This window comes from Embiotoca jacksoni, unplaced genomic scaffold (genome assembly GCF_022577435.1).
Source record: "Embiotoca jacksoni isolate LCO1_2020_lvr unplaced genomic scaffold, fEmbJac1.0.p SCAF_22, whole genome shotgun sequence".
Classification (NCBI taxonomy): Eukaryota; Metazoa; Chordata; class Actinopteri; family Embiotocidae; genus Embiotoca; species Embiotoca jacksoni.
Window position 1 is genome coordinate 91,105 of NW_027185363.1, and position 286,153 is coordinate 377,257.

The 286,153-nt window shown below is 40.9% G+C and overlaps 17 protein-coding genes and 2 long non-coding RNA genes across 36 annotated transcripts in view; 10 read left to right on the forward strand and 9 right to left on the reverse strand.

Moving 5' to 3' along the window:
• Positions 1–7,190: 7,190 nt before the first annotated feature.
• Positions 7,191–12,234, forward strand: LOC138203258 (uncharacterized). The gene is made up of 3 exons (XR_011178703.1): positions 7,191–7,344; positions 11,574–11,637; positions 12,161–12,234. It is a non-coding gene; the product is annotated as an uncharacterized lncRNA (long non-coding RNA).
• Positions 12,235–31,260: 19,026 nt separating this feature from the next.
• On the reverse strand, positions 31,261–31,858 carry insl3 (insulin-like 3 (Leydig cell)). The gene is made up of 2 exons (XM_069158009.1): positions 31,666–31,858; positions 31,261–31,457 (listed from the first exon to the last, which is right to left on the reverse strand). Exons 1-2 carry the CDS (start codon positions 31,856–31,858, stop codon positions 31,261–31,263), a joined length of 390 nt encoding a protein of 129 aa, XP_069014110.1.
• A 5,105-nt stretch (positions 31,859–36,963) lies between these two features.
• LOC138203259 (potassium voltage-gated channel subfamily V member 2) lies at positions 36,964–40,518 on the reverse strand. Its single transcript, XM_069158010.1, has 4 exons — positions 39,980–40,518; positions 39,218–39,851; positions 38,478–38,603; positions 36,964–37,281 (listed from the first exon to the last, which is right to left on the reverse strand). Exons 1-4 carry the CDS (start codon positions 40,516–40,518, stop codon positions 36,964–36,966), a joined length of 1,617 nt encoding a protein of 538 aa, XP_069014111.1.
• A 1,204-nt stretch (positions 40,519–41,722) lies between these two features.
• On the forward strand, positions 41,723–43,954 carry rps28 (ribosomal protein S28). Its single transcript, XM_069157004.1, has 4 exons — positions 41,723–41,805; positions 42,104–42,151; positions 42,889–43,011; positions 43,835–43,954. Exons 1-3 carry the CDS (start codon positions 41,767–41,769, stop codon positions 43,009–43,011), a joined length of 210 nt encoding a protein of 69 aa, XP_069013105.1. The 5' UTR covers positions 41,723–41,766; the 3' UTR covers positions 43,835–43,954.
• Positions 43,955–62,558: 18,604 nt separating this feature from the next.
• angptl4 (angiopoietin-like 4) lies at positions 62,559–69,096 on the forward strand. Its single transcript, XM_069157008.1, has 7 exons — positions 62,559–63,162; positions 64,032–64,142; positions 64,243–64,336; positions 66,847–66,960; positions 67,052–67,147; positions 67,358–67,642; positions 67,751–69,096. Exons 1-7 carry the CDS (start codon positions 62,653–62,655, stop codon positions 67,933–67,935), a joined length of 1,395 nt encoding a protein of 464 aa, XP_069013109.1. The 5' UTR covers positions 62,559–62,652; the 3' UTR covers positions 67,936–69,096.
• Positions 69,097–70,376: 1,280 nt separating this feature from the next.
• Positions 70,377–84,652, reverse strand: LOC138202765 (dipeptidyl peptidase 9-like). 3 transcript variants are annotated; one of them, XM_069157007.1, is made up of 21 exons: positions 84,478–84,652; positions 82,924–83,014; positions 82,538–82,776; positions 82,165–82,277; positions 81,739–81,912; positions 80,220–80,388; positions 79,843–79,953; positions 79,591–79,719; positions 79,424–79,485; positions 79,158–79,258; positions 78,277–78,454; positions 77,993–78,152; positions 77,714–77,793; positions 76,763–76,915; positions 76,514–76,649; positions 74,705–74,850; positions 74,363–74,509; positions 74,112–74,264; positions 73,016–73,158; positions 71,929–72,040; positions 70,377–71,561 (listed from the first exon to the last, which is right to left on the reverse strand). In XM_069157007.1, exons 2-21 carry the CDS (start codon positions 82,977–82,979, stop codon positions 71,469–71,471), a joined length of 2,655 nt encoding a protein of 884 aa, XP_069013108.1. In that variant the 5' UTR covers positions 82,980–83,014; positions 84,478–84,652; the 3' UTR covers positions 70,377–71,468. The 3 variants fall into 3 exon arrangements, with proteins under 3 accessions (XP_069013108.1, XP_069013106.1, XP_069013107.1); XM_069157005.1 differs by having other exon boundaries at positions 80,220–80,391; XM_069157006.1 differs by lacking the exon at positions 84,478–84,652 and adding an exon at positions 84,182–84,448 and having other exon boundaries at positions 80,220–80,391.
• A 522-nt stretch (positions 84,653–85,174) lies between these two features.
• rps15 (ribosomal protein S15) lies at positions 85,175–87,820 on the reverse strand. The gene is made up of 4 exons (XM_069157009.1): positions 87,732–87,820; positions 87,220–87,305; positions 86,496–86,730; positions 85,175–85,349 (listed from the first exon to the last, which is right to left on the reverse strand). Exons 1-4 carry the CDS (start codon positions 87,732–87,734, stop codon positions 85,236–85,238), a joined length of 438 nt encoding a protein of 145 aa, XP_069013110.1. The 5' UTR covers positions 87,735–87,820; the 3' UTR covers positions 85,175–85,235.
• Positions 87,821–90,302: 2,482 nt separating this feature from the next.
• On the reverse strand, positions 90,303–96,879 carry cnn2 (calponin 2). Its single transcript, XM_069157010.1, has 7 exons — positions 96,691–96,879; positions 93,862–93,983; positions 93,672–93,738; positions 93,042–93,179; positions 92,794–92,910; positions 92,008–92,154; positions 90,303–91,757 (listed from the first exon to the last, which is right to left on the reverse strand). The coding sequence occupies exons 1-7, from the start codon at positions 96,742–96,744 to the stop codon at positions 91,452–91,454; spliced, it is 951 nt and encodes a 316-aa protein (XP_069013111.1). The 5' UTR covers positions 96,745–96,879; the 3' UTR covers positions 90,303–91,451.
• Positions 96,880–100,198: 3,319 nt separating this feature from the next.
• On the reverse strand, positions 100,199–105,613 carry crsp7 (cofactor required for Sp1 transcriptional activation, subunit 7). Its single transcript, XM_069157011.1, has 3 exons — positions 105,200–105,613; positions 103,970–104,044; positions 100,199–103,865 (listed from the first exon to the last, which is right to left on the reverse strand). Exons 1-3 carry the CDS (start codon positions 105,269–105,271, stop codon positions 102,174–102,176), a joined length of 1,839 nt encoding a protein of 612 aa, XP_069013112.1. The 5' UTR covers positions 105,272–105,613; the 3' UTR covers positions 100,199–102,173.
• A 1,829-nt stretch (positions 105,614–107,442) lies between these two features.
• Positions 107,443–128,412, reverse strand: crtc1a (CREB regulated transcription coactivator 1a). 5 transcript variants are annotated; one of them, XM_069157021.1, is made up of 15 exons: positions 128,206–128,412; positions 125,830–125,946; positions 123,820–123,947; positions 122,739–122,798; positions 121,382–121,476; positions 120,568–120,653; positions 120,446–120,480; positions 119,801–119,991; positions 119,490–119,635; positions 119,131–119,241; positions 117,991–118,086; positions 116,389–116,493; positions 113,887–113,970; positions 113,596–113,773; positions 107,443–112,329 (listed from the first exon to the last, which is right to left on the reverse strand). In XM_069157021.1, exons 1-15 carry the CDS (start codon positions 128,329–128,331, stop codon positions 112,124–112,126), a joined length of 1,764 nt encoding a protein of 587 aa, XP_069013122.1. In that variant the 5' UTR covers positions 128,332–128,412; the 3' UTR covers positions 107,443–112,123. The 5 variants fall into 5 exon arrangements, with proteins under 5 accessions (XP_069013122.1, XP_069013121.1, XP_069013123.1 ...); XM_069157020.1 differs by having other exon boundaries at positions 117,991–118,089; positions 128,206–128,410; XM_069157022.1 differs by having other exon boundaries at positions 117,991–118,089; positions 119,131–119,223; positions 128,206–128,408.
• A 4,815-nt stretch (positions 128,413–133,227) lies between these two features.
• On the forward strand, positions 133,228–135,203 carry LOC138203260 (uncharacterized). Its single transcript, XR_011178704.1, has 3 exons — positions 133,228–133,295; positions 133,680–134,017; positions 134,437–135,203. It is a non-coding gene; the product is annotated as an uncharacterized lncRNA (long non-coding RNA).
• Positions 135,204–138,288: 3,085 nt separating this feature from the next.
• gdf15 (Growth differentiation factor-15) lies at positions 138,289–140,022 on the reverse strand. The gene is made up of 2 exons (XM_069157025.1): positions 139,617–140,022; positions 138,289–139,082 (listed from the first exon to the last, which is right to left on the reverse strand). Exons 1-2 carry the CDS (start codon positions 140,020–140,022, stop codon positions 138,289–138,291), a joined length of 1,200 nt encoding a protein of 399 aa, XP_069013126.1.
• Positions 140,023–146,352: 6,330 nt separating this feature from the next.
• Positions 146,353–176,313, forward strand: mast3a (microtubule associated serine/threonine kinase 3a). Of its 6 annotated transcripts, XM_069157015.1 has the most exons (28): positions 146,353–146,993; positions 148,384–148,415; positions 152,796–152,884; positions 153,650–153,722; positions 155,778–155,798; positions 155,984–156,065; positions 159,856–160,013; positions 162,827–162,902; positions 163,168–163,377; positions 164,477–164,578; positions 165,145–165,277; positions 166,076–166,161; positions 166,466–166,551; positions 166,906–167,114; positions 167,203–167,341; positions 167,621–167,753; positions 167,848–168,013; positions 168,231–168,332; positions 168,947–169,069; positions 169,349–169,461; positions 169,568–169,749; positions 170,514–170,635; positions 170,726–170,914; positions 171,396–171,619; positions 172,083–172,205; positions 172,403–172,539; positions 172,793–172,977; positions 173,081–176,313. In XM_069157015.1, exons 1-28 carry the CDS (start codon positions 146,955–146,957, stop codon positions 173,938–173,940), a joined length of 4,194 nt encoding a protein of 1,397 aa, XP_069013116.1. In that variant the 5' UTR covers positions 146,353–146,954; the 3' UTR covers positions 173,941–176,313. The 6 variants fall into 6 exon arrangements, with proteins under 6 accessions (XP_069013116.1, XP_069013119.1, XP_069013113.1 ...); XM_069157018.1 differs by lacking the exon at positions 155,778–155,798 and having other exon boundaries at positions 146,764–146,993; positions 155,987–156,065; XM_069157012.1 differs by lacking the exons at positions 146,353–146,993; positions 148,384–148,415 and adding an exon at positions 149,529–150,133.
• Positions 176,314–177,587: 1,274 nt separating this feature from the next.
• Positions 177,588–211,963, forward strand: pik3r2 (phosphoinositide-3-kinase, regulatory subunit 2 (beta)). Of its 3 annotated transcripts, none has more exons than XM_069157026.1 (16): positions 177,588–177,809; positions 185,014–185,903; positions 194,931–195,023; positions 197,618–197,692; positions 198,724–198,873; positions 200,074–200,284; positions 200,489–200,574; positions 200,670–200,772; positions 201,606–201,704; positions 201,893–202,073; positions 202,221–202,340; positions 203,009–203,151; positions 203,360–203,536; positions 203,662–203,733; positions 203,868–204,038; positions 204,669–211,963. In XM_069157026.1, the coding sequence occupies exons 2-16, from the start codon at positions 185,585–185,587 to the stop codon at positions 204,880–204,882; spliced, it is 2,214 nt and encodes a 737-aa protein (XP_069013127.1). In that variant the 5' UTR covers positions 177,588–177,809; positions 185,014–185,584; the 3' UTR covers positions 204,883–211,963. The 3 variants fall into 3 exon arrangements, with proteins under 3 accessions (XP_069013127.1, XP_069013129.1, XP_069013128.1); XM_069157027.1 differs by lacking the exon at positions 177,588–177,809 and adding an exon at positions 183,222–183,349; XM_069157028.1 differs by lacking the exon at positions 194,931–195,023.
• A 3,126-nt stretch (positions 211,964–215,089) lies between these two features.
• Positions 215,090–218,359, forward strand: ifi30a (IFI30 lysosomal thiol reductase a). The gene is made up of 7 exons (XM_069157030.1): positions 215,090–215,301; positions 216,055–216,243; positions 216,437–216,511; positions 216,777–216,863; positions 216,992–217,144; positions 217,898–217,966; positions 218,058–218,359. The coding sequence occupies exons 1-7, from the start codon at positions 215,161–215,163 to the stop codon at positions 218,121–218,123; spliced, it is 780 nt and encodes a 259-aa protein (XP_069013131.1). The 5' UTR covers positions 215,090–215,160; the 3' UTR covers positions 218,124–218,359.
• Positions 218,360–229,836: 11,477 nt separating this feature from the next.
• Positions 229,837–272,776, forward strand: pde4ca (phosphodiesterase 4C, cAMP-specific a). Of its 4 annotated transcripts, none has more exons than XM_069157034.1 (16): positions 229,837–231,029; positions 259,689–259,880; positions 260,763–260,807; positions 262,664–262,700; positions 263,423–263,496; positions 263,592–263,644; positions 264,501–264,613; positions 266,904–266,997; positions 267,210–267,382; positions 267,498–267,596; positions 267,742–267,906; positions 268,036–268,135; positions 268,316–268,470; positions 268,613–268,735; positions 268,836–269,018; positions 269,163–272,776. In XM_069157034.1, the coding sequence occupies exons 1-16, from the start codon at positions 230,956–230,958 to the stop codon at positions 269,658–269,660; spliced, it is 2,178 nt and encodes a 725-aa protein (XP_069013135.1). In that variant the 5' UTR covers positions 229,837–230,955; the 3' UTR covers positions 269,661–272,776. The 4 variants fall into 4 exon arrangements, with proteins under 4 accessions (XP_069013135.1, XP_069013132.1, XP_069013134.1 ...); XM_069157031.1 differs by lacking the exon at positions 229,837–231,029 and adding an exon at positions 242,392–243,136; XM_069157032.1 differs by lacking the exon at positions 229,837–231,029 and adding an exon at positions 243,051–243,299.
• A 1,137-nt stretch (positions 272,777–273,913) lies between these two features.
• On the forward strand, positions 273,914–282,192 carry rab3aa (RAB3A, member RAS oncogene family, a). The gene is made up of 5 exons (XM_069157036.1): positions 273,914–274,003; positions 275,501–275,725; positions 277,353–277,471; positions 278,028–278,152; positions 279,481–282,192. The coding sequence occupies exons 1-5, from the start codon at positions 274,001–274,003 to the stop codon at positions 279,669–279,671; spliced, it is 663 nt and encodes a 220-aa protein (XP_069013137.1). The 5' UTR covers positions 273,914–274,000; the 3' UTR covers positions 279,672–282,192.
• A 265-nt stretch (positions 282,193–282,457) lies between these two features.
• LOC138202778 (transcription factor JunD-like) lies at positions 282,458–284,145 on the reverse strand. The gene has a single exon (XM_069157035.1). The coding sequence runs from the start codon at positions 284,143–284,145 to the stop codon at positions 283,213–283,215; it is 933 nt and encodes a 310-aa protein (XP_069013136.1). The 3' UTR covers positions 282,458–283,212.
• Positions 284,146–284,173: 28 nt separating this feature from the next.
• The window catches only part of LOC138202780 (pyroglutamyl-peptidase 1-like), a 5,429-nt gene continuing 3,449 nt past the window's right edge, over positions 284,174–286,153 (forward strand). The window contains exon 1 of one of the 2 annotated variants that reach the window (XM_069157039.1): positions 284,174–284,243. The gene's annotated coding sequence lies outside the window, so the exon portion shown is untranslated. Of the gene's footprint in view, positions 284,244–284,392 lie in introns of those variants that run through there. The other variant, XM_069157038.1, reaches the window with a different exon arrangement.

Genomic DNA, 286,153 nt, shown 5'->3' on the forward strand with positions numbered 1-286,153 from the left:
TTTACTTGCTGTGGGAACGATTGTATAAGACTGAAGGGTTGTGGACAAAATGTGCAATCCTCTCTGTAGACAGTGTTTCCATGCTGAGCTGAGGGATGGTAACATGAAGAGGGAATTTCATTCTAAAAAAGACTAACTTTTGAAGACCCCTTCCCTTGATTTAGTAAAACCCCTAAATCCTGTTGTTTTGGCTGAACTTTAAGACAAACGAGTGGTAAGTTAACTACACAAGTTAGTTAAAAGAGTATTCAGGTACTTTAATTAAGTAAAAGTACTGTTACGATCCTTCCCTTTCTGTGTGCTGTGGCTCAAGTGGTCTTTTCCTGTTGAGTTTGCAGTCGGGGAGGGCCGTTAAGGTAATGTGGTGGCATCTGTGTCGGCCTCTACCAGTGCTACAAATACCAGCCTTGTTTCATTGTGTGTCTCTCTCTCCTAGGCTCCACATCTCCTGGTTTGGTTCGGTTGACTTTATCGTTCACCTTCAACACTTGCATCCACCTTTCTCACTCATCCATGCGTTACATTCACCACTGATGCTACTCATCTTCACACCTCATGTTTCTTCTATAGTTTAACTTTGTTAACTTTAAATAAAACTCTCCATTGGCATTTCAACCGGTCTCGTCTCCCTTCCTCTTCGTTACAAGCTTTGAGCCGGTTTGCGACAGTACTAATACCACAGTCAAAATACTCCAATACTAAAAGTCCTGCATTCAAACCTTTGCATAAGGAAAAGTATGCAAGTATTATCAGCAAAATATACATAAGGTATCAAAAATACAGACTCCCTGTCAGTGTTTTACTTTATAGATGTTATGGATGACTATTACTCCTACATTAATGTTAATGTTGCATCTAATCTAAGCCAGTGCCAATCTAAATTACATTTACCATCACTCTCCTCAACTGCATGCTAAAGTGTAAGGATGGAAATTTATAAAACTGGAATTCTTATCCCTCAGTAATTGTTAAGAGTATCTGCATTAATCTGTAAACACGATGACTTCATTCAGGGTGTTCAACACGTTAGCTATCTATGACAAAAAAATGTAGATTTGATATGTTATCTCTGAGGATAAATCTGGAACTGTAAACAAGCCCTGAGCTCAAATCATGGTGAAATATTTCACTCTAAAAGTGCAAATGTAAAATATGAGATGTTAGATATGCGTTGTGAAAATTGTTATTAAATGTTATTGTTACTGTGCATTTCTGTATCAAACTGATGTTAAAGGTTGAGCAAATATTAATTGTTTTATATACTGCTGGGTAGTTTACGCTACAGAAATGCATCATTCTCTATAAGATTATTATGTTTGTGTTGTCCTGTAACAACATCACCTCTTGAAAAAGTCAACTTTTCATGAGCTCAGACAAACGGTCCTGTTTTCAGCTTTTTGATGATAATGCATTTTCCAGCAAAAGAGTTTTTTAAACTGAGCTTAAAAAGTAGGACCTTTTTGTCAACCCATAAAGGAACGTTAAATCCTTGAGTTTATCAGAAAGATTCAAAATCAACACATTGACCACAAAGGGTTTTGAAGGACGGGCCGGGTATTAAAAAAAATGCAATCTGAAAAGCAACTAAAGGTGTCAGACAAATGTAGTGCAATAAAAAGTACATTATTTGCTTCTGAGATGTAGAAGAGTAGAAGGATGACATATCATAAAATTTATATTAGGCTATCAACTACAGTACTCAAATTAGGTATAAATCTTGAATAAATGTACTTATTTACATTCCAACACTGCTGATGAGCCGATATAAATCTGTTTTCTTGTGTTTAGATCGGTCACTGCTTGTTTGTGTCTGTTCAACACCTATGTCTGTAGGTGAAAAAGGAGATTGAATTGGGTGGATGATTGTTTGTTCTATCTTGTTCCATTTCTCTACTTACTTGCTGTATACATTTTTATGTAAAGCCCACGCCTTTAGAAAGCTTTTTTTTCCCCATCGCACAGGCTCTGGAGATTTTGTCCACAACAGTCAGTACAAAGATGTGGAATAAAGCAAGCGCTCTTAAGACCAGTGGAAGTGCTGGATTTAAAACGAATTTTGCATTCTTTTCAGTTTTATGGCGTAATAAAGGGCCATTATGTAAAAATATCGGCAAGAATAACACAAACACATCATTTTAGGACAAAAGGGAGAAGTGGAGCCTGAGCCAAAGAGACAGGAGGGGATGGCTATGAAGAGGGAGCCAACTTTTATATCATACATTAGCCATTCTTAATAAGTAATAATCCTTTCCTTAAAGCTGGCTCAGCCATTTGGAATTTTGATGGGTCTAAAAGACTGCAGCGGTGGCACACTTTGCCTAACCAGTGGAAGAAAACTGTGGTACACGCTGTTTTATGCCTACGTGAAGTCCTTCAGGAATTTGGAGTGGATCTCAGGCCAAAGCTGCAATAGAAACCTGATCATTTTCATTAAGTAATTGGTCGCTGTGACCTGTGCAAGTTCCTTGGCAAGATGGAGTTTCATTTGCTAGTTTGGGAAGCAATGTTACTGCTTCCACATGAATAATTAAATCAAACTTTACAACTCTTGGACTCATACAAACACACATTCACCAATCGGCCGCAGACACCAAAGCCAACATTTTCTGTCCGTCTTGGTGTTTTTTCCCCCTTCTCCCCCTCTCTCGGTCAGTCCAGCCAATGTTAAAAGCGTATTGTGTGCCTCTGCCCCCGTCAGCTGCTGGAGGGAGAAGCAGCGGAAGATCTGTGACACTAAAATGGTAGAGGAGGAAACATGGAGGAGGCCAATGGCTGAAGCACGTAACATAGGAAGTAGATAAGAAGCCTGTAATTACAGAGAAAGAGAAAACCAACCAGGGCTAAGCAGGGAGATGTGTGAGAATCCATGTGTGCATGAGAGAAGGAGAGGGAGAAACTGATAGTGTGCTCACTTGTATGTGTGCATGTGTGTGAGAGGAGACAGTACAGAGAAAGAGAGAGATATCTAAAAAGAGCAGGTGCGCCATCATAGAATAGATCAAAAGGGTTCTTTTGAAAAGAAGAGGAAAAAAGAAAACGTGTTGTACTGTGAAGTAAACCAAAAAATAATTACACACAGGTACAGAGATTAGCGTATTATCTCAACACAGAATCATCTACACTGGAAGATAAGTCATACATGTGTTTATAATCTCTTCCCCTACAGATATTTGTCTGACTAAAGGCCGTATGGGTAGTCCCATGACGCTAACGATCTGAGGTATGGATTTAAGGGTTAAAATGATGTTACACTTTAATCTAATGTCTTTTGGGGTGCAGTTTAGTGAGAAAGTTTATGCTTTTCTTCTGCCTTTTACATCACAAAGACAAGTTCATCATTGGTGCTCCAGCAGCTCAACCAACAGCTATTCTGAAGACGGGTGATAAAGGAAAGAGATAAGCAATGGTTTTCAAAACACCTCTGCATGCTGTTTGTCTTTTCGATCATATGTGATGGCTGAGTCAAAGGCAGCCATCTTGAATTAGCCTGTCAATTCACTGCATGTCATTGCTATGGCTGTCATCTCACTCAACACTGACTTGCTGGAATAATGTCCCAAGGACTGAGTGATTGGTGCAGGAGAAACGCCAGCAGGCCTTGATACAGTGTTATGATCAGTGAATAATGTGACACATATTCGGTCGGACTGATGCAGCTGGCCTGTGCAAACGCTGATATGCTCCACGCGTGATGAACTACCTGCGATCCTGAAGATAAGAGATGAGTCGTGACTCAACTCGGGCTGCGCTATCATCACACACTCGGTGCAGCCAGTGTGAGATGATACCAAAGGGGCAGGCTTGAAACAGCGCGTCTGGGAGATACAGGCTGCCAGCCGCAGCAGTGGCAGGGCCCTTTGCCCAATGGTGGAATTTATCTCTGACAGCTAAGATCATTAGGTAGATTTGCTCAGGTACTCAAATGACAAAGCACCTTTGTCATCATTCAGGAGGAGGCAGGTACGGCAGGTCGTTGTTAAATATCAGCTGACGTGTTTGCATCCCTCCGTCCCGTAAATGGGTGGAAAGTCCTGCAAGGCGGACAACGGTGATGAAGTGTTTTCTATTACTGTCACAAACTCCGCCAAGGCGCGAGGAATGATGAAGTGGTCCATGCAGGCGGCAGCTGTAATGCACGGGCATGCCAGGTAACATCTGAGATGAAATGAAACGAGATGAGAGCAGATGAGATGAGATAAGAAGAGATCCCATTTAACGAATTGAATGTGGGGATATTCAAGAAGCATCCTTGGTCATCCCAACACAAGGCCATAAACTTAGAGGAGCAGAAGATTCAATCTCAGAGGATGAACAAGAGGGCAATTAGTCACCTTAGTTCATACTAAACACCGTCCATGCAGACACAGACACCACCAATATGTAAAGGTGGTTTCTTCTTCACTTTTCAGGTAACAGCTGTCACTGGACAGTTCTATTAATTTACTGTAATAATAGATTTGATCTGTTTTTCAACTAGGAGATTATGACCGACAAGCGAGCGGCAGTCAACAGAGATGCCACACGTTGGTTTGTGAACTGCTGTTATGAGGCCTCGAGTTCGGATTTTGACCGTCACCATCTTGCTAGTTCAGTGCAGTTTGAAGCCAAAAGTGACCATATTTGGACGAGCTGGGGAGAAGCTGGCGGGGATGTGACTCGAAGCCCGATAACACTATGTCCCGCCCACCGACAGAAACCTGACTACACCACAGGCCTGTCAATCAAACAGACACGCCCCAGAAACAGAGTTTTTTTTTTAAAGCTTATTTTCTAATTAATGACAGAATTATTTTTGAAAGGACCGCCAGAAAACTAATAAGATGGAGTGACTTTAGCTAGCAACACCAAATTTACTCGAGGAAAAAATATATTGATTTTCTATTTCATGAGAGAAGTTGAATGGGAGTCTATGGATCCAAAGATTATTGGAGCAAACGCCTAGTGGTCATCCATGGTATTGCAGTTTATTGCACTTTGCATTGCCCTAATTTTTCAGACCCAGACTCTGTCCACTTTTATATCTGATGAAAACTCAAGGAAATATTGCATTGTCAGCCAGAAAGTATTTCCACAAAAATGTCAACTTAAGACAACTTAAAAAACACATTTTTAAATCTTCATATAGATGTGGCAATTACTGCCTTTTAACTCTTTTATCTCCCCATGAGACGTTATATCATTAAGCTTTAAAACACTGCACACGTCACACTGTCTTCTACCTCTGATCAAGGTATAGCAGTGTGAATGCAGCAATCACAGAATTGTCCCCGGATTTTATTTCAAGCGGGTTGGACATGACATCTTCTTGCTTCACAACAACAACAAACACATGCCTTGTTTTGTCTGGCACTGCGTTGGCAGAAGCACTGGACCATCAACCTCTCTTCACAGAGCACAATATTGTCACTGCATTAAACTGAGCAGCTGATGATGAGGGGAAGTGAAGAGAACAAAGGGAAAGAGAGAAAAAAAAAATCAGGGCATGGTTCATTTATAGTGTGTGTGTGTGTGTGTGTGTGTGTGTGTGTGTGTGTGTGTGTGTGTGTGTGTGTGTGTGTGTGTGTGTGTGTGTGTGTGTGTGTGAGAGAGGTACACTATCTGTGTGCCCCTCCGCATACGTGCAAAGATGTGACGTCCTGCCTAGGTGTGTGCGTGTTCAAAACATGTGCGCCTCAGGGCGTGTGGTCGTGCATCAGCGTGCACTTGCGATTGCATGTGCACGCTGATGCACGACCAACCGTGTGGGCGGACGGGACCCGCGTCTGACAAGAGAGGCTCAGTTTGTCCGGTTGTAAAATATGGTGATGAGCGATAGAGAGGAGAAAGCTCATCACTGATGCAAAGGTTCAAAGACTTGGTCGCCGTCTCATCATCAGAGACGCAACAAACACAAAGGAGATGACCAACTGACCCCCTCATATTCCCCACCAGCAGGCAGAGATGGGCTGTACACTACTCTATGAAGGACAAAGCTTAGGAAACCTCCTTTGTGGAGAGAACACACACTTCACCGTCTTTCCCACTCAACTTGATCACTTCACAGCATCTGCAGAAAATAGTAGAATCACTGGCAATCAGACTACAATACAGGGAATACCCCTTCATATAGCACACACAAAGGGTCCATTTCTGCTTTCACAAGCTGTAGCTACATGTCAGGTAAAATCCATCTGTGCAAAGAAAAGTCACAAACGAGTGCTTTTAGGTGTGAAAATGCAAATGAAGTGGGTTATAAATGTTATTAGTTGCAATTTCATCATGTAAGCCGTTCAAACTCCCCTCTTTTTTTTAACTAATAGAAAAGAATGAACTGAAAGGCAAGGAAATGAGGAAAAGAGAGAAGGGAAAGACATACCTTTTATCTGATGGAGGTTGCACAGCCGCTCTCCTTTCAGAAGACACATCAACGATGATTGTAAATGACAGCAAGAAAATCAATAGTCTCTTACTAAGAATAGGGGCTCTCCCAGTCATTGCAGTCTCCTGTCGCTTGTGGCATGGAATCACGGAGAAGACACGCTCTGAAATTTTGCAAGCACATGCTCAGCTCATTGTTACTAGCTATTGGCTGCTCCCTCTTCTTTCCTCCCTCTTCCCCAACTGTTTGTGCTCTGATGAAACCCCATTTCTGCTATGGAAAGACTTTTATTATTATCATAGCCCACATTTTGTTTTATTTTATTTCATTTTATTACCTTGCGTGCACAGTGAATTCTCATTCCCACCCCGAGACGGAATTCATGATACGAGGGGCGTTTAATATGATTTAGAGGAGATCAATACAATTTGGACTTTTATCAACGCCGGGCGATAAAATAAAATCTGACATGGTGTGGGTTTTGTGAGGGAAAAAAAACCTCTGATGGGAGCTGTGACAAATCAAGAAAACCACTGAAGGGGGGTTTATGACCTTGTGTGAGCTGACGTTTCCCCCCCCCCCCTCCCCCCCCCCCCCCCCCCCCTCCTCTTCCTCCTCTTTCTGAATTGATGCGGGGATTCCTGGTGCTATTTTTAGCCTCTTGGTCGTGGAGAGCCGTGCGTGGGTGGAGGAGAGCGAGGGAGAGAAAAGAAGCAGGAGGAGGAGGAAGAGGAAGAGGAAGAGGAGCAGCAGGGGGATGAGGAGGAGGGTGAGATGGAATAGAGAGGAGGAGAAGAGGAAGAGAGGAGAAAGAGGAGGAGAAGGAGGGAAAAGAGGAGCAGGAGTAGGAAGAGGGGGGTTCCCATGCGGACTTCAACTGCAGCAGCATCAACACAAAGCTCCCCGCTGTGAGGGCTTTGAATCGTGACCAGACAGCCAGGAAAAACAGAAAAGGGAGCGCCGTGTCATTCCCTCCACACAGGACGGTACTGCTTTCTTTGATTTAGCGTTGTTGTTTTTTTTACACCAGTTTGAATTTACAAAGGTCTTTGAAAGAGATGAGAAAGATGAGGGAGAGAAATCATGCAGTGGTATATAATGAAACTAAATATGAATGCTGATTAGGGAGTGTTCAGCAAATATACCTCCATTAATAAACATGTAATGACATATAATATAGATCTAATGCTATATTTACAGTCATTAATACAAGTGTAGGCCGGTGCATCTCAGCATTGTCATTAAAAGGATTGATTATAAATCTTGTAATCACTGAATGAAATTAAATTATTAATCTACACGTGTGTTTGTCAAAACTGAATTTAAACAGGCTGCATTTGCATTGGATGGTGTTTCCCCACGTGTCTGCAATAATCACAATGCTTCCCCTTTCAAAAGCTAATCAAGATTTCTTCATGTTTTTAGATTTGTTAAAATTGCGTACTAAATCTTCCCCCTCAGAAATGCCCGCGCTCATATTTTATGACAAGTACCCAGCAAATTAAGTCGTACAATTAGCCGCACAGTCTGAAATCGGTCAGAAAGTAGAGGGGCGCTCGGCATATGGGGAGATGTTTCATTATTTATCACCAGCGGACTATTTTTAGCTCATGCTGCGCCGTGCTGGCGTCGAGGGTTTCCGGGCACATTGATGGCAGGTTTCCCCGTCACCTGCAGGTCACACGGCGGGGGGAGACCCAGGCATACCATACAGCAAGGAAAAGAAACGCAGGCATGAGAGAGACCTCCTCCGGCTGGTTGCATTAGTCACTCAGGCACTTAATCAGAGGTGTATAATTACTGACAGAAAAAGGAGAAAAGTGCCGCATTGGCACTACGGCATGTAGGCTCTGTGTTGAGAAAAAAAAAATGAAATTACAAAACATACAGCGCCTCAATTTAAAGCTACAAAACTCTTCTCCTGCAAAAGGCCTGTTTAAATGTCATTTATCACAACCATTTTTTTTAAATGATTATTTAATGCCATTCACTATGTTCAATACACATTCAGTAATGCTTTTGCATGCAGGAGAATAGGCGGTTTAATACGTATTAATCAAAACATCTTAAATGTCTGCAGGCAGGTTTTCTTTGCTTGTCTGGTGATTTAAGTTGACTTAAAGTATATTTCATGCGACTTTTATTGTTTTTGGGTGTATATGACGATCAGCCACAGATCAGGCACGGAGGTTTTCTTTACACATTTTTAAACAAATGCTTTCTATTTTTTATGAGACTAATCTCGTTGTGTGCTGTGTTGCTGAAGTAAGCTTCCCAGGATAAAAACGGATACCTTACTACATTTCTAAAATAAAAGAATTAGTCTGCACTTCTGGGAACAAGGAATTATCAACGGGTTTTTGTTTTTTTTTCACCACAGAGAATTTAGGTGAACATAGGGGTGAAAAAACAGGGTCTTAAAAATATATACTAGAACAAGAGTAAGAGAGAAATAAAAACAAAAGATATTAAGGGAAAAGACAGATCTAGGAAACAGTGGAGGTAGGAAGGGACAAAAACGGTTATCTGATTGAGTGGGAGACGAGGGAGGGAGAGGGGAGACAGAGTGCATTAGAAATGATTGGAGGGGAGTGATAGAGATGGCGCACTGGATGGGGGTAAATTCAGATGTTCTGGATGATAATTCTGCCTTATGTCCTAATGAAAAAAAAATCCAGATGCTATCTGACTGCTGGAAAATGCTGGAGCTCTCTTCTCCTGTCTCTCTTTCTTTCCTGGGTGGGGAGTAAAGCCACCTACTCAGCTCTTGAAGGGTCCTAACTGGCTAAACACAGTGGGGGAATTAGCTTTAGCTTCTCCTTCCTGCCCAAGTGTCCTCAAGGCATGGAGAGTCTGTCTGTCTGCCCCACTCAGCACAGATGTCTGGGTTTCGGCCACCGTACCTGCCTCTGGATGTCTTCTTATCCGTCAGTCTCCATATGTGTGTGTGTGTGTGTGTGTGTGTGTGTGTGTGTGTGTGTGTGTCTTTGTCTGGCCAGCTGTTTGTCCAGTCTGTGTATTATTTGTATTCCATGTGTAGCCCTGTGCTGGTCCAGCTTTTCTCTGTCCTCCTCCCTGACAGCCCTCCCTCCCTCCCTCTTATGTCTGTGTGCATGTTGACGCTATGCCTCTGTCTATTTGACTACCTCCATTTTGCTGGACGTCTTCGCTGCTCGTAGCCTGCTGCATTCTGGGCCGTCTTGTCTGCTTCAGTGCCTTTTTTTTGCTTCTGCTCTGCTTTAGGGACAAAAAAACAAAAGAAATGTAGGGAAATAAGCTTCAGCCACACCCAAAAGCAACATTACTTTGTTAGTCACAATTAATACTAGTCAACTGCTCTGCATGTAGGTAACTGTGTCTAATTTAAAATGAAGCAGAGGGAATAGCAGAAGACTGACACAGACCCAGTTCTAATTAAGGAATTAAAGCAGCTTAGGTTTAATATGTAACAGGGTCCGTCCATCTGAGACTTTAACGATGTACCTTGAATTGGCTGTTCAGGATGCAGCTCAAAACTGACCTCCTGTTCATAATCTTCAGGCATGGTGAAATATCAGCTATTAACAGTATTGTTTTAACCTTCAAGTGACATGGTGACATTTTAAATTTTACTCTGGTATTTTTTTTTTCCCCACTAAGCAATTAAAGGCTATACAGAGTAGTTTTGACACACAACTGCCTGGCAGACCAGATAGCCGCGGCTAGCCTTTGCAAAAGCTAAAATTAAATTAACCCATTGATTATTTTTTTTTTTTACTACTTGTAAATGGAAAGTATACATTTTGATGGAAGTGACATTTTGGTAATTGAGTTAGTTATTCCACATAACTAAATGGAGCAGAAGCATCGCTGAATCATATCACAGCACAGGAAAAAACCTCAGCAAAACTTGCTTGTTAAACGAATCTTAGTAACTGATAACAAAAGTTATATTTCTTTCATTTTAAATATGAATTGCAGAACAAAGAAAATATCTAGCAAAAGAAATGCATTTAATATCAGTCGGCTGAGGACACTTGTAATAAAATACTGTATTTCTTACTTCACTGCTTCTGTAGTTCTTTGCTTATTTAAGGCAGAAGAAGCAGCAATGTGATCCAAAACAACTTTAAATATTTTATATTTTTTCTAAATTAGGATGTCCTATATTAAAGACAATGTTTAATCTACACACTGGAACAATCAGCCATATAAAACAATAGAGACTCCTTTGTTTTTAGTTGCTTGAATTGCAGAAGCATCTTCCAGACAGCTGTCGTTTCAGCCGGATGCTGTTTGTTGGCAACGGACCAGACAGATGTGCTCGCTGTCCATCAGCCCACAACATCTTCCATGTGTCACAGCCAGTCTATTTCCCCGTGGTGCTGCCTCTCTTTAAAATGTGTCACTTTATTGTTCTGATTTTGCTCTCCTCTCTGGGGAGTAGAATATGATTTCACAGAACATTAAGTGGATGGGATCTAAGGGAATAGTGCAGGAACTGGGGATGGTGGTGGTGGTGGAGAGCGACGGTGATCTGCCCTAATTAAGCCCTCTCCCCATCGCCCCCCGCCCCTCCAGCACTTTTTACTCCCACCCACCACCCCCTACACCCCGTGCTCTCTGATAGGTTGGTGACTTTCACCGTGGAGTGTGAAGGGCGAAGGAGCACTTCTCAAATCATAATCCGCCTTACTTTGGGAGAAAAAGGATTAGCAGTTGCCTGAGCAGCAGTGGCACACGTTTCAATATCCTGCGTCTGCTTAACCCTATATGTCGTCTGTATAGATGCAGAAAGAGTAAACGGACAAATTAAGGCATCATGGTTATACCCTCATGGTCTCGGAGGGTTGAAATTATACCTGACGATGAAGCAACAAATCAATTCATCCAGTCACCTCCACTCTAAATGCTGTTTAATGCCATCTCGTGTCAGCCAAAATCAAAATGTGTGATAGCTTCGTTGGTCCACAGCACAAACCATTAATTATAAAATAATGTCTCACAAATGAGCTGCCTTTGTTTTTCTTGGCCTATTATTTCCTATTGGCCTGCTTACATACCACGTGAAAGCTCACTGGTGCCGTAGACAGCAGCGGTGCAGAACTGCAGGTCCTGCCATTGAATTCATGATTTTCTCTTTGATAATGGCTGTCAGTATTGAATTTCTGAGGTCTGACAAGTGATGAGTTGTAACCAAAAAGCAAGCACATGATTGTTGTTTACCCCTGTTCAGAGCGAGACACACATCGAGATAGAGGTTGTGCGAGAGCAGCGAAGAAAACCCCACCCATGACCTGGTAAAGTATCGCCGTGATATGATTAGAGCCTACATTGGGTTTTTGCTATGATTATAGTGCACATGTGATCACATTGTTTCCCTGCGGCCTGCGTGAAAAATAGACATCACGTCTACCTGCTGTAATCTGTTAACATGGACGCCTAAATGAAAACACGCCATGCAACAACAGGTAACGCACACGCCTCGCATCCAGTGTGTCCCAGACCTTAGGTATATTATGTAAAGTAAATATATTGCGTAGATTTAATTATATTAATTTAAATAAATCCACAGTAAATTTTGCTCTCATTGACTCGAACACTGGTCTCTAGGGTGAAAGCCCCATGACCAATGAAGCTATCACACACTTTGTTGTGAGACTGGGTTGGATGTGATCTCCTCTGTTCATAATGATATGCCCTTTTTAAGCCATATTAGGGTTTCCATAGATTTCATATGAAGGCATGACCTCATATTTTCCTAAAAGCTCTGACCCAAGTAAGTGGCGCCAGGTGGATCTAAACTAACTTTGTTTTCCCCAGGGCCCGCCCAGTTATTACCCAATCATCTCCTGTCTTTCAATGCCTGGGCCTCTCTGCAGTACTGAGACGGAGGAAGACCCACAGAGGTCAAGCAGGGCTCAATGCCCCTGGATATACACGTGCTTTAAACGCACAATTCAAATGAGGAATGATTGTGAGAGGCGGAGGGAGGTAAGTGCGTTGGTAGGAAGGAGGGAGGGAATCCTGCAGCTACAACACATGCCCCCACCTGCACATCGGGCACGAGGCTCGGGCAAGCGTAGGGTGATTGATAGCGGTGCCAAGACAACATCTCGTCAGGGGCCCTGTGCACAAGGGTGCCTAGCAGAGCAATGATGGACGAGCCTGTAAACCCTACATAAAAATCGAACCCGGCATATATAACACATTCCCAGCTCCCTTTCTTAACCTGTAATGTATAGTGATAGAAATTTGTTTCGCAGTCCATTGCAGCGGACAGTGATGGATGCCAAAAAGAAAAAGAGGGAAAGGAGAAGAGGAGAGAAGGGCGGGGAGGGGGACGGCAGGGAATATGTTTTGTATGTGTTGAGATACTCTCAGTAAAGTATTCTGTGTCACTTTACTTAATGTGCTCATATATGTAGACACAAATCTAGTCAGTGCAGTCATCTATTTTATGGTTATTTAACATTTGTTAAGAGTTATATACAGTAAAGGTGTAATATATTACACATATGGCACAGTAAGTGCCAATTTTGTTTTACTACATGATGTGTAGGATTTATTTGCAGCTTTTCTAGTGGATCAGTGTGTTTAAGTGCCCACTATGTTTCAGCACGATCTTTGTCACATTCACATCTTTGTTCTTACTCTGCCTGATAATAAAAGCAAAAACAACTTCAGTGCATCACTTTTAAAGTGTCCACTGTGCTGCGGCTGTGCTGATTCCTATTTAGAGGGAGTAAAGTGACTGAGGGGGTAGCCTTCTGTGTGAAGAGCTGTGTGTGTACCGTATGAGAACACATGAAACACACACATCAATTTACTCTTGAAAACACAGTGTGCCGTTACATGACCCATTACCACGTCATACTCGCCCAAACACACGCGCGCACACACACACACACACACACACACACACACACACACACACACACACACACACACACACTCTCTCTCGCCCTGAACGACTTGGGAGTTCCTTTGCAAATTATTGTTTTATAAATAAAATCAAGTACAATCCACTTACATTTGCATTTAAACGGTTTGACTAAATGAAAATGGTAATAGATTATATAGCTTGCAATAAAATAATTTTATGCTATCATTGTATCTTTTAAATGATATATTAAATGATAATTTTGTAATTCTTTGTCAAATAACAACAACAACAACAACAAAAAAGCTGTTGTGTGTATAAATGTATGTATTAATCAATCGATTGATTATAACCTCCCCTGAAAAAGTCCATATTTATGTTGGTGGCACCACTCAGCCTGCCTGCACATGCTTGTCCATGTGTGTGCTGTTTATGCCTTCTTAATGTAGACTCGCATACAGCTGCCTGAGCACACAACACCGACCACCTCGGTGCATTGTTAGCCGATCAAATTGACTTGTCGTCACGAATCTCCCAGCAGCTGATGAATATTAGATGGGAGCAGATAATACCTCGACAGAGGAGGCCTCCCCCCACCAGGGCAGGAGAGGCTGCACACTCAGCAGTGAAGCGCTGCCCACTGAGACCAAACCCAGGCTGCTGAAAGATTCCCCTGCAGTTGTGTGCAGGATGCTGTATAATTGTGGGTGGATTTCATGCAAGTCACAGAGAGCGAGAGAAAGCGTGTCCATATGCGAGTGTGTGTTTCACCGGTTGTGCATTGGAGAAGGAGAGAGGGATGATGGGGAGAGGTATTCATCTCCCATCTATCTCTGCAAACCTCCAACTGGATTTTACAGCAGTTGCCTCTTCATCATGAACTGCGATGGATTGTGTTTCAAAGCCGCAGCTGTAAGAGGAGGATTTCAGGGCTTACGTTTTTTTAGTTATGTGTGAGAATGACATGGAACGGAAAAAAGCAGTGAGTCAGAGATTTTCTATATATATATTTATGCTTAGTAATGGAACACAATCCATGCGTGTGCTGGGCTACTTGTTTGGGTCCACATGCAGTCGTGCTAATGAGGATAAATAACTAAATATGGAATTACTCAGCATATTTGTCGGACAGTTTAAGAGCTTCTTTCTTGGGGTTTCCCATTTCTTAAAGCTACAATCTGTGATCCAAATGTAAACAAATGGATAGTGAGACTGCAACCTCTGATCAATGTGAAATTATTGAACAAATATTTTCAAAGATGGACTCAAACAAATACATTTAATTTATTATGGTCTTCAAACACTGTGAAAGTCTATTCAAATGATCAAATACTTGTCAAAATTGCCTTAAATAAGTGAATATTTTGACTCTAGATCTTCAAACATGGATGTGGAAATTCCTCAACCTAAAGTCCAAAAAAAAATGACTGAATGGGACTTTGAGAGAAGAGTTAAGGATTGGGGTTATTTTGACAATGTTCCCATTACGTCAAGTCAGTCCTTTTTTTAGACACTGACTAAAGCTCTAGCTGGAGATTTGAATAAGCCGGGTGGTAAAACTGAGAGAAAACATGGATTGAAAGGAAATTCACAGACACGGTGTTATTTATTCAACACTGTGGTTAAATTTTGATTTGTTTACATCACTGCTTTGATTTACACAAAGATCAGAAAGAATTAGTTGAGTGTAATTGATACCGATGCATTACAAGACTGTTTAGTTGTATTTTACTGATATGCTCAGTACATAGCAAAGTAATGCAACACCCCCTCCCTCCATGTTATCCATCTAGATGTAGGAATATTGTAAGACTACAATACTACTAAAATAATTGGTATGCATTTCGTTCCTCTGTTCAGTTTTTTTCACCTGACAGCAAAACCTTCAGCATCCCACTGTCTCCACACCATGTTTACAAATGCACACAAGAGAGCACCATGTCATCCCATTGTTCGACATCAAGGAACACGTCGTAGGATAAGTCAAACTAGGCCATTAAATCGTGTCAGAATCAGGCTGAATTTGTGTAATCTAAACCTGGCATTAATTGTAGTTTTACATCTACAAAGCTGGCTGGATCCGACAGCTTCCAATCCGTGCTAACTGGTTGTGGATATCTTGATTTTATCTCCATATTCATCGTACAGACGACAATCTTCTGATCTAATTCTGTGCTTGGATAAAAATAAGTGTATTTCACATGTGTGTCACAGTGTCCCTTTAACCACTTCATGCTTCAAATTAAAAGCCTTTCATTAGCAAACCACCCGAATACTTTAACTGTGAAGCACCAAGACTTGCACTTTTAGTCACAAATGTAACAAAGCATTGAATGTAACCATTCAAATCTGAACACTGTTATTTTTTGTGCAAACTGCAGGCTCAGACGAGCTCAAGCCTCCAGCATGTAGGTAACAAATACTCTTTACCAGGCTCTTATTGTTGTTAGATAATCTAGTTGCAAATATCTCAACTGAAGAAATTCTGTGAGAGGTGTAGGTTTCAGGAATATATTAACTTTTTATAATTTCCCTTTTAATTAAAACTGTGTTCTAAACTCATGCCCGCGAATATCACCGACTCTTGGGGGAAAACTCCTGCAAGTAGACTTGTGAACTGCATAATAATACTAACACTGACATAATCACATCACACAAGTACATACAGGAGAAGACTTCTACCTACTGAAAGAGGCAAGACTGTGAGGTGTGACGATATCTGGTGATCTTTATTCAAGCTGCTCTGCACACTGCCGGAGGAAGACCCTTGTGGTCATGTTGTGTATTTGTTGTGTGTCTGCTTTCTCCTTTTGTTTTCTGCCTATCGGGAGCTGGGCTTGGTAAGGCTGCTAGACTCCAGTTTGTTGCTAAAGTCAAGGCAAAACACATTTGGCATCAGATTCAAGAATGTTCCTCTTTTACTGCCTCGGGTGGTTTGCTGAGGCTTTTATGGTCTATTCTTTGTTCTCGACCTTTAATCTCTTTTAATAAAAAGGGATACATATCGGCTACACAGGTACGTTTTAACTGACTTATATGGTACTTTTTCAGAGAGAAAACTACTGATGGCAACATGAATTATGACAGCCTTTAGTGAATGAAGTCAATAAATGTTCTCATACACAAGAGAGAGAGAGAGAGAGAGAGAGAGAGAGACTACTTTCACAAAAACTAACAACATTTCAAATTTTTTTCTAATACCCAAAACTAAACAGGAAACGACCAAAACTAACAATGTCATTGTAGTAGCTTGACGTAATAGGTCTTTACTGTTTTGGATTAATACGTTTTCATCAGCGTAAAAGGTAGTAGGTTTTTAGGGAAAAATCTGTAAAACCTTCTTACTTCACAGCTCCAATATTATTGTTATTGGCAGCATCATCTAGCTTTTTCCAGGAAGAAAAATAAACTCACTATAGGCAACCAGCCCAATACCAAACAGCAGACACATGAAGTTCGTGGTGAACACAATGGAGCCCTTTGTGGCTAAACAAACAGATTGTTTCCACATATTGAACATATATTCACCAGGTCACCAGAAAAGCAACTGCAGATGAAAGAGCGCAATCACACTGGGCCCGGTTCCATTGTCCCTCCTCCCGGTTCCTCCACTGGCCGGGGCTAGTAAGCACGCTTACGACATCACGCACACAACTACATTTGCAAGAGTTGGTGTTTAATGATTGTTTCTGTGATTTTCATTACTGTGATAAAACACGGAAGTTTAAATACTCAAAGATTCAAGTTCTCACGGTTGTCGCATCTTACAGTATTATTAAAGGTAGTGACACTGAAGTTTATGTAAAGGACAAAAAAAAAAAAAATCAATAACTGAGTATCTAATTGTGAGTTCAGACATCAGTAACATTGCCTCTACAGTAAAAGATTTACTGTAAACTAAATTAAACTAATTAAACTAAACTAAATTAATATTCTAATCCATCTGTGACATGGTTGACCTCCTCTATTCAAAGACACTGTCAGGCCTCAATTGTAAATAGGAAAGATTGGCATAACCTAATTAGCATATCGAAGGATCTACCCAACAGATGGCCTTGGATTATATTCAAGGCTTGGCTCAAGTTAGTGTGCTGAAAATGTCTGACAGGAACTGCCGCTCTCTGTGCTCATGACTACCAGATACATGTTATAATCATGAATACTTATATGATATTCAGGAAAGGTTCTCTCTGGACAGACTCCAGTGAAGCCAACTTTTTGAAGGTTTGTATTTTCATTACTTAAAACACTGAATTGATTGAATGATCTAATTATTTTGTGTGTAATATAATAAATGGAGTTGTGGCACTCTTTGTCAATAACCCTGTATAATCCAGACATTGTGAGTTACTGTGTAATGAATCACTGATATCCTACCCTAATGTCAGCTATGGGTGAGCAACTGCCAGGTACATTACCAGCCTAAATCCTGTAAAGCCTTAAAGCTGGTGGCAGGGCCACCAGTGGGTCAGTGGTACAGTAACTGCTGGAAAATGCATTAGCTGATAAGAGGGACTACCTGGTATAATAAAAACCGCACACAGGGGACTAACAAGCTATTCAAGCCTTGTTTCTAAGGGTTACTAAGGGTAACAGGGAGACCTGAGAGTAAAGTTACAGCTTAAACACCTTCACTGCTGGAGAGTGATGGAGAAAGTGAATATATTGTCTTTAGACTTGACACGGCATCATCACATTTCTATGTTCACAGACAATTACTTATATATTACTGATTGAAAAAGTAAATACAAGGTATTTTTGTTAAATGACTAACATCCACTTTTATGAACTGCTTTGGAGTCGGCAGGAGGTGGATGGGGTGGATGGTGGACACACAAAATGCTTCACTTATGCACCAGATTGATCATGGTTTTGATTAAATGGTAGCCGTTACATTTCTTTTCAAATGTATTTGTTAATATAATTTAGTTCCAATACTGAACAAAATTTCGAAGCAACATGATTTGTATCCAAGGTGTTTGTTTTGTTTTGTTTGGCTTGGAGGTATTTAGTGACCATTAGCAGCGAGTGTAACATCAGTCTGACTGCACAGCAAGTCATGGCCTAACAGTGAAGCTGCAGGGTTCACACACGGTCAAAGTCTGAACAAATCCAGGTGATTCCTGAATGTTGGTGTAACCTTTCTCAAAGGGATCAGCACCTTCTGTTTGGCCGTCCGCATGACCTTTAGAGCTACTTTAGCTGGAGCCTTGTACTCTCAGTGGGGACATCCATGCTGAACAGGTCAAAGTGTGATCCCCTGGTCTTCCTGGTTGTGGTTTGGGCTTAGGGTCGATAACCCTCCTCATAAAATTGCTTTATTACCGAGCCGGAGCAGAAAAAGCTTTAGCCTACAGTCACACCAAATCAGGGAATGGCACTTTACTGAAGGGTTGGGCGAAAGTTTGGGCTTGCCACTACGTGGCCCATTTACCTGATCTTTAACCTCTAGATTTAGAAAATCTTCAGGGGTTAAAGATAAGTTAAAAAAAAAATAGGGACGCCTGGCATGTAAGTATTATGTATTTTAACCAAGTGTGTAAGCATAAAGAGTATGTAAATATGTAAATCTAAAGTGGACCACAGAGGGAAGTCCCCATTGTTGTGGTTGTCAGCATTTGCTGGCCATGCTGTTGGTATAACCGGTCCTAACAAGTGATATTCTGTCCACATCAACACATTTTTAAAAAGTGGGTTTTAAACTGGTGCCCAATGCGTGAGTGAGTACACATGAAACATAATGTTACTCTCCATTGCATTTTGCACGCAATTTCATGCTGCTAGCATTCGCAATATGGCAAATAATGCTGTCCTTCCTGTGAGCGTCTTCCAAGCTGATCCCGGGCTTTCATGATTGGCCACATCAGGTGTCATTTCAGAAAAAGATTATTTACTCTTGCCACACGCCGCTGCTTTTTTTCTGCACCCCTTAGGGTCATCACTCCCAAAACCTATCCGCACTACCTCCTTTCAATGAATAGGAAGAGTGCCGTTTTTGCCTGTTGGTGTCAATGGAGCCTTAAGTGCCACGAGGCACAAAAGCAGATAGGTAACAGGTAACCTAACCTGAACATTAGCAAGCCAGAGAAGAACCCAAACCCTAACAAGTGTAAATAAAGCAACTTCGGAGTTACCCAGAGTCACATTTCTCTGCATCGGACTGGCTGGATTTAACACGTTATTTAAAAAGTGTCTCAGTAGCTCAAGATTTAAAATTTTGATGACATCCTTGGTTCATGTCTTAAATTTGTGACTTTTTGCTTCAAGTTAGAGTGGTTCGGATTTAACAAAGCCTGACGTCATACCACATGAGTAGATTATCTTAGAGATTCTTCAATTGAATGTTACTATATTCAGCTTTTTAGTGTAGGAAGAATGTGGGAGTGAAACCGAGAGACGGGAATTTGACCCAATGTTTTTACTTGAATGAAGAAGACATGAAACTGAAAGAGCAAAGGAAGTCCGATACTTCAACCTCATTAACATGCACATTAACATGGCGTTGGTAAGGCCCCAAACATCACCTTGTCTAATGTTGGAAGAGAACTACACAGGCTGATGGAGCTCCGGCATTGCGTATTGATGAGTGTGACTGGATAGGATGACAGCGCAAAGTGAAACCAGAGACCCTTCGCAGAATGAGGCGGGGAGGGAGGCGGTGACAGTGGTGGCTGTGGTGGTGTGATTTAGCATTTTAACATCATCACTTAACAAGACGGGCCTGGCACTTGGCTCCAGTGTAGGCCAGAGGAGAGCAGGTGGTAAGGGAAGAGAAGAGACGGAGGACGAGAGGAAGAAAAATAGAGATTTCCGGCAATCCCATGGCAGCCTTACCGTTCTTATTCACAAGAGAGCAAGAAAAGGAAGACAGAATGACATGGAGAGAAATGGAGGAGGAGAAAACAGAAAATTGGACAGGGAGGGTGTATTTCCACTAGAAACTTAATTATGCATGGCAGGGCAGTTGGAGCAAAAAGAGGTGTATGGAGAGGGAAAGAGGAGAGCAGCCACCTACGCAGAGGGATGAGGGGGCAGGTGGAGAGCAGGGGGAGTGGGAAGGCCAAAGGAGATAAAAACGAGGAAGAGGTGGAGGGCATGATGGGGGGTGGAGGGGTGTTTGGTCATGCTTAAGGCTGGTTGTAGGTGGTGAAAGTTGAAATACACATGGGAGCCCGTTGTGTTGAATGAGCTGCAGGTGATTCTGCATTAACGCTTTTTTCTTCTCCGATAACAGAACTAGTACATTATGTGAAAACAAAATACTACCTTTAGGCCAGTAGTCAGCATTTGTTCGATAATTACATTCTTGTATTAATACAATCTTTTCTATCCAGACCAGTAACTGTACGCTTAACAAATGATAAGACAGGGAAAAGCATACATAAGCTATTGACTTATTTCATTGATTGAATCATGTCATCGACTAATTTCACACACATACTGTAAAAATATAAAATGCAATTTTGGTGCAAAAGAAAGTCTGAAAATGAAGAGGAGGATTGTTTTGCTAAAACAAATCAGAAATCTGCCTTAAAGATCGGTCATGACAGACTTCAAAGAAAAGAAAGAAAAGAAAAGCCGAAGAACAAATGTTCAGAGAGATACATACAGTCGTAGAGCTAAAGCAAAGACAACAATGCCAAAAAAAAAAAAAAAAAAAAATAGACAAACACAAACTTACGCTGCAGCTATTTTGTACAGGACTGCAGCTGAAAGAAAGAAATCCTATCCAAACACTGCATTGGTTTGACACATACAGTAAATTGACACAGTTGACCAGTTGCTCCCCACATTCACAATGCTCTGATGAAAAGGACCAGACAGTCCACGATGGAGGAACATTAGTTGGGTCATACCATCTAACTTAACAAAACTCTGCCATACTAAAAGAGAACCAAAACCGGTGGAGCTTTCATCTACAAAAGCATTATGTCAGGATCAAAAGTCGCCACAATGATACACAGCGCAATAAAGAGGTGAGCATATGTCACCGGCACAGCCTATCCAGGGAGGGCCAAAACACAAGCTGGCCTCGAACTAGAGGTTAACCGATTCCTCCCTCCTAACAGTCATGGGGACTTTGCAGATTCAAAGCTGGTCTGAACCAATTATCTGTCCAAACAATCCTGTAATGCGAAGAGTTTACCGACACTATCTTTATCAGAGTCTTCCTCGATACGCCTTAAAATCTTGTAGTGCAGAAGCAACAGCGAGGAAATATTGAGCAGGACCCTGAAATAGCCAATGAGAGCCAGCTGATTGGAAAGCACTACCAAGCTTTGTACAAACACAGAGCACAATAATGTTAACATGGAAAAGCTTCAGTACAAAGTCCCAGAATGTAGAAAAATAATGACTTTTCTAATGATCACAGGTTTCACTATCTTCTCCACCTGGGTACAAATAGCAAAAACGTAAAGTTGTAGCTGTAGCTCGCATCAGTCCTGTTTGAGACTAACACAAATGTTTTATTCCCAGTGCACCTTCACCTCACGCTGCAAAATGTCTACTGTAGACCACGCAGATTGTCTTCTCAGACACATCTTCATCAAGCTTTTTCTCCTAGCCCGTGCACTCTCGTTCACAGCTCCGGATGGGTTGGAGAACTGGACTTTACACAAGCAGCTTAGCTTTGATTAGGTGAAGTGTAGTGAACAGACTGCTGATGTTTTAACAGTAGCCTCTGGCTGATAACAGCGACAGGAATATCGAAAGAGGCGAGCCAATAGGAATGCAGAGCGAGTCTGTTTGTGTTTGTGTTTGTGTGTGTGTGTGTGTGTGTGTGTGTGTGTGTGTGTGTGTGTGTGTGTGTGTGTGTGTGTGTGTGTGTGTGTGTGTAAAGGTGTCTCCACACACAATACATCTGAGGCACGATTGCACGACTTTCAAAAACATTTGTTAGGACAGCCATTTGAGCATCGATTCCTCCGCCACATTATTTAACTCTTTAACAGTAGTTTACCATCCCACCAAGTAATCCCCTCCTCCATCTTCCCAGCAACATCATTCAATTGTACATCATTGAAACTGTTCCACACCAGCTAAGTACTGCCACTGAGGAGTATTTTGTCAAGATTACATCAGCTACAAACAGCCCAGTCACACATGAGCATGCGGAGGGACGAGACGGAGGGAGTGACGGAGGGAGTGACGGACAGGGAGAAAGAGGTGCAATGAAGCAATTGGGAGCAGCTGTGAAAGAGCAGCTGGAGTAATCGTTTTTCTGGGCCTGCCCACCGCTGTCCCTCTCTCCCTGTCTCGTCTTTCTCCTCGACCCTTTTCACACACACACACACACACACACACACACACACACACACACACACACACAAATAAGCGAACACACACACGCACTTTCATCCTGAATTAATTCTCTATTTCTTCATTGCATTGTTTGCTAGTGTGACTACTGGCCCGCCGCAACCGGAGGAGGTTTGTTGTATATCTGGATTTTAGAGCTCACACACACACACACATCTACAAACACATGTGGAGGACGCATGCACATGTACGCACACGAGACAACAGCTGAATCTCGGTGCTTTGTCCAATTAGCCTCAACTCCACAAGAAACCACAACAAATTCTTGCATCACAGTAAAAGCTGAGCTGCATAAGTTGGTATGCGGTAATTGCGGCACATTAGACAGGGCCAGGTGAGTAGCGCCACATCTCAGGTATGACATCATACACGGTGCTCTGACGGTAAGTACCGGAGGGCTTTAAGATCAATCTGTCTGCTGATATCTGAAGAAAAAAAAAAGCTTTTTACATTTTTAGCAGTAGAAGTGTCAAACTGATTGATTGAACAGCAACAGCTGAGGAGAGCAACCTGAAATGTACCACCTCTCAAACAAAACATATCATATGGCTGCAGGCAAGACTCCCAAATGATACTTCAGCAATGTTTATGAAAAGATGGTGATGTAGGAGGACGTCCATACTCATCTCAAATATTGTAACGTTACTGTGTTGAACACTGGATTTTGGCCACAGCAAGTTACCTGTGCCAGTTATGATTTTAATGCATTTACTAACTGTGCATTTATTCCAAAAGCAGTGTACAGCTGAAGAATACCACGAACAGGTCACATCTAAACAGAGCAGAATGCATACTTTTTGGTTTTATTTTATTCCCATGTTTATCCCAGGGTAAGTATCTGTAAATAAGATATTTTTAAAATGCTAATCATCGCTTTCTGAACTAAGAAAAAAATTATAAAATTCGGACTTTAACAAGATGATTGACTATTATTTTTACACGGCCATAAAAAAAAAAATATGAAGATATCTTTAATGCAACATAAACAATAGATATTCAGTTATTCACCAGAGCCATCAGATTTAGCTGGAAGCAGCCGCAGCAGCACGGAGCATCACTTCATCTGTGTTGCACTGTTGCATTCATCTCTGCAGCTGCAGAAAAACTCGCCTGCAGTTGGTTTAGCGGCCGCTGCTGCTGCCGCCACACTGCCCTCTACCAACTCAGCTCTATTAGTTCAGCTTCACCACCTCCCAGTGGCCCCAAGGTTGTGACAAAGTGGCAGTTAATGTCTCTGTATGTGTGTGTGTGTGTGGTGTTTGCTGCATGTGCTTCTTTTCTTTCACTGCACAGATTAGGCGGATATAATGACATGCATATGAAAGAGCGTATAGGGCGAGAAAGTAATTAAGGAAGTTGAGGTAGTAATTGGCTTTGGTTCAGAGGCCACAGGCAATGGAAATCTGGGGACATTTAAGTTGCAGAGGAATCAGATTTACACTAGCCTAAAGCCCTTCAAAATCATTTAAAAAAAATATGAATAAGCACAGCAAAACAAATATTTTTCTGGACATATCTCCTTCATAGTTGACCTCTATTTTTATAGTAGAAAATAAGAAAACTACTGGAAAACACCTAGGCGTGAAAAGTAAGGTGCCCCAGGGTTCGGCGCTAAAACTACTTGGTTAGGGTGAAGAAAGATCACGGTTTGGGTTACAATGAGTAATTTCACATGAGCACCGTTACGTTCGTAATGCAAGTTACTTGACATACATGCGTGTGTACTTTTCGCGCCTAGCCGAGCCAAAATGTAACTGAAACGGTATCATCTAGTGGGCAGAAAGGTGCATTACACACTTTGGCGTGAATTATTATGATGCTGAACAGATAAAGCTCTATTTCAAGTGCTAAAAAGATATAGATGTCTTACGTTACTACTGTACTGACTGCTGTAGAATTTTCAAGGCAAAACACTATTTGCTGTATCTCAGTAACAAGGCTAAAGATAGTGAAACATAAATCCCAGTCTTGCAGCTGGGTAGATGAAAGGAGATATAAGAGCACATCGAAAGACAACAAGAAAGCTGCTTTAGTAGCTCTGCCTTCCTCTCCCTCTTCCCCTGGGAGTCGCGTCTAATCACACGATGCTCCTGAAGCTGTCACTGCTGGTCAGACCGTCTAAATGTTGTCAAGCAGAGAAGATGACAGACTCGTCACTTCACAGTAGGAGATGGTAGATGGTGCAGATGGAAAGATAACGAAATTTCGCAGTGTATGGGATGATGTTAGGGACCAGTTTTATAGACATGAACTTGGGACTTAGGTCTGAGAGATGTCTTTTGTCTTTTTAAGAGCAATCAGGTTCAGGGGCAGGACCATATGCACACAGTTGACGGTGTGTTTATTGGTTTACGGAGTCCAAATGACCTCATCGGGAGTCCAAATGTGATTATCATGAAGCCTTGGAGGTGATCTTAAATAAAGCCAACATGAAAGCAGCTGCAGGATTTTATACAGGCCAATATTGTAACAAAGGGTTGAAAATACGGTATGTTATCTTGTCTTTCTATATTGTGTGTTGCAGGGAAAAGAAACCGGAGGAGCATTTTTCTCTGTACTTTACATACAGGTGAAGTACAGAGTACAAGCATGCTTGTATGCAGAGTCGTAGATAAATCACAGAACAAAAAGCACCAGCGTGACTAATAACATGAACTATTTCTTCCGTCATTCTACATAGAAGTTAGTTTCAGGTTGTTTTGTTCATGACAGCTCACTCCTCTGGGCACTTAAAGGGAATGGAGCACTTGTTAAGAGTCATTAGTTACACGTGTGCTTTTTCTGCAATGACTAAGAAAAAATGTCTGGTGTAAATAAATTCATACATTTAAAAAAAAAAAATCAACCAATTGTAAACCAGCAGTTACAACCTATCAACCTGTTACAAAGCAAATCTCATTACTAAGTGGTAATGAGACAACAGATGTTACTGACGTATACAAGAATGGAACATTTCCTGCTATCCGTCTTATCTGTACAGCAAAGTGCAACACACCAAACAGCAAACAGCTGTGTTTTGAGGTGATGTTGTATTTTGGACGCTGCCAATGAGGTCTGTTCAATACAAAGTTTGTATTATTTCAAGCAAAAGATTTTACACCGAGTTTGTACTTTCTATGTTGTCTGCAACACGGATGTCTGCATTTCTTTCTTTCTAAACTTCACTCAGTATTCTGATGTTGAATAAAATTCAGGTTCTAAGGTTTTTCAAAATAGTATTAATAAAAATGTCTTATGAATAAAGAAGAACCAATAAGGGGAGTGATAGAGATCTGGACTGGACTGTAACCATACCTGTCCCTACAGATGGCTGGTGGATGGACAGAAAAATCTCCCTTCAAACCGCTTCACTATAAGCCTTGTTCTACCAGGGTTTTGTGATTATAATTTTGAATGGCACACAGTGTGTATTTTTCAAATAAATAACTAATGTAATGATAATAGTCTAAAATGACGTGAAAAAGCATCGTTTTTAAGTACCCCCGATCCCACCCCCACTGTTGACCACTGAGCACCTAAGCCCTCCAGAAACATGAGGAAAACCCTGTTGTAGCACCTCCCTTAGGCCAAGCCAGCACCGTTGTAGTTGCAGATGTATGCAGATGATTCACTGACCGGTTGTTGTCCAAGGTCTTTGAGGACTGGAGGTTAGGGATGTGTACCCTACAAAATCAAATCAAACACGTACTTCAGATTTTAGGTCATTTTCGTGCTGTGGCTTTTTTCTTCTCGTAGGTCGATCCAACACAATGGATGAATACAACGAGCCTGCAGTAAATCACTTCATCAAGTGTGCTGTGCAAGACAAGACGCACACCCTGTTAATCTTTGACACAACATCAGTTTATGTTGCGCAGAAACGTGCCCGGAGCACGAACAATAATGGACACACAAAAACCGACATGTCAGTCGTCGTCGTGACTTCCGTCTCCTCTGCACACCCACATGTGCCTACTGCTTACAAAATATAACGCACAAACCACATACACGTTGTTACAAAGAAAAAAAGAAGTGCTCTCATAGACAAGTATGAACTTCAAATGGGTTTCCCGGTCTTGTACACCCACACACATCCTATTATGCAGAGCACGTACAAAAACATGAAACCTACACACGCACGCACACGCACACGCACACCAAATATAGCATCTTTAGCCTTGACACTTTTACTGTTGGAAAAAAGAGCACCGAGAGTCATTTCATTTACATGCAAATTGACACCCACTATTCCACACACACACACACACACACACTCCCAAGCCTGGCATACGTGTGCGTGTGTGTGTGTGTTCATGTGTGTTGTTGTGTGTGTGAGAGCAGTGCTGGCACTCGGTGAAGGTGCTATTCCGCCCTGCTGCTTTTTCTGATCACTGAAACTAGACACAAAGAGATAGAGAGACAGAAAGAGATCGAGGCTCTGATTTCATTTTCCATATTTGGTTTAGCAGCTTTTCAGTTGACAAAACAAGCATGAAGAGGAGCCCATCAAAGAGGCCCTATGCAGCCGCACTGAATCAGGATGGGCTGGGGCCTAGAAGTGTCCTCTGATCAGATTTCTCCTCTTGTCAGGAGGAGACAAAGGATCACTTGAGGTGATTGAGCATTTTACAATAATGAGCTTTAAGAGAGTGATCATCACAGCAGGAGAGGAAATGTGGCTGAGATACAACTGAAATGACTGAGCTTGATTCAGTAACACTGAAACCCAAAAGTAGCACACTTAGGTTGGCAGAATTAACCAACTCCTCCCCCGTGTCAAGTGTGAAAGGGAAGAGATAATGTCAGGTGGAGGAGAGCAGTGCAACGCAGCTTTTAAAATCAGATATCTGTCGCTCTCTGCTGGCCAAGATGAGTCACTGCGTTAAACCTGTTTAAAAGCACATGTTGGTGTCACATGCATTATGAGTGGAATTACATTTTGGATTACACCTTACTTTACAAGTCTATCTATCACCAATAACTTAAATTATTCAATTTGGTTTAATAAAAAGGGAAATATTTCTTTTTTTTTTCTCCTTTTTGGGGGGGAACTGAAAACATTATTCTCCATATACGGTACAATGAATTATACTGTATGTTTGTCTGTAGACACAAATTGCTGCAACTATAATTGTGACCATTGTCATTATTTTTCCTATCATTAGTATTAAATTATATTTTTGTTTCATTGAAACTTCCTATAAAAGACAGAGAAGGAGCACCTGCAGTGTTGCTGCATATACATGTATATATATATATATATATGGTGTTTAATGCACAAATGTCTTTGATGATTCATTGTTAATATACAGAATGCTTCATCCACAGCGAGTTCAAGGACACAAGCTTATACATTTGTTTATGATTTAAAAGGTATAGAATCGATTCCATGGCCAGAGGCAGTTTGTTAGATTTGGCCAATTGTTGTAAACATTATCAGAGTTGTATCTGAAGTTAAAAGCATTCCAAACAAAATTATCTGCTAACAAGCTGATCTAAATTTAATATGTATCTTTGTCTGGGTTTGTTTGATAATGCAGCAAATAAAACCAATTACACTAAAACTAATCGTACATACAATGCAATCCATCCCTCCCCAATTAAAACAACTTCACCAATCAGTCACTGTAGGCTGATTTCATTTGCTATTAGGACTCATTTAGAGCAGGCTGCAGTATAGACTGGCAGATAATCAGCAGCACATTTGATTATCCGTTGAGAGAATTATACACTCCTCAGTGTGAAGAACTGGCCGCGTTACAGAGATTATTTCCGTTATTATGGAACTGAATGGCTAGGCTAATCGCCTCAATCCAATTTAGCTGTATGGGAGAGAAGTCCAGTGTTGTAAACTGCCCGAACACTGTCACTTTACTCAAATGCGGGTCTTAGCTTGTGTGTATATGCCTGCAGGTGTTTATATTTGAACATGCTATCTAGTTAACTCATTTGCAATTTCAAAGTTCATTTGGCATGAGAACCAAGTCTAAAAGTTTTAAATAAATCATCTCTTATCTGTTCAGGCTGCATTATTCTGCATTTGCTTTGGCAGAATGGCAGTTATGACTCAATTTCACCAGGAAATGTCAACTTTATCATAACAAGACAAGGTCAAAACCGTATATGGCCGGACTATCTAGTAAACACAAACGAGGGCTTTTAATTTGAAATGGATAGAGGAAGTCTTTGCGTTCAGTCGACTACTGGCGTATCTTTGATCAGTCAATCAGTGATTGGGTTGTGTAGTTGGTCCAGGCAAAAAGTAATAGGCGTCACACGGCCAGTTATGAATCTCTATTGGCCAGTACATGCATCATATCACATCGGTCACATTCAGTGGTGTAGTCACGGGTCAGGTTTCTTCACAACCACATACTGAACGCGCAACTTAATCTTGAGTGTTTAAACCACAGTATCCATTCTGTTCACTCACTTCACAACTTTATACACACTTATCATGGCGTATGCAAACACGAGCATGCAAACTTAAGCACTTAAACTAGCTGGCAGAAGTTGTCTCCTACACTTTTTAATATGCACAAAAAGGCTATATAGTTTACGCAAATCTTTCAGGATTTTTAAGAATCAATTTGTTTTTTTAACACACCTGCAAGCAATGGCCGAGCATCAGTTATTATGTTTCCTCCTCTCTGCCCCAGACTCCTGTTGACTTTTTGTGGCCATTCTTTCCCCAGCTGTCGCTTTCCGGAAGTGACGAACACAACATTTGAACGCATCTCCCGCCAACATATCCGCCAGCTTTGGTCAATTTACTAAATAGATGAACGTGTTTTAGTGCCTCCTATCTCACGCTCATAGTAAACTGCTGACTTCAGTTCAACAACAGTATAGCGGTACATAGTGAAACATAAACACTTTAGTGTGGACGGTAACAAGTTTAGTATATTTAGTGCTGCGTTCACACCGGTTCATTCCAATTGCAGCGGCTTCAGCCATTTGATGAAACGTTGGTAGCCCCTCCTCTTCCGCTACGTAGCAAAGATGGCGACCGTTGCGCCCACTACCAAGGTACTCACTTCCACTGCCTGTTGCAGCACTTGAAAGTATTAATGCACTATTTCCCCTTCTTTATTATGCCAATCATTAAGACAAGAAACAACCATCTGTCATACACAATAAAAAAAACAAAACAAGATGAACAGAACAGAACAAAATAGATATAGCCTACATTTACGAAGCCTTTTGGATTCAATTAGACCACGTTAAAGGAGATGCATGAACTCACCAATTGTCTTGATGGCCTTCTTATTTTGGGAGGAGAAGAAATATTTCATAGGCTATTGCTTAGCTTAATTTGTAAATGTAATGAATAATGGTTTTGAGTTATTAAATCTAGATGCGGACATGATATTTGGTTGAGAAAATGATTTGGTTAATAAAGTATTGGCATTCTCCATGCATAAAGTGAAATCAGAGTTAATATGATCAAATATAATTATACTCAAGTCCCTTCATAGGTTCCTAGATACGAATACAGGAAAGAGTATTTTAGGATCTATGGGTACAGTGCCAAATAAATGTGTATTACAGATGAAAAAAAATTAGGGTGTATGATTTTAAAGGAGACTTCTCTAATTTCATTAGTCCACAAATAATTATAGGATAAAGTCCAAGTATTTTTCCAATTCTTTGAAATAAAGTACTTATACTTTTGTTGTTATTGGGTATTCTGGGTAGCCAAGCAATATTTTTAAACACTGCGTAACTCAAATAATTGTATTTGTATTTCTTGTAAAATGGCAGCCTATATTTTTCCAAATAAAATATCTGTGGGGTAAGAAGTTACCTTTTTACATAAGGGACCAGGCCAGCAGTATTTGTTAATAAAAAATGAACAATTTCGGGGTATTGTAATTCCAGACTAAAATAAATTGAAGGCCACCTTCATTCACCTTGGAATATGTAAAGGGGGGGGGGAATGCCAAAGTGATAAGGGATTATGTAAAAGCAATGTAATCCAACTGAGACAATGAGGACACAGCTGGGGTTTTTTCTACAGTTTTTTCTATCTTTGGTTAATTTTCTGTTTCATCCAAGCTTTTCAGTTTAGATTTACAACATGTCAAGCTAATATATGCTACTTACTTTGTTTCTCTGTTGCTGCATTTTCATTTCTTCATAAATCTACATGAGCTGGTACTCATAAAAACACCACACATAACTCCATCATGCAAATTCATCGTGCCCGCTTTGTGATATTTTATACTATATTGCAATGACTAAAGTCTGAACATATTATCACACTAAGAGTGAATATTTTAAAGGACTGGAAGTTATCCTAATAAATTTGGGTTGATATACCTTGCACTGATTACAGTGATCAAAAATCTGGACAAAAAAAAACAGATAATAGAGAAAACTTATCATGAGAAGCTTTATTACAGTGTTGTTTGATGGTTGCTTATTAATGTAGCATTATTTTTTTTTCAACAGTCATGTAAATGAATAGTATTTCAGTTTGACAGTCCATAAAACCTGAGTGCATTATGATTTTATCTTTGTAGCTACTGTCACATCACACATAAAACAATTTAGGAAATATGATCAATCAATATAATTATTGCTGTGCAGTGTTCACTACATCAATAGAAACATTTTTCATTTCATTTCTCAAAGATTAGGCAACTTGGTAAAGGTCCCATTCAACCTCGCAGCATAGATCAAAGTTTGAAGAATATATATTCTAACTCAAGGAGACAAGACCAGTAGAGAGCTACATCTAGCAAAACTGTGTCAGCTCTTTGATGCTGCATCCTTTCTCACAGCAAATATCCGATATCTTTCCAGCAGCTCGTATGATCCGAGAGGACGCGTGGTACCAGTGAGGAGTCAAGGAGAAGACACCTTTCTGCAGGTCAGACTGTGGCGGGGCTCTCTCTGAAACCTGGTGCTCCTCCATCATGGCGTCCTGATCCCCTGTGCAGAGGTAATACATCCAAGACTTAGAGAGAGCACCGGAAATATGTGGTTCTGTGCTCAAAACATCAAACAAACTTAGGAATGTACCCTTTGCCCTGCAATGTTTACTTCTCAAAATCTGTCACTAAATCCTAAGAATGTAAAACATGTCTGATATCCACCCACAAGTTGATTTAAGTAAGCACAAGCAACATAAAGTACTCACAGCGAGGTATGTGTTCCTGTTGGCCCAGGTCTACGTCCGGGATGCTCCTCCTCAGGCGAGAGTTACCGCAGGATGAGACGGCCAGACGTATGAGCTCTCTCCCACACATCTTAATCCTCTCCTGTGCATGAACCAAACACACAGCAGCCACCAGCACCACCATCAGAGACACCAAACACTTAGCAGCAGACATTTGTGTGATGTGTCCCCGCTCTTCGGTTGGTCGATAGAGGCAAACAAATGAGTGGACGCAGAGAGGTGAAGTTGGGTGTGTGGTGACTTACGAGGTGAACTCGAGGGGGTTTATATAGTCGTTGTGTGGTACCCAGAGTGATGGTTTTAAAAAATGCTGAGGCCACGGATTATTTGACAGACGTGTGCAGCCTTGGAGAGGGAAAAGCATGTCCTGATCCAGAGCTACTGGTACAGTACTACTGTACTGACTGCTGTAGAATTTCCAAGGCAAAACACTATTTGCTGTATCTCATAGTAACAAGGCTAAAGATAGTGAAACATAAATCCCAGGCATGCAGCTGGGTATATGAAAGGAGATATAAGAGCACATTAAAATACAACAAGAAAGCTGCTTTAGTAGCTCTGCCTTCTTCTCCCTCTTTCTCCCTTTTATATAGTCATTGTGTGGTACCCAGAGTGATGGGTTTAAAAAATGCTGAGGCCACAGATTGTTTGACAGACGTGTGCAGCCTTGGAGAGGGAAAAGCATGTCCTGATCCAGAGCTCAGGATGAAATTGATGTGAAGTTTCAAGGCTGAAACTCTCATTGAGATAAAAACCTGGTCTGATACTGATCTACAGCTTGTTTTTTATGACATTATACCCATTAAGCGAGAAATTGTGTGAATTATTTTGGGTTATTGAGACTCACAAGAGCATCACAAACATAATTTGAGTTTGGTCATTGATGGATTTAAGCAGTTTAGATGCTCATAAGCCCTGTGCTTACAGATCACAGTGGGGTTTTAGGGTTGGGTTTTTTATGATGTCCATAAATTTGTATTTCGCTCAATATTTAAGCATGTTAATTTGCAAATTATTAAAATGTTATAATTTATGTTATAAAACTCACCTGTTTTCCTAGAATAGGCTATGAGTTGTTTTTCCACTGTAACATATATTGAACAATGGGAGCTAATTGGAAGAGACTGTAACGAAAATAACAAGATGTCAAGGCTACTGACGCAACTATTCACACACATGGTCACCCCAGGCCACACGAAAGTTGCACAATCATGCCAGAGATGACTGTTTTATATTTCCACTTTATAATTTAATATGTTCTTCTGGCTGTGAATAGCACTTTGACCTCCAAAGACGTCAACACTGATTTATTCCTCTCAGCTGTTGAGGTGCCAATCTTACTTGTTTATTCCTTTCACCTTCACCAATTCTGAGTCTTTATTCATTGTAGAAGGTGATAAAATTCATAAAAGTTCATCATCATTATTAAACTAGTCTGTTCAGCAAGATATTACAGGTGTCAAACTAACCACAGTGTATTTGACTCCATCTGATTGTGGCCACTGTGCCATTTCCTCCACAATGGAATCATCATCTATGATGCCTGTGTTTTGTCGTTATGTTCTAACAAATAATAATATTTCCTTTGACTAATTTTTTTCTCCCAAGCTATGTTCCCCTTTATGTTCACTATACCAGCCATGGAGCTTTGAAATGAAAGAGGCACCCATGTTTCCATTTTCCTTGTCTGATGTGTTTTTAGTGATGTAAATACAAGCAACAACCCACCTACTGGTTTGTAAACTACTGTACTAAAGCTAGTGAGTCAAGCATTGTTGCCGTCGCCATCTTGATATTTGGAGACACAAGTGACCATATTTAGACGAGCTGGGGAGGAGCGAGAGGTGAGAACCCGAGAATCCTATACCCGCCCACCTACACTGGAAACCTGACAACTAAATAATCTAAGCCTGAATCATAGTCATCTGGTAGTACCTGACGGTTCAGGTCGTAAATTACAAACTCACTGAACTGTGTTCAGACATTTACCAACGTGAAATTCGTTTTAAATTGTCAATAGACAGCATATTACAATGACACTGCAGTGAGCAAAGACACAGTTAACAGCCGGTGGCTTCCACTTCTCTCCTCGTGTTTCTTTACAGGTTCATGTGGTATTTACTTGTATATGTACGTGATGTAAAAGTTCATTCGCATGAAGAGCGAGGAAGTGAGATCCAATCACAAGTGGGTCACCTGAGACGCATAATAACGCCAGGTGTGAATTGCCGTATGGAGAAGTCCACTTGTAAATGGATCACACAGAAAGCCTGTTGATGCCAAATGTAAACGGACTCTATAGGAGCCAGAAGATGTTAGAGTCAGCCCTCAATGGCCCTCACTGGCATTGCACTTTATAGCATGACTTGAAGACCCAGAGACTACGTCAGTTTTTACGTATGGTATACGTTTAAATACAAAGTTTAAAGTCTCACTACAAGAGGGTTGCTCATCGTGATGAACACGCCAAGAGGAATCACTGGACTCATCAGTTTCTCTCAGCACTATCAAGTAGTTCAGTGTCATTGGTTGGTTTGGTCCTGACAGCCCACATCAGAACATTAAGGTTTTGGTTCAGTCTCACGTTTTCCATCAGCTTTGTTTGTAACAACATTCCACGGCCACGTTCAATTTTGACACCACACAGCAGACAGACAAAGTCACTGTTAGCTGGTGAACAGAGTGGAGCATTTAGCAGCTAAAGAGACGGATATATTTTTCTCAAGAGTTGGTAGAAACAAACAGAGACAGAGACTGAATATTTGCTACGAATACGACTCCAAATAAATGCTGCAGGTATTGCTCTGTGGCTGATAGCTTTGAATTGCCAGCTGTTTGCTAACATGTTTCCCTGAACAACTTCATGAGGTCATAATATATCATAATATATCAGTTGACAGCATATTTCTCCTGCCCTCCACTGGCAAAGAAAATCTTTTCTTCAGTACATGTGTTTCCCCTGAGTGACAGAAATATCAAATGTTAGTTTTAAATGTGCAGTCATGTTAGTCAACATGTAACCACTGTATGTATATGTGCGTCTGAGCTTTTCTTAAAGTCCCTCTTGGCTGCATCTTTCCTGTCCCTTCCGTCCTGGCTGAGTCTTGTGGGACAGCCAGACTGTCACTCCAGAACTCCTGAGTTTTAATTGATGGTGACGACACCATTAAACCATTGGCATCTCTCCCGTTACCTTATCCTGTAATACTATTAGACTGGCAGCATCGTCCCTCAGACGAATAAAACGGGTGTCTGCGAATAGATACAGACTTTAAGTTTCTGGCACTTGAAGTAAATGTGGATGTTATGATATTAGCTTTCATAATACAAGAGTGATGTGAAGAGGAAGAGAATTTCTCTTGACCAAGAAATACGCTTCTCTTACTTTCCATCCAGCTGAATTGTCATGCAAAAGCAAGAAAAGTACAGTAAATAGACATTTGATTTTACAGTTTTTATACAAGCAACATCTCACTTTTACCACCACTGAGTAGCAGACCTTTCATATCTGGAATTTATCTGAATGATTAGACATTGTAAAATAAAAGTGCCCTTCTTTTACCAGCTTTTGTTGAGACATTCCTGCTCTTACATTAATGCGCAAGAGCTGTCAAATTGCTAATGGTTTTCACCTAGTGATTTCAAAAACTAAAACCTTTGAAACTATATTATATTGCATTTAAAGAATTATTAAAACTGTTGTTACTGTTATGTAATATAAGATATATTGAAATGTAAACATGAATTGGACACATTATTGTAATCCTTCTCTAAGCATTTTTGCACTCAAAGACCAGGAAACAATTATTGTTACACAAATGATTCACTTGTGATCACATTAAACATGCTTAAAGTACTGTGTCTAAATATCTCTCACTTGTGTAAAGTCAAGGCCTATACTGTTTTTTGTAGGTGCAAGGTGTTTCTCATGACCGGAGAGGCAACTCATCATCTTGAAGTGGTAGGTCCTGTCAGGCCTATTTAAAGCGCTCGTTTTTATTCCTCTTGATCTGCCCCTTTCATTAAATCTAAAACCTAACCGTGTTTTCATTTTCTCCCAAAGAAAAGAAATAACTTTTTCAGACTAAACTGTCATCTGTGTCCACAGTCCTGTGGCCAGCAGGACATGTTTAATGTGTCTGAAATTAGATAACACAGGTGCCCAGAACAAGAATTGATTTAATGATCTTAGCCAAACAGCTAAACACAGCTAACAGCACAGTGCTAAGACAGTTCAATGGGCTTGGCCATACTTGATCCTGACATTTGAGGGCCAAGAACCAAGAGCTCAATTTTTGTCTTCCTGCAGGGATCAAGCCAAATAATGAGCTGTTGAATGACGGTTTTAAGCATCACTGCCCATCTGTAAGAATGAAGGATCTATTGTGTGCCAGGAACAAACCATCATCCATCAAACTAGCCGGTAAGAACTTGAATAGCGCAATTGTGCGCAGCTGATCAGATTCTCTGTGCTACCAAAATAGCACAGGACATGATTGACTTTTACCCTTCTCTGAGCAAGCAGGAGGCGCAAACGCAAATCCCGGTAATCCTTGACAGCAAAATTATACTGTGGCTCTTGATCGCTGCTGGCACATCCCCTGCTGCACCTAGAGGTGCCTTCAAGACCACACTGAGTTACAGGAAAAAAACAAAAGGAGTACTTTTGATAAGAATGCCACTTTAATGCATGGCATGTTTAAATGACAGGTTTTCATATATGTTTTCCTTGAAGGTGGAAGACAATGACTGTGTGACTGGCTGGTATTGGCCGAAGGTTTTCATAAGTCTTATGTGCAGATTATATAAAGTAAAACTTAAGAAACCATGTAGTTGTCCAAAATATTTCATCAATAGCACTTCCAATGAAATCAGTTCTTCCCAAGCATTCGGTTCCCTTTAAAGTGATTTAAGCATGATGTTGTGTGATTAATAATGCTACTACTTGACCTCCTTGTGTCAAACATCTATTTCAGTGGAATCAGAGTTAGTTGCAGCCACATGCTATTCTGGAAAACTGGTAACAAGCTGTCTAGAGGGAGCATCTTGTCCATTTAACAAAGCGTTCAAATAGCATCTCCTTTAAAGCTGAAGCTTAAAGCTTATCTCAACTTGCGGCTGCTTCCATTTACCCCCTTTAGATTGTTTGTCTTAAAGCACACAGGCTTAGGGCTGGAGGCAGATGGAGTCCTACAATTTCTAGACCCATGGGTGATAAGGCCATTTGGGGTTAGCGAGGTCACAACTAGGCAGCTTCTCTCAGTCCTCGGCCTCGTGGATAGTTTGCCTTCCGCTGGGCCGATAGTGTATCTCGTCATCTGAGTCTTCTTGCTGGGGTTCGAAGCAGCTGTCAAACTTATGCCGCAGACGTTTCTTGAGCTGGAAGCTGCGCTCGGTGTTTGTCTGCGTGTATTCCTGCTCCTTCAGTTTGGCGTAGTAGTCGGAGAATTTGTTGAACAGAATTGAGATGGGCATGCCGTTGAGGATGATGCCAAAGGAGATGCAGCCGAATGCCACACAGCGGCCGAGATAAGAGATAGGGACAACATCTCCGTAGCCCACAGTGGAGATGCTCACCTAAAAGAAACGAGAAGCATCAGCTTACATGCAAGTGCTCAAAACTATTGCACAGTTTTTATAGTTTTTCCAGGAATCCCAGGTTTTTATACAGCAACATAGAGGACAGCGGAAAAGTGTTTTTTCAAGCTTTATTTCTGTTCTTGTCCTTTTCATTCTCGTGGTGTCTGCCTTTTCACACTGCACCGAAAAGCTATTCGGCTAAAGCTTTGTGAGGGTCCAATAATTAAGTTTTTTTGAGAAGTTGAGAATCAAGAGGATCAAAAAACATCCAGGAATGTAGTGCTACAAGTTACATCTCTTGAACGCAATCACTGTGTCTGGCCGAAAATGAGACGCATTACACCGTATTAGAGGGGATTAGACACATAACAGCTGCTGCCTGGCAAAATAGAAACCATGTCTTTAAATGAGTCTGAGTGGAGCACAGAGAACCAAGCTGAGGACACACTGAGGCTAATGTTAGTGCAGAAAAACAAAGAAAAAATTTAAAAATCTAAATATTTTTACAACACAAAAACAAAAACAAAAACAGAACATACAGGCGGCCACCGCTAAAATTTGCTTGGTAGACAGTCATAGAAATCTGCTGCCCACTCAGTGTAAGATTTTAATTGTCTAAGAGCTAACTGGAAATTGGTGCTTAACCTGCTGACAGCTTGGTTCCCCTCACTGGTCAGCTGTATAGACCAGGAACATGATTCTTACTTCGTGACGTGTCCTATCATGACACATTTACTGTTGGATGAGAGTTGGATGTCATCGTTTGTGTTCCTGTTTAAGAGATTATCTCTAAAGTTGATTCAGCCAATCGTTCACTAAACAGGACTGTATTTGAGCCCAAGATTACAATTGTTGTCATGAGTTCACTGCTTCGTGGAACCATAAAAATAGCTCAGAGCACGACTCCGCGTTGCGCCTTTGTCTTTATCTGACTAGGCATGCAGCATAAATCCGAGAAAGCCTAATCCTTGACACCCAAAATGCACTGTACTGCTTGATCATACTGACACATGACACTGAAGACTGAGCTTCTCTTCAGCCGAGTAAACAGGAACGGCTTACCAAGTTCAAGGCAACGTCACTAAAATACCAGCAGTCTGCGATTCTTGCTGCTCTACACTGAAACTCAGGAAACCAAAATTCAGAGACACAGAGTTTACTGGAGAGGTGCTTGAAGTTTGTTCTGTACTCACTGCAGCCCACCACCAGGCGTCTGGTATGCTGCTGAACGGTGTCCCGGGCTGGTCCACCTCCACAGAGTGCATCAGTGCAGAGAAGGTGAAGATGCCCATGGCGATGAACAGAAACAGACAGCACACCTGAAGCGTAACAGAAGAGCACATGTTAACAGCAGCACTGGCTGACGTGTGCAAATATATATAAAAAATGAGCTTTCTGAATTTCACAGGCTGTGTAAATAATGGCTTTTTAAACATCTTTGTGAACCCACTGGGGACTTTAGAAAAGTTACTGCACACGGCCACAAAAATATATTCTGCACATAACGCCTGGTAAAAACCACAAGTCGTCCTTTTTGGATATATTCATTAACACAAAAATAACAAGTTGATTCGTAAACTTTCGAGCGAGTGATTTGTGGATTTTGTACTTGACACTAAGCTAAGCTAGCTGTCTAGTGTGTAGCTTTATATTGATTTCACAGATATGACAGTGGATTTATCATCTATTTCTCTTCAAGAAAGAAAAAGACATACTTCTCTAAATAGACAGCGACATTTGGTGGATTTCCATGAAACCTTAAAATGTTCTGAGTCAGTGTGACTTTAACGTAAAATTACACCTGGCTCCTTTTCTACTTTTTAAGGAACATGAGGGAATATTTTGGGGGTTGCAATGATTAGTCATACCACGTCACGTTAGTTAAAGATGCTGACAATGTTAAGTTTTGTGTTTCTTTGATATTCCTTCATACCTGCTCAGAGCACTGGCGGATGGTGAAACCAAACGCCCTCATGCCTGTGGAGTGACGGGCAAGCTTCAAGATACGGAAGATGCGCATCAATTTGACGACCTTGAGCACCTTGCTGACTTTACTGACTCTCGCCATGGTTTTCAATTCTTCCTGTGCGCTGGCGTCTTCTGAATCTAAAACAAACGTCTCAAACAGGATCTGGATGAAGTACGGCATAACAGCCACCACGTCAACAAAGTTGAGGGCACTCTTCACAAAATGTTTGATATTGGATGTGGTGAGTAACCGCAAAAAGTACTCCATTGCAAAGAAAAGGATGGAACTAACTTCCACCCACTCCATGTAGGTTTTGCCTGCAAGTTTGTACTGCTTGAGTTCTTTGACAGTATTCATTGTCATGGCAACAATAGAGATGAGCACAAAGAGACTGGAAAACACAGCAAACCCTTTGGCTGGCAGTGAGGAGTAAGGATTCTCCATCAAGTCCCAGAGTATCTTCCGAAGGGTGCCCATAAACATGCTCTTGTAGCACTCCTCGTCCTGATGGGGCTTGATTTCATCGAGCAGCTCCTTGTTAACCTTCAGCTGGTCTCTGATGTCGTCCACTTTTTCCTCAAACAGAATGCGACAGCACCTAAGGAGGAGGAGAAGAGCTTTACTGCCAGTTTTCACAAGAACTACTTTTCAAAATCTTGCATAAAATATCCACACACACACACACACACACACACACACAGTGAGTATAAAGAATCTGCAGCCCACCTTGGAGTGTCTTTTAGTTTGAGTCCCCAGAACAAAATCTCTTCCTCAAAGTTGACAGGGCAGAGACTATCCATCACCCATAGGACATTACTGCAGTAGAAGTGAAATATGTAGTGGAAAAACATCGGGTCTCTGTCAAAAAAGAACTCATTGCTGTGAACATTGTAATCGTCACAGAGCGTCAGACGCTTCACTGGATCATCACAGAGAGCGAGGGCTCCAATCCTGGTTTTGGGGTATTTGAGGACTAAATGCTTGGGGATGTGAAACACCTTTCCGCCCACGTTCAGGTTGACAATGTTTGACTTCCTCGGGTTTGGTGCATCTTTGCTCTTGTGTTTTGCTGTCTCTCTTGTCTTATCAGGAGCGTCAAGGTTGTCCATAGAAGTCCATGGTTTCACCGAGCTGTCCTGTGAAAAGGGGAATTCACTCTCCTGATCTTCAATACTTTGTGAAAGGCTAACTTCCCGTTTTATGGTCGCAAAAAGGCTGGAGCGGCGCTTTTTCAGCACCTTGATTTTAGGCTTTATAATCTCCATTGTGTCAGCACCTTGGAAGACAAATCGGCAGAAAAGCTTTATGCCAAGTCTGAGTTAAGTCAATAAAAAACAATATTAAGAATATTCCACAAGATCTCCATCTGAGCAAAATATTGTCCTCTAAAAATCATGCTTTCTAGTTGAAACAAAGATTAAGAAAGAGCTACCGTGCTTTTCAGTCAGCGTGCAAGAAGATCAACTGCATGGGCCTCAGCCTCTTTACTGAATCGTTAATCCTATTGCTGTTCTTTCTGTCCCAAGGCAAGTTAAAAATACTGTCACAAGGATTAGTGTTGTGATTTAAGGCTTTGAGTTCTGAGAGAGGGAAAGGAGTGGAAAGAAGAGAGAGAGAGTGGTGTGATTGCAGTACTGCATTGCTAACAAGTTTCGGAAAGCTTTCACAGGAAGTACAGTATGTACTAATTCAACAGGTAGATTATATCCCGCTGTGGTCCTTCTGAACTTTTGCTGAACTGGCAAACTAGGATTGAATTTATACTTTAAATATGTACAAATTACCATTTGGAATAACATATTCACTGTTTTATCTAAATTCTGAACAAACCATTTGAAGTATCTTCTCACCTCTCTTCTTCATTGACATAGATCTGTTTTCAATAACTCAAGATTATAGTTGTAGTTAATCAATTTAAAAAATAAAGTGAACAAGAAAACAAAAGTACATTTTGACAGTATGGGCAGATTGGGATTCAGTGTCCTGAATTTGAATAATATGAATATGTTGCAAAAGTAAACAGCAAACTTGCGCAGATTTGGTCAGCCTACGAATTTTCTAGTCTATTGTATTGTGAATAGATAGTTTGTGACTGACATCCCAATCAAAGTTTAAAATTTAAAAATGATTTGTAATTACTGAAAAAATTCTATATATGACACAAAGCAATAAGAATTTTTTGGGGATATATTTACAACACCTGGATAAACCACACACAGAGACAATTCACACAGTGAATAATGGTTTGGCCCAGATTTCACTATTGGAAGCTTCTGGATGGTATTTCCCGATCACGACCGGAAAAGGAAGTAGAAATGTAATTTTTTTTTTTTTAATTTGTATTAAAATGTAATGTTTTAGCTATGGTGATCCATATTTATCTTAACCTGATCCTTATGTAACTAAATCTTAATAAAATAAAATTGTAAAATTATATTAAATTAAAATATTTGACTCGACTATATATACCTTCCGAGCACCACGTGACTTCCTTTCCAGGCTAACCTGATAACATGGACGCCAGCCGCGTGCAGCCGATCAAGCTCGCAAGAGTAAGAAAACATCTATTACGGCGAAATTAGTCAGGTCCAGGCGGAGAAACAGCTACAATAAGAAGTCGTGTTTCAATTGGTCCCAAAACTTTGATGCTAAATTTGCTTTTGTGCACCGATCAGCAAAACATGTCTTCAGCTCTCGCGCTTCCATCACGGAGGCCTTCTCCGTGCTACAGGCTCAGCTCCTTAGCCTGCTGCGCTCTCTCCTGGACTCTGTGGTTACCTATTTATTTTTTATTAACAGTATATATTATACGGCTGTAATACTCAAAGTACACTTGTGTTTTCTTCTTAGGTCACCAGGGTGCTCGGAAGAACCGGTTCCCAGGGACAATGCACACAGGTATGTTAACATGGCTAATGTCTGTCTTAACGTTTCCTATGAGTAACGCAGGTCTTCTCGTGGTTCCTGTCCCATCATTTAGTTTACTGAACACCTTCTTGCAATATATCAATAAAGATTAAAACTATAATTTGTTTAAATCGGAGAAATCTAAACTTAAGTTTCAAGAAAGGTCGACTGGTTGGAAAATGTGTTTAAAATGTACACCGGGAAGTAATCGCCAACTATTTTTTTTTTATATTGTGACTGACTTAATCATTTGGAGTCAGTTGTTTTATTTAAAATATTCTGATTCCACCTTCTAAGAAAAAAAAGGGATTATTTTCTCCATGATAATAAATGAATCGTCTTTTGGTTGTGGCCTGTTGGTCTGGGGGGGATTTTAGGCCTTTGTGGCGAGACTGTAATTTTTTTAGTATTCTCCGGCATTTTAAAAACCAAATAGTCTATATCAATTAATCAAGGAATTAATTTAAATAGGGTGGCAAACAATGTTTTTATTATTATTATTATTTTCGTTGTTATTTATATCTATTAATATGTCAGTGTTAGTCCATAAAATAACGCGTACATTACCATTTTTAAGTGGTGGTAACCTAGAACATGTTACGAGATGCCCATATGTCATTGTATGTCCTGCAGTTATTTGTGAACGCGAGTGAAGTTGTGACTGAGTCAACATCAGTGACTTTCTTCTTCCAGTTGACCACCAAGTACTCTGCGTTGCTTTCTTGCAGGTCCGTGTTGAGTTCATGGACGACAGCAACCGCTCCATCATCAGGAACGTGAAGGGCCCAGTCAGAGAGGGAGATGTGCTGACACTTCTGGAGTCTGAAAGAGAAGCCAGGAGGCTGCGATAGGTGAGAGGAGCTAAAAAAACAGGCGTTTGAGGCTGTTGGACGTCATTAAACTGTCGGTGTTGGTACAGACCTGGGGACACTGCGTAGGGCTCTGGTGTGGAACGGGCACTTTTCCCTTGATATTTTATACATGAAGTCAAACGGCAATATTTTTAACAATCTGGCAAACTACCAGTAGGTAACTGTAAAATGGTGGGTTACCTAGTGACCAAAAAAACATGACCCTCTGTACAATTTAATAGTACAACCCTGGAATAAGTGTTATGCTTTGATTAAATTTGGTAATTACAGTACAAAAGGGGGAAAAAAATTACAAACCGCTTACCATATATTGCAATAATACAAAAACACACCAGTCTTAGGACTTAAACTACCACAGATTTGAATGAAGAATTCTTTGATGCATAATTTACAAACACATTATTTTTGGGGTCTTTTGAAGTGTATGGTGTGTTGTTACCGCAGTATGTATCCTGCTCAAATGGTTTTGTTTTGGGTTGTTTTTTTTATCTCTGGAGGCATATGCTTAGAAAACTAGTAGCAAAAGGTCAGGGTGTCAGTTAGTAACTCAAATTGGAAATATAAAGGGCTTGCAGTTCAAGCCGAGCTGAATTTAATTTGTAACCACAAGAAGTCACAGGTCCATCCTAAAACTGAACTCTTATTTTTCAATGCAATAATGGATTCGAGTGAATTTTAGCTGCTAATGTCTCCATCTACGGTTGTTGCTGGGGTCTCTGTATAGAGCTCTGCTGCTTTTCGCTCGGCTGAGTTCTGCTTAGTTTTGAGATGGTGTGCGTGACTGATCTCTTTGTCCTCACAGTGCCCGCTAGAACTGAGGTGCCAGTCCAACGCTGCGGACCAGAAGATGCCATCAGTTTCACCAGCAGTGGACTACATTTCTTGTTAAAATGTTTTGAAATAAATTTGGGTATCAAGATGAGTTTGGAAGTCCCCTGTTCATTTTATTATCGTTGTTTTCCCCCCTCGCAATAACAATTATCTGACATTTCTGAAGCCCGAAAGATAAACTGACGAGTCAATAAAGTTGATCTCGCAGCTGATTTGTTAAGTGGTCACTATAGAAGCAACATCCTGGCACACAGATGCCCAACAGATGTGTAAAACTGGATGGAGATTCAAAAAAAATGTAAGAGCATTAAATAATTTAAGTACTTTTTATGACATCAGTCCATTTAATGTGAATAACTGAGTTATGATGTTAAAATCTTATCTTTTTTTTTTTTTATACCTGCAATGTCACACTTTAAGATACCAGCAAAATGAAGTAATCTGAGTGCCTGATGTTCTGTAGAAGGTATGAATCTAATGAACTACACTGCTCAAAAGAAATAAAGGGAACACCTAAACAACACATCCTAGATCTCCATGAATGAAATATTTCAGTTGAAAATCTTTATTCATTACATAGTGGAATGTGTTGAGAACAAAATAACAAGAACGATCAATGGAAATGAAAATCATTATCCCATGGAGGTCTGGATTCAGAATCATACTCAAAATAAAAGTGGAAAAATCAGATCACAGGCTGATCCAACTTCTGTGGAAATTCCTCCAGACAAGTCAAAATGAGGCTCAGTAGTGTGTGTGGCCTCCACGTGCCTGTATGCACTCCCTACAACGCCTGGGCATGCTCCTGATGAGACCACGGATGTTCTTCTGAGGGATCTCCTCCCAGACCTGGATCAAAGCATCAGTCCACTCCTGGACAGTCTGTGGTGGACGTGGCGTCGGCGGACGGAACGAGACACGATGTCCCAGATGTGCTCGATTGGCTTCAGGTCTGGGGAACGGGCAGGCCGGTCCATAGCATCGATGCCTTCATCATGCAGGAACTGCTGACACACTCCAGCCACATGAGGCTGAGCATTGTCACGCATCAGAAGGAACCCGGGGCTCACTGCACCAGCATATGGTCTTACAATGGGTCTGAGGATCTCATCCCGGGACCTAATGGCAGTCAGGGTACCTCTGGCTAGCCCATGGAGGGCTGTGCGGCCCTCCAAAGAAATGCCTCCCCAGACCGTCGCTGACCCACCACCGAACCGGTCACGCTGGAGGATGTTGCAGGCAGCAGAACGTTCTCCACGGCGTCTCCAGACTCTGTCACGTCTGTCACATGTGCTCAGTGTGAACCTGCTCTCATCCGTGAAGATCACAGGGCGCCGATGGAGAAGCTGCCAATCTTGGTGTTCTCTGGCAAATGCCGATCGCCCTGCACGGTGTTGGGCTGTAAGCACGGACCCCACTTGTGGACGTCGGGCCCTCATACCACCCTCATGGAGTCTGTTTCTGACACTTTGAGCAGAAACATGCACATTAGTGGCCTGCTGGAGGTCATTTTGTAGGGCTCTGGCAGTGCTCCTCCTGTTCCTCCTTGCACAAAGGAGCAGATAGCGGTCCTGCTGCTGGGTTGTTGTCCTCCTACGGCCCCCTCCACGTCTCCTGGTGTACCGGCCTGTCTCCCGGTATCTCCTCCATGCTCTTGACACTGTGCTGACAGACACAGCAAACCTTCTTGCCACAGCGTGCATTGATGTGCCATCCTGGATGAGCTGCACTACCTGAGCAACTTCTGTGGGTTGTAGACACCTCATGCTACCTCTAGTGGTGAGGGCACTGGCAAAATGCAAAAGTGACCAAAAAAATCAGCCAGAAAGGACGAGGACAGAGAAATGGTCTGTGGTCACCACCTGCAGAACCGTTTCTTTATAGGGGTTGTCTTGATAATTGCCTCATTTCCACCTGTTGTTTGTTCCATTTGCACAACAGCAGGTGAAATTGATTCACAATCAGTGTTGCTTCCTAACTGGACAGGTTGATTTCCCAGAAGTGTGATTGACTTGGAGTTACATTGTGTTGTTGAAGTGTTTCCTTTATGTTTTTTTGAGCAGTGTATAATTTCCTCACAAGCATCCAGGGTAAACAGTGCCCACTGAAACAAGAGTAGATTTATTTTTAGATGACCAAATGTCAAGTTAGGTATAAGGTAGCCAATGATTTAGAAAATCTGATGAACTCTTGTGAGTGCAATTTAAGTCACTTGATATTGTCCCAGATTTATTTGCACACATTCAGCTGACATCTCATCTGAGTCTGCATCTGACAAAAGGGACATTTTATTGGCTGGTTGTGCTGTTTACATTCTGTCCAGCAGAGGGTAGTGTCACTGTAGGAATTATTTTTACTTCAGTGTCATGGAGGAAGTGAGGACTATCGACTGTAGAAAAGAGTGAGGGCTAATTTCATGGTAAGTTTTATGTTTTAACATAAGTACTTAAAGTGTATTTTTCAGACATACAAAACTGTTGGAGCACTTTTCTATAGGCTGAATCAATAGATTAAATCACATTTTTAAGGTTTCAATCATAAACTGTTAAAACTATCAGAACATGTTTTAGTGACTCATGCTGTTAGTTTACAGTTTTTTTCCCCCTGCGTTTTTATATACATTTTGGAAACTGAGTATAGATAAGTGTACTGGCTCACACACGGCTATGATTTTCACAATATTTCATGCAGGTTTTTTTTCTGTCTCCTAAGTAGACTGTTCTTTCTTGCAGTAAATGAATTAAAATCTGTTCATGAATGCTTGTGATCCTGGATTAGCATTGCTTTGTTTAAATGTTGAAGATCAAATAACTTTAAACCCATTTACTTTTGTACTAATGACCTCTTTTGATAAATTTAACAAAATACTTTCGAGGGGGACACTAAAGAGCCTGCAAATGAGTACTCTGTAGGACGGTTGAGTAATCATCATGAAGTGATTTCTCCACATCAACAGTATATTATAACATTTTTTTGGCTGAATTCCGGCTTCAGGTTGATGATGGAACGGTGTGAATGTTGGAACAGGAAAGCGGGTCAGGTTGAGTTATGTGTGGCGATGAGGCTCTTCGGCTGCTGGATGTACACTGTAGGTTTAGTGACTTTATATGGTCCATTTTATTTTGACCTAATTTACGCAGAGTTTTGAATTGACCTATGATGGAAAGGAAAGATTTGTCTCTTCCTCTTGTTTACATTGTGGCTCCAGAAAGTCTCAGGCCCCGAAAAGTTTCCTTTGTTTTCTGTCTTATTTGCAAGTGATTCTTTCCGCATCTAATTGACGACTATCTTGTGGCCTACAACCAACTCAATACAAAAACAGGTACAAAGGGGATGGGGGTGATGGTCTACTGTTTGTCCCACTGTATAAAAGCTGACCTACGGAGGAGGGAAGACCCCTTCTTTGCTGGACACCTCTCTTTGAGGGTGCATGTATGTGTTCCTTCTTGCAAGAATAAATGTGCGATGTGTTTGATTTTGAACCAAGCCTCTTCAGTAATTTTTCTAACAGCCTATTAGTGTGGAAAAGTGTGTTTAATTTTGCTGTAAAATTCAAAGTGAGAGAAAATCAGTCCATCTGTCAGATATAACAGTACTCTGTACTAACGATGCTCGGAGTAAATAGTAAATACATTTGTTTAACCGCATCTGTAATCATAATAAGATCATCAATTAACACTTGGAAAAAAAAATATCAAAGCAAGTGAGGGCAAATCTTGTGAATCAACAGCCAGAGTAGATATTTAGACCTCATATTCAGGTCATTTGCCACATTGAAAACATACATATCACGATCATATTGGCCATTAGAATGATTTGTGTAATTGTTTCTCAGTGCAGCTCAGTTCAGCTTTTTTAGAAAACATTTTCTTTGGCTTGCAAATGGTGTCACGTTTTGCAAGTCCAAAACAGTAAATCACAACCACGTGGCACATAGCTACAACTGTGTCTCCCTCCTCCTCTCACCAGGATGAAATTGCAGCAGACCAGAGAGCCAAACCCAGTAAGACAGTAGAACATGGAAGAGTCGTGAAAAATAGAGGTGTTAAAGAATGAAACTAGAAGAGAAAATAAGTCAGAGTTAATGCCTCTGCATATCAGTGCCAAAAGCAACACAAGTGTGCTCTTCTCACAGCGCAGATTATTTACCAGCATAACTCTGCACACAGTGTTGCCGGTGCAGTTCCTGAGGCCTACAAACTTTGACAAATGTATGGGGCTTCAACCAAGATACCACCAACAAGTATATGAAACCAAAGAGGAAATTTGACACTGAGCCACAAATTAATTCCTGGCAGCTATTCAGCTATTGAGGTAAACTAAGAAAAACATGCTGGCACTTGACAGCTGTACTTAGAGAACCAGAAAAACAGATAGTAAGAGACAAGACAGAACAACATTTTTCTAACTTCATTTAAAAAATGCAGTAAGAAAACCAGACATAAATCTGGATAAACAGCATTTATTCTAGTGTGGCATGTAAACATGAAGTTGACCAGCAGTCCGATGCAAAACAGAAAACACATCTACAGACCCTACAGCTTGGATGTGACTGTTACTCACAAAGAAAGTTTTCCAAAACCTGCTTCATTCTTTGAAAGCATTTGGACATAAAAGACAGAAAATAAAATAAAATGCGAGGGGCAATAGAAGCAGTAAAATTTCCAACAATGGTTTTCAGCTGACTTGACAGTCGACAACAACCCCCTAGCATGAAAACAAGTCAGTGTCACGTTGGCCTTCCCCAGTCATCATCATTTCACACCTCTCCATTTCTCTGCCACACCCAACCATCCAGACCTACGGGTGGCATGTGTTTACCACCTCCCCCGTCTCTCCCCCTCTTCCTCACTCACTCTCTGAGACAGAAATACATCAGGTTAAAAACAAATCTACCCCACTCCTTCTTGTTTGTCTGCATGCCATCAAGGTCCAACTCTGTCAGTTTGTCTGTCTGCAGGCAGTGTATGAGATCTGCAACATTGTGACAGATGAACAAAACAAAACAAAAATCAATCAGAACAAGGACGTTGTGCCTTGTACAAGTGTAGCAGCAGACACTATCACACTGTTTGCATATTATGAAGTTAGAGAGGAAAGATGAGTAACTATTGGATATGCCACATGTTCAGAAACACAACCCCAGATGAATAATAATCTTGACAAATCTGTCAGTAGACAACATTGCCAACAGGTTTTCCATTGCAAAAAAAATTACAGGTTTACATAACGATATTACAATCTAAAAATACTTAATTAATTTTGATTCAATTTCAATTTTATTTATATAACACCAAATCTCAACACAAGTTATTTCAGGATGCATATATAGTAAAGTCCCTACAAAACAACTTTACAACATTGTACCAAGGAACCCAGCAATTCAACAATTCCCACTTGAGCAACAGCTGGAAGGAAAAAACGCCCTTTTAACAGGGAAAAAAAAACGCAGACTGTGGAAAGGAATAACTCCCTTTTTACAGGAAGGAACATCCTGGCGGGGCAGTAATTGCAGACCAATTACCAGTAAAAGTACTGCATTCAAAGTTTTCTGAAATTCAAATTCAACTTTATTATCAACAAATCAGTCAATCTAAAAGTATAAATGTAAATTTTAGTGTTTTATTACATATGTATGTGTGTTAGTTTTGGTTTGTTAATATTGAGTGTAGGCAGTCATGTCATGTTGTAGCCTGTAAACAGAGAAGCAATTTTCCACCATTTCATATATGTACTATCACTAACTGTCTGTAGCACAAAATTATATAGCCTATAACTTAAAGTTGTGTAAAAAGCACAACATTCACCTTTGAACCTTAGTGGAGAAGAAGTATAATGGAGTCGTAAAAAGAAATACAATTACTTTACACTAATTAATGACAGAACTCTGACAAATAATATAATTTACCTCAGATCATTGGTACTTTTGAAGATTAAACAGTATGCACTGTAATATCATATGAGCTCAAATTGAAGATCAGCCTGTCTGTATGAGGAGAAGGGCTTGTTGGAAATGGAGGAACTTGGCAGAAGGCTTTGTTTCTCCCATGCTGTGCAGCAGGATGTGCAGCAGGGAGGTCAAGGAGCCTCAGAGGGAGGCGAGGTCTCTGATTTACACACTCTGAACCCGACTACGACCTGGGTCACAGCCCTTAAATTAACAAATGGGGCCCCATAGGACGCAGGAGACAATCTGCCCAGAGGTAACTACAAGTCATTCCCTGCCTTTCTCTTTCTCTTTCTCTCCCCTTTCTCATAGTCTGTAAAGCTTTTTTTTTTTTTTTTTTACCCTCTCTGTTCTCATCCAACCCCCTGGTTGTTGAACTTTAATACACTCTGCCTGTCCTTCCTCCTTTCCTATTAATTGAAGAGCATGAGGTTTGTCAAATTAGCCAAGTTTTCACAGCAAAGAGAGGAGCTTTAGAAAGGGAATGGGAAATCCTGAAATGAAAGCTTAAAAACTAAGAATTTGCAAACATGCACAGCACAGATCTCTCACTCAAAACATGCCAGTTACATTTATCTGTTTGAAAAAGCACATGATTCATAATAACCAAAACATCAAACGCAGGAGGCTAAAATAACGTACGAGACCTTGAAATAGCTCCAAATATAGACAAAGAGAAACCCATGTACATTTGTGAGTAACAACAAGATGCTGCAGAACCACTAAATAAATACTAGAAGGAGTAAAGTGAAGACAAAACAGCTTGAAGGACGACAGCAAGCTTGAATGGATAACAACAAAAGGCCAAACTCAGTTTGGACATTCTTGATTTGCTTTCATGTAAGCCAAAGTGCAAAAGGGGGAGACTTCATTGTGCGAAGGTCAGAAAAACAAGCCATCCATTTATTTTTTAAAGGCGCCATCTCCCGCAATGCATACGACTTGTAAAATATATTTTGGCACATTTCACTGCACAACAATGTGACAACACTAGCAGAAGGTGCACAGACAGACCGAAAAAAAGTGACGGGGCCAAAACACAGGTTCAGACTGTTGACAGCTGACAATAATGAAGCCTGTTGATGAAGAAAGACCTGTTTTGAAGCTGTGCAGCACAACAAAGCTTTGTGGACTGTGTCCCCTGGACTAACATGAATATTGGTACTGTACCTTGGCTACACAGGCAGGTGTTGTTGAGGTGAAAAACACAAATGTGATTGAACTTGTTTTATGACTGATACATGAGGTTGACTAATTTTAATGTAGCTTGCGGGTGTTGTTGAGGTAAAAAACACAAATGTGATTGAACTTGTTTTATGACTGATACATAAGGTTGACTAATTTTAATTAATCTTCAACATGATCCTGAAGGAATAGTTCAACACTTTGCAAAAGACACCTTTTTTTGCAGACAGTAACTTGAGAAGATCAGTACACTCTCCTATCTGGCCATTAAATACAAAGCGGGAATGGGATCAGAGAGATTAGCTCAGCTGCCGGTTTTACACTTTGTTTTTGAGTGGAGTAAACAAGGACTTAACATGTTGATTAGTGAGCTCCAGACTTAGTAGTTGGATTTTGTTACCTAGACAAAGCCTGTGTTCTTGCTGGAGCTCTATATTTAACTTAGAGATAACGAGGGAGCACTCAGGCATACTGTAGTCCCCATGCTAAACTGTTCTTTTAAATGGGTCACAGTTTGGAGTAAAGCCAGTGAGTATCTATGCTCCTCATGACTGCTTGTGAAATACTGCGTAACTGCTAATCTCATTATTGTGTAATATAATGAACAGAACACATCAGCCATCAGGCTTAAACATTGAGAAAAGGATGTTATTTGGGTAAAAGGCTGTGTTGATGTTCTGTTTCTCTTCTGAGTGTTCAGGTTCGTTCTCAAAGCTAAAGAAAGGGTTTTGTTAGTTTGCATCTTCTGCATGCAGTTAATAACGCATGCAAAAATGTTCAAGAACTCAGTTAAGTTTCAGTGGTGATATTCTGGTTTTATAATACATTCCTGGAGGAATTTGGCACAGTGAAATTCTATAGCCACAGAAAATCAAAATACGGCAGTAAAACCTTGAACTGCTGCTGCTGACACGCATAACACACTCAGAAACCACGGCTGGGTCAATTTTTAACCAGAACAAGTTCAAATTCATGTTGAAAAATATTTACCAAATCTTCCCATAGCTTGTCACTCTATCCTTTCAGCCATGAAAGGCTGCTTTGAACCTTTGAATAAATATTAACTCAGTGGTGACTAACCAGGGGTATGATTTATTTTTGTTGTTGTTCTGTTTAGAAATTATCTGGTTGGCAATAGTCAACTGTGCATTTTCAACCCAGGCGCAAAGATAGCATCGTTTGAATCAAGGCATTGGAGTAAATAACACAAAATACCATAACATAACACAATATCATTTTGCCAGACTAAAATTCTGTCCAGAGACCGCTGAGGAGGAAAGTGAGGATGCCTGGCCTGCTTTAAATCCAGAGCTACTAAAACAACCTCCAGCCACCCTTGCTTGTTAAAAAATAGAAAATGTAAAACTAAAACTACTTTCTGAGGCCACTCAATACCAATTAGGAATTCGGATTTGAGATTAACATGGATCAAGGCATCCATTAGTGATGATTAGGGTTTTAATGGCACTGTAGCAACAGATGGTCCGCAGTCATGGATTCAGTGTGACACCTGATCATTCTTGCATTGTTGGCTTTTTGTTTTTTTATGTCTTGGCCCAAACATGTCCATCTCTTTTTCTACCTGTACTCCCTCCTGTAAGACAGTCTCGACAACCAACCAAAGTACAACACCGTTCTTTAAAAGTACCATAAATAAATATTTTAACATTTTGAGAAACGTGCTTATCCATTTTCTTGCGTAAATAAAAAAAAAAAAACAGCACTACCACTCTCCTGTAGGTGCAGCCAGCTGGTTGGCTTAGCTTTGCACAAGAACTGGAAACCGGGAAAGACTCTGTCTGAAGGCAAGAAAATAAACAAAAAAAGTCTACCAGCTCCATATCACTAATTAACATGTAGCCTAATAGCTTTGTTTCCAGACAAAAAGGAAAATGATAAATGCAAAAAACACGTGTTACGGGCTGTGGTTCGTACAGTGGTTTTGCAGCAACATAGACTGAATGTGTCAATGTGTCATTTTCACACATTGGTTGTTGAATGGATTAAACCAGTGACAACACCCATTAGTTTGTGAATTGTCGTTATGAAGCCTCGAGTTCAGATTTTGACAGCCGCCATCCTGCTAGTTTGGAGCGGTTTGGAGTCAGAAGTGACGCGCTGGGAAGGAGCGAGCTGTGGATCTGACTCGATCTGATTGTAAACCCGACGGTACTACGTGCCGCCCACAGACAGCAGAAACCTGTACAGTACTTCAGGCCCGTCAATCAAACAAGGCTTTTGGAGGACTTTTTTGTCAAGTTAATGATGGGATTATTTTCAGATGGATCACCAAAATACTAATATGAACACCAAAATGGCGAGTGGAAAAAAAAAAAAGTATTAACTTCGTATTTCATGAGACAAGCTGAATGGGAATCTATGTATCTTTTTTTAAGCCAATGTCTAGCAGCACTCAGTGGTATTGCAGTTTAATTCACTTCTTGCATTGGCCTAATTTTTCAGACTTGGAAGTTATGTTCAATTTTATATACAGTCTATGTCTTAAACAAACTGTAGAAGTGCAGGTGGATGGATTTTGTTACCTTTAACAGAGCCAGGAAAGCTGTTTCATAATCCCAGTCATGGCTAAACTAAGATAAGATAAACATCTACCTGCTGTTATTATTTGACAGACAGACATTAGAGTGGTGCAATATTAAACCTGCATCTGGAGCACAAAATCTATTTGGTACTGTCTCAGTACAGAAGGTGGGTGGTTTTCAAACAACTTCACAGTGTATTGTCCTTTTAGCAACAGGAATAAGAGACATAAAAGTATCATTCATGCAGAACTGTCAGTGCTAAAGAGTGCACAGCTGCTGTGGTACAGTTATAGGTCAGATCCCCTGCTCTTCTGGAAGAGCACTTTTGTAATTCAAGTCTTCTTTCCTTTTCCGTTTCCAAACCAGCTCAGCACCAGACAGAGGTTGGCTGCCAATACACACATCTTTCCCAGAACAGGCCTCCATCACAGCTAAAGTCCTCTTCAGTTCAAGTGTCCCCTCCATCTGACCTCCTTCTACCTCTACTCTTGTTGAATACAATCAATGGGGCTTTGGATCAGTACCATTGTGATCAATAATCTACACCCAGTGACCTAAAGTGCCTCTTACACTGTGGTAAACTCAGGATGCGTGCTTGAATGTTTCGCAGTAGGCCAATTAGTTCATGGGAATCGGGCTTGATAACTGTGGTACACACCAAGGGGCTCATTTTGGGGACAAACAAGCTCCGTCCTCTGAAACTCTTGGGATACTAAACAAGTAGTGCTTATCACGTCTGAGGCTCAGGTCCGTGACATCTAAATGATAGCCCACAGCTGCCTCACTTGCACAATATCCCTTGACAATACAAACATGTGTTTGATTTATTTAAAGTTACTGCATTCAGCATAGAATTCAACCTTGGCCATCTCAGTATATTACAGCAGGGTTCCTCATTATGTACTGAATGAGTACACCGCTAAAGGAATAGTTTCACATTTTTGAGAACTAGGCTGCATTTTGTTTTCTTGCTGGTAGTTCGATTAGGCTATCAGACCCACTCTGAAACAACACTGTACCTTAATGATAAAGTTACAGCCAGGAGACTGTTAGCTTATCAAATGACACCGGAAATATCGAGTGGTTTTTGTACAGACTAAAACAAAAACATATATATCGTGATTATTTCTGAACTTTAGAGTTGCTGGTGGGATTTGTTTTCTCTTTGGGCAGAACCAGGCTAGCTGTTCCCGGGTTTATAGTCTTTCTGCTAAGCCAGGCTAAACATCCTCTGTAATTGAGCGTTTCACCAAACTTTCAGCAAGAAGGAGAATTGCACTTATTCTCATTCTTAAGAGTTACATGAGAAAATCAACACTTTTGATCAGTTAATATGTAGCCGCGGACTAGCTAGTTAGTTCAGCACAAAATCTGGAAAAGCAGTTAATCTGGCTCTGCCGAAAGTTAAAAACAGCAAACATCTTCTATCCTTTACTGAATCTGTACAAAAACCAAACTGTTAAACCACCTCCTGGCTATATAGTTGCATATTTAATGGATGGAAGTGATATTGATCTTCTCATCAAACATGCATTTTAAAAGGGAAGTTTAACAGCACGATGCTGTACATCGCAATAAAACTAATATTATGTACTTTTTAGCTGCACAAAATGTATTACGGCCATTACAGTTAGGATTTTACAGCACTGAAGGATAAGGAGAATAAGCAGGAGCTTGTCAAATGCCTGGCAGCCAAACCAAAAAAGGTGCAGCCCAAACTTGGCCCGCGGGCCCCAAATTGTGCCCCTCCGCTTTAAATGGTGGTAAGAAAAAATTTCTGGAACATTTCTAAACAGTTCTAGTTCAGCACAACCTAGTCTGTCACCAGTCCCTTTCATGAGAAATAAAACTCACCAAGTCATGTTAGCGCTTTGTTCTGCAGCAGTCGTGTGACTCTGGATTTCTTGCCTCTAGAACAAAAGAAAGATCATTAGATCGTTAGAAGGCAGAAATGACTCATATTCTCACTTTATGTCGCCCAACTTTTCTGATGTTAAATGTCTGTGTAGTTTAGTATTTTCTATACTATGTTGTTACTGCATTTAGCCTGAAGATTAAGTCTAATCCTGTTTGCAGTATTTGTTTGTTTAGTATTAAGGGTAGAGTCTGACCCAAAAATATTGTAAATCACAGCACCATAAAGACCCGACAGATCAGACAGCTGTTGAGGTGAACCCCCACCTTGTACAAATTTACATTTTCCAAACTGGGATATACAGTGGGTACGGAAAGTATTCAGACCCCTTTAAATTTTTCACTCTTTGTTTCATTGCAGCCATTTGCTAAAATCAAAAAAGTTCATTTTATTTCTCATTAATGTACACTCAGCACCCCATCTTGACAGAAAAAAAACAGAAATGTAGAAATTTGTGCAAATTTATTAAAAAAGAAAAACTGAAATATCACATGGTCATAAGTATTCAGACCCTTTGCTCAGTATTGAGTAGAAGCACCCTTTTGAGCTAGTACAGCCATGAGTCTTCTTGGGAATGATGCAACAAGCTTTTCACACCTGGATTTGGGGATCCTCTGCCATTCTTCCTTGCAGATCCTCTCCAATTCTGTCAGGTTGGATGGTGAACGTTGGTGGACAGCCATTTTCAGGTCTCTCCAGAGATGCTCAATTGGGTTTAGGTCAGGGCTCTGGCTGGGCCAGTCAAGAATGGTCACAGAGTTGTTCCGAAGCCACTCCTTTGTTATTTTAGCTGTGTGCTTAGGGTCATTGTCTTGTTGGAAGGTGAACCTTCGGCCCAGTCTGAGGTCCAGAGCACTCTGGAAGAGGTTTTCTTCCAGGATATCTCTGTACTTGGCCGCATTCATCTTTCCTTCAATTGCAACCAGTCGTCCTGTCCCTGCAGCTGAAAAACACCCCCATAGCATGATGCTGCCACCACCATGTTTCACTGTTGGGATTGTATTGGGCAGGTGATGAGCAGTGCCTGGTTTTCTCCACACATACCGCTTAGAATTAACGCCAAAAAGTTCAATCTTGGTCTCATCAGACCAGAGAATCTTATTTCTCATAGTCTGGGAGTCCTTCATGTGTTTTTTGGCAAACTCTATGCGGGCTTTCATACGTCTTGCACTGAGGAGAGGCTTCCGTCGGGCCACTCTGCCATAAAGCCCCGACTGGTGGAGGGCTGCAGTGATAGTTGACTTTGTGGAACTTTCTCCCATCTCCCTACTGCATCTCTGGAGCTCAGTCACAGTGATCTTTGGGTTCTTCTTTACCTCTCTCACCAAGGCTCTTCTCCCACGATTGCTCAGTTTGGCTGGACGGCCAGGTCTAGGAAGAGTTCTGGTCGTCCCAAACTTCTTCCATTTAAGGATTATGGAGGCCACTGTGCTCTTAGGAACCTTGAGTGCTGCAGAAATTATTTTGTAACCTTGACCAGATCTGTGCCTTGCCACAATTCTGTCTCTGAGCTCCTTGGACAGTTCCTTCGACCTCATGATTCTCATTTGCTCTGACATGCACTGAGCTGTAAGGTCTTATATAGACAGGTGTGTGCCTTTCCTAATCAAGTCCAATCAGTTTAATTAAACACAGCTGGACTCCAATGAAGGCATAGAACCATCTCAAGGAGGATCAGAAGAAATGGACAGCATGTGAGTTAAATATGAGTGTCACAGCAAAGGGTCTGAATACTTATGACCATGTGATATTTCAGTTTTTCTTTTTTAATAAATTTGCACACATTTCTACATTTCAGTTTTTTTCTGTCAAGATGGGGTGCTGAGTGTACATTAATGAGAAATAAAATGAACTTTTTTGATTTTAGCAAATGGCTGCAATGAAACAAAGAGTGAAAAATTTAAAGGGGTCTGAATACTTTCCGTACCCACTGTATGTACATTCTGTACTTTTCTGCTTCCTACCAGCTGGGACACTCCTTTGTAAAATAACACGAGGGGAAAGCACGCAGCGTCTGCCTGAGTAAAGATACGTGGGTCGTCTGCAAAGTTTGTTTCTCGAAAACAATCTGAGAAGTTGGAAGTATCTGAAAGCAGTCGGTCATTCATGTGAATGATATGCAGCACATGTCTGTGCATGTGTAAGTTGAGCCTGAGATCTGAGGAATGGAAAAGGAGACAACAATGTGTGTGTGTATGCTTGAATTAAGTTGTGTATATGTTTATCAAAGTGTGTGGTCAGCTGCACAAACAGGGTACTGGAGCACAGTTTGTAACTTCGCACTCTTTTGTCTCACATAAGGTGTCTTGTGTCGCAGTGTTTTTGACCTCAAAGAGAAGAATCGCGATTCTGATGTGAACAATTCAGATTTCACAACAAAAGCAGGTATTTAAAGTTTATAAAAAGACAGAAAATTTCATGGAGGAGTCTCTTTAAATCTTCTGATGCAAAATGTCTTAACTTTTCACAGGAAATCTCAAATAAGCTCTCAGCCTGCTCTCCCTGCTTCGGGCCTGTTAGTGCTGAAGGACACACCTCATCCCTCATGACAACTGGAGGCTCCAAAAAAAAAAAACCTGCAGGTTTGCATTTGCTTCGCCGCTGTATTTCATTCAGTGTGCAGTTCCCGTGGCAGCAACATTAGAGCAGCCGCCAAAGGGGCCCCTGTGGATAAATGAACACAGGTCGAGGCTGAACAAATAGAAGCGAAATGCTGTCGCTTTGGACCACTGGGAGGCAGTAGTGTGTTTTACCTGGCTGGCTGCTCAGTATCGAATTGGAAAACTGGTTCTGTGCATCTGGGTGGTGCGTAAACGTGTGTACGAATCAGGTCACGTGTCTCTCAGCAGGTTTGTCTGTCCTCACTGATCTAATTGCCCGATAAAGTCGTCACCTTGTCTGTAAAACGATGGGCGTGGTCAAGGTCATGTGTGAATGATTTGTAAAAATGATAAGCCTGTCACTGTCTGAGTAAAATTTATTGATCAATGTCATTTTTACATTAGCAATAAAAGCACAGTTGTCACTAATAATATGAATTCCCACTGAGTGTTTCAGGTCTCTGGTATTGTTGACTCGCTGTCATGGCTTACTGGGACACTTCATGGAACGGCCCATCCTTAAGGTTATTTGTAGCACTTGCGTTTTTCACCCCCAAAAAAACCTAGTAAATCTTGCACTGCCTATATATCTTCATCAGGCACACCTAGAAATAAATATCCATCCTGTTGTATCTAGACCTGCTGACTTCCATCCTGACATGAGCTCCACTCAGGAGCTGTGCTGTCACCTAAAAAGGTCACTGCTTGTTTGCTCCTCATGAATATATCATGATTTCAGAAATGAGGAGCATATAAATTGGATGCCTCAGTGTGATGAAGGACAGGTTGTAATAGTAACTCTGCTCATATGCTTAAATCTCATACGTCCTGTAAAAGAAATTCAGTGAGCAGGAGCATGCAAAAAGGCTTTACAATTCAAAACTGGTCTAAATTCTGATGTGATGTTATTTACTTCATTAAAATATATTCAGATATATATTTCTGGTAAACATAAAGTGGGAAATATCACTGAACAATAACCCCCAAAACCTCATAAAATATCAAAAAAATGGAAAAGATCACAGATCACAGTCTATCCATGGGAACCAGAGGTTTCCTGCTCCAAACGCCTTCAGCACCTGTTTTTTTTTTTTCTCTCTTCCCTCTTTCCATCCCCTCGTACATGACTAAGTCTGGGGGCTGCTCTGGGATTTACAGATGTTCTGCTTTTGGAGGAATCTGGGTAAAAGGTCAGCATGCCCGCTCAAGATGGAAGCGGCCATTTTGGGAAATTGAAAAAGCAGCTGTGGGAGGTGATGATCTGTATGAGCTTTATGAGTGTGGCCGAGAGGACCACAGAGGAGACAAGATTCCCACAAGCCTCGCACATCACTGTAGACATTAAACAAATGAAGTAACTGTTTATTTAAGTCGCTTGTTTAGTCTGTTCTCAACTGTATCGTCTGCTGGCTGCGTTGCTCTTCTTCTTGTTGTCTGAGCAGCTTTTATTCCTCTCTGGGTGAAATCAAGTGTTGGAAAGAAAATGTGTGCATCAAACTTTTTGATACGAAACATTTTACAAGATATCGGACAGTGGTAGAAACTAAATGACACGGCAGCATGCCTAAGCAATTATATATTAAAATGCTTCTCAAATTGCATTTTTAATGAAAATCAAATAATATATAATGAAATAGCATCAATCAATAACAGGAAATCTGAAAGAGACTGTCCTGCATATTGAGTAGCCTACATTTGATGCTTAAAGCACATTTTGTGACACTATTTCTGTATTTTTACTTTGGCTTCAGTAGATCTGAATACTTCTTTCACCACTACATCTAAAAATATCTGAAAAACAGGATTTCTTTCAGACACGGCAGTTGCCAAGTTGAATCATGGCAACTGCAGTGTCACACCACAAACTCAGGATCTGCTAATCTTTCCGATACATTCCACGTCAACAAGACACAGCTGTAATTTACTCAAACCACCACATTCACAGGGCTTGTTTTTCTACATCTTTCTCACAATGTGAACATCACAGGGATCTTCAGTATTCCTAGAAAGAGAAAATGAATTTTCTGCAGGCCATACATGAAATGATTCTCCTCATTTACACCCTCAGTGTGCACATCTCTGCCAAGTTGGTCCCCGAGGATTGTAAAAGACAAGACAGGCACGTACATTCTTCACATGTATCATTACATGACATTACATTTCATTTAGCTGACGCTTTTATCCAAAGCGACTTACAATAAGTGCATTTCAACCATGAGGGTACAAAACCCAGAACAACAGGAATCAAGAAAATACAATTTCTTCAAGAAAGCCAAACTACAAAGTGCTATGATGATGACGGTGTAACAGACAGTCACCAGGTTCAACTATAACTGTATTGGTTGGGTGAAGACAAGTCTTTTGTCTTTTGGATATGCTATGATCCTGATTGTACCTTATGCACAAATTAAACCACTTGGCCTTTTCATTCACCACTGAAAAATACTCGAATTAGTAAAAAGAAACTATGTTTGGGGGCAATGGTAATCATGCTGTACTGTCACTATGAACAAACAAAGGTAAATCTATCTGCATTCCTCTCAGCGCTCCAATTAAAGGACAACAATGACTTAAAATGGAAGAAGAAAAGCCTATTTTAACCGGAACACGGACGTCATTGAGTGGAAAACCCCTGTGCGCCAGGGCTTTCAGGAAAATAAAGCATGTTTGTCACATTCCTGACCATGAATGAGGGAGCTGAGTTTCCCATCTGAGCAGTCAGCAGTCTCCCAGTTACCTTTCACCTACTTAGTCTGGGCTTCAGACAGGAGAGGGTTAACCACCCAGCTCCTTCATTGTGGTCTGGCCCCGCATCATGTATGGCCTCTGTGAGCCACCCGGCGGAGGCTGTTAAAAAAAAAGAAGAAGAAGAAAAAAAAAAGAGTAATGTGGACATTCTCTGTGCTGTGAACTTTCCCCTAATTCTCACAGTCCTCCCAGCCTCCCAGCAGCAAATCTTTACAGAGGGGCACCTCAGGACAAAACCTAGTCCCGCTCCTCTCCTGAGGAACATTCATTCCTCACACTACCAGCAGTGACGATTAAGAAATCCTGATATTCCGCTTCCACGATAGCTGTTTGTCTGTGCTTTGAGAAACCTTTCTTTAATCACGATTTCTGTCCTGAATTAATTGAACATTGAAATACCCGTTTTAGCCCATAATTCAATTTTTTTTAAAGCACAAATACCAATCACTCTCTGGTCGCAGCTTCACAAATGTGAGGATTTGCTAATGTTTTGTTTTATATCAATGGAAACTGAACGTAGTTGAGGTTTGTTGGTTTTCAGAACAGTTAGATTTGAAGACATCTTCTTGGAGGTTAAGAAAATTGGATTTGTTTCACTGTTGTCTGACATTTAACAAACAAAAGGATTAATTAATTGATAAAAAAAATTTTTTTAAATAATCAGATCCTTATAATATGAATGATCTAGTTCAGTAAAGTAATATGCTTGCTTAATTCAGTGGTATACAGTTTATATATTACTATGGTCACTGAATTGTGAAGGTTTATGATTGTCATCAGGCTAAATTTTAGAGAATGTAATTCTAAATTGACATTATTTACTGTTTACATTCATTGTTATGAAGATACAATTTGTAGTGGATCCTCCTTCATCACATGAATTTGAATCACACTAATCTAGTTCTAATACCACCTTACTTTGTTGTTATTGTATGGGCAGCACCTGATCAAAATAGGTAAAGAGAACCAGCAGAGACAGATTATAGTGACAGTAATATAATAGTCTGTGTACTGATCAGTTTGGGTCCATAAAGCAAAGTTAAAAGACATGGATTACATGTAAGAACTTCAATTTATGATCGTGATCGAATATAATAAAGAAACTCATATTCTGGCTTCAGCTGTTGACCAGTCGGCTCTGTAAAGGTCCGGAGCCTCATCTTTCACTGGCATCAGCGTGTGTGGTCCTTCATCATGGCATTAGGAAATTACACTTCTACAACTCAGCTGCATCCATTTTATTTTGGCACTTCAAATCATCCTAATTTATAGGAATTCTTTTTTTCTGATGTTCAAAAATCCTCTACGAGGAAAGGTTGTGATATATATCTGACTCACTGAAATCATCGAATGAACTCTCCAAATACTTTGTGTATAGAAAAATTCAAGTTTTAATCTGGCTTCTAATGTCAATATCAGCCCATTTCTGCTTGATAACGACATCATCATTCTGTACGGATGAATGGATTAGCTTGCTATTCAAAAGTATTGCACATATATTCACCAATACCACTGAACAAGAAAAAAAAAACACCCAGTCCCTGTTTCTCAGTGTGCAGAGATGCACACTGATCTTTTTGTTATATCATGTCCCTCTGACATGAATAGTTAAGGGAGGAGGGACAGAAACCTGAGAATAACTGCTCCCCTCCCTCTCCTCGGCTGGCCAATGGCAGGCGGCTCACAGTTTAGACTTGAGGGCTGAGAAACTATATAAGAGTTGTGCTGTGCCTGTTTATCCACGAGCCTGAGCTCTGAGATCCAACTCAAGAAGACAGGACAGGACACTGCATACTTCTGCAACCAGAATACATACATTTTAAAGCAGCAGTTTTACAGAAAACAGCAGCAATGAAGACAACACTGGCTACTCTGACCCTATGCCTGGTGGTGCTCATGGCCACAGGGTTCCCCTTTGACAGGAAGGGGGCTGGGGCTGCCAAGGAGAAGCGTGTCCAGTGGGACGACGTGAATGTCATTGCCCACGGTCTACTGCAACTGGGCCAGGGCCTGAAGGAGCATGTGGACAAAACCAAAGTCCAGATGCGGGACATATCCACCAAGCTGAAAGTCTTCAATCACACTGTGACCGAGCTGGGGAAGGAGAGCCAGAGGCTGCGATCGGAGGGGGAGGCCCTGAGGGCTCGGACCCACGGGGTGGAGGACAGAGAGGGGCAGCTGCTGAATGTCACGGCTGAGCTGAGGGAGAAGGCGGAGGAGATGCAGCATGAGAGGAAGACAATGAGTGAGAGGATGAGCCGGCTGGAGGAGAGCGTGGACAGCTTGTTGCAGGGAGGCGGCGTGCTGCCCAACGGGAACGCCGGTGGTGCTAAGAACAACAGTGATGCTCGCAACATCCAGGTGAGCAGTGAACAGTTGGACGTTTGTGGGTTGATGATAATCGTTTGTGTAGGAGAGCAGATGCAGAGATGAGGGGGATGATGTTAGTTTGGGAGGAAAATTAAGCTAAACAAGGTTTTCCATTGATTTATTTCCCCCTGTACTTATACTTCAAGAAATGTTCTTAAAGCCCCAAAAAAGTACTAAGTGTGCTTGTTCTGGTGAAGAGGACTCTTAAAGTGCATTGCCTGCCGTCTTTGTGGCAAGGCTTTTTTTTCTGAGGACTCAAAGGCACAACATAACAACTGAACAGAGGGCAAGCAGTGGGTGGTGTTGAGGGGAGTGTCGGGGGTGGGGGCTGGTTGACAAGGCTGCAGGCACGAAGGAAGAGCGTGAAGTACGTGCAGGGAAACACTATAGGCCCCCAGACAAAAGGATCCGCAAGCATCAGCTGCAAGAATGTGTGAATAATTGTTCACAGCTGTCAAATTTTACAACCTGGACAGTATTAGGACCCATGTGACACAGTTGGAGAGGCCTACCATAGTTGTGCACCGGCAGCTCTCAGTGTACAATGTGCGCCTGAAAGGCTTTATAGTGGAATGGAAAACCCCGCGCTGTGAGGGAGTTACATAACTTCACCGCAGCTGGACGGAAAGAACAAATGCCTGTCATTGTAGGCTGAAAATAAGTCTACAGTCCACGATCTCAGGCTTTTTTTTTTTTATTATTATTATTTTTAATGAAACCCGGCAGGTAGTCTTTGTTCATTCTGATGCTTTTTGTTTTTCGCGCCATGGGTTCATTTTTTTTTTTACGCACAGACAAGAGTTTCGAATAAAGTTGACAAAATGCTAAAATGTGATGCCTTTGTGTTATTTCTATGTCAGCTGATGCTGGAGACTCAGAACAGACGCATTGACGATCTGATGGAGCGAATCAGACTTCAGCAGGAGAAGCTTGACAAACAGAATGTGCGCATCAGGACCCTGCAAAGTCAAGTGAGTAAGACTCCATTTACAAACACATTTCCTATCAGAGTGAATGTTGTGAATTTTTTTTTTTTCTTATTTTCTGCAATCTGATCAACGACTTTTTCAGATCCAGCAGTCAAGACTGAGACCCTCCCCGAAGAGCAGTAACTCTGACGGTTCCGTGGCAAGTGGCGTCACGGAGCAGCGTGACTCCCCAGTCGGTAAGTAAAGCCCAAAAGCGTCCAAAATCCCTTCCTTACACGGCCCTAAGTCGACTGGACAAAATCTGACGCCAAATGTGGCAGACCATCTGTTTAGTACAAGGCCATAAAGAAGCTTAAATCACTAGCAATTAAAATCAAGGAATCTAATCAATTTGGGACACGCTTCCCCGCTCAGCGTGACGCCACATACAGCAGCAACAGGTCGACTTTTAGCGAGTGCGCTGCCTTTTAGCCTCTAAAGTCCTAAAGACATTGCTCGTTTAATGCGGATTGCAAAGGCATGAATAAATGAAACAAGCTCCTTAAAAGTAGTAATCAGGCTTGCTTCTATTCAAAGGTGTAAACTAAAACAGGCCTTGCTTATCTGTACCCCTGTACAGGGATTTACGGTAATTGTAACAGGCAGTCAATGACGCCCTCAGTGCAGGATGCAGCCATGCCAACAGCTGCTGCTCCCCTCTGACCAGAACTGTGACTGGACCAGTATGAATGCGTGCTTTCATCCAGAATGTACAGGATTGGACACAAACCAACTGGGGAAGAGTTGAGACACACGCAGCTTTCTTACCCAGCGCATTTTGGTCTGACTAGTCTTGAAAAAGAAAGAAAGAAAGAAAGAAAGAAAGAAAGAAAGAAAGAAAGAAAGAAAGATTGTAAATGAATAAAATTAGAAGAAGATTACATCCAAAGTCAAACCCGAGTTACTAATGTTCACGGATGAGAACTGGGTGAAAAATATACACGGCGAAGGCAACAGTTGAGTTCAGCCAGCCTTTACGAATCACAATAATACCTCAAAGCTCTGACATCAGCGAGATTTGAGGAATCAGGTAAAGAAAGAAACATATTTATCTGGCCACATTTCAACTAGAGGAAAGTTCACTGGACTCAGAACATTCAGTCAGGGTCACACAGCTCAACGGGATTACTCTCACCGATCATTTCTGTGGTGTGTAGGAGGGTTAGAGGAGGGGAACCTGGAAAAGACAAAGGGAGGGCTTTGTCTATCTTGCATGTAACATTCCTCAGATTACTGCCCTTGTGCCAGAGCCCAAAAAAATAAAAATAAAAAAAAACTGAGGAAAAACGAGAGAGAAATTGGGAAAAGGCAGTCTAAATTTATCTGTGAACTTTGTACAGATATCTCACTGTTTTGAAGACACTCGCCGCCTCCCTCTTTCTTAAGACATCCCAGGTATTTGTGGAAAACAAAAATCTGTACATCCCTCAAGAATGAGCAACCTTTCCCCCAGATCTGTCAGTCAGACATCTCTCCTCCTCTTCCTCCTCCTCCTCCTCTGTCATCCTCTCCTCCCCCACCTCTGTGCACAAACCTCCATCTCCTCCTTCTTTCCCATTGTAATGAATATGAAGTGTGCCAAAGTTCAGGAGAACCCCTGACCCTAAAGCAGACTGCAGCCACAACTCGACATTTCAGAGTTCATTCCTCTGGAGAGGTCATTACTCACAAACAAGGTTTTTGTCCGTCTGTGTTCAGCTGATGAGCTTAAGCTGGAAATATTAGCTGGTGAATATCAAGTAAAAAACCAAATCTAAACGTTAACAACCTATTTTAATGCTATTTGTACGATTTTTTTTTTAAGCACGTAAAGATATATAAAAAAATGCAACGCATGATGATCGTCTATACTTAAAAGGCTGTTAGCCTCGTGCCTCCTTAGGCACATGACAGCTCCGATTGGCTCTGGAGTTCCCTGCTTTGTGTCTGATATCTCTTTACAAACACAGCCCCTACCTCTCTGCAACCACCCTGTGATCACTCCCCATGCATGCACCTGCCATGCACATCTACATCACCAACTAGCTGCTGTGCACGTTAAGGAGGTGTGACAAGCCAAAGAGGAGGAGGGGGGGGGGGGTGGAGGAATGTAAAGGGTAATGGTGTGTAATTCAATAGGCTGGATGGCCAAGCAGCTGTAAAGAGGGAAGTCTGCTTGGGAACTGGGAGAAAGGTCATATTTATACCAGAGAAAGAATCTGTCATTCATTCTGTCTTGTTGAAGCTACATCAAAGGTTTTTATCAGGTACACATTTATATCTCCGAACTCGGTGATAAGCTTCGCTCCGCTCGCTTGGAGCGGTTGTTGTATTTGCAAACACTCCAGTCTCGCGGTGCAGAGAGACCTGAGAGGTTCCCTAACTGAATGATCTGCTATGAAAACTGGGTAGACAAGTTCGGATTCACAAATACCGTTGTTGAATCAACACGAGAGAACAGAGGTCGTTCTAAGACTTGTTTGATTTTTTTTGCAAAACAGCACTTAAAATTTGGCTTCAAAGTTTCAACATCCATTTTAGAAACACTTTTTTGGGGCTGTTCAGGGACGTAAAGCTGAAGAAAAACACACTAGTTAAATGGGCTGTAAACAGCTTGGCCAGCAGTCAAGGCAAAAGAAGATTGCACTGTTTAAACTGCCAGGCAGTGATACTGTGCAAAGCTCTTTGTCTTAACGTTGTTTTTTTCTCCTCCTTGTTCTTCTTCCAGAAATGCCATCGGACTGCCATGAGCTGTTCCTGCGAGGAGAGACCACCAGCGGGGTCTACATCGTCCAGCCAATAAACTCAGAGCCCTTTAAAGTCTTCTGTGAGATGACAACTGGTAAGTGGAGCACAACGTCTACCCATTTTGAAGTTGCCGTTTTGGCCACTAAAACATTTTCTGATCAACCTCTCGCCGTCTTTTTACCCAGATGGTGGATGGACCGTGGTCCAAAGGCGTCAAGATGGGTCAGTGGACTTCGACCAGCTATGGCAGGCCTACGAGAAAGGCTTCGGCAGCCTGAATGGTAAATGCTCTTTTGAGTTTTATCTCACTCTCCCTGACGAGCTATCCAGTCCAGGGTCAGATTAGGTCTCACAGCATTACTACATCTACTACATCAGAGGAGATAGTGTCCAGAAGTATCTAAGTAAATCGAAGGCAAGCAGAAGTCAAGCCAGTAGCAGAGGTCAAGTTTTCTCACCATTCCTTCTCTACTCCTTTTCTTTTTGTCCAGGAGAGTTCTGGTTGGGTCTAGAAAAGATCCACTCCATCGCTAAAGATGGCGGCTACATCCTCGACATCAAGCTCTCCGACTGGGGCGATGACTTAGTCTCCGTCCGCCTGCCCTTCCAACTGGGCGGTGAGGAAAGCAAGTACTCCCTTCGGATATCAGAGGTTGGCACCTTCAGCACCCTGGAGATGTCCCTTGGGACTGACGCCACATCTGATCTGCCTTTTTCCACCCGGGACCAAGACAACGACCAGAAAATTGACACCAACTGTGCCAAACACCTCTCTGGTAGGTGACAATGATAAATGCTCTCCAGATACTGACTTGTGTTATGGCTCGTGTACAGTCAGAGACCAATGCAGCAACTAACCCAGCCTTATCCTGTTTTCTTCAAAGGTGGCTGGTGGTTCAGTAACTGCGGTCGCTCCAACCTAAATGGTAGATACTTCCAGAGCCCTCCTCCCAAGCAGCGGCACCAGAGGAAGCAAGGTATCTTCTGGAAGACCTGGAGGGGCCGCTACTACCCTCTGAAGTCCAGCAGGATGATGATTGCCCCGTCCGCAATCCAGAACAAGTCATAGAGAGAGCAGAAAAAGACAAAATCGAGACAAAGACTAGAAGCAGATTTTGGACGATTGTTTCTTTTCTTGGTACTTGGTTGATGAGGTAAAGGATTCCATTTCCTTGGTTGTCTCCCTGTGAGGAAGACCTTCATACCAGAGCCACGGCCCTCAAAACAGAAGCGTAGCAAACTCACATTAAATGAGTTTCCACTGCTCTGTTCCCTGAAAAGACGAGCAGATTCCTTCAGTGCTTCTAGAGCCACAGATGGAAAAAGAGACAGTATTAAAACGTGCAGTGGAATGTTTTTTTTAATATGTTGTACCACTGCAGTTTCCTTCTGTTGGCTTGAAGCAGGAGCCCCGAGTCAAGAGAGTGTCGCAGGGCGAGTCCCGGCCTGTCCACTGTTCTGTAAGCCGTGACTCACTTCCAACAAGTCGAGACTTCTCACCAGACATGAGGTGTAGCCCTGTACATGAGGGCTGTTGTTGAGTTTAAATGTGGTTCGGTAGCGAACAAACAACACTCTCAGCTCCAATCCAGCTAAAGAACTGCTCTTATTTTTCAGAGGAGGCGTGGAAGGATGAAATGCTGGCTGATTAAGCAAGCCTTTAAAACCTTAAATGGTGCGGACCAAACGGTGACTTAATTAGAACAATGAGTCGTTTTCCACGTGAACATGATGAGATTAGTGTTCAAAAACATTATGTAAAGTTATGCCGTGCTGTAAACTAGGATTACCAAGCAGAAACTGTGTTAACACTGACACTGTAGACCATTCCAGCCTTTTGTACAATATACTGTATATTCTGCCTGAGAATTTGAATCGAACTAAAAAATATTCTTCACTGATTTAAATTTTCCTGTGGAGGTTTGGATGATATGGAGTCATATTGACTACTTCTAAGACGAGAGGCATTGTTTTGTACATTGTATTTGAAGGAATGTTGTTTGTGTTTGCAGAAATGTACCCGTTACTGATTTGTTGTGATAATACCTGTGTCCTTTTGACTTGAGTTTGTCATTGTAGATGTTCCTTTTTCTTATTTAAATACTGTAAAGAATCAATATGTATATTTCTGCTGCTTCCTGTTTGTAATTTATATTGTTTTTTTTGTTTTTTTTTAAGAGAAAATAACATTGTTTGGCCACAATGAGCCAATACAACTGATTTAAACTTATATTTGTGTGTCTTGTCTTACTGTGTGCCACTTAGAAAGTATCCATAAACACAGTCAACTGAAACCTGAACTAAAAGACATATGTTGCACAAAAAAAACAGAATAATATAATAATAAAAAAACATCCGCAACAATAACTTTGTTTTGATTTATGAAATACAAGGTAATTAGCTTCAAATGGCAACCGCTACATTTTGGCAGATGAATTGAATTACTTGTTTAATTTAGGATTTAAACAAGAGGACATGACGGGACAGATTGTTTCTTTTTATGCCATTCAGTAGAAGTTTATCCGTGACTTGAATTTTCCATCGGCTCCAAATGATCCCCCTTATAAACAAATCAAATCTGACTCAACCACAGGCTCGAGCAGAACTAAACCACTTCATTTAGCCACACGTGGCAGCTCTCTCGTATCTTAAAAGACTTCAGCAGCTTAGTGATGTTACCTGGCAGCAAACTTTAGTAGCTTCAAGGTGTTAGCTTTATTCTTCAGTGCACCACTTTCTACTTTCCCTTGTGCTTTCTGTTAATGTGCTTCTTCCGAAGTGATCCCCCAAGCACTCACAACTGGTTCAGGATCAACCTCTGTGACAGCTGATCTACCGCCGTGTGCTGTGAGCTCTTCTAGGTCACGGTGTTTCCAGTGAAAGCTGGTGCCTGGTGCTCACGCAGGGGGTTGATTTTTAAAATGAGGGGACATCACTTCCTGCAGAGAAATGCGTAAAGAAGAGTTGACTTTGTGACTTTTACGGGTCAATTATGGTCACAAATAGCTCTGTGACAGAACTGTTTTTCTTACGTGTACACAAGTGTCCTACACGTTTCACAACTTACAATTCAGGTGAACAGCTTTAGACTGAATAAGATTAATACTGCTTTTATTTTCCATAATGAAATGAATCTTCTCATCTCCATATCTGCCCCTGGAAAGGCTTGTTGTTGGGAATGATACAAGAAAGGGCAGCCCAGTCCCCGTTGTCTCTGTGGTGTTATCAGATAGAGGTAAGACATCCCTCCCTATGGGATCAAAAAGGTTACCATGGCAACTGTGCTGTTCACAAAGGAAGGGGGCAGCAGGACCAAAGAGCATCTGGTGACATGAGGGGAGGGTCAAATTAAGACTTTGGGTGTAACATTAATATAGAAAACTCACTCCAGATGGGTGTATTTGCTACCAAGATGGCCTGGGTGCATTCTGCAAAACATGAAACGGAACAACACGTGCTGCAAGCAACGTACGAGTTGAATGAAAAGACGGCAGTAAAAGAAAGCATGTGATTGATTCATACATTTAATCATTATCATATACAAATTGTATTTCGGTGGTACAAAGCTGTTGTAAGACTCCAGTGCTCACCCTCCTGTTGTCTTTATTGCAGTAAAAAAAGGAAATACCAGCATGATCAAGAGTCAAGAGGTACTTTGGCAAATATAAATTATGTGTTAAGAAGGCAAGCAGACATCTCGAGCAATGTGATGTGAGGGGAGAAAGAAAAAACGGCACGAAAATATCAATGAGCGGCTTTCATCAGCACTCATTAAAAAAATAAAAAATAAAAGTCCATAAAAATATTTGATTTTAATCAACACGCACTTAAAACAAGTGGACAGAGGAAGAGCCGTGATTTTCTTCCTTTCTTCATTATTACACAAACTGCAAGGTACAGCCTCACAGTATGTATGGATATTGCAACTCCGTGTGATTGGGATTGTGGTTGAGTGTGTGTTTATGTATCAGATAAACTGTCTTTTACATATGTACTTATAAGTATGTAAGCTCAAATCTGCAAATATGTGTATAGATTCCATTTTTCAATCCGTGAACTTTAACCCCGTTCCTATCGATGACTGAAATGAAGAAAACAGGTGGGGAAGGAGGGGGGCGAGGACAATGCGATAACATTTGGCAAAAACCATGATGGCTGTAGAGATGAGTATGTAGGGGAGCGGAGTCAATGTGACACAGCCTGCAAATATTTCTCCATATGTCCTTGTCTTTGTTCAGCTTTCAGGGTGAGACACCAAATCTCTGTGCTCGTAAACCATACCCCAGACTGTATACAAGGCGGCGGCGGGGGGAGGGGGCAAAACAGAAAGAGCGAAAAGAGGAAAAGTACGGTGAAGAAGTGAGAAGACGAGTTCACAGGAGAGAGCGGCCTGTGGCTGCTGGGCGTCTGATGTGTTTGTCAATGTTGGGGTGAATGGTCGGAGACGTGTCGGACACGGATCGGAGACGGGTCGGAGACGAGTCGGAGACGAGTCGGCCGGGATGGGGAGGTTCGCGGGAGAATAAAGATGGGCGGACAGTTGGGAGGGTAAAAGAGGACAGAGGGGAAAACTAGACTTCACTTCTCCCCTGTTGTCTCATTTCAGAGGTATTGTTGTAGAAAGTGCAGCAGCATTATCTCGTAGTGCTCTCCAGACTCGGGGCAGCGAATACTGTGACGCTCGTTGGGGTAGACCTGGAAAATCGAAACAGAGCATCCAATCGACATTAGAAACTTCAATTATGAGTTAGTGTAAGTGCATTAGATGTATGTAACTAATCAAATCTGCTTTGCAAAAATGCTATGACAGTCATACTTCTTCTTGACATATAATCCAAATGACTGCATGGCATTACCTTTTTATTTATTTAGGTATCCAACTATCATTAAATATTACAATATTATAAGCCACTATAAAAAAAAAAAAACATTTGCTTTGTAGAAAACTGAAGATTAAAACAGCCATTCCAGCAATTTGTGCAGTTTTTTTTTTTTTTTTTTTATACATGTTTGGATTGTAGACTTCCGCTCTTTACACGAGAAACAAGCCTCAGATACTTGCCTGAAGCTGGTAGGGCTTCCCAGCACGGATTATCTGAGACACCAGGAAATTGGTGTGGAAAAAATGCACGTTCTCATCTAGAAATCCATGGAGAATGAGCAGACGGTTGGGCCTGCAATGACAAGGGTTACATGGTTACAGCGATTTGTTAAAATGAAGTCTGCTTTCACAGGACAGGGAGGTGCACCAAGTCATTCTTGAATAAGATATGCTGTCCACTATTTGTAGGGTCTTAACTGGTCTCAAGAAACTTATAGAAAAGGTGGAAATACATCAGCAACTCTGTATTTTGACTCGAGCCTCCAAGAGCGAAGCAGTGCTCTAACGTGCCGTTTGTCAGGTCCTCACCGTTTCCTGAGTCCCTAACCACCGAAGCTTGTTCTTACCCGTCACCACGAATCTTAACACCCCACGTCTGTCGACCTAGTCTCTGGACCAGCTGCTTTTAGTGATTTCTCAATCCAGACTGGCACTCAGGGCCAACCTGGCTTTCTCACTGGCAGCTCCTAAACGTTGGAACAACCTCTCTCTTCAGATCAGGTCATCAGCCTCACTACCCGTATTCAAATCTTAGTTAAAACATATTTATTGTCTCTGGCATTTCAAGATTACGCCCAATTTAGTTTTGTTTTTTACTGAATAATTTTCATAACTGTTAGAAGAAATCTCAACCCAGTGTTTTTAATTTGAAAGGTCATAAAAAGCATCAGTTAGCGAAATTGAAGAGACAAAGGTGTGGTTTGGCATGTGTGTTCATAGAGCACTGCTGGCAGTTAAAATGATGGAACGCTTCACGGGTCACATTTTAAGTCATTTATGAGAATGACTGAAATACGAGTAATAGATATAAAAAAAAAAAAAAAAATTAAAAAAAGGAAAATTCTCTGATTGTTTTTGGTGCACACATGTCTGACTGTTGGTTAACAGTAATATAACAGGAAGTGTATTTATTTTTAATAAACAAGTACATAAAGTATGATAGAAATTCAAATCCCACACAAACAGACACTCTTGCCAACTCAAGTATAGTTTTGTGTGTGTGTGTGTGTGTGTGTGTGTGTGTGCGTGTGCGTGCGAGTCTACTGACTCGCTGGGCAGCTTGTCCACGTGCAGAGCCACAGATCCCTCCTCGTAGCCCTGCTGGTTGTTCTCAGGCACGTCCATGTAGCGCTCTGTGTAGCCCGTGTCGTAGGCCATCCACACGGTCACCGGGGCACCTGCAATGGCCAACTGACAAGGACACACAACACAATATTGTGTAATGAGCAGGACTGAATGACAAAAAAAAAAAAAAAAAAAAAACTATCAGAAGAAAAGTGTCAACTCTATATAGTACAGGAGGAAGCTCATAGTTTGGATTTACTGTACGTGTTGCTGGAAAACCAGTCCGAATAATTCTACAGAATATCCATTTTATATCCGGATGTTACGGTTTTGTTGGATATACAATACAGCGAAAAGAGATAAAAATGTGACTCCCCAGCACCAGACATCCCAAAGAGGACTGGCCAACACATTGTGCAACACAGACACCATGTGGATGCAACGGGCAACTGCCTCACAAACTCAAGTTTTGAGAAGCAGCACCTCAGGAATTACATACATTTTGTCATCTGCCGAAGTCCAGGAGAGTCTGTTTTTTTTTTACACCTTAATAGTTCATCATTAAAGGGTACAAGGACACACACATAGCAATAAAATCCTTGAGTCACATTCATAATGTGATTCATATGCAGCCATGAGAACATTGGAGTTGGTCCGTTTGTATTTGAGGCTGTCGCTGACGAACTTTGGAGGAGCTTTGATTTGTACATGCTTTTCATTAATGGTGTCCAAAGAGTCTCCCCACTGTGCTTGGAACGGGAGGGCAACAAGGTAGGTGCTGCTCACCGACGTGTACCCTAAAATTATTGCACATTATAGTTTAAATGGAACCAAATTCAGGTCCGCTGTCCACATTCAAAGACTTTATTTGGTCCAGTCATGCGGAAACCACGAATTGCCGGTCATGCTGACCTACATGGAACATTCTGGATATTTGGACACAGAAAGTATAAATTGGCCATTGGTCAGTGAAATTACACAGGGATTTTTCTGCCTGACGGCAACAGCAGAGAGGGCTCATTGATGGAAAGACAGAGTGTATGATTTATCGATAACAGGGAGGCTACAGGACTCCTAACCTTGAAGATGTTGGGTCGCTGGATGAGGCCCATGAGAGAGAGGAAACCACCATAGGACCAGCCATGGATGGCAACACGGCTCAGGTCCACAAAGTTAAACTTCTCCGCCACGTACTGCAGCCCCTCCACCTGGTCTTCAATCTCCACCTGACCCTGGACGAGCAAAAGCCAAAGGTAGGCGAGTCAAACTGGTAGCGGCACGTTGTTTTTACTGCCACTGAATTCATTTCGTTATCTGACTCTTTCTCTACCATTTTGTTTTTCAGCGCTCCTTCGAATTCAAGGCCCCTCTGACAGGAACCCCTCCCATCGATGACGACCACGGCATAGCCAAGAGAAGCCAGCGTGTTCAGACGGAGGTACTTCATCCCCTTGAAGGAGTTGTTAACCAGCTGAACCTGAATACACACACACACACACACACACACACACACACACACAAAATGTTCTTCAAGATGCTTTTTTTTTATCTACACAGCAATACAGGTTCAAAGCAACATGTGGTGGTCACAAAGGGAAGGCAGGAGAGACAACAGCTCATGTGACATGATGCCCAGAGATCCAGCACAGACTGAGAGGATACAGCTACACACCTGTGGACCTCCGTACACAAAGAGAACAGTGGGGTGTTTCCTGCCAGGCTGCAGGTTGTGAGGCTTGTACACCATCCCATACAGTTGAAAACCTGACTTCCCCGGAAAGTCAAAAATCTCAGGTGGATTGTAATCTCCCGGGCAACCTGGAAAACATATTAACACACGTGGTCACCGGTTACGCAGGCGACAAAACTGCCATATGTTGCAGGTGAAATCCAAGGGGTCCGTGACAAGAGACAAGACAAGAGATTTGAAAAGGAAAATTATGTTGTATGCAAATAATACTGAAACCAAATATCTGATTTGTAAATTAGGATAATTTTTTGGTGTGAAAAGTTACTGATAATCTGGAATAAATACTGCAAAAATCATCTTTTAATATTGGGGTGCAGGGTTATTTTTCCTTTACATTTTAATACTAAAACTGTTCTGATTTCCACAGAAATTAGATTTTTCTGTAGCACTTTTCTTCGACATCCAAAACATGGTGTTTAATGCGTAGCAGAGCCCCATCATGCCCAGTAAATGTGTGGGAATCCCTGCACTGGTATCTCGGCTAACCTTTGACTCCTACTCCTCCACCAAAGCAAGAAACACTCATAAATGCCCAACAGGACAGTAAAGGACTGTCATTCCACAACTGGTAGCTATTAATTGATTATAAACAACAATCAACTCTGACACAGCGCATGCTTGAGCACCACGTGATCTGATCGCTGCCAGAAATGTCTGGAGGACGCTGCTGGAGATCAAACTGACTGTCCTTGATTTAATCAAAACCAGAACACAACCTTCCCCTTGAGACTTCACTCAGTTCAATTGATTGTTCCAAAAATATAACCAAAGATAGTTGGGCAACCTTCACACATGCCTTGTGTGATGTTTGAAAAATGTATATGGAGTGACTTTCAAATTCACTCCTATTGTTCGGTCCCTGATGAGCTCTGAAAGGTTGATCACAGCTTCAGTTTTATTCACTGTAATTTACAGTCTAGAAACACTGTTTGCTTTAAGGTTTCCCTTCTCTCTGAAGGGCCAACCAATCAGCAAACCAGTGTCAGTGGCTCAGTGTGAAGAAGTTGAAGTCAAGCATTTAGAGTGGAGGTAGACTTTCAGCACACATGGTGGTCAATGCGGCTTTATTAAAAGATGCTCGAATAGTTTCAATATTAACCCGAGGTCTACGCCCTGTAGGATGCAAAGACTGTAACCCATTATTATGGAGAAATGCCCACATATTCATAAACTTAAAACGTTGGGTTCAGCATCATGCTGAAGTTCTGCCATTAATGTGATGAGGTCAAAGTGCTTCTTTACTTCATTTCAACATTTACACCTGACCTTCTGCCTTGTAAGAAAAACTGAGCATAAAAAAAAAAATCTGAATCAAATCTGTGTTCATTTAAGGTTTCATTTTTTTAACATCAGGACTGTAATTTATCATGAACTGCAAAACAAGTGAGTTAAGTTATTGTTCATAAATTTTAACCAAAAACTATTAGCATTTAAAGACAACATTTAGTTTCCAGTGTAGCTGGTATTTTTTTTTTTAATTATCTGGGAAATTAATTAATCAGATGCTTAGAGCCATTTTAAAACTCTGACTCTTGGCTGACTTCTCCTTTAGAGATGCAAGACTCCATAATGTGTTTGTCACAACAAAACACTTTTTGTGTACATAGGGGAATACAGTTGGTGTTGGATACTATCCGTGTGTAAACACTACGGACAAGACGAAATGTGTCTCCGTATGTCAGCGAGGAGGATGACGACCGTTTGAGGTGGTTTACTTCAGATTCTATTTACCTGGTGATTCCATCATGCTGGCCCAGAACTCGGGTACCACGTGTAACGGGTCACCTTCTGAGCTGCTCAGTTTGTAGACGTGGACGCAGGGAGGCGTACTCACGTTACTGTAGTGGCTGACAAAAAAATCAAAGTTCTGCAGAGAGAGAGAAGAAAGAGAGGTGCCAAAAGTCATAAATATAAGGATATGGATGAGCTGTCATCATTTCCTTTACTCAGACATTTGTAAGTAAGTAGGTAGGTAGGTACCTGACTAACGGAGCAGCTATGAGAGAAGCCAGGCTTGGTTAGTCTGACCACATCTCCAGGTGACTCATAGCTGACCACGTAGAGGTGGTGCTCCAGAGGAGTGTCTCTGGTGCCCTGGAAGTACACCAACTTTGTCGCCTCGTTCACCCAGATCTAGCAGATAAGAATTTAAGAACGATGAAATCACAGCAGCACTTGTTGGCAGGCCAAGACATGAGAGTATCAGGTGAAGTGAATGATAGGAATGAATGAAGCCAATGAAACATCACCAGTGACATAATGACATCTTAAATAGTATATTTTTGCTAAGAAAGATGACTGTTAACTTTAGTGTTAATGCTGACCCCAAGAGTCTGTAAAAAAAAACAAAAAAAAAACATCCAGGCAGTTCAAATAATCAGCAAAGTCCAAAAGTATTAGGCCATGATGTTTTCTCACTATTTTTGTCTTCGGCACTTTGGTTTCCAATCAGTTTTTAAAGGTAGCAACAGGTTAACTTGGTGTTTTTCTGTGTCAACACTGTTTAATCACGTTCATAGCCTTACTGCGTGATCAATGTTCGATCTTTTAGGACATTATTATTCATAGTCCACCAGTTTTAGGATAAATTTGACAGCAAAATGTTCCTGAGGGCGAAACTGAAAATCTCCTGAAACAAGCGAAAAGTGCAGTCGGCCGGAGCACAAGCCTGACAGCACATCTCCAGGGAAAATACCAAGCGTCCGCAGATGTCAATCAGTTGTAGACTTCAGGCATCGCAGCCCAAGTTGTGAACAGTAGTTGTAAACATCCTCAAAATAAAGCTGAGGGCCACAGCTTCAGGCTCATAATCATTATTGAACTTCAAAATAAGTGTGCTGAAGTCAATACTTTTTTTGCTGCACTCTAAACAGCTGTATATCTTTCATACGTGTGATTTTGTGTTTTCAGCACAGACCGACTTTGTCTAACCTTAGAGCCATGTCTTGCCAGCACTTCCCACTCTCCACTGGTCAATGTAACCTCCTCTTTGATTGCACATTTGAAGTCTCCTGAAAAAACAACAACCAGATAACAAAATAGACATGCTCCTTGACATACAAAACATGTCTGACGTAAACCCTGACAGTTGAGTTGTGAGATCAAATAATACTAGCTTTAAAACCACACACCAACTGCACTGTGATACTGGATAATTTGATTTGACTATCTGATGTCAAATAAATGCTGAAGCATGTTCTAGTCTCTTACCCTCTACGTGTAGGTAGTTCTCTGTCCAATAGTAGCAGCCCGGTTGTAACAGGGACGTGATTTTATTCAGATGGCTGAATCCTGTTTTCGACTCATTTACCCAAATGAAAGTGAACTCGTCTTCTGTCGTTTGAATAAAGGGATAGAATATATCATGAACCTGTGGTGAGAGAAACACAGTCAGTTACAGCAGAAAAACGTTAAAGCACTCACAATCGTAACACGTAAGCAATTGGAAATTTGTTTTAAGGTCAGCAAAGAGTGTCCCATGGGAAAAGATTTACGTTTATCCAGACGTCAGTGGTCTCTTCGTAGATTATGTATGGCTGTGTGTTACTGGTCACAGCCTCCAGGCTCTCCTGCCTCACAGCTGGGTCGTCTGTCACGGGGATGAAGAGGGCTGGAGGCAGCAGGACGAGCTGCAGCTTTCTCTGACTGCGGTCCAACAGCACTGCCCAGCCACTACGAAGAAACAGAGCAGACAAAACTTAAAAGATTGCTTTATATTGCAAGACTGGTGGATTAAGGAAAGAACAAAAAAAACAAAACAAACAAAAAAAAACCATCTTCATTTACAGTCACCAATGCCCTTCAACTTCTCCTCTCATCATTAAAACAAACTACATGCCAGCTGACTGGAAGAAAATGGTATAACAGGAAGTGACAAGAGTTTATGGGAAAACGTGGTCTTACTATGTGAATTATGTAAAATTAAATTACACGAGTTATATACAGCCTTACAGCTATAAGAGATTGATCCTATTATTATAACAGCATGTAAAAGCACGTATCTTTTATGTAACCGCTGTATTCTATATTACTGTCGTGGCCTGTTTCGTAAAGCAATGTCACTTTTATGATTTATTTTTATGACGTTTGAGAGCTAAAGTAATTCCAGCTTTATCTGTGATGTGCAGTATATTTTATTATCATAGGAAGTGATTACATGTGAATTTTTTGCTCTGCAATTTTGCCACCAAAAAAATTAAAGTATTAAAAAAAAAAATTAAAAAAAATTAAAAAAAAACAGCTTTTGAGAAAAGCTGCTGTAAAATCAAGCAATTTTTTTTATGACAACAATCACAAAAAACTCGGTGAAAACCTGAAGGGACTGCCTGGTTTGTTTTGAACAAGATGCAGTCAATGTTTTTGATTTAAAACTCACTATTTGCCGTCACTCGTCCATCCTACTCTGGCGATGTATTCTGTCCCAGGAAACAAGGAGGTGAAGGGGACGACCAGCTCTTTATCTTGAGTGCTCACAATCTGTCATCACACACACACACACACACACACACACACACACACACACACACACACACACACACACACACACACAGACACACACACACACACATTAGAAACACCAAGGGACTGCGCTAAAGAACAAAACGAGACAAGACGATCATGAAAAGATAATGAAATACTGACTCTTCCTTGATGGTCGGTCTTGATCTCTGCCAGTTTAAGGGTAGCCTGGGGATTTTTGCTACCTGTAAGTAAGACATTAGAAAGATAAAATGGTAAAAATTGTAAATAAGACAATTCACTACTCCAAATCTACACTCTATGTGGAAAGTGTACAGGGCTGCACAGACCTGTTCGGGGATATCTGTACGTGTCTGCTTTCCGCTCCTCCAGTGCCGGAGATGGAACATGAATAATTTCTACTTCCGTCTCATCCACCTCTTCATACAGAAGGTAAACCGTTTTACCTCCACTGGGGTCTGATGGGACAAAAATCATGAATTTACAGATCATAATGTACACACACTAACAGCACTTAAAGTACTGGGTGTCAGTAACGTTCCTTGAGTACATAAATGGCCTCTCGGTAAATAATAGCTGACCTTCTACTGCTGAGGGACTCCACCAGTAACCAGTGAAACGGTCAAACTCCTCCTGGATGACAAACGTTGCTACACCTGCAGACTTGGGGTCCTCCTTAACATTATCTATACCTGGAAGAAAGGAGACGAATCACGGAAAGAAAAGTATACATCTGGGTCACATTACATTTATAGGCCTAAACACACAGATGAGCTAGTTCTGTGCAATAATATCTCAGAAGATAAAGACACAAGAAAATTGAACGTCAAAATAAAGACAATCTTTATGACCAACAGCTGTATGGTGTGTTAAAAACGATTTTAAAGGATGAAAAGGGATTTATTGCACGACCTTTGCACTGCTTAAATCAATCTAATGAATCATAGAGCCATCAGACCTTTATGACAGTACGTGAGCCTTCTTTCTTCGCCTGTCTTTATGTTAGCTATCCACAAGTCGTTGTTGTTGATGAAGGCTATGAAGTCCGGGTCCCCAGGGCAGATCTTGGGGTCCATTCGGGTCCCTGAGCACTGGGTCTTGATCTCCACTGGCTTTACAGGAGCAGACTGCTAAAACCAACATGCACAATCTTTGTCAAAGGCAAACTGAGGAGGGAAACTGACATGCAACAACAACAAATGGGATGATTATGAAAACGTCATCCGAAATTCTGATAAATAAATCTAGAAATCGACAAAGTTTCAAAGACATGAAAAAAACATGCTTATCAATAGCTGTATCATCTGCTGATGTCTTAAACTAACAGCTTGGTGTAAATGACAACAAATACAGTATATCTATATGTGCAGACATGGTTACGTTTCAATGAAACTATAAGATGAATGGGATTCGTGATTAAAAAAAAAAATCAATAAAAAAAAATCATGAAGACTTACTCAAAATGCTAAATGTTTTTCCAATACACATAACTCTGCGATTTCTCAAACCAACAAAAGTTATATTTGTTTATATCAATTTTATTTACTTATTATTTGCCCAGTTTGCTGATTCCAAATACTGAATCTTGTTAAATCCATCAAACACCAACTACCAAACATGCATTTTGTCTTATGATATTATGTGTTTTGTCAGATGATCTGTTGTTGTGTGGTTGTTTGTTGTTGATGTGCAAAGCAAAGTCCCCTCGCAGCAAAAAAAATGTCTTCATTTCATTCAACACATAGAACTATGTGTCAAATACAGTGTAAGACATATAGGTGGAGGAATCCAAGAATAAACACACCACAGGTGAAGCAACTTAAAAAAGGAGCTGCATTACAGTTAGAAAAGGCACAACCACAATGCAGGAAACCAAACTTTGAAGGGTATTAAAATGCACCTCTCAGTAAAACCACCTTGGTCAGGGTGTCAGATCCAAACCAGTTGCACTGTGACAGCCTTAAAAACTACATCACAAGTTTCTTTTGGCCAAGATTGGCAGGAGAACTTATAATTATCTCCAAGATCAAATCACAAAGATCAACCACTTGGATAACTTGTCAAAAAATGTTAACATGGCAATATGATCGTCCTCCCGCCATAGTATCTTCTGCAACTCATGGCGAGCACAGTGGCAGATTTGGACTGCAATGTATTACAATACATTTGATGGTAAAAGTGTTTTAAATTGTATTCATTAATTACAGACAAAAATGGATGACAGCACAGTGAAGAGTCTAATAAATCATTTGCAACATGGAACCACTGTGTTCTGACTCTGTGTCGGGTAGGAAGTTTAGTCAGAAGATTCAAAACAAGACATCAGCTCTCCCTAGCGGATGCTTCTTGATATCGGTCTTTTACTTGAATGGCGGCAGAATAGTTAACAGGTTTATTCAACATAGCAGTTGAATTAAATCTGTCCTGAGTTTCTGAGAAATCCAAATTGAAGGGAAAAAAAAATGCAGTCTACTCACGATGAAACCATTGTTGCCTCCATCTTGACAGTAGAAGAGGCTATTGCTAGCCTGAAAGAGGAACAGGCCTGTCTGGGAATGGTAGTCATAGGAAGTGATACCAAATGCCCCCAAACGTTTACGCTCTCTCAGCAACTCCTCCTCACGAGAGTAGGCTCCCTGGTGCGGTGTAGCCTTCAAGAAACAACAAGAAATCATATTTACAACACTAGAATTCACTGAATGGACTGCTTTTCAAGTTTACTGTGTGTGTATGTTTCAGTGCACAAGTAAATACAGTATGATTACTGTGAAACATATGACTGAACTACATTCATATGACTCATCCCTCCAGATCAGGGTTGCTCAGTATTTTGAATTTCAATAACAGCATATTGTGCCGTTTGGTGGCTGCGCTGCATGAAGAGGAAGAGAGGGAGAATTCACCTGGAAGTGATCCAGCATCTGTTTCCATGACAACACTAAGAGAGCCTCTTTCCGAATCTTCTTGGGGATTTCTGAGTAGAGTAATGAGTTCTCTCTGCTTCCGTAAGGCATTCCTGGTAAGTGCGTAGAAAAGCAACAAAGGCAGCTTCAGCAGCAACGACAGCAAACAGAAAAGCTTGTGCTAACTGGAAAAGGAGAACTTTAACACAGCGGTTGCTTTAATGTCATGAGGCAATCATATTCTGCTGCCTTGAGCAGAGGAACACGAGTGCGGTCAAGTGAATGGAGTACAAAGGAGCGATTTATAGAAAACACAAATCATAATCCGATATGGGGGATTTTGTGCACCATCATCGAGCTTCAATCATCTTACCGAGATAGTACAACCGGTGGGAGTGCGGTCCGTTCTCATCCTTCTTCTGCACAAACTGGAAGTCAAGGGGAGCCTTGTTGGCGATCATGCCAGAGTACTTCCTGCTGCAGTGGATAATATCACGGAGGCCCTCCCATGAGTGTTTCTCCACAAAGAACTGAGATGGGACATCCTCCATCTCCACCACCTCCGTGCTGTCCGAGAGGCCGTCCACAGCCGTCATGCTCACAGTCACACAACTGCATGTTGACATTACAAAGAGCTGATGAGTGTTGCAGAAACCACCTGCAGTTGTGCATTCCTTTAATGGAGCTGGTTAAAATATTATTATTTCATCTTTTGAAGCATTATAAACAGGTAAATTAGACCAAACATGAATACTTCACCTTTTCCAGATGCCCTCTTTATTGTCACAAAGTTTGACCTTCTTGACTCTATGCATTCACCGGTCAACACACGTAACTGCAATTCTGTAACCTAAGAACAAAGAACAGTAGATAGATTAAAATCCCTGAATGAAGTTAGTTAGTTAGAAATCTTGGAATTGAAGGCACCAATTCCTCAGAGCAACAGCGTGGTATTGACATCCATATGTCCACACATATGTCCTATTGTATCTTATGAGAAATTTGTGGCTGCGGACAGAACAGATTCACTTTAATTTTTTACATCAATCCTCAAACTAAAACAAACATGAAAAAAAAGGGGCCTCAAAGAGAAGGGAAAATCATTCATGAAGACTTTATGGGATACTGACTCAGAAACACGGGAGCCATATATCTTAACACCACAGCCCAGTGTGGCAATTAAAAATCATAGTTCTTGTTAATCTGTTTGTCTTTGGCAGCAGAAACACAGCTGATACATCTACAACTGCTGCAGGATTGGACGAATTCCCCACATTTCATTCCTGTATAATCTGCGCTGGGTACGAGATTAGTATGACGCAGTATTAGGATGAACAGCTGTGGGGGAAAAAAAACAAAAAAAAACATGTACTCTAAACAATTTCAGTGGTTTTCATACATTACTGCCTTGGTAATTGTAGCTGGCTGGTGTGACACTGTGGCGAGGCACCATACAAATCTGTTTACGAAACACTGATCCTACAACAAACATAAACCTCAGCACACGTCACGATCATAAACAATGATCGGTACCACGGGTTGAGAGGACACCTGGGAAAAAAACTGAGATCTGAAATTATAAATGGTGATGAGACAAAAATATATATATATAACGGGTTTAATTTGTCTGTACAAGAGAAAGTGCATCTTTAACTATAGCTGTCTATCGCTACAAACATTAAACTTGAACTTAACGTGGCCTCTTGTCTTATTCTGCATTTCCACTTGTAACGTTATAAGCGGAAATACCTTATTTGGGTTTAGCGAGCTACGTGATAGCTTTTTTTTTTTTTTTTTTTTTTCAGCTAATCTCCAAAGGTGGTGAAACAAGTGGGAGTGAAACGGTAACAACAACAAAATAAATAAATAAATAAATACCGGCACTGTTAACGTTAGCTAAGCCTCCAATAGATCTTTGTTCTCGGGCTGCAACTCCTCAGACACACCGGGAGAAAAAACACACACACACCGGCAGATTCAGTCGGTTGACGTTTCTAACCGAGCTAATGTTACTTACGTTGAGCGGCGGATGACGAAAGCCCGACTTGTTAGGAAGCGGGCGGTCATGAAACCCGTGTCCGTGTTCAGATTCGTGCTCCGGTGCCTTTTTTTGTTGTTGTTGTTGACATGACAGCTCTCCTCTTGTCATTTTTTTTTTTCGATGTGAAAAGCTAACTCGCTTTAGCTACCGTCAACCTAGCCGCAAGCTAAGTTAGCAGCTAACTAGCGTTTAGCTGGTTTTCCGTAACGAGCGAGACGCTGAAGACGAGGCGTCGCTGTGAAACGAGCTCGGATTTAAGTAGAAATACTCACCAATCTGGCCGCTGCTGCTTTAACCGGGTTGCAGACTTTCTTAGCTCGGTGTCAGTGAACGGATTTTGCGACTGCCGGAGGTTGTATCCATGGCCCAGAATGGCCACACGCACAAAATGTAGCTGGCTTTCAGATCGGAAAGGAGGCGGAACCTTCGTCCTGGCGGAGTGTACACCGCCGGTACTTTCTTCACTGCCGCACTGCCGCTCTGTCGTCGGCAACGGCGTCAGGCGGAAGAAAGGACGCCAGCATTTATTTATATTGTTCCGTTTTCCTTTTGCTCAGGTGAATAAGACGTTATCTTATTGTAAATATGCATGACATGTGAAGACTCATCCGCACTGCGTTAGGTGACGAAAACAATCTGAAGGACTCGTTACAAATATCATACCAATAATCCATCCCAAACGAGTTACTGTATTTAAAATCAAATCACTGCACTAAATGCAATATTTTTGTGCATCTGGACCACGAGATTTCTTTATGTACACTATGAGACTTTGTCGATGACGTGCAGTGGGAGCTGAAATGATCACCTATACTTAATATAATGTAAGTACACCTTAGTCTGCATTTTTTTGAAGTCACACCTACGAAGTGTGGTGAGCAGAGCACCCCAAGAAAGGTCAAATGACAAGTTCATGTGGCCATATAGTCCTGTAAAACAATTTGAATTCGCTGTGGAAAAGAAATCGAGACTTGTGTGGGTCACCCAGTTTTTTTTTTTTTTTTTTATTTATACAAAGAATACAGCCGTTCTACTTCAGAGGGATGAAACGAGAAGAGTGTGTGGCTCCAATACCAGGGCGACCGTGCTTGACTGGCTTGTAGGTGATGGAGAACTCTCCCAGGTAGTGACCACACATCTCAGGCTGTGGAGAGGACAAACGGCATTACGTTAGTGACGACAAACGATTACGCGTCTCCCGGTCTAGAGCACTGCAGCAGCTGGTGTCAGCGTTGAGGACTCGCAAGCCACAATTTTATAAACGTAACTTTCAATTGGAAGAAAACCCGAGATTTGACTCATAAAAAAAAAAAAAGACGATCAAATACTTGATACACAAGCACTTACGAAGCATGTCAATATAAAGCTTTAAGGAGTGTGCAGTACTGCGAGGGGGTCCTGATTACGAGATATGGTATATTCCACGATTCAATGTGTTGTGTTTTTTTTTTTTTTAAGGCAGGACTACAACGGTGGGTAAACTTGAAGCTGGGAGGAGTTCAGGAGCCGTGTGCTTTGGATATAGCCTCACTTTCCCAAACTGGCTTTGCCGACGTATGTACTACTAAAGGTCATGTTTTCGGGAGTGTATAATGAAGAATGGAGCCAAACTGCTACTGGATTTTTGGGGGGCCGACCCAAGCTGAAGAAAAAGTCTGATCTCAACATATCGGCCGATGTTCTTTCTATACACGCTGAAGAATTAGTGCAAATATCGAAAACATTTTTTGGCATTGATCCCTAAAATGTGGTTAGAAGACACTTGTGATAGTTTTGCCAACGATATGTAGTGGAGGCAGGATACTTTACATGTTTTTTGGGTCTACATCAACATCAGTGCTATGAAAGTAAATATTACTGAGAATTTAAAAACAATATTATAAATATATATAAATAACTAAAGAACACACACCAATGTCTAATTTCCCCCCCAGGGACTTTTTTTTTTGCATTATGTTCTGTAAAAAAAAAAAAAAAAATGTATACATCTGGTGCACATCGATATATCTGTGATAGGCCGATATTGGCCAGGCTATAACGATGAGTTAATAATCCCATTCATAATTTTATTAATTTAGTTACAAAGGGCTCAACAAACAAACTGTTCAGTAATCTGGTGCAAACTCAGTTAACAAGCTACAAGTATGGTACCTTAAAGATACAGTGGATCAAATGTCAGAAGTCACATCATGAATCCACGCTTTGCTTAAAGCATCTCATTTCTCCCAAACCTTCACGTGCGGGTTTATAACTACACACCCTCCCTCCCACCGGACTGACAGCAGCTCACCTTGATTTCAACCTGGTTGAAGGTCTTGCCGTTGTACACTCCGACCATGGACCCGACCATCTCGGGCAGGATGACCATGTCTCTCAGGTGGGTCTTCACCACCTCTGGTTTCTCCATGGGAGGAGCCTCCTTCTTGGCCTTACGCAGGCGCTTCAGAAGGGACTGTTGCTTGCGGCGCAGGCCGCGGTTCAGCCTCCTCCTCTGGCGGGCGCAGTACAGCTGCATCAGCTGCTCGCTACGGAGAGGACACGGAGAGGACAAGGAGAGGACAAGAGGTGTCGGTGAAGCTCCTGGCCATCATCAGTGAGGTAAAGTGAACCTTTCAACGCTGTCGGTTACGTGGGGAAAAAAAAAAAATACACGAGAGAGGAAATACAGATTTACAGAACTTGGGACCAAATAATGGAGCGGCCATCTTCTCGTTATTGGAGGACAAATATATTAACAGTGATAGAAAAATGCCGTTTCATCACTCACACAAGACCCGCTGTTGTTATATGAAGATATAATCCGAGGTTTATTATGTCTCAGAACAAAACAAGATTTAAAATACGGCAACACCTGGAAGCCCCTGATCCAGGTGTTGGTTTTAGGGGACAAAGGGACATGTCCAAACCCTGATCTCTCTCCTAGATGTCAAGTTTACACACCAAATGAAACCAGACGGGACAAAAAAAAAAAAACCTACATCCCCCCCCCCCCCAGCCTCAGCACGGTCACTTACTAGGACATGTCCAGGAGTTGGTCCAGGTCCACACCTCGGTAGGTGAACTTCCTGAAAGTACGCTTCTTCTTGATCTCGGTATCCGCCTGGAAGAGACGGACATCTTTACAGGTCAGTGTGCAGCTTCAACAGTTAGCGGCTACGTTAAAGCGGGTGTTTAGGCACCGACTGCAGCCTAATTGTCACCATTAAAAAAAAAAAACCATGTACAGGACCGCTTCTCCAGTCACGCGTGATAACTACAGTCGTAACGTGGCGGAACTTTGTTCTTTACTATTTCTATCGTCGGTTTAGCCGGTTTAGCTTAGCCACAGACGGCCGCAGCTCGGGCTAATCCCACGGCCTGAAAAATGTAGCTTTAACCGTTACTCTGAACAAACATTTCCCACTGGATGGTCAGCGGACGTGTTTCACAGTCGGATGATATAGCCGGCTGTCTCAATCGGGCACTTCGCAGCTCGGATGCATGTAGATTATAGTTTGAGTAGCTTCACGATCGGACCAACACGTACCATCTTGCCTGATGTTCCGGAGGAAAAGAACGGCCAGGATATCGTCGGGCCTGATATCGCGCGATTTCAGGCAAACATCCGGTGGTGTCTTCCGGGTGCAGTCCCCTCTACGGACAGCAGGTGGTGCTGTTCTGCAGTTGTTGTTTTTTTGTCCAGTATCATGTATCTACCGACGTGTCCTTCCCCCCCCCCCTTCTCGTTTCTGTTACTACCACAGTTAGCTCTGTTTATCAGGATGAGAGTTACAGCTGAAAAATAAACAGAAAAAAAACAAAAAAAAAACAGTATCGACACAGCTGATGGCAAATAAAAGGATTGAAAGTGGACGTAGATCATCAGTGGTGGAAAAGACAAGCAATACAAGTACAGTTTTGTATGTGCAACTTCTCTATCCCCCTTTAAATTCATCAGACAGTTTAATTTCAATAAGGTAAAACCTCAAAAAGGTAAAAAGTTTTCTCTACTTCCACCCATTTAATCATCTCACAAGCTCTCAGGTTTATCTTTTGACTCCCTGGAGGGTCTTTAGCTCTTAAATTTGAAGCAACTTGACTAAGATACCCACTTTCATAAAATAAAATAAAAAAGTAAAAATAAATTGCGGGTTGAGCAGACACAACATTAAAATGCTAAATACAAACTGACGCATCAATGTTAAGAATAGACTGACCTATAATCCAATGTCATATCTCACTTCCTCTTCCATTTAGTTTTAGTTTTATTTCCGTTATTTTGTTTTCTGATAGCCTATCATAGTTATCCCCTAATACAGGAGTGAAATGCAATGTGGATTAATTCATATTTATGTATCCAGTAATACAATTATATGTATGTGATTTATAATTTTTTTTTTTTTTTGCAGACATTAAGAATAATATTTATTGTTTAAAAATGTAAAAGCTGAATTCAGAATCTTGACTCCAACTCATTCATCACGGTGAGTTAGAGCTACACATATCACTGCTAAATGAAGGTTATAATAGACCCTGTGGACACCTTATCGCTCAGTTGGCCCGGAGTTGTGTCTAATGCAACATGGCTTCACATGGTGGAGAAATACCTAAACAGGTGAGAAACCAGATTGTGAGACTTCATGAGGATGGATGAGGGTAAAAGAGCACCAATAGGCTTCTTAATGTTAGAAGGTGGCCCCGCAGGAAGAGCCGCACTACCAATAACAGAGGGCACAGTGGCCTTACTTTAGTTGTGCGTGGCATCCTTTGTCAGGGATGCTTTGGTGTTCTGTGTTTTTTTTTTTTTTTTTTTGTTCATCCAAAAAAAAACCTTATTTGGAAATTACACATGTAATCCGTTTTGTTGCAGTGGCCACAGGTGTACTCGCTTTCATACAAATCAAATACTCAACACTTAAACTTGAAAATAAAATACTTATTGTTGATGATAAAATGTTAACTCATTTAACATTTTTGTGATATTGCGTAGGCGTGTCCTCAGCTTTGTTGCATCCAGCATATGTGTATGTGTCATAAAGGAGGACTTGCAGTGTAAGTGCGCTGTGATGTGGTAATACTGCAAGTTGTAGACTTCACCAAGAGCGGTTTCATAACCTTTCCTGACTTTCACCGCATCATCTCTGGCCCACTGATCTCATCAGATATCATTTTTTTGAATCTCTGGTAAATTTGCCTCAATGTTTTTTTGCCCAACATAATTACATTACATAAAATGTTCTTTTCTTGTTTTTGTTTTGTAGAGATAAAAATGAAATAATATGTGTTTCACTGTTTTCATCCTGATATGAGTATTCACAGTTGGACTTTAAGTTACATTTTAAGGGATTTGAAAACAACATAGTGAAGTATCATTTAGAGGAAGTATCATTTAGGGGAAAAAAAAAACCTTAGTGTCAGGTTTATCCAGTTTTGACATAGGCACACTAACGAGTGGAGAAGAGAGTGCATTGTTGAACTGTTACAAGATTAATGGAGTTTGTCTGTGTTAACATAAGCAGCAATACTGGCTCTGATTGAAGTGGCTTTGTCTCAGAAGAACAATACTAGTTCTTCACATTTTGATGCTGAGACCTGCAGGGGGGCGGGGCGAGTGTGGAGTAGCTGCTCAATAGTGAAGAACAATATTTTTGCGTTCCCAGCATTCTCTGTAACAATCTTAGAAAAGCAATCCTTTCTTGCCAGACGTATTGCTTTATTATAGGAAGTCATGGCTTTCTTTGTCTATATCACAGTGAACTGGGAGTCCAGTTTTCCTCCACTTTCTTTCAGCTGCCCGACAACTTCTCTTTTTCTCTTTCAGTTATTGTTTAACCACGGGGGAGAATATTCACTCCAGATCACAACAAGTATAAATAGACTCTTACAAACAGGAATTCAAAATCTTATGTTGTCCTTAGTTTACTTGGAAGTTAAGACAATTATCCTGTGGTAGACCACAGTTCAGGTTTGGCCAGTGAGTTTCATGAAAGGTTGAAAAGACTATGGAGTCCTTGATTTGACATGCTGCTGGCAAACTGCAACATCTAGTGGCCACAAGTCATCAACGCAGCGATATATTGTACAAGTCCCAGGTACAAAACAAAATCCTCACACAAAATAATGAATACAGGTTTTTATTACACTGAACTCACAGCAACATATGCCTCAATTGAAACATTTTGTTTTCCATTGACATAAAGATTGTTCCAGAGGGGTAAAAAAAAAAAAAAAAAAAAAAAAAAAAAAAAAAAAAAAACTTAGTCCCATATCAAATGTTATTCAGAGTCAGCCCCCATTTAAAAATCACAAATATGCATAAATAATAATCTTAATGATCAAATATAATTGTATGATTGGCTCACATATCAACCAATAGTTCAGAATGACTTACTTAAACACAATTCACTGACCAAAGAAAGAAAAGAATCCAGTATTCTTGCTTGGAATGTCGAAAACGTCACTTGAGTATTATTTTATCCGCTCCCCCCCGACTGCCTTTAGTCCAAAGTAAACACTCCTCGCTCCAGTTGGACTGGTTATACAAATACAAAGGAAATATTTCCTCCGTTAAAGAATGAAGAGGAAAAAAAACAAAAATGAAATGAGTGAGAGAATAGACAGAATTTATTTTTGTTCCCTCGTCTGTCTGAATAACCTGAACTGTTTGTTACTGTATGTCAATGACCAATACTGAAGAGATGAAGATGATACTGGAGCAGTAACAAACACAAAGTAATGTACATTCTTATTCACAGGACTTGTTGTTTACACAGATGATTCAGCTCTTACAGAAACAGAACTTGTGGGTGTTTTCATTATAATAACATGCGCTTAAAAAAAAAAAAAAACTTCCGAATGTTTCACTTTTATTTTCATGTTCCCCTTGAAAGAAGACCTGGGATCTCCCTTAATGCAACTAAGGAGTCAGCAAAAATCCCCAAAAACAATAGTGGGGGGGCTTTGGCACATTAAAAAAAAAATCCCTGGGATACACAACTAGCTGAGCCACACGACTGGCTTCTGTGGTCACTTTAAATAAAAAAAATAAAAAATAAAAAAAAATTAATATCACAGAAGTACTGTTCATCATGATATGTTTTGCACAAACAGGGGTAAGAAAACATTTCATACAATACTAGAAAGGATATGGCCTAAAAAATAAAAAGGTGCAACATCCTATGAATATAAAAATAAACCACCAGCCTGCCTTGAGGTTTTCTTGCAGAAGATGCCCCCTTTATACGATCCTCCCACACCCTCCTTCTTCTCAGTAATCCGTCCCACCTTCTCGGTACACCTGCTCCTCTTCCTGGTAACCTTGGTAACCCTCATCCTGGTAATCTGGGATGTACTCACGGGGACCGCCTGCCCCGTTAGGTTCGCCCGCTCCCTCCGCAGCTTTGGGACAGTACTTGGCGTCGTAGATCTGCCGTCCCAGGCCGAAGTTCTGCCCGCTCTGGTTGGCTCCCTGGCTGTAGCCCATCTGCAGGGACATGGTGCTGTTGTCACACTTGTCTGTGCCCAGCTTCTGGTCGTAAATGGCACGCCTTGTCCCCGGAGCCGTCATCCCAGCCTGTAGTCAGGAGAGGAGACAGAAAATAAGATTTAATTGACTTATTCAACTGAGCCCAAATGATCAAAGTGTCAGCTTCGCCTCGCCGTAGACGGGCCGGTTGTTTACAGTTTTCTACGAGACTAAACTTGACACCGGTTCACAGCAGCGGAGGGACTGAGAATACGTTGCGGTCGGCGCCCTGCAGCTCGTTTCCACTGCAGTCTTACAATGCTGGATTTTTGGAGAGCTTTTAAACGTGGTGCGGTACCTGGCTCGCCCCCTTGTTGGTGCCCATTTGCAGACTGATGGTCGTGTTGTCCATGGGGGGCTGGATTTGAACTTTGGGGTTATACAAGTGCCTCCTGGTGCCGTAGGCATTCATGCCAGCCTGACTGGCACACTTGTTGGTCCCCATCTAAAAAAAACAGAAGAAAAAAAAAAAAAAATCAGTTACACACAATAAATTACCAGAGAAGACTTGCAAAGAAAAAGAGTGCACTAGTGGTGAACTGTTGCATAACATCCCTCCACGTGATGTTCCCCACAAGGTGAACATGATTTAAAGTGTCAGTCAGCGGTCCACCGTAGCCGCACATTATAAGGAAGTTGCAAACAGTAAGTAAGTTTCTATCCACTGTTTAGGTAGCACCCGTATCTATTCAACATCTTTCCTGGCAACAGAAACGATAACAAAACAGAGGCTTAGAAGGCCCGAGAACAATGAGCAGCTCTTATACGCAAGTATGCTAATCTTGCATTGCGATCATGACAGTCTGGTTTCACAGTAGTTGCGCCAAATGCAGTCGTGAACTTCTCAAGCATGTGAGCCGCCTCGCTGTCAAAACCAGCCAGAATGATCAAATGATTTAACCGATTCCGTGGATTACTTTGATTCCCTATTTCCGTGGCTCCTTTCAAATTTGATTATTTTGTCGTCCAACAAAAGCCTTCAGGTCGTGCGATATCCCGACTGTCATTGAAGGGCGGTGGTCCAATTTTAAATCATTTGAGGTGGTTTAAATCTGACGGGTAAATAAATAAACTAAAACTGTACCTGCAGTCCAATGACGCACTGCCCCGCCTTCATCTTCTCCTCGTCAAACATCCTCTCCTGCTTTTCAGCATACTTCACTCCGATGTCCACACGGGGCTGGCAGCCCTTGGTCTTGGCCTGAGAGAAAGCACAGTGTAGAAGTTTTTTTTTTTTTTGTGGCGGACTTACTAAAAAAGGCTGACCACAACTTTGTGCGTCAGATGAGAGAGAAAGATTACGTCAGAGCCCCAGTGTCTGATAACACTCACCATGCTGGCGAGGGCCAGCAGTGTCGTCTGCACCTGCGTCATGTTGCCGTTCTCAAACAGGTCGTTGGCTTCGAAGAGGTCATGAGGCTTCAAACCGTACACTGTGGTGGCTTTGATAAAGTTCGTCAGGTTCTCCAACTAAAAAGCGCACAGAATTTAAAAAGAGATTAACACGGTATATATATATACATGCACAATACATGCATGTATTGTGCGATGATGTCGCCGTTTGCAGACAAACCTCTCAGCCCTGACGCTGTGTAAACAAATGCGTGCGACTTCCACCCAATCTCACAGATGGGGAGTGTGTTTCCTGGGACCGGTTACACCTCAGACTAATAAAACTCCTTTAAATAAACAGCTCGAAAGTCGTGGCTGTAAAAGCAAAGCAAGCTTCAACACGGCATGCGTGCCGACAATAACCTGGACCGAGGCACGATTCAGTGCACCGACATCCTCTTTGTTACAAAAAAACAACAACAAAAAAAGAGTAGACAGCACTTTTGTCAGTTACGTTCAAAAGCAAGTCCGGAGTCTCGTCATGACGAGTGTCAATGAACCGCTGTGACCTAAAGTCGGCCGCACCCACCCCGTTGTTTAAAAAGCATGCGTCATCATCAGCAAACTCACCTGATGCCAGTTCAGCGTTGACTGGTTGATCTTTTTCACGGAGCCTGGCTGAAGTCTGTTCATAAGTCTGGGACACAAAAGAAAGGAGAAAAAAAAAAAAAACAGTTCAAGTTTCCAAATCACATTAAAACCAGATGATGGAGGCCTTTGTGGATTCAGCGTGACGGACTCTGATGAAGACTCTGCTTACTCGCACAGGACGGCCCCGTTTTTCAGGCCTTTCTGGAAGTCGGGGCCGATGGAGGTGCCGGTGATGTCTTCGATCCAGACCCGGAGCTCCTCTTCTTTCTGAGCGTCATACTTCTGTGCAATCTGGTTGGAGAGAGAGATGTCAGAGGTCAAATGTGGCCCATAAGGAGCGAGCAAAACCAGGAGGTGGATTATTAAAACAGGAAATGCATTTTCACCGAGTTATTCAGGCTTCTTTTTTTATGTCAGGAAATTCAAAGATATGCCTGTCGCCAGTGACCCCTCACTCAGACACACTTCAAATTATTATTTTTTTAGATGCTGATAGCTGAGCTGAATATATAAATGAAGGAGCTTCTGAGTCATACATCATCATGTTTATCAAATGTTACCGTTATCAATTTGTATTTATTATGATTGTATATAATCTTGTTTCATGGTTGTCCCTGACTTTTACTTTGCCTCAGTGTAGAATGCTTCATCTATAGTGGGGTTTTTAATCTTATTTTAACCGCATTTAAAAAAAAAAAAAAAAAAAAAAAAAAAGTGACACTGACAAACAAACACATACGGCATCCTGTTTGGTAAACTGCTAAATTCTACCCAGAAGCACAGGAAGGCTGAAATGGGAGGGGGAGATTTTAGAGGCTTATTAACACGGCACGAAGACTTGACTTTCTCGAGAGGGTGCCACTGTTAAAGTGTTTCCCTGATTTATAAGTTTTCTTGATTGACGCCATTGAGTGCAAGAGATGTGCCACGGCGCCTCTGAAAGAGGCCTTTCAGGGAGAGAAGTGTGGTCACCCGAACAACGGTCCAGTCTGTTGGGTGACCAACCGCAAAGAAATGGGAGAAAAAGCAGCGGCCAAAAGTGAAACAGGTAAACATTTCTTCTTCTCCTCCAGTAAATAAAAAAAAAAAGAAAAAGGATGAAGTCTCAAATGAGCAGTTTGCAAACTCACAAGCAGCAAACTGAGACTAAACCAACTTAGGAGCTGCACAGCTGGTTGCACTCTTGAGGAATGTCCATCTTCTAATTACATTTCCTTCTTGCACTTATCCATATATTAAAAACAACACTGGCTATTTTAATTGTCCACAGACTATTCAACAGATGTAATTTGCAAGACAAGCTGAGAGTGAGGAATTTACCCCACAGTGCTCAGACAAAAAAAAAAAAAAGACAAAAAAAAAAAGAAGAGCTGAATGAAGCAACCCGGGCTCAGGACTGTGTGTGTGGAGCCAATGAATGAATATACAATGTGCTTAACAGGAAAAGTTTCAATAAATCTGTGCTATGAGCCAGATTTCCAGGAGTTGCAAGAAAGAAAGAAAGAAAGAAAGAAAAAGGTTGGGGGAGGGAGGGGCAGAGGTGGAGTGTAAATCTTTAAATGCCTCGCATTTCACAGAGTGGGCTGCTGCCGTCACCGAAGGCAGGAAATACCACTCAAGTAACCCCCCCCCCCCCCCCTCAAGGACATCACTGGTAAGAGACAGAGGAAATCACTTTCTTTACAGCAGGCACAGTCACCTTCTGTGCAGATTTGGGGGAGTGGACGTGACCCTTTCTCTCCCATACAAGGGCACAGCCAAGGAATGCAGTTCAGAAAAAAAGAAAAAGAAGAAAGAAAACATCAGCTGAAGACACAAAGACGGAGCAAAACAAAAGACCTGTACGGCCAGCAACCTTCTTCATTTCAAGTGAGAAGAAAAAAAAAGTAAGAAGTCAGCGAAATAAAAGATGACCAAGATAAAGAGTCAAATTCACACAATCATGCCATGAACCCTCATGACATGAAGGGGGGGGGGGGGGGGTGACTCCACAGCTCGACTGTGATAACAGGGTCAGGAAGGTATAATCTCCCTGCATCAGCCCTGCCTGGTATTTCAAATGGAGCAGATCTGAGCAGACAGGCCAGAATAAACACAGTGCTTCCCTCATCAAGGCCAAAAAAAAAAGTTACACATTAACAGAGAGAGAGAGAGAGAGAGAGGGGGGAGGGGGGGGGAGTCATTTTGTCAAAGGTTTGGTTTGTGTACTTTCAACTCTGCACAGGGACTTTTTACAGAGTGAAAACGAGGAGGAGAGGGGGGAGGAGGGGGGAGAGGAAAGGGGAGAGGAGAGAGGAGGGAGGGGAGAGGAAAGGGGAGAGGAGGGGAAAGAGGATTGGGGGGGGGGGGGGGGGGGCGCTTCGTTTCTGCACCGATCTGAAAAGTTAAACCCTGAAAAGCAGCGCAGCACCTTACCACAAGGAGGGGGGGGGGGGAGGGGGGGGCTTTTAAAAGAAGCAATGAAAAGACACCGGGGGGAGAAATGGCCTCGATGCCGGCGACTAATAAGCGAATTGCGTTATCTGCTAATGCGGGTCGCAATGCAAGGCAGCTGCACGGGGGACAGAAAAAGGGCAGCAAACGGGGATAACAACTTTTTGCCACAACGACATACTTCTTTGCCAAGAGGGACAACGCCCATGGTGGTTTTTTTTTTTTTAAAAACGTGTCTCCTGCGTTAGGGGGAAAAAAATAAAATAAATATATATATATATATATAAAACACAAAATTCAGCGTCGAGGTGTAAAACTCGAAGATGAATGTGGACTTTGCAAAGTACTCAACGAAAGTTTATTTCAAATTTGTTGAACCCTTTTGAAAATAACTTTTAAACTCTTTTGTTGACATTGTCCTTCTTTAACCTGGGGCACGCGCGTCAAAATGGAGGCCAGGTGACTCCCAACACCTCTGAGAAAAACACAACGAGTCGGGTAGGTGATGGGAGGGAAATGCAATACTTTCTTTCTGTGATATGATAAGAAATTGTTTTGCACCTACCTTGTTTTTTACTTCCGCGGATAATCCATAGGCAGGACCTTTGTTAAAGGACATTGTCAAACTGTTGTACTTTCTTTTTTTTTGTAAATTTTTGGGCGAAACAAAAAACCAGACAGAGTTCTGAATAAAAACTGCGCTAAATTATCTTCGACTTTCTCTTCCAATGAAACTTCGCAGTGAACTAAATACTTCCTTTCTTTTTTACTGCCGCCAATTAGAGCGCTCCCACGGTTTCTGACAAAGAGTCACGATTCGAGAGTCAAGATAGTTCACTGCTCGTCACCGAGGCAACGCATAGACCGCGAAAGCTGGGAGGCTTTTTTTTTTTTTTTAATTGTAAACAACTTCCTATTCATGACATCATCACGGTGAGCTTTAAACTCCATATTAATGTGCACCAGATTATATAACTCAACGAGATTGTTGGGGGAAAAAAAACAAAACAGTTAACTTTTCCTTTCAATTGGTGTTGCTTTCCACCGTTGGAGGCAGTATTTATTTATTTTTTTTGACCTGTAATGGTGAACTCACAACTTTGTCAACATTGGTAAGTAAAGAGCTGGGCTGAATGGTGGTATCTTATTACTGACCGTGTTAATATCCTAAGTTAATTGTTTGTTGATACAGGGTTCAGTTACGGTAGCTGTATGTAACCGGCAAAATGAGCTCTTCATCTGGATATTTACCAAACCCAAGCAACTTTAAAGAAGCAAACAAACCAGGCGCGCGAGCTCGTTTCGACATTTCCAAATGGATCTTTAGTCCAGCTAATGACAACACAAACTGTACCCAAAATAATTTGGGATAAGTAAAACACTACTCGTGGGTTTGGTGTGACTGTTTTCTTGCTACTGTTGTTTGGCTAAAAATGGAGGTGAGCAAGCTGTTGTGTAAACTATTGGTTTAATCTTAAAGTTGACCACATGCCGAAGTGTCCTTGGGCAAAGAAGTGGACTACAAGTTCTGCCGCCATTTGAGTATGAATGGGAAGAAAATCTTAAAACGGTTTGAGACTGCTGAAGTAAGAATGCAATAGGCTATATAAGTTACAATCATCATTTATAAAAAAAATTAAAAAAAAAAAAAAAAAAAAAAAAAAGCCTAACCAACGTGACTGCACGCTACTGTGACCTCCAGAGCAGGATTACAAGATGGGATGCAAATTCAACATGTTGCACCTTTAAAAGGAAGGTGGGTAAATAAAAAAATAAAAATTAGATTTTTTTTATCTTTATTTGTTTTTGTTTGGTTATACTGTTACCACTTTATGGGTTTTTTGCAAGATGGGGTATTTGCCTTCAACAATTTGCGATTGTGAAAGGATATTTAGTGATTTAGACATGGCCCAGTACGTTCACAACGGGCTGCATTTTCTCCAACAAAGAATTAGATAATCAAAAGGCGTGTCTTCCGCGGACAAACCGATATTACATATTTTATAAAGCTACACGGCTCATTTAGTCTCCCTTGTAAAGATACACGAACACCACAGACTGCGGAAGTACGGAGGCAGGAGTCCTCTTGGTTTTCCTGTGTACTCTTTGGTCGCGTCGTTAATCGATCCTAAGCCCCGCCTCTCCCCGTCTCTGCCTTAGGTCTCGATTTATATCAAAAACTCCATATATGGAAGGAAACTTCCCAAATTCCTGAATGGTGGGAGTGATCCGCTGGTCCCACCCAGCATACCAGACGTGCAGTGGACGAGACTAATTGTCGCACTTTTTTTGACTCACAGTCGGGAGGAAAAAAAAAAAAAAAAAAAAAGTTTTTAAGTCCAACGAACTACTGGGGTGACGTAATGTCGGTGCTGCGATAACGCACAGCTTCTCTTGGCATGGCGGGATCTGTAAAAGCCAAGATTATTTCGTAAAGTGAATATATGAAAGTAGTTCCTCACATTTTAACCACAGTGTATAATTTAACCGGCCCGTGGGTTTGGAAAGGCAAAGGGGATTTCTTTTCTTTTTATGGTGCTTTTTCTTCTTTCGGGTTAAGTCCTTTTGAAACAGAAACTGGTCTGTACTTGATTTTTCTGGAAATGATAAGTCAGTTTCAAACGGCACACCACTTGAAAAATTTAATTGATGGTATAATTACATGCTTTTAAATGATGAGCAGTGACTCTATGCGCTATGTAACGTGAGTGTTCCTCTTAACTGTGTAATAGATGTATAGATAAAGCTGGTTATTCACTTCGCAGGGTCTTAGTGACTTTCCGAATAAAAGTGATTTGTATGGGAAATTGAATGGGTTGTTATCACAAACTTTTCAATTGAGGAGCTTTTGATTGATTTAAGTTTCCTGCTATAAATAAACCAGAGGGGAATCAATTCCTTCAGCCACTGGAATTAAAACACTAAAAGAAAAGACCAATGTACCAAATTGTATCTTTGAGAATCAATACAGTATCACAAAACAATATAACAATACGTCCCTAATGAATGTATCTCAACAAAATGCTGACCAAGTATTCTTTGGTAACTCAGAGCTGAAATAATTAGCCAACTAAATGAATCTAAAACTCTGGATGATCAATTGATCCCGTGAAGCTGAAATCCAGATTCTCAGGTAACATTTTTTTGATATTTTTTTGTTTGTTTTGTTTACCATATGCGATGGTAAATTGAATACATTCGGCCCTCATACCAGCCAATCAAGATATCAAGAGATTTGATTTAATTGGTACACCGCAGCCTCACATTATGTTTTGGTTGACTTAGACTTACCTATCCTATTTCACGCAGTCTGACCAGACCAGACGAGAGGTAAGAACCGGAGACGGTAGCGGTGACGTAAACCCAGGTGCATCTCCTCCCCGTGTCTGAGCGCGTGTCTGGTCCTGAACGCAGCCGTATTTCTGGGTAGAAGTGACAGATGATTACATCATACAGGTGTGCAGAGGACTGGTGTAAATACACCCGAGGGAGAAGGAGACTTACTCATCCTGCTGTCTGTGATGCGATTACGTCAGCTCACCCAGTCATGTAAGGGGGTGACGTAGTTATGACATCCCAGAGTCTTATCATATGACATTTAGTCATCCAAATGCAATCAAATGAGGAGCTAATAAAATATCACTTTAGTATACACAAGGTCGTTTTTTTTGTTGTTTTTTTTTACTGCGGTTGTTTACAATTTAAGGCTTTCACAGACAGATGATGGTTTATTCTCAGCTTTCATTAAAAACAGAGGTCCTTACATTTTTTTGTTAGCTTTGAGAAATCACAGATCAGATTGATTAATTCTCACCGAATTGAAATCACTCTCAGCATTTTACTTCATACTGATGCGGACAAAGGAGACAAATGGGTAATGTGCACCCCCGCATGGATGAACTGAGTAAGTACAACATTTTACAGCATAATGCAAAGTCTACAGCTCAAAACAAAAGGCATGAAAAAGCAGCACCACTTTGTTTAAAAGCGTAACATGCCCAACACCTGCTTGGATGGCAACATTTACTGAACACAACGGCTCTGTAAAAGACCCACGAGTCAGTCGACCGAGCTGAAGATTTAGATCATTTTTATTTTTCAAACAATTGAGAGATGTTAAAACACTGAACAAATAAAGATGCCCCCAGTCAAAACGCCCGAAAAACAGATGCTTATCAACCAGTTGTAGCACTTTTCTTTTATTGCCAGCTGTGTTGTTGTGCAGTTTCCTCATTGTCTGCAGCTTCACCCTCACTAAGATCAGTGTGTACAAAAAAAGTAACAGAAAACGGTGCATATACCAGCGTCGTATTGATCGTGGGATTTGGAATTCTCGCACATAACCCCAGCTCCAGATTTACCAAGGCACATTGGTAGGGATGAATGACTGAAAGAATGAATGGACAGAGAGGCTGCGCAGGAGCCAATCTTAATTTAAATCATGTGGGGGGAAAAGTGGTAGCGACCAATGAGCATAAAGAGAAAAATCTCAACTCAAATATTGTCCGTCACAGAAAAATGCCAAGAATATCTGATGCGCACAGCTTTCTCTCTCCTTTCTATGTTTACCGAATTTAAACATGGAGGCAAAAGAAATGCGACTTCAAACTGCACCCCGAACGTTTTCTAAACTCTCGAACGCAGCCCCGGGGGACCGTCAAGGTGTCTGAAACTCTGAAGAGACAATGGCCGCTCCACTCGGGGGTAGCTTTGTAGGCGCCATCGGTCACTATTCGCACTCGAAGTAAAATCAGTGATGAAATTACCAACAAGTTGTTCACTTCCGTGCATTAAGAGGCCTCAGTCCTGTACATTCACTAAGGCCGTTTAACTGAGAATAATGTCCTGGGATTTCAGAACGCAAGCAACATCTAAAGGGACTGGAAACAAAGTGCAGCGCTCAAACATACCTTTGCTGTTGTCTCTCAAGTGCAATCATTGATCAACACCGTCTAAGTTGACATTCCTTAATATTTGGGAGAGAATTAAAGGGTGGGCAGATTTTTTTTTTTTATCACTGTAAAAAAAAAAAAAAGATCCAATTTTAAATTAGCACCACGCTGTTTTGATGGAACCGTTTCAAACCAAGTTATTTTTCAGATGAAACTTGATGAGCTGTACGATGAGACGGAGAGAGCGGAAGCGGGTGAAGGATGGAGTCTGGAATGTTAATAACCAAATGCATCGATCGATCGATCTTAAAGAAAGACCGTGCAAACATCTGTACGCCCTGTAACAAAAAAATGAAGATTAAGCTGATACAATTGTGAACCAAACAGAGAGAGAGAAGAAGAAGAAGAAGAAAAAAAAATCTATAGGTTTCTGAACATCCATTTGGATGAACATCCCCTAAATGAACTGGTCAAAATAAATAGATGTATACATGATAAGAAATTTATAATTTACTCTTTATATCTCACATAAAGCTTCTTGTAACTGCCAAATATGATCCAGTATTTCATACTCTGGACATGTTCAGCTCTAACTGTGCTAGATGAACTCTATCAACACCTTTCTGGGCACCAACATGGTGGTCTGGACAGGAGAGCTAAACCCCAGCCTTCCCTCGTATTTAACTGTAGATTGTAACGCCTCGTTAGAGAGTAGAAGGTGAAAAGGAAACGGTGACGTCCCACTGAGCCTGAAATTGGGGTACAAATTCACAACGTGAAAAATTCACATTGTAAAAACCATTTCAGGTTTTCCGGGATAATTCTGTTCCCCTTTTTCGCCTTCGTTGTGAGCAGCAGTACTCTGCGTCGCGGGCCCCTTCATTTCTGTGGCTTTCACTTTGAAAAATAAAACAGAAACAGCCCTTGATATTACAAACTCAACTCTTCTTTTAATCTTTACGCTTTTTTTTTTCTTTTTTTTTTTATACCAAAATCGGAACACATTATCACAGAAAGAGGAAGAGGCATGGGGAGGGGAGTTTAGCCGGCCTGCTTTTCGCCAAACTCACAGTGGACAAACAAAATCACAAAGTATTTCGTCTCTGTGGGGAGACAAAGAAAGGAGTGGTAAAGGACAGCGACCTTCCCAAACCCCTCAATCTAGGCAAATATATGGCAGGATGTTTAATTTGCTTTCGTCCCCATGAGGGTCCAGTGATATGCACTCTGTCCAATCATACCAGGTGCCCTTGGTGTCATAGCAACCATTCACCCCCACCCAATGCTGCGTGTTTATCCTATCCAGGTCCTCGTCTGTCACCTCCCGACTGACGCCCGGTAAATCCCCTATAGAGCTGTCCGTCTGCAGAACATGTGTCTTCCTTGACTCCTTAATCTCCTGTTCTTCCCTTTTCAGATATTGAGACATGAAAAAGTGTGCGCTAGGGGCCTGGACCCCTGAGGAGTTGAGCACATTGCTCTGAAGGTTCAAGTAGGACTGGATGATTTCATTTCTAGACAGCTCCTTCCAGTTTGTCTGGTGGAAGGGGTTCGGGCTGGGACCCGGGATTGGGGCCGGGACAGGGGTTTGGATTGGGGCAGCGGGCGGTTGTATAGAGCTTTCAGTTCTCTGCCTCGACTCTGCGGGTTCCGGAGTGGGGGCTTCCTCTGTCTGAGAAGGTTCTTTATGTACCAGATGTTTGATCTGACCTGTGACTGGGTCAAATGTTAGTCTGCGTTCTTTTAACCGCACAGGTTTAGTCGTATCCTCTATTTTCTGGCCATCTAAGTTGACAGAGTAGTCTCTAGACCTGTACTTCCTCCTTTTGTGTTCCGAGTTGGGTACCGTTGTGCCGTCGGCGTCATCGGACACGGCCGTGGCTCCCTCGGACGTGGGCCTGTGCAGTTCTGAGTTCTGTTGCGGGAGAGAGGGTGACGGGGAGACCGACGGGGATTCCAGTGTAGCAGATACGTCTTGTGACGGGCAATGAGAGGGGACTTCTGACGAACTGGCCCAGTGCATTGAAGACCTGTGAGAAGAATGTGGCAGCTTGTCGGCGTAAGACGCTTGGGATGGGGAGGATACAGGTTGGGAAAAAGACAAAGGAGAGTCCCTGGAGGAAGGGCTTGGGATCGCCGGTCCTTTCGGTGTGTACGCTGAAGAGCGCTTGGGCACGGTGTCTTGCTTCATGCTCCTTGGACTAGAAGAGAGGCCGCGGGGGCTTTTGGCTTGATAACAGCCCCCTCCGCCTTCGTCCAATCTGGCCTGTTGCTGCATCACAGCAACTTTGATCAAAGAGGAAGTGCTAGGTAGCTTGGCCACACCGGGGGAGCTGGGGCGAGGCTTGACAGCGTTAACTGGAATTCTGTTAATTTTATCATTATCAAGGTGCTCTAGTCGAGACCTGTCAGGAGACGGGACAACCTCTTGGTCAGGCAGGACATCTGGACTGCCTGCAATCCCGTTGGTGGGCGGTGGCGAAATAGAGTTATCAAATGAAGACATCTTGGAGATCTTTTCAGGCAGGTGCACTCCACTGTCTTTGTGCTCCGCGCGGCGCTTCCGACTCCCTGATTTCTCGGCTTTTGGCGAGTATGTGTTGTGAACGTCATTTCTGATTTTGACTTCGGGGACGCCTTTCCCCGACACAGAAATGTCAGGAGGCGAGGGATCCGCTCTGCAGGGATGAGAACTGCCATTGGTAGACCCGGGGACACCGGCTGCCACGGCAGGCCCGGGCTCAATCAGCTTTTGCCAGTTCCTCAAGAGTTTCTTCGCACGCTTCGCGAGGTCTTCATCCTTCGTCTTCTTCCTCACATCGTTGATCAATTTTCCTAGTCGAGTTTCCTGTACAAATAAAAAGCGCAAGAGTGAGAAACAAATTCAACAACACCATTTTCTTTTCTTTCTTTTTTTTTTACATGAACTAGGAGTACATATAACCGTCTTACCTCAAGCGCTTCTTTGGTGATAGGATACTTTTCAAGACCGGTAATTACTTCCAACACAACCACCATATTGCATATCTGCAAGGAGGACAAACATTTGTTTGTTTAAACTTCACCATCGCACAAACTAATAAACATGTGGGACAAACCTTAAAATCTCTGCGAGCTGAGGAATGAACAGTGAAGAGTTGTTGATTGAGAATATGAATCCTTACAGACAGAAGCAGACAATACCAACAACAACTAACGATGACACTGGAAACTCTCCAGGATTTGGACAAACTCAAAAAGCTTTCGAGTCGTTGCCTGCAACGTGTGTGAGAGTTAGGGGGGAGGGACAGAGGGGGACAGGGGGGGGGGGACATGAGACATGAGCTCTTCTGTCCGCTTCAGAGCGACGCTGCGAAGTGAAGATGGTTAAAAACGTGACAACTCAAAGTACCTCCATCGTTGCGACACAAAAAAAAAAAAAAGAAAAGGGGGGAAACATCTGGACTGGATGTACAAGACGGAGCTTCTTATCCTCAAGACGAGCGTCTTGAGCGTCGGTGGACCGACACCTGCGTTAGCCGGTTAGCCGCTAACGAACCTCCGAGAGGAGGTCTCGGGACTATTTCCTAAAAACGGAGCATGAGCTAGTGAAGCTAACAGTTAGCCGGCTGCTACCTCCTCCCCCCTCCTCCCTCCCTCCCCCATACTTTAGTATCTTTAAACTACTGCAGTAAAACGGCCCCCAGATCTCTCGGTGTAACCCACCAATATGTCCGCCGCGACAGAAAGAGACCCGGGGACGACGCGCTCCTTCATTAAAACGCATTAAAACCCGCTTTTTTTCTTCTTTTTCTTTTTGGCGTTGCGGCTAAAAAAAGGTTAGCACCGGGCTAGCACGCTAGCACGCTAGCGTTAGCTTGGGGGGGGCAGATTACGGTCTGAATCAAAGGCGACGCTAATGCTAAGTTAGCCTCCGAGCTGTCAAGCCGGGAGAACCTGCGTCTCCCTCCGGAGAGACAAGACAGAGAGACAAGAGACACGGTCGCCACGTCGGTGCCAGCTCTCCTCCTCCCCTCCTCCCCGCAAAAAAAAAAGATGTGAAGTGCGCATTTTTAAAAAAAAACAAACTAAAACACCGATGAACGAGCTAACCGGCAGCCGAAGTTCAGCGTCGCGCGACAAGTAAACAAGCAACACGGTGTAGCTCGTCGGTAGTAGCCTGCTAGCTTTAGCGTCACTCACATTGCTCTGCCCGTCGATGGCCCGCAGCAGCCGGTCCCTCATCTGCTGCGGGGTTCCCGACGCCGTTGTCATCGCCCGTCCGGTGCGATCCGGAGGATGGAGGGAGGAATCCTCCAAAACAAAACAAAAACAAAACAAACAAAAAAAACAAAAACAACCAACCAACCCCGCGGAGAGACAAAACGATGACTCAAAAGCCGCTTCGGGAACACGTCCGGCGTCCGAACAGCATTGTTTTTGTCTCCTGTCGCCTGTTACGGTGGACGGCTCGTTGTTGTTGTTGTTTTTTATATATATCTCTCTCACATGGAGGAGGGAAGTGTGCGCGCTGATGTTGCCCGTCGGCTGCTGCCTGCTCGGCGCTCTCGCGACTCACTACCAGCTGCTGGTTCTCTCAACGGCCTCCTGCTGCATGCCGGGATACGACGTGTGCGCTTTGACGTCTGCACGTCGCCAAGTAAACATCCCCCCCTCCCCCTCCCCTCCCCTCCCCTCCCTGGGTATCTCCATCTCCACCCCTCCTCCTCCTCCACCTACCTCCTCCACTGCTTCTTTTGAAGGACACATAATAAACATATTATACACAGAAGATAAGTGGTATGTACATTTTTTTTTTTTTTTTTTTTTTTTTAAAACAGCCCTTTGAAATAAGACATAAATTAAAATGACCAAAAAGGCTGCAGCGATATCTGCGGGTTGGAGAAAAGCCACCAAGTTTCCCTAAATTCGACTTCATATCAGGATATCCGATTTGTTCAACAGAAAATTCAATGTATACGTGTATGCCTTTTTAAAAAATAACAACAACAACAACAACAAACTTAAGACAAATTTTGTTTAAATAAATCGTTAGAAAATATTTTTCTATTAATCAACAATTAATTGCAAACTACTGGGAAAAGTAAGAGCCTATAAAACACCTAAACCACATGCCATACTCAAAAACAAATGTAAATAATAGAATTTATCCCCCACTTTCACTCCTACTGGGGAACAGTGCATCTTAACCTGCTGATGGAGATTCTATTTTTTTGTATTGCATCGGTCACCACCTTCTCTCGTGCACAAATCGTGGCATGCGTTTCAGTAAATGTTAAATGTTCGGTATCATTTCAGCAACATTATTATGAAGGATGAGTTTTGGTGACTTTACATTACCGCTATCCACCAGCAGATGGAGTCCTGCAGCTTATAAAGTAGGGTACGACAAAGGGGACATCAAAGAGCACAGCCTGTCCCTGGAAAGGGGAGTCAGGAGAGTTGGACCACACTGGTGAGCCAATTAAAGGGATAGTGTTTTTTTATTTATTTTTTTTACTTTTTTTTTTTTTTTTTTTTTTTTTTTTTAAGTAGGGTTGTATGAATTACTTATCCGTAGTCAGTCTATTTGCTGCAGTAGATGGGGGATCTGCACATCTGGTGGAAGTAAGCAGCTGTACTGAGACATAAGCTAAGTAATGTACTTCTGTGGACGGCCTGGTCAGCAACAAAATGGATTTTAGCTACCTAAAAAAAAGGCCCACCTAAAGAAATCAATATCAGTTTAAGTGTACGCTACATTGGAAATATGTTCACTGTCTTACCTTGCTGTCAGACATCCATTTACTGTACATTGCTCAGCGTCTGTGCCAGAACAGCTGGCTGCTTCTTCGAACTGGTCACGGGCCGACCTCCATCTACTGAGGAAGAAAAAACAGAAATCATAAACAACCCCTTTAAGGGCATCATTTATGGTGAACTACTATTTTCATGTCGTTTAACATCTACAAATATGTTTGCTAAATTAAAAAGGCATAATCTTTTTTTCTATTTTGATAAGAAAAGCAAAAAGACGATGCATTTTAGGATTTGTCTATTACACTTGCTGTCTCAGATTGAACTTCTTGACCCCCGCACTATAAGCCACGAAATGAAAACCTTTTAAAAATAATCCTAATATCTTTCCAGAAGAGCAAAGACAGAAAAATACCATCAGTCTTCCTTGTCATTACTTTCGTTGTATCCATCATCCCACATGCAAACGTAGCGGCTCATTAAAACTGTCCTTGTGGACAGAGTGGGAGCGGCAGGGCAGCTGCTGGGCCTAAAGCTGTGGAGTGGAGTGGGTGAGAAAGTCCAAGTTATGCCAGTTATGGGGGCTGAAATTATTGTGAAACTACTGATGTACTTCTCAGTTTGGGTATCTTTTGTAGTCAAATGAAAAAAAAAAAAAAAAAAAAAAAAAATCAGAGAAATGAAAGGTCTTTGCTTGTTCAGATATATTTATTTTCATTTACAAATAATAATGCAAAGATACAAAGACAGAAGCCTTCACACAAGAAAAATACATCAGGTACAGTTCAAACAGAAGTGTATTTCATCTTTAATATAGCAAACATTTACAGCCAACCTGGATTCTTTTGGTCCAATTTAACAGATAAAATAGAAAACGCAAACAATTTGAAGAACAAGGTTTGAACCAGTCATTTTTAAAGGGTTAGCTCAAAAAAGTACCAACTTGCCAAGCTGTGCTGCAGAATGCTAGACTTTGCATATTATACGAGCATAATGTTTCCTGTTGCTGTGAGTGCACTATGGGAGCATATTGCACATCTTCACGGCAGTAAAATGCATTTGCAGTTTTTGGAATAGTCGCACTGAAATCAGAAACAAAATACATTAGAGAACGTTTTAGCTGCCATTGTATGAGGCTTGAACCAGCGCTGGGCTGTCCTCAAAATGCACACAAAGGATGTCCTAGCTGTAGATGACCCACCGAGTGACCACACGTGACCGATTCATCTTCCTGATTCAGCTTGTTTTAACATGTTGTGTCACAAGTCAGTCTACATACATCTATATCTATAGCCTGACGGTATAGTAGTATCTGGTATACTCATGTTATTTTTATGAGAAAATTGTGTTTAACAAAAGATTAATAAAAGAAAGGGAAAAGGAAAACTGAACACTTCATTTTAAAGCAAAACAAAATATGTCAAGATATCTTAAAACTCATTATCATGCAGAGAAAAGAGATTTTCCATGTACTGGACAGGCTAGATCAGTCATCTCTAAGGTATGCTGCACGAATTTTAGAAATTAGGTTCAACGTAAACAATGCATTGATAAGTTCAGTTTGTGTATGAAATAATTTGTATCCCAGTGGTAAAAAAAAAAAAGGATGTGTTTCAACAGTTTAAAGGATAACATTTCTCAGCAGTTCTGCTCATGGCTTCTTCTTTTTTTTTCTTTCTTTTTTTTAACTTTTGTTCAATTGTTGATTTAACACTGAAAGAAAGAGGAAAAAACAGTGCTGTTGACTGATTCACTGTATAGCAAGATCCAATAAAATCTAAATAGTACCAATTATCTGAAAATAAAAAAATTTCTGATGGCATGTAGCTACTCATAGCAAGTATGCAAGGGGAATAAAAGTCTGTAAATTAAATAAAAAGTGCTTTTAGGGCCTTGAAATGCAAAGGGATGAGGTCCATAATCAGAATATATTATTTTATAGTGGCAATATTTAAATTATTGTCAAACAATTAAAATTACAATACTGATTCACCCGTTATATTTAAACAGTAAAATTGTTTTGCTAATCTACACTGTAAGTGGTTCATAGTCTTGTTAATCCAGATACAGGATTTAATTAACATTTTAGGTCGAGAAAAAACAAACATTGCTCTGTTGTAAACTCCTATATCTGTAAACACTGGTAGAATACCAATGGATACCTGATCATTGATGCATAAAAAGGTGGCAGTAACAGGTGACACGTCAGTCAGAGCTATCTACATGAGCACAAAGAAATTCAAAAAATTACCAAAAACAGAAAAGGAACCCACAAAGGTGACCGGCTCACTATAAAGTCTGGAGGTCCAGCAGAGAGTATAGAGCCACAGTGACATATTGCAGCGCGGTATTTCTCAGTGCATTTTCTCACTTTGACATCATATCACATAAAGCACGAAAAACATTGTTTCTACCATACAGCAAAATACAAAGCTATAGTGTATAGATTTACCATGACATAATAAAACTCTGTGGGTGTTGCACAGAAAATAAGCACATACTGTATATTGCAGTATAAAACATAGTACCAAACAACAGCTTCTACATGTGCATAAAAGGCTGATTACCATATATCTGATAGGCTTCACTTAGCGGTTACAGAGCCGACACATGACGCTGAATTGAAATTAAAAATTAAAATTAAAAAAAAGAGAGAGAGAGAGAGAGAGAGAGAGAGACAAAAGGACAATCTTAGCAAACAGGAAAAACCAAAAGCTTTAGACAAATAAAGCCGATACCACCCTTCAAAGGAAATAAAAGCAAAGTCACAAAGGGGAAAACATGTCCAGAGATTCATGCAGTCACAATATAATTAAAAATAGGAACAAAAAAACTGCATCAAAATTAGAAATCATGATGAATTCAAAACTGTATTTTTTTTTTTTTTTAAATAAAAAACAAATCAGCAAGGTCAACACCTTAACTTCATCTGATTTGATGACCTTTTTGTTTTTACATTGTGTGAAAGTTGAAGTATGTGGCACAGGAGGACCTTGACACACATCAAAAGACATGATGTTGTTGCAGCTACAGAATAGCCTTTTTCTTAGTGTGGAATATTGGTGGAAACATGGATCTATAATGTCTTAGAAAAGTAATTATACATATTTTATGAGCATTTTGATTTTACCTACACTAAATTACAATATGAACTCTGTAAAATACTTTTGTAGGACTGATTGATCCCATCCAGCACAGTATAATACATCCTGTAAACAGTTTCTGTATCTTGAAACGTTTTGATAATGAACTTTTAATTAATTTAACCAATTTGTGATTTATTACAAATAATTTCCTACATTGTTTTGCTCCATTCACTCTAACCTGCTGTCAGTAACAGTAACATGACTGACGCACCTCTGATCACCACTCTCCTAACCGTAGACAGATAACAAAATACTCACCGATTAAGTAAAAACTCAGCTTTTTTAAATAGATTATCTGAATAGGAGTTTTCAAAAATAACTTTAATTTAATTTCTTTTTTTTTTTTCTTTTTTTTACAAGAAGGCAATTTTAATCAAAGACAGGGCAGACAGGGCCAGTGCACATAACAGTCACAGGAAGGAGGGGTTGGAATATAAACTCTCATAAATCAGTGTTTTAAATAAATGCATAAAGTGAAATAATAAGATATGGGAAAGCGCAAAAGAATGATGGCATAGAAATGCAAAAAAAATTAAATAAAAAAAAAATCCAGAGACATGAAACAAAGCAATAACAGGCACAGACAACATGACAAGGAGACGGATACCAAGTGTCACTGTAGTGTCAAAGAAACAAACAGTCATATATAAAAACTTCAAACAGGATGTTATATCTGCTTTCTAGGGGAAAGAAATTACCAGGCGAGACATTTTTGGTCCTACATGGACATAAAGGCTAGATATGAGAGGCAATGAGGATGACAAGATGGCAACGACATAGCTGTACAGATGTGACCTAAATACATTCTCATTGCATCAACAATGCTGTTCTAGTATAGAGGCAGTTCAATTGTCTGAAAAAAAAAAAAAAAAAAAAAAAAAAAATATATATATATATGTATATATATATATATATATATATATTTTTTTTTTTTTACGCTGAGGTCACATCTTTGGGAGTAATCCAGGAGAGTTTCTACTGTACGCCACACTAAGTGAGCCTGTTTTTCCTCGACACCTTAATATTTAAAGAAAACAAAAACGGCTTCAAAAGTAACATGGCACCATCGCTGTGCTTTTTTATAAGAATCTTGCACATTGGCTTCCTGTATATATTAATATATATATTAATATACATATATATAAATATATTAATATACATATATATGTATATATATTAATATACACGTATATAAGGGTTCATTGTGTCGGTTTTATTTTACAGTCCTATTTCAACCACGGTAGTTTTGCATAGATACCATTACGCAAATCTAATCACATTCTGTACATGTAAAATACAAAACAAAACAAGCCTGTAAACATCCATTTCTTAACTAAGACCTCATTTATCCATTTAGGTTTGATACATAAATATGAAAAACGATATGGTAGTGACAATGCAATGGTGAGTTATGTAGGCCAAACCACCTTTAAAACAGTAAAAATTACTTGATAATTAAAGTGTTTTGTTTTTCCTCATTTACATAATAGTTGTCTTTCCACAAAACAAAAACAAAAAAAACATGTCAAACTATTAAGGCAAAACAAGTATGCACAGTGATTTGTGATTTCATGCATAACTGATATCTGCTATTTACTAAAATCAAAATTCAACTTTTCCTAAAAATAAATTAGGTTGCAAAATAATGACTCGTCGCCTGTGGCTTCTGTGACAAACCGCACAGGTATGCGCACAAAATTAATACCCAAACTGAATGCAATACTGAGGACAATCAGTTTGGCACAGAGGGAGTCATCGAGCTACTCTGTGTTAACAGGCGTTGGATAGGTATACTGTAATTTGTTAAGGGTTTGCTCTGCAGACAAAGTTTAATCTGTCATTGACGGAGAATAAGACAAAAAGGCTGTTTCTGCCATCATGATACTTCCATCAAACTCCCTCAAATAAAAAAATTAGGCATCTAAAACAAACCAAACTTTGATGTATCATTTGCAAAATGTAGAATCATAGACATGATTCATACCATACCGTATGTCGTTGAGGAAAAGGGAAGCTGACGGCAGTCCTCAAAAACTTGTCATTTTCATAGTGTTTTTTTTTAAAAGCTCTCTTGTGGGGTCTGATTGGGTTGGTTGGTGTGGAATCGATGCTCCGCCCAGACGAGGCCTTGACCAGCACACTCCAGATATCTTCTTCATCGACAGCCCACCCACCCCCGAGCAGCGGCGTTCGCACACCTGTGCATGAGCGGGTGGGGCGATGGTTACAGACGGTCGAGGCGGAATGCGTCCTCTGTGGCTGGGTCGGCCAGGACCATGTCCGGGTCATTGAGCATGTGCAGGCCATCGAGCGTCAGGGGGTCAATTTTTAGATCGTCCAGCGGGAACTGGGAGTCGACGTCGAAGCTGATATCTGTGGACAGTGAGCCCGTCAGGTCTTTGGGCAGGCTGGGAGGAGACTCGCCACTCACTGAAGCAAGACAGCAAATTTGAAAAAAAGATTAGTCCTCATCTATGTGAGGTTTCTAAGGGAGAGAAGGCGGGTTTACTCGCTAAAATTAGAGAAGAAATAAATGACAACAAGAAGAGAAAGAATAGAGGAGTTAGGGTTATGATTTGATAACAATTTAGAAGAGATCTCGGGATCTTAATTACACATTTCAGTGAAAAGGCAGCTACGAACAGACACGGCTAATTTTCAGAAACAACTGAAGGGAAAACTCAGGGTGGCGGTAAGATCCTGGTGAATACATTTCCATAGGTTTATCTCTGGATTTATATGTACAGCCGTTACAACTCTGAGCAGCGTTTTAAGTAATGTTTTAAGGCATTGGTTCGAGGGATGGCAATGTCGGCCTCTCTGTCACTACTTTGGTCACAATGGAAGTATAATAACATTTTTGATGGATTACCGTAAAGTTTTGTCGAGGCAATCATGTTGCCCTAAGGTCGAAAGACTTTAATGATACTGACTCTTCCCTGCAGGTCAAAGTTTCCACTTATCCAGGGAAATATTTTAACATCTACAAGATGGACGGCCACAAAATTTGGTACAGAAATTCCTGGTTTCAAGAGGATGAATCTTAATGTCTTTGGCCATTTCCTGACCTGAGGGTCACTTTTTTTTTTTAAATGCCTAAATTTTTATATGGACTGCCACCAAATTTGAGTTTTAAAACTGTTGAAACTGTTTTTGTCCAAACAGTTTCAAACATACAAGCAAATATGAATCAGAAGCTTTGTTCTGGTTTGGGATTTTATGCTTCTGCTCTTTAGAGCTGCAGGGACAGCGGAGCACTTTCTCCAAAAGATTCCTCCAGCTCCGCTGTCACAAGGACAGATACAGGAGATCATTCCTGCCGACCGCAATAAGACTGTACAATAACTCACCTCTGGCAAAATCCATCACATAACAATAACACTGTTGACTGTGTTTCTTGGTTGTTTGTATATAATATATATAGATATATACTGTACTGTATATACTGTGCATTTTATATTTTATATTTTTTACTGCTATTTTACTGCTATTTTATTGCTTTTCTATTATTCTATTATTATCTTATTGCTTCTGTATGCTGCTGTAGTGAAAAAATTTCCCCTCGGGGATTAATAAAGTAACAACCTAACCTAACCTAACCTAACCTAACCTAACCTAACCTAGAGTCGAGGTCTCTGCCTTAACAAGCCACTTGGAGCGTGACTCAAAAAGCCACACAATATATTGAAACAGTACCTGTGAGAATGATGTTGGGGATGTTGCCATGGTTACTGTAGCCCAGCTGCTGCGAGTCCTGAAGGTTGCAATGGCCAGTCAAACCCATCATAAGTGCCTGGGAGTAGTTGAGGGTGGAGGTCTGGTTATACATGCCGTCAGAGCTGATGGGGGTCTCCATCATGTTGAACTGCTCCAACTGGTGATAAGAGGAGAAAGAAATGTCGCAACAGCGATTTTCTACTGGATCTGAGATCTCCATGAAATATGAGTAAGGTAAAAGCACAACAAACATGAACATTCAGCCGGTACCTGTTGTGAGAGAGCACTGGCCTGAATGGACGGCAGCTGCTGGTCGTAGAAATCTGCAAACACGCTGCCCAGTATAGAGTTATGCTGCAACAACAAACAAGCCACATGTGGCTATTCAATCTCAGGTAAAAACTCTGACGGACCTCCGACATGAATACACTTCATCGAGGCTACAGAAGTCACACATTTAGCATATAACATGGAATATGAAAAGGACACAGTCAAAGCAGAAACAACAAGTGCTTAAATCGCCTCACAACATCCGGAAACGTCCTTCTGATGAGTGTGCTGATGCACGACCAGTTTGCATATGTTAATTATTGTAAAGTTATGTGCGTGTGTGATATCTGTGCATTTACTGCAGAAAAGATTGCTTTATACTGCCGAATGATTCTGTAACAACATTAACACAACTTAAATGTGTGCTGACAATATGAGGGACAACACCCACAGCAGTAAAGGAGTAAATAAACATAATAAATAGGAATTCAGTTTTCATTCTCAATGGATATGTAAAGCAAGACACAAGATGCTTGTAAGTAGTAAATATAAGAGACCCTTTGGCAGCAGACTTTAGCACCAGAATTATTTAAAATTGCATGGAGATGATAGAAAACTTACAAAAAAGAAAGATATTTTGGTTTGAAGTCTTAGTAAATAAATGGATGGACTGATTTCCATCTTAAAGCTCTCAGATTACACTGTCAAATGGAAAGCGGCCAGATGTCCTTAAATCACTTAGCCTAAGATCCACATGAGCTTCTTGTGCTGCCTTTTGGCCTCAGTGTTTTAATTAACACGAATCAAACAGAATGTAATACACATGAAATTAAGGGGATCGTTGAAAATATAATCCCCTTTGTGACTTTATTTTCCCCCCACTGACTGATCCAGCACAAGCTAATTCTCTTGAAGTCTCTCATTTGAATGTCCTCATTGAACCAGCAGCAGAAATTCTCCTATTTCATCGTGGCCTCTTAATGTATAAGTAATTGGATCATATTCTCAGCCCGTGCTCCTCCTAGTTCCAAACCAAATTATCTGTGTGTGCTGCAGATGTCCCCACAGGGCAGAGCAGGATAACAGAGCACACAGCCTGTCAGTTGTGGTTTAGCCTGTGGATAACCTCGGGACTACGAGTGAGCCTCTTCGGCACACCGTGTCGGGTGAACAAACAGCAGGACAAACATGTAGAAATCACACGGAGCGAGGAGCATCACCGTCACTCAACACAGCTCTCTGTGTCTCTGCATTGCAAAGGCACAAGGTTACATTTACAATTCAGTAGAAGCAAATACTGATTTAAAATGCTACCTGATGCTTTGAGTTAGTAAAAGAACAATAAACTGAATCTAATAAGGTACATTTAAAGGTGTAATTGTATGTCTCAAAATTTTCCAGAAAACCGTGCAGGGAGCAGTGAGCGCCACCTTTTTTAAATCTCAAATGCTTATGCTGACACAAATTAACAACCCTGATCCATGTTTACTTTGGGTGTGTTTAGTTTATCTTAATGCACCGCCCTGCAAGCAAGCTTCACTTTGTTGAGATTGAACCACGGAAATGATGAGCAGCTTCTCCTCAATAATCCTTTGAAGGGGATTAATATCTCCCTTAATGCTCACTCAATCCCCATGATGGTACAAATACCACAAGAAACACAAAGATCCAGACGACATAAAAAAACAAAACAAAAAACACTCCAGTTCATAGTCTGATACAGCGAGACTGGGAAGGAAACAGTGGAGATGCAACGCAAATACCACAGAAGCAGCAGAGAAGGGAGGTCGGGGACAGCTACATCACAACACATCAACGACACGGAGTGCTTAAAGAGACTGGTGGTCAGATCTGGGCAAAACAAGAACTACTCAGTGTTTAAGAAGATTACTTAAATCGTATATATTTTTCTTGTGTGATATAACATTACTTAATACACAGGCAGTTTTCTCCCAGAGGATTTCTTTGACTTGTCAAGATTTGGTTTGACTTCCTCACATCATGTCAGAGTATGAAAAATACACTTATAATTATTTTAACATACATTTTGGGAAGCTCAGATTGAAAGAAACAAATGGATTTCCTGCTACTGAATGTGAAAATGTCAGCAGTGAAAAGTTCTACTGTGTTGCATAATGTGATCAAAAGATCCTCTTATTACTGTGATTCAAATTTTTTCTGGCCTTTTAGGATTATGTTTTACCATTTTAGACAGGAAATGGCCGACAGGGGAAGGGGGTGATGCCCTTACATATTTGTCCATAAAACTATCTTTAAAGGAAAAATTGCCATTTTCATTTGTTTAAGTCCATACAAATAAATGCACAAACAATTTGTTTTAATTTTTTTTGCCCAGATCTGAAAATATCAACAAAATAAAGGTGCTGTGAGGGGCCAGCCACTGAAGTCCTACTCGGCAACGATAACCACAGAGCTACGATGCAGGGGACGGTGACGTTTATACACAGTGAGCCGCCGGCTTGTTGGTTCACACGCCCTTACTTGAGGCGAGCCTCCAGGTGAGAAGCCTTGATTGGAGACGGGAGAGGTTGGAGATTGATTGGCAGAGGATCCGACCCTACTGCGGTACTGTTGGAGGGAGGAGGCCTGATGCAAGAGGATACATTTGAGTTATTCACACTGGAGGGTCTCTGGAGTTTGTGTGTCTTTTTGCGAGTTAATCTTCTCACACGGAATATAAATGTGCCTGTGGAGCTTCTCCTGCAGTAGACTGAGGAATCTCTGAAATATTGATTCACTGTATCCGAGTGTTGTAAACCCAGCGTATGAGTATCTAATGCTGAAATGGAGTTAGAATCATGATTTCATATTTGATAGAAACTGAGCACCATGTTCTGCATGTCAAGTAAATGCATTAATAATATGGAACAAGATCTGGGAGAAACATTGGAAACTACAAGGAATTAACTAGAAGAGCAAAAATGTCACCAGCAATTGAACCTCAGCAAGTGAATATTGTAAACCTAGAGATCAGATACAACAGACTCTGCTGTCTTTGGTTGTGTTCTTTCATTTCTGCTCTTTTCAGTTTACTTATCCAGCAAAATCAAAAGCAGAACGTTAGCACAGACAAAAAAAAACAAAAAACAGATGAGGTAATAGTCAGATTCTATTTTGATTAAAGAATCAACTCAACACAATACTACAACTGTGGAGAGATAAAATGTTGCAGGTCCTCAAACTATCAAAGACCATAACAGACTCTCAATATACTCTTAAGGTACATCAAAGGGGGTTGATAATGTCTCATCACTCAGAAGTCAACCTCCGAATTCCTAATCTATTGACAAATAAGGTACCAAAATATTGTGAGTGATACAGCAGAAGTTATAGCAGAAGTTCAACTAACAACAGCTTTTCTACAATCTCGCTTTAGGTGCAATTTCTGCACAGCTATGGCTGACAGATTAGAAATGGAGGAGAAAAAAAAAAAAAAGCGCCTCTGAAAATAAAGCAGAACATAAAACTACAGATGAGTTTCCTTCGTTTTATTAACACAACATTCGGTTTACACTCCAGCCATACTGAGTTCCCTCATAGTGCCTTCCTTGACCCTCCCGCTGCACGTCTTTAACGGAGATGAATAGAATGTAGGCCACTTCATTTCAGCAGTAATCCAAACACATTCCCAATGCAACAGAAGTAGAGCAGCGAGAGCCAAGATCTGAAGGAGGAGCAGTGCCTTAATAAAGCATTTATATTCCTTGATGTTTTGCAAATGTTTTTGTGCTTTTATTTCATGCATGAATTGATTTCTTATCAAAACTCGCATACAAATTTTAGTACTGAGTTGTTTAAATAACAGAAAGCACCACTGCACTGAGACGCACACTTTATACACAGCACAATTTTGTTTTTCTTTTTGATGCAATACATCCAACACTAAGCACTCACTCTAACAACATTATTTCACAGTGAAATGTTCACAGTGTCAATAAGCCAGAGTACTCCAACAAGGCAGTGTGTGAACAACTGATCCCAACACATTAAAGCAATTTTAAAACACCTTAAAGGAAAAAAACGCCGAGGAGAACCAGTCAGTACCGAGACAAACGGATGTGATGCGGACTGCGCACTGCTCACCGTGTTCATGTCCATGGTCATGTTGGTCTGTGAGGATCTCTGGTTGTCTGACGCGGAGCAGGAGTTCACGGGAGATGGCAGCTGGACCAGACCTGTCTGCTGGAGAATGAACAGTGAATCGTAAATAATCATCAAGTACTGCTGTATACTTTTAATATTGCCCAATCACAGTTACAGTATGTCCGCATCTTCTGTTATTGCATGATATCAAAATAAATGAAACATTCTCCATATTGTTACTGGCTGCATTGTTATGTTTAACAGGACCTTAAATTTTAATTCAACTTATGTATTTTTGTCTATTTCAAGTATAATCATAATTTATGGTAATTCCATTTTCAGTAATTTAATGTTCATACGTTACTGTTATCTTTTATTTGCTGTTGTTGTTGTCTACATTTTGAGCTATGTTTATGCATAAATGAATATTACAAATCATACGAATATCAAATGTATTAACTGTATAAAAAAACAAACATAAAATGACTCGGAATAAGACATTATAGCGGCCTCATTTTTTTTTTTTTTTTTATATCCCTGACAATGTCAACAAATCATGGTCAAATCATTCATTTATAAACCTCTACTGTAAATCCGAGCAGATTTCCAACAAAGGGTTTCCCTCAGGATGTGAAGTGTTGATCCAAGGACAGAGAGGAGTATCCAGAGAGCGGAGGCGTATTGACGCATTTAGGCGTAACATACTTTAACATAACTTTAAACCTGATGAGCAGATCTACAGTTTCATTTGACAAACAACGTTTGAAATTAGTAATTTCTTGTAACATCAATGTCTTGTTTTTATATCTCCGTTTTGATGAAATTTTCACCTTATCAGTTTTAAAATTTGACAGCATAATAAAACTCATTCCTGTTTAGTTAGATGTTGTCTTAAAGCAAAGAACAAATATTCTAATGTTCACGACTCTATTTTCTGACATTCCAAAAAGATAATCTACACTCAGATATTTCTACTCCTTATTTAAATGTACATATTTAACTATAAATCACGTGTGTATCCATCTTTATTAGATATTACGTTTTTCAACTCTTCTTACGAAAATCCGCTCACAAAACGAAAAATAACTGAGTTCAAGTCAACTGTTGAAGCTTTTGTGTTGGCTTAGGACAGAAACTTACTTGCTGGTTCTGGTGTGTCTGAGACGATGGCTGCTGGTTGAAGAAGGCATACTGGGACAGCTGCTGCTCAAGGTTCATGGCATTGATGGCCGCCTGGGTGGAGCACAGGAACTGATAAGACATGAAGCTACAACGTTTTATGGAAATTACTGTCCACAACTTTGACAATTTTCAAAAGCTGATATTTTAGACCTCTAGTGAAAACAGGAGTTCCTCCTGAATATTTAATAACCACAACCATAACACAACAAAAAGTTAACCTGCACTACACTGGGATTTGTCCAAAATTAATTAAATCAACAAATAATCAATGCATTTTCTGGGGGCAGATGAGTCCCTGGCAGAGAAGAGGACTGTACCTGAGAGAGACTGAGAGGTGGAGATGTTGGGGAGAGCTGCAGGTTCTGGTGCTGGTGGGAGTCTCCTGGGTTCAGGATGAGAGGCCCCATGTTGTCCTGCCCAGGCTGTATTTCCATGGTTACTGTGGGCTGAGAGGTGTTCACTCCTACCCAGCAAACAAAAACAGCATGAGGACAGAGTTTTCTTAAAAGCACCACCTGAATTTGGCACCAAACAAGTGCCAAACGTTGAAATGAAAAGCCATTCCTGCACACAAGTATTTGTAAATCTGAAATGTTGAATGTGCACAGACCAGAGTCTGGAGCCATACCTTGCGTGTTACCAAGAGCCTGTATGCTGCCCGAGGAGCTGAACGAGGCGGCAGCAGCATCATCTGAGTCGAGCGGGGTGGACAGTGGAGGAGGGAACTGGATGTTGGTCAGGTCAGGAAGAGAACCACCAGTGTTGTGGGCTGCTGGTTTTAGTGAAGTGGTCAACTGCTGGTCCGGAGACGGGAATATGCTGCAGAAAATGAAAGATGGGCACTGAACTCCACACAGACGACAAGCTTAATACACTAGATGACGGAGGAGGAGAATCACAAACACTGGATAGCTTATGCAGATTACTTGAAGATGTTTGCCAAGACAAATAACTCCAGAGATATTTGGACTTCATGCATTTTGCCCAGGGTAGTTTGTAAATCTTTTGGCTGTACGCTATTATCACTTTGGCAGTGGAGAGAGTAAATTAAATGAAATTATGTTTAACTACAGTCAAATGGCTTCAATTTAAAACTATGTTTTATTCATAACTATTCATCGGATGTGTAAATATGTAATTAATTGAAGCTATTCCTTCATTTAGAAACCATTTTATAACAGAGAAGCCGGAGCTAAGACGTTCTTACGGAATCATCATTCCATTATGTTAATCAGACTAAGCTCTCCAGATAAAAAAACACTAAAATACTCACTGAATCCCTGGAACTTTGCTGGACCTTGAAATGTTCTAAAAGGTAAAAAACAAATTAAAGCTAGAGTGTTTGGTTGAGAGAAAACTGAAGGAAAAACATCGATGTTAGAGTCGAGGTGCTACCTTTTTGCAGTCCCAGTTCTGTTTTTGTCCATCTTCATCAACATCTTGTTTAATTGCTTCAGACCCTGGTACAGTGAGTAGAAGCACTGGAGAAAAGGAGAAAACAAAATCGCCTCAGTCTCTTGGGTCTACAAATGTCCAGCCTGTCTATGCTTATAATAACTGGAGTCCACATGTCTTTGTTGAATGGGATCAAGTGATATTTAAATGCAGAATAAAACAAAAAGAAACAAATAGAAAGAAGACAAGAACTTACACACAAGTAAAAGCCCGATTTACTAAAAATGACAATAATGTGAAAAACGATGTAAAAAAAAACTGTCTACAGGGTTATACCTACAAATTCAACCACAGCGCTTCCAAAATTAAAACAATCCGCCTCACATGGCCATTAGCTGTAAAATTCAACAGACACTTGACTGCACCCCATCTTCTCAGCAATCAATTGTCCTCCTCTGCCTTCAAAGCCACATTCAAATCCTTTCATCATTTACTGGAGGGCACTCGACTGAACCGTCAACAGAAAACCCAAAAAATATAAACAGGATTAGGACAAAACAGCCCAACCAGTACCAGCTACTGCAGCTAATACAAAAACACCCCATCAGGAAGACAAACTGACTTGTTTAAAGCAGAGCTACCCAACAGTGAGTGGAAACTGGATGTTACACTGTAACAATTTAGTGTGTTACAGTCTCTTCAACTCGTATCCCAACCATCTCAGCATGTTGATGACCATGACCCCGTGTGTGGTGATTGTATGGCAATTAAAACAGAAGTCTGAATTAAAACCTTAAAACATGATCTTCTGTACCTCGTTTTGGCTGCAGCTCCTGTGATCCTCCAATGAAGGAGGCCTGCTGGACAGGAATTAGTGTGCTCTGATGAAGTGCTGAGTCAGAGTTTGTCCTGCAGCACAAGAATTAAAAAAAAATTAATAATGAAAAAAAAACCACAATGCGATGTGTAGTAAAATCTTAAAGACAAATACGGTTTTCTGAAAAGCACAGAAAATACGTTTAACTCAACCACAATATTGTACAGCACTGAAAATCAAGTAGAATTAATACAAATTTAACAGCATGGACCACAATTATGAACAGTTATATCTGTGTTTTCCCCTTCCCTGTGTGTGTGCTAGTGTCGGTCCCTCAATCCCATTACTCTCCGATCTCCTGCACACCTGTCTCCCACCAGCTCACCTGCGACCCATCTATTCCTCAGCCTACAGTTTATCAGCCTGACTCTGCAACCACTCTTTGTGGTATCAGCCAGTCGGTGCTGTTCATCCGTGGGCCACTTACACTCATCTAATGCTGCCTTCAAATGGAACTTGTGAGTTCGTGGTTACAACATGGGAAGTCGTGTGAACCGTATGTTTGGTGTTCAAGTTGTTAAGTCTTAAAAAACAATGTTGCTTGGCGACGGCGTCTAGAAGCTACAGAGGCTAACAATTCAGCAAGGCACAGAGGGAAAAGATGAGGAAGATCAACATTTTCCTTAAACGTAGGCTGTTGGACAAACTCTACATGACTAAATATACAATATATTAGCTTAACGTCCAACAAAAAATTAACTTCCGGCCTCCATTTCTGAAAACGTTAGCAAACACGTCACAACTCGTGAACCATAGGCTCTTGGAAAGTTTTGAGCTCCGACGTCATAAATACAGCATAAGAGGGCTGTTGATATGGACTCTTCTCGTGTACACAGTTAATACGACCCGATTTAAACGCAGCATAAGTCTGTCCCTAGTGTGCTTATTGAATGAGCTTTGTTCTGCTGTGTCCACAACCACCGCCATGCTCATCACCAGCCCGCGTCTCATCCTCTGCCCAGCGCCACTAGCCCATCTACCTCGTCTACAACCTCATGTTTAAATTTCAACACCAACAATCTGAAACAAATATCATCATTTGTGATGCAAATTTTATGAATTATTTTTCATTTACAGTAATCTGTGAAGTCATTAAATGCAATAGGCACGCATTAATCTGCACTATGAAATTGTTGTATCATTAAACTGACCCAGCTTCATCATGATATGGAAACAATGCATAAAGTGCAAGGCTGTATAAAGGGGGAACTATTATCATTAAGTAAGTAAGTAAGTAAGTAAGTAAGTAAGTAAACAGAAACAGACATGCAGAGACAGCTTTTCATCATCTTACCTCCTCCAACTAGTATCAGGTGGCGGTGACAGATACACTGAGCCATATGGACAGCTGTCAATGTGAAATCACAGATTAAGGAAATACAGCTGGAGACTCAAAGTCTTGGCAGATTCACCGCAGTGCGTCCTATGAATTCTTTAAACACAATATATAATAAAGTGCAAAGTGCTGGTGGTACATCGACCGAACCTGCATGTGATTTAACTCGGCCTGATTTTTGTCAATGCCATACTGACTGGCTCATTAAACTAGTGAAGTTACTCTACAGCCACAGACACATCTGCAAAATGTAGCATTGAAAAAGCTGAGTGATTATATGCAGAAACAAGGAGCTCCTCCTCTGTGAATAAATCCTGCTGATCAACTTGATTACATTTCAGATCATCAGTCCACAGCCTTGAATAAAGACTACAGTATTGTTGATAAGATCAAAGCACTACCTCCATATGAATATATAATTGGAATACTGTGCTAATTTTTACTAAAAGAAAAATACTTATTGCTACTTTTGGTATGTATTAAATATTAAGACCAGGGAAACACAAATCAAAATACCACGACAATATTACAAAAATCCCAGAAAATATTTAGTGTAATTACCCAATTTGGATACTTGTATTGAGTGATGCCATCACTCTGCTGAAGAGTGATGACACTGAAACCCCTTTCCATCCCCACAGGTGTTTTCACTCGTGTTGCCTGATTATGCCTCTTCTCAGAACTATGTGGGCGTGTACAGACTGTGCTATATTAACATCTCCATGATGCTAATATTCATTTTGTTGCACCTGTTAGTGAATGGAGAGCTACTGACACCATGGTGTTCCAAGCCAGACTCTGCCTACAAAGGTCAAATCAACCTGATTAATTTAAACCATCTGTGAGTGTGAAGTGGGTGTTCAGCCTAAAATATCATATATAGCACAGTAACTAATCATAAATGAATATCTGACCACGTCGCATGCTGTACTTTTAAATGAGAGTCAGACCTCAGTTAGAAAATGACAATATAAATGGAATTTAACCTCGACCACAGCTCTATCTCAGTATCTACAAGCAACAGACTGTATTAAAGGATATCTGGCGTCCATGTTTGTCAACAGACAGGGGTTTTCCGTGGGGTGATGTGATGCGGTTCCGGTCCCGGTAGACCCTGTCCACCAGTCCGTGGTGTCGTGTTGATCTGTTTGTATCCAGCTCTGAATTCTGACAAAACAAAGACAAGAAAACACTGTAATGACCTGATTAAATTGTGAACATTATCTTCCTGTTCCAAGTTACTCTCTTTTTGTTAGTGACCGGTTCTGTGATTAGTCTGCAGTATTAGAAAGCACTGAACATGCAACATGAACAAAACTGAATCTTTCTTAAACTTTGCAGTCATTAACTTACTAAAAACTTTGCATCAGCCGGGGTAGGCTGCGATTCAAAACTTGGCCTCAGTTACACTTACTCTTGGCCTGCAGAAAATAAATTGGTCTTTCTGAGCACTTATTAGATATAGAGCAGGGATGAATGTTAATGTACCTCTGAGAAAATGACAACAAAAGACTGGAAAATGTAAGTTAAATTTAAACTCTGCAAAGAGCACATTTTGATCCATTGACCAATGTTTCTTACTTAAAAGTACAACTTCAGCAATCTTGCACAGGTCATTATTTATTACCTGATCATGGAGAACTGAGTCTTGACAGGGAAGCAATAACCCTGATTTGCACCACCACTCAAGGAAAATCTTTGTTTGTTTGTTTGTTTGTTTGTTTGGCTGGGTTGTTAACAGGAGGGACAAAATTGCATTAAACTGTTCCCAAATCTCTGTCCCCATCGAGACATATTTTTTTTTTAACAAAAATAAAGCAAAGTCCTTATCAAACTATTAATGTCACTAAAATGCATGTGACCTCTATTAATTTTTGCCGTATGCTTTATACATGCGTCTGATGGCAAGGGAAGCCATCCACAGAGATTTAAAGTACAAAAGATTTCTACACCGAATGTCTGAAATCTTCTGTCTTGGTGTAAAAGCTTCAGTACCTTTGGGGGCCTCGAGCAGGGGATTGTTGCCAGTGCACTTTGAGTGAGAGAATGAAACACGGAGCAGCTCATCTCTCTCATATATACAGACTGACACATGAGGCAACACTAAGCAAAAAAATACAGAATGTGTTTACAACGGGCCCAAAAGCTTTTTTCACATTTTCAGTTGGAGATTACTTTTAAAAAGTGTTAATATTATATAAATTCATTGAAACAAGTTTGGACTTTTTTGTAATCTATAAACACAGTCATCGTCACCTAAATTAAATATGATTATTTTGAACAAATTACACACAACCTTCCTTTGTTCATTTTATAACATTCATTATTATGCAATTTCAGTTTTATCACTGAAGATTGAAATTTATTTTAATGTTTTTTACCCCCCATAATTAAAAAATGGTAAAAATTGTGTCTGTTATTTTCACATCATGTGTTTGTTCATTTATGGTTTGTTAGAGACAATAAGCATGAGCACAGAGCAGAAAACAGAGCCCATTTACTTTTAATGTAATAGAATCACTTCATGTTCATGTTCATGTTTCGTCAACAGTACATTAAGTTCAAAGTTATTGTTGACTTTTCTTTCTCAAGAAGGTGGGCGCAGTGTTTAGAAATAAATACACTGGTTTATTGGGGCAGAGATCTGATACTGACAAACAGTAGTTTACCAGCTACAGTTTGAGTATATTTGTGTTGAGTATCAATTTGTTATTGTACACATAAATGTACATGAGTAGCTCTCTGACACTTTCATTTTGTCAAAGTAGCTTGCAGAAGAAAAAATGTTGGAGACCGCAACGGGCCCTGTTTTTGCTTATATACACAAAGTGTGTCACTTCCTGTTTAGAAGAATAATAGATCCAGTAAAAAACAACCGTGAGGAATTAAAAAAAAAAAAAAGTAATCAATCAATACTGCAGGATATGATCTGGCCTTACAAATGGGTATAGAAAAATGTATTATTGTAAAACAACTCTTCGTAGAAATGTAATCTTTCTTTGCTCATATTCACTTCACATCGTCTAGTCTATCTACAGCGATGACTTACCTGAAAAGGCACATCAACAGTGCTGTTTCCAATCTGATTGACGTTTGGCAAAGATCCTCCATAGTACTGCCCACGGTTCTGTCCCAGCTGCAAGTACTTAGTCTTCTGCAACTGTAACTGCAAGCACAGCAACATCAGCTAAGTCAAGAGGAAATAATAGGAACTTTACAAAATAAATAAAAATGTGAGTTACTCAGTCAGAGCAACTTTATGCTCCAGAGACAGCAAAACAATAGATACAATAAACACCACATAGGCCTAAAATAAAAAGATGAGGTCAATAATACTGTTAATGATGACAGATGAGTGTAATTTTCTTTGCTGATTGTATCACGAGAGGAAAGGGACACTACATTTATTAAACTAGGATAAATGCAAGAAGTGGTGTGGCTGAGGCTGCTACATTTACGGTATCATCACGGCAGTAGTGTCAATTTAATAACCTTTTGAGTGTGAAGAAATGGTGTGAACTGTAAAGAGGAGGCCAAGCACTTCAAAAACATAATTCAATATCGAATGAACTTGCAAGTGTGAATTTCCCAAAAGCAAACTTTGTAAAGCCTTGTCGCAGTGTTTGTTTCAAAACTACCTCCCGTTCCATTTCCCATTAGAGAACCCATAACCGGTCAATTAAATTGTCTCATGCAAGCCCACTGCTCTCTGTTGGCAGGGCAGATAATCTAATAATAACAATTACTAGGCCTGCCTCACTGATGTATTTTGATAAGACTCTGAGCTCAGAGTTTATTTCTTAAACTGCACAAATACCAACTGTGCAGGGAAAGGATTACATACAGTAACATCATCAGGTCGGGAGGAGGTCAATCCCAATCTTTGTAACCGCAGCACGACAGGTACAGAGAGAGAGAAAATCAAAGTGAGGCTGTAGGGAAGAGGGAGCCGACAGGGTGAAGAGTGTGAAACTCTAAACCTGAGGCCTACTTCCCCCAGGTCTAACTCCGGCTCAGACAAGAGCTTCCTAACATTTGTCTTTGCATTCATGAAAGTAGAATCGACTAAAAAATAATGAGAACATGGTCCTTTACTCAAGAATGCAACCTGAAATATACATAACAGGTTAAATCTGACAGAATTGATTAATCAATTAAGTTGTAGGAAACTAAACCAAACAATTAAAACCTAATAAAAAAAAACTGTTGTCATTAGTGATTATAAAAAACAATAAATCCAAACATCTGATAAAGCTTCACAAGCTTCATAGCATACATTTGGACTTGTTAGAGCAGGAGAAGCACAGGTGTTACTAATTCTATTACCAATGTTCTGTTCAAGTGTCCCAACAGGACAATCATTTTCATTATCTACACTCGTGCCGTCCTACTGCGACATGGGAAAATGTCTTCTGTGAAAAGGGCCAATAAGAAGAGCAGTTTTAGGATGAACGTGCGGTTCTTACATTATTGGCACGGAGACTAAATAAACCGTCCATTCACTGGAACATAAGGTCAGACTCTTACAATGAAAATAATCCAGCAGAAGCAGGGATATCCTCTGATATTCTCTTCACATGTACATCGCATGCACATCACTACCCTTCCCTGAATCCTGACAGTCGTATAGAGAGGTCACGCTTGCTGAATGGTGTCAAGTCTGTGTACATCACGCTTCTGCTCTGCAGCGTTCTCTTGCTGAGGCTGTGCCTCCATAGGATTTATTTCGGAGGCCTGTGTTGTATGTGGCTTAAATTCCACATAATCTGCTGGCCCTCATTTTTTTTTTTTTTTTTTTTTGGACATAAATGTCACTCATGTTGCAGAGCACACAGGCCTGAGGACCTGTCAGACAAGTTCGTGGCGCGCACACGCGCACACGCACACGCCTCACCCCACACAACACCGCCGTACATAAAACACACCGTCAATTATTTCACGTTACAAAACACAGCTAATGATATACAATTTCTATTTTAGAGGTGAACTCTTTCTGTCTGAGTGCCTCTTTCTTTGAAAGCACGAGACGATGAATAAAATCATAGCTGCAGTTGGACGCGCGCTGTCAAATACGCATGCACGCCCCTCTGCTTTCCACTTGCGTGGGACAAAAAAAAAAAATTGGAATAACTTTTTAGGACGACGGTCCATGTTATCCACCTCTACATTACAGGACCGGCGTCTCCTGCCAGCTCTGCCCGTCGTCAGTGTTGGGGAGGACAAAAAAAAAAAAAAAAAAAAAGGCTCGAGCTGGCAGGAAGCGTCGTTTGTTATTGTTTACCTATTCTGCCCTGGCTGCGTGCTGCCGCCGCAGCTGCCGCGCTGCAAACGCATATTTGACAGCTCGCAGAAAACAAACGGAGAAGAGGGAAGGATTAAAAAAAAAAGAAAAAAAAAAAAAAGAAGCAAGAACCGGGGTCGTTACCCTCGCTGCCCGGGTAATGCTGAGGTCTTTCATCACTTCTTCAAACGCCGCCGTCTCCTCTGCCTGCTTCTGGTTATGTAAAGCGATTTTCTCGCTGAATTTCCGCGGATTGTTCGAAGTCGCCATGTTTCGCTCTTCTGCTCCGTTTTTCTTCAATGGTCAGTGTCAAGCTGCGCGGAGCGGAGACGAACAGCTTCCGGTTGGAGACGCCGACACGCTAACCAGTAAGTGCAAAAAGAAGGCATTCAGAGGTTTTTGAGCACCCGGGGACGAAAAGACTCACAGTATCACTGACCTTTCCAACTTAGCGAAACAATCAGCCAAATGAAAGTCCTCGGTTCACTGGACATTTAACTCTTCACAAAGTAGCCTACATTTCATTAGATGGTACAATTTTGAAGTACTTGTACATCACTTGAGTATTTCCATTTGACGCTACTTTATACTTCCACTCCTATATTTTTCAAAGGGAAATATTTTAGCCTAGTTTATACTCTGCCGCATGTGCTTAACTGCTTTAGTTACTTTTCAGATAAGGATTTGACACACTGGACAATATAACAGGCTCTTAAAATACATTATTGGTAAAGACTAAACCAGTGATTTTTGTCTTCTGATGTCTTACAAACAGCGTAGTGTAGTCGGGGTCACATTTCTATTAGATGTTAACAGCTCCAACAAGTCGCGATTTTTCCCTCAATAAATGTTCAAATGATCCAACTTCTCAGCAAAAATCAATGATTAGAGGAAAAGTCCCAAAACTAAAAACAGATTTGTGAATCTTTGTTTGTTCTTCTTTCCTCTCCCGGTAATCGTCTGACAACCCCTCAGATTTATCTGCTGTCCCTGTATTTAAAACTGTAGCTATATAAAGTAGGCCTATTTCAAACTCACTCCAACATGATGCTTTCACACTGATGCTTCAGTTTTAATAATCTAATGATATCATATTAATATATCAGTCAGAGGGACCAAACCAGGACTTTTCCTGTCATGCTTTAACTACATTTTGCTGCCAATATTTACATAAGCTGCTTTAGTGGGATTTGTCATGCAGGATTTTTTATTTATTTATAATTGAGTATTTGTAGTTTGCTGTATCGGTACTTTCACTTAAGTTAAGGATCTGAATATTTCATCCACCAATGCACATCTGTCTCTTTAGCTCACTGACCATGTCATTTTCTTTTTAACCACCCTTAGGCTCTTCGCTACGTTGTGCAGTGCAGCCATACCTACATTTGAATTGTCTCAACTTGTCTGCTGGAAATGACTGAACAGTTTTATGCAGATGATTTGAAAGAGTTATGAGACTTGGTTATCAGTCAATAGTTTGAATTACTAAACCAAAAAGGCTTTTTTTTCACAGCAGACATTTTGACTCATCACAGCAGGTAAAGCACAGGTGCAAATACAAACATTATCGACCGCTCTGGTCCATGAATTGATCCATGAAGCCTCTCCAGTGAGCCAACATGTACAAAACCAAACCCTGAACCTGGCTGGAATATTTACAAGATTTACAACTGCAAATGCAGGTACAGGCCTGTTGTTTGTGTGCGAATAATAGGTGATGGCATTTACTTTTTGGCCGATTGAAGCTGAACAAGTTTGCTTTACTTTTATTGTGAAATCAAAATCGTCTGGTTTCCGGTATCTTGTGTGTTGTCTCTGGAGGACTTGACGCATCTCCCTCAGTGAGGCTTTGCGTGCTCACGTCGCTGCGCGGGGGTGTAGTGGAGGCGCACCGCACATCTGGACTGCGGAACACCCGCACAATTTAAGAAGACATGATTTTATACGTGTCCCTTTTATATATTACGATTAACATAACTCAACTACTTCAGCAAATATAAAGTATTATTATTATTATTATTAACAATAATAATAATAATGTATCAATGAATTACAAGAAAATTGTTATTAGTGTAACCATTCACTGTAATCTGTAGTAGTATAGAGGCTATAAAGAATCAGGTAAAATTTTGCTTTGTCGCCTTGTCATTTGTGGGAACGAATGTGTTTGATTTTTGGGTCAGTCTAAATGTTCATGACTCAAAATCTTGGGCCACAAAGTGGAAGTGTCTGTCCCCTCTGGAAGTGTACGTGCAGTCCTGCTGACTGGGGATAAATCCTGTCACCACAGGGCCTCTTTCCCCCTGCTTTCCAACTGAGCAGATACAGGCTGAATGGCCAGCATACTCCTTCCTTGTAAAGCATTTTCCCCAATGAATTATACAATGAATACATCAATCAGGAGGAGAAGATCTCTGCGTGTCCGTACCTGTTTCTGGACTGCAGTGGGAATTTCACTCTCTCATCTACTGCAGCAGCAGCAGCAGCAGCAGCACAGTCAGGCACAAAAACAGCTGCATGCACGACACCTTTGAGTTTTATTTATGACCGTGTATCAAGCTCAGTAAAAAAAACCACCTCGCATACGTAGATCTAATAAACATCGCAAGTATTTGTTTTGCTGGGAGGCCAAACACCACACCTACAATTATTGTTTCTTCTTTTCAAGCCACTGAAGGCACAGTGGAGCTGTTTCACCTGCCATTAAGTGGAGTGTAATTTGGTTGTAAAGTAACCATGGTAACAAAAAAAAAGAAGAAAGGAAACAACTCCAGGGCAGGTGAAGTGAAGGAGTCTGTTGTTCTGTTATTGCTGAATAAGCCTCTAGGGGCAAAAGGCTTGAAGTTGAGCCTGTTTGTAATGGCCTGTTAAAATGACGAAAAAGCGCCTGTTGGAGAGGATTTCTGCATCCAGCTGTCCTCCATCAGCTATTGTTAATGTTTATCTAATGCAAACATGCTGCAGTAACAATAACAGCACAGCAGGCAGAGACATCTCAGACAAGCCGAGAGGGAAGGTTTCACTTCGCTTACAATTAAACCTGAAAGTCAGAGAGTCATTTTGTGCAAATTTAAGACACTTTGGTTCTGTGTCATTCTGACGGTGAACGGATAGTAACAGATGTATGTAGTCTGGAAAGAATGACTGTAAACACTAAAGGCCAAGTGTGAAAAATGTAGTGTTGACGTCTGAGATGTGAGCTATTCTCTGACCTGTAACAGCGCAAACTATATTTACGTTAACATTTTGTTGGAAGTAATTATTCAACAACAAATTCTATTTAAAAAATACACGTGTACTTTTCTCCTAAATTTAGTAGCACTAAAACAGCTTTGTCCTGTTGAAACAACAAATAACACCAATTACTGATAAATTCACAATTTTGTCCCTTTTTTTTTTGGCACAACAAAACACTTGAACACCCAGGGATCCAAGTCCCATTTATTTATAGCTTCCAAAATCACTAGTCTTTCTCAGAGGGCTTTGTTGTACAAACTACAACAGCCTGTTTTTAGATCCACAAGTTGAATAAGAAAAACTTCACAAAACTAGAGTCTGTGTGTAAGCATGAGAACTCTAACATGCTGATGTTCAGTAGGTGTAATGTTCACCAGGTTCACCATATTTGCCTCATGAGTACACTAACATTTGTCAATTAGTCCTAAAACAAAGTACTGCTGTGGCTGATGGGAACTGACGGGATTTGCAGGTATTTGGGTCATAATAAAAGTACTTGATAAATTTTGACCTGATGATGGCTCCAGATTAAAATAAATCAGCAAATCATTATGGTTTATTGTCTGGAAACTATAAATGTCTAACCCTAGTCTTAAATCAATTTAGTAGATGTAGAGCTTAATCTAAAACACTGTAATATCTACTACACAGTCATTTTTTATTTGTTGTTTAATTTCTTCTCTTTAGTTTTTTTGTTTAAATCGTGCTTTTAATGTCTACTTTTTTAGATCTTTTAAATTTTTTCTATTTAACCTTGAATTATTTTTGCATCGTATGTAAAACACTTTAAGTGACTGCAGTGTATGAAAGGTGCCACACAAAGACTTCCCTTTAGATATTTCAGAAAGTAAGTGACAACTTTACTTGCTGTTGGTACAGCAAGTAAGTAAAGTAATGAAGATTCATACTCTGGGCACTGTGACTTGCCAACTTTCATGGCAATGCATCCAAACAGTTGTTGAGACTAACTGACATCCAGACAGGCATTGAAGGATTACTGAGGTGATGATTTAAGGTTAGAGATTAAAGCTATTCTACGTCTGGTAAGTGGTGTGAGAAACTGTTTCAACAGAATCCAAAATATCTCTCACACAACATGACACCCTTTATATGTGTGAGTTTTGTTAACCAGCGGTAACAAAATATTCAGACGGGGATGTTTCAAATCAACTCATTCACAAAAACGTACAGACGACTTATTCGTTTATAGTTTATCAACAAATTTTCTTCAATTTCTGCAGATGTCTGGTCAGAATTGAAGTGCGGAGGTAATGAAGTGTGCCATGAGGGTGTACTCTGTTTTAGTACAGCAGGGGGAGGTAAAAATCCTGTTCAACTAACCGGCATGTTAAGATGTGCTCTGTTGGCATGTTGGAAGCACAGTTAGTTTCACTTTAACAGTATCATGACTATCACTTATCAATGCAGCTTGATAGATGAGCAAGTGAGAGATACCTGCTGCTGTGATGGACTGAACTTTGTTTGTGCCTCTTGCTCTCTATGTGTGTATGCGTTGCTCATAGCTGACAGGCATTTTTCAGTGCGAAAAAACATTCATTTATAAATCTTATTAATGTTACAAACTTTTATCTCGTCAGCAAGAAACTTTGACAAACATTGAGATATATAACACTGATCAGCTCTAATTGAATTCTTTCTCTTTTGAGACTTTTCAGCTAGACAGTGTGAAAAATAGCGCTTTAATCCAAACTTTCTACAATCAATTATTTTATTATAAGCAATCAAGCTGAAAGTTATAAATATTTCAATGGTCACGTTTTTTTTTGTTCTACGTAGTCACAAATCCAGCTGCTGTCAGCAGCTATTTATTTTCAGCCAAAGCTTTTACAGGAAATCCTCTGGTTTCAGCTCTTTTTGCACGGTTCCAGGATTTCAATAAAAGGGAACTTCACATGTTGCATATGCGAGGTGCAAAATCAACTACATGACTTTACTTGTGTCACAGATCTCGACTCGCCACGTCGGAGCCTTGCGTGGTAAGATCCGAGTTTTATTGACCTAAACTTTGCCAGAAATCTGTTTGACTTGGCTCATGTAATTATTTTGTATTTATAGCACCATTTCTTGGACTGTATTGTGAATTTTTGTTCTTTTTAAAAAACAAGTTTTTTAAAATGTTTAGGTATGAAACCTTTCAAATGGATAGCTGTTATCATAAAATGAGTTATAAATTTAATTTGTGGAGGTTGTCATAAATACAATATGTGACTAAAACATCTTTTAAGTTACTGCGTAGCTCAGCAAGTTGCTCCGTCTATTGTTACAATATGACTTTTCCTATGTTTGACAAATTATTATATTGTGATTTGAACAATGCCATGCAGTCCCTCATTTTAATTCCTTATTTTTCATAATTGCAGATCATGATTGTGAATAACACCTGTGTCCCAGGGAATGGTACAGACCATTGCTTGCCCCCCAGCTCCCCTGCAGGTCTGGCTGTGGGGCTCACACTCTTCTTTCTGCTCCTTGTGATCTTAGCTGCTATGGTTGCTTATAAATACCAAAGTAAAATCAGGAATATGTTGCAGTTTGGGAAAAAAAGAAGCCAAGAAAAGGGGGACTCTACGGAGACCCCGCGAGCTGACCCCGATCACTATACCAGTTTGGTCCGACAACAATCAGTGGAGCAGACTCCCATCTATGAAAACCTGACAGCTAAAACTACTGGCCACCACAGGCCTGCAAACCCGTGCAGGTAAGCTGCTCTCAGTGTTCTTATACTTTTAAATGTATTTTTTTCGAACAATTTAGATGAAATATTAAGTCTGATATGTCAACTATGAAACTGCAGCAGAATAAACGGAAACGGATGAAAAAACGCTGTGGTGTGAATTTCCCCATTTTTCACAATCTTGCTGTGTTGTATGTGTAGAATTTGCCTGGTGTCTAGAGATGATCTGCTCTTCTGTTGTTTCATACAATTTCAAATCTATTAACCAAACGTGCCAGCTGATGACTTAGTTTCTCCCTGAACAAGAATAGAAACTGGGAGAAGGAAATCCACAGTCTACACAATATTTTTCTTGTGTCATAATGGGTTTTTGTTGTTTTTTTTTTTATCTGAAAAGTGCTTTCTGAAAGACATTATCTGCTTCATTTATTGTAACTTCACAGGTCAGACGGTGAATCTGAAGAAAATGTATACCTGCAGTGTGGTTCACTAGATGATGGAATATACAGCAATGATTCGGCACATCCGGCCCTCCAAGACTCCCAAGAAGATGTGTATGTTGTGCCAGATTGATTTTAAGACATTAAAATATAATGATTTTATGAATGCTTGTATATTTTACTCTATACAATGAGTCATGTTGATTGGTTTGTGGTGTAGATCCATTTAGTTACAATGCGGCGTGATGCTGCTTTTTACAGATGGACTGTAAACGGAAATGACGGGATATGAACAAGTATACACCTGTAAGCATTCAATATGTTTTATAGATGCATTTCATTTTTGTATATCATCTGTAAATTTAGGGTTGTAGTTAAGGTGTTGTTGCTTATGCTCTGATATGTCTTCTGTAAATATTCAGAGAAGTGAACATTATTTTTTTCAAGCACCACTGTCACGTTTAGCTTTTTTTGGACATCTTTTTTTGCTACTGTTTTTGGTACAGTTCAAGCTATGCCTGTATTGGACACACTGTCCAAATTAACACATTTTGACAGCAGTTCAAGGCCATCAGTTTGCTGATTAGATTAGATTGCTTTATGGCGTTTCCTTGATACACCTTAAATGACTGATGAATCACCTTTGTTTTTGACCTTGAGAGAGAAGCAGTGTGGGCTATGTCATAAATACACAGTATTCTGCTGTCTTTTTTTTGTATTGGTAATTTTTTATTTGGCCCTGCATTAAATCGAGAAACATTTCACCAGCATAGATTTTCACGTTTTGTGATTTTCTTCATCAAGAGGTGGGTTTAAAATAAATGAACAAATAAAAAGACTTTTTTTTTTTTAAAGTCAAGAAGGAGTATGTGAATGTAAAACAGCTTTATATCAAACACACGTCAGGCATTAGTGAGAGAGGTCTGTGGCAATGAGATGTGCACAGTATTAAGCAAGAAAAAACAAAAAAGAAATTCACTAATATCCCCTGTTCTGCCCTGTTAGGTTTTTAAAACAGAGTGAGAACAGAAAAATGTAATAGTAATACATAAATACCACAGACTGTTTATAAATATATAAATAAATATGTAAATAATGTCGATAAAGGAGACGATGTGGTGGTTACACAGACATATTTAGCAAGTACACCATCAATTCTTGCAAAAATGCAATGGTCAGCCACACTTAATGTATTTTATGGTTGATCAGTTTCTCAGAGGAGTTATTCAAACAGGATGTGCAGACCGTTCTGATCTTTATATACACTAAAGCCACACCCTCAGTCCAGCAATTGAAGAGGTCTAAGAGAGTGATAGCAGAAACCACAATTATGACCACGCGATTTTCTGCTTCCGCCTACATTTTAGCAGTTTACATCCGTGTCTGTCTAGATTCATATATTCTATGTAGTGAAGACCGAAGACTGACTTTGGACAATAAAGCTGATTCTGATAAAATACAAAATTGAAGCCAGGACAGTAGACAATCATGGATGTTGCTGCAAAGAAGCTGAAGGTGAACATCAAAGATTAGTGTCACTAATTCAGTATCTGAACAAACGTGAAATATGGTCAAATTCTCCCCTTCTGTTTCTGAGGTATGACGTTGACATTTGACCTTTGACCACCAAAATGTAATCAGTTAATCCTTGAGTTCAAGTGAACGGTTGTATCACATGTGAAGAAGTTCCCAGAAGGTATTTCCAACATATGGAGTTCAACATAATGGGATGGATGTGACATTACAGTGAGCTTTACTTTTGACTCACACAATTTTATTCAGTTCATCCTTTGGACTGAGTGAACATTTGTTCCAACTTTAAAGAAATTACCTTCAAGGAGTCTTGAGATAAAGCTTCCACAAGAATGAGACGGGACGGACGTATAAGGACACAGTAAGCCTGACTTTTGTCCTTTGACAGTCAAAAACTATCCAGTTTATTGCTGTGTTCAAGTGAATGTTTGTGCCAAAGCTAAAGAAATTATCTCAAAGTATTCCTGAGATATCACATTTTACAAAAACGTGACGGACAGGCGGACAATGCGAAAACCTAATGCTACCAGCTATGGCTGTCACTGACGTGGACGCATAAAAAAGCTGCAGAATAATAAGTGAGATTTGTGTTTCTCAGGAGGAGTATTGACTAGTGAGGTGGTTCACAAACCACGAGATGTTTTATTTGCTCTTGTTAACTTTGTTTCCTTTTATGCTGAAATTGATATCAGTAATTTTCCAGTCAGGCTATGTGAGGATCAAAACCAAGAGAAAGCCAAATGCCATAGGCTAATGAGTTCACGCTGTCTCTCCTAGATTACACACAGAAGGGCTTGATAAAAACTGTCCTTACTTGTATAGTTTGGGTGGTACTGAAACTCAGGGCCTTTCAGGATCCAAGGTTAAAGATATTTCCACCCACCCACAGTTGTGTAATTATTGAGGATCTTATTCTTGAAGCAACGTGTGACAGGAAAAAAACTAAGAAATGACTGAGCAGTTTCTGGGCAGAGGTCTATAAAAAAAAGTGTAATTAGCAAGTGTTCCTGCATCTTTGTTTGATCACCTATTTTTTTGTCTGCCTATATATTCAGTAATCCAAGGTCACGCAATATGCCCCACCTTTTAATGAACTTTACCCATTCAAAGATAAAAGCTAGAAAGTGGTAATTGGAGGTGGTGGAGCCACTTTTCAGAATAAATAAACCATAAACATTTCAGAGGAGTTTACCACTGATTTCCCTTCGCTCACTTCATATCACAGGCATCAGTGCCCTGGTAATACTTTTAACTCCAAATCTTGAGCCACTGCTTTTAAATTTGCTATTTTAGCGTAATAGCAACTGTTACAGACACAAGCTTTATAATCTGGAATTAAAATGCATTAACAGAATTATTGATACTGCGAACTGTCAATGTTGAAGTCTAACTTTAAAAGGCAACTTTTTCTTCTTTGCTATTTCAAACTTTACCTGTCAAATTAAACTGATGATTAAGTTGGTTTTGTTCCTTTACTTGGCAGTCGAGGCAACGCCAAGCACAACTCAAGGTCATTAACAAGAAGCTGAAGTTATCATATCTTTACACACTCATTTCTCTGGCACACCTTGACTTTACAAACCTAAAGTGGTTAATAGTTTTTCTGTCGGTCAAGGACAGAGAAGATATTATACATTTATGATAAAAATGCATATTGATACATTCAGTGCAGCAGTTCAGTATGAATAAATACTTCCAACTGTTTGGGGTTTTTCTTCCTGTTAAAGTGGAGTTTTTCTTCCCAGACACTCATGTGGGAATTGTTGAATTGTTGGGTTTCTTTGTATAATGTTCAGATGTAAGGACTTTACTATGTTAAGTGCCCTGAAATAACATGTGTTGTGATTTTGCACTATATAAATAAAAATGAATTGAACGGAATTGAATAAATCAGAACATTTATTTTGGTGTTCATATAATTGTTGAAATGTATAAGACAACAAACAAATATCTAAAGCTCATAAAACAAGACAATCCATTTAAATAGCAAATAGTACAAACATATGTTGTAACATAATGAACTGTTGAACATAACACAACAACAACATCACACAAAAGGGACCATAAATAGGACTTAAATAAATAACTACAGGCTATGTCATAAAGGGACTTTTCAAGATATTAGTAACATGTTTTCTTTCATCTTTAAAATAAAGTTATAGTGGAATATTGCCATTTTAATTTAGTTAAACAACATCAAACACAAATATTATGTGGCTATGATGAAGTACCCAGTCTGGGTTTTTACATCATGTAACAAATATTTTCATGAAGCAATCCATTTCTAAAGAATAAAATAAAAAATGACACTGCTTCATTTCCTCAGGCACAGTGACATTTACTGACAATGAAGTCACTGAAAGGCGTCAGTTTCAACTTTTCCCGACTGTCATAGTGCATGAGGACCATGGGCTCGTAGGCTGCTGGCACACAGCAGGGGCGAGGTGTCCTTCCGTTGGTACTCTGGTGCAGCCGAGACTTCAGCTGCGTGTGCATGCTCGCCGGCTTGTAGTTGTGGGGGCAGGTGCCGTCACAAAAATGCATTGTGTATTCGGCAGGGGCCACCACCCAGTCCATCCAGCCGATGTCTTTGAAGGACACGGTGACTGACTTCCGGCAGCACCATCCTTGTGTGTCGCAGTCGTCCTCCTTGTCGGAGCGACGCAGCCTCGTCCCCTTTGCAGGTTTGGGCTGCTGGAGGCCTAATTCCAGAGAAATGGTTGGATCTGGTTTCAGGGCCTTTCTGTCAACTACAACCATCCCTACATCCACAAGCAGTGACTGACCATCAGTCCTCATCCACTTGTGCACCTCGGAGCGGATGTCCAGTATCATATCTTGAGTGTTTGACATGTTGTTATGGACGACAGAGTCTGTGTATTTCCGGGCAGCAGAGATCCTCAGCTTCCTCCCATTGACTCTAACTTTAACCTCTTTTACCTCAGGATGAACTGAAGTACGTTCATCTAAAATCTGCCAGGAAATCTTGAGCTCTGCTCGAGCAATAGTCAGTTCAGTCTGGATACTCTGATTATTCCGGAAAACCGCTCTGTACCACTGCATGCGTTGACCTGAATGTGGGTGTTCTCGCCTCTGAAGCACTTTTAGTGGCTCCACTAAAAAACACAAAAACAAAGGAAAGCTTTATAAGAAGCAAAGCTGGCAAACATCCTGTAATTATTCTAACAAAGTACATTCAGCATCCGACCATGGAACAGCTGAGAATGGAAAAACAAAGTGAGCATAAACATATGTGTAAAATCCTGCACACAACTCTTTTGTCATTTGTTAACTCATTATTGATGACACGATAAAAAGGTGTTCAAAGTGTGAGATAGTGTACAAGGTGTGCCTGTCACGCTCGTGATTTCTAAAAGCTTGTAGGAATGTGTTTGCTTTATTTACAGCATTGTTTGATGACTTCAAACTCTATTTTTAGTCATTCATAATGTTCACGTTATTTATAACCAGTCTGTCTCTTCATCAGCAGAGCTAAACTCACACTGCAATATTTCTTGAACACATTAGTCCTCTAATGTTCTTTCACAAAAACGTGTTTTTTCACATCAGTCTTGTTAGTGAGACAATGGCGAAATTAGGCTTAAGTTTCTACATGATGTCTCCCTGTTTTACAAACGTCTCACCTGTACCTGGAAAGAGCACAGTAGACATGACAGACTGCTGGGTTTCCCTCAATGACTGGCTTGAATTTCTTCTCATCTCTCTCATTTGTTCCCTGTAGAGTTGATACATCTGCCTCAGCTCCTGCTCAGAGGCCTTACGGGTCGGCCTGGGTTCCCTGTCCATTCCCAACGAGCTGAGGATCCCCGTCTTCACCGCCTCCAGAAGCAGGACCTTCCGGCTGTCCATCCTGCCTGCATCAGGTGTGCCTTCGTGGGCCACGTGAGGCCGGCTTTCCCCCGAGGTGGAGATGAGCAGCAGCAGCAGCAGCGTGCACGAGATGAGTCGAAGGGGTGTGTGTGATGTGAGCATGGTGAGTCTGACAGGTAGGTTTGGTTTGTGAGTGCTGCAGCTCAGTGGACAGGGCTTGTCCATGTTATGAACCAAATTCTTGACTTGCTTTATTTATACAGTCTCTGTGTTGCCACACCCCTGGTTGGTCAGGTGAGCCTGTGATGAGCTCAGGGCCATATGTCATTATGTTGCCACATTTTGCAACATTGTGTTAACAGGATGGTACTTCAATTTTTTAAAAATCTTTCAAATGAATTTAAACCAGTTACAAATGTTACCCATTTTTATTAGCACATGGTGAGAAGTGACAGTAAAGATGGGAAAGATATCAAATAAAAGGTTGATAATTATGTATGTCATCATTGCATGGTGTGCACCTCAGCATGCACCATCGCAGGATTTCCAGTTATGGATCACTTTGTCAAATAGGTCTAAGAAGGGAGACAATTGCATCATCTCCTCCTGGTTTATACATGTGGTAGCTCATTGCTCCATATTAGTCTGTGCCTCTGTTTTCACTGCAACCCTCCCCAATACAATCAGGGGTCAGGGTTTGACACGGAGCGCAAACCTGTGAAGTCTAATCTCCAAATGCTATAAGCAACCCTCCTACTAAAGACCTCAAGCTACATGAACAGCCCGAACTGAGTATGTACAGTTTCATCTGACAGTAAAAAAAAAGATGGAGAGTTTATTTTCTCCATTTACACTTCCCCTATTCCAGCCACAAAGAGGAAATGTCTCAAGGTTTAAACAAGAGATAAACAAGGAAAGAGGTCACATTTTCTGTTAGAAGAAGGAACTCTCTTGAGATTCAATGACAAAGTCTGTGACAACTGCCTCAGCTTATTATTACAGCAATCACATCATTACCCAGCTGATGTAAGGAGTCAGAGATACAATGGAAGACTGAAGGTGTGAGGCTGGTCTATTTTTATGATGACTGAAAACATATCTGATCTCAACCTTTACTGTGTTGGACGAAAGAGCAACATTCTTGCTCTATCAGTGCTGATTGTTGGGGCAGACTGAAGAGCTAAATACGGACTACAACTGTGTCTGCCAGGTGGAGCGTCACCAAGTAGTTATCAGCGTATAACGTGAAAGCCCTCTTCTCTTTCAGTAAATAGGGTCAGGACACTTTTACGGCACGCTGTGTGTGAATCTCTGCGCAGTGAGTCACTGAGGTGATGAAACAATCATGTGCTTTGCCAGGTGAACCGACATTGCAGGCTGAAAGTGTGTGAAAGGTGTAAAGTGAGTCATCCAAACTGGCACTGTTGTTTAAACTGTCATGTAAGATTCTCACTCTCTTCTCTGTCTGTTTCTCCGTTCCGTTTAATCTCTTGTTGCGTGAGAGAGATAGAGATCAAATACCCTCCGACTCAAACTCTTTTGTCATCATGACATGGAAAAGTTTCAGAGTATAAAGAGTCAATTTCATCATACAAACTGATGCTTGGGACCTTTGCACAGTGTTGCCACATGATTGCCACAAAAATGACTAATTCAGGTTGTCCATCCGTTGGCTGATCCGTACTTGCAGTCTATGGTAGGTCAATCATCTGTGCTGTCAGGTTGTGGATGAAGCATCCACGTTTTAGAATTTATAATTTTTATATCAATCAATCTTATAGCTGTAAGCCCATTTCTGAATGAATTATTCCCAACTGAGACTTCCAAGGTCGGCATGACTTTGTAACAAAGGTTTACAAGATGCCACTCTGATAGTATCGGGCACATATCACTTCTGTTTATTGCCTATATAGATTAAATTGTTAATGGCAAATACACATACGAACATTTGAAGAAATTAGTGTTTTCTGCAGAAGTTCACTCTGCAACCTTTTATTCACTCTTTCTTTCATTTATTAATCCACTATTTTTCTTTGACTAATTTTCTCTATCTTTGAGATTCATCAATATTCAGAGTCACAGAGGACCAGAGCCAGTCTCTGGATGCCTTTCTAGGTGAAAAGGGAAGTCAAGTACATGTTGACATACTGCATAGTGACATGTAGATCTATGGCGCCCCCTTGTGACCCTCAAGATACAATACAAAAATGTATTAGTTACATTCCACTTGATTTGATCAGAGGGAGCATGGAAATAAAATTATAATTTTAATATCAACATTATATCGTTGTTATTGAAGATTGACAAAATTAGTTAAAGTAATATATACTGTATGTCTATGGACATTTCACAGACAATAAAAGTATACAGGAATAATCCTTTTCATTTCCAGATGTGAAAGAGTCCAGTGCTCTTATTCAAAGGTTCTGGCTAGTTGTTTCATTGATTCCCATCTTGTCTAAACTGTTTAAGTACAAGTGACCAGATTTATGATTTAACACCTAAACTAAGAGACAGTGGCAGTGCGAAATGGAGAGGAATAGATTTAATGATAAACGTTACAAGGAGCTAAGCAAAGTTCATGTGTTAGAGCATCTTTCACAGAGGAAGGTCTCAAAGTGTAAATTGTATAAATACAGCAACAACAAAAAACGGTAATAAAACAATCAATTGGTAATTCAACACTCATGTGGGCAACGACGGGGAAACCTGGCTGGGGCTGACTGCGAGGAACGGCCTGCCCGATCTGAACCCGAGCAGTGTTTTGTAACTGGACTTCTGTCCTCGTCACGGTTTGGCCATAACAAACACCATGTTCAAGCATAAGGTGGCTCATAAGTGTACCTGGTACCAGAACACTTTAGGCCGGAGATCAATGATCGACTTTGTAGTCGTATCATCGGATCTGCGGTCGTACAGTATGTCTTGGACACTCGAGTGAAGAGAGGACTGCTGACTCGGACGGGGGACATCGTCAGGCGGTGGAAAGAGCACATTGAGGAACTCCTAAACCCGGCCACCATGTCTTCCGGAGAGGAGGCAGCGTCTGAAGACTTGGGGGGGTCGCACCCATATCCCTGGCAGAGGCCTCTGAGGTAGTCAAAAAGCTCCTCGGTGGCAAGACGCCGGGGGTGGATGAGATCCGCCCTGAGATGCTGAAGGTGCTGGACATTGCTGGGCTGTCGCATGGAGGTCAGGAACAGTGCCCATGGACTGGCAGACCGGGGTGGTGGTTCCCATTTTCAAAAAGGGGGACCGGAGAGTGTGCTCCAACTATCGGGGTATCACACTACTCAACCTCCCGGGCAAAGCTTATGCCAGAGTGCTGGAGAGGAGGCTCCGACTGATTGTCGAACCTCCGATCCAAGAGGAGCAGTGTGGATTCCGTCCCGGTCGTGGAACAGTGGACCAGCTCTTTACCCTTGCAAGACTACTGGAGGGGTCCTGGGAGTTTGCCCATCCAGTCTACATGTGTTTTGTGGACTTGGAGAAGGCTTTTGACCAGGTCCCCCGGGGGTTTTTGTGGGGGGTGCTGCGGTTAGTACGGGGTGCCGGACCCGTTGCAACGGTCCATCCGGGCTCTGTACAACCGCAGTAGGAGCTGTGTTCGTATTCTCGGCAATAAGTCAGACTCGTTTCCAGTGGGTGTTGGCCTCCACCAGGGCTGTCCTTTGTCACCGATCCCGTTTGTGACCTTCATGGACAGGATATCTAGGCGCAGCCGGGGGGAGGAGCACGTCGGAGTTCGGGGGTCTCCGGATCGCATCTCTGCTGTTTGCAGATGATGTGGTCCTGTTGGCCTCCTCGGACCGCGACCTCCAGCAGCCGAGTGAGAAGCGGCGGGGACCTCCAAATCTGAGGCCATGGTTCTCTGCCGGAAACCGGTGGATTGCTCCCGCCAGGTGGGGACGGAGTGCCTGCCTCAACCGAAGGAGTTTAAGTGTCTCGGGGTCTTGTTCGTGAGTGAGGGGAGGATGGAGCAGGAGATCAACCGCCGGATCGGTGCGGCTGCAGCAGCATAACAGGTGCAGCACCAGACCGTGCTGGTGAAAAGGGAGCTGAGCCGGAAGGCGAAGCTCTCAGTTTACCGGGCGATCTTCATTCCGACCCTCACCGATGGACCCGAGCTCTGGGTCGTGACCGAAAGAACGAGGTCGCGGCTACAAGCGGCCGAAATGAGTTTCCTCCGTAGGGTGGCCGAGCTCAGCCTTAGGGATCGGGTAAGGAGCTCGGACATTAGGCGGGAACTTGGAGTTGAGGCGCTACTCCTTCGCATCGAAAGGAGTCAGCTGAGGTGGTTCGGGCATCTGATCAGGATGCCTCCTGGGCGCCTCCCTCTGGAGGTTTTCCGGGCACGAGCAACTGGCCGGAGACCCCGGGAAGGACCCAGGACACGCTGGAGGGATTATATCTCCCGGCTGGCCTGGGAACGCTGCGGGATCCCCCAGCATGAGCTGGAAAATGTTGCGGGGGAGAGGGGAAGTCTGGGTCAGCTTGCTTGGCCTGCTGCCACCACGACCCGACCCCGGATAAGCGGAAGATGATGGATGGATGGTAATAAAACAGTAATGAAGCCGTATAAATAACAGTCAAACAAACAAAAAATAAAATATAAACAACAAACGAAACACAAAAGTAACCAATAGACAGCATGGAATGAGATAAAGAACCATTTGAATAAATGAGTCTTCAGCTGCTCAGTGAAAGTGTCAACAGAGACTGCAGATCGTACGTCTATAGGAAGAGCATCCTACTGTGTCGGAGCCACAATATTCAAACCACAAACACAGTTTGTTTTTAGTTTATAGGGACAAGCAGTGAAGCCCGCAGAAGACTTGAGCGACCTGCTGGTGATATAAGGATAGAACCCGTTACAAATGTACACAGGAGCTAAACCATGCAGGGCTCTATTTATATGTAAGGACATAAACCTTAAGGTGAATCATAAACTTAATGGAAAGCCGATTTGAAAGAAGATAAAATGGCTATAATGTGAGTCGTTTAACAGTCTTCCAGCAGCAGTTCAGACGGTTCAGGGACGACTTGTTGAGGCAGATGAAAAAGAAATTACTGTAGTCCAGGCCTATGTTTTTTTTCTTACTTTTCCATTGCAATGGGAAAAAACAGGTAAGTGACGTTCAAATCTGCAGTGCAGAGAAGCAGGAAACAGGAATGACTGAAAAGAGTGCAGTGAAGAAAAGGAGAGCTGACTTTCATGCCTGACTGGTTTCTCTAATGAGCATGGACCTTTTGAAGATGACCTATGCTGGATCACATGGAAAGCTCAACAAAAGGACACATACGGACTTTACAGTCTGCGCTTTCCTCCTTGCCCATCATCCGTCTAATGAAGAACAAAATCTAGCTGTTTGTGCGCACTGACATGTCAAATCAAGAATTTTGTTTCATTTTGTGATCATGCTCAATTCAAACAGGAACAATGAGTCACACAAACACAGCAGCAGTGGAGTGCAACCATCTTCCTTGTCACATGAACTGAAATTACTTCCTTGTAAGTTACTGATTTTAATATTAATGTTGAGGTAATGAAAATAAGATTTAAACAAGGACGAAAGAAATAATCTGCAACAACAAACAGATTATGGGTCTGATCACCTATTTATATGTAAGGACAGAAATAAAATAGGAAAAAAAATGTATATCAAGACTCGGATCAATCACTGTATTGTTTGATTGTCTGTGATCTCAGATTGTACTGCCACTACACAAACTAATTGTTTTCCGAAATCAAATTTGGAGTCAAGTCTATTGCAAAAAATGTGCTTTTTAAATTAGTATTTGGACTGCATTTTAAAGCAAATACAATTTTCTAACTCTTAAGCACTCACACATTCACAGTCAGTTTAATTGATTCTAAATACATACATGCATTTTAAACATACTTCACAAATTTAAAACACATTTTTCTTAAAATAAATCTTGCTCAAATGGCTAATGACATGATTGATTTCAGCTTTTTTTTTTCTTTTTGTTTTAATAAAATAATCCACCAAGTCCAAAACCAGACAAAACCAAACTCTGGTGTATAAACAATCACATAAAGACAGAAGAAGGCACAGCCTGGGCGCACAGCCGGGCTATTATTAAAACATTATTATTAGCCTACAGCTTCAATGTAGACACTACAAGACACATTTTGTCACCAAAGCATTTCATACAATTTCATAACTCAAGTTGCTCAGCTGCAGTAGTTTCATGGTAAATACTTGATTACAATCAAAGTGTTCACTTATAGCTATTTCAGATTCTTCATCAGAGAACAAGGAAGGCTTCACATCCCTCTGGCTTACATAAATGTGCATGTGACATCACAGGACAAGAGACTAACCATTGTTGTATATGGAAAAACACATCATGCTACTCCTGGGTGACAGGCACAGATCAATTCAGCTGGACTTCAAAGCACAATTGTTCTGCATCCTCTCTCTGATAAAGATTATTGCAGCAGACAGACACTGTTGTTTTACATGGTGGGGGAATAGAAGATTGACTATGTGTGCACGCACAAACAGGCTGCATGTATTTGAGCATGTGGAAATGTGTGGAGTGCATGCATTTCTGTGCCCTAAGAGTGTGTTTGTTTCTATTTATGCCTTTACAGTGCCTTATAGTGCAACATCATGGTGACCATTGTTTAGAAAATCTTGGATTCTATGTAAAGATGAGACTAAGGGAGGTTGCCAAAATGGGACTGGGGACCCACAGGGATTTTTTTTTGGAAGGACAAAAGAAGGAGGTGACAAGATCTTTGGAGTCTCAGATAGACTATGACCTGCATTACGCACAGCAAAACAAGTAGTGTGCGTTTGACAGCTGATCAGAGAACATCAATAAGGAGGTGTGGTCAACGTGCCTTTTCACTTCATTTATAGAACTAGGTTAAATCACCCCCTCTCTCCTCCCAATCAGGTGATCAGCTCACTGTAACCACCTTTACGAGCCAGTCGTGCAGCTCGCCCCCAGGAGGAGGAAGTGAAGGAGGTGGTGGTTGTGGTGGTGGAGCTGTTGGTGGTGGTGGTGGTGGTGGTGCATCAGCAGCGAGGAGGAGGACTGTATCAATGCTCCCGGGGAGAGGACGGAGCGCAGTATGGGCTGACTGATCGGGAATCCGATTTTGTTTTTTATTGTCTTCAACAATGGATGAGCCGAATATCCTGAGGCGCCGCGGTCTACAGGTAAACAGAAACTGTCTTGACAGCTCTCAGTCGTGGTGGTTTCCAGGCAAATGGGATGATATGAGGATAATGAGCCACCGGCGACGATGCAAGGCATTTCTCCGGGATTTGCTCTGGGTTTTGCAGCTGACCTGAGCTTTTGCTTTCCCATTAAAAACAACAATATATTTTTCTATTATTCGTTTATTCCTCTTCATAATCATGTGACATCGTATGGAAATATTAGCCTATGTGCATTGATCCTTTTCATCATGCCTGATGTCCATTCATCAGAGGAGACCATGAATTGTTGCAATCAGGACACATAATGAGATTTATGAATGCCAGGTCTCTAAATCAGATCTAGTCTTACTTATGTGTTTATTTTGGACCTCTTCCTTTGGACAATCTGGTTGCCTTGGTGACAGCAGCTCAAAGGGCTCCCAGGAAGATTGGCAGAAACCTCCCTTTAATCTTCTCCTGGGTGCCATGTTTATCAGTCAGGGATGTTTAAAATGGGAATAATTAAGTGGTCTTTTTTCCTCCACTGCTTTATTCATGTGTATATTTTCTGCATAGATTAAGTAGTGAAAGCTGCATTGTTTTCTGGGTCTGTTATGGAGGAACTGAAACTGGGTTTGTGATCAAAGACTCATTGCTCCAGACTGGGTGTTCCCCTTCTGTTATAATTGGTTTATTTTCCACCTTACTCATAGAATTTACATTAATGGCAGCCATGTGATTATATATTGATAATGAACATGATGGTTTCAGTGAAAACGTCGTTTTCATCCAGAAATATTCTTGCTTTGATATGTTTTCTGTTCCTAAATGTGATTGTGACATTAATTTGTCATTGTGCAGTGGATTGTCAAAATAAGTGCAGGTAGTCTCGAAATGATTTTGTGCATAACCTTTCTGAGTCTGACAGAGTGCCACCCTATTCTTCAAATCTGGACTTGCAAGGACAGTTTTACAGTAGCTCAAACACAGTAGCTATGGGCGATATATGGGATATATCATGGCAATTAAACAGCTACAAGGCCCACTTGTCATGTAAGAAACTAGGTCATACTGCATCTTATGATATTTACACAGCATTCAGGGGAAAATAAGTGAGAGTCACCGAGACAGGAAAACTTTTTAAAAACCTATTTGAAACATTAATCTATAACTTTTTAATATCTTGTGAAGTGAAAGTGTCGAGACAGCAAATTTCTCACAAGTTTACTCTCCAAAAGATATTGATATGTGAAGAAGCCCTTCAGTCAAACAACAAACATCCCTCTCTGCTGAAACATGGCAAATAGCTGATATCTGCATTTTAAAGCAATGCTATTTTAACAAACAGGGAAGAGGCATTCTTTAGAAAATATTCTCAATTCAATCTTTCTCATCTCTTTTATTCTAGAAAGAACTGAGTCTTCCTCGCAGGGGAAATGTGTAAGTATGATTGACTTGCTTTTTCTCTGTACTCTGTGTGTGTTTCTGTCTCCTTTTGCCCCCTTTTTTCTCCACAAACCAGACCAGTCAGGTGTCTGTCACTTATCAGCTTTATTTGCATGCATGCCTTGTTTCGCACCAGTATACATTTACTCAATTCTCACTGGAGAGGCTGGGAATTCTAAAAGTGCCTGAAAGACAAAGCAGTCTCTGCTCCGACAGATTTTACCTTAACAGAGATAGAGAGTGTGAGATTTATACCGTATGCAGCAAATATTCTGAGCGTCTGAGAATCAATACGTCTCTGCTAAAAATGATCATTGTGATATCCGAATCAGTTTTTACCACTGTTCTACAGCAGAGATAATAACCCCGTACCCATTTCATTATGTATTCAAATATTTTAACTGAGCAAGCAGGCTGAGCAAGCTCTTACAGGGAACTGCTCAGTGGGGTGTGTTTGTGTTCTTAAATATTTTCCTGTCCAGAATTCAGACGGTAGTTAATTCATGGCTACAGCTCATATCTGATGAACAGCAGAGCACTGAAACATGTGAACAGTGAGAAGGAAGTTTTTTTTTGTTGTTGTTGTTTTTTTTTAATCTTTCCTGACACGCTTTAAACCAAGACAGTTTCACTGTGTGTGAGGGAGAGAAAACAGAATCACTGGAAATAATAACAATTGAACCTAGATGACAAGTAACCTGATTACAACAAACCAACTGGGATGAATCTGGGGCATTTGGGTGCCCAGAAGGTTTGGGACCCCAGTGCAGTTTCACACTTTGGCCAGTAATGCCACTTTAGAGGCAAGAATAATTGTATTGTAACCTAAATGTACCATGTATAAGTTATTATAAAGCACGGGCCTGCTTCTGAAACGGTCCATTTCAGTTTTGTCACAATTAATTACTTGGTTTTAAAATGTAAGAAAACAGTTTGAACTTTGTTTAGTCCTTGAAATCTCTGAAATCACGTGAGGAAATCCACCTCCCTGATCACAAAAATTAAACTTCTATGACTATCGGACGATCCAAAATTACAGATATGTCCTCGATTTAACTCGCTGTCCACGTTTTATCTTTATTGTTTCATTGCGCTATTAAGGTGTGTGCGTGTAATAGATGCGTATTATTGAAAACAGGCAATTCCTCAACGTATTTTCGCCCAGTGGTCTATTTGCACAGTAGCTGTTAATCCAATATTTCCAACAGCTCTCGAAAGCATCATTAAGCCCCTCCCTCCCCGTGGCGTGCGCTGACGCGCATGCGCAGTGTGGCGGTCGGCGCCAGAGGTGGAAAGTTTGTATCACTCGTTATATTTTGACGAGGACATCGCCCGATAATGTCGCATCCCGCCGTAGACGGACTGTCCCGGGAATTTTGCCGGTAACAGGGAAACGGAGAAAAGACGATATGGCCATTGCAGTCGCTCACTACCGGGCTGCCCTGCCGAGGGTCTGCGGTCACTTTGTACCGAAGCTGAATGGAGTTTCGGCCGTTGGACGCGGCGCACTGGCCTAACCGCCGCCAGCAACAACAACAAACCCGCCGGAGAGACTGTTGAACACGATGCCCTCTATTTAACAACAAGATACTCATTATCACATCTGGATTATCGGTCACCGCCAACATGTCCGACCAAAACTACTACTGGACCGTGTTGCCGAGCTACAAAACTAGTTTCGTGACAGGGGCCATGATGAAAAGATCGAAAAGGTAACAATAAACCAAACCTGTTTTTTTTTTTTTTTTTTTTTTTTTTTTTTTTTTTTTTTTGGGAAGCAAAAGACTTTCTGAATATGCAGACTGGCGTGCGGTGATTTAACTGCAGCAAAACGTCTGCTCTGCTGCAATCAGCTGTGCCGTTCACCTTCCGACAAACAAGCAATTTGTTGAACGTTCATGTTCAGCTATTCGATGCGCTGCACGTAAACGCTGCGTTCACGGCGGTTGATTACATTATCAGCTCTCGTTTTCGTCTGTGTCGTAGCCCACAGCACATTACTGTATGTGTCGGTTAACATCCGCCCTAGATTTTCTTTCCGACGGAGAAACGTGGCCATTGTAGACTGTTGTGTGTGTGTGTGTGTATATATATATATGTGTGTGTGTGTATTTGTGGGCAGGCTGCATTGTCTGCTGCCAGCTGTCGCATAAAGCGACACCAAGACCCAGTGCTGCTGATCGATACAGTGATGCGGTTAGTGGGACTGTAGGGTTGTAGATGGGCTTTTTATCTGTGACATTCATGTAATCAGCCCGATCAGTTCAACCTTTCATGCTGAAGGACTCGGTGTGCCTTTGTGAGTTCATGGTGATTTTTATCAGAGATTATAGCATCTTTATCTCCTTTGTCATAATCCCAATATTTCTATAATATATTGTCTTATTGCCGAGGTTCTGTTATAGCTGCTTCCCTCATCTATTAATTGCATGTAACACAGTGCTCCTATTTACTGTAGTCTGCCAATGACTATCAGTGGTATGTCAAACCAACCACTTCCTCCATGCATCAGACGTGTAATCGCTTCACCACACTCAAGATTTGTTTTGAATGGACCTCACAGTGAATAAATGCAGCCTTTCACCATTGGCACACGTATGACACATGCTGGCCTGTACCTAAATGCTCTACATTCATCATGCTACATGGCTGCTTACAAACCACTATTGTTACAGTCTCAAATAAGAGTATCACTGCCAACTGTTGATAAAGCACTCACATGGTCACGGTGTGATACAGTGATCCTTTCATGCCATTTCCCATAGTCAGAAAAGAGTGTTTGTTCGTTTTATTTTCTGATAAGAGTGAAAGGGTGAACCCTCGCTGTGTTTCTATGGTTAGAGCTGCGTCGAAGACATTTTGAAGCCAAAGTCAAGCACTTATTGGCTCTTCCAATGCTTCTATTGCTGTGCATCTCTGCCATTTTGAGCCTTTTTGGTTTGGGGGCCATACAGTCTCTGAATCTGCCTCAGCACCGACCCAGAAATGTCAGGCCCTGTTGTCGTCTCAGCCGTTCAATTATTTTAGGTCACTGCCAGAGAGAAAGAGAGACGGAATCGGCATCACCAGGATTAAACAGAGAGCATGGTGGGGTTACACCCATCTTTTTATGGCAAACAAAACAAAAACAAAAACTGAAAAGGAGCCAAAATTGTAATCCGAATATAAACGTCTGTCAACACCAAATTCCTGCAGGCACCATGTACAAACATGCAGGTAAAGGACAAAATAACATTTGAGCTTTAAATTAGTCGCATCATAATTACACTGGGATCTATGTGGACAAGTCATGCAAAGAGTTGCAACTTGTGTTTGCCGGCTTTTAAACAGGTCTGCCACTCCCCACTTTATCTGTCTTTTCAAAGAAAAAGATGTTCATAAATGAGCCCCAAAGAAGGGATTTGGTACTTTGGTGTTTGTCACTAAATAACTTTCACAGTAATAACCTTAGAAACTCTTGAAAAATATACAATTTGGCAAAGCCAACCAGCAGGGCAGAATGAAACAAACTCAAAACAACACAAGCAAGCTTTCAGGAAAAACAGCAGAACTTAAACAACACCTCATAGTCCAAATAAAAAAAAATATACGAGTTGATATTTTAACCCAGAACTGCTAAAGAAAAACTCTGTCTCAAAAATTGCTTTAACTGCTGATCATCCGATTGAGCAACAGAACAACAATGTGATTCCTATTTTTTTTTTATATTGTTTTCGAACGATAGAGTTACTTGTGTTTATGTCTTAATAAAGACTTTCCTCATCCCAGATGATGAATGAGTAATGGTATGGACAGCATGTTATGTAATGGGAGCCAAAGGGTTCACTTATTTGTCTTCACAGTTGTATAACAGCCAATCAAGGCTCTTTTATAGAATCAGGTGCTCCCAGTGGTTCAAGTACTTCCAGATGTTCCCATATCCTCACATAAAAATACTCCCGGGCACACCAGACATCGCTGGACCATCATTGATACTTTGTTTTTATATGATACTATTTCATTCACTCCTTGTTGCCAAAAACACTTTAAAATAATAGAGCATAAAATGTTTAATTAGTGCTGATGCATAAGCAAAAACACTCAAGTGTGTGTTTATATAGTAATATGATACACGTTTGTAGTTCTGTGTGTGTGTGTGTGTGTGTGTGTGTGCATATATATAAACATTATTACTATTATCAGTACAGTTATCAGTAGTTTCCTCACCACAATAAACAATTGGAGTTCATAGGTTGATCACATTTTCTTTTACACAACTGTTTATCACACTGATAAAATACTGATAAACAATGTGTTTTTCTGGGTGCTCATGTTTGGAGTAGCGTTGCAGAGATAAACGTTCTCTGTCTTCTGTTTGTTTCCCACCTCTCACAGTTCCCGTAACAACAAGAGAAGGAGTTTGGCGGTTGGGACCCCGTCGCCCACGCTGTCACGACCGCTTTCACCTCTCCCACTTGCCACAGGTACTTGTGTGTTTGTTCTTAGTTGTGCGTCTGCTCAGCTCAGTGTGTGCTATTTTTTTTGCCAACTGGACTGGAGGCTCATTAGTAGTACTGCATATAGTCCTGATCATGTGTAGTGAGGATGAGATGACGGGGTTCATTAGTTGTGTTTTGTCTCATATGTTCCCTCAGCCTTGTGTTTGTTTTAATGTTGCGTGTCGCAAGACAAGCTCTAGTTTCCCTTTGGTGTTCCTCAGCTGGTTATTGCTGTTGGATTAAAATGTGACCACAGTATAGTGCACAAGACATTTCATGGTTTTCCTCCTAATGATGATATTTGCATGTACGCTCCTCTAGGCTACTCATTCCTTAATCCAGATGCTTGAGAAGATGTATAAAGATGAACTCATTCCCCGTACCCATTTTTATTTAAAGCCACTCAGGGTGTGGTAGTGATTTGCCCATAGAGACTGGCATTAAAGTCCTCTAGTGTTCTTTTCAAGAGTATGTAGTTTAATCCTCAACCAGGCTGTCTGTTGACGGGGAAGAGGTCGAGTTAACTTCTGTGTTTGCATCACTGTCATTAAAAGATTTAATTGTTTAAAGCTGAACCGTGAAGTAAAACAAGTTGCAAAATGTACTATTAGATGAACAGTATTTAGATCTGATCATATAAAACAAGGGGTCAGTCAGTGTTATAATGCAGCGTATTGATAGTCTTATACATAGTTTCTGTTAACTTCTACCCCTTTTCAAAGGTTCTAACTAAGTTTTTCCTTTCCTCAGCTGGCAGCAGCCCTTCAGAAAGCCCCAGAAATGTCTCTGCCAGCTCCTCTGCTAACTTCCAGTTTGCCCGAAGGTAAGAATGAAATCAAATGCTTCTTAAATTAAGTCAAGGGATTTAGTTGAAGGCACTCAAGCTCAGGCACATTTCTATAGTAGTATTTTACATGATACTTAAACAGAGAAATTAGTAAAACAGAGAAAATGCAGTAATAATGACTTAGACTAACTCACTAAAACAGTGGATCAAATGCACATTTCAACATTCAAGTTGTTTCATCTTCATTCATGAAAAGATCTCAGCTAATAAAACCACTTAATTTCAAAACTTAAGAAATAAATGCCAGTAAGCATATATTTCCATACATAGTGGTTGCCGTATCTGCATAGAGAAAGTTAATGCTCCATCAAGGTCAAACCAGCTCATCAACCTAAATGTCTGCATAAAATCACAGTAAGAACCGGTATTTGGGTGGAAAACAAAACTTAGTGCATGAATAATGAACATGCCCTGGCTTATTCCCTTTACCCCTGGATATGAGGCAATGAAGAGGGAAGCCCAACCAGCTGACAGGGCCTCAGGGCCACTTGCTGGACTTGGGTCTTGGCATTTGTTAGGCCAATCAAAGCAGCAAGTCTGTGCCCACACTCATTACTCAGGGCTGCTGTGATTATGGTAAGAAACTGCAGAGCTCGCCCTCTCATCACGCGTCCTGCAACTGTTTGCAGACTCGCTGGGATTTAGAGGAACGCTAGCCGGAGCTGGCGTCCTCGTCCAGCAGCAGGAAATAGTGTTATTCGCTCACTTGTGGGGAGACTTTTAAGGAAAAACAGCAGCATGTATACTTGGATGTTTACATGAGCACAAGTGCCGCTTCTGTCTCGTGTTTTTAAATGTATATGCTGCGTATCTCAAATATCATGTGCTCTGTTGCAGTGCTGCAGTGTGGCATACTGCACCATACGCTCAGGGATTTAGAGGGGAAGTCTCCTTATAGAATCGCCTTGTACGGCTCATCTAAATTTATTGAGACTTTTTAAGGTGCCAGCGTGTAGACAGATGCTGTGACAGCATATTTGACAGCTCCACTGGGTTCGTTATTCATACAGGCTGCACAGTCCTGCTGTTGAGTGCAGTAATTTTGTCATGTGAAGACAGACCAGCCAGATGTGCCATGCAAAGAATAAGTCTTTCTTTTTTTTTATGCTGCAGGAGAAATAATAAGATAAGAAATCATACTAAAGATTAGGCATAATCGTTAAACTGCAGCTCCCCATTCAGCATTAAAGGTGCTTTTTGTTAACCTTGGGATGCGAGGACTGCTAGCACTCCTGTCTTGTCTGTTTGTTTGTTTTTCTTCCTTTCACAACCCAGGCATTGATTCTAACATTGATTTAAAGCCCAGTTTTTAATCTTGTTCCTCTTCCCCCTTATAACAGTAATACAACTCTCCGTTATCAGCAGTAAGGGGTTTAATAACACGTGGTGGATGGCGGACATATCAGATATAGACCAGATGAAAACAACACGCACGTCTAATACACCTCACTAATCCTCAGATGTCAGAGCAGAACCATCCACTTTGATTGTGTCACCACTCATTTAGCTGCCTGTCCCTAAGAGCTGGTTTCTGTGAGAAAACATTTGAACATCTCTGTCACCACGGATTGAATCAGTGAGGGGAACTGGGCCACGTCCTTAGAGTGCCATATTGGATGGAAAAGTAGGGGGGGACAATGGAAATAGACACGTGGTAGTGCAAGTGGAAATGTTTCACATAAAGGTTTTCTGATTGTGGTGGTGGTTTGAGGTGGGTGTTTCCATACAGTGTTTTCTGTATTGGGGTTTGTGTTAAATGAGACACGAGCCAAGTGTCTGTAGGTCTGAGTGCTGCAGTGTGATAGCAGCTTGGCAGGTGTTTAGTAGCAACAGCAGCAAACAGCCACCGGCTGCAAGCTTTGACAGACTAACAGGACTGTGACACTGACAGCCAGACTAACTCTGTCACTATCATTAAAACAGTGTTTATTTCCATTCTCACTTTGGTCCCCCCCCCCCCATCCCCCCCCGCTCCTCCTCCTCTCTTTATCTCTCCTCCATTTGTGCCTTCATCTTTTTGCATTTGTGCAGCCAACTGGCCCGCACTGAAAGGTAAGAAAATGACTTCTTCTTACAGACACAGATTCAAGCATCAAACGTTATCTTTTGACCTTTAAATTTGCAGAACGAGATTTGAAGATGTAAAAAGGCGAAGCTGTGAAGTTTGGAGTGAGTCAACAGGATGTAAAGGTTTCATGTGGGCTACCATTGAGCAGTCTGTTGCTGTTTTGTTTCAGCAGAGCAGACGGACGAAGGTGGTCTGTGGCGTCTGTTCCCTCGTCTGGATACTGCACCAACGCACCAAGTTCATCAGTATCTGTAAGTTGAGCTTCCATCATCGTCTGTCTGTCTGTCTGTCTCCTCTTTCCTTCATCAGATATTCACCCTCTCTCCAAATTACTGCCATGGGAGCATTCAGCTCCCCATGTTCGTTGTACTCGGTGTATCAATCAGTTTACAGGGCTGTGGTGTCTTGTAAACTTTAGCTGATGACTGACTGAACTGTAAATGCCATCAGGTCAACACACTGTGAGATATAAACCTGCCAATAAATGGTTGTTGATTTATAGCAGACCCCATTTATAGAGTGAGTTCTTTTATAAAGATGCTCTGCACCTGGATCATATTTAATAAACTCGTGTATCTTACTTTTTGACCACCAGCTCGCAGGGAAGACTGCAATACGATGCATATTTAATGTCTTGAGTAAAGTAAAAAGTATTTAGTCAGCCACCAATTGTGCAAGTTCTCCCACTTAAAAAGATGAGAGAGGCCTGTAATTTTCATCATAGGTATACCTAAACTATGAGAAAAAAAATTCCTGAAAATCACATTGTCTGATTTTTAAAGAATATATTTACAAATTATGGTGGAAAATAAGTATTTGGTCAATAACAAAAGTTCATCTCAATACTTTGTTATATACCCTTTGTTGGCAATGACAGAGGTCAAACGTTTTCTGTAAGTCTTCACAAGCTTTTCACACACTGTTGCTGGTATTTTGGCCCATTCCTCCATGCAGATCTCCTCCAGAGCAGTGATGTTTTGGGGCTGTCGCTGGGCAACATGGACTTTGAACTCCCTCCACAGATTTTCTATGGGGTTGAGATCTGGAGACTGGCTCGGCCACTCCAGGACCTTGAAATGCTTCTTACGAAGCCACTCCTTCGTTGCCCGGGCGGTGTGTTTGGGATCATTGTCATGCTGAAAGACCCAGCCACGTTTCATCTTCAATGCCCTTGCTGATGGAAGGAGGTTTTCACTCAAAATCTCACGATACATGGCCCCATTCATTCTTTCCTTTACACGGATCAGTCGTCCTGGTCCCCTTGCAGAAAAACAGCCCCAAAGCATGATGTTTCCACCCCCATGCTTCACAGTAGGTATGGTGTTCTTTGGATGCAACTCGGCATTCTTTCTCCTCCAAACACGACGAGTTGAGTTTTTACCAAAACGTTCTATTTTGGTTTCATCTGACCATATGACATTCTCCCAATCCTCTTCTGGATCATCCAAATGCTCTCTAGCAAACTTCAGACGGGCCTGGACATGTACTGGCTTAAGCAGGGGGACACGCCTGGCACTGCAGGATTTGAGTCCCTGGCGGTGTAGTGTGTTTCTGATGGTAGCCTTTGTTACTTTGGTCCCAGCTCTCTGCAGGTCATTCACTAGGTCCCCCCGTGTGGTTCTGGGATTTTTGTTCACCGTTCTTGTGATCATTTTGGCCCCACGGGGTGAGATCTTGCGTGGAGCCCCAGATCGAGGGAGATTATCAGTGGTCTTGTATGTCTTCCATTTTCTAATAATTGCTCCCACAGTTGATTTCTTCACACCAAGCTGCTTACCTATTGCAGTTCAGTTTTCCCAGCCTGGTGCAGGTCTACAATTTTGTTTCTGGTCCTTTGACAGCTCTTTGGTCTTGGCCATAGTGGAGTTTGGAGTGTGACTGTTTGAGGTTGTGGACAGGTGTCTTTTATACTGATAACAAGTTCAAACAGGTGCCATTAATACAGGTAACGAGTGGAGGACAGAGGAGCCTCTTAAAGAAGAAGTTACAGGTCTGTGAGAGCCAGAAATCTTGCTTGTTTGTAGGTGACCAAATACTTATTTTACCGAGGAATTTACCAATTAATTCATTAAAAATCCTACAATGTGATTTCCTGGATTCTTTCCCCCCATTCTGTCTCTCATAGTTGAAGTGTACCTATGATGAAAATTACAGGCGTCTCATCTTTTTAAGTGGGAGAACTTGCACAATTGGTGGCTGACTAAATACTTTTTTGCCCCACTGTATATCAAGACCGGCATCAGCCTTAACGATTCAGTAGCAGTAGAGCCACACTTTAAACTGGACAACAGGGAAGAGGATTATGTTTCAGGAGTGGTTTGGTTTTATACTTTTTTGACATGAATCTAAGCTGACTAAAACTTCTTTTCTGCGTGAAGAAGCACATTGCTAACTTTTAGAACCACTTTTCAAGTCTCCAGGAGGAGGTGATTGTTTTACATTCAATTTCGGGTGGAGTATTGCTTCACACATATCTTGTGGTATCTGCAGCCCATTTCAAGTTCTGTCTATGACTTTATGCCATGCCATTGACATAATTAGTTTAATTGATACAATAAAGACACTCTTAAATGCAGTTCGAAAACTTCACACCGTCGAAACTGCTGCAGTTTGTTGGTTTATACAAAGCAGCTGACTGGAGATTGATGTTGGAATCCGTTAATGACTCAGACAGCCATAACAGGATATGTTCGATGATGATGCATCCCTTCATCATCGGCCTTGTGTCATATTTTCCACCTCAGACAGGCAATGGGAATTAATCCCCAGCGGATTTAAACAGTAACAGATATAACGATTAAAATACACAGATTTTTGCTCTATATGCTGTATTCTTCCTCCTTAATTCAACAATAGGCTTTGTGTTTTTTTTAGTGGAAACAAAGAGACACATGGTTAAGTTAATAATTTACCATTTAACGATCAATCTCCTTTTGACTGAGGGAAAGTACAAGAATAATGAGGCCAATCACTAAAATAACAGAGCTCTTGAAATTCCCAGTTTCTTTTTCCTGGAAGACATCACATATGAGTAGAGACTGTACAGCATTTCGCCACTCGAGCTTTTCCTGTCGGGAAAAGTCACTTTAAAGGGGAACACCGTACTGCCCCAGTTCCACCCATCAGCTATCTGTTGATGGTTTCTATGGCGATTATATTTGACATTTTGTCTGGAAAGCCATTATTGAAACTGCAGTTGGCCGTAAAAGAAAACAATACTCGTCTCCTGTGTCACAGCTGTAATTTTGTATGGTCAACCACATGGCTTGGGGATGGTGAGGTCAGTCTAACTCACACAATGCGCCTTTCAGGCCTGCTGTCAGTGAGGTCTTTATGCAGCTCCTGCTTGCTTCTGACACGTCTCCAGTTTCCTCCTCAGGGTGCCTCCCCCCCCCCCGTTCTATCATTTATTCTCTGTCTCTTCCTCGCTCTGTTGCTCTCTCTTTTTGCCTTCTTCGGGCATGTCTTATTCACTTTTTCTCTCTGTTAGTCTCTTCTCTTTCCTCCAGTCAGATGAACCACTCTTCTTTTTTCTCTTCCTCCAGTGAAACACAAGATCCCAGCCAGATGGGAGTTCTCATGAATTCCAGACTGTGTGTCACACATTTTGGCCTAGAAAGAGAAAACCAATGCATGCATGGCCAGCATGACAGCTGATGCTTCCTGCATGCGTCCAGGCACGCTGCTGCAGGAAAGGGAGGAATCCCGTTGAAAGCTGCTTTGCTGTAATTCAGATGTATAGTGGAACTTGAAAGCCTTTAAGACTCAAAGTATTAAGAAGATAACGAGTGAATCTGAGAGAGCAGTGGTGTGACTTTCTTATCACTGGAAGGCTTTTAGCGCTGGATGTTATATCATCAAAGCTGTAGAAGCACAATCTCACAAATTTACATGAAAATAATAATAGACAAAAGGTTGAGTATTCAGCCTGTGGTTGTTTTTCTTTCATATTTGCTGACCTTTGTTTATTATTTCTGTCTATTTCTCTTTTTTTTACACCCCACCATTTTTGTTTATCCCCTCTTTACGTCTCCTTCGCAGTCCTCGTCTTCCCAGGAGTTATTGCACCAGTTGCCCTTCCAGCCCACGCAAGATGACCTCCACTTCCTCTTTAAACATTTCCGGAGCACGGAGAGTGTGGCGGACGAAGAAGGAGGCCACCCTTTGCCTCCCGTCAGGCTCCGTTCACGCAGTCTCAGGTAGCGCTGGATTTGAATCATACAATAACTGTACTGTGCAGATATGTGGACTGTTATTATTCCACAAACATTTCTGTAACCCTACACCACACTGGGAGAATAGATAATGCCATATATTATATTGACTAAAATGAGAGAAACCCAAATATCCCCTCCCGGCTTCATTACAATACAAATTTCATTATCTAATGCCATGGCACTGGTAGGCTGCAACCCAGGACCCTCTTTAACAAATACATGCACAATAATAGGACAAAAACACTTAATCAAAGCCCAAACAATCAAAGGCTGCAAGCTTGACATACTGTATATATGTGGAATAAAAATACCTAAAAACATACACAAAGAAATAATAGTGTACCTTTAAAAAAAAAAAAAAAAAAAAAAAAAAAATCAACAAACAGTTGAGTAGACTGATAGCAGAGGTGTAACATAGTCCGGAAAGCATAAGCGACAAGTCACTACTGTGTTCAAGTAGGTGTTACATGCTCATTGATTTCCTTACAATTTGGTCAACCAGTCTTTGAACTGGATCTTAAGAACTCTCTTTCATTTATCAACTCTGGCATTGTTGCACTTTACTGTAGATAACTACCACTAACATTGCTACTACGAGCTTTTGAAACAAAAACCTTTCACATGCAGCATCTGAATTGTAAGTGGTTTTGTAATGTGCACCATGTTTATACTGCAAAGTGGCAAAAAGGATACTCAGAGGTCTCAATTAGGTTTTTTTAAAGTATGGTTTTTAGGGCTGCAATTTTGCCACAATTGAAGTATAAAAGGTACTGGCAACTAAAAAAAAAAAAAATAAAGTCAGCCTCAAACTTGTACTGGTGTGGCTCGAATGCCATTAAACCCTACTTTGTTAGCTGAATTAGCTAGCTGGGCAGTCAAGCTAACATTAGATGGTCAAGTAATCATAGCCTGTAGTTGAGAAAATAACTTTAACCTGCTGAAGAGAAATGCTATGAGTGTGAATGAACGGGAAGACAAAAGAAGATCATAAGTTTGAGGCTCATATGAAAGCTGAAGAAATCCACTGAGCAGCAATGACAGACACTCTTTCTTCTGTATATTTTGCTATCATACAGCTGCCCATCCAAACATGAATCACATGAATAATTTAATGACAGATGGAATGAATTGTTAGCAGCACAACAACTTTAAAAAAAACTCTACAGCTAGCATCACTTTTTACAGAGTGACAGAAATGTCAACAAGCATTGTCATATTTGGTGAGAGCGACACTCAGCCTCAACAGTAGGCCCGATGTTTCATAATATCTTTTACATACGAGTTGACATAGTGGAAAGATTTGAATATGGTGAGATAATTATTTTATGCGGTTCTGGAAAAAGCCTGTGTGCTATTTACGAGTGATTCCCTGGATTAGAAAATAGCATTTAGCATTGCTGACACAGTCCCTCTAAATATCTGTCGTGGTGAGGAGTTTTGAGGTTGCTGTGGACTTTTATGATGGGCTGTGGAGGGTGTTGGCAACATCTTGATGTGGTTGTTTTTCTGTGACATGTCGCTGCCTGTGCCACATACTCGTATATATTACATACACAAAGTAAAAGTCACACACGAGGGGTCGCTAATATGGCTCTAAAATAATATCAGAATATTTCAGGGTATTTCTGCGACAAAAATATGACACGATACTGGAAAATGTTTTTGGCATAAATGTAACGGTTTTCCTTAAAACATGCAGTAAAAACTAAGAAGAAGAAAAAAAGATCTCAGTTCTTTGTACTTTGTAATCAACCTCAGTAAATCCTTCAGATTTGGTATAAAGTAAAGCTGCTTGTGGTCACCGTGCATAAATTAGCCATGTAACGACCTCATTGAGTCAATGTGTCGTAATATCGCTGTTATCACGATATACAATTTTTTTATCATACAGAAATATATAACGATATTATTGTGAACTATATGATATGACATACCCTAACACACATTTTAAGTACTATACAGATGTGTCTGCCAATCCTGTAACAATTACACCAGAGAGAAAATGCTGACATGTTTTTCATTAGTTAATAACTGTTAGACTGTGAATTTGATTAAATTAATTCAACTGACTTGGATTGTTATTAAAAACACATCTAAATTGCTGCATTTATTGTTTATGGAAACAGATGATTGAAAAAAATGTCACCGCTGTTCTAAAATATCTTCAGAGGGTGTGTAAAGTATTACTTGCTGCCCCCGAATAGTTCCCAAGGGTTTAGCGGTTGCTATTTCCCTCAAATAAAAGCCTGCTGCATATGCAACTGTTGTGGTTCCCCAGAAATAGTAAATGTATGGCACATATTGATATGCATCGTAGCGTAAAGGAGCACCCAGGGGTCCCTATTTTTAACACTTGTGGTGACAGTTCATTGATTTGTAATGTGTATGGACAGTTTAAAATGGGGCCCTGTGGTAACTAAACCCTTGTGTTCACAACAGATGTGGTCACGGATACTGAACGACAACCTGAACCGACTCACGTTAATGTGATTTTCAAACAGGCTGTGTTTATGACCGAGAATGATGGTAAATGCTTCGAACTTGACCCATAAAAAATATTCATATATGATGTTAAATACATCTGTAATATTAGATTTTTACTGTAACATAAGCCTCTCATCGCTCCTCCATCTTCTGATCAGTTTGCAAATGAGTTCCATGAGATGTTTTTTGGTGGATCAAACTTGCAATCTGGGATTGATTAACTTTACTTTTCCCAACAAATATTGTTGTTATTTTTACAATGTATTTCTAATTTTCGTTCCGTTTTTCTCCTTTGCCTGGTTCTTACCCAGCCCTGGACGAACCTGTGGAATATTTGACAACGAGATTGTCATGATGAATCATGTCTACAAGGAACGCTTTCCGAAGGTATAGTCACTGTTTTCTTGAGCCTCAGTCTCAACATCAAAATCTCTTCTTCTTTTTGATTTCTATTGATACCAAAAAAAGCATTTGTAAAAACAGTCTACAAACGTGTATGAATGTGCTTTTCTGTTTTTATAACACACAGAAACCAGGACAGGGAATTTTAACGCTCCTGGCAAAGTCAAACTCGCCGATGGGGTTTGAAGAAGATGTCGATACAATGCTGCTATAACTGCTTTAAATAAAGTCTTCCATTTTGGTTTCCCAGGCGACGGCCCAGATGGAGGGTCGACTGCTCGACATCATTGCGGAGTGCTCCCCAGGCACTGCTCTGCCTCTGGCTGACGGTGTGCTGGGATTCATTCAGCACCAGCTGGTGGAGCTCGCCAGAGACTGTCTGGACAAGTCCCAGAAAGGCCTGGTCACCTCCAGGTACTTTGTGGAACTGCAGGATAAACTGGAGAAGCTGCTGCATGAGGTGGGTGTTTCTCTTGTTCAAGAAATGATTTCTCTATCTGATTCCAGGAAATACATATTGTTTTGCTCTCATTTTGTGCATTATTCGGGCCTCTGGGACATCACATCCGCCTCTGTAGCTGCACTGGGAACATTGAATTGAAATTGCCCATTTGATTTTCTCTCATTGGGGCTGTTTCCAGTTCTTTGGCCAGTTATGGTGCAGTCATTTTGTGTTATTACATAGATCTTTGCAGTGGTCAAATATTTGATTATGTAAAGATTTATTACATAACCTAGCCTGCAATAATTTTGCTGCAGAAAATGCTGCCTTCTGAAAAATAGATTACAGCTTCTGCCGGAGACTCAGACCCCAAATTGTTTTCCTTTTTGTTTGAACTTTCTGTTCATTTATAATAATGCTGCCGTTATTAGAGTGCTTTCTAGCCGTAGCATTGTTTATCCTACAGTACAATAGAGATAGTCTTTAAACTGTCTATACTTTCCTGTAAAAACATAGTTTTTAAATTGTTGTACGTTCTTCGCCACGAAAATATTTTCCATCTTAGTAAAGAGCTTATTTCAAGCAAATGGTTCCTTCTGTCACATTCTAAAATTTCATGTATGAATTTGTCTCTGTGCTTGTTAATGTAGTTGAATTATAGTTGCTGTTTTTAAGAATACACCTTTAAAGACAAACCTTGAAGCAGGTTGAACAGGGTAAGTCAGAGTTTCAAAGTAACAACGGATTAAATTGAACTCTGACTGACATCACTCTCTCACCACTGCAACACACTTTCTGAACCTGCTGGTTGATCAAGGCAAGGCAAGGCATTGTTAGTCTAAGATATGGAGACAATGAGTGGTAATAAAAGTAAGTTTGAAAGTGTTTTCTTAAATATTTATAGAACTGGCAGTGCAGGGAAAAGAAGTGAGTATTGATGCAAGATGTTGAAATACCAGCCATGATCCGGTGAACAGATAATGAAAGAAGATGAAATGGATGCTAAAAATATGAGCCAGATTAAAGCCTCCGTGGATGAGCTCTGCTGCCTCCTGACTTGTGCCAATTGGATTAAATCGCAGTAATAATCCATCATCCTCTGTCCTCTCCTGATCAGGCGTATGAGCGTTCAGAAAGCGAGGCGGTGACCGTCATCACCAAACTGGTCAAGAAGATCCTCATTATCATCTCCAGGCCGGCCAGGCTGCTGGAGTGTCTGGTAAGACTCACTGAGAGACTCTGTGATAATCAAAGGTACACAAATGACGCAATATCAATGTCATGGACATCAGCTGAGAGCCTTGAACAAAATATCTGTTGCTACACATGCAGGTGGTGGTGACTCACATATACTGATGATATGCTGTAGTAATGAAGAGTTTGTGCAGTAATAATAGCCCAGCTACCTGTAAGAATAAGCCAACAGCATTTGAAATGTAGTCATGTAAGAGTGCTTCAGTATTGGTAGTAGGTATGTCGCTGATGCCCCAGTTTTATAGGTCCCAACAATTAGCCCAAATATTAGTCTACAAGCTAAGAAGAAAAAAAAAAAAGTAAAACATTTTTTATCCTTCTTTCTTACCCCCTCGGTCATGAAAACTGAATGTCATTTTGTTTGCTTTTTTTTTTTAATCAAACGTCCTGGACATTGCAATGTGTCTTTCCTTTTCCCCCGGCATGTACGACGTTGCTTTTTTTTTTTTTTTTTACACATTGTGTCATTCCAACCAAGCGATACGTGGAATTGGGTTAAACCTCATCATGTCTGTCCTTTTTTTTATCCAGGAGTTTGATCCAGAGGAGTTTTACCTACGTCTGGAGGCTGCAGAAGGTCAAGCCAAGGGGGGCCAGAGAATTAAGACTGATATCCCTAAATACATCATCAGCCAGCTGGGCCTCACCAGAGATCCCCTGGAAGGTGCACAATTATTTCTTACATTATCTGCTTCATTTTTGTGTTTAAGCATCTTAAAATGTTTTCTTTTAGATGCTTACTTGCAGTTCAAGTGCACAATATGGACAGCATAATTAATGCCATTTGTTTAAGAGCATTATCTCCCTCAGTATGTTACAATAATTGCATTATTTAAGTTTTGCAAATCATGTAAGGACTAAATATTCTGTCAATTCCAATATTGCATGTTCACTGTTTTACATAAACATGAATCATTTTCAAAAATCAGTTTTCTTAACTTAAAAACAATAATGCTAATGCTAATAATGCTTGATGCCTTTTTGTGTCTTATTGTTGCAGAAATTTGTAATACTTTTTTGTAGATTGTTCTGTCTTTAATAGAAACAAAGCACATCCTTTTACTCATAGACATATATACGTATCTATGTCTATGGTTGTACGTGTGATGGTCCTTACATTTTGTTGATATCAACTTAAGACTGCTTTACTGTCCCTGTATTTGTCCTCTGTTTTTATTGCATGTGTTTGTATCGTGTACACTGATGAACTGAAGTAACGTTCTTCTGTATGCTGAGTATTGCATTGCTTTCCATGATGATAACTGGCACAGTGCACAATAGTTCAGCAGAACTGGATGGCCATTAATTGGTCAAGTTGATTATAAACTAATCACAACAAACAGCTACAGTTATATACGGTTACAGATGTCTGATAACATTAGCAGCTCAAGTACTCGCTGTCCTCATTGTTGTTTATTTAAGCTGAGTGGAGTTTGATCTGGTGTGTCCGCTGCTGTTTCAGAGATGGTTCATCTGGAGCAGACAAGTCCAAGTCACAGAGCAAGCAGCAGAGAGTCTGATGACACTGGAGACACAACATCTGTACAGGTACATACTAACATTAAACTGTTATAAAGTAGATATGATGAACTGTATCGTGACTGTGTGACAGAATATACATTTGTTGGCGAAGGAGTGTTTAAGGCAGTCAGTTGCAGTTGTTTTAAAGGAATATAACATTTCATTGAGCAGAGCTAAAACAACACTGAGGGGTTTCTTGGATAGCTTTAATTGGAGAGTATAGCACTTGTCCTTCAAATGATCACAATGTACGAGTGCTTTACACAAGTAAAGCTGCAGCAGCTGCCTTCTTTTTATTTGCCCCTCTCTTTTTGGGATGCGTGTGATTCAGAGCCGAGCAGCCTGCACCCCTCCCCGCAGGAAACCACTGGAGAGCGACTTTGAGACTATAAAGCTCATTAGCAACGGCGCCTATGGGTGAGTAAGACAGACTTCTTTGTTTGCGTTCGACTGACTCAGTCACTTTGTGGACACCACAGAGAAACAAATAAAAGCGGGAAGGAAACTAAAATGAGGATGTGTTGTGGTGCTTCTGAGTTTACACTGAGCATTAGTCTGGATATTTTCACTTCAAGTCTCAACTGACGTTTATTAGTAAGTGATGCTTGTGCTTGCTCAGGGTTTTTCCTGCCTTCATCTCCTTGTAAAATCCCTATTTAACTCCCCATCTCTGTCATTTTCTACATAATTTCTCCAATCTGTAATTTTCTCTCATTCTTTTCTTTATTTTTCCTGTCCCTCTGTTCTTTCCCCTCTTTCCTGCCATGCCAGGGCTGTGTTTCTGGTGCGCCACAAGGACACCCGTCAGCGTTTTGCCATGAAAAAGATCAACCGTCAGAACCTGATTCTTAGGAACCAAATCCAGCAGGTGTTTGTAGAGAGAGACATCCTCACCTTTGCTGAAAACCCATTTGTGGTTTCGATGTTCTGCTCTTTCGAGACCCGGAGGCACCTCTGCATGGTCATGGAGTATGTGGAAGGTAGGTTTGATTTGGATTCTGGATACAATCACAGTAATGGGTTATGTCTCAAAACATAAACAGTCATAACGGCCTCATGTGTTTTAAGGTGGGGACTGTGCCAACCTATTGAAGAACATTGGTCCTCTGCCTGTGGACATGGCCAGGATGTATTTCGCAGAGACTGTCTTGGCCTTAGAGTACCTTCACAACTACGGCATCGTGCACAGAGACCTCAAACCTGACAAGTGAGTTCCCAACCAGTTAAACAAAGAAAATATTCCTCAATATTTTACTATTTTTCCATTTTCCCCATCTCTTCCTTCAGGCAGCACCTAATTATTTTAAAACTTTCATCATTGTTAGACTCTCGATCATCTGTCAAAGACTGGCAGTCTCTGAAGTTAGAGCAGAATTTTTTGAAACTTTCAGCCTTTGATTGTTTATTTTCTGATTCTGAAATTCAAATGCCTTCAGGTGAGCAGTTAATGTAACGTGAAACAATTCTCTGTTTCCTTCTTTTGTAGTTTGTTAATAACCTCCTTGGGACACATTAAGCTGACAGACTTTGGGCTGTCAAAGATTGGTCTGATGAACATGACAACCAACTTGTATGAAGGACACATTGAGAAGGATACCAGAGAATTCATCGACAAACAGGTTTGTTTCTTCTCATCCTGTCTTGTCGTCTTCTTGTCTCTTGTGTTCATGACCTTAAGTAACATCAGCCTTTCCTGCCCTCTCCTCTTGACAGGTGTGTGGTACTCCAGAGTACATTGCTCCAGAGGTGATCTTGAGGCAGGGCTATGGGAAGCCTGTGGACTGGTGGGCCATGGGCATCATCCTTTATGAGTTCCTGGTGGGCTGTGTTCCGTTCTTTGGAGACACACCAGAGCAGCTCTTTGGTCAAGTAGTCAATGGTAAGAAATCCTTAAATTCAATGCATTAAATACTTTTTTCTACACATAAATCTTCATTATGCAGGTTTATTTATTTACTTTTTTTGTTTATTTCAAGTCCTTAGATTTTCATTATCACATGTATGCTTTTTTTTCTGTGATTTTGCCCTTCAGTCCCTTTGTGGGCTTTGTAGATACATTTAAACTCCTTCACTGGTGTGTGCTTCTGTTTTTTCAGATGACATCATCTGGCCAGAAGGGGAGGACGCTCTGCCAGCTGATGCCCAGGACTTTATCACCAGACTTCTGAGACAGAGCCCTTTGGATCGCCTGGGAACAGGTTGGTGGCAATGTGATTGATGATGGAAGGGTGGATGGCTGGGTGGACGAGGCTTGCCTGCTGGGCTCCAGCTTACACAGCGCTGTGACCTTGTAATAGCCAACATGTACAAACTGATTTTTTTTTTTCATCGTTATTTGTTTATTGTTGAGGCCAGCCATGACTTCAAGTTTCCAACTAGGTGAGAGTCGGTACAAGTCAAATGTAAAGCTTTGAGGACATTTACATTTTCTCCATAGTAATAAAGGCCACATATCTCCTTTGGTTCTGGCAGTTTGAGGCCTGTTGTGGCTTTATTTAATATAAATTATCCCACAAATACACAATTTAATGTTGACATCAAAGCTGTGACTGTTGCTGTTACAGTGCTAATTAGGCAGAGCCATTGTCAACCAGATTCAGTAAAGTTGTTTCCCAGAGACAGAGAGGTAGACTGGATCACAATGACTGGTGAGATCTCCAGAAACAATCGCTTGGAATATGTCAAACCTCACATGGGAAAGCATACTTATCATTTTACTCCACACACCAAAATGTGATACTGGGGTAGCTGTGGACCAAACCAACAACAACAACAAGAAACCAAGTTGAATTTTGACTACTTTCTTTTCCAGGTGGAACCACTGAGGTGAAGATGCACATGTTCTTCCTGGGCCTGGACTGGAACGGCCTCCTGAGGCAGAAAGCCGAATTCATACCTCAACTAGAGACGGAGGAGGACACCAGTTACTTTGACAGTATGTGGATTTAGTGACAGACAAACATGAAGGGCCTTTCGTGTGGTAGGATAGACTCACTTAACTGTAATACAAACATGTATCTCTGCCTGCGTGCACAGACGAACCGAGACATACCTTTGTTAGAGGCAGAGGAGGAGACAGGACTCTGAGAACCTGTGATGTTTTTCTGGGGCAAAGACCTCATTTTACAGTAATACATGGTGCCAGTTTTAATTTGGGTGAAAACGGTGTCAGCAGTTTTCATTATTTAATGCACTGCCACTGTGCTCCCTGCAGCCCGATCAGAGCGCTACTGCCATCTGGGCTCCGATGACGATGATGAAACCAACGATGATGAATCATCTCTGGAGCTGCGACAGTTCTCCTCTGTAGCCCACCGCTTCAGCAAGGTACTCATTGCCGCTCTGCTATACGAGACAGATTTAATGTTAACAAATAAAAATGCATAAATATTCACCTCTAATTCACCTCACCTTTTTCCGCTCAAAACTCCAGGTGTACAGCAGCACAGAGCACCTGTCCACCTCCACGCCATCCAACCAGAGCCTGTCGTCATCCGAGAGAAGCCACAGCGAGGAGAAGGAGGAGCGCTGGGAGGGCAGGGGAGTCCTTTCCCCTGGTGACGGACACAAACACTTGGCTGGTGGAGACAAGAGGACAGATGGACACAGGGGGAGGTGAGAGCTGGAAACAGACCGAGTGATGTCCTTATTATTGGAACGAAAACAAATCCACCCAACCTCATCACCCTTTTATGAAAAGTGTAAGATGGAAGTGGAATAATCTCTCAGTAGATGTGAAGCACATTGAGTGCAAATATTATTATTATTTTTATATTTAAAAAGTTGTGTTTTCATAATTATACAAAGGTAAGTTATATTAAACTTCACCCAGGATTGATCGTTTCTATATGGCGTTTATTTGTGTGCAAGAGAGTTTTTTTAGTGTGCACTTACTTCCTGCATGTCAGGTGGAGGCTTTTTTATTGACCATAATTGTGAATGTTAAGTGTCAGATTCCCTGCTTTCCATTTAGTGCACACTGGGATCGGATCCAGGACCCTCTATGACCCTGAATACAGTTAGCTGTTAAGGCACCAGAGACTTACTTCAACTCACTAATGTAGTTCTGATGCTTTTGCCGAGATCACTTAAAAAAAAAAAAAAAAAGAAAGAAAGGAAAGAAAGAAAAGAAAAGAAAAAAGATCAAATACCAGAATTCTTTTATCTTCATTCATTGAATTATAATACAGAAATTGAAATAAATATTTTTGCCTGTTGTTGTTTTATTGTTCATAGTTGTTTATTTCACGCAGAAGAAGGGAAGTGTTGCTTACTAATAGTTCTACATCAATAAATGTATTGTCTTATTTCTAAAATAGAATCTCACCCCAGATATTACTGAAATCCCGTGTTGTATGTGTTTTGCGTGTTCTCTGCAGTCTGCGTCCACGTGCTTCGTCCAGTTCCTCACAGTCCGAGCGCAGCGCCAGCCCGCTGGTAATGAACAGCACCCAGAGCCTCGACATCATGCCTCGCTTTGCCATCTCTGCCGAGGAGGAGGGTAAGACCAATGAATGCAGAAACTGGCTTCTTTAGTTTATTTTGCAGTTGTGAAACACCAGTGCTCACGCTCTGTACCCCACAATCGTAGATGGGATGGTTTCCAACCTGCGGCGCATCCGTCTGCGGAGCAACAGCACGGGCACCAGGCCGTCCTTCCGGAGAGGAGCCTCTCGACGGATCGCGCACCAGCTGGAGACCCCAGAGAAACCCAGATCCTCCGCTGGGAAAGTCCCCAAGTCTGCGTCGGTCTCTGGCCTTTCGCTCATCATTACTCCAGGTAAAGAGAATGCTTTGTTCTAAAGGTAAACAAAACAACTCTGTCATGACGAGAAAAGATAACTAAATAAAATAAGGGCGCAGGTAAATGTCTTTGTTTCTTAGTCTTGTTCACATCGAGGCTGGTCTGGGTTCAGTTGTTTACTTAAACTCCATTTTATCATCATGTTATTAATGAAGTGTTTTAGAGGCTGGACTGCAGTCGTTCTATATTCATGTGTTTACAGTGCCCTCTACTGACTGCTCTGGTGTAATTTGCACAACAGACACATGAACCATAAATGCAGCACTTACTGTATAATGTCGTCAAGATTAGAACATTGTCACTTATGTTTTTTACATTTCATTTTTTTTATCCAAGAAATTTTGATGGATTCAACAAACGTTATAGATGCAGCATTTTAAAAGTAGCAGTAAGCAGCACAGATGATTCGTAGAGACTCGACTGATTTCCTCTTTGATCGTCTTTTTCTCCTATACAGACGACTCAGCTGGTCCTCCTACGAGCCCCAAATCGTCTTTGTCCTTGTCGTCCAACCCGTCATCCAGAGACTCGTCCCCCAGCCGCGACCTGTCCGTCAGCATCAGCTGCCTCAGGCCTCCGGTGGTCATCCACAGCTCTGGGAAGAGGTTTGGTTTTGCGCTGCGAGCAATCAGAGTCTACATGGGAGACAGTGACATCTACACTGTGCATCACATGGTCTGGGTTAGTGTCCTCTTCTTAAATGCAGCTGATGCTGTTTATCACGTGTCAAGAAAACCTGGATATTGAACAGATACAGATTATAATTATGAATCAGACAGATTTACTTTTTTAAAGGACAAATTAAAACAACTTTCATGGTCTTCAGATTTATTGTTGTAAAATTCAGTAAAATGATGCATGACACAATATGCAGCAATCAGCCCGGTCAGCATTCAATATCAGGAAAAGACCAATGAGACTCACTGCCAAATAATTTCTGTATTTCATAGTTTATAGGTATTTTGACATATCTAATGCTGTGTATAGGTGTGTTCTTTCATTTGTAACTTTTTTTTCCCTTTTTTTAACTAAATAAGTAAACCAAAATTATGGATTGTACTAACTGCACAGTTGAAACATTGCCTGTCATGTAACAGCTGACTATATGGTTGCGTGAGCAGTAATTTTGAGGTTGTCTGTTTAGTGTGTTGAGGAGGGCAGTCCGGCACACGAGGCAGGATTGAGGGCAGGTGGCCTCATCACTCACGTCAACGGGGAGTCGGTCCAGGGACTAGTACACACCGAGGTGGTAGAGCTCCTGATCAAGGTAAGACAAGAAGTTTTAGAAATGTTTATATTATTTTTCTGCTCATATATTGCATATTTTGATGATCGAAAGGATTGCAGTGTGCTTCAAATATGGAAAAGTCTAAATGTACTGCAGAGCTTTTCACAAATGAAAATTACAACATCATCATCACGCCCTGTAGATAGATGTTTATTTTAGTGATCTGTTTTAAACAGAGTGGCAACAGGGTGACGCTGCAAACGACTGCACTGGAGAACACTTCTATCAAGATGGGCCCTGCCAGAAAGTCGAGCTACAAGGCTAAGATGGCCCGGCGCAGCAAAAAGAGCAAGAGGAAGGATGGACAGGACAGGTACATGAGGACGGCATTGAGTTGGACATTTCTTACTCCTGTCTGAGGCATAGTGTTACATTTCAGTCAGACGTTTTGATTCTACAAGTCTGTTTCTTACATTTTGTTTTAAAACTGTATTGGGACTAAAATCACATCATTTTATAGCCTAAAAATCCTGAAGACATTTATTTTACAAAACCAAAATCATCGATGTCTATAATCCAGATTTTTGCTCTTTAAGCGTTACTAAACACAACTTTTCCATTTGCAGCAAGCGACGTAGCATCTTGAAGAAGTTGTCCAAGCATTCGCCGCCTCCGCCCATGCAGAGCAGTCGCAGCTTCTCTTCAGGGTTCCACCAATCGTCCAGCGACAGCCTCTCCGGTTCCCCCACACAGAGTCTCTCTCCTGGGCCTTCTACGCCCTGTCGCTCCCCTGCCCCTGACCACTCTGGAGGTGAGTGACCGCGCGTTGCACCCCTTGTAGAGGGTTTGTTGAGCTGCGGTTGTCCTTTTCTTTTAAATCTGCAGTGTTTTTATCTTATTTTCCCTCTTTATAGACTCAAGTTCCTCACCGTGCTCCAGCTCCCCGAACTCTCCTGTACCACAGGCTCGTCCCAGTTCCCTTCACGTCTTGGGTCGCTACACGAAAGCTGGTCGCTGCAAGTCCACCAGCAGTATCCCCCCTTCGCCTCTGGCCTGTATCCCACCACCTCAGCCTCTCTCTCCTCAGTGCTCTCCATCCTGCCTCTCCAATCACCCCAAGTCCCTGCAGGGTTTCCACGGCAAGACGTTGTCTCCTCCAACGATTTCCCGTCATTCTGTGCGTCCCCGCAGCGCAGAACCGCCCCGCTCACCGCTGCTCAAGAGAGTTCAGTCAGCGGAGAAGCTGACAGGAGACAAGACAACGGGGGGTTACCACGGAGATAGGAAGGCTTACAGCACCCGCCGCCACACCATGGAGGTGCCTCTGTCCGAGGGGGAGGGGCTGGAGGACATGGACGGGGACACCGCCACCGGGTTCGTCTGTGTCGGCGAGCACGGTCGCCAGGGGCTGTACATCGGAGGGCAGAGAGGCCACCACGACGCAGCCGGCGGCGATCTGCACCGCTCGACCGCCTCCCCGCAACACCGCGGCGGCAACCACCATTCAAAAGAGGTGGTGGTGATGAGGAAGCTGGCTCTGTCAGAGCGCAGGGACTCCTTCAAGAAACAGGAGGCCGTGCAGGAGGTGAGCTTCGACGACTTGGAGGAGAGGGAGGCGACACTGAGTTCCTCGTTTCCCGTCACGCAGCCAAAGGCGTTCAAGGCGTCCTGGCTCAACTCGTCCCAATCAGAATCCAGTGTGAAGCTCGGAGGAAGAGGATCGCAGGATGCCACGCAGCAGAAATCCAAGTCAAAAGACAAAGAAGGGTTTTAGTCTTTCTGTTTGCCAGGGACAAAAGGTCAACAAAGTGAAGCCGATGACCTGCTACTGTACTTGCATATGAAGGCCTTGCATGTGTCCAGAAAACTGTGACCAAGTCCCAAATCATCCCAACCATCTGCTTGAAGGCAGAAGAACAAAGTAAAAGCAATGTTCCTCAGTAACACGTGCATCCTGCAACACTGTTAACAGAATATTGACTGCCAAACTATGTTTACTTCCAAGTTGCTTGTTTTCTCTCTTGGGTTCTCGAATCACTGTGGCACCTGTAACTGATGTATTTTGTAAATATTTTTTTTGTTTTAAATGAAGAAACTTATTTATGACTTTTTATGCTCATCTTGTTTTCTTGGTTGCTGAAAATGCCTTGGATGCTTCAGCTGTTCTTAGTTCAGGAATTGCACAAGAGAAAAGCCAGGCAACACTTTGTCAGTGTGGTCTTATAGTCGGTGCTGAAAAGGAGAGGAAGCGTTATCGTAACATGTTTCTTTTTTTTTTTTATACCGCGGAGTGTGCGTGAGTGCGTGTGTAGGTGTGTAACTGGGTGTCGTCGTGTTCAGATTGAGTCTTTGAAGCAAACTCTGCTGCCTCTCCGAAGAAATCCAGATTGTGACTCAATGCTGCTAAATACAGGGTGTGTGTATAAAGCTCTTAAAAACATCAACATCACAACACTTGGAAGCCCGGCTGTGGTGCCAAAGCATAGTTTAGCCATAGGACCCATTTCAAAAAGAGGTACTGTAGTTGTACATAAGAAGCTTCACGTATGCATGGGCTCTGCCGCCACTCGCCGTCTGTCAGTGCTGACACTCCTCTAGCAGTCTTTTTAATAACCTGATCTCAACACGCAGGTGTGTAGATAGAAGCTTCGTGATTACCTTTCTGAAACCAGGCTGTCGTGTCTGTCCTCTTGTTGAATCAAGCCTCCGTCCAGCTCCTCGCACACATAGTCTAGCTGAGGTGTTTGCACAAGTCGTCGTAGCCGTGTAACAGTTCGAGTACATTTATATTTCAGGATGATCTCTATGTCTGTGGGATTGAAAACTTGTACAGTGGATGCAACAAACAAGCCTGGCTCACTTGGGTGTTTCTTTTTTTTCCATGTGTAACATGAATGAATGTTTACATTTTAGTGCAAATATGCGAGTGCGTGCGTGTCATGTTAAATTATTATGATTAAAAAAAAAAAAAAGAAAAAAAGAATGACAGGTAGTGGTAGAATTCAACACAAAACCCTGAGCGGATGAAGGAAACGAGTAAAAGGTGGTCTCCTTTTGTATATTTTGATATGGAAACAGTCTTGTTGCAGTACTAATAACCTATGCTGTTGACGTATATTGTATAAACAATGGTGGACCTTATAACAGCTGTCAGTGGTGTTTTTTGAAAGTGACCTTGTGAGGTTAGATGGACTCAGATGAAATGTCACTTCAGTGGCACGGTTTTAATCCCCAGTTGCAATCAACTTCAAAGGATTTCACATCAGAGCATTATATTTCCTCTGCAGTTTTATTACACGAGAAGATGTTGGAAGTTATTGATCTTATCGGATATACCTAGAATTCTTGAGTTTGGATCATTGAATTAAGCTTTAAAATGAGTTTGGTGATGAGATATTAACAAATGGGGTTTGTTTTTCACTTATGTATTCTGTTACATGTATTTTTGTTCATATTTTTAAGCTTTTTAAAAAAAAAAAATGTTTTCAATCAGGAACGGTTTCAGATTAGCAATTTAAAATGCTTCCCGTCTTATTTCAGATTAAATGGTTACACAGAGAAGAAGAATTTGTCCTGTCGTCACCTTTATATTCATGAAGGCTCACAATTTCTGTTTTGCAGCATTAAGGGAGAATTGAATATGGGATGTATAATGGAAGTTAAGCGCACAGTGAACCTTGTATAAGAAATTAAAAGTTTTACCATTTTTCACTGTAATTTGGGGAGAAAAAGTGTAGGGGAGGAATTTATCACATTTCTGATGCAATATACATTCTGATATGTTCATTGGATTTAATCTTTTTATTTGACAGCCCCCACAAAAGCATCATCTCTTGACTTTACAATCCACACTTTTTAAAATCAGGAGTTTATTTTGTGGAGATTTCAGCAGCGGTCAGGCTGTTTGTCATCTCACCTCTAATGAATCATCATGAGGAACTCACATCTGCCATCCTCCATATTTTCCATATGCGTGTTTGTGTATTGAATTTAATCGACTTCTCGTCCCCAAATTACCAACTGGCCTTTGTGTAAGTCCCAGTGTAAGTGGGTATTTGGTGCAGACTGGTGTGACTTTGTCTGTTTTCCTCTTGTCTTAACAGTGCTTGAAATAAATGAGTTGCAGAGGACTGGAAAGTCCAGGACTACAAAATGTTTCTCGTCTATTCATTCAACAGTATTTGCAAGTTTGCGGTACCATGAACTGTTATATTGTTTCTTGGGTGTAGCTGTATGACACTGTACATTGATCACCACGTGTCAGCATGACAATAATTAGTACTTCGTGCAGTAATAATACACATGACATGATGCATATTAGATGTACTTTGCCCAAAGTACATTAATAAACAGTGGTGGAAGAGCTATTCAGACCCTTTACTTAAGTAAATGTAGAAATACAGCGATGTAATAATACTCCATGACAAGTAAAAGTTCTGCATGAAAAATCCTGCTTAATGTATTCGCAGCAAAATGTAGTTAAAATATTAGAGAGAAAATACTGGTTTGTTCCCTCGAAATTATTTATTATTATATGGGATGTCATTGGATTAAAAATACAGAAGCATCAGTGTGGTAAGCAGCATGTTATTGTTGTAGCTGCTGCAGGTGGAGCTAGTTTGAACTACTTCATATTTTAGATTTATATCCAGGGGCAGCAGATACATTTGAGGGGTCGTCAGATGATTACTGGCAGAAGAAAGATCTAAATTTTCAGTTTTTGGCTGGATATTGGATTATTTTAACATTTATTGACATGAAACATGCATTAAGTTCAGAGGGAAAAATCCTTATTTGGTGAAGCTGTTAAATACTCAGACTCCTCCTTTGTGTCAAATCATCTAAAAAGGAACTTAAATTGTCAAATAGGTGTGGTGGAGTAGAAGGAACAATATTTGTCTCTGAAATGTACTTGGGTGTAGGTATTAAAGTACCCAAGTAAAGTACAAGTACCTCCATACAGTACTTAAGTAAATGTACTTTTCACCACTGCCAGCATTCATTATTAAATAATCACAAAGAAAAAAAATGTCTAAGGAGGCCAGTGAGTTTAAAATGAATTGGGGCTTTGAGAGAAGTGAGATGTGGATTGTACAATAAAAGGACTGGATCTCAATGATGTCTCAAGATATCCCTATTTAATGTGGGATCAGACCCGGATTTAACATGTCATTCAGCACTTTTCCTTTTTCATACGAACAGGATCCTTCACAATAAAAGACTGCTTAAAGTACAAGAAGAACTGAGTAAGAACTAAGCAGCAGTACAGTTTAAAATCGTCAGGTTCAAATTTCCATGACGGGCCGAGGCCATTCGGTGACCCCCTCACCAATCGTTCGGACTTTTCCGCTCGGCTTCGTCACTTTCCGCGCTCCTCATATTAAGTTCCCACGCACTCTCCTTCCCCTGCGCCGTGCTGAGCTGGAAAATGGCTGTGTGGAGGAGCAGGGAGTTATGAACGGGAAAAGAAAGAAAGCGCGAGAGAAAGACGGACGAGTAAGAAGTGCACCAAAGGTTTGCTTGAAGTTGAATGCGCACCGAGGAGCGGTCGTCCGCGGAGAGGACGCCACGCGGACTCCTTGTCTGCTACTTTTAGTAGAGCTGCGGAACCAGAAGTGAGAAGAGTCAAGAAATAATCCGCGGGTGAGTTTTTTTTGTTTTTTCCCCCCCAAGTTATTGCACATTTCCAGTACAGCAAGGCGACAGCCACTGTACTGGAAAATGGTGGAAGCGCTGCAAGTGTGCTCTGGGCACGCTTACTTGTATCTCATTACTTTTAAAGTTGAGACACGAGTCTTTTCATATTAGTGTATTTTTTTTTTTTTTTTTTTTTTTTGTGCAGTTCTCATTGCGGTAAAAATCTTTTATTTATTATTGCAGCGTGTTGCTCGGTGCTCGCGTATGTCGACGTGTATCCGAGCCCGTTAACTTACCGTGACACTCGCATGTATGTGGTTTTTAAAGCTGCTTCCGGAGTTAAATTATTATTATTATCTTTTTTTTTTTTTTTTTTTTTTTTTTTTTTTTTTTAACTTTTTTTTTTTTTTTTAACTTTTTCGTGTATTTATGTTGTGCCCGAAGTACATGGTAAAGATGACTTTTAAACTAGCTCGCCAGTGAAGTTGTAAAGTTGGTTGTCAAACATTTTCAGAGTTGTTTAGTTGGCTTAATGCTTACGGTGAAATGTTTTACGCGTTATTAAGGCTGAAAAAGATACGTGCACTCCCTGTGTTAGTTCATGTTACGCTGTAAGTGCCTTCACTTTGACTGCAGACTATAGGAGGACATGCAGTGTGGAGGCCTCACATAGCTGAAGGCCTGACAAGGTGTGTGTGTGTGTGTGTGTGTGTGTGTCCCTGGTTTGAGGATTTGGGAATCCACCAAGGAGTTAATAGAAATTGTGCCACTTGCATAATAAGACAAGCCACTCAACTGTGTGGAGGGACTCTCTCTCTGGCTTGTAATTACTGAATCCAGCATTATGCAACCAAATGTCAATCCTCCATTATACTGCTCTATTAGTGTGAAGCATGACTTGTGGTAGAGCCTTCATTCCTGTTTGAAATGTCTCATAAATGCTCTGAGGGACTCGCTGCGCTTGTTTTGTTTGAACGCCCCAAAAGAAGGGAAGCTTCTCAAAATGCCAAGTGTCACTTCTCAGAGCGGCTAAAGGAAACTGTCAGATCACTTCAAGTTACACAAGACGCAGGGTAGCTGTGGTTAGTTTGGTTTTACATCCTTAAGTCAAGCTGAAATTATGTTATTTGATTAAAAAAAAAATAGCAGCTATAGGGACAGTTTTAGCCAATGATCCACTGCAAATGCTGCTTACTCTTAGCTGTGATTCATACCTAAATACCTGAAAACCCAAAACAAAACACCCCAATATGTTGAATTGTAACCCGATTTTTGCAAATACACACAGTCCTCGTCCTGGTTCACCAGTTGGTAACATGTCTCACCTACTGACTGTTTTTTTTTGCTACGATCCAGGACTAACGTGCATATCATTAAAAAAAACTTAGTGTCCGACTTAAAAGTGATAGACAGCCAGGCAAGTGCCCCCTTCACTGACAAGTTAAATTCCTTTGCTGAAGGTGCCATTTAATTTGAATTACTGCCTCACCAACCAAGTAAAACCAGTTCCCTATTAATCTGTGTCACAGTGGGATTTGTGTTTGATTAGATTTTTTATTTTTATTTTGCTGTGTTGTAGTGGAAACTGTATGCTGCCTTCATATCAACATGTTTAGGTTCGTTTTATGTATTTATTTTATTGTAAATAGGAATTCTCTTCTATAATCAGTGAAAAAAAGTATGCGCCATTAAGCGCATGTAACTGCAAAAAGGCTTGTGGTGTTTTTAAGCGGTTCAGACTTTATTTTAAATATAACGGATTTTCTTTCTTCAGTTTCAGTGAAAATGTTTTAAAATCAGCAGCACAGTCACGTGGATTTAAGGTCGTATTTTGAACTAGGCGTTTTATATCATCTGATAAATACAGAAAGAGCTCTTTAACTGTGGAGCCTTGTGGCTGAGTTGACTTTTCAGAACAGTGCCGTCTCAGTGCTAAATAATCCAGCAGATGTTTCTGTTTAGCAAAGGGAGCTTTTCAGCTTCATTAAGGACAGTTACAATTCAGGTGAACACAACTTAAATCATAAAATGGCTAAGCCCCCATTTTAGGCTGAAAAGTAAGTCCTCTCAGGCTCCGGTGTTGTTGGCCCGTCCTCCCTGCCTGTGGCGCAGCAGGTTTTTCAGATCCATGTGGACAGATGGCCCGAAGCCAGGCTGCATTCACGGTGGCTCTGTAGTCGGTTCTTCTCCAGCAGGGCCGTACGCTGAGCGCCAACATGCACACAAACTTAGAAATGACTGCGTGTCTGCGTAAATGTCTGAAATTTGCGCAATCCTAGAGTCTTAATTAAAGTCTCTTAAGGACAACAGCAAACAGCGGCCTTTCCTCTTTTTTTTTCATGTCTCTTTAAGACGTAAAACAATCTGTAATGTTGCGTTTTGTCAATGTTAGTCTTCTATAAAAAAAAATTAAAAAAAATGCACGAGCTGAGGCTGTTGCTCCTAAACTTGTCAACATGCCAGCTTTTGAAGAATCATCGTTTGCCAAGTTGGTGTGCAGGAAAATATTGATATACTTGAGTATCACAAAATAAATAATAATAAATAAATACAAATGCCGATCCAACTGTTCCGCTCACAAGGTTTTTTTAATGACTATTTTATGCACATGGTGGTGTTCCTTATATGATATTACAACTTATAGCCTTACCTACAGTATCATAATATATTGCAGTATATTGAATTGTAACCCTTGTATCATGACGCGTATTGCATCGCCGGGTTCTTTCCAATACCCAGCTGGGTCGAGTCCGCTGAGAATTATTATTATTATTATTATTATTATTATTATTATTATTATTACCATATCTCTGCAAAATTGCCCAAAAGCGAGTAAAAGCCAGAGCAGTTAAAAAAATAAACATTGCGTCATTTAGTTAGTTTTGGTACTATTCACAGTGATTTTGTACTCATTCAGGTCAGGTGGTGCCCAAAGCAGCTTGGGTACTGTACTTAAGCCTTATAATGGTCGGGAAAACCCTGATTCATATAGGGTTGGTCAATATACCTTTAGAGCGTCGTCATTACTACAGACACCTTGTAAATATACTGTAACAACACGTATCGTCATATTGGTGTCGGTCTATAAAATTACATATAATGTGAATCCCCCGCTCCTAATACGCTGGTCTATATGTAGCAATCAAAATACTTAGCTAATATATTTTTTTTAATAATAACTGAATGATTATTTTATTTATGTTGATTCTTTTGCTTATAATGCCAGACAGTATTGAAAAATCCCCAAAACTACAGCGTCCCCGTAAGGACAACGAGAGAGAAAGACAAACATTCAGGGAAACTCGCTCCAAATCCTAAAAAGAAGCTACACAGAGTAACAACGAGCGACTCGACCCGAGCGAGCAAAAGTATCTGCAATGTAGCTGCTCGTCCAGGCATCCTGAAGCGTGACATGTCCTTTGCTTTAGTTTTTCTGTTTCACACATTTGGATGTGTTTCAGTATTTGGAGCACATTTCCCTGAACGTTTGTGCTTCTTCTGCTCCGTAGGCTTTGTCCTCAGGGGCTGCCATACATAACAATTCCCAGCACAAGTGATATCCTCAAATAGTTGTTTTTTTTGGACAATAGTGCAATACCCAATCGTTTCCAATATTCAGAGAAATGCAGCATATTGTCACATTTTAGAAACTAAAACCATCAAATATTTGGCATTTTTGATCAAAAGCATCTTATACGATTAATCGATTTTTAAAAAAAAATAGTTGCCTCATTTTCTGCTAAACTAGTTGATTCAGCTCTCACATAGTGCCCGTCTTTGTCTTCTGTTAAACACCCATCATTTCTACATAAACATTAGAAGACCTGCTCTTCAACGCAAATCTGTTTTAAATACAGTCAGTCACACAAATTCAATTTACACATAAAAAGCAATGTAAAGATGCCTGTGTGTTTTTATTTTAATCCTCAAGTGTTGTCAGTAGCTCTTGCATCAGTTGAGTACGTTAGTGATGCTCTGAATAGCTTCTTTGGCATTTTACATTATGCACTGTGGTGTATCATGAGCAGGTCAGAGCTTCACTGGCTGACTAAACACATCAACAGTCATTTGATGTCTGCAGACAGCACAGTACAATCTAGATGCCTTTTTGAGTTCAGTCTAGGACTTGCTTTCCCCCACAAATGAAATAGACACAACGTCCACGTCTGCGAAAGAAGAAATGTGAAAGCCTCACGGTTTATAGTGACGTCAGAAGTGGAGTCGCATTTGACATGTTTTTCAATTTATGTCACACTGAACAGATATATGCATTACTTTACCGGCGTAACGTCATATTCGAGTGAAGGAGGTCATAGTTTGTCGTAATGTTCTTATTTGATACGATTTTGATCGTATTTTCTTCTTTTTTGCATGCGATTGCTGCGTTTTTCGCCCTATCAACTCGGAAAAAAAACAAACATCAGCTGCTTTCGTCCCATTGCACGACATCAACATGACTCATGGAGTTCTCTCCAATCACACGCTGACTTTCAGTTTTTCCATGTTATGTTTTACATCTTTACCCTGGGGTAGTTTCATTTAATTTGAATCATCATTTGATCAAATATGAGCAGCAATCGTCAAGGCTGCACGCATGAGAAAAGTGAAGTATGCTGGGAAAGGTGGAGTTGTTTGGGTCAGATGTTTGATCACTGCCTAGATACATTTTCTAATATTAGAACATTTCCTTGATTTGCCCGGCTTCTCTGGTGACTGGGGAGCACATGGCCAAAGCGGCAGCCAATCAGAGCGCGGGATTATCTTTCCCTCTCTCTAGCAACAGTGAGTTACTTGCTGCCTATTCATTAATTATTTTCCTGTGGTCTCCCTCAGCCGTTTGGACTCTGCTGATAGCAAAGTGCTCCGTCTCTCAGTCTCACTCTGTGTGTTTTTTTCACGGCTTTCTGTCGCTCTCTGCGCAGACTGAATACAAAGTCTTAAAAGAGGAATGGATCTTCTGATGCTGAGTTTGCCAGCTGCTGCTGCTGCTGCTGTGCTGAACTGTGAGCTACTACAACACTGTCAGACCAGGACTGTAACGGAGAAGACTCCTTTATCACCTCGTACGACTTTTTTCTACTCTGGAACTAAATAGTGGACGAGGACGACAGAATGAGAGCGCTCTCTGCGTGCTGCGTTTACCTCGTTTTCATCTTGTTTTTGCCTTTTTTTTTTTACTGCAGCGGCGCTCTGACTGTAAACAAATAAAACACGGCAACTGGGAATACCGCTGGACTTTTTCGCTGGCTGAGGATGGCGGGAGGGAGGGATGGAGGGAGGAGGGAGGAGGGGGTCAGTTGGAGGCAGGACTCTGTATGTGTTTGGGGGGGTGGAGAGCAGGTGGAGAGAGGAGGGAGGGGAGTTTCGGGTTGGGGAATGGGGGGGTGGTGGGGGGTGGGTGGTAATGGTGGTGTGAGGATTGCAGGCTGTGGTTGGGTATGCCAGTGCCACGTGTCTAGCCTGGCACCTCTTGCTTCTCCACTCGAAGGATGTTGGACGGAGAGTCTGGCTGAGCCTGTCCGGCTTCTCTCTGAACCAAAAGTGGGGTGAGTTTTGCACTCTGCAGCATCCCGTTATCACAGTAACTCTTAAACCGTTTAAAAAAAAAAAAGAGAGAGATTACATTCTTATTTACGAAGGTTTGCAGTGAATGTGCGTTCGTTTTCGGCTTGTCGGGGGGGGGGGGTAATCTAGACTAAGGTTCAAAAGCATGCTACTTTGGTATTCAAAGATGCTAATTGGAGGTTTACATTTATATTTTATGCTTTCACCTAAATATATTCAAGCGTCTGCAATGCATCGCTTAAAACATTGTCCATTTATGAACCTTTAAATGATGGCACAACATCGGGCCTCGCAAAACCAGGCCTATGGTTATTTGGATTTGCACGTTTTGGGAAATTGCTCCAAATATCTTCCTACTGACATACCAGAATAAAACTTCCATCCACCTCTCTGCCTCTTTCACCTTCCCTCTCTACCTTCTTCTTTTCTTCACTGACATCCTGTCCAGAGAGGTTAGGAGGACCGTTGTCCTTGGTTGGTCCACAGACCACAGATGTCGTACTTAATCTGGAAAACATAATCTCCCTCTTCCTCGTTCTCATCTCTCAGCATAGTTGCCATTTTAAATTCCAATTTAGCAGCATTTTGAATTTTTTTGCCCCGTTTCACTTTGAGAAGGCCCAAAAGATGCATGATTTTGTATTTTTCTGCAGATATTACAACCTAGCGTTTTTCAACCCCACAAATCTGGATTATTTTAAATTACGTAAATGATGCATTTAATTAATTGTATTTAATAAAACCTACCAGCCTGATGAAATGTAGCCTTTTGAAACTGTTTAGTCGATGTTATACGGTGCAAATTGTGCAGTTGTGTTCGGCATTTTATCAGGCCCTGCAATTATCTTTATCAGAAAATATTCGTTCCATGTCCATGGTTTGACCTTTTTGCTGTATATAGATGCTATGATATGTGTGACTGGAAGGATTATGGTCTTTATTTGTTTCTAAATGGTGGTTTATGATATTGTGCCCGTCTCTGGTTGCTCAGTTGACTCTCCACTCTGTATTGTCATCTGGAACTGTGTGATTTAGCTATTTTGACAGAGTGAAGTCAGAAATATTTCTGAGGCAACACAGCCTCTTTTTTCCTCCTACGGCAAAGGGAACTGTTGCAAAGGGTCCTGCATGTTTCCCGAAAATTCGGGTTGCCCTACAGCCGAGGTGCAGCTCTCCCTGCAGAAACCCTTTCTTCGCATGCTGTTTAATCGCACATGCTGTTGTGCGAGTTGAAGGGATGTTTTTTTTGTTTGTTTTTTTTTTGACAGTGAAACTTCTCGTTCCTGTGGAAACTGTGATGCGTCAGTTCAGGCTGTGAGTGTGTGAATGTGGAGTGGAGGGAATGGAGGCTCCTGTCCAGGGACCCAGTCTGCTGTTGGTTATGACGCAGCAGCATCATCCGATCTCTCTGTCTTAACCAAAGACTGCACAAATACATGGAGCTGTCGCAGTTCGCCATTTTCATGCACCGCTTTAAGCTTCGTTTCACATAGATCTGTGCCGCTTTACTTGCGTCTATTTATCGAAAATAATGGACTTTTACTGACGAGTAATTCTTGTTTTCTTTCCAACAGTTTTATTTTTTATTTTTTTTATTATTATTACATTATAATTTCTTGTTTTTTGTGGGTTTTATGTCGTGCAGGTTGGTCAATAATTCCTGCCCGGAACATGTGGGAGACGTGAGAGAGCCGGAGAGGATTATAGACCTGCTCACTTTGCCACTCGCCCTCCAATCAGACCACTTGATTTGATCGTGGCTAGCGGACGACGCCGGGCCCTCGACTGGCCAAATCTTTTACCAGACGGCTCCAGTAGCACCCAGCCAGCAGGTTTTTGCTGCTTGAAAGAGCATGTTGCCAACGCTCTCCCTCTGCTCCATCATCTGGCTCAACCGGGGTATCAAGCTGAGGAAAGTGCACCAGTCCACCAACACCGGTCAGGTCTGAAACCGCTGCTGCCGACGCAGTCACAACAGCGGCAAAACGTGACCTTATCAACTTTTAAAAATGCTTCTAAGCTTCGGGTGACTTCCCCTCCTCCCCTCATCCCCCCGACCCTCTAAAGCCACTGTACCAACACCAGACTTCAGTGACTCAACAACCGTTTTGGTTTCTGAGAAGGATTTCTGTATACCCGAACCCTGTTGTTACAGCGGGGCTGCAACAGCTCATTCTCTATTCAGTGGCCATTTTAATTTCTGCCTCTGTAACAAAATGGCGACGGAAGGTTTCCAGTACCGTGCTCTCTACACATTTACCAAGGACCAGGAAGAGGACTTGGATCTGCAGCCCGGAGACCTCCTGACGGTCAGCAAGGCCTCTCTGGTGTCCATGGAGAACTACCAGGAGGGCTGTGTGGAGCGGCCCGAGCGGCTGGGCTGGCTCCTCGGTTACAACGAACGCACCAAGCAGAGAGGCGACTTCCCAGGGACGTATGTAGAGTATGTGGGCTGCGTCAAGATGTCGCTCCCGTCGAGTCATCCGAGGTCCCAGCGCCCCCTCCCTGCTGCTCCCAGACTGGAGTCATCTCAAGGTAGGGTCCACTTCATTCACATATCTTTCTTTAACATGTTTTTTTTTTAGTTTTTTTTTTTAGCAGTGCATTAGTACGGTAGCGCCATCATATTTGTAAAGTGTTGTAGAGGTTAATGATTTGCACGTAGCACATCACTGTTGCAAATTTAAAGGTGTTCTTGCACTTTATACCTTTTTAAGTTGCAATATTAGTTTTCACAATATCATATAAATAAGGTTTGACTTAAATTTGACTGATGAGAGCGCAACAGTTTATTTATAATGGTCAATTTTGTTTTTACATTGTGAATCATCATTGTGTCTGTAAATGTTATTGTGGCTGACACTTTTCATAAGATCTACACATCTTTTTTATTTTTCATTATGATTAAGATTTGTACATACTGACATTCAATTTTATTTTGTTAGTAAGCCCGAGTTGTGCAGAAAATATCTATTCACAAAGTAGTGAGATGATTGAACCTTGATTGAATATTTATGAATTTATTTTATTTTTTTTCCAATCAAAATGCATTTCTTTTTTTTAATTTCTTTTTATTTTCTCGTCCAGTTTTATGTACATGACCCGACCACAGACTAGTGCAAAAACACAAATTTCTGTGTGGCCCGGTGTTATCTGTGGTTAGTCGATGTGGTTGTTGTTTTGCCGTCAACCACGTTGGGAGTTAGTTTTGCTAAGGCTCTCAGTTTTTGCAGTGACCTTGAGTTGACCCTTTAATCTTTACTTAAAACAGATCATAAGCCTCACCTGTTTGGAAGCACGGCCAACCAAACTGTGCCGAATAATAAAGGGCTAATCCATCTTCTTGACGGACTCTCCCAGACTCTACAGGTCTGGCACTGATTCTGTCTGTCAGTGTGGCCCCTTCACGTTCAACATGAACATGTCTTTGGCGTACATCTAGCCTTATCTGCGCAAAAATGCCTCCTTTTGCTGTGACGTGCCGTGGAGCCCTAGTCGGGCATGGCTGAAGGATCGCACCGGCTGGAGTGCTGCTTTCAACTGGCAATGCTGTGGGGGTTCGAGATATCGGGAGCGTTCATGACGCTCGAAACAAAAATTTGTTCCCTGGCATTTTGAGAAGGACTGATCTTTTTAAGTGGTTGTTCGTATTTTGTGCAAATTAAAAGTTATTAAACGGTTTAATGTCATTTTTGGGATCTGAGGTTACTGCTCTGTTCTGTCAAACTCCTCTTCACTCCCATGACTTTCATTAAAATACTGATATTTATTCATAATGGTAAGAATCTGCTTTCAGCTGTAACAGCGTCCAACTCAAACTTACACTTGGCATGGACTGGTCCACCTTCGCAAGCGCAGCTTCAAGTAAGACTTTGATTTGTTTCAAAAGTTCCTCCACACTCACAAGATTTCCATCATTTTCTCCTCATTTGCACTCCCTTGCTTTTGGCTTGAGCTGGTTAATTTATTGCTTCCTTGCATGGGATGCCAGAGAAAAAGGTGCATAGAGCCAAAATAGATAAATAAAAGTTTTTATATCACTCTCCACATAAAACCAAACATTCCTCTCCTGTAAAAAGCCTTATTCTCTGTCATTCCCTTTTGCTTTTTTATGACAGATGGGCTAAGTACCACTCTGAGCACGTAGGCTGTGAACTCTGAATTACCTCTGCTTTAGCCAATTGGCTATTCATTGTGTCCAACAAAATACACTGGGCCTCTTTCAAATTCATTAGCTGGACTTGATTTCTCTGAATTTTTCTCCTGAAAAGTCCTTAAAAAAGAGAATATCATGGCAGCAGCACAATTGTCTGGACAATTCTTATCAGATCTTTTTTTTTTTTTTTTTTTCCCATGCAAATAATTAAAACTTGAGTGTGAAGGAGGTGGGTATAGTGAAAAAGCACGGGCCTTTCTCCAGCAGAGGCAGGTGAGGAGGACAACGGTATCCTTGTGGTTTGACGGACAGTGAGACAAACCAGTTGGGCAGCAGGCGTTTGTGTCTGTGATGTGGAGAGACAGGGCCAGGAGAGCCGAGAGAAACCCTGAGAGGAGGGAGAGGGGAGGTGCTGGTGAGAGGGAGGCAGGGCAGTGGCTGAAGGAACGATATCTTGGCGTAGCTCCAAAAGTGCATTGTGGATTAGAAATGGTCTTGTCCAAACTAATATCATCTTCATATCCCGGCAGGAACGAGGGCCCTGGTGGTTGTGTGAGTAGAGCCGTTGTTGCTGTGGCCTGTTTTACTGTTTGCAGAGATTGTAACATTTGGCATCAAGGGCCTGGTGGATAGGACGGTTCACCAGGTTACAGGTTTAATCCCAGCATGCATCTTTAAAACATGTTGCTAGACGTTTAAGAAAACTGACGGCAGTTTAGCTTGAATTCATTTAAACGAATTTATTAAAACATGACTTTCTCAGCTGTTTATTTACTTTCATAGGAAAGCTGGTGCAAGTGAAAATTGCCCTAATCTGACCCACCTTTACATGCAGCTGGCCAGTTATTAAATGTTCTTCCAGGACAATCAATCAATCAGTCATACTTGAAAAATAATTTCAGCCTTTAAAATCTGAAATATCTTTTGTGTATATCTATTTATTTTTTTGTGTGTTTGTTGTTTTGTGTATATATATATTTTTTTTTAAATAGGGCTACAATTAATATTTAATCTTTCTCATGCAAATGCTTGTAAAACTCGTTAAAACCAAGTGTAACATTTTTCATAAAAATCACGTTTCTTTTATTAGAAGTTTTTCTGAAACCAGGTTTCTCGTTTGCATTTAAGAAAGAATAAGGACTGCAATAGAGCTGTTCTACTGATATGTGCCTACAAATGTTTAGTCTATTTAATTGTTGTGTTTATAGAAATGAAATGGAAAAAGAGATTCTGCATCAAAGTAATTCAGAATGATATTTTCCACTTGGCTCTCTGGTACGTGGTGCATGTAACGTCAGTACAACTTGGAGTAATAGATTTAAGTACACTTTTCGAGAAAAGTTTTTGCTAAAAATCTGTTTGAGTCTGCAGATATGAATGCAAAACATTTTCTCAAGTTGCAGCAGAATTAAGGCTGGAAACCCAAAGAGAGTTGTTGTTTTTTTTCCCCCCTCTTTCCCTCCTTTCTCTCTCTCCTCTCCCCGGCCTCACTTTAACTGCCTGCTGAAGTGAACCATGGCTTGGCATTTTTACAAACTCCTCCCTTCGTCCTCCTTCTCGCCCATTCTCCCTCCCTTTCTGCAGCCTCTCTCCCTGATTCACATACACGTCTGATACTGTCTCTGGGCAGCTATAAACTATGTTAGCGAAGCCAGTTCTCAGAAAGGAGAGGCCTCCGCTCACTCTCCCTGTGCCTTACCAGGAAAACACTTTCAAAGAACCCATGGAGAAGGGTGGGAGGGGGCTGAGACAGTAGAGAAAGAGAATGGGAAAGTTATGGAGAGGCTGCAGAGGGAGGGAGACAAGGGCTACAGTGTAAGCCAAGGCCACCCTATCCAACTGCAGATATAGGAACCAGCTGTATTTGCTTTCTCTGCTGACTCTTGTAGTAGTCTCCTGGTGTTTAGTAAATTTAGTATGTTACAGTTTGCAGAGCTATAGACAATTGTATTTTCCGGAGAATTTCTTTGGTGCCAGAGCAGTAAATGGGAACTCATTTAGGTATGAAATTGTGTTCCTGAAAGATTGATGGCTTTAGCAAACCAGAAAGTTGCTAACTATAGCAGGAGTGAAATAATATCTTCATCCATCCCTGCTTGTCCCTGCTTTACAGAATCATCTCACAAAACTATCCACTATAAGAAGTTTTTTACTGCTAATATTGATATTAATAGAAATGAAAATGGAATCAAATGTTGATTCATGTATTTAAGACTAGGGCAGGGCCATAGACTGTATATAATAGACTGTATATATGGACGTAGCTTCCGGGTCTGACAAATGAGGCCAATGCAGAAGTGCCTTAAACTGCAATACGAACAAAGGCCGCAAGAGGTTGGCTCCAAAACGCCTCCGGCTCCATAATATTCAGCTTCTCTCATAAAATACAAAGTCAATCTATCTTTCCACAAGTTATTTCGACGTTGCCGGCTAAAGTCGCTCGTTAATGTTACATTTTTGTTTATTACAATATTACATATTTTTGAAAAATAATCCCATCTTTAAGAAGAAAATACGACTCAAATATACATGTTTTTGGGGGTGTGTCTGTTTGATTGACATGCCTGTGGTGCAGTCATGTTTCTGCTACCCTACATACTCTTCTTCTGCTCAACAGGCCTGTCGTTGCACAAAGTGGGTATAAATGTTTGGAAAGTTACAGAAGAAATTGTTCCCCTCTGACATCGGAAAGGTGTGGAAGGCCGATATCTTTATGACCCTAATTTGATCCCATACACGCAATGTTTTGCTGCTATGCAAAAAGTTATAGATGACAGCCCACTGAAAAAAAAAACCATCAAAACATGAATGTGACCATTTTCTGTTCAGCTACCTGCAAGCAACCAAACTTTGGTTTGTGCTTCTATTGACATTAGAACTTGTAATTATAATTTCTTACTGTTGACATTGCTCATGTGACCACGTTTAATATCTCTAGTCAGTTGCCTGAAACATGTCTCATTATGTTTCTTCTCAGCGGTGCCCGCAGGACTGTAAAACCAGATCGAGCGCTGTGCGGAGTTCACCGTAGTTTGACACAGTTGCAGGGTCTCGCTCGCACACATGTAGCTTTGAAGTGTGTTGTGACAGAGGAATGGACGGTGTGCTCGGTCATGATGCATTGCCTGTCTACATAGCTGGGATGCAGCGAAGACATGTAGCAGTGAAACCTGACCAGCAACATACACAGTGTTACACACCAGCCGTGAGCCCGACACCAACTGGCCTTGTCACCACGGAGTCATTGGCATGCTTTGAAATGTTTGGCAGAACTCGGCCTCATTTGTTGATCGATAAAATTAATTTTCTAGTTAGCCGTAAATATTTAAGTGCATCTGAAGGACCTAGAGAACATCTTGAGTTACATCTGGTGAAATATTGAAGAAGAATGGAAGAACATTTTAGTGGAAATGGAAATATTTAAGTTGAACTTAAATACACAAAGGGGAGTGTTTATTTGGGAGTCGGGCCTTTACTGACGTTGGCACACTCGGGTTTAGAGTTTGTGTTTGTACAGATGATAAACCAATAATTCTACACTGCTGTGGGATGATAAATTACACTAAAGCAGAAAAGCTGCTGTCAAAATTCATTTTTCTTCTACTTGTTATTGTGAAAGTTTATTTTTGACTTTGGAAATAGCAGTTTGGCATTGTAATTGTATCTCACGATTCATTTACTCCATCAAAGACCATGAGAGGGAGTTGAAAGCACTTAATCAAACTTTTTTTTACTATTGTAAAACATGAATAAAAACATGAAAACCATTAAATTAGTTTGTCTGAGGCCTGTGAAAAGTCAAACTTAATGTTGAACCTAATATTTTATATCTGTATTTTATTCATATTTTCAGAAGCACACTTGATCATGATCACGTTGGTTACAGTAGAATATTTTTTAATGTTTAGTCAAAAAAGGATGACCTCTTACATTTGTAGATTATAATTTGTTGTAGTGGTACTTGAACGCCACGCCCTGCATTCGAGTGCCGTTCAATGAGACGTTCACATGAAATCAGCACAAAGGCTTCGAGTGTTGGAGGTGAAGTGAGGAAATTCCAGAGGTTTAATTTGGCCAGTGAAATCCTGTTTATGAATTCGTGCTGTATCTCTGCACTTGGAGAAGATTCAGTCTCCGACACAGGCCAATGAGAGGGAGAATGCAGCAGAGCCAGCTACATGTTACATAAGCACATTGATGGAGAAGATACAGAGCAAATATTTTTGCTCGCATAGCTCTGCTTCATTCAGTCTACTTTTGCTTGTCTGCTGCTTGCATTGGACTGAGCGAGAGCGTCAGTGCACATCTACACATAAAGGATTTTCAACATTCATCTGACCTTCACATACATCCTGTGCAATCTATACACATTCAGAGCTTCATAATAGTTTTTCTGTAAAAACAATCCACTCATTAACTAGTCTTGTGTCAAGTCAGATGTCTTTCTCCCAGAATGCACTGTTCTGTCACCAGTGACTCTAATAGACTAACGAGTTGCTGTTATGTTGTTTATGTCTTTTGTTTATATCTCTGTTTATGTATTTTTTTCCCCGTACTTTTTCAAAACCTGGAGAAGACTTCAGGGCTGCAGCTGCCTTTGCAGGAAAGAAAAAAAAAAATAAATAGACTCCTTCACATAAAAGTCAAGTTTCAGTTCTTTCCTCTCCCCTCCCAATCATTTGGAATACATTCATTTGTGATTTTATAGCCTGTATTTTAATTTATTTCCCTGTTTTATTGCCTTGCGGTCACCTCAGCTCGGGTATGGAAATGGCAGAATATACAAATTCAATTGGTAAAGTTTATGCAATTTTTCACAGGCTTACCTAAAGGCATTTTATGATGCATGAAGAGTCAATTACAAACAACAACAAAAAACTAATCTGTATCTGAATTTACCAGACTCAGACCTCCAGTGGAATTGTGAGTTATAACTCTAGTCTGTCGGGAGCAACGGCAAACACTTCTTACGCTGCCACAAACCCACATTTGTTTCAATTAGACATCATGGCAACATGTGGATCAGAGGTGCTGCAGCAAAATACTTTTTGAGTCTAGCTCGAATTCTACATCACAATTGCTGCGTTTCAAATGGTGTACTTCCCATAGTACACTAACTAAATAGTGCTTATACATGTTAGGACTCTTACCCGTGTAGTACTGGAATTTTGACAGGGTAGTGTTATCTCAAACTGCACACTGCCGTTTTGCACTGACCGGAAATAACGTCAGCATGTGAACACATTACCCGCCAACGTATCTGCAGCTTTAATTATTTTAAACCAGATATTAACGTATTTTCGTGGCCTTAGTTCTTCAATCCAGCAACAGTATGTTGGTAAACACTTTTGTGCAATATTCAGAAACGGGTACAGCTTCCTCAAATGCTTTAACGTGGGTGGTTCCGCCCCTTCCTCTGAGCCAGGATGGCAATCGTTTCGAGCATTTCACACTTCTCTTTTGGACCATTTTGTGTGCATCATCCGGTGTACTTGTAGTGGACTGCATGTCTCTGTACTCGACCGTGTGAAAATAGTGAGTGTCAGTACGCAATTGGGAACAGTGCAAAAGTGGTATTCATAAGTCAAGTGAGAGTTGAGCTCACTTTCATGGATATCTCTGTAAATTGAAAGGGTCATTATCACTTTTTAGTATTAAAAATGGACCCATTACTCAAACGGGTCTTTCTGGATTATGTTTTATGTCCTCATGCTCTCACCATTGCAGCCTCCTGCATGAGCTGTTCATGGTCTTAACAGGAGGTCAGGGAGAAAACACAAGAGACCGCTGTTTGCATCCTATTTCTTGCCAACAGTCAATACCAAAACTTGTTTCATTTAATCACGAGCACAATCTGTTCCTTAGAAAATGTAATGGTGTCAGATCGGAAAACAACAACACAAATCCTGGACAGCCAGATCAGAAAACGCTGTCGTGATTTGTGTTTTAATGGTCTTTTAATTTGGGTTTAACATGTATGTAAAACCTGCTTCCCACACCTGAAGAAACAGATACTGTGAGGAGGAGAGGGACGGGCCTGCAGGCCAAAATGGCCAACATGTACAAAGAGAGGCAGAGGTCCTTCTGTGTGCCTGCCAGAAAGCTGGACACACTTCCAGGCAAACCTTCCACATTTAATTTGCAAACATGGAGATCGAGAGAGAGAGAGAGAGAGAGAGAGAGAGAGAGAGAGACAGAGAGACACATGGAGAGAGACAGAGAGAGAGACAGAGAGAGAGAGAGAGAGAGAGAGAGAGAGAGAGAGAGAAGGGCACAAAGAAGGGAAAAAGAAATCAAATAAAAACTTAAATAAAAGAGGCCTGAAGGGGGGTTCAAGAAAAGAGGAGGAATAAGAGAGAAAGTCCACTGAGAGCAAGGATGCAAGAGAGCAAAGGAGAGGGAGAGAGCGAGGCTGAGAGACATCCAGAGAGACTGAGCGGGAGAGAGGGGACGGAATGTGCTGACTCTGAGTTTCTTGTCTGAACTCCCCAAATTAATAATCAGCAGCGGTTTAGCCGAGCTGTGCCAGGAACAGGAGCCTACTGCCAAGCCCTGGCCAGGCCAGGCCAGGCCCTCCCTACTCCCAGTGTTACCCCCCCCCCTCCCCCCCCCCCCCCTCCGCCCTCTCCCTAGCTCCCAGCCCTGTTCTGGGGCCGAATAGGAGGCGCTGCCTGCCTGTCCTGGCCGGGCTGGGCCTGGCACACTGCCACAGGGCATTTGCTTGTTCAGGAGTTTTGATTAAATCCTTTATTGTGCTCCACTCACGCAAAGAGCTAAGGCGAAACACCGAGCGAGCGGGACGGAGTGGAGGGGAGGAGAGAAAGCAAAGCAAGAGGGGAGAAAAGAAAAGGGAAAAAAAGGGAGGGAGGGAAATGGGATCTCTTTTTTCCCCCCCCTCTTGCTTTCTCCTTTCCTCTTTCTCTCCTACTGAAAAGATGTTTGATTTAGTCTACGGGGAGTTGTAAAGTAGATAAAGTTTTTCTCGCCATCCACAGTCTATTTCTTTTTCTTTTGTGGTTCTTTTATTTTCTGTCCTGAATAAAACCTCCTTTCTTTCTTTTGTACACTTACTAAATTGTTCTGGTTTTATTATCATATGCTATACATGCCATCATCCAGACTTGCAGACCACAAGCTGCCCGAGTGACATGAGTCTGTGTTTTATTTAAGTTGAGGAGTTTTATTTGATACCGTGCAAACAAGTAGGTTTAAATGAAGTCCGTTTTTGCAAAATGGTTGTGCTTGTGAATTAGATACTAAACTCAAAATGGACATGTTTTCTGGTGTTCCTCACAGGTGTTATTCATGCTCTCGACATTATACACGCTCTATATCTCCAACTGCTCCTAGTTAACAGTGGGCTTGTCAGTGCAGCGGCGTAACCGAGATTTGTGTTGTTGTTTCAGCTGTTTCTGTGCCGGACCTGAGCGAGCAGTTCACCCCACCAGAGACGGCTCCCCCTGCCCTCGTCAGCTTGATCCAAGCCATAGAGAAGAGAGGTATATCCATGTCACTCGGCCAGTGTATTCATGTGTAGTCGGTCTGGCTGTCTTCATGCAAGAGTCTCCCGCCCCCTCGCTCTTGTGCCTGCATTCACACAAGTGTAGACGTATAGACAGTCACACAGCTGCAGAAATGTCCTCGCAAGGTCACCAGCAGTCACGGCACCTCCCCAGTTCACTAGTGACTTATATCGAGTTTCTACATTGAAGTTTAATGTGTTTTCGGTCAGAGGAGTTGTCACTGGTCTCGCTGAGCGTTCTGCACTGTGGGTTAGATTCACACCATGTTATTAACAAATAGAGCTCAGCGGGACTCCATTCACAGTTTTGCCTTTTTTTTTTTTTTTTTTTTCTGTCTTCATTTCTACTTTCTCTCTTGTTTCTCATTCATAAACTCTTTAATGTACAAAAAGTCAAAACATTTCTACAACATTCAAAAATTTCGCAGACTAGACTTACTTCAAACTTCTTATTGTTATTTAAGATAATCAGTTTATGAAGAAAAACATCAAATAAGAACCCTTGAAAGTTTTGATCGAGCCAAATTATGAATTATCAAAAGAGTTTCTGGTCAATTTTCTGCAGATTGACCAGTTGATTAACTGAGTCATTGTTATAGTTGTACAGCTACATTCAGTCTATGAAATATTTGAATTCTTCCCATGTCTCAAGACTGATATTTATAATGTAGTGGTTTTGTAATTATTACACAATATAATACACATAATGTAATATAATATAAATTTGTACAGGAAAAAATACAAAACCTGTACTGACTTCAGAATGACACTGCTGATTAAACTTTTTTTTTTGCATTTGCGCATTGCATTGAGACAATAGGCACTTCAACAACATACAAATGTAAAAAAAAAATCATCAAAAGGATCGAAAACTAAGCACAACAGTTTTAGGCGCACATGATTTGTCTCTTTTTTTTTTTTAATGTGAACACATAATCAAACCTCGCTTAGCATTTGTATGTAGTTTGTAGTTGAGATAGAGCGTTCATCTTTTCATTACGTTATTTGTCACTAAGGAAATCTGAGATGAGTTATGGAGAGAAGTCTTAAAATATGTCAATGAGATGTAAATTTGACTGTTGCTTGGACTGTGAGAATAATAAGTATACTCACGTTATATGCTACATGCTGCTTGTAGATGCTCTTACCATTACTCTAATTTTACTTACCAAAAAAAAGGCTACCGATGTAAGCGCGATCCCTTAAAAGTATTTTTATCCGTGTACATATTTAAATATTGATCTCTGCCACAGGGGCGGCAGAAGGTCTGTCTCTAAATGTAAATATAATGTCGCAGGAATATTGAGTTACTTGTCAGTGTTGGATGCTTTCACACTCTGACTGCACAGTGTGGTTTTCACAACTACCTGAGAGACTGGCTTGTCTCGAGGAATTGCTTCTGTCTAGACTCAGAATTTCTAAAAGGGTTTTTCATCGCCATAGTGTTTTTTCTTTGGGTTTCTTTTATCAGTAAATTGACTGAACAATCTGCTTGAAGTAACGTGATGATGTAGGGTTTATTTTAGAGTCTTAATTTTCAATTCTCTGTTCTTCGGAGTCTCTAAATAAATTACATATTTTCCACCGAGTAAAGAACAAACAAAAGTGAAGCACGGGAATATTTCTTGGTTTTTGAACATTTGAAGGACCTGCTCCCTCACAACTGATAGATTACCTTCTCTGATGTTGGACGTGAGACTGGAATGAAAACAACATAAGACTGAAATTTGAAATTTTGTCCTCAATTACAGGTTAAATGGACTTGAGCATCACGGTTATGAGGCTTATCCTGGTTTTAAATTTTATTCAGAGAGCCACACAGAGAAATTTGGTTATTCATATTCCCGTATACATCAGAAACTCTAGTATCCTGGTCAATGACTATCACTAATTATTGCATGTTTACTCAAGCACCTGTAATGTTTACAACATAGACAATTCTGAGAATGTAAATCAGACTTGACTGTGGAAATGACACCACTTTGGTTTATAGAGGGTTTAGCGCTATTTAATGTCAACATCCCGTTGAGGATTCAGATTGTTTATCTCATTGAGAATAACAAGATATTAAACATCCCTCACTTAAAGAAAAGGGAAGAGAGGATAAAGACACACAGACGTGACTGATGTCGCCCGGTAGTTTGCACGCTACAGACTTAAATAGGTCAAAATTTCAAGGCTTTTCTCAGCTAAACAGATGATTTTATTTGTTCTTCGATCACTGAAAGACAAAACTCTGCTTCTTCATCACTCTAGAAGTAAGGCGCTCTCGCTGCCGCCATTGTTTGTCTTTACATTGCGTCACTCAGCAGAAGCCATGCCTGTTCAGGTCGTCGACAGCCGTCAGAAACTGGGATCCTCTCGTCTTAAGTCATGCAGCCACAGAGTTGACTGAGCTCCTGGCTGCAGTGTTGTGGTCAAATGTGCATTTAATCTTGTGAAACGTATTATCTATGGGTGAAATAGTGCTGTTGCTACTTCAGCTCACTACTTTGTCTAACCGTGTTCTATTTTTTCTACTCGACGAGATTTTGCTGGACTTTACTCATTTGCTCCTTCTGTCTTTCTCAGGTCTGGACTGCACAACGTTGTATCGGACAGCCAGTTCCTCAGGTTCAGACAGCCCAGTGTACAGCCTCAGCTCTGGTGAGTTCACTTTAGTTAGTTGTTTTTCCATTGTGTAAAGATTAATCTGCATTTGTGTTCATATCACACACTAAATTGGATTCCAGAAAGTTCAGTGTTTTCTTTTTGTCAGCCCGCATGTTATTTTCTTCAGTCATACTATGGTTCATGTTTAATTTCTATATTCCCATCAAGGTAACACCAACATGAGCAGTATTGTATATAGTATGTAGTCTATAATACATCTTTACAGCACACAATTCAGCAGGTCCAGTTCGGTGCCTTTCTCTTTGGTAAATCTCACCGGGTGAGAATTATGGTTTCTATATAATGTATAGTATAATGATCCAGAGGCAAGAAAATGCTGAGTTGTAAGAAGTTTTTTTTTTTTTAATGCTGGTATTGCGTGGCTCCTCCTCGTTATTGGCTTTAAATCATCATTGAGTTCATTCTGAAATATCATCACTGGACAGACGATATGTCTGAATAATTTATTCCTCCACGGGTGTAAAACCACGTTCTCTACGTATTCTTTGGTTTCCTCTGTTCTCCTTCTCACCACAATAACAGCAGCTGTCTCTCATATTGTGCGCATCTGATTAATACGCGCCTTTCAGTCATACTAAAATACACATGCAGTCACTTCTCCTATTTCTACTTTCAGGTTTGTAAATATCATTGTGGGTGCTAAAATGATCTTTTTGCATTTCCCCTCCCAGTATTTTGCACGCTCAACTCAAAACGCCCAATATTACATATGCATTCAGGCAAACATGCAAAAATGACAGCGTGTGTTAAATTGCACATTTGAAAGACGCAATCCTCACTGCACGTCGTTAGTAGATCAGCTTGGACATTTTTTTTGGTGGTGTGGAGTTTACACGTGATTTTACACACGCAAACCTTTAGTAAATCAGGCCCTGAGCGTCAGTCCCATATGACATTCAGATTTTTCAGTGGTCGATTGTTTGTTTTTAACTTTTGTGGAATTTTTCCGTGTATTAATTTGCCCCTAAATGTTTTTGTCTTCGGGTTTTGTCTTTGTGCTCCAGAGGGTGACATGTGTCAGAGGGATGTAGGTTACCTGACTGAGAGTGTCCTGCACTACCTGAGAGACCTCCCATCTCCTGTCATCCCTGCGTCTATCTACCCTCACCTACAAAGTGCTGTCATGAAGCAGCAGGTCCTCCAGCAGTCGACAGGTAGTCAAAGCTCGTGTGGAACTGCTTAAAGCTGCATGACACGAGTTTTACACCAAGAAAAGGATGTCATCTTCTATGCATCTTGTAATGGAATTTTTTTTAGATGATACAAATCAGGCTTTGTACATCACTGCTGGTCATTTCCCAAAACACAACTTTACTTTTTACATTGCTGTGTCCCAGCGGGGTTTCACTTTATTGTATGAAAAGCAACATCAGGACCTGAAACTTGTTTGAAATGGGCAGTTTATGAGAGTGAACGTTTAGCTCTCTACATCATGTCTGAGATTAATTATGTGTCTTAAGAGAAATTCAAGTTGATGCTCCTACATTTTCTAACGTGAACTGAAATTAATGGTGCCTTAAAATTTGGAGGTAAAAAGCAGTTGTGTGCTTTGGAAAGTGATCTACAGCGATGAAGCGCAAATAACTCGCAGATGATAGGCTTTAACATGCAAAACTACTGGTATGGTCCTTTTTAAAAGACTGTATTGTTTTAAATCTCTTAGGTTTCCTGACTGCCTAAGATCTAGCATTAATGAAATCAGTTTTTAAGAATTCTTGAAAGAAGTTGATTTGTGTCTAAACAGGTGAAATAGTCTCACTCGTGGTCGTAGATTTTGCTTGTTTTATGGAAATGTTTTTGAACTTAACAGTGCACTAACTGACTGACAGACTGAGATGGAGACTTTATACAGTGTAGACAAAATGGCAGTGCAGTGTTACAGAACAGCACAAGTCCTAAAATGAGCTGCTGATGTTGTTTTAGTGGATAGAAAAGCACCTTTTAGTGCTTCAATGACTGTAATTTAAGGAAAAGAATTGCACGAGGACTAAACTCAGCCTTGGAGGCTTCTGATCGAGGTCAGTCTCATGTCAGCGTTAAGAGAATAGAGTCAAGTGTCGGGAGAGGATGAGCTCCCTGAGGCATGTTGGAAATCCTTCAGCTGATTCATCTCCTCACGAAGAATAGGGTGATTTCATTTCAGATATATATTAGAGCTATTTACAGAGACATGCGTTGACCCCGTGCATTTTAACCACGTGAAAAATACCAAACAGTGTGATCGACTTCAGGATCAAAGATGCTCAGATTCTCTCTTAAAAGTGTACAAACAACTGTTCAGTTTTTCACAGTGCTTTAACTGTGTCTATACACACTGGATATCATCTTCACAGTTGTTGGGATCTCTCTTCCAGATGGAGCAGTAGCTGGCAGCCATGACAGAGAGGTAAGCCTGGTCCTTGAGAACTCCACCACCGTCCCTCTCCATCACCGTCTCACCCTGCAGTACCTCCTCACACATCTGGCCAAGGTCACCCAGGCTCAGGCCAGCAACGGCCTGGACACACACACACTGGGGAAGATCTTTGGACCGCTGCTGATATGGACAGCTCGCTCTACTCCATGGTAAGCGATTTTTCTTTCTCTTAGACTGAAATAAATATGAATAAAGTTTAAAAGGTGATGAAAAATTGCCATGTTGGATTTGTCATTTTGCTGGGGCACTAGGTAAAATTAAAAGTTTTTTTTTAATCTAGAGTGTTTTGAATGTGTGTCAGTGTCAGCTATTGTAATCTTTATTTGTCGATTGATTGATTTATTGATTGGCAGGTTGACATCAGATGAGGAGTTCCCTGCTTTGGTGGTGGAGAGGCTGCTGATAGAGAGAACTGCGGAGCAAGACCTCACTCCTCCAGGTAAGTTTCATTGTTTTTAAGACTGTTCAGATCTGTGTAAAATGTTTTTTTTATGGTGATCTCTGGGCGCTTTATCTGTGATTGTCTGTTTCCAGTTCTCCCAGCGAAGCCACTCAAGTCAAAAATGACACCATCAGCCATGACAGAGACGAGCAGCCTGCTGAATGATGCTGAGTGGTACTGGGGAGAAATTTCCAGGTAAATAATTAAAACAGATCTGGATGAAATTTATCACAGTCAATTCTGATGTCCATTTATTTGAAGTATTGTATAAAAGTGCAGCCTTAAAGTTAGCGTGGATATGTAGATAGTTTTGCTAAATGGTGGGACTGCTTGAAAGTATACATGAAACACCTCCAGACATATTTGTACCTTCCCGTACCTTCTTAACATTATTGAATTTATGTTCTCATTTTGTTGTGTAAGTAGAACTAATCACTGTTAAGGCCAATTGATGGTTTCTGCATCTGCTGACGAATGTGGTCTTTCAACGTGGACAGCAGACGTTCATGTATTTCCATTTGTACTAAAATGTTAGGGTCTGGGTTCCTAGGGTTAGTCTGCCTTTTCCAACAAATTTAGTTTGTTGCCTTCTCATCCCAAGCACAGTGAGCGGACATAGCACTGGATTTCTGGAGGAAAGCATGCACAAATCAAAGTGAGGGTGGTACTGCCGCCCATTTAAAGGACGCACGCCATTTGTGTGATTTTTAAATGATGAATAATAAGTTGTGGAACAGTGAATTTCCTCACATAGCCTCTCTTCAAAATATAAATTTTGTTACACTGTTGTATGCGCAGTTGGCGCCCTTGCAGTTCACACAGACTGCATTATCGCACATTTTTAGGCTACTTGTGAACATCCACTAAGGGACCCACAAAGTCTTTAGGACGACAACAAAATTACTAAATTTCCCCACTGTGGGATTAATAAAGTCTTTATCTTATCTTACACCACGCAGATAAGTGGACATGGAAATGCTGAATATGCCTTTTGTGTTAATCATGTAAAAATGTTGCTATATTTGCAGAGAGGAGGTGAATGAGAAACTGCGAGACACTCCAGACGGCACCTTTCTGGTCCGAGATGCCTCGAGTAAACTGGAGGGCGAGTACACGCTCACCCTCAGGTAAAGCCACGTGTTGAACACCTGCAATACTGACATACTACAGTACTGCAGATTTACTACAGGAATATATTTGTTTTTTGATATTCAGCTGAAACAAACCAGACCTTTGTTAACAGACAATCAACATTTTAGCTCACGAGTCCCTTTATATCCTGTCATCCTCACTTGGCTCTTGTCTCCCCCTGCAGGAAAGGGGGGAACAACAAGTTGATAAAGATTTACCACAGAGACGGACACTACGGTTTCTCAGAGCCTCTGACCTTCCTGTCTGTTGTGGAGCTCATCAATCACTACCGACACGAGTCCCTGGCCCAGTACAACCCCAAGCTGGACACCAAGCTTCTGTACCCCATCTCCAAATACCAGCAGGTGGGTGATGCTGAAGATCACCATGCATTTGTTGATCGTTGAGTTTTGAAATTCACATCACAAACCCTCTGCAAGCCACCTGGCTTTCTGAAATCATGCGAAAGTTGAATGTTTTTATGACAAACATCTTTTCTTCGCGTGGCTCAGCTGGTGAAGGAGAACAGCATAGAGGAGGTGGGAGAACAGCTGAAGGTCTATCATGAGCAGTACCAGGAGAAGAGCCGCGAGTACGACTCTCTGTACGAGGAATACACACGCACCTCGCAGGTATGACTTCTACACACATACACACACTCTCACACACACATACACACACACACACACACACACTGATCCATAAACACACACACTGATCCATAAACACACACACACACACACACACACACACACACACACACACACACACACACACACACACACACACACACACACAGGGGATGGGCTTCACAGTGTGATGAATCCTTATTTGTATGAGCCTTGTTGACTTATTATACAAAAAAAATATGTACAGTATGTCCTTAACAATAATTTTCCAAAATTGTTGATCCAAAATCATCCAGTTACAGCCAAAACTATTAAAATGTGTTAAAAAGAATATATGAATTCATGAAAAATACCAATTTAAAACAACCGATCACATTATACATGTGTGCAGTAGATAACACCACTTAATCTTTATCAACATTAACAGATAAAGTTATAGATAGAAATACTGATACATGTAGTACAAAGAATAACACATTAAATGACTATGCGTATTAAGATTAAAGATGTGAGTTTTTATGAAGTTTAATTTATATGTACCAGTGTAATGTTGCATAGATGTGGATTAAAGTAGGCAGGAAAAAGGCATGCCATGTGTGATTCAGCAGCTCCAGACTGAATGAAACACAGTAAAACATCAAATGAATGGCGTTTCTCCCTCTTTTCCACAGGAGCTGCAGATGAAGCGCACAGCCATTGAAGCCTTCAATGAGACCATCAAGATCTTTGAAGAGCAGTGTGAGACTCAGGAGCGATACAGCAGAGAGTCCTTGGAGCGATTCCAACGCGAGGGCAACGAAAAGGAAATTCAGAAGTACGTATACGTGCACAGCATTCTAAATAATCCCAAAATAAAACATTAATTTAAAGCAAACAGATGCAGTGGACGAATATCGGGGGGTTTTTTTGGTTGTTTTTTTTTGATTACTTATCCCATAAAACTGAACCAAGCTGCTAATTTGGAGCAGCATCTTGTCATTTGAAAACATTTGTAATCATAATTTGTAATTCTCTCTAATCAGGATCCAGAGCAACTCTGAGCGTTTGAAGTCTCGTGTGAAGGAGATCCATGACAGCAAGTGTAAACTGGAGCAGGACCTGAGACAGCAGGTGTCTGATAACAGAGAGATTGACAAGAAGATGAACAGCCTCAAGCCGGATCTCATGCAGCTCCGCAAGATCAGAGACCAGTACCTGATGTAAGGACAACGAATTCCAGATTCCGTCATTCATTGAAAATACAACTGCTTTATACTTCAGTTAAATATTCATATAAAGCCGTGAACTTTGTCAGCATTAAATCTGTTGTGTTTCTGGCTTTCAGATGGTTGACACAGAAGGGGACAAGGCAGAAGAGGATCAATGAATGGCTGGGCATAAAGAATGATGCTGATGAGTGAGTGTTTAACATCAAGTGACAGTTCATCAAGATGTGCCGTGATGACTGGATGCTGCAGCGGTTGAGCTCAGAGTTTTGTGCGTGACGAGGCGTGTGCTTTAGCGTGTGCTGCATTATTTCTGTGTCTTCAGCTCCTACTCGCTGGAGGAGGATGAGGGCTCACCCCACCATGATGAGTGTACCTGGTATGTGGGTGATATTAAGCGCACCCAGGCCGAGGAAATGCTGAGAGGCAAATGTGACGGAACATTTCTCATCCGTGAGAGCCAATCACAGAAGGGCTCCTACGCCTGTTCTGTAGTGTGAGTTTGTGTTTCTCTTTCAATTTAAAGTTAGAAGATTCATACAAAAAGTCACTTTAGTGATGTGATCTCCCTTTAGTGATATGATATTTTATTTCTTTAATTACACAGATGAGTGTTCAAAAAAGCTGTATAAAACAGATTATTTACATTATTTTTTGAGTCATATATTAAAGGAATAGTTCAACATTTTGGGAAATATCCTTATTTACTCTTTGGTGGAGAATTATATGAGAAGAGCTCTTTTGTCTGTGCAGTAAATAAAAGGATTTAGCCATTAGCCAGTTAGCTTAGACTATCATACAGACTGGAAATGGGCCAAACAGCCAGCCTAGCTCAGACCAAAGGTAGCAAAATAGGCTTAGCAGCACCTCTAAAGATGACATAATTACACATTGTACAGTATATTGTTTGTACTCAAACCACAGTGTAAAAGCTACTTAGTGGTGGTGGAGGAGGCTAAATCATAATCAAAGGTAATTATTGTTGGGTTGTCAATATTCATCCTGGGGAATGTAGGAAATCATTGATTTAAGTAGATATGTACATTTATATTTACTGTATATAGTAAGCAATGACAACACAGGACAGTACAACATCTATAAACATGATCCCTGTCCTCTCTTTCAGTGTGGAGGGGGACACCAAGCACTGCGTCATCTACAAGACGGCCACAGGTTATGGATTCGCCGAGCCCTACAATCTGTACTCGTCCCTCAAAGACCTGGTGCTCCACTACAAAAACGTCTCCTTGGTCCAACACAACGACCATCTGAATGTAAATCTGGCCTACCCAGTCCTGGCCCGCTCTCAGAACCAGAACCAGAACCAGCACCCCAGATGAATTATCCACCAGCAGTGTAGGACGCCAAGCAGGGTGGGAAACAAAACTTTCACTCGTATGCATTGAGACAAAATCAACCCTTGGACGATTTTTGTTCATGTGTATGAAGTGGCAGGTAAAATAGACTTAAAAGCCAGGGTTCAATAAAAAGGCACGTGTTTTTTTTTTTTGCTGGAGGCTGGTGCTAGTTTCCCACACTAACCCCAGTCCAGCAGAGTCTTATTAACAGCATGGCTTCATAATAAGCACACTACTACTGATAACGAAGCACTGTACAGTTAGCCTGGCTGATGCAGAGAGGTTCAACTTGATAAAAAAAAAAAAAGTGTTGCATTAGCCAGCAAAGACTGTACAGTGTCAGTTATGAAAAAAGTGTGAGAGATTCACAAGACAATATATTTGATACAGAGAAGAAAAGAAAAAAACAGACTAGATGTGTCAAAGGAAGACAAAATAAGCACACACATTTTTTTTTTCAAGAGTGTGGAGACCAGATGGTGGGATGATAGGAAAAATTTATACAGGAGGCACTTTTGTTGTGTTGCCTTGAACACAAGATAACAGTCCACAGACAAAGGCCCGATCTGTCATCCCCAGACTGCCTGCAAACTCTCCGTAGACAAAAGCCTGAGCTGTTATCCGCTGAAAGGACTGGCTTGGCTAAAGCAGGCTGCTTGCTTCACACCTTAAAAGCGTCTGAGAAACCAGTGGACCGGCGGGATGGGGGTGGGGGGTGTAGTCACTGGAGACTGTGGGATGGGAGGGTTTTAAAAAGATGGATTCAAAATGAAAGTTTGCTTAAGTGCCATAGTAATAGCTTTGAATGACCACAAGCCTGTGTAACTAGAATAAAGGGGCACGTCGAGGTTGAAAGAAGGAGGAAATGAATGGCTGTCGACATAGACGAAGCTACAGCTTTAAAAAATATCTATATATAGGTATATTTTTTATGAAATGATCTTTATTTCCAACTGCTTTGGCTTGTTGCTCTCTCTCTCTCTCTCTCTCTTTCTCTCAGTGGGTCTCCTTTTGAACTGACGAGGTACAAAATACAGTAAATGCTGTATAACAGGAAAAAAAAAAAATGCATGGTACATATTTGGTATATTGTGAATATAGAACTAATCACAATACACCAGATGTAAAGGTACATCGATAAATGCAGTTGCACATGATTCAGGTTTCCTTCTGAAATTGAAATTGTGGAAAAACTCCTGCATCGGACGTCTCTTTGTTTCAGACTTCTTCCTTCTTTTTTCATCCTCTTTAATACTGTAGCACCTGTAGCCATTGACTTAAGGCACTGTTAGTGCTCCTCTTATGTGTCTTGTTTCTATATGCTAAAAGACACTTGCAGAGCATAAAACTACGTGATTATTGTATCTTGGGTACTGTATTTGCTTCATCTCTTGTTAGAGTAGACTGTTTTCGTGGTACAGTGTCCTTGCAGATGTTTATTGTTGTTTATTTGATGCAGATTTTTACTCGCGGTACTTCTTCTCCCTTGCGCTTGACTGTTCATTTCATCACAAGCTTGACTCACAGAGCTGTAGAGCATCGATGTGCAAAAAAAGAAAAGAAAAAGAAAGCAGTAATATAACTCGTGTACAGTATATTTCAGACGCAGTGTATGTGACTTTATACAGTTTCATTGCTGTGTTTCTTTATGTTTTCAGAATATTTGCTATGCTTTTAGATTCCGTTTGAGGATGCAAAGTATCCGCCTAATGTGAGCCAAATGAAGGATGTCTTTTCATGTAGCAAGAAAGAAAGAAAAAAAAAAAAAAAAAGAACCAGTCCTGGTGCCATATAGGGTGGCCTCTGTGGTCTGAGAGACTATCCAGTACAGTATGCATGGAGTCCTTCATTTGGGTTGTTGTTTATCGTTTTTTTACTTGGGCTAGTGGTTGAAAATTGTGCTTTTTGTGGTGCATATGGTGTGTGTGTGTGTGTGTGTGGTCTTACTATGCACAACACAGTTGTATGTGTGTAATAAGTTTTAGATTTACAGACAGAGTTTTAAGATCAGTTCCCTCTGTTCTGTGTGTGTTTTTTTTCTCAGTGTTCATTTGGGTTGAGGTAAATATTGTACCACCTCTATTCAACGTCACATTCAAAGCACAGTCTCGTAGATGCAGGGTTATTCAGTTGTTATTATGTGGGTCGATGGAAACGTTGCGATGAAAAGATGCGTCGCCTGATGCTGCTTTTAAACTTGATTTACAAAGAGGATTTCTTGAGATGAACCAATATAAATAATCTTTCAAATTTCTTACATATAGTTGACTGAGAATGCCAAAAAGGAAAAAAAAAAACTATTTTTGTAGAAGGGTATAGAGAAGTCACAAATCATTGACGAGATAACGTTTTTCATAACAGTAAAGTTTTTCAATGTTGGTAATTTGGATTTCTTAAAATTTTTGTCTATTTTTTTTAATTTTTTTATTGAGCGTTAAACATTTACATTATGTTCTTGAATGAGATATTCTCCATTTCTTCTGGTCATAAAAGTCCTTCGAGAGTTAATTTCAACTGAAGACCCAAGCTTCCAACGAACACAGCGCTTTCTGGCATCATTTCTATTACTTAAATGGGGAGCCGCAAATTTTTCCATTCAGACCGATCCCGTCTTCTCATGAACCTTACAGTAACTTGACCTAAAAAAGTTTTAAGTCATCATTTTGATTTCTGTCAGGATGAATCAATTGTACTGTATTTTGCACAGTTCTTGGCAAATAGACGATCCCGAGAATTAAACCGGAGGTGACAGCGGTGCTTCTGATTCGAGGGCTATCCAAACATGAGTGAGAAAGATTAGACGTGCCTTAAGTCATTGTGATGAGCTCTCCTCATTGTCATTGGAGCGTTTCTCCATAAGATGGTGCCACCACCACCACCACCACCACCACATGTTGTGCCCCATGGCTCACACATTTGCCATTTATCAAAAAACAAAAGTCAAGTGAGCATAGTTGTTTTGTGTGTGTGTGTGTGTGTGTGTGTGTGTGTGTGTGTGTGTGTGTGTTAGAGCAACTCAGCATGGTATAGATAGGAGAGTGACAGATTTTAGCTGTGCCTCTTTGTTGTTACATTTATAGTTGTTACATATTCCTTCTTTCTATGGGTGGGGCTGTACAGTAGCTTGGTGCTCTCACACTGTGCACCCAAGCTAGCTTTTATTGGTGATTTTGTTGTTGTTGTTGTTGTTTGTCTGATACATTTTTTTTTCAATAGAACTCAGATAGAAATGTGAACAGTACACATCCGTTGCCCAGTTGTTTAAAGCTCATTCGACAATTAATGCACGCAGCATTTCTCAACGTTTTGTATTAAGTTAGTTCCTTTGTGAACAGGCGATCTGGTTGAGTCATCCACCACTGCTGACACATTCATTATCCAGTTTATTGGACCAACACTTCTGTGACTGCACTTTTATTTTTTTTTTGCTGTTCCACACACTCAAACCAGTGTCGCCCAACAACCATAAACTAACAGACGGCGGTGACGCTCAGTTGTCAATAGTGTTTTTAGTCGATAGTTTTTCAAACAGTATATCAGGAGTGATCGACGTTTTCTTTATGGTATTGGAGTATACAGTGTACAGTATATGCTTTTGTTGTTCTGCAGTCAAACAGCTGATGCTTTTGACCGATTGCAATGTTTTCATGATAGAGTTAGTTTTACTATGTGGGCTGTATGAACTTTGTGATACTTTTCAAACCAATTTTAAGGAGAGCTGCTGGCTCGTTATGCAATTCTTGTAAAAACGGCAAAATTGTACAACTTAACATGATGAAACATTGATTTTCCTGAAGGGTCAGTTCATCCAAATCACAGAAAGACATTTTTTATTTTATTTACTCCTGGTGGTATCTAAACATGGAGAGAGTTGTGATTTTGAAATGTCAAGTCTTTTCAGTTAAAATTTTTTTTTTTTTAAATAGTCCCTGATAAGAACGGGAACACAGTGAGGTTGTGTATTATCCAGATTAACTTGGACATTGTTTCATTATGCTTTTGATGAATTATTGACCAGCACAAATTAAATTCCATTCATCTCCATTGTGCTTGGGTTGACACAAGTTTAAAAGAGGGATATCTCAAAACCTCAGCACATGAAAGTGAAACTACATTCAAGTTTAGATACCACATTGACTGAGTGAAAACCGTGAACAGGTGCTTCTGCCTCGATTTAAGCAGTTTGCTCATCTCAGAGAAAAATAGAAACGTAGAACTGACCAGCTTCCTGCGTTACATGTTAAGATAAACATTTTTTTGCAGCGTACTTTCATCTGCCATATATGCCATGTTTAATGCACAGATGTTTAATAGCTAGTAGCAATGAAACCTGGTCACACAGTGAGATGGGCGTGTAAAGGGCAGAAGATGGAAGACTTTATTGCGCTTTGACTTTGAAACTCTGAAGCTCAAAGCTTTCATCCTGCCCATATATCAGATATGCATTTTGGAGCGTCTCGAAAAGCATCTTTTTCTGAGACAAAAACGATCATTCAAGGAATTAAATATTTTTTTCATCCTTCTTTGGTACACTGTAAATGGTATTTCTTGAAATGGCCTCATACACAAAGCACATCTTTCACTGACTTTAAAGAAACATATATTTGGTGTCTATTAAGGTTTGAAGAATGAGAGACATACTAGAGAATAAATATTTTCAAATATATACTCAAATATCTATATTTTTGGATGATTTCATTCTGATTTGGATTGTGCTTGGAACAAATCAGAAAGAGGCTTTGATGTGAACATGATCTTTAAGACTTGCTCCGCGGCTGCTTTCATGTTCGAGCAGCTCCTGAAACGCAGGCATTTTTACTAATCCGCTGCAGTGAGCTTCATTGTGATCGCCGACAAACTTTTGGGGTTACAGCTGATTCACAAATATGTAATGTATTAAGCATGATTATCAGGATTTAGATGATGAAGCAAGCTCGTGTACATGTGTTAATATTTCCAGAGCTGAGTCTATATGTTAAATGCAGTCTTGGCTGCTTTGCATTTATTAAATATTAGAGAAGAGTTTTTTTTGTTGTTTTTTTTTTCTTTCTTTTTTTTTTTTTTCTTGAAAGTGAGAATCTGTTTTGTCATTTGGAACGTTCAGTTTTTTTTTGTGTGTTTTTTTTTTTGTGAGTAGAGGCAGTGTTAAAAGTTGCACCACAAAAGATACACTTTGATGTCGCCACAGATTGGACTCTGATGCTGCAACAAAGTGAACCATCTTCCCACTGTATCTTACTTTGGTAGACCTTTGGAGTGGATGAAGGTGGGTTTTTTTTTTTTTGGCCTGGACTTAGACTCACGGGCAGGAAATCAAAAGAGCAGAGTAAAAGGTACACGATCACTCCTCTACGCAGATCTTTGTACATGGAACAATGATGGCATTAGAAAGTGATCTTTTATGGTGCCTGAGTATATATATATTTTTTTTATTTGGCTTTTTAAAAAAGCTGATAGAGTTGTCTGTCCAAGTGTTGGTTATTTTCTTTTTGTTTATATGTTAATGATAACCTTACAGAGCCTATAAAGAAAAAATAAGCTAGCTTGAATTTTTTTTTTTCCTCCATACAGAAAAAACAAATACAAATGTTTACAATATGTAATTAACCAAATAGTAAATATGCGTTTGAGAATCAATCTGTCTGTCCCTCAAAGTGGCTGTGATAGATTGATTTATATTTCTTGATTTCCTCTGTCATTTTAAACTTGAAAATGTTATGACTGCTTGTTCTGTTATTTTCCTGTTTCAGTTCGTTCCTCTTTTCATTTCTTTATTTTTTACTTGTGAGAACAGTGCTCCCTCGATTTCAAAATAATAGCTCAACAATATAGTTCCACGGGATTCATTTATCCATCATACATAGTATTTACCAGTCATTCTTTACCTGCTGACTACTTCACCTTACACTGAGCCTTGTGTGTGTGCTGAATCCTAACTTGAGACCCCGTTGCATCTTTTACTGTTTATATTATGCACAGTGTGGTAGATTCCTTTACGTCTCTGCCTGGTGTGTCTCTGCTAAGGACTCAGTTCAAAGAATTTATAGGGGAGTGATGCCCACATGTTGTGAATTAACAGTAAAAACACGCCACTTGGTGAACATGCTTGAGTATAGTTTTTAACCAGACGTGGAAATTCAGGAATACCTATCAGGAGGCCTCCTTATTCTTGATTTTGCACTACACAGCAGACACTATTCAAAAGGAACAGCTGAATCAGTCGCTCTATTGGTCGCTTCACTACTTTTGAAGACCAAAATTTTGCCAATGTAATCTCAGCTTGTGTGTGTGACTTCCATGTAAAATATGACATTAACAACTGCACTTTCATTTCCCCTTTTTCTGTCTTAAGTTCAATCTTCTCACATCACCACTTCTCATTCTGGAATTTCACCTGAAAGGTTGCCATTTGTTCGATGAATCTGATGTGAATGTTGTCGTGTTTTTCACTGGTGTACGGTAGTTCCTATTCAACAGTACGTCGGGTGCAAGTTGGGCTGTGGTACATTTTTGCAACGCCCAGGGCAACACCACAGAGCAACAACAATTTAAAACACTGCTCCTCATTTGACAGCAGTCGCAACAAAACCCACTGCCCGACGGTGTTGCCCAACAAGTTGCTTCGTGTATCACCAGCCTCGGCAGCGACAACAGACGTAGGCCAATAATTACAGTTAATGATGATGTGGTCTTCTCTTTCTTTCAAAATTGGTGGATGGAAATGGATGGGCAGTCAGATAAAGCTACTCTACACCAAAGTGCAATTGAACGCGGAGGGAGCACTGTTGTTTCAGCCAGTAAAGCCTCACTGGTTGTTGTGTGCCCGACCCCGATGCACGAAACGATGGTTCTTCTTCTTCTCTTGTGTGATCCTTCCTCCGTTGGTTTGTCTTAACTCCGGATGCGACAGTTCTTTCTCTCTCTCTCTCTCTCTCTCTCTCTCTCATGTACAGCTTGCTTCAGAGTTGTGTTTGTCCTCAGACAGGTACTCTTTGATCTGTACGGTTCTTTCTTTAGGCTGATGCAATGATTTTAAAAGACAATAAAAGATATATAAAATACAGCGTGCTGCCCTGATTTTTTTTTTTCTTGCCGGCTGTGTTGTTCTGTCCCAAAAGACGAGCTAATCGTTACCTTGTCACAACATCGCTATTCCATACTGTATATTTATGACCTAGTTGTACTGGTTGATTTTTTTTTTTTCTATATAGGCCTAAAACATGATGGCATCCTTCATTTGTAGCAAAATTCTGTTATTTACATTGTAGGTCTCAACTTTTTTTGGGGGGGGGAGATTGGTTCTCTCAAATGAAAGATGGCCTGTAGAGTCTTTGGTCTCATTAAGAGCAGTGGTGGGAGAAGTATTCTGATCCTTAGGTAAAAGTACCAATACAACAATGTAAAAATACTGAGGAGTATGTTCCTATTTTTTCATGCACGTGCACCAAAACTGCACCAATAAAGGCGGTGACAAAGAAAACTGTTGGGAAGTAAATATGGACATGTGTCCATATTTACTTTTAATTTTGTGCATAATAATATGCACAAAATTGGAAAGCGTGAAATAAAACACTTTCATTACTTTTTAATACTGCAATACTTCAGGATTTTTCAGTAGTTAAACACAGAGAAGCAGACAGGAACCTGGGTGAATCATACGGTCATGTTCTGTCCTGTCTGCTTTGTTGTCTCTGCTCTGGTTTTATAGCAAAGTTGGGAGAGATCATGTGAGAATCACCAGGTAAAACCTTTCATAATCTAAAGGGTTTGTGATGTTTTACTGCATGAGTGCTTCTCATGGCTAACCTTAAGCAAGACCTATGGACTGAGGAACTGTGCCGAGACATATGACTGTTTTATAATTAACCAGATGCTGTGTGTCTAAGTCATGTCAAGAAGACTATCCCCAATGAACAGGAAGAGTGACACACATGGGTGAACTGATCACAAGACTGCAACTACACATTTTCAGTTTCCTCATACTTTTTTTTTTATCTGTGCAAAAGCAGATCTGAGAAAGGAACCTTTTCCTGCCTGCATATACAGTGGGTACGGAAAGTATTCAGACTCCTTTAAATTTTTCACTCTTTGTTTCATTGCAGCCATTTGCTAAAATCAAAAAAGTTCATTTTATTTCTCATTAATGTACACTCAGCACCCCATCTTGACAGAAAAAAACTGAAATGTAGAAATGTGTGCAAATTTATTAAAAAAAGAAAAACTGAAATATCACATGGTCATAAGTATTCAGACCCTTTGCTGTGACACTCATATTTAACTCGCATGCTGTCCATTTCTTCTGATCCTCCTTGAGATGGTTCTACTCCTTCATTGGAGTCCAGCTGTGTTTAATTAAACTGATTGGACTTGATTAGGAAAGGCACACACCTGTCTATATAAGACCTTACAGCTCAGTGCATGTCAGAGCAAATGAGAATCATGAGGTTGAAGGAACTGTCCAAGGAGCTCAGAGACAGAATTGTGGCAAGGCACAGATCTGGCCAAGGTTACAAAATAATTTCTGCTGCACTCAAGGTTCCTAAGAGCACAGTGGCCTCCATAATCCTTAAATGGAAGAAGTTTGGGACGACCAGAACTCTTCCTAGACCTGGCCGTCCAGCCAAACTGAGCAATCGTGGGAGAAGAGCCTTGGTGAGAGAGGTAAAGAAGAACCCAAAGATCACTGTGGCTGAGCTCCAGAGATGCAGTAGGGAGATGGGAGAAAGTTCCACAAAGTCAACTATCACTGCAGCCCTCCACCAGTCGGGGCTTTATGGCAGAGTGGCCCGACGGAAGCCTCTCCTCAGTGCAAGACATATGAAAGCCCGCATAGAGTTTGCCAAAAAACACATGAAGGACTCCCAGACTATGAGAAATAAGATTCTCTGGTCTGATGAGACCAAGATTGAACTTTTTGGCGTTAATTCTAAGCGGTATGTGTGGAGAAAACCAGGCACTGCTCATCACCTGCCCAATACAATCCCAACAGTGAAACATGGTGGTGGCAGCATCATGCTATGGGGGTGTTTTTCAGCTGCAGGGACAGGACGACTGGTTGCAATTGAAGGAAAGATGAATGCGGCCAAGTACAGAGATATCCTGGAAGAAAACCTCTTCCAGAGTGCTCTGGACCTCAGACTGGGCCGAAGGTTCACCTTCCAACAAGACAATGACCCTAAACACACAGCTAAAATAACAAAGGAGTGGCTTCGGAACAACTCTGTGACCATTCTTGACTGGCCCAGCCAGAGCCCTGACCTAAACCCAATTGAGCATCTCTGGAGAGACCTGAAAATGGCTGTCCACCAACGTTCACCATCCAACCTGACGGAACTGGAGAGGATCTGCAAGGAAGAATGGCAGAGGATCCCCAAATCCAGGTGTGAAAAGCTTGTTGCATCATTCCCAAGAAGACTCATGGCTGTACTAGCTCAAAAGGGTGCTTCTACTCAATACTGAGCAAAGGGTCTGAATACTTATGACCATGTGATATTTCAGTTTTTCTTTTTTAATAAATTTGCACACATTTCTACATTTCAGTTTTTTTCTGTCAAGATGGGGTGCTGAGTGTACATTAATGAGAAATAAAATGAACTTTTTTGATTTTAGCAAATGGCTGCAATGAAACAAAGAGTGAAAAATTTAAAGGGGTCTGAATACTTTCCGTACCCACTGTAGTATGTGACAGGTTACGAGTTGTAGTTTAACTCAAACTAACCTCCTCTGTTGAATACTCATTATAAAATATGCTTTCCCTCACAAAATTAGGAAATACAATTCATATCAAACAATTAATGAATGCTGTGAAATTATTGCATTTTCATCTTTTATGATACAATAATAGACGTTTAAAGTTTATTTCCCAGTTGCATCCCATTATGTGCTTGTTGTATTCCTCGTGGACCACATTATGTCCTATTGAGAGACATGACATATCCAAAAAAACTACTAAAATCATTGCAAACTAAATTATGTTCAGGATATAAAAACTTCCATAGCTGCCAACCTCATGTCTTGTGACATTTCGACTCATTTCTGTGGAATTAGGTTTCCCTGAAAACACCAGCAGGAAGTTCGCGCTCGTCTCGCATCTCTGCCGGTAACAAGTGACGCTGTCGGGATTTATTCGTCGACAGCCAATCAGATAACAGATAGCCTGCACGATGCGCTCCAGTTAAAGTCGCCCGCTGCAGTTGTCGGCAGGTCAGTTTTGTGGCGAGGCTGGTTTGTTTGAGTGTCAAATTAAAGACTTCCCTGAAGATGAAGACCTCGCTGCTGCTGCTGCTGCTTACTTTGGCTGTTTGTTTGAACGCGCAGTATGGCAGCTGCCACGTCTCCTCTTCGTGCTCCTACCCTCCGTCAAAGTGGTGTTCATCTCTGGACTCAGCCATTCAGTGCGGGGTAAGATGACCGGGAGATGTTATTAGACATTAACTTACATTAAGACCGCGGGGGGGGGGGGGGGGACGTGGAGACGGGGAGAAAAAAAAAAAAAGTTCTCTGAGTGAGCCGTGTCGATGAAAACCACAGGACACCTCGGATAAAAAGCTATTTCCGGTGCGTTGACGCCAGTTTTAAAACGGTGCGCAAACTGCTGGAAACCATAGCAACAGTCGGCCAGCTAACAGCGCTAGCCTAACTTTACTAACTACGTACTTCTAAACACACGTGTTCCGTTTGGACACGACTTGAGTCCACAGAGCCGCCGGAAGAAACGCCTTTTCACACAAAACCGTACTAAACTCCACGCGGGGCTTGTTATTTTTTTTATTTTTTTTTTTTTAAAATACATAAGTTGTGATAGGGGACGTCAGATAAAGTTAAAAAAAAAAAATGTTAAAAGTTTTCTTACCTAACTAACTAGTTGTTAAATACAGTTCAATGAATACCTCCAGAGTTGGTGGTAAGTAGTGTACTTGAGTACTATATGTTGGTACTTAAACTACTTTATACTTTCATTTCGATGGGAAATGTGGTGCATTGTTTGATCTCTTGATGTGAGCTCAATACTTCCGGAGTGTGTTTCCACCTGTGCTTTTGCTGGACACTTGCCGGGTCGCAAATGGGGAAAAAAAAAAGGGGGGGGTCAGATATTTCAACAGGAACAATTGATCACATGGACGTTGACCTCCCTACTTTGTCCCCCTCCTGTAGGTTTTGAAGCAGTGCCTTGAGTCCAACTTCACCAGGTCCCGTGAGACTGCAGATTTAGTCCAGGTTGGGCTTTACTATGAGAGTCTGTGTCCCGGCTGCAGACTTTTTCTCACCAGCGTGCTCTTCCCTACCTGGGTCCTGCTGAATGACATCATGTCTGTTACTCTGGTGCCGTACGGCAATGCGCAGGTAAGCAGTGAACCGAGCACCTTCGATATACACCAGGGTTGTGATTCTACTAAAACTTCAAGGGGGGGGGTAATGGTTAATGATTTGTTTGACCAAAAGTTTTTTATTAGACTATAAGGTTAAGTAAAACTAAGAAATTACATTCCTATTTTGTTAAGTTTTAAATCTGTTTTATTTATTTACCCCATCCCAGGAGAAGCCTGATGGGCAGAAGTATGTTTTTGAGTGCCAGCATGGAGAAGATGAATGTCTGGGCAACATGATTGAGGTAACGTTACACCCCCAACGCACGGAGACTGCTGATATTGCTCAATAATGCTGTAACTAAAATTAGGAGCCATGCAGTCTGCCTTAGTTTGGTGAAAGAAATAATACTTGGATTTCAGAGATTGTTGCTGTGAAATGACTATGCATGTCTTAAAATGTCTTCAGAAAGCTTACATTCTTTTTTTTTTTTTTCTTTTTTTTTTTTATAAATGTAGTACGTATAAACTGAGTTGGTGTTGTAGTATAATAGTGTCTGTTCTTCTCAGACTTGTTTACTGAATATGACCCAGATGGCTTTCCCGGTCATCTTCTGTATGGAATCCTCCAACAACGTCATCAAGTCAGCGAAGAGTGTAAGGAAGTCTGAGTGTGTGTGTGTGTGTGTGCGCGCATTTCTGTCGTCATTTTGTCTGTTGTCTACTTCCTTCTGTTTCACTACTAAAGTTGAAGTGTGTTTATTTCCCACCGCTGTTGTTTGTAGTGTCTGGAACTCTACAGCCCTGAACTGAGCTGGGACTCCGTCATGAGCTGCGTGAACGGGGATGTGGGAAACGGCCTGATGCACCAGAATGCCTTGAAGACCAAAGCTCTGGACCCTGCACACCAATACGTGCCCTGGATCACCGTCGATGGGGTAAGGCTTCTTTTCAATTTGCAGACCACCCTGTAAACATAACGAGACGGTTAGAAACTGAGAACATAACAATGAATGACTAACTGTTGACTCTGTCCTTTTTAAAACAAGTGACGCTCCATTTACAGGGTTTTAGTTCAAGATCATTTGATCTGCTCCAAAGCCGAAATCTGGAAGTGAAAGAGAGTCGCTATTGATGTGTATGAAATTACAGCTTGATGCGACTCCAGAGCTTCACGCAATATTCTGCTGTCTCTCTGCCAGACAGCTTGACCCAATTTTAATGATAACTTAAAAGGGGAGTTTGCTCCGTAGCAAGTAAAAAAAAAAAAAAAAAAAAAAACACACCTCATCCTATATAGATCAGGCATAACTGAAAAATGTTAAAATTTTCAACACACATACAGCAGTATAGACTTCTACTACTTGAGTGTGCTCTGTGTTAAATGGCTGCAAAGTTCACTCAAAGTTAATTTCTTTCATAGAGGTGTCAGACTTGGTGATGATAAGGAACCAACCTTTTGCATTCACCCGGCTCCCTTAGTAAGCTTCTACTTGCAACCATTGGTCCTCTTAGCCTCCGCAGTTTCCGTGTTTGCCGCTACTGTTTTTCAAGCCTGTCTTACTTACATTATGTGCAGTTGTTGTGACCAGTGAAAACTGAAAGTCCTGTACCAATAATTTGATCTCTCATTTGAAATGCTACCCCTTTTCTTCTTTTGGAACACAAATTTTTTTTTTCTAAATTTGCAGAAGCACACAGAGGACTTGCAGGAAAAAGCCATGTCTTCTCTCTTCATGCTGGTCTGCAACATGTACAAGGTACAATTTATATCAATCAAATCAATTTCAGTGTTCAAAACTTGTGCTTCGACTTGGTCTTCGGCCTCTAACGAGCCTTTCACTTTTTCAGGGCTCCAAGCCTGAGGCCTGTGGAGGGGGCCAGAGACACTTCAAAAGTTACAGCTACAATGAGTGAAGGAGCAGCACTGCACTAAACAAGGAACACTGAGGAATGGCATCAAATATTATTTTTTTTATCTGGGATTTTACACTATTTTTCTGAAAAGGGAACAATTCTATCGTGTTTTTAAATAATTCACAGAATATAAATACAGTTTACTTTCTAAAGAACTGTTATCTACTGAAACCATAAAATAATATATGGTTTTTGTAGCATTTTGAATCAATAAAAAGGTTTTGGTATTTGCACTACTTGAAAGGATCTTTGCAAAGATTGGTCCGTGTCCTTACTGTCCTTTAGATGGCGCCATATCACATAAATCATCTTCATCTTCCAGCTTTTGAAAGTAGTAAAACAGACAAACATTCTGATTTATGAAGGTTAATGAAAAAACTCTGAATCACGTCATACTAGTTTTTTTTTATGGTTATTTTGACCCTATTTGCCAGATTCCTTTATTTTGAAACCACTATAGTCTGCCAGATCATCCTCAGTTCACTTAATGTTCAGTATATATGTTAATCAAAAAGTAATGATGAAATAAGGCACGATACTTAAAGTACAAATAAAAAAAAGCAAGCTAAAGATGATAACTTAAACCCCATGAAAGCAAATGAACAAGTCATGAGCCACAACTGATGTTTGAGTTTATGTTTTGTATTTGTTTTGTTTTTTTATATCTCAGTGTACATCAGGAAGGGCATTAAAGTTCAACACATCTCCTGAGTATTAGAAGTAGAGATCCAAAGCTGTGTTGATGTTGTAAAAAAAAAAGTTACATAGAGACATTGTAGGCAGCAGCTTGACCAAACTTGGTCTGGCCGGCCGAACCAGAAGGTCTGGATGCGTGAGGTCTGTAGATTCTACAGTCGGATAGACTCACATGAATAATGGCCTGTCATGCAGGCAGCTCTATCACCTCAAACCTCTGCAGGCTCCGTGTATATTATATATATATATATATATATATATATTTGGATCTAATGAAGTTACAGTTGCCAGTAGACAGTTAAGATCCGAACCAGAAACAGTGCTATGAAAGTTATCACTGAACTAATGACAGCTGAGGGCTCTGAAGAGGCGAGACGTAGTTATTCTTTACTGAGTGACAGCCCAAGGAAGTATTGATGCCACAGACTACTTCATATCTGACCTTAAATGTGGTTCCTGCATTCTCCTCTCACGGATTTCCTTCGCAGTTTTCTTGTAGTGATGATATAGTAGCTGAAAGTATGAGGAGAAATAACTCATCAAAATTGTTCAACTTCACGGCGGTAAGCATAATTAGTTTAGCTTTAAAAGATTTAAAAAAAAAAAAAATTCCATTTGTGGCTTAGGATTTATGTTTTTTATTTCTTTTCTTTTCCTTGAACTCAAAAATAGAATGGCGAGTTACTTGTGTGATTTAGATTTGGTAATTACACTCTCATGTATTGTTCTGTGATTTTCAGCATTACCAAGCAGTTGTAGAGAACATTAATTGAGCCTTGTGCTTTAAAATAAGTAGTAGTAATAGAATATGTTATTGTGTCATGAATGGAGAAATCAGTTATTACATGTGTTTTATCGTACATTTCTCCTGATTAATTAAACTCATGATACGGTCAAACAACTCAGCGGTCTCCATGTTGGGCAGTTTGATCAGAAATGGTCAACATTAAAGCTTGAGTGTGTCGATAGTTATTTATAAAAAAAAAAAAAGGTCAAACACCCAAGCAGATAGAGAGAGAGGGTCACGGGGTCAGAAATCAAGAGGGGCTTCCGGACCGGAGGAACTATTTCACTGTTCTAAGAACCTGGGAGGGTTTCCTACAGAGACAACGGGCCTCTTCGGAGCAGGCCTCTTGCATCAAGTTTCCCCAGAACTCAGGCGTCAGATGTGATGTGAAGAGGCTCTTCTCAGGCTTTCCTGCGCACTTTCCACGCAGGACAGACCAGAGGATGGCCCCAAGTTTGGCCCGCTATCAGCCCTCTTCATCAAACCCTGCAGGAGACTGGGGACTCCTACGAGCTGCAGCTCCAGAACCTTGTGAGTCAGTGATACACTTGTTTTCAGTCGATCCTTTTGGTGAAATAATCTTTATTTTTCATTTTTATTACCAAATGTAATTAAATCTACATAATAGCACGTCCCACTTTAAGGGAGCGTATGACAATATATATGATACTTCTTTTACTCTTTTTTTTGTCATATAATTTAAAAAGTATAGTGACCAGGTTTTTCCCACTTTATTTACACATTTAAACTAAAAGTTTTACACGACATTTTTCAAATTTGAAATCTCCGTTCAGTAAGTAAACACATTTTCTGTCTCCGAAAAATATTCATAAAACATGCGGGCTCTGCAAAAACGGGTTAATTTTTTTCCTAGTTCCCAAACAGTTGGCCCTCCTTTAGATATTAGTGATTAAAATTAGTTAATGTACTTAATCAATAACCAACCCTTGAGTGTCAGCCAGGTTGTGGTCTTGTAAATCAACACATATTTAAAGTTAAACGTTGCAGGACCTTCCTCCAACTTATTTGTGTGTAAAATGTTTAATATTTCACAGGACATCGTGACCCCTTTTTTGTCTGTTTAATTTCGATAGAAAAAGTTGATTTGCTTCTTGAGCATATGATTCAACAAAGTCTCCTGCTTAAGGCGTTGCTTTCCCCTCCGTCACACTGCTGAACAATTATCACCATAAAAGATCAAACAAACAAGACTCTTATGATTGTGTCCACCACAGCAGTCAAGCTGCTGCCGCTGCAAATACATCTGGAGCTTTCTTTTTGCCTGTCTACACTGTGTTTGCATGTGTGTGCGTGTGCACACATTACAATTCTTTTTTTTTTTTTTTTTCCACTAGTTGAAAGAATGCGGATAGACCTGTTTGTTTAGGTTGGTAGTTGTGGTGCACGTCACGGGTGATCAGGTGGCTGCAAAGTCGTATCATTGGTGGTTTCTTTATTTGTAGAAACCCACCTTCATATTTTTTTTTTATTATGGATTTGCGCCAGTGAGAGCCGTGGCCGTAGACATCGTGTTTCTGGGTTGTCTGTGGATCTCCGTGACCTTAAATCTGTCACATTCTCTACAACACGACCTGAGGGACTTTCTTCAAATTACAAAACTGGATTAACTGATTAGATTTTGATGGTCAAAGGTCACTGAGGTTTTTGGCCATACATTTTTATAATTCGGGCTAGTTATGACAACATTTCACACAAATGCCTAATAGGATGAAATGATGAGGTGATGACATTTAATATCCAAAAGGTCAAAGGTCTACTTCACTGTGACAAAAGCATTTTTCTGTCCATTATTTAACCGCATAACTCAGGAACAGAAGGGGAGACTGTGACCGTATTTCATAATGGTCAGATACAGAGTTGGTGACACATAGTGCCAGAGTATGAAAATACTCCGTATCTATATAAGGCAAACACACTGGAATACAGATTCATCATATTTAATGGGCCATAATCAAAATGCAACAGATGGAAAACATGTTCATGTACTGCGATGATTAGGTTTTATTTATCCCATAAATATTTATATATCAGGTTTAAAGCGACACTGCTACAGACATGATTTCTGTGATGTTGAAGGACTGAAAAGCCTTTTATTATATTCCTTCTGTGAGAAGAGGCCCGTGTGCTCTCCTGTTTACAAGGTGGTAGTCTGTTTTGATGGAGAAGCATTTAAAGCCACAGGATGCCTGACCCCAAAAACACGTCTCTTTGGGGCTTATTAGTTCATTAATGATGGGATTATTTTCAGATGGACTGCCAGTAAACTAATAAGAAAGCTGGGCTTTAGCTAACAACACCAAAATGACTAGTGGAAGAAACAAAATGTGTGTACTTCATATTTCATTAGACAAGTTGTCCATGAAGCCAGAGGCTTTTTGGAGCCAACCGCTCGCGGCTTTTGGTGGTCTTGTAGTTTAATGCACTTCTGCACTGGCCTCATTTTTCAGTCCGAAAGCTATGTCCACTTTTTTATACAGTCAGTGGTTTTTATATGGCTCAATTAATGAAGACAGGGTGTGCCTCAGTGGCCCTGACAGGATTAGCATTGTGCTACCCCTTATCTGAGGACAGGTTTTTGAGAATTTGGTCAACAGACAAGTGCTTTAACTCCCTGATGTTGATGATCCCTAACTCCCCCGATGACACTGTCACGAAGAATGAGCACCTCATACCTCCTTACACATATAATATAATGACAGCTAATGAGAGTCATAAAACAAGAGGCCTCTTACCTCCCATCGAAAAAAAGGAATATTTTCAGTCAGAACCGAGGAAATCTTTTGAATGAGAGGTGAAATGTCTTCAATAACCTCAAGCAAGTCCAGTTGCTTTCAAATAACACTTCTACGTTTCCAAAAAGCAAACCATTTTCTGCCTGGAACAGAGTGGATGCTTTAAAAATGTATCCGGTGTGAGCTTTTCTGTGGGTGTCTGACAGATCAGAGAACAGCTTGGGTTTGAAAACCTGGGATTACAGTGTCTTTAGTGGAGGACAACGGTTGTGAGTTTATTATGCTCACACCAGATGGGAACTCCAGATGGATTGGTCAGAGGCAGTGAGTCAGCATGATGCTGTCTATCAGTACTGGTTTGTTCTCTGTATGGCTAGAGTCATCACATAAAAGACTTTGGAGACACGATTCAATGTCAGTCATCACAGAAATGGTTGAATCGGAGTCTCAACGTTACTTTGACGAAAGCCATGAAATATGTCACTTTTGAAAACTTGTAAACTCTCTCTAGGTTGACAGGAGTACTTATTAGAGGGAGGTAGCTTTGTAATTCACGCTGCGTTCTTCATCATTGCGTCCTATTAATTGTGTACACCGGAAGAGTCCACATTAACAGCCCCCTCGTGGTATTCACAACGTTGGAACGTCCTGTAAGCCTCGAGTTCACGAGTTGTGACGTGTTTGCTTGGCCATGGAAGTACATTTTTCGTTGGATGTTAAAGCTAATATATTGTAGTTTTAGTCATGTAGAGTTTGTCCTCATAACTTAGATAATAGCCTACGTCTGAGGAAAATGTTGATCTTTCCAACAGCCTCATCTTTTCCCTCTGTGCCTTTGTAGTTTTATGCATTACGTTATTACCCTGTTTTGTTAAATTGTTAGCCTCTGTGGCTAGACGCCATCCACGTTGCCGTTGCATAGCAATGGTGTTTTTATGACCTAACCACTTACGTCAAGCACACGGTGCACACAACTTCCTATGTTGTAACCACGAGCTCGCGAGTCTCATTTGAATGCCGCATAAGTCCACAAAAAGGTCGACTTTTAGTAGACAGTTGACAGAGCAGAGTATAGTGCTGTATCGGTGTCTTGTTCTGTGCAAATAGGAATATCTTATAACAATGGATGCCGTGTCACAATGGCATTAGAACTGTATATTGATAAACTTAAGCAACCTCCATCCGAGACCTGCGGAAGTGCCGCCACAGTTCTGGTCTCCCCGAATCAAACTGGGAACTGGGCAGCCCTCACCCAGGGGCCTTGTAGTATGGGGGAACGTATGTTGAGCAAGGAGGGATGGAATGTACAGACTTCAGCACCTAAAATAGATCTTTATTACTTGTTTAAATGTGCTTTGAGCAGTCCATTAGTGATACCCCTAGCAACCACTACAGATTCATGTATGCAGTCCTTCACATGACTGGGATGATGATTGGCTTCAGGGCCAGGATTTGTTTGGGGCCCAGGATTATCTTCAGATGTGTCGAGGTTGAGGCAGAGCATCTTTACTGCTTGGACATTCAAATCAAATGAAAGTCGTGAAAAATACTCAGTCGGCCCGACACAAGTTGAACTGCTTGGTAACCGACTGTTTATTTACATAGTGAGCAGCGTTATTTGTGTCCACAGAGCAAATGCAAAGTTAAATTGCCTTTTAGCTCTGACTTGGTTTCCACCATCCCTCGAGTAAAACATTACTCTTTAGATGAGGAATGTTACGCTATGTTCAGCAGCAACGTCCATAAAAAGCTTCCAACCAAATAATCTTTCTTTCCTGTGCTCCCTACCAGCTGTTGGTCATAGGTTCAGTCTGGTGTCAGATGTTCCAGCTCCCTAGGTTATTTCAGTTACTCTTGACACCACCAGTCTTTAGCTGTGAGTGCTTAATCACAGGAGGACCTTTTCTCACTCTCCAGCGATAAACAAAGAGAGCTGGGTGGGGGTGAAGATGATGTTGCCTCTGGTCACAGATAGAGAGCGCCATCGTGACAGCACCCATGCTCTCTATAGCTTTTATCTACCTCTGCTTTTTATAGTCAGAGGAACCTTCATGTGACTCTTCCTGGTGTGCTCAGAGCATGTGAAAGGCAAAAAGGCTGTCTCTGAGGAAATAGGAAACTTCACAACAAATAGTGCCTCAGGGAGCAGAGGAAAAGCCTGAGTGTGCAAACTTGGAGTGAGCGTAAGAAAGGTGAAAGTTGCAGCTGGAGTGGGAGTTAAGAAAGGTGAGCTGGATGGCTTAGCCAGGCCACAGCTTAATGTTTATCTACTGGAGGGACATGGAAAGGAAGTAATTATGGAGCACAGTTTGAAGTTGATGAACAATATGTTCCTTAAGATTACGTGTGAAGGAAGGGGGGAAGGCTGAGGGTTGGAAAGAAGGAGAGAGAAGCAGAAGGAGGTGATCTGTCATGCTTTCCCTCCCTGTAAATTAGACGTCCATATTTAGTTGGAGAGAGGGAAGGCCTAGCAGTAATGTAAACAAAGCCGGAGGGAGGCAGGGAGGAAGGGAGGAAGAGAGGGAGAGGGAGTACATCAACACAAATGTTTGAGTCTATTGCCCAGCGAGCCCCTCAGCATGATCTTTAGGATGAGACAAGAATGGAGCTGATGGATTTCAAATGAAGATTGGAAGTCTTATAGGAGTGTTGCTGTGTTCATTTCTTCAGGGGTGCTGATGGTTTGTTTCAGAATTTTTAAAGCAGTTTCTTTTAGAGTTTTAGTTAGAGAGTTTTGGAGCAATCACGAGCAGGCCCAGGTTTATTTTGTGACATGAAGAAGCAAGGACTGCATGTCAGGCACTTGCATCACCTGGACCTGGAAAATTACGACAGACAGGCACGGAAACTGACATAATACCGATATACGACAGACCGCAAGGAAGTCTTTAAAACTAAAGACAAACCGAGAAAAGACTCTTTCCTAGATACCGAAGGCAGAGTGAGCAAAGGGGTAACTACCTGACCAGTAACCATCCTCTCTTCACCATGAGCAGCCTGTGCTCTGAGAGCTCTGAGGAAGAGCAGTCTGAAGTCGATGAGACGCTAGAGGAGCGAAGGGTGACCCGGCCGCCCGTCATTCAGCTCATGCCGAGGTCCAGAGCGGGTTCAACAGGAGGATCCCCGAAGATCTCACCTAAAGAGTCTCCTCGTGGGTCTCCTCGAAACTCCCCGCTGCTCTTCAGAAAGCTGATGATGAACCGCAGCCTCAACCTGCAGCGGCGCCGCTTCACCCTGGCCCACACGCCCAGGTAGAGTCTGTGGTAAAGATGATGTGTGCTTTGTGCTTCACTGAACGAACCACGTTAGTCTTGTTCAGATTTGGCAAAACAGGTCATTGTCACTTGCATCTGAGTCGGTGCTCGACTGTTAGGTGAATATTTCAGAGGGAGTGGATGAGCTGCAAAATCACCTCAATTACTAACTAAACATATTTTTTAAACGCAAAGAGATTGTTATTGGGCTGACATTAGGATGTGTGAGGACTGCTCAGTACATATAAGATTTATTGACAAGTCATAAATAACTTGCTTTCGCTGATTTGGGATAACAGACGGGGAGACAATGTCAGTATTAATTTTGCCATATCTAGACAGTAAAACACTTAAACCAATAAATCACAACCGTTTATCTTTTCTCTAAATGATGTATTCTTTACCTGTAGGTGCTGTAAAATGTTTCAGTTAATCCGTGTGTTGTTGAAGTAGGAGACATCTCGTGCTCCAGGCATACTCCAGTCAGCTGCAGATGTTCATGTATTTTGGGTTTATTTTTGTGCAGGCAGCAGTCACACTACAAAAATGGTTGCCCTTAAGCTTATGTTATGAAACTGACACGGACCACAAGATGCGCATGTACTGCTATATTTCAGTCATGCACACGGTACTCTACCAGAATATTTTTTAAAAAACAGCTTTTCTTTTAGGGGAAATACAGCTCAATTTTATTGTAATAACGGGAGAATTTGAAAGGTTTCATCTTAAATGGACCAGGAGATATTTACTGAGAACATTTCCTGTTGGTGTTTTGCTGGATTTTTGGCTTTTATTTATTGAAGCCTACAAAATACAGTTGATTTATTTTTGTTCTTTTAACTAACTGAGGTACTATTAAGTCAATGTTTGGAAATGGATTTCAGACCTGCTGTCAGTTTTAGTGCTTCATTTCCTGCAGGTGTGAGTGTTTTTCCTAAGCTTTGTCCACCTTTTGTTTTCCACCTTGATGAGTGGCATCATCTCAGTAAACACAGCTTAGTGACATCCCTGTTTGTCACTGGATCCGCAGTTTGTTGTTCCACCTATTTGTTTAGCGAACATTTTCATCTGTCAGCAAATATTTTTTTTATTTTTTATAACCACACAACTGTGAAACACACCTCACACAACGGGATATTTCCTGCCGAGGTTCAAACACTATAAATTTATTCCTCCGTTATAGTGGTCATAATTCTCGTTTGTAAAGAGTACAGCAGTGTTGCTGTCAGCCAGCTCCGCTCTGGTACCTGTTAATACTTTGAGTTTTATGAGCCGTTATTGCATCATGCCAGGCCATGATTCCAATGCAAATTAAACATTTACTTGGTTGACCGTGTCAAGTAAAAGTCGTATGATCAATAAAACTATATTTGATCCTCACGTCTTGAGAGAGGAAGAATAAACAGGGCCTCAGATATATGTGTAGATGGATATACAAACAGACAGATATTTGTCTTTTCTGCTCTGAGGGGACGGTGGATTTCTCTCCTGATGTGATAGAATTCTTCAAAAGAGCCTGTTGTACTGTTGTGAAAAATTGTACAGCACTGTAAAACCAATCGCACATGTCCCCTATATCCTCATCAGTGTTTACCCTCAACAGATACACACTTGGTTGTAGGCACCATGCAAAGCTGGGTGGTTACGAGGTGTCGCCAACTTGTTGCAGTGATGTTAGACAACGTCCAGCTCAATGAAATAAAACTAAAGACCCGAGAGAAACTCTAGATGCTGCTGAAAAATCCTGCCTTACTTTTATGAGCATAGAATGAGTGTTAAAAATTCTTAAAGAAGCGAATGCCTACTAGAAAAACTCCAAAAGGGTTTGCAAGTTCATTCGCTTTTATAAACACCGGTGTTTAAGGGTCTTAGATTTGAGATTGGTGGACACATTTCTTTTCCATGGTTTATTGTAACACTTCAACCAAACTGTTTCATCAATTTCACAGTGTCTGTTGAAAATCTAAATATTAGAGGGCAAGAGTCGAGTCGAAGGGATTTCAAGGCTCATTGTGGAAAGTCAAAGAATAGCATAGATATTCAACATGTCAACTTTTATATTACACAGCTCTGAGGTCAGGCCATCGAGGATGTTTTCTCCCCGCAGGGTACGCGCAGTGTCCCATTATGTCGGATCTGAAATAAATGGATGGGGATGAGTTATTGCAGGATAACTGGCAAGGAGGAAGAATTAAACAAACTGGGGGTCCGGTGGAAAATAAATGTCGTAGTTAGCTCAAATATAGAACATACTCATGAATTTATTTTCACTTTTGTGTCTAAGTTGATTAAGCCTCTTTTTCCACTTCAGAGACACTGTGTCAAGTGATCCAATGGATTTTTTTGGGGGGTGAAAAAAACATTTCAAGAAAATAGTTTTTGCAAACAAGCTCTAGGATGACAGTCAGTTTTGTTTCACATTATGTCTTTCATTGATAAAGATATCAGGAAAACAAAACAGGCTAATGAGCTGAGAAAACACAAACAAACAATAATTATGGCTTCTTTTGAGGGATGCCTTCATTGCTTTGGCTCTGTAGTCAGTCAGAAGTATTTTTTTCTAAGATAAATACAGCAAAGATAACATTTGCAACTCTAGTGGCTTCTACTAGATACAATCTATAGATTTATTTTCTCTAGAAAATCACATTTCCCAGGTTTAAATCAGTGATATGGGTTATAAAACTAACTCATACTGTAGTGTTATTCCTTTCACTGTAATAATGTGCCTGAAGTAGTGATCTCAGATCACAGGTATACTGTAGGTTTAAGCTGTAGAACAAAAAAAAAACTGTTCAGGATGCTCCCAAATTCTCCTTGTGAGGATTAACATGCATTTCCTCTTCTCTTCCACTAGAGGTTGCGATGTTGTGAAATTTGGGCAGAGTCTCTCAGGAGGATTTGTTTCTGTTTCTGTCATGGGTCAGAGTTGAGGATAGAGACTCTTCCTTTCACTGGAGTTTGACCGTATGGGGACTCAAATATTTTTGAAGGCTTAGAATTGTTTTAAAGGCTGTTCTGACCAAATGCTGGTGAGAAATATTGTTACTTAATCAGTGAATTTGGTTTTCTATCAGCCTTTTATAAATTGCATCGGATAACATGACTGATAAATAGTCGTAAAAATGAATTAACTCTTGCAAAATGAGAATTTCAAAAATAATCTCATTTCATTGAGATTTCTAAAGAAGGTTTGACAGCTCTGGTTGTGTAATTTGTGAATTTTACCCCAATAGTTTATAAGTCTGTGAGTCAGATTCCCTATGGGATTACAAGTTTCCACTATTTATCAAACATGAAAAAATATTACATGCATCCTCTGATAGCAAATATACAGCTGGAGTAAAAAAAACAAATAAAAAAAACAACAACTGTTACAGTAGATCTTTATAGTCTATAATGTTTGTCCTCATCTTTAGACTTTCTCTAACTGGCAAATTTAGTTGTTGTTAATTGTTAAAGTCACTGTATTTTCCATAGTAGAGTAAATAAGCATTATTTAGGCCCAGATTTCTGACCAGTCATTGCCTGCCTGTGTACCGTAACAGCTCCCTCCCTGACATTACGGAAAATAAGATGTTTCTATCATTTACCAATCGTCTATTCTCTGAAGGATTTTCACGGTCATGTATTTGATTATACCAAATATTTGTTTAACACTGCAGAGGATATTGGGCGAATCAGATGGATTATATCATAGCATGAGAACAAAATTCAATATGAAAAAAAAAAGAAAATGAAACCGTTAAAAAAAAGCACACGCACACACAATATTGAAGTATTGATTGACCAGAGCACTATTGTTACTGCTGGCATGGAGGCAAGTTGGTTACACGAAAAGAGAAACTGGGCACTCTCATTGAGAAAAGGTCATACATGTAACACTCTAATATACAACAGTGAACCGTTTTTTTTTTTTTTTTTTTCTACCACTCAGTGCTGATAACACCAGTCTACTTTCTCATGCTGTGACTCTCTTTCTCTGTTCTCTCTCTTTGTACAATTTGCCCTCTCTCTCTCTCTCTCTGTCTCTCTGTCTCTCTGTCTCTCTCTCTCTCTCTCTCTCTCTCTCTCTCTCTGTCTCTCTGTCTCTCTCTCTCTGTCTCTCTCTCTCTCTCTCTCTCTCTCTCTCTCTCTCTCGGCCACCCAGAACCCCACCCCTTCCTTCTCCCTCCACAATCTCCCTCTCTCTACGTCTCTCATTCTCAGGGGAGATAGTGTTGTTGTTTGTTGTTTTAAGCCTGAGTTTGGTCCCACCACTCTCAGGAGAGAAGAGAAGAGAGAGCAAAAAGTCTGTTATGACCTGCTGACAGGGACTACATGGGACAGCCCACTCCAGGGAGCATCTGATGGGATTATAACACTCTTTCCAGTTCAGTTTTTCCCACTAAGAATAACTCTGCTCAGTCTCTTGGTGGTGTGCTATCACAGAGGCAAACCTATGTTCAAATGGACAGCTTTGTTTCACGGTTGTGGGACCTGACTTTTAAAAACAGAGAATACCTGAGGTCCATTGTTGAGGAATTCAGTTTTGTCAGTTTGCAGCTCATTTGGAAGAATTTAAACTTGTTGTTTACTATTTAGCAGTACAGAGAGAGGAAAAAAACAAAACACAAGAGAAGCGTTTATCTTGGCTCGTGTGCGGCGAGCTGAAAGGAGAACGAGTGAGGAATTAGTCCCAGATGAGCACTGACAGCTGACACCATCCTCAATTTCACTTGATTCGATTCGGCCCCATACTTTCCCTGTCAGTGAGACGATGTGTTAACTCACTTCATGATGGGTCTTTAACAGCCAAGACTCCTCGCCTTTTTAAGCTGTTCACACCCACGCATGCACACACACTCTGAGCTGAACCTTTGTGATTCCTGCTTTTCCACAAAAACAAATGGACATATCTTCACTGCCGGGACCGAAAACCGAACCGCAACTCAACTTCCAGTCTGATGCACTATGGTTCGTTGACTCTGCACTGAGCTGGAACTGACTCACTTTTAGCTGTTACGTTTTATCTAATAAACACAGAAGGAGCCCTGATTTATTGTTGCGTTCACTTCCGTTCTTGCTCATACCAGGTGCAGCAAATGAAACTTGTGCGTTTTGCTGTTTTGCATCCTGTTGTTTTGCATTTGTCATTCTTGGATCTAATTTTCCTGCCCCGTCCTGTCAAAGGAACCTGTCTCCCGATGCCATAACTTGTGACTGCAGACAACATAAAGGAATTTGGACAGCCTCACTTTTTTGATTCATGACAACATGGGGGTTTTGGTCGCGCCACCCAATGCTGCATTTTTGACGATCCTCTGAACTCATCCCAACTCTTTTTTGTACCTGCCAATAAAATGATGAACAAAGACTCTCGCTTTTCAAGAAAGATGCAGGGCAACTTCTCCACCCGCAGACACTCATGCATTGGGTATGTATCCAGCTGTGTCAACAGTTTTGTGATTACTGTTGCTGATGGACAGCAAAGGCAACATAATACATGTGTTTCAAGATGTTTCAAGAAGTATTGGAAAGCTGATTTGACCTGTTTCTGTACCTGACAAGTACTGGCTGTTTTTTTGTTTTTTTAATCTGTTAGAGTACATGAAATATAAGGAGCTGATGGGGAATTATTTGACACTGCTTCCCTGTTCTGTCGGGTATTTTGTTGGTGTTTATTTGGTGGTTTCATTCTTAGTATTTGCAGGAGATGTGTTTTTTGTCATGTTTCAAATTCCACTCTTAGAATAGCATTCAGATTACTTAAAGTATAAACATTTATTTTAAATAGAAATCTGTAACTCAACGCAAACAGATGCTCTATTTAATGGTGAGTCTGCACCTGTGTGCTGTTATAAACTCTGGATTAACTTTAACCCCGTCTAACACCCTAAACAAATAACAGAAATGATTGGACGTGTGCTGTGGTGAAGCTGGCGAGTGTTGCTGTCAGGGCATTGTGGCTGGGAGTGCAGGCCTCGGGTGACATGCTGGATCGATGTCTCTGTTCACTGATGTCCCTCCTTGGGGTCCATGGACTCGAGCCAAGCTGCGTAGTCTGTGTTAGGCATGGTATGACCATCGTGTGGTCTAGCACTTTTGCATTTCATAAGGGCACTGAAGAAATATTGGTGTGCTCTGGAAAATTGTATACGAGAGCGGCAGACGTAACAGGTTTCATGTCTGTTTTTCATATTGTGCTGCAAAACAAAGCAGAGCTGTACACGAATGTGTCAAACGAACTCTCCTCTAACAGATAAATCATGGTAACATGGTCTCTTGTCTACACACTGATTAGACTGATTAATTTAATTGTAGTTGTAACTTGATGCAACTGTGTAATCACCAGGCAGGAAAAACATAAAATCTACTACAGCTGTCATGAGAACCCTGCAGGACAAGTTGTTATGTAAGTTTACAGACACCAAAAACAGAGACTTAATGCATTAAGTACCAGCATATGAATATACACACAAAGCAACCCGGAGGCCAACATAACACCATTTACAATGTCAGGAATACCTCCCACTTAAAGACACGTCTTTAAAATAATCTCTAAATGCTGCTCAAACTCATAAAAAATAACCCTCTTCCCTGCATTGAAAGAGGAAGAAATTAATTTCAGGGCTGTTGTGGAAAAAAAAAAATTGTACAATGTGCAGTGTGGCAAACTTTTCTGAACTCTGGGCATAAGGCATGTGCCTCGCGAGTGTCATCCGAACTTCTCCAGCCGTGAGCCTGTTTGGATCATATGAGGAGATTAAAGCAGGAGATTTTAGACCACAGCTAGAAATACAGAAGTGCAGATGGGAACAGAACAAGTCTGTATTTTTTTGTTACCTGATATGTACAGTGAAGTGGAGTCACTGTTCAGATCTTGTTTTTCATTTCAGCAAAGACAATACTTTATTTTTTTTTAAATATAATGCATGAGCCATTGCAATAGCAATGGAAATAATGAAATGAGTTTAGTTAGTAGATCAATTCTTTGGAAAAAAATTATTTCCTTTGACCTCATGCAAGACACACACACACACACACACACACACACACACACACGCACACGCACACGCACAAACACACACGCTTGTCTCTCTATACTTATGAGGACACTCACTGACATAATGCATTCCCTAGCCCCTTACCCTAACCTTAACCATCACAACTAAGTGCCTAACCTCAACCCTAACCCTAATCTTAACCCTAAAACCAAGTCTTAATCCTCAAATTGCAATTTAAAGTTGTGAGGACCAGCATAAATGTCCTCATAAGGTCTGTTTGTCCTCATGAATATAGTTTTTAAACAAAATTGGGCCACACAACGATATCAGTACACGCACGCACGCACGCGCGCACGCATGCATTGGTGTACGCTGAGACAAAGCAGTCTCTGTCATCCAAATGTGTCCACCACAATAGTGACAGCTCTTATCCTCACTTGTACTAACAGTACCAGGACACTATTCATCCTATCATACTGACCCCCCCTTCCTCCACTCCTTGTAACCTTCTCAACAATACACAACACTTTTTTATGGCCTCTCTGGCAGTGCGGTGCATTTAAACAACACAGTCCCTCTGCATTAAGCAGCATGGCCAGAGAAGAAAGCTCTCAGACGGTATCATGAGAAGATAGTCGATGCTGCTGCCACAGTTTTGAGAAGATGCCATTTATCTGAAATAGAGAATGATGGGGACGAGGTGGAGTGAGGTGAGAGCGAGAGAGGCAGAGGCAACGACTTACTGACTGGGAAAAAGAGATAATTTGGACAAATGGTGGAGAGGCACTGACGAGAGGGCAGTGAAGTGGTGATAGGGGGGACTTGGGTTGAGATAGTGCTGCTTTTAGCAGAGAGATAACAACGAGAAGTAACGGGTTAGACTCAGAGACTGGGGGGGTTAGAGGGTGAAAGAGAATATGAATATATTCTGCAGACACAAACAATTGAGATGCAGGAAGTGATAGTAACCAAAAGAATAATGGGGAAACAAAAAAGAAAAGCGTCAAGTGAGGCCACCCAACCAAAGGGCAACAGTGTCAATGTCAGAGGTCCCAATATAGCTGCCAGTCCCCCCCTGCCAAACACACACCCAGATTAGTCAATAGGGCCTGTGTGAGGCTGTGGTGGGCTGGCCGCTGTGTGCGTCACTGCTGTACTCCATATTTTAAGCATGACTGATTTCCCCAATCGCCTCCAGAGCCTCATCGATTCCTGAGCAGCAGCCTGGGACAGCACTAACACTGCTGAAATTCAAAACGAGTGACTCTACTGTATTTCCTATTCACTGTGTGAGAGAATGTAAAAGACACCTTTTCTTTATCCAAAAAGAGAGCGACTGCAAGGAGCAGTTAAAAAATGTAAAAGATTATCACCGCCAAGAAAATTCTAGTTTTTAAGGATTGTTTAGTGTCAGCTCTATATCATGAACAGATTGGTTGGGCTGCTACTTCAATCATTAGTCTCAGTAGAAGTCAGGATATGATCTTCACAAAACTATCTGGTTAAAAATAGAGACATGTCTGACTAGGAAAAGTGAACTCTGTAAAAGGGTCAAAAGTGTTGTTTAATTAGTCCAAAAAAAAAAGTCCATTTTATTTCTGACATGAGTTCTGAGTGTCAGCACTGTAGTACAGCAGCATCACAATGAATATATTGTAACCACTAGAGGGGGAAACTGACTTAGTTATGCTTAGATGCTCTTAGAGTGCTTGAGTGCTTGAGTGCTGACCTCCTGCAGACTAAGCAGGAGTTGGATAAAACGGAAAACATACAATACGGTGGTTTGGTAGATCATAATTCTGTTTTGAGGCTCATGGAAAATGGTCAAGTTTCACTTTTTAGACTTTTATTGTGTTGTGGAGTGTTGGGATGATGTAAAGTGTTATGGTGGAAGTAATGTAATCAAGTAAAATGTAATATTTGTGTTGTTACATGTGACAGAATTAACAGTTATTTGCCCCTTTTTTTCTTTCAAAAGCACAGTAACTTCATAATTATGCTTTTACTTCGTAACTCTTTAATTCTATAATTCTCTTCCTGTTTTCTAATCCAAATTCACCAGATATTGTCAGTCTTTTTTACTATATTTTAATTCTACCACCTTTACCGCTGCATAATCTGTATGTATGGCCCTTATTACACATCTATCCTGTCTGCTTCTCTTAAAGGACATCCCTTTTCGCCTTTTTTGATTTCTAGATTTTACTACACAGGCTGTTATATATTGTTGCTAAAGCCCTCTTAAGTAAATCAGTGATGCTGAGATCTGAGTCTTTGCTGGACTGCTACTTTCCTCAATCTATTCATTTAACCTGAAGAGTTTGTACATTGGCCGCTTGAGGGAAAATAAATCCTTCTATACGTTACACATGTACTCAAACTAATGCTTGCTAAAAAAATTTTATTTCAGTCATGTCACATTGATTTTATGAAAAGTAATCAATTCAAATGACACTTAATTCATACTTTTAAACTAGGTTAATCGTATCTTGCAAATAATAATTTGGTACCTTATAAATGTATTTTCTTTCCCATACAGAAAATTCCTTTCAGGCCCACCAGTATTTTTTTTTATTGTATGACGCCTGGATCGATCATTATTTTTTATTGTTTTTGTTGTTGTTGTTTTCTACCCCTTGACATTTTTTATTTATTTATGGGACATTAATATAATAAATGCGTATACAGTACCCATTTAAAATAAAAAATAAAAAACTTGCATATATTTCTAGTGCTCTACATTGCAGCTCAGAGTTTATATCCAGCTTCTCTTCGATTTTATGCGTGCGTCCTTGCTGAAGACAGCCGTGGCCAAACTCAAGGATGAATTGATTCGAATTTAAAGGTCACTGTGACCTCACGTTTGTGGCCATAACTCAAGAATTCTGCCACTAATTATGACAGAAATTTAATACAAATGTATAATTCGATAAACCGATGAAGTGAAGACAATTTATATTCAAAAGGTCAAATTGACTGTGACATCATAATGTTCTGCAAAAACACTTTCCTGACCATAACTCAGGAACAGAAGGGGAGATTGTGTTGAAATTTCACATTTGATGATGTGTTAGTGTCACTAATCTTGAGTGTCCACCTTTAAACTGTGGTGATTGTAGAGATCTTCTGTGCTGTTGGGTTGAGGATGAGTGTGAAGCATCCACGTTTTAGAATTTGGAGCTTCTTTGGAGCAACATCCACATTCAAAGCATTGTCTACAGCTTTATTGGCCAAGACGGTGAACATGTGCCTCTGTTTTTACACGAATACAGTAGACATACAGTTGAACAAGAGAAGCAAGGCTCTTTTATTAAATTCCTTTAAAGTCTCTCACTACATTTATAATGTGTCCAGATGCATATGGCTGTAAACTTCAACCTGACTGTAGGCAGAAGCAGACAACTGCAAAATAGTATTTTTAGTTTCAGAGATGAGATTGTGATGTGGCTGCTGTGACTCCTTTCTGATTAACACATCCCTGCTGAAGGAGTGGCTACCTGCTGTATGCATATATGTGCTTAAAGTGTTTGAGTATCGACTAATTCGCGCACTAGTGAATTTACGCAAGTGTACGTCCTGGTCTTTCTGGTTCCTGTGCGTGTGTGCGTGCGTGCGTGCGTGCGTGCGTGCGTGCGTGCGTGTGTGTGTGTGTGTGTGTGTGCGTGTGCGTGCGTGCGTGTGTGTGTGTGTGTAAATTGTGTTTGTGAGCGTGTGCATTTGGATGTGTGCGTACAAGTCTGTCATCCACCCAATCCCCAAATCAGACGAGCCCCAAACCCTATCGTCATGCTAGCAGATGGCAGCCTAATGAATCATGAGGCGACACACTATCCTTTACTACAGTACATGGTGTAACATGACGTTAACATCACAGAGGCACCGAGAGTTAAATATGTGCCACTAGCAGCAGCCACAGGTGCTGCTTCTTTGTTACATACACAGTATTTTAGATGTGATGTGTACCATGAAGAAATTAGTTGTATTCTGTTTTTCTTCTCGTGCCCCGCAGTTGCCTTTGGTTTGAAATACCCACTACAACTGCTGCGTTGCAGTGTCTCCAATGTAGATAGCGTGTATTCCTATATCAGGGTAATTTCTGGATACATAAAGTTACTGCGAAAATGAGAAACATTTTTCTTTTGAAAGGAAGCGGTGAGCTTTGTGAATAATCCTCCTTGGAGATCCTGTTGCTGATGTAGAAAACTAAAGTAAAAATGAACAACCCTGCTTAAGTGACTATGCCCTGTGTGTATGTTGGTGTGGTTGTGTACCCTATTCTTCTGCAGCTGCTTTATTAACCTCTTAAACTCACATTGTGTGACTGAGTGTGGTTCATACATACAGAAAGTGATTTTCAATTCTAGAGGAGAATCCGAAGTGTCCACTCAAAGCAAACATGCTTTATTCACAAAAAAAAGTGTATTAAAGCTGCACAGTACATTTAGAATATTTACATTTGATGTAGCAACACAACACTTTGGGCTAGAATATGCTTTTCTGAGATTTACTCAAGTCAAACAATTTTTGTTCATATTTATTATGTGGCCACACAAAGGTTTTTTTACTGGCATATTTAGCAGCACACTACTGCGAATAACTGAAAGTTTGGATGAATTAAATTCGTTTTTAGGACCATTGCTTCTATAATACAAGGTCGGGAAGATGCAGGTGTAAAATGTACGACAACTCTTTTTAATATATTGTGATGAGTCATCATCAACATTGAAATGAGAGTATTTATTAACTGCTTCTAAATCTTTTTGAAGACAATATTCCTTCAACTCATACCATACTTTTCTTGATTTAAGTGCTGTTTCTTATATAGCCTTCCCAAACAGCGCTCGATTGGACTTCTACAATTCTGTATGTCACAGGTGTCCTTAATACTTAATTTTCAATGGCAGAGAACACTTTCTTCTCCATGCTGTTGCTTTCCAAATGTGGCATTGCTTTGGCGTACGAAGGCAGACTAGTTTGGTGAATATTCAGCATTTATTGACCGTCATGTGCACATTTAATATGTCGGTGAGAATTTCAGTCCCTCTGGATTATGCCATTACAAGATTATTATTTTGTTGTATTATCTGGTATTCTTATTTGAACGTAATTGGTTGTCAGAGGACAACATGACGGTGGATTTTTAATCAGTGTCAGCTAGCTTTACAAACAAACCACAAACATTCAAGATGTTCACTGACAGCCAACACCTTTGACACACGGCGCTCCTCGATACTTCAAAACAGCTCGTTATCCAGGAATGCTTGCCATGCCTCCATGCAGCCAACACATGATGTCATGACATGAGGCCCCATTGCAAATAATGGACTATTAAATCCACAACTGAGGGGTCAGCCAGAATTTATGATGCCTCGCTGTTTTATGAGTTTTAGTGCTTACCTTGTCACATTGTCACGGCCTTGTCGTCCAGCACTTCAGAGTGCGACTGTCTCAAAACGAGATGTGAAGAGACACAGCAGAACCAAACACTCAACGTCTGTCTTTCTTCAAACATCCACTCTCTTCCACCACCGTGACGCAGATACATGGAACACTGTGAAATCCTCTGGTATACTGCCAACCAATGAGTGTGTGTGTGTGACTGTGTTAGTGTGTGTGTGAGTATTGGTGTATGTGTGTGCATGTCCACTCTAGATAACAAAGAATAATGCTCTTGAATCGTGTTGTTTAAGCTCTTACAATTCTTCTAACTGCACATGAGATCAATTTTCCTGTCATGAAAACGTGTCAAAAGAGTAGATGGCTGTAAAATTTTATTCATAACACTCCCTTATCCGGTTTGCATCAGGACACGGTTCCTCCCACTGGGGATAAATTCTTCAGTTTTACAAGCCCTAAGTCAGATTCCATGTTAATATTTATACAGAATAGATTCGCAAAAGGTAAGTGTGAATAGAGAGCCAAGAACTAAACAAATTAAGGGACTTTATAATCAAAGCATTTGATATGTCAGGTTTTTCTCGCGTCTTTGATGATGACTGTGTTTCAGTTTCTGCTTAATCATTCCTGCTAAACCCACACGCCTTCCCTATTAATTCATTGTACTAGTGTGATTGGATTTATAAACTGTTTCTGTTCCTAATTCCTGTTCATAACATACAGCAGTATTGTACGTCTGTTCAGTTTGTGGTTATGATTGGCCCTTTTAGTGTGCACCTCTTCAGATTTCCATAAATGGAAGTTTTTCTTGACTGCCACAGACACAGAACCTTTGTATTATAGTAAAGTGTTATATTAAATATTTTGAGTGAGCAAAGACCGCAGGTGTAATTTGTCTGTGCTCTAAGTCTCAAGTGATGTAAATGTAAAGTTGAAAAATAAAACCATGCCAGATGAAAAAGAATGAAACAACTTAAATTTTTGTACATATGCAGTAATAATGTATGTAATGCCACAGTGGTCCTGTGATGCATTTTAAACTCCCTGGCCTCTTGAAAGGGAGCTGGTTCATATTAAAGATAGCTATTGAGCCTCTGTTGTATTACCAGTCGAATTTTCTATCTTTTTGCTTTCCATTCTCACCTATTGTCCCTCTGCCCAACATTTGTAAATCCTATAGTGATGAAGTGATGCTATTGACTGATTTGCCAATTAATTGGATCATATCATACCGCAGAATGTCGCTTGAAGTGCAAGTCCATTTATGGAAATGAGTTTTGTATGAAACTAGCTGGATAGAAATTGACCATTTGTCAAGCCCTGCTATGCCTGTCAAGCTTTCCATTCCTGCAGGTCACATAACAGTGAAAGCGGTGGCGATTTTTTTTTTTCTGCTCAAAATTGTTCGATTTTAAAGCTAGAAGGGCACTTGGAGTGTGCAGACCTCCACCGAGGCCAATAGCACACTCTTCTTTGATATGGAAATCTCCAACCGAGACCATTACATATTTTTGGATATACTGTTTTTACAACTGTGGTGATGAATAACCGTTCTGCTTCTCCTTCATAAAACCACTGTCCCCTGAGTGCTTCATAATGACTGCTGGTTGTATTAAATTCGACCAAGTACACGTGTATCCCAGAGGATTACTGGGATTTCTAAAATGATCTATGTTTTGACACTATTGAACTCTACAACCATCTACTGGACTTTAAGATGTAGCAGGCCAAATGTCTTATCTAGCAATATTAAGGAAAGTAAAAAAATAATTTCTGTATCTGCCGCGCAATTAGATTCTGCTTAAAAATGTACTGGGTTCTTCCTCGGCCCGTATTACACAATTCCTGCGAGTTTTTCTGTAATCCTGCTGACAAACAAACAAACCACACCAAAAATATAACCTCTTTGGCAGAAGTAATGATGGGTTCTTCATAAATACAGAGATACAGTGTATCAATTGCGGTTCTCATTTTTAGCCAGCAACTGTTGATTTTGCTAAAATTGAAGTTGCTTGGAGATGTTATCAGCTGTACTTAGTGAGTAAATTAATGTTATCTCCATGAGTTGGTCAGAAATACCGTTTCTCCTGACTTTTAAATGTCATGTTGTTTTGTTTAAAATGAGAATCTTCTAAAATAAGAGACTAAGAATATTTTAAAGTAAGTCATTTCCATAGAATCCAAAGAATTGTTAATAAAACATTAAATAACCTCTATTTCACATCAGTACAGCCTCAATTGGCTTTTTAGCTGACATTCTTAAATCATACGTTTTCACTTTCGATGCAACACGAAGCGGAGCCTTTTAGGATGGAAGACGAGCTGATGACTTTAGAAAGCAGAGTGCGGTCTATGGTAACACCGGTTGTGGTCGCCAAAGTGTAAAATTCCCTAAAGGCGTTAAGGATCGGGACAAGGCTGCTAACGTTAGCATAAACAGCTCCCAGGACCGAAATCTGAAACACCACAAACTGACGTAGTTAGTTAATGACGTGCTCCATGGCTTTGGAAAAAGCACAAACAGCGCGGTTGGCCAGATAGGCTAACAATTGCAGCTTTTGTCAATAAAAACAGTTTTTAATTATTGCTTAAACTCATGCGTGCCGCCCGTTAAAACGGCCGCTCCTGTTATTTTAAATGTACAACCCAAACAGCCGCCGCGCCACACTTCAGGCCACGGTCCTATTTCCAGCACCGAAGCGCATAAAAAAAAAGAAATCCTTTTTTGGCAACAGAGAAAAAGCTTTTGTTGTACTTTGCAGCTTCCGTAGCAGCTGATCTTCCACTCCGCGCCGGGCGGCTCGATCAGCTCACCTCTTTTTGTTGTAAATTCACAATGGATGAGGAGAGATTAGCAGTGGAGGTGGAGAAATATCCCAACCTGTGTGACCCACAATCCCATTATCATAAGGACATTAGGCAACTTACCCGTCATTTTGTTTTTTCCATGGTGCGTGTGATCTGCGTGTTTTAAGCTTCACGCAGGTACATTTGGTTCTCGAAAAACCCCAAACAAGACTACATTTAACGCTAGTACATGGCTGGACCATGTATGAAATGGTACAGGAGTGTGGACATAGGTCAGCTTTTGCTGATCAATTGTGTAACTTCATCACCCTGTCGTGCAGCGTTTGGCCGACCAGCGGTGCAACATTATCTCTCCAGCTCTCATTCACTCAGACAGACATTCGCATTTATGGTGTTGGCCTCACTGTTGTGCTCCAGCCAAAAATGACACCACACATATCTTTCTGACGGCAATCTCAATTGCACATAGCTTAAGTATGTGGAGAAATCTCGAGCTTGGCGTGCCTGCTTGGGTATGGTTGTCAAGCTGTGGCTGGACAATCGCTGCATTGGAGAGGGTCTTGGCAGATGGTTAATAAGCCAAAATTGGTCTTCAACACGGAATGCTACAGGCCTTGGTTACACCAAAGCACCCGCAGCGTGGTCAGAGCCCTCCTCCCCCAACACTGAGTGGCATTTTCTCACACATGGCTCAGTCTAATAAACTCTCACAAAACTCTTCCTCTTTCGTTTAAAAATCCAAAGCCAGGCTTAATCTCGCTCTGGGAAAATGGCCTGTAGATTCGTGGCTTCTGTCTCATTTTGCTGATCTCTTGTCAGATATTTCCTGTTTAAGTTTTCTTATGGAGCATACAGAAGGTCGACCAGCTAAGGTTTCATATTTACTTTTCACATTTCTGCTCTTCAAAAATACACTGCCCCTGGCCATGAGTGACCTTGCATGCTCGTGCCTAAGCCTGTGCGTGAGTACATAATGTATACAAGTACGTGCGTGTGTGTGTGTTTGTGTGTGTACATGTTCTTCGTTCTCAGCAGGCTGTGTCCCAAGAGCTACTTACTGTAATACCTTATCATACTCATCCTGTCATCAATCTCTTTACCTAACACAGACAAGACCTACCTGTCACACACACACACACACACACACACACACACACACACACACACACACACACACACACACACACACACACACACACACGCACACGCATTAATACACACTCCATCTGGAAAGGATAATGGTACTGTGCCCAAAGGGAGAATGCTATCCTGTGATTGTATCAGGATTCAGTGTGTGTGTGTGTGTGTGTGTGTGTGTGTGTGTGTGTGTGTGTGTGTGTGTGTGTGTGTGTGAGAGAGTGAGAGAGAGAGAGAGAGAGAGAGAGAGAGAGAGAGAGAGAGAGAGAGCAGGAAGGGGTTAAAATGGTTAAAACATTTGGGGAAGGCAGGAACCATGCTGGCTATGATCCCGCCGCCCCCTTTCTCAGCTCTGACCTCACTCTTAAACTTGTTCCCCTTTATGTGTGATGCACACACACACACACACACACACACACACACACACACACACACACACACACACAGACACTTGCTCGGTCACATGCCTACACACACGCTCGCTCACTGACGCACACGCTCGGTTACTCAGACACACAGCTTGTACAGATCTGTGCACATTCTGTGAGGCGCCCAGCCAAAAAAAAAAAAAGAAACACACATTGAGAGGACAAGGCTACTGTGACAGACCGGAGCAGGAGAGCAAGTTTGCCTAGGGAAAGGAAAGGTCTCTGTTTGCTCTGTGATTAAAGGTATAGCAGCCAGAGGGGATAGGAAGAAGCAGAGAGAAACAGAAGAAGAGCGAGAGAGGGAGAGGGAGAGGGAGCCGACAGACAGAAAGGGAGAGGGGGGAGAGGGCAACAGCGTTGCGCCGCATTTAGACCCGGAGCAAAGACAAGATGTACATGGGGGACCGATTAATGGAGCTCTGCTGAGTGATGAAAACCTCTTTCTGCAGCCGGGAGAGTGCAACTCTGAACAATTCAGGTGCTCAGGACGGAACACGCTCCAAATTTATACACATCATTCAAGAGAAAGCAGATTTTCACCAGCATACGGGAGCGATAGATTGCATCGTCCTGGCTCTGCTCGGGTCCTAGAGCTGGTGTCCAGTCCTGCCAGAGGTAATGAGAACTCCTGGGAAGCCGTGGAGAGCCGGACAGCCCGACAGAGCGAGACAGACGAGGAAGCGGGCCGGATTTTACAGGGATGAGAGTGGCCACAAGCTGAGGAGAACCAAGAGAGGGAGAACAGCGGAGCCGCCGAGAAGAGGAGGGTGAGGACGAGTTAAAGAGAGTAGGCTAAAGAAGGATGAGTGTGCCGACGAACTGTGGGTTCTGTTACTCTGTGGAGCGGAGTATCACTGTGCGGAGTGGGAACATATGGGGATCGCCGTGCGCTGTCAACAGACCTATTGACATCATACAGAAACGCAGGCGGTAATTAAGAGCTACCTCATTCACTCTCAGTCCTTTTGTCTCACTATTTGTTTCCTGTCTCCTTTCATCTCTCTAACACGCACACATTAAAATGCCCATGTGCATGTGTCACTGCACAGATTTACAGTGTGTTGTATGAAGTTGAGGGGAAAAAGGGCTCTTACTGAGGTCAAAGTTGATTTCTTTTCAGGAAATAGCTTTAACTTCAAATACCTAATATATACAATCCCTTGCAGAGCATCCGTGATGGATGTTTATATTCTGTTAGTTGTAACAGAAAAATGAATATCCTACAGCATGCTGCAGTATACCGGATGTTCTCTACTGAGTTTAAAGAATGTGAGCATCTTGTATAACCATCTGAAAACTTTAGACTGCATACAGTCTTGTATCAGCTGCAATATTTACAAAAACATTATTTTGTCCTTATCAGTTGTTTTGGTCCATATCAGCATTTCCCAAAATACTTTTTTTTTTTTAATCATATTTCCTTTTGACCACAAGTGTAGTCTCCTGTTTTGTCAGAGTGGACACTGTTCCAGGGGAGATTTCTTTTTTTTTTATTATTAATTCTCAAAACACACTAAATTAATTTTCACGCTAAAGACATGTTGCAGCTGTTAACAGGTCACATAAGGGAACGATATGAAAGTCATGGCTTTTGGATTGTTTGAATTTAGAATTATGTGAGGGTTAAAAAAAACAAACACCTTCAGGTAGCCGAATCAACTTTTTGTCATTTTATGTAGCTCAGGGAAATATGGGAACAAGCTGTACAGAAGTCGAACTGTATTTTTAAATGTGTTGGAGATAAAATTACCTGAGATACAGTGCTTGCACTTGACATTTTATAAACTAGCTACAGAACGTATTTAAATCTAAGTAAGGTAAAGAGTTTTAAAGCTAAGCATGTAGTTGTTTTTTGTTATTCACTTAAAATGAACCTTTTAAAATGTTTTTGTTTTAAAACATTTTTTTTTATTGACTTTCAATTTCATCGATGGGGCTACTTTTGTTGTGGATAAGTCAGTTAACAGTGATTTCAGAGAGATTGATTTTTCATGGTGGTTTAATTAATTTACAGATTTTTGCCTTTGTAATTTCTATCCAGTCTATGACAGCATCTTTTGAACGTTTTCCTTCATAATCTCTCATGATATGTGAGGAGTCATTCACACATACGAGACAAATAAAGCATGCGTGTGACTTTGGTGCTGTGCATACATCCTGCACATTTTAAGAAATCCATTTTGTTCACTGCATAATAAACAGGATTTTTTTTTCTCTCAATTAAGTATATGGGTCTGAGATGTGGCTTTAATGCTGCTGTCCTTTACACAAATATTCTCACAGGAAAAGTCCTGCATGAGTTTTGCAGCTTCACACATAATCCTCAGTGCCAGCAGGGAGGCTCTGAGGGAGAACTCTGAGATAAAGTCCTGTTTACATTATCGTCTTCTGTGCCTTGTTTCTCAGACGGGATCTTTGTTTATCACATGTAATTCAGAACATTTGTGAGCACTGGCGATTTTAAAGGGCAGTTGTCCTTTCAATTTAATGCCTCTCAAGACCCATGCCAAGAAATGTAATTAACTTCTGCTCTTAAACAAGTGAAATCTCCTCCGTAGCCAAAATTTTAAATGGTGATGCTTAAGTATATAAATGTCAGACAATTACTCACTATCCTAGTGCTCAGATCACTTCCTCCTGTGGAGCTAAAAAGCAGTCCGTGAATGATCTGCCCGCTTCATCACAACTTTATGACCTGTGGTCTTTGTTGAAGAAGATCTTTTCGTGTGCCCAGGAAGAGGAGTCACAGACTGGGCAGGGAGTTTTATTTGGTTGATTTACTGATCTCCCGAACTACACCAGTGATGCTGATAGAAGAGCAGACTTTGGATGAGCCATGTGAGTCTCTACCACCATTTTATTCTCTCAAAGACCAGTGATAAGTAGTGTAAGGAGGGTAGAGATTATCAATGCTCGTTTTGGGAATCTATTAATATCACATAGTCAACAAGGAGACACTCCTTTTAAGCATATCCATTTTAAGTATATAACCTTTCTTTTTTGTACCTTATTTTTACCTTCTTACTTTTTTGTTTTCTCCCTGTCCAAGGCATCTGCTGATCTAAATAAAGTAGAGCACATTTCTGTGTATAAAATGACATACAGAGAGCCAGTGTAGGCCCTCCAACATGTCAACCAGAGCTCTATTTCTCTATAAAATGTACTCATGCATGAGTGCATTCTCATGTAGGCATGAGATAAGCTGAAAAGATTAACCTGTATGGGAAGAAATAATTTAAATCTGCAACTTTTGACATCAAAGACCAAATATAGAGTGTCTCAGGTGCTGTCTGTGCTTGATTTAAAGGTCAATTATCTCAGTTAACTGCAGAAGACAACAGACAGATAAAAGTAGGCCTTCTACTTCAGATGCATGTGTGCCAAGATTGTGCATGACTTTACGTGCCTGTAATCACAACAGCTAAAAGTGCTGATGTGTTGAATGCATCCCCTCTCAATGCATGCCATACTACTTTAATTTCAGGATGAGTGGTGACAGTTTATTTTGCCCAGTGGTGGTTATTGGTTTCTCTCTTGCCCGTAAAGGTAACACCTGTTTTTCCGAAAAGAAGACAGATATATTTCCTCTAAATCTCTGTGATGATAGCAGCTTTTTGGCTTTGATGTATTTATCCTTTGATTTAAATTGTATGAACATGAAATTGCCTTTAGGCTATGAAAGCAGCCTGGAAGACACATTTAATCTAACTACATTTGCCAGCTTAAAGCCCCATGATCTTGGATAGGAATGCACCAATCCCATGATTGGGTATCGGGTGCGTTATTCGTGCATCTGTACTCATAAAAATTCTCCAGTTCAAAGCACCGAGGGCCATTTTACAGCAACATTATGTTTACCTCGTGTTGGCTGAGCGGGTAGGTGGAAAAAGAGAATTGTCAACAGATTGTAGATACTTTAAGATAAGGGATAACAAAAGTAGAGCACATTGCAAGTTCTGCTGTTAACTTGTCTAGATAAGTTGTGTGAAACTGTTTTTGTAGCACAAGGAATTTTGTAAGATATCTAAAGAGCCAACAACAATGAAGAGTGCAAGGAGCGTGCTAATGTGAGAAACGTCATCGACCAACTTTGTAGTACATTGTTCTTAATGACTGTTTGATGAAACAGGATCTTGCTGGATCCCATGTATGAGCTTTACGTTTTGAAAATATCTTGTTAACAGCCTGTTGCAGGACATTTTGGTCTTCAGCTTCACCACTGATATTTGGACCAGCAGTCTGCCCTATGTCTTTCATTAGCTTCACTGCGCAGTGAAATGGTGTGGACTTTACTCCCCAGCGAGTCGTACCAGCCAAGCTATAGTGAGGTGGGCCTCAAAATGATTGCACATACTATGCCAGCTATCATTGCATTGTAGAGTATGGTAGAAATACTCCATTATTCTTAAGTACTTCTATCAATACTCTGTATCAGTAAGTCCCAAACTTCTTGGCCTGAAAAAAGTGGTGACAGTGGCGGAATTCTTTTAGGAATGGCAATGTTGATTGGCAAGTCAGTACACCACTTTCCTATTGATTGGATTGCCTTCACATTTTGTACAGTTTGACGTGCATGGTCCTCCGTGAATGAACCCTAATGACTGGAGATCCCTTGACCATTTCCTCAAGTGGCAATTTGCTGTGTATTAACTTTGGGGATTCCTTCCCTTTTCATCTACACCCCCCCCTCCCCATAAGGTCAAATTTTCAATTGTTCAACAAATACAATACCTGCAAAACTAATCTCAATCAAATCAACCCCAGCTTGTATTATATTTTTTTACCTGTTAAATAAACATCAGTGTGTATTAGAACTCTTAGTTTAAAATTGCTGTTATTTGCTTCACAACAAATCACAGAAACTGTTTCTGGATGTCAGATTGAAAATTCAATTAAATAAAAATTAAATGCTCCATTAGTTTGAGCCATTTTACTTTTCTCCTCTGCTATCCAAACCATTTACAGCCTGCGATGTCTCCACAGGCTATTGATCTAATTTCCCTCAACGCTGTCTGCCGCTGGCCAAGTTCAGAATGAAGCGGCAATGACACGGAGCATTATGCACTTATGACAGTGAGGAAAGAGATGGAAAACTCTTAAAGATTATTTCTAAATAAACCACTGACAGCAAATACAAGTGTGGCCCTTGTTGGGTGTTTCTGAGTGAGCAAGTGATTTATGCACAGAGCAATTTAATATGAATTAGGAGTCTTACAAAGCTGACAGTCTTGGCCGTTTGCATGTGAGTGAGGTAAAGTTGAGTTTTAAAAGTACATTTTTTAGCAAGCCAATACTCTCTCCTGTCAGTTCAACCTGGGAGGGGAGGAGGGGAAAAGAGAAATCTTCATCTGAATAATTTATCAAAATCTCCAAGTGTGAATGTTGGACCCACTTGGATGCTTCGGACTCCAACTCCTGTCAAGTCCTTTTATTTTCTCTCTTGTTACAAATAATTTTAACACTTAAACTTTTGTCTGCGCGATAGGTACCCAACACTTGTGCCAGAGGTCAACTACTATCTAAATTTGCAGTGCAGTCATGATAAATATATCCAAGCTCTTGTTCTCCAAGTACTTGTTTGCAGAAATGATTAAGTCATCCCGTGCCCTCCACAGAGCGTAACTCTCACTCATCTTGGCAAAGCAGAGCAGGCGTCTCAGCCAAAAGGCATTTTGTTGTAATAAATGTGTCTAAAAGTGTTTCCAAAGCATTTGTTAAAAAAACCATCAGTGGCTTCTAATGAAGGTCTGGGCCACAGGGAGCGTGATGGAACTTTATTTATCCAGCTCACAGACAGGGGGAACATGTCCACTGGTGTTGGGTTGCTGGCTTCACACAGACACACACACACACACACACACACACACACACACACACACACACACACACACACACACACACACACACACACACACACACACACACACACACAGATACTGCACATACATGGGCCGTGATGTTTGGTTTTTACCTGTGGACATGAACGCACTCAAATACAATCTATGGTGTTGGGTTGGTTCGTGATGTTCAGCGTGTCTGAGGGTTTGCAGTGTGATACATTTTATAGATTGAATACTCCCCCCAAAATCCCACAACGTTACTGTCCAGTGATGAGCTTCCCAGACATGACCACACAGGAATCACTTTTTGACAGATGGACTGCGCATTGGTGTGCTTGTGTGGATTTGTGCAACTCTGTGTGCTATGCAAAGGTAGAAAAGTTAAGGCTTTTGTCTTGTGACAGGGTCAAGAAGCAAAACGTGGGCTGTATGTCCACTCTTCATTACAATGGGTTTTTCATCTTTTTTTTAATACAGAGAATAAGCATTACTTTAGTTAAATTTTAGATATTACATATTTCAGTTGACTGAATTTGTGTTCACATCACTTTAGTACTTGTTGGGTAACATCTTTGTAAAAAGAAAATTCGATAAAACTTTGTGTAATATGTAAATTTAAATCCACATTTAAAGTTCAAAAAGTTTGTTTTTGTTCCGTCATAATAGCTGCCAGCATGAGGAAAATTCAGGGTTTTTCAAAACAATTTGAATAACTTGATTCTTTTAGTTTTGCCCTGATGCTGTCTCAGATTTTTTCAAAATGTTACTCAGCACTGTAACTGTAGACACTGAGGAAACACTCAGGTAGACATGCCAACAGTTTCCGTCCACCTTAAAAAAAAGTTGCAGATCTGTAATAGGTCATTGTGGAGCGATGCGGAGAGCAGGCGTTAACTGGGTGGAACAAACTAAAGTCGTGAATGATTGAACAAAAGGGGGATCATGACTTAACCCTCGTGTTGTCCTTGGGTCAAAATGACCCGCAGCTGTGTTCAACCAAGTTCTATTTTATTTCTATATTTTTATATTTTTTTGGGATTTTTTTTTGGTTTAAAGAAACCCTCACAGCATCCTTGTCACCAATAATCCCAAAAAATATGAAAATATAGAAATAAAATAGAACTTCGTTGAACACAGCTGCGGGTCATTTTGACCCAAGGACAAGACGAGGGTTAACTGTATCTGTTCCTGCCTGAACTACCGTGAAGCTCCATTAGTGTTTCAGGTGATATGAACTTCATTGGGAAGCAAAAAGAGCCTGTCTGAATTTACAGTGTCAGAATCTTACATCCAAGGGCAAGGTTTTTACATCGTCAGAGAGAGTGGGGAGATACTAAAAGTTGTATCGTCTTGCCATCAGGCATCATGGAGAGTGTACTCTTGTGTTTTTACACAGTCTGTAAATGACCCTGATGAAAGCCCTGTCCCAAATTGTTTTTTTTTTTAAACATTCAAGTAGAACCTGCTTCACAGCTGTTTGTTAGAAGAATCAAAACTAACATACACATTAAAAAGAAGTGAAAGTAACTATGAAAAAAAACTGCTTTTTTTTTTTTTTTTTTTTTTTAATCCCTCCCCAGTGGCAGTGCCTAAATGTTGCCGACGATTCTATGCCAATTAATTATTGGTATTAAAAAAAAAAGTCATATAAGATTACTTTGAGAACAAAGAAGCGTCTAAATATTATCCGTATTGAAACTGTAAAAAGTTTACTTATGACTCACTTAATTTATGCTCTATATATTGAGTTAATTTAAGGGTCCAGAATCCTTAACAAGTGTCATTATGTGTCTCTTTTCCCCACATGATGTCTGATGTTTCTCTGGTCTAATCTCTCTTCAGGACCCTTGACTAATAATACCTGAATACCTGATCATGTTACAGCGTTTTTATAGACCTGCTGCTGGAACCTTTCTGAACCTTTTCTCTCCTCCTCCCCTCGCTTGCTCTCTTCATGCCTCTTCTTACCTTCAGACCCACCACTCATTTCCTTTTCCCTCCAATTCCTCAGCTTTCACTTCACTGTTTTCTATCGTGCGCTATGTGATCCTAGAGGATAACACAGACTGGAGTCCTTAGTGTGAACGTGTGTGTGTTTATAGATAGATGAAGACTCTCCTGTGACTTACTCTAAATCTCCTCTGGTGTCTAACCCACCACCACCACGGTGGTCACTCTGTTGTCTTTTAAACAATTGTGTAATTGCACACATGGAGGATTTTTTCCATGCATTGGCACATTTATTTAGGATATAGTGTATTGTATACCTCTGACCCACTGTTCACTTGCAGTCTAAACAATGCTCTACAGAGTAAAAGAGTGCAGTATGTACAACATGAAGGATATCCTAAACTATCCACACATTATTCTGCAGTTTTAAAATTCACTTAGGGAAAGACAAACAGCAGTGTTTGAACCGAAGGAATGCATTTGCTCTGTAAGATTAGTCATCCAAGTCCAATTTCTTAGAAAAGGCAAAAAAATGCAAGAATTTCTCAACAAATTCAGCACACTGAAAATGTTGGCATTGTTGCAGCAGGTTTTGTATTTAAAAAACGAACTGTAGATTTTTAGAAAAGAGAGGAAAAACATGGACAAATCCATTTTTCTTCTCGCTTTCTGCCACTGATTGATCCATAATCCCCTGGAGCTGATCGGATCATCTTCCTGTTCGTGATACTGTTCCTCCCCAGTGCTTATATTGTAGCAATTGATTGATGATTGTCAGCGAGTATCTTAGGCAGCCACTTCGCACTGTAAACTGTATCTGGGGTCAGCACCCAGAAGTACAGGCGTCATGACGGCGTTGTATTGTTTCTCAAAAGAAAGACCTGAGGAAGAGGGCTGTATTCTGGGACGGTAATTACAGCCGTAGCAGGGGGAACATGGAGAGTCTAAGAGTACATATACATATAATAGTAGCTTCATACACACACACACACACACACACACACACACACACACACACACACACACACACACACACATATACAGTTAAGATTTTTTTTTCTGTCACTTGCTTTTGCTGCTCTGAGTTTAAGAGAAACTGTACAGTACAACTGTGACCACACACATTTTAATTGACAGAACAGCTGCTAGTTTTGAAAGAAAACAAATACAAACTAATATAAATCAATACTATATTTAATAAAAAAAAATTAAAAAAACACATTACATCTTATTTTATGAAATAAAATCATTATGTCCATTAAACTAGCTAACTCTTACTTCATAGAGGAAATGATAGGTTTTCATCATCCTATGTCTGTGTCAACAGAAGAAACAATGCAGTCTTTTTCACATCACTGGCTCTATACAAACTTAATCTCATAATTCCATTCATTTGCTGTATAAAAAGGTCAGTGAAGTGGTTCTGTGTTCCTGCCTTTCTGTTGTGTCAGATACATCAGGTCCTTTTCTTTTAAAACCTGTTTTCACTGCCTGATTCTGAACAATGGCCATACATTTGTTTGCAGTTGCATCATGTGTATACTTAGCTTTCATTTAGACACTAAGAGACTGATTTACTGGTTCTGTTTTTGTTGGCCGTGAGGTGATACAATAACAGAAAGGTTATTGTTTGTGTTGAATGCTTGGAGAGGAATCGACAGCATGTATAGCCCACAGTGACTGTATGCAGGGTTTGATGTTTCCTTCATGTTTTTAGGATAATAAGTCAGGTACGAACACAGGCACAGAAACAGTGAGGGCTGGGAGCTAAATTGATTGTTTTCATTTTTATTTCTGCAAAAGTTGTACTGCTGAAATCCTTAATATAACAGTTAATTATTTTGGGAAATATACTTCCTTGCTTTTTTTGCTACAAGTTAGATGAAAAGCTCGCTATGCTTTGTTTAAAGGTTATAAAATCGGCCTCCTAGCACCTCTAAACTTCACTAAAGAACTTCTATTATTAGCCAATAATTACTCTGGCACATAGCCTCCCATTAAACAGCAAATTGTTGTTTTAACACTACAGGTTTTGCTTGTTTCCATTTTTAATGCTAAGCTAAGGTAACTCTTATGTACCCGTAGTTTCATATTTTAAACATGTTAAACATTTGATCCTTTTTGAAACGGTGCCAACAGACAAAGGACATTTTTGAACATCACAAGAGAAACTCGATTTTGTAATCATTCATCGAACAAATATTAAGACGTAATATTCTTGTAGAAAAAGAAAGTACACCTTTGGCCTCAGAAGCTAATGTTGTTCCCGTCATCAGAATAAAACCTTCCTGTAGGTGTTGCATAATTGTCATCAGTCTCTGAAATCAGTTTGCTGACATATTTGACTACTCTTCCATGCAAAATTCCTTCAGTTGCAAGATGTTTGAGGGTTTTCTTTTCGTACTGTCTGTTTCAAGTCCCTCCACAAAATTTCAATGGGACTGAAATCTGTGCTTTTTTTCTTTTTGAGCCATTCTTCGGTGGATTTGCTCGTGTGTTTAGAATTAATATCCTGTTGAAAGGGTCACTTCTGGTTCAACTTCAACTGTTGGACAGATCTCCTCACATTATCTTCAAACACTCTCTGTTATGATGCCGAATTCGTTGTTGAATCATTGACTGCAAGCTGCCAGGTTCCCGAGGCAATGGATTTACAGCCGAAGAGAATTTTATACGGTGTGGGATGGGGATAAGGCAGTTGTGAACTATTGTAGGTATAATGTCTACACATAAACACATACCACCTGCATATGGTTGCTGCGCGGCCAAATACAATAATATGATGTCACAGGAAAAGAGACGGGGGGGCAAGACAAACAAGCAGGGTGGTCCTGCCTCTGTGTGAAGGGCCACAGCATTATCAGAACAAAAACAACATCACAACATTTCTCCCAAAACACAGGGTGACTCCTGTCCAATGTAATAATTCCTCACCGTGGATTTCTAATGTCGTCAGATTTACCTCCTCCGTTCATTCTTTACATTGTTCTGAGTGTTGAGCTACAGGGTGTGGACTCTCAGCTGCTGGTGTGAACTTTGTGTTCTCAATAAAGCCAATTCTAATCTTTGTTTGGTTCAGAACATCTTTCATGTATCATATATGCAGCCTTGATTATAATGCTTAAACACAACAGAAGAAGATAAAAAGTTTATCTTTCACCCTTTTACTTCTTTTGTTTCACTCATCGTCACGTAATAGAAATAATTTTCAAATCGTTCAAGGCGTCACTAAGATGACATCTGTCTTACATGTAATGCTCTCCACCTTCGTTTAAATGTCTTTTGAAAAAATGGCTGAGCCGGTGGTGCAAGTTGGCTCTGGTGTCACTAATTCTACCTCTGGCTGTGTCACGCAAAGGCCTGGGAATGATGAATGAAGGTTCAGATGACAGCTTGCCCTGGTTTACAGGCCTATCTTGCTCTTGCTCTATGGCTCTCTCTCCCTCTGCCCCATAGCTCCTGTATTTTAATGCTCCCCAGATGGGATTGACGTTGCCATGACAGGCGGTGACGCAGGCGGGGTGTCAAGTATCAGGGCCACTGACAGGTTACCATCAATCACACTTCTTACCAGCCAGCCACTTAAATAACAAACACCGTAACACTTCTCTTTATACTTTTTTTTTTTTTTTTGTAAGTCTTTGCCATTCCCAGGAACGTAGGCTCCAGCTTTAAGTAAGTAGTTGTGTGTGTGTGTGTGTGTGTGTGTGTGTGTGTGTGTGTGTGTGTGTGTGTGTGTGTGTGTGTGTGTGTGTGTGTGTGTGTGTGTGTGTGTGTGTGTTTGCTTGTGTGTGTACATGTGTGGCCGCCTTTGAAGCAGATTTGAATGAAGCCCAGTGTGCAAAAGCAGATGTCAGATGAGGATGGATCTGTCTAACTATATCCAATCCCGAAGTAGTGTTTCAACTTGCTTGTTAACTTTTACAGTAGATTTCTTTACCTTTTATTTTTTATCTGTCTTACTGCTTCACAATGATTCAATGTTTTAAACTTTTGACTCTTTTTAGGTCAACATTTCCATCTTTCTACATAATTTGGTTGCTTAAATATCATTTTTAAAAGTCTCATTGTAGAAAATAACAAAATTAGTGAAAGTTTTTGTCCAACAATTACTTTTATTAAACAAAGAAATTCATAAAACTGTCAAAAAAAGTGCATATACCCCAAGGTGATACCTGCAAAACAGTCCTTTTGTCTGAACAAGCACAACGATATATAATGATAAAAATGTTTTAGAGAAGACAATACCTTTTTTTTTTTTTAAAGTTGTGCAGAATATTTTTGTTATGTCCACCAGCCGAATAGGCTTTACAGTATATTTCGGGTTTTGCATTTTGGGATATCCACATTGGCCAATTCCTGTAGTTTCCTCAAAGCCCAGTAGAGGGACACTGACCACAGAGTGACTGACTAGATTAAATTCAATTCTCCAGGCAGCACCAATTGTTCACATCAACCATCATTCACTAAGAAGTTTATCTGGTGTATTATTAAACAACACTCTCCCACGGAGCAGGATTATTTAAAAAAAAAAAAAAAAAAAAAAAAAAATCCCACCATGTTCTTTCTGTTTTTGTTGCTTGTGGCTGAGAAATGGAGACACAGGGGCGAGGGAGGGTGTGAGGCAAGCACAGAAGTGGTGGGTGGGTGCGACTGGTTGGCATGTGAAAGACACGAAGACAATGGAGTCATTTTAAAACCAACCATCCAAACAGCCACGGAGCTTCTATGGGCGCTTCCGGTCCGGACAGCGTGCACACTAAGCCTGAACGCTGACCTTTGACCTCTTAGACACACAAAATGTGTCAGTTGACATATTTAGTACGCATGTTGTAAATTGTATGCTTAAGGATCAGGCACAATGGAAGTTTAAAAAAAACGTTATGTAAGAGTCTGGTTTCACACTCGGTTCCCTTTGACGTCATTAGAAACTAAAAACTATAAACAGGTTATAATTTTTTTCTGAATGAATCTAAACAATGGAAAAAAAAATATAAATTCTACCACTAGAAATGTACTTGTAAAAAACATTCATTAGACAGACTGTTAAATCTGTGGAGATGTTTTATTACACATGGAACATAACACCAACAGCAATACGAAAAAAGAGCTTAAAATGGTATCAACACTTCTCTATCGCAGACAGACGCTGTGTTTTTTTTTGAATTATTGTTTGAATTAATTGTTTATTTGGATCCCCATCAGTTGTTACCATGGCAACGGCGTCTCCTGGCTTTTATAATTCTGTGTGAATGGAGGTTCTTTTTCTTCATTTCAGGAAGAACGTTGTGATTTGTACTATTGGAAATCATGCGAGGCATATTGATTGGTATGAAAAAAATACTATAGTATTGTGTCTGTGGGTGCATTGGTGCACAATAAACAGTCTGGTGTCGTGAGTAAACCAGGATTATGTGCTCACTTCCCGACGCTGAAATCACAACAGCTGAGTGAGAGATAAAGAGAAGAGAACTGGAAGTGAAATAGCGGCAAGGGAAAGACGTAGGCGATATTTTGATCTGTGATCTAATTTTAGCTCGGCATCGGCCTCAAATAGAAACGTCCCCATAAATATTCATGAATGGATGGAAGAATCTGCTGCTCTGTGATGCGGAGGAAGCAGAGAGGGGAGCACGCTGTATCCTACCTGACACTATTTTTAGCTGCATCGTTGCCACTTTCGATCTATTCCGCGGGGAGGCTAAATTTAGACAGAAGCGCAGTGCAAAAACAAAAATAGAAATGGATTTATTGTCAGAGCACGCGGGAACAGCTACGGGTTGCAGCAGCAGCATCATTAGTGACGACAGAATGCGATATGGAGTAAACAGGAAAGAGGAAGAGTGGGGAGAGGGGTGAAGCTCGGAGCTACGTGTGTTCTGGTTCTGGCTGGGCAGGGATGATGTGTGTGCTCACAGATGAAAATACACATACGTGCACTGCACGTGTGTAACACTGCACTACTGTGGCACATTGTTGACTTTATTCACACCATATAAATCCCAAATGTTTCTGTCAAAATCGTGATATCCTTGATGCACGCTATCAAATTCACGTTTGGCAATTTTGAACTCCACTAAACTCCAGCCTCAAGCTCCCGTGATATGCCTGATAAATACCATATAAACACCATATAAATCCCAAATGTTTCTGTCAAAATCGTGATATCCTTGATGCACGCTATCAAATTCACGTTTGGCAATTTTGAACTCCACTAAACTCCAGCCTCAAGCTCCCGTGATATGCCTGAGAACAGGCTGCACTTTCTTTCTCTGTGAAATTTTTGTTACTCTCACTCCCTCTTTGCCTGTTCACCGCTGCCTTACTTCTCTCTCCACCCTCCTTTAACCCCACTGTCCTCACTTCCTCTCTACTGTATGGTGCAGTCGGCGTGTCTGAATCTGTCACATGAATGGAGGTTACATAACAGCCAGTAACACACCAAAGTCTTGAACTCATGCAGCATCCTAGGAGGGTAGCTGGGTGAGTGGTGGGTGAGGTGTGTGTGTTGTGTGTGTGTGTGGGGGGGGGGGGGGGGGGGGGGGGGGGGGGGGCTGGAGGAAAGAGCGAGATGAGAGGAATGAATGGGATTCTTGCATACTGCCATCAATGCATATCTGCTGTTAGCCTGGATGTTTCACTGCATTCAAATGGTCATATTAATGACTTTAAAGCAGCATTTTTTTTTTTTAACAGCAGCAAAGCTCTAGGAATGGTGATGTTGGTCCACCGCTTTGGTTCAGACTGAAATATCACAGTAACTATAAGGGTGCAAATATAATGGGTGCAAAAGTTTGACATTCATGGTCCCTTTAGATGAAACTATAACTATCTTTGGTAATCCGCCGCCCCCATAAGCTGACATTTTCGGGTTTGATTGAGATATCTTATGTTGCAAAAACTATTGAATGATTTTCGATGACATTTGGTATAACCATCAGTCACACTGGAAATCCCGATCTTGCAATCACAATAATTAATGCATATTTAACCAATCAAATTTGCAAAATCCAGCAATTTCCATACAATAAATGTCCTTAATAGAAGCTCTGCTGAAAGTACTGTTTTGTAAAGCTACGTCACATTTGTGGCGGAGGAATTTGTTTTGTCACTTTGAGCCCATTGTGCTTTAAATTCAGAACATTTTTATGAGAGAACTCAAACTCAACTCAAACACTCAAATATTTCCAACATAAAATTTTACAAGTTGCATCGTAGTTTTTGAGAGAAATGTAGCATTCTTTGAATTGTAACAATCCCAAAATGACTCTGCAAAATCATGAAGGAACTCCATGTCCACCCCCAAAAAATGTGTAATAATTGTTGTAATTTCTTCACTTTCCTTATAGCAGCTTTATCAGTTGCTGATTTTTGTTTGCCCAATAGTTGTTTTATGACCAAATTCCTGCAAATCCGATGGCATCCCCATCATGCCCGGCTGTCCTTTGTGCAGGGAGCTTGTTAATGTCATTCATTACACTCCTGTGCTCAAGTCAAAATATCATTAATGTGTGTTCTGTTGCATTGTCTTAATCAAATCAGATAATAGGTATCTTGTAAAGACCTTACACGTCTGCACAGTGCATTTACTGCTGTGTTATTCAGTACTCTAACTGTAATGATGTTCTGATGTTGTGTTTTATTATTTATTTCATTGTTAGGGTATTGTCTTGTCTTTGGTTTCGGAGATTTATTTTTTTGGATATCAGTTCTCCTTCTGTGTTTATTTGAAAAAGATCAAGTGCGTGTTTCAGCATCCGCCCGAGCCAAAATCCTCCGCGTTCTCCATACTACACTAAAGTGTAGATTTCTCCTCTGGAATTCTTCAGACTGTTTAGAAAGGGAGACGTGTTGCTGAAGTCTGACAGAGTCTCTCAGGCTTCGCCTATCAGCAGAGGGACTCTGAGAAAGTCGAGATGTGGGTCAAGGCAGAAACATGTTCAGACTGTGAAAAGGGGCCTCGCGGTGCCGTCATTGGGTGTTTTCATCTGTAGTCGGATCGTGTTTGATCAGGAGGAACTCCTCCTCACCTGAATGCCGGACTATTTTTAGACTAACACTCACATGTCCTCACGTCAATACTCTGATGCTAATTTTATACCTGGTGTTCACTCACAGTCCTTTACTGCACAGACCTCCTCTGCATGTTCTCTCTCACACACACACACACACACACACACACACACACACACACACACACACACACACACACACACACACACACACACACACACACACACACACACACACACGCGTGCTTGTTCCTCACATTGCACATTATTCACACAGACTTCACACCTTTAATGAAGAGCACATCATTTAGTCCACGTTCTTTTTGTTTACAGGGTGATGATTGTTTGACTGTCCAGTTCAAGTCTGTACAAACAGGATGTCTGACAATCTCCGTTTTCATTGATTTACTTAAAATCTACAGAGAGAGAGATTTTTACTATTCTCTGCTCTTTGTTTTTTATAACATTTAATGGCTCTGTGGGTCAGTTATCTCAATCATCGGTCACCTACAGCTGGAACATAATTCACATGCAGCCATCAGAATTCGGAGCCATTATCTGTGTCTGTCTCTCAACGCCTCTTCATTTCGGTCTCAGTCTAATTCTGTTGTATTTTCTGTTGTACAAATTGAACTGTGGTGCTGATTTCAGCTCCCTTCCTGGGATATATTTGTGATATCTATATTCCCACATATTTCACAATGTTGTACCCTTTTTGTCACCCTTCTAAATTTGTAACTTTTAGCTCTTATTGTGATCTTTACGGATTTATAATGGTTACACTTCCCTCTATATTACACTGTTTCCTGTTCAAGGGATGAATACAGCACCCAGTGATGAAAGCTTGTGATACTTTTAGATATGGAAGATTGTATTTTTTAGTCCTTTAGTCCCTTACATTGTTTCTGAAGAAGCACGAGTCTCGACTCCTTTAAACAGAAACAGAGACTGGAACCTCTCTCTTGTTTCGTTCACACATTAATTGGACGGTCTGTGGCTTCGGGAGAAACATTTTTGTCACTGACTGAAATCTGTAGCCTATTGATTACTTCTCATTGATCCATTTATTTGTATTACTGTTACATTCATATTGCATGCAGCAGTCACTGAGACTAATTTGCTTGAGAGGACACAACAGTGCCTCTGCCAGTCCTTCCGTGTAATTCTAATAACACTGTTGACAGATGTTTTTCAGTTGTTCCTGTGTGATGCTATAAACAGTCACAAGGTGATGAAGTGTATTTGTTTGATACACCCAGGCAGATTCACACAGGACAACATGATTCTTGTTGCTCACATGCATGCGCTTATCAGAGAGTTTGTGGGAGATACTGTACGTTCACAGTCATTATTATTTAAATGGAAAGTTATAGCATTGATACATTTAACAAAAGCAACTCTTGTATAAAGAGTCATTTCCTTTCCATGCTGTGACTTACATCTGTTTTTTAAATTCATAAAATGTGTCTTGTGTCATGTAATGGTAAAGAACCTTCTGGCCTTTTCTGTCTTCTTAGTTTTGATGTGGAGAATGGATTGTCAGTGGGACGCAGCCCCCTGGACGCCCAGACCAGCCCTGGCTCTGGTCTGGTCCTACAGGCCAACTTCCCTCACAGCCAGCGACGGGAGTCCTTCCTCTACCGCTCTGACTCTGACTTTGACCTTTCACCCAAAGGTCCTTCTAGAAACTCCTCTACAGCCAGTGACCTGTAAGTTCCTTAAGCACATACTGTTGGTACTTTCTCTCTTCGTATAGGGAGTTGCACAAAACAATAAAACAATAAAATTGTATTTTATTTTAGATATTGTGTCATAGAAAGCATGGGTTGTAAGCAAAATGTGTTTCCTGTCTAACCTGATTTACTTTGTTTGTTTTCAAAATTACATATTGTGATGTGTCTGTATCAACATAAAAAAAAACATCCAACTTCAGAACCTTCACAGTGTTACGATAGTTTAGTTTCCTGTGCTGTGCTTCATGTCCAAATGCTGAAATACCACTGTAGAATCATACACATTTGCTGTTTGTTGAATATGTTTCTGTTTATATTTGTGTCTTCTTGTCTGTCTATATTGTGCTGAGAGGTTTCCACATTGAAGGATTAGTATGGTGCATTTGTTTAAGGGTTGACTCCTTCACAAGTTGCAGCAAACAGACTTTATTTTCAAATTACAAACTAGTATTTTTGTAATTTTCTTTCATTCCAAAAGAGACTTCTGAAGCCAAATAGCCCTTCAGTTTAGGTGCCGATGTTTCAAAGCTGCTCTGGACAGCACATAAAGAATGATAAGGAGGAGCTGCCTTGAGAAAAAGGTCAAAGGCAGTTTTAGAACATGCTGTGTTTTAAAAACCCAACAAAACTAGTCAGTTGTTTCCATCACAAAATACTTGTCTCGCAAATCTGCTCCACTGGGATTGCAAACAGTTCTATAACAGAACGGATTATTTTGTCTGTTTAATTTTGTGTTGCAATTGTGTCCCCAAACTCGACACAGACGACCCACATCACACTGTCTGAACCCCCTTTTTAAGTTTGTAATGTAAGTAGTCACAGGTCTCCTCATCGACTCTTGCCTGTCTGTTTTTAAAGGGAAGAAAGCTTGAAGCACTGGGAAGTCAACTGGTTGTCATCTCGGTGAGAAGAACATGATTAAGCAAAAAAGAAAAAAAAATTTGACAGAAACTGTCCCCTAAAACCTTCTGCTGCATTCCCACTAGATGGTCATTTCCCACCTCTCTCCTGACAGACATGACTAAATACCAAACACCTCACCTGTGACCCCTCTTAGACCTCTAAAACACCCAGTTCTGTTTTGTTTTGTTTTTGCATGTGTCTCTTAATTAGAGAGAAAACCAAGTATAATAACACCATGTGTTTTTATTTACTTGTGAGTATTTAACAGCTCATATTGTGTCACCCACCCTTCCACCTCCCCCAGTCTGTTTCCTCACCAACCTTACTTTATGCACTGCATGTTATATTTGTTTTTTTTTGAAAGATGAAAGAGGATATCGGACAGGTAAATGTAAAGTCATTACAACCTTGTTTCCAAAAAAGTTGGAACGTTGTGTAGAATGTGAATGTGACAACAGATTGTGATGATTTGCAAATTATGTAAACCCATATTTAACTGCAAATAGACCAAAGAAAACATATACAAGTTTAAACAAAAAAAAATATGTTGTTTTATAAAGAATGTATGTTTATTTTGAATTTGATGCGAGCAGCAGGTCTCAAAAAAGTTGTTTGATTCAGGATCTCTTGACGTTTTTTTCATTTCATGATGTGCCAAATGTTTTGAATGGGTGACAGGTCTGGACTGCAGGCAGGTCAGTTTAGCACCCGGAGTCTTCTGCTAAAGAGCCATGCTGTTGTGATACGTGCAGAATGAGGTTTGGCATTGTTTTGCGGACATAAGCAAGGCCTCCCTAAAAAGATGTCTGGATGGTAGCATATGTTGCTCCAAAACCTGTATATATCATTCAGCATTAATGATGCCATCTCAGATGCCATCTGCGCTAACGCACCCCCATACAGATGCTGGCACTTGAACTGTACTTTGATTGCAAGCTTGATTGTCCCGTCCATGATTTAAAAAAAAAAGAAAATAAATTTTGGTTCATCAGACCGCTTGACAGTTTTATACTTTGCCTCAGTCCATCCTAATTTGAGCTCAGATTCAGAGAAAGTGTGATGTTTTTGGATCATGTTTTTATATGGTTTCTTTTTTGCATGGTAGAATTTCAACCAGCATTTGTGGATGCAGCGATGAACTATGTTAACAGACAATGGTTTTCTGAGTGTTCCTTAGCCCATGCGATGATTTCCACTACAGATTCGTGTCCGGTTTTAATGCAGCGCCGCCTGAAGGCCCGAAGATCACAGCCATCCAATATTGGTTGTTGACCTTTTCTCTTGTATACAGAAATTTCTCTGGATCCTCTGAATCTTTTCATATTATGTACTGTAGATGATGCAATCCCCAAATTCTTTCCAGTTTTACGTTGAGGAACATTATTCTTAAATTGTTGCACTATTTTCCCACAGTCTATCACAGAGTGGTGAACCCCTCCCCATCTTTACTGCTGAGAGACTCTGCCTCCCTGGGAAACATGTTGCTGCCATCAATGACATTTCTCAGTTTCAACATTCAGTCTATTTTCAGTTACATATGGATTTACATGATTTTCAAATCATCACATTCTGTTTTTATGTACTTTTTTTTTTACATCATTCCAACTGTCTTGGAACAGGATTGTATATCATTTAGCTGCCTAGTGGCACAGACAGTTAGATTTGTTGACAAACCAGAAGTAATACCTCAGACTAAGGTACAGTTTGGTTATTACTTATTTGCTTAACAAAGCTGTTTTAGCCTTTTTATTTAATGCCGATGAATTGTTAAAATTTAAGAACTTACAGATTGGTCCTCTGGTCAGTGTTTCCTGTTTTTCATACTTTTTTCTTCTGTGTTTTCCTCTGATTTGCAGACATACAGAAGACATGATAGTCACACCATTTGCACAGGTAAGTCCTCTGAAACCTGTCCAGCCAACTCTGAGACGCTGTTTTATTTTTTCAGCTATTTGAAAATTTGGCAGATCGTCAAATAAAAAATGACGTTCACTTGTTAGCTACAGAGCAGGAATTTAAAAAAAAACATAATAGATAAAGTCCAGATGGTATGAGACTGGGCCTTACTGCTCCACCGGAACAGCCCCTCAGCATTATGTTGGCCCTGCGACAGGCTCAGGCATCCCGCTGGTGTTGCCTGGCTCTTGCGTGGGATGTGCGTCACACTTGTGCTCACTTTACACACTGAGAGAAGTGGCGAATCCAATACTGCTGGATCATGCTGTTTAAAATTTGCATGCCGACTGATAAGGCTCTGACATGGATCAGGTCTGGACATCTGATACTCGGTGGGCTTTCTCTGCATGCTGAGTCAGTGTTTGGCTACAGATGGAGTGACAGACATGACATAGAGGAGCGTCAGTGATGCTTTCAAAACATCAGAAGGGGAGAGACGAATGCCTCTGCCTAGCACGTCAGCTAGGAGGATGAAAGCCGGGGTATCAAATGCTCCTCAACAACTCATCTTGAGAAGCACTTGATCTGGTTCAAGATGAATCGAGTTAAGACATGAACAAGTATTTAAGGTTATGATTTACATACCATCTCTGCTTTTTCATTAGATCACAAATGCATCACAAATGCTATGTACGTTACATTTTGTTCCTGTCCTGTAGGTCCTCGCCAGCCTGAGGACAGTTCGAAGTAACTTCGCCGTCATAACCGGCCAGCAAGATCGCCCAGCCAGCAAGTAGGCTTTTAAAAAATGTCCTCGGCTACTTTATCAATCTTACCACACATCGTATGTCTTCAACCTGCTGACTTTGCATGGTCTCTCTTCTGCAGAATGAGATCCTCAGGCAGCAACCCACCATCCATGTGCAAGACGAGCCTCGCAGGTCAGCACTGGTATTAGACATGGCTGTTTACCAATCAATAATCCCATAATCAACATCGGTCAGAAAAACATAGAGACATCACGGACATTATCATGATTAAAGTTGTGAATTGTGAAATCTAGGTTACTGATAAAATGTCACAGTGTTTAATTGGTAAATGAAGGTCATTCACAAACAGTTCATGAAATCCAGTGGTGGGGAAGTATTCCACTCATCTACCAAAAGAAAAACAAATAGAGTGTTTAAGAACCCCTTCTACAAGTCACAATCTTGCATTAAAATTTGTACTTAAGTCAAAATATATAAGTATCAGTAAAATGTAAAGTATCAAAAAAGTAAAAGTACTCAGGGCAGAATAATGTCCCCTGTTACAGACAACAATTTCTATATTATATTACTATTACTGGTGCATTTATTTGTCAGCAGGGATTAAAAAGTTTGATATACTGCTTTACAGTACTTCATATTTTATAAACTATATGTCATATATAGTCTTATCATATATATAAGTATTGTAAATATTAACTGGAAATGTCAAAAAATGTAGAGCAGTAAAAATACAATATTTAGCTCCCAAAAATGTAAAATGTTCTGTATGAAGTGGCATAAAAAGAACCTACTCAATTAAAGAACCTCAAAATGTACTCAAGTATAGTATTTGGGTATTTATTTACATTCCACTGCTGATTAAATCTAACATTTATTTGTAACCATCTTTTCTCAAACAGAGAGAAAAAGGGGTTTAGGTCCTACTTTAATTTCCAGTTTAACAATCTTGTTGACTTTTGAAAATATTTGAATGTTTTCTAAATGTTGAATCCATCCAATAATGCCTTGCTGTGTTTATCTGGTGCAGAGGAGCCTCACCAGCAGCTGGCCATAGAGACTCTGGATGAGCTCGACTGGTGTCTGGAACAACTAGAGACGCTGAAAACTCGGCACTCTGTCAGCGAAATGGCTTCCAACAAGGTACTTTAACATCATAGACAGAGATAATGCCCCAACAGTCTGGACAGTTACACACAGTGGTTGGACACACTGAACGTACACACCTGTCACAGAATGAAAGGTAAATACAGACTCCCACACTGCTCAGGCTAACATTTAATCCAGCTAGGTTCAGTGCAAGGTTGCAGTGCAGTACACTCACTCTAATCTTTACTGTGATTCACCCCCCTGAAGGATTTTATTAGTCATGTTGCCCTTTATAAAGTAGTCAGATTCAAACTCTATGAAGACAGTACAGTAGATTACCTTGAATATTATAAAAGCATAGTTTTATTGTCATTCCAAAAGATGAAATATCACAGTTCAGTTTTTATCACTTGATTGTAAAAATAATATCTACACAAATCTTTCTTTCACTGTTGTTCTCTCTCATATCACTGCAACTACTGCTCCAGATGTCATACATGTTAATAATTTTCATCGGTTTTTCATTAATGGTTGGTAATCTTTGGCAGCTCGCAGCTGTTTCCTGCTCAAATTAGAAAGGGTATTTCCATGTGGGACACTAAACCCGAGGATTGTGAGTGACGTACTGTAAATGCAGTTAGCCTGCAAGCTGCAAGCTGAAAGCTCAATAATACAGAGAAGCCATAAGGAAAGTATGAATCAAACCCCCCATGCGTCAGCAGATGGAGGAGGCTGATTCCTTGAATGATCCCTATGGTTCCATGCATGCAAGAAGAGACTTGACACACAAACACACCTTTCACCCCAGTAATGTGCAGAAAAATGTGAATGAGTAGTGGGAGTTGAGGATGACATGGCATCCCCCCCGATTCGCTCTTCCTCCATGTATGCAAAAATGCTTTTTAATATGTAAAACATGTTTAAACTGTAATTCAACAAAACAAAGTTTGACTAAGCAAACTTGAGAAGATTAGCACATTTTTTTTGTCACCAAATTGTCCAACGGTAATCAGCGGTCAAAGTATTTTTCATTCAGTGTTGGCTTGTTCTACCACAGTAACATCTTGTTTTCACAATGCTAAGACAGCGTGCTTTGAGCATATTTCTGTGTCAAAATATGTTCTTATCTTCTGTTCATCTGGTCATCATAATGGTGGATGTACTCCCATCTTTGTGGTTCATGGAGTACTTTTTTTTATTTTTGGCTACATGAATGAACCCCCCCCTCCCCATCCATTCAAAGCCTTTCCTTCATATCTTCTTCAAACTTGGTGCACATGGTGTGTCTCACAACCTCAGCCTCTGACAGGCTGCCCTGCCTACATTGTGCACCTCCTGGCCAATGATGGCCCTCTGTCTCCAACCTCTGCTGCAGCAGCCGCTCGATTGGCTGCTATTCTTAGGCATTTTTGCAAGGAGGAGGAGAATGGAGTTCCTCGTTCTCCCTGTGTTTACACACATAGTAAGCAGGCAGTAACTGAGTGAATGAGGGAGAGTCAGGGGGAGCGAGGGAGTGTGGCTGCTCTGCCTTGCATCCTCGCATCCCGCAGCATTCCCACAGCTATGCATCCATCCTCCATGGACCTCTGAGCAGTTTTTCTCTTCAACACGCACTGATCAAAGCTTTCGCAGCACTCACCAGTGGACTGTCTGTTTGCAGTGGATTTTGCTCAGGCAAGCAGTATAGGAGTACAAAGTGTCTCCGGCTGTCTGTTGCTCTGCCGAACAAGCAGTGTACGAGGACAACTAGAAAGCCCAGCTCTCTCTCAGTTTTATTTTTTGCACCCATGCTTGACTTCGCGCTGAAATGCCAGAAGTGAACTGTTTAATCTCTGTGTCGTGGACGTTCATTCAGGTAAGGAGAGGCGAGCGATGAGCTGGGTGGAAGGGGACAGGGGCTGCACGACTCTCACATGTTGCTTGTGTAGTGAATGTGCAGACGTGAACAGCTGAGAGTTTAGAGGTGGCCATGGACTTTCTCTGAGACAATGGACATCTTACATCTGCATATTCAGTGACAGCTGATCTCTTTTGTCTCACAGCAACGAAGAGTTGTTTCTGTTTGTGTCGGTACCACATCACAAAATCCCTTTCAACTTTGTCTGATCAAAACAGTGATTCTGTACACCTCACATCACATGATATCCAGCATGTACGATGTCTCGAAAACCATAATACAATGCATACAATAACATAGAAGTTGTAGGTGTATTTAGAATAAATGTTTGTATTTCTTGGAAGGGGGGGGGATTGGTCACCGAGTCGATTTGACCTTGTCTGTCTACAGTTTAACAAAGAGTGTGTTTGATCAAGCTCACTGATGCTGACATGTGTTTGTCCTTAGTTCAAGAGGATGCTGAACCGTGAGCTCACCCAGCTGTCAGAAACCAGCCGTTCAGGGAACCAAGTGTCTGAGTTCATCTCGAGCACCTTTTTAGGTGAATACCTCCTCTTTGTACAATACACTGCTATACATAAACATAGGCCTATTTGTAAATAACAGGAAAGTAATTTATTAATTTATTAACAATACAAACACATTACAGCATATCAGCAGGATGCAATGGAAAGTTATTGTTAAAGTGCTGCATTTCTAATGTGATCACTGAGAGACTGCAGTGCTAACCGTTTGTTTGACTTTATCTGACAGAGAAGCAACATGACATGGACATCATGTCCCCCCCTACCAAGGAGAAAGATAAGAAGAAGCGGCCCATGTCCCAGATCAGTGGTGTGAAGAAGGCCACCCAAAGCCCCAGCCTCGCCCCCTCTACCATCCCTCGCTTCGGGGTCAACGCTAGCCAGGAGGGACTCCTAGCCAAGGTACGAGGGCTAGTCCAATACTTGTTCATTTGTCATTTTCCTGCTGCTGATTCTATATGTTCCCCCACGTATTATATATTGTTGAATGTATTTATCTGTGTTTCTTCCCTGGCAGGAGCTTGACGACGTAAACAGATGGGGTATTGACATCTTTAAGGTGTCGGAGTATTCTGGGAATCGCCCACTGACGGTCACCATGTACACCATCTTCCAGGTAACACATCACAACAAACAGAGTATGGCCCTTGTGCTGTATAACCTCAAACATTTGGTACAGTAAAGGGAATCAATGAATTTTACAAAAAGTAAGGATCTTTACCTCGACTGACCCAGTGTCTGATGTTTGCTGTTTGCTGTAGGAGCGCGAGCTGCTCAAGTCCTTTAAGATTCCAGTGGATACTTTCATTACCTTCATGATGACTTTGGAGGATCATTACCATGCTGACGTGGCCTACCACAACAACATCCACGCTGCAGATGTGATCCAGTCCACACATGTGTTGCTGTCCACACCTGCGCTGGAGGTAATCGCTCGAATTCATAGTCGGAAAAGCATAGAAAAACCTCATCATCAGTAGATCAGAACAGTTCATGTCCTCTCATGTTGAGTGCCCACTCACACATTGACTGTGTTCTTGTTCATGTTGTTCAAGGCTGTGTTTACTGACCTGGAGATCCTCGCCGCTCTGTTTGCCAGCGCCATCCATGATGTGGATCACCCCGGAGTTTCCAATCAGTTTCTCATCAACACCAGTAAGTTTGCATAGATCTACAGGGATTATGTGAATGTGCGTGGGTGCTGCTGAGTGTATTCAACTATGTGGATTAGGTACCTGTAAACACATGCCTGTGGAGAATATGATTGGTTTCACATTCGGGTGGTGTACAGTGCTGTGTGGGTGTGTGTAAACCTTTTGTTTTTTTTACCTTCAGACTCAGAGCTCGCCCTGATGTACAACGACTCATCAGTCCTGGAGAATCACCACCTGGCTGTCGGCTTTAAGCTTCTACAGGAGGACAACTGTGATATTTTTCAGAACCTCAGCAAAAAACAGAGACAGTCTCTGCGCAAAATGGTCATCGACATGGTAAGACAACTTTAGGAAAACTTTTAAGATCGTTGACATAGTTCTGTTTCTTCCTCAGTTTAATCACTTTTCTACAACTAAAACAGTGGATTCTAATAGATGTGATTTTTTATTTTTTATGTATTTATTTTTGTTCTTGCAGGTACTGGCCACAGATATGTCTAAACACATGAACCTCTTAGCAGACCTGAAAACCATGGTGGAGACTAAGAAGGTCACCAGTCTGGGAGTCCTGCTCCTGGATAACTATTCAGATCGCATACAGGTGAGAAGTGTTTTCACACAAAAGAAGACTTTGTAAAAAAAATTATAAACTGAACCTGCTGTAAATGGCTTTCTTCATTTAATATTATTTGTCTCTGCAGGTTCTTCAGAACATGGTTCACTGTGCAGACCTGAGCAACCCCACAAAACCTCTTGAGTTGTACCGTCAGTGGACAGACCGCATCATGGTGGAGTTTTTCACGCAGGGGGACAGGGAGAGAGATAAGGGCATGGAGATCAGTCCCATGTGTGACAAACAAAATGCATCAATAGAGAAGAACCAGGTACACAAGAATTGAATTAATGAATCCCTGAAATCTACTGTGAATCATGACAGTGTTAAATTACAACAAAGAGTTAGTGAGGAAAATTAAGCAAAAAAGAAATTCCTTTATAAATCAATATGACTTCTTAACTCTGTTTTTCAGGTGGGTTTCATTGACTACATTGTTCATCCTCTGTGGGAGACATGGGCCGACCTGGTACACCCCGATGCTCAGGAGATCCTGGACACACTGGAGGACAACAGAGAGTGGTACCAGAGCATGATCCCCCACAGCCCCTCACCCAACCCAGGGGGCCAGGATGAGGGAGCCCCCATGGGGGAAGCCTCAGCCCCCAGTGGGGGCTGCGGCGGCTCCTCTTCGGCCGACAAATTTCAGTTTGAGCTGACCTTGGAGGAGGAAGAAGAGTCGGATACGGATAGTCTGCCTGAGGAAGAGGAAGACTACAGCAGCAGTCGGAGGCCAGAACGCTGCAGAACTGATTCAACACCTGCTGCGACTCGAAGGCGTCCCAAAATGCTCACGAGTGACTCAGGCAGGACGTTTTCTTCAGAGTCGGATAAAGAAATGGCAGAAGAAACAATAGAAGAATCAGAAGAAGAATGCGTTTCTGGGGTACCGCGCTTCAGACTTGGCACATAGCAACAGCCAAGAGTTATTTTTCTTTGGGCCGTCTTTGTTTGATTTTTCTTGATTTGGGTGCCTCCTCCTCGTTCACTCCCCTTCTCCCACTCCAAGCAAACACCACCACCTCTGGTTTTCAGTGGATAGGGTGACAGCAAGACTCGGGATGGGGTGTTCGGGAGTGTGGGTGGGTGTGGGGGGTATTAGGAAGGTCTGCAGTTTTACACAGCAGCAGTCACTTGCACTGGAGAGAGACAGATAGACTGAGTCACTGTTCAAGGAAGGACAGGAAACCAAGTTTCTGATCGGTCCTTTGTGTTCTGTGTCTTTCATTCGGACAAATTGTGGATAAAGTTCTACAGAGACAATGAGAAGTTAAAAAACATACTTCCCTTTCTACCAGCCAGCCTAAGGTCTACTGCAACTACAGACAGCACTGTCTTCCTCTTTTGGAGTACTTGTGAAGAAAGTGAGGAAGTGATGAATGACCGCGAAAACACAAAGTCTTTTAAGACATCTTTGCCAAACTTGCAAATTACAGGGACAATGCTGTTTTGCCTGCCTTTGTATTTCATTTCATTTTAATTTCTTTGGTTTATTCTGTTGTCTTTCATTTCGATCCGTACACACTTAGTGAAGATACAGTCAACAGCTGACTTGAAAGCAGTGGAAGCAAAGCGAAGAGGAGCTATGCATGGTTTTATGCAGGAGACTTTAAATGTAGCAAATATTTCAAGTGACTCTTTCACTGTTGTTGTATACACACAGTAGCACTCCTTTCAGCTGGTGCTGCACAGCTCATTTAGTTCAACAGGCAGTTCAAGAATATGATTATGATGAACGAGCTGGCACTACATATTATTTTGATGTTTTCAGTTTTTTCTGATGTATTATTTCCATTTTTATAATCCTAAACTGAGATATTGTCAGCAACAGAACTGAGCCAGGGTCAGTGTAGTGTTGAGGCAGTGAGGAAATACATCCAAAGCAAAGGTGGCTGTGCATATGGTGCCTCCCAGTGCCCACAAGTGGAACTGAAGCATTTTTACAGCGGCAAATGATCTGCAAGACAAAGATCTACATTCAAAGCATATTTAACAGTAGGACTACCCAAAATGTCTGTTCATTTTCAGGTTTAGTGCTCATTTTTCACAATTTTTTTTAGTTTATTATTTTTTTTTATTTGAAATCACTTATTTAAAGTCTTTTTTTGCATTCTTGATGTTTGGCACCCATTTTGTATCAGTTTGCCTTCGAGTTTAGCACTTTTCAGTTTTGTTCATGTAGCTGGCCCTCATCGTGATTTTTTTTTTAAGGGCTCGAGCCAAAATATGAACACCGTGCAGGCTGTGGACTCAGAAACAGCAACCAGCGCAGACATGATGCAAAAAGTAAATGCCACCCTAGACCTACAAATATATTAAACTCTCCATTCAAATCCATTATCATTTCAGCATCCACCCACTAGAGTAGCGTTTTTGGTAACATCCACTTAAATCACTAAACTGATAAAGACAGAGTATTAGAAGCAAAGACAGACATGAGCATCACTTTAGCTGTAAAAACCCTGGATGTTAGCAAGAGACAGTTTCCTGTGCCTGAGTTTTTTCCTCTTTTTCCTCTCATTGATCAATATTTCGCTCTTTACAGGGACATAGTCAATGACAAAACAAGTGCCAAGCAAGCATGACACAACCCGTACTGTAATTTCCATTTTGCCACTGGCTACTTTCCATCAGTGACTGATAAAGTTGGTTGATTGTAGCACTCTGTGCCAATCTGACCTTAGTGTCTCTGTTCCTTCTTTCTAAATCCTGTTCAAACAGTTACTGAAACTGATATTGTCTTAAAACAGCAATGTGTTTTTGTATGTGTGCGTGACTGTTTGTGTGTGAGTGAATGACTCGGTTGACTTTTTTGAAATATTTGCTAAAAAAAAAGAAAAAAAAAGAAAAGAAAACCAAAGCACTTTTTATGGTACTTTTACAGTTCTGCACTTCCAGTTCAGTTGAAGGTGTGTAAAGTGACTGTTTCACTATTTTTCTGTTGACAAATGGCCTGGTGGGTGATGTGAATTGCACGGGCTGGACCACTACAGCTCTTAAAGGTTGGATGTCGGAGGGACTGAAGAATTATTTTTTTTTTATAATTAACTGTACAAAAAAAAAAATGTTTTATTGACATGCATGACATTGGCTGCAGGATTCAAACAATATGAAGAGTATGTGCAGTACTTTCAAAACTTAGCCTATGGAGAAACATGTTTTATTTTATTACCATAAAGCAGATCGTGTTATAATGTGTGAATGAGCTGAACTTTTTTTTTTAAGCCTTATTTTCAAAGTTGGGATTTTTTTTTTTCTGATCACTGATGTGTTCACTGACATGCTGGAGTCAAATATGTGCAATCCTTTCTGTAGCCATAAACAGCACCACACAGAGCAACACTCAAGGATGCCTTCAAAATTAAGGACTATTTAACAACATCTTAACCAGCACAACATGCAAAGACTCAGTCTGTCTGTCTGCTTGTCACTAACTTGTTTGATTTTGTACATTTTCCTCACAGTTTGTTATGTACAATTTATTTATTATTTCTATATTATCTGTCAGCAACAATGAGACAAACAAGTTGACTTTTTTAGTCTGAGGTTATGCGTAGGTCGATGTGTGAGAAAGTCAAACAGGACAGATTTCAACTACTACTCAGCTTTTTTCCTTCTCGTTTCTTTGCGTCTGCAAATAACACTATACCGAAGCAAAATACTCACTTTCATGTTTTTCTTGGTATAAAAATAGTTGAGTGACAGATTTCCATCTGGGTGGTCTGAAGCATCTCTTTTCCCTGTCTTCCTCTGTTTCCCCTTAACTGGTCTGATCACATATTCATAAAGGATCTCGCAGTATGTGAACTGCTGATCTGAGACCTCTTTGATTTATAGTGCAGATAGTCATACAGCCTCAACAGTCATTTTAGACCAGTACTTCTGTTCTTAGAGATTTTATGAATATTGGTCATGAACTGAGATTGCAGCTTTGACAATCCAACTCTGCTGTTTAACTGTGGGTGTGTTAGCCCTCTCTCCAACTAGAACTGTATGCCTTGCCAATAAAGGAAAAACTCCTCACTCATTGATCTCTTGTTGTCTGCTTGTAAGAGGAAAACTATACAATAAATCATAAGTAAAAATGATCCTGTTTAGAAATTTTAATTCTGATTAAAATCCAAGCACACATGTCATCCAATATAAAATACAAGATTTCTATTTAAATGATGAATTAAAATGCATTCATTGCTGAAATAACGTGAAGATTGGTCACTACTATGGTGTCAGTCATTTCATTTTTATAGTGTGGAGACATAACATTGTTCAAACTCAGACTTTTAATTGAAATTCTACTTTCCTAAAGATATCAAATATGTCTGGCTGAGTTTTGGAGATGTGTCTTAAATACGCAAAAAGTGCAGCTATAAAAACAATGAAATAAAGGAGAAAATAAAAAATATAATGCTATTTGGCAAGGAGTAACGAAAAAGTACATTTACTACAGTACTGTTCTCAAGTACTGTAAGATAATTATGTATTAAACAACAGTCACTTCTAAAACATTAATATTGTATGAGCTCACGCAACAGTGTCTAAGTGCAAAATTATAGGCTGCTGATGTGTTAATGCATCTGTTTTTATAAAATCCAGTCATGTGACATCTATAATAACACAAAGAATAACACTCTCAATGTTACATGAACTATCTGGTAGCATCTGGTATAATTGTCTTAGTAAAGATCGGAGAACTTATTTCACTGCTGATGTGAATTCCAGGAAACCTTGAGCCATTTTTAACATCTCACAAAACATACCTGGTATTGTTTTATCACCTTAAAACTGAAGGACTTTTGCAAGAATTAACTTTTTAAAACAGTTTGTTCATGAGAGTTAAACTTCTCTGTTGGCCATATAACATAAAATACTTACTCATTTGGTTTAGTTTCAATGTTTAATGGTCGTTTACATACACATGTAGATCCATTTGAGTTTGTGGCAGTGATTAAGTAAACCCGGAATACAAGAGTTAAGGGCCAACTGAGTAATTTATTTGTTTTTATTTTTTTATTTTTTTTTATCAATAATCCTGAATTCAAATCTCTTAACTAATTTACAGGTTGGGCGGGGCGGGGTCTGTACGAAGGAGTCTCTTCTCTGATTGGTCAATCGTCCCGCCAATCATCCTTACATTCAGGAACCGCTTACGCGGAGCTGCCAATCAAGAAAGCGCACGAGCTGCTGCAGGTGCAAAGCTGGGCGCAGAGCTAGCCGCTGCAGCGAAGCCGAGGAAAAAAAAAACCCACATATTTCATGGTAAACCCTGCGCTTATTTGTCATTGCGGGGCCGCGTTAAGCGTAACAGTAGCAGCAGATGTTTTTTCGGTTGTGGGATGTGTGATTTAGGTGGAAGATTTAGTGGTAAATAAGCAAGAGTAACCTTCATTTGACATAGCTGGGATGCTTAGCTAGCTCCTGCTCCCATATTTAAATACTGGTGCTGTTAGCGAGGCGAGCCTGACGTGAGCAATTATTAACGATCAAAGGCTGTAAACTAAAAAAACAAAGTTTGTCGGTGTTCATGTCTTTAATGCCGTTTTACCTTTTTTTTTTTTTTTAATCCGAGCTCGTACGTCACGTGTACCTGTGTTTGGTGTCTCCTAGGTTGTGTTTTCTTCCCAGCTAACGTGAACACGTGATGCTTTACATCGGGAGGATGTTGTGTTAAAAAAAAAAACACAAAAAACCAAACCTCGTGTTCCTTACGAGGTAAATTCTGGCTAACCGTACGGTCATTCATAATTGGCTGGCCAGCCCGGCTCTCTGCGGAGGCTCCCTTGCCCTCCCCGGATGGGCCGGTTTGAGCTGACGCTTAGCCTGCTTAAGCCCCGGTACTTCCGTCCTCTTTATCTCGCCTCGGGTGGGGAGGTGGGGGAGGTGGGGGGGGGGGGGAAGGTGTGCACTCCTGATCCAACCAGTGTTATTGACATGAAGTGAGAAACGTTCATGGCTGTGAGTGAGTGAGTGACTGAGCGGCTCGTTGTGGAGACACGGACACCTGCATCCCGTCTATTTCCTGATGCAACTCAAGAGGGCGAGACGTGCGGAGTGAAACCTGAGCTCACACAGCTGACCATACCGACGTGGTTTAACCCCGTCGTGCCTGGCAATGAACGTTTTACTGAATGCACATGTTCAGGTCCACTTGCCACACTTTAGACCTCATGCAATAATTGTTGAACAGTGTTCAAGCGCTTTCTGTCCTTTTTAAGATCTCTGATTCAGAGGTGTTGACATTTTTGCTCAGGCAAAAGATGTCTCAGTCAAAAGGTAACTTCAGAGCATGTCAGTAGTTGATATCGAGGTTTGTAAGTAGTTTCCTTTTAAAAAGTATTTTTGTGTCAGTCGCAATGTGGTTTGTAATTCATCTTTGAACTTGACTTATTGAGAAACGGATAAACTATGTATGATAGATACCCAATTATGCAAACTAATCTGTTATTTATTAATCTGCCAAACATTGTAAACGGCTTATTAAAATTTTGAGGACTGCCCGTTTTCCTTGTTCATGCTCACAAGTTATCAGCACCGAACACAAACTGTTTCAGCCGGTGGCAGAGGAATTGTGTGTGACATTGATACTGACTTTGATACAACACTGGTTATTTTTAGGACTTTTAGGTGGTGGTGTTGTTGTACTGGGCTATATTTATATTGTATTGTATTGTATTATATTATATTGTATTGTCAAAATGTGCTTCCTCAAGCATCTTCTTTGTAACCGATAACAGTGTGATCTCTCTTCTTGCATAGATGGCGTCCGCAAATGCCACGTACGGACAGAAGGAGTCCTCGGACCAGAACTTTGATTACATGTTTAAAATCCTCATCATTGGCAACAGCAGTGTCGGAAAGACTTCCTTCCTTTTCCGCTACGCAGACGACTCTTTCACACCAGCCTTTGTCAGCACGGTGGGCATCGACTTCAAGGTCAAGACCATCTACAGGAATGACAAGAGGATAAAGCTGCAGATATGGGTGAGCAAGTGGATATAGAAATGTACATACTTATAGATGTGAGGTTGTAGGTACAGAATTTCTGTTGGTTTCCAGAACAGGTCTTCAGGGATGGAATAAGAAATGTAGGAAAATGTTAAGGAAACACAGTCAATCACCCCCACGCCTGCTTTTCTGTAGCTGCCATTGAATGACAGTTTACCAGCGGTGTGTTTTCAGCAGCGCTGCGCTGACCTGAGCTGTTGAGAGTCAGGTAACACCGAAGAAGTCTTCCTCTATTTATATTACCTTACATTACATAATTACAACAGATGTTGCAATCAGTGTTTTCAGTCTTATATTAATGTTGTTTTACAAAACACAGCAGTGTAGTGCACACACAGCCTAAAACAGGAGAGTATAATTAGACCAGTCTGACCGCAGAATAGCTATGAATTAAGACGTATTAACAAGCAGGCTGATGTAAGGTGTACAGGTTTGTAAAGTATTCCAGCTGTCTGTTCATTTCCAGACACAAAATACTAAAATTTAAGTGGGTTGCAACAGCTGCTGGTAGTTTTTCATTAACAATTAATCTGGTCATTATTTCTTCAAGCAATTGTTATTCATAGAGCCTGACTGAGACTGGATTTTTGGGGCTGATTCACATATCAGGGAGTACAAAAATGTTTGATATCGATATATAGTCATTAAACTCTTGTGACAAAGATATGTAATTGAGATTTTACAGCGTAAGGAGAAACTTTATTGTGCATAACTAAATTACTTTGAATTTAAAAAATAACACAAATTTAATAATTTCTTAATCACACCAAGCATCTTTTTCAGCAGTATTTTCTGGAAAATACAAAATTATATCGAACAACATATGCGCCAAAAATTACACATCTGTGATCGGCCAGTATTAAAATCTGCCAGCCAATAAATCAGTCTCGTTCAGTCGTCTGTAAAACATCTGTTCCAGTTTCCTAAAGTCCAAGGTGACATTTTCCATCGTCTTGTTTAGTGTGACTAACTAAAACTCAGAAACATTCAGTTTGTAGGGATGTGAAACAAAGGAAAATGGCAAATCCTCATGTTCAGAAGCTTAAACTGGAGATTGTTGATACTTTTGCTTTATAAGAGCCTCAAATGCTTTATCAGTTATCAAAAAAAAGGTGCTTATTAACTTTCTATTGCTCGACCAACCAATTGTTTCAGGTCTACATTTCAACAAGGCTGAAAACAACTAGATTTGAGTGTTCAGAACTACGATGTCCTTGCTACCTGCTGACTGCATGTTCATGCCCTTCACATGTGTAACTAATGCGGCCGTGTTATCATGTGTCTAATGATTACCGGATGTTAAACGGGCCCCTTCGGTCTCCAGAATCTCCTCATTTGCTGTGTAATGACAATACCCTTGAAGCATTCTTAACATGCGCCATAAAGCCTGACCCTAGGACCAATTTCTTATTACATGCGACACCAGAAGAATACGTAATGCTTCTGGGACGTTGGCTGAATGTTAACGGCAGGCATTCATCATTTGAAATGCACAGCCACAAATTATTTGCAGGTGCTGGCTCTCCTTCATTTCAGTGTCAAACTCATCTGATTCTGACTATAATAACTACATATACTTAAAAAATGTAACCTGTCTGTGTAGGACACTGCTGGCCAGGAGCGCTACAGGACAATCACCACAGCATACTATAGGGGAGCCATGGGCTTCATCCTCATGTATGACATCACCAACGAGGACTCCTTCAACGCTGTGCAAGACTGGTGAGGGACGACAACTGAGTATGTCTGTGTGTTCGAGGACCGGGACTTATTTCCAGTTTATCCTCCCTCGAGTTCTGGGACTCAACAGGAGGTGGAACCGTCAGCGTCTAATTATTTCAAGCACTTATTTACATGTGAAAACAAATGTTGGCAATGAGAATGGTACAATATTCTTTTCTTTGACTAAATACGTGTTTGCACGACAAATGTAGATACTGTAGGTCAATGCTGAACCAGAAAGAAGTACAGCAGAATAGATTTTTGCAACTTGTTTGGCCATCAATTTAATTATTCATTCGCAATAAGGGGTTTAGATGATTCCATTAAACTTGTTTCAAATCAGTTTGGGAGCTTGCGTTATGTAGCCATTACCTGTGGCTTATCTGCACCTCAGCATTATACCAGTGATTAAAGTCTTTCTTGTAAAATAACTTGTAATAAGCGACACGACGCGTTAGGGCTCGGTTCGGAGAAAGGTGGCTCAGCATTTAACCTCTGCAAAACGAAAGATGCTTTTTAGATCAGTGTACGTGACCAACCCGTGTCTGCTTAACAGGTCGACCCAGATCAAGACGTACTCGTGGGACAATGCTCAGGTCCTCTTGGTCGGGAACAAGTGTGATATGGAGGACGAGCGAGTGGTGGCTTCAGAGCGGGGCCGGCAGCTGTCGGAACAGCTGGGTAAGTCAGATGATCAGACTGAAAACCCGATGCCATGTGTCTGTTGTTGTACAACTCTGTTTATCTTCCTCTCACTAGAATGAATGGCTGGATGTTCAAGTGGTAAGGCTTTGTAGGCAAACATATTGTTTAATATCGGTTTAATGTCTGTCATCAAAAACCTGCTGCAATGCATAAATTCATTGTGTTTGAAACTGACGTTTAATAGTTCAGGCTGAAGTTACTCTAAATCAAAGGCAGAGTCATTCTAACTTGAGTTTCAGGCTGCTTTCAAGCTATTACATTTTCATTTTAAAGCACATAACCTCTGCTATGTTCATGCCTTTCTGTCGTTTTTGAACCCCTAAAAATCCGAATTTTGAAAAACCTGCAGACCCAATTTTATTTAGAAAACTCTTGGACTTTATTGTGGACGTGCAGAAACGATAAATTTAGAAAACACGACGCTGACGCCCAGGTTTGGTTCCTGATTGGCTCTTATCATTCATGACGTATTCTCCCCAGATTCGTCATGCTGCGTTTGGCATGACCTTTTTCTGGACGATAACAAACCGTATCAGCCTTGACTACCTGTGGTTAATTCAAAATGGATAACAAATTACAGGCATTAATGACCTTGTTGTCTGTGCTAGCAGCTCTTCTGCAGTTCAATTTGTCTTTTTTTTTTTTAATGCCCTGACTTCCCAAATGCTCAGGAGGCAATTTTAAACGTGCATTTCATTTTAAGTAGATATTCTTAAGGCATCAGGACAATACAAAAGAAAGCTCAACTTCTTTTAAGCCACATAATTCACACAGCCGGTCATCCTCTTGGATATTTTTAAAACGACCAACCTCAAAAGCCAGAGGAATGATTTCTGTTCTTAACTGTAAAACTAGGGATCTTTGGTTTCTTGATAGATTTGCTTTACTGTAAGTTCAGGGCCAAAATGTTTGCTTGATTTAAATACGTTTGTAATTTGGGTTTTAGCAGGATATCTCTTCACCATTTTTCTTCAAATCTATCAAGTCACTTTCTTCTAAATGTGGTAATATTGCACAACAAATTATTGCTATGCATGTAGACATAACGTACATTTATATGTAATGTAGACTTGATTTGAAACCACCGATGAAGGTGGTAAGATCTGAAACAAAAGAATTTAATTTGAAAATATTTCCACCGGTCTGATATGAAGGGAAATATTCATGAGGTGTGAGCTGAATGTCTGACTGTAGCCTCGATATGTCCTGACATGACAAGATAAGTGGATTAAGTGGATAAGCTTCACATTGAAACGACAAGTGTAACCAGAGCTCCTGTCCGTCTCCGTCGCCCGTCCTGACAGGGTTTGAGTACTTCGAAACCAGCGCTAAAGACAACATCAACGTGAAGCAGACGTTCGAGCGGCTGGTGGACATCATCTGTGAGAGGATGTCAGAGAGTCTGGACAACAACGACCCGACCATCACCGGAGCTAAACAGGGGCCGCAGCTCAGCGAGCAGCCGCACAGGTCCCATCAGGATTGTGCTTGCTGAACACAGCTGCTACACACACACAGACACACACACACACGCTGCTGTCCTGAAATCCTTTTAGTTTTTGTTTCAGTTAGAGTTTTGCTTTCTTTTTCTTTTTCATTTTCATTTTCACACACACACACACACACACACACACACACACACACACACACACACACGAGTTGGCTGCTTAATATCTCCACCCCTCTCACTACACCACGAGCACCGTCCATATGAGCCAGCTCTCCCCAAAGATGAGGTGTTTTCACAGACACTATCTTCAAGTTTTTGTTTATAATATAGAGATTCTGTGATGGTGCTAATTTAGTCAGAGGGGTGCAGAACATTTAACAGAGGTACAATCCCAAATTCTCTTTCTTTCATACTTGTATACATACGTACACACACAACACACACGCTATACTGTATCTTTCCAGAATTATAAAAGGCCAGTGAAGGCCAAGACCAAATCATTCCTTACTGACGTGTCTGTAATTGGGTTGAACTTTAATAGGTTGTAAAGGAGCGATGTTTTCCAACCAATCAGCACTTGCGCCTCAGATTTAAATGGGTACCAATCATTTGCTTTTACTCCCATTGAACATACATGTATTTTGCTGTGTACAGGGGTGATGTTTTTTTGTGGGTTTTTTTAAGTTTTGGAGTTGGTCAGGTGTGGTTTTGAGAATGTGAAATCATCCTCAGTGTTGTGGTTGATGATTGATAATTATGGCCCAAGTTTGAAATCCAAACAGGGTCGCTTTCTCTTTTTATTTTAAGGAATGAAAGCAAGAATAGCAGAAGTCATGCATACTAGCCAAGTTGAATTAATATGCACCCCCTTTTCAAAGTAAAAAAAAAAAAAAAAAAAAAATTCTGTTAGTAAAATATGATGGCAGTGTTGTTTGTTTGGTTGGTCCAGTGTAAGGAGCGGCGCCGCCCCTAGATTTTAGATTCTTAGTCTTGTTTTTTTTTTTTTTTTTTTTTTTTACTTTTTTGTTACTGTTTTTTAAGACGTACAACAAAATCAAAAGATAAGGGATCTCTTTCACTACATGAAGAGTGTATAAATGTTTAAAAGTTAATAGATATGCATTTGAAAATGCATATATAATACATGTATATGCATATATAATGAACCGATTGAATAATGAGATTGGTTTTGGACCCGTGCTTTAGCGAGAGGTGCATGTTGGTGATGTTTTGAACCGATCCTGGTGGACCGGCTGGTTATTTGTGAGCTGTTGTCTGAATTTAAAACTCATGTTTCCTACAGTTTCAGCACTTTGGAGGTACCAAACGGGGGCAAAGGTTTCAGATGTTAAACCCACGGCCCCTTCACATTGTATTAACTTTCATTCAATGCATACAATGTGCAACATGCACTCATTAGAAAGGCATGTGATTCAGTGTAAGCACTGGTGCAGCACAGACCTGCCATCTCCATCGACTCCCAGATAGCATCTCATGTCTCTGTAGATGATATTTTCGTCTTTATTTTGGCGGAATCTGATGTTTTGAAGCATGTTAAATGTCAAATTGTGAGTTTTATTTTTTTCCTCAGATGGTAAAGTAAAGGGACGCGTCTGCCCGTCTAGTCAGTACAAACCTTCTGTAAGTTATGCATTCTCAAATGCGCTGAGGCATGCGACAGTAGTTTCGCCACCTGAATTATTTATTTTGTATTATTTATAATTTAATTTATTTTTTAGGTGGTGTTCTTCCTAGATCATGCATTGCATTCTGCACTTGACTTTTTAAAGAGATGTTCGATAGTGTTCGGTTGCTTAAACTCTCAGCTTTTAGATAAAAATGTATGCGTGTTTACCGTGCAGTGTGCAGAGCACGAGATGCCTCCTCGGGAGGAAAATTAAACATTCCAGTGGAGAAGCTCTTATCATGTCCACATGGCTTCGGAGGGAAGTTTATGTGTCTTTTGATATCAGTTATGTAACTTTTCAGACTTTAGAGGGTAAAAACAGACTGCTCTCCGCTCTTCATATCAGCAACATACAACCCTGCTGAAGGTTTGCAACACTACTCGTACTGTACTTGTATGTGAGTGTACAGTTTGTATAAAGAGAAGCTCAATAATAGTTCTTTAATAAGAGGTCTTATTATAAATTTAGAGCCAAAAAGAAAGCTTGTTAGACATTTGTTAGACTTGTGCTATAAAATGTGTCTGCTAGTTTTTCTACTCTGTGCAGAAGCTTCAAACAGGAAATGTGTTTAAGAAAGGAAAACTGAACACTATGAGCACTTCGTTAAAAAGTGATTCTTACCACTTATGTTCATGTTGGACTTGTTTGTTGACTTTTTTTGTAACTTTATTTATTGTGTTTTGCTACAGTTGTAAACTTTGCTGATGACTTAGGAACACGTATCGATCCTCTCCTGCCCACCTCCCCTCCCCGTCATAAATAACCCTTGTAAATAGGAGCTGTCTGCCTGTCAGGCATTAGTTGTGTGAATTGTGCTGTAATTCTGTAATGCCAGGTTTACTAAAAATGAGGAATCAATAAACAAATCCTAAAAGCTGTACTGTGTTGGTTCATCAGGGTGAGTGATGTTTCGGAAATGGTTTAAGGTAACTTTTATTGTGCCCAGCAGAGGGCATAATACTGCAAAAATCTCTCCTTTTCTACTGGAGTTGTTTGACCATCTATGGTTTGGTTCTCTACTGCACTTAATACAACTCCCACAGTGTCAACAAGAAGATAGGTGTAACGGTATGAAGGTGATGCATCGAAATGAGCGGAAAACAAACAGCCTCTCGTCATAGTAAGACACAAAACACATCGGGGTTTAGTAATGTAGTGAATTTAATAAATGTCAGGTAGACGTGTCCATTACACATGGATACATAGGGTTTCTCAAGATGTACACATACATTCATGGACTTTTGGTGACTGAAGAAGTACACAGCAGCCACCATCATGACAAATACAATGGTTACTGTACACAAAAAGCGACAACACATGCAGTGCTCATTTTTGAAAAAGAAAAAAAAAAAAGCAACAAGGAAATAAGACCATATGTAAAATAAGAAATGTTTCAGTAAATAAAATATATATATTTGTCATTACTAAGTGCTTGTAAACAAGTAAGGCATTATATTACACAGAGGATGACAGCACTTGGTGACACCCTGGTGTTTTGTTGCACCCTTGTTGAGATTGTCCAGCTTACACAGATAAATGCTATCCTACATCAGTCCAGTGGATAGCAGTTTGCTACATGGCTCCCCCCCCCCCCAAAAAAAATGTAGGGCAACAAGTCTGTTAGAGTCAAATGAGGCGGCAGTCCATACCTGCTGATGTTCAACCTTTCAGTTTCCAGTTGACATGCAGCCCTTATCGAGGCCTGTTCATGCCTACACAGTGCAGTGCAAAAGTCAGTTTTATTTCCCCAGCTTTTATTCTGGAGAGTGCATTTACAATGGCCTCGCATTAAGTCTCTGATAAGGATTTTCGGTTACAGAAGGCTAATGTTCCTTATCACGCAGGCCTGTATCCTCGGAGCTGTAAAAACATCAAAGAAAAAGCACCACTGCTGGGAGTTAGTAAGCCTGGACCTGGTTTGGTAAAAGCTGGCATCCGCTGCTGACATGGTTCATCACCTTCTGCTTCAGCTGGGCCACTTGCTCCCTGAGGACGCTGGCTGTGGAGGCCAGCTCGGTGTTCTGCGTTTTCAGGGACTTGACCTTGTCCTCCAGCCGAGAGATCCTCTCCAATTTTCTCTTGCGACATTTGGAGGCGGCTATCCTGTTCCGCAGCTTCTTCCTCTCCGCCTTGATGCGCTCCTGGTTGTCCATGTCAATGGGAGACAGAGGAGGGCTGTCCCCGAAGCTCTGCATGTCTGGTACCGTCTGCGGTTCGTCTTTCACCATACCGACAGACTGGAGTCGTGACAGAGCAGCCGCAGCGGCCGCCTGTTGCTGCGCGCTACTCAAATGAGACGGAGGCGGCGGGAAGGGAATGGTTTCCGTGGAGTAGTTTATGGTGGCCCCGAGCGGACTGGCCGCATAGCCGTTCAAAGTCGTGTACACGGGAAGGTCTGACGTCTGGAGGCCGGCGGAAGCGCCTCCGTTGGATGATCCGAGGAGCTCCAGTCTATCCACGGAGACGCACCCAGCTTCGCTCAACTGGTTCTGCTTGTGGAGATCCTCCAGCGCCTTGACGAAGCCTTCTGCGAATTCCTGCTCGTCACTGGCTGACTTCGGGTAGAGGAACTGGGAGGTCGGGTTGCTGGTGGTGACCAGACCGTTGGACTGGATAATAAGGCGCTCCAGGTCCGGAGAGGTCAGTTTCAAGAGTCCCAAATCTGGGGAGTTGAGAAGTCCGTCTGCGTCCCGAAGCGGGTTGGATTTGAGCTCGGAGTTCTGGTCGTCCAGTTTCAGACTGATTTCCTTCTTCATCATCGTGCTCTGGGAATAGATGCTGGGGACCCTCGGAGTATTCAACACGATGCCTGGGTAGAGGGTTGTTTCCATTCTACACCCTCATATGAGGGAGTGTTGAGCGGTACGCATTAACGATTGTTGAACAGCCACATCCAAACATGAGGAAATCAGCTGATCCGTATTTTATGGTATCCTGTTTCCTTATCCCCTTCTCGAACTATCAGTCACTGTATCAGTCGACCACTTGAGCTGTTGTGCCTGAGGGGCTCTGATGTGTCTCTAGCGCGCGTATGATATTGTCTTTACCCGATGGCACGACTGCTATGCGCAGCGCCAGACCTCGCTCGCTTTCTAGCCCTAAAAATTCCATTATGTCACTCCAGAGCGCGCAGATTGGCCCAAAATGACGTTGGTTTCCGGTTTAATTTGAATAAGGGGCCGAGCCGGTCTTTATTGCCATGGAGACATTAGGTAAACTACAAACAGTGCAATGCATTGTGGTTTGATGTCATAGAAAGCTCAGGGTCGCCAAAAGAGAGCAGAGACTGGGCGGGGAAGGTGTAAAAGGCGAAGGCCAAGGAAAGGAAGAACAGAGGAACAGGCTCTGGAGAAAATGTTCCTTCAACTCAGGCAGTAGAATAGAATAGAATAGAATAGAATAGAATAGAATAGAATAGACGGAGCAAGACAGGAAATAACTGTAATTTTAGTTTTATGGGTTGAACTTCAAACTCAAATCACAGTGTTATTCGTCAGATTTCAGCTGAAACATTAACTCCTCTCTTTCCAGCTCTGTAAGGATTAATAGTATCAACGTTCACACAAATAAAACCAAGAGAGCCATAAATGAGGTGTATATTAAAGTGTCCTGAAAGTGTCTGTGGTCAAACTGAGCTCGAACTAGAAAAGGGAAGGAAACAGTGACAGTAGAACGAGGAAACCAGTGTTTACTGTGATTGAAAGTGAGCTGGTGGAAAGATTAATGCAGTGACTTGTCCATCAGTGGCTGCTGGAACACAAACACACTGTGTTTTCATGGTTTTAATGGCTTGTGGCTGCTGGATGTTGAGCTGCCCAGAGCCTCTTTATATGTTCCACAAATACAAGGAGTGATTTTTAATGATCGTAACAATGAAAAAACAAAGCTCTGCTATTATTCATCTTGAGTACAAACCAAGCACACACATATAAAATGTCTGACAGAATAGAATAGAGTAGAATAGAGACAGATATACATGCAGTATACAGTATATCACTGAGTTTGGTCCTGTGGTAGAAACTACCGAAGATTATTCTTTATTCCACCCATGCACAGTGATGACGTCAGCAGGCTGTCTGCATCAGCACCACAGAGCATAGAGGGCATCATTAGTTTCCATGGCAACACTGACACAGTGAGTGACGCAGGCTAGACAGAGCGCGAGAGAGAAAGGTGAATGGGTTGAAAGGAGGAGAAGGAGGAGCTCTGAGCGACTGCAGTGCAGGTTGTGTAGGTGGTCGGTGGAGGTGTAATGTGTGTGTGTGTGTGTGTGTGTGTGTGTGTGTGTGTGTGTGTGTGTGTGTGTGTGTGTGTGTGATGTGGTTCAGAAGCAGAAATCAGTGTTGCTTCTGTAACCTCAACACGAATGTGAGAATCGATTTGAAGCATTCACTGCATTATATTCTTCCAAGAAGAAAAAATGTCCAGCCTATGGAGAGTACATTTTCTCCGCTGTGCCAGTCACATAAGGTGCACTGTCCAGAATGTGTGAGTCATTTCGCAACCCAGGGGCGTGGACCGCACGGAGAACTTCGAAAAAAGAGCTGCTCCTGTAAAGCGATATTAGATTAGTTGTGACTTCATGACAGCAAACTGAGAAGAGGGTTTGTCCTCTAAACTCAGGTAATGGAGTGTGATGGAGGTTGTGTAAGACACAGTTTCTCCCCCCTCGGCCAGAGAAGTGTCCTTTGACTGGAGGTCTCCTGGGAGACGCTCACTGGGCCTGCATGTTCAGCTACGCCCTGTGTCACACTCACGCCGTCACAGTGCATACATTCACACGTGGGAGCTGCCCAGTGAAACCCCTGGAGCAGCTGGTTGGGGGTTCACTTTGTGGAC

Bases quoted from the DNA above. Each gene is read 5' to 3' on its own strand.
- insl3 (XM_069158009.1), bottom strand. From the start codon at position 31,858: ATGTCTGCTGCTAAGTGTTTGGTGTCTCTGATGGTGGTGCTGGTGGCT. The intron at 31,458-31,665 runs GTGAGTACTTTA...ACCTCTGCACAG, and splicing joins ACAGGAACACATACCTCGCT to GGGATCAGGACGCCATGATG.
- LOC138203259 (XM_069158010.1), bottom strand. From the start codon at position 40,518: ATGGAGATTATAAAGCCTAAAATCAAGGTGCTGAAAAAGCGCCGCTCC. The intron at 39,852-39,979 runs GTGGGCTGCAGA...CCTCCTCCTTAG, and splicing joins AAACTAAAAGACACTCCAAG to GTGCTGTCGCATTCTGTTTG. The intron at 38,604-39,217 runs GTATGAAGGAAT...GTTACGCTTCAG, and splicing joins TCCGCCAGTGCTCTGAGCAG to GTGTGCTGTCTGTTTCTGTT.
- rps28 (XM_069157004.1), top strand. From the start codon at position 41,767: ATGGACGCCAGCCGCGTGCAGCCGATCAAGCTCGCAAGA. The intron at 41,806-42,103 runs GTAAGAAAACAT...TTTTCTTCTTAG, and splicing joins AGCCGATCAAGCTCGCAAGA to GTCACCAGGGTGCTCGGAAG. The intron at 42,152-42,888 runs GTATGTTAACAT...GCTTTCTTGCAG, and splicing joins CCCAGGGACAATGCACACAG to GTCCGTGTTGAGTTCATGGA.
- angptl4 (XM_069157008.1), top strand. From the start codon at position 62,653: ATGAAGACAACACTGGCTACTCTGACCCTATGCCTGGTGGTGCTCATG. The intron at 63,163-64,031 runs GTGAGCAGTGAA...TTTCTATGTCAG, and splicing joins GTGATGCTCGCAACATCCAG to CTGATGCTGGAGACTCAGAA. The intron at 64,143-64,242 runs GTGAGTAAGACT...CGACTTTTTCAG, and splicing joins TCAGGACCCTGCAAAGTCAA to ATCCAGCAGTCAAGACTGAG.
- LOC138202765 (XM_069157005.1), bottom strand. From the start codon at position 82,979: ATGCATAGAGTCAAGAAGGTCAAACTTTGTGACAATAAAGAGGGCATC. The intron at 82,777-82,923 runs GTGAAGTATTCA...GTCAACATGCAG, and splicing joins AAAGAGGGCATCTGGAAAAG to TTGTGTGACTGTGAGCATGA. The intron at 81,913-82,164 runs GTGAATTCTCCC...TGTTTCTTGAAG, and splicing joins AGATGCTGGATCACTTCCAG to GCTACACCGCACCAGGGAGC.
- rps15 (XM_069157009.1), bottom strand. The intron at 86,731-87,219 runs GTAAGTGACCGT...TCCTCTCCGTAG, and splicing joins CAACTCCTGGACATGTCCTA to CGAGCAGCTGATGCAGCTGT. The intron at 85,350-86,495 runs GTGAGCTGCTGT...TCCTCTCCACAG, and splicing joins TCAACCAGGTTGAAATCAAG to CCTGAGATGTGTGGTCACTA.
- cnn2 (XM_069157010.1), bottom strand. From the start codon at position 96,744: ATGTCCTTTAACAAAGGTCCTGCCTATGGATTATCCGCGGAAGTAAAA. The intron at 93,984-96,690 runs GTAGGTGCAAAA...CTCTCCAACCAG, and splicing joins CCGCGGAAGTAAAAAACAAG to ATTGCACAGAAGTATGACGC. The intron at 92,155-92,793 runs GTACAGTTTTAG...TGTTTTTTTTAG, and splicing joins AGTGCGTCATTGGACTGCAG to ATGGGGACCAACAAGTGTGC.
- crsp7 (XM_069157011.1), bottom strand. From the start codon at position 105,271: ATGACAACGGCGTCGGGAACCCCGCAGCAGATGAGGGACCGGCTGCTG. The intron at 104,045-105,199 runs GTGAGTGACGCT...TCCTCCTTGCAG, and splicing joins CCATCGACGGGCAGAGCAAT to ATATGCAATATGGTGGTTGT. The intron at 103,866-103,969 runs GTAAGACGGTTA...TTATTTGTACAG, and splicing joins TCACCAAAGAAGCGCTTGAG to GAAACTCGACTAGGAAAATT.
- crtc1a (XM_069157020.1), bottom strand. From the start codon at position 128,331: ATGGCGACTTCGAACAATCCGCGGAAATTCAGCGAGAAAATCGCTTTA. The intron at 123,948-125,829 runs GTAAGTCATCGC...TTGTTTTGTCAG, and splicing joins CTGTTGATGTGCCTTTTCAG to AATTCAGAGCTGGATACAAA. The intron at 118,090-119,130 runs GTAAGTTTCTGT...TTCATTCTCCAG, and splicing joins AGACACACCAGAACCAGCAA to CAGACAGGTCTGGTCCAGCT.
- gdf15 (XM_069157025.1), bottom strand. From the start codon at position 140,022: ATGGACAAGCCCTGTCCACTGAGCTGCAGCACTCACAAACCAAACCTA. The intron at 139,083-139,616 runs GTACAGGTGAGA...TGTGTTTTTTAG, and splicing joins GTCTACTGTGCTCTTTCCAG to TGGAGCCACTAAAAGTGCTT.
- mast3a (XM_069157012.1), top strand. From the start codon at position 150,048: ATGTCCGACCAAAACTACTACTGGACCGTGTTGCCGAGCTACAAAACT. The intron at 155,799-155,983 runs GTAAGAAAATGA...GTTTTGTTTCAG, and splicing joins CAACTGGCCCGCACTGAAAG to CAGAGCAGACGGACGAAGGT. The intron at 167,342-167,620 runs GTGAGTTCCCAA...CTTCTTTTGTAG, and splicing joins AGAGACCTCAAACCTGACAA to TTTGTTAATAACCTCCTTGG.
- pik3r2 (XM_069157026.1), top strand. From the start codon at position 185,585: ATGGCGACGGAAGGTTTCCAGTACCGTGCTCTCTACACATTTACCAAG. The intron at 202,341-203,008 runs GTATGACTTCTA...TCTTTTCCACAG, and splicing joins AATACACACGCACCTCGCAG to GAGCTGCAGATGAAGCGCAC. The intron at 203,152-203,359 runs GTACGTATACGT...CTCTCTAATCAG, and splicing joins AACGAAAAGGAAATTCAGAA to GATCCAGAGCAACTCTGAGC.
- ifi30a (XM_069157030.1), top strand. From the start codon at position 215,161: ATGAAGACCTCGCTGCTGCTGCTGCTGCTTACTTTGGCTGTTTGTTTG. The intron at 215,302-216,054 runs GTAAGATGACCG...CCCCTCCTGTAG, and splicing joins ACTCAGCCATTCAGTGCGGG to GTTTTGAAGCAGTGCCTTGA. The intron at 217,967-218,057 runs GTACAATTTATA...TCACTTTTTCAG, and splicing joins TGGTCTGCAACATGTACAAG to GGCTCCAAGCCTGAGGCCTG.
- pde4ca (XM_069157031.1), top strand. From the start codon at position 242,988: ATGAGAACTCCTGGGAAGCCGTGGAGAGCCGGACAGCCCGACAGAGCG. The intron at 260,808-262,663 runs GTGAGAAGAACA...TCTGATTTGCAG, and splicing joins GTCAACTGGTTGTCATCTCG to ACATACAGAAGACATGATAG. The intron at 263,645-264,500 runs GTCAGCACTGGT...TATCTGGTGCAG, and splicing joins GTGCAAGACGAGCCTCGCAG to AGGAGCCTCACCAGCAGCTG.
- rab3aa (XM_069157036.1), top strand. The intron at 275,726-277,352 runs GTGAGCAAGTGG...CTGTCTGTGTAG, and splicing joins GGATAAAGCTGCAGATATGG to GACACTGCTGGCCAGGAGCG. The intron at 277,472-278,027 runs GTGAGGGACGAC...TCTGCTTAACAG, and splicing joins TTCAACGCTGTGCAAGACTG to GTCGACCCAGATCAAGACGT.
- LOC138202778 (XM_069157035.1), bottom strand. From the start codon at position 284,145: ATGGAAACAACCCTCTACCCAGGCATCGTGTTGAATACTCCGAGGGTC.